The following is a 288,358-nucleotide window of genomic DNA, read 5'->3' on the forward strand; positions in this document are numbered from 1 at the left end:
TCTTTTTGTCTTTTTTCTGTTTTTTTTTCTCCCAAAAGTCTCTCAACTCTCTACACCCACCGCATCCCACTTTTACTTTTGCCTCCTCTCTTTACTTCTCTCTTCTACTTGTCATGTGTGCTCTGCTCTTGTGACTGTTAGGCATCAATTTAATGCATGTGGATACAAGTTTACAAGTATTCTTCATTTGTTTGCTGACAGCTTTCAAAGGGACATCTGAAAATGATAGTGCTTTATCTATGTGAACTGTACATTTTTAATCTTTTATTTCAGAGTGACTTCTACTTCAAAGAATCTGAATGGGATCAGTCAGGCAGTGTGCATATCCACCTATCCTATCCAATATAGTATGTTAGTGTGTGTATTTCTGTGTGTGTGTGTGTGTGTGTATACATGCCAGTGAGTAGGTGTTCTGTGACAGCCAACATTTTCAGAAAGTGTAACAGAGAGGTGAGAAGAGAGAGAGACTGCATCCTGCAGCTGTTTATCTGCGTGAGTGTCCCGAGTGTCTGTGTGTGCTTGGTGGCTGTGCTTGTAAGCCAGGGCTGCGTAAGATGGATGGAAGAAGATGAAAAGTGGATGGAAAGATGCTGATGCAGAATGGTTTCTCTGATTATGAAGAGCGAGTCGAATGAGAGGGAGTGTCAGAGGATTTCAGATTTTAGGATATGCATTGCATTGAATATAGGATGCACTGGCACATCCTCGACAGAGATTAAAAAAAGTATACATCTCTTGCATATACACTCAATATCCACTTTTATCAGATGCACCTTCCAGTCCACAAAAACTACAAACAATGAGTCAGCTTTATATATAAAACATGTGCATGATGCATTTAGTGCTGAGGTGCTGTTGCTTTTCATCTAAAGGTCAGAAAGAACAAGGGTCATAATTTAGATGTTATGTAAATGTAATGGTAAGGTATATTGTATGGTCATTAAGAGAAAAAAAGATGAGGGTGTGCACATCCAGAGTTCTTCACAAGTGCTGTGAAAAAAAGATATATATATATAATACTTATATTATGTTTTTTATATTATACATACATGTATGTCAGAAAAAAGAATTGTTGACTATGCATTATGCTGTCATTTGAGTCCTTAATTCTGCAATAAATGAGCAAAATAATTATATTTGATTGTTTTCACAGAGTCTAGTGGGTTGTCTTGTTGAATATTAACTAAAGTAGTAGTGATGTAAGTGTTGTTTTTAATCTGAATTAAAATGGCATGGTGTTCACTTTGTGCAGTGGTAGAGGTCCACTTAGCTTGGAATATGGGCAGAAGTCACCAGGAGAATGTTTGAACTTTTCAGAAAAGCTGATGAGAGTATGACAAAAAGCCAACTATTTTCCAGCCACTAATGGCTGTACAAGGACGAAAAGTATGCGCCATCTTGGACTTTACCTTAATACAGGTCGTAACCGTAACGGACTTCACCTGCACCCCACCTGTTCTCAGTGAGACGTGGTTTGCTATTCTTCCTTATGGCTGAAAAGGACACGAATTCCTCCTGAACTGTTGCTGCGAAGTGAGTTTGTATTTCCAACTGTTGTCCGAGGAAACTTTATTAAACGCCTGTAATAGACGCTTCATTTTGGACAGCTATCCGGGAGGACAGTCCTTGGCCTTACCATCACAGAGACAAGTCACAGACTTATTTTTGGTGCGCTAATTTCGGCACTAATTAGATAAGAAAATTTTTTTTAGGGGTGGATAAAGAAGTCAACTCAGAACTAGTTACAGTTTACTAGTTAATTAGCTCATGAACTGCTAACAGTTAGTTACCAGGGTAACATTTAACATTATCCATCACTCAGGTGGACAGTTAAGTTATCAACACCACTGTCACTTGAAGAGGAGATGGGCTAAAATCATCCATAAAGAAGCGACAGGATGTATTTATGGTAAGTACCCTCAAATGGCTTCACATTGTTGTTGGGTTTATCAATCAGTTTTTGTTTGTTGTTTTTTTGTTTGGTCGGAAATTTGAACAGGGAATTTCCGACCTTCAACATTGTCTGCAACGCAGCACTAGTATTGTGCATGTTGGCTCACTGTCATATTGTCATGGCTAACTGGGACACTTGAATAGAATGAAGCCATTGTTAATGTTATTGGTGACACCTATGGTTTTCTGACTATACCAAGTCAAAATGTCTGCTGTGAAAAAGGCCTTTTGTAAATGCTAAACATAGGTCTGTATTTTTAAGGATATATTGAAATGGATTATAATTTAATTTCAGAGATTTCACCAACTGGCTGAGGCCTTTCTGTATGGCGTTGCATGTTCTCCCTGCACTGGGGTACATGTAGGTTAGGTTAAGTGGCGGCTCTAGGTTTCCAGTAGGTGTGAATGTTTTTTTGTGTATATCAGCCCTGTGTTAGACTGGACATCTGTCTTGCCCAATGTGAGCAGGAATAGGATGCACAAGATGAGCGGGTATAGATAATGGATAAATAAATGGACAGATTTGATGCTAGTTGTTTATTGTGGCTAAATGATAAACTCGTAAATAGTAGGAGTGCTTGCTCTTGTGCTGCTTGTTTGAAGTGTGTTTAGTTGGACTAAATTAACTGTGGGTCCCAGATTGAAGGAAATGTGATATTCTTGTTCCTTGGCATCATCCCTGATATTGTATTTGCGTGAGCTCACTGCCTGAATGTTGGTGGGCTTAGTGATACTCATATGAGCTGTCCAAATGATTTAATAATGACAGATATACTAAATGAAAGTTCTGCTGTCACTTGCTGTGCCTGATATAGTACCAACGTAAATAGGTTTTAATGAAGCCACTTCACAATAAGTGGAAAACTTGAAAAGTCTTATTTCTGTGGTGAGAAATAAGACTGAAACCCTACAGTTAGTACTCTGTCCACATCTGGCCCTGCATTATAATCAATTTAAAAGACAGACAGCTGTGGAGTGGCTCCCTGGACCTGCAGTTTCCCATCACACAACCTATCTGCACAACACAGTGACTATGTTTATTTTAGACACTGCTGCAGCCTGCATCCCTCTCTCTTGCTGTCTTCCTCGCTCTCCTTCCTGTCTTTGTATGTGGATGTTTGAGCACAAGCGAGTGCACCTAAACTCACACATATACACAAACACTCGCATACACTCACACACACACACAGCGGGAGTGGGGCCTGCAGCTCCTGGGTGTTTTGCGGGTTGGATTCACACCGATGCTTTCTCTGACTGCACTATTGTTATTTAAATGTGGGAGGGCGATCAGCAGCAAGCATTAATGGCATCCTCAGCACTGTGGATGAAGCACAAGACACACACACCTACACACACAAAATCATACACACATAGACATCCGCACGTGTACGTGAAGACACACACTTTTACGCAAGCCTTGTGGATGCACCTTGAGGGCCATATGAATAACAAATACCTCTGCCATCTGCAATACCACAGAGTATTTCCAACCACTTCGGCACATTAGTCAGCAGTCCTTTGACTTAGGCTCTCCACGCACCACTTGGTGTATTAGCAACGCTCTCCTCAGCTACAATACACTGTGTTTAAAGGTGCAGTTTGAAGAGAAGTTTGTTTTCTTAGATTAAACTTTGTTGCTGCTGATCTGACCTTGTCCTCTTGAGTTTGATGTAGTGGGAGGTGCTAGAGTTGTTTGCTGCGGCGATGTTTTGGTCTGTCAAGGCCAATCAGAGCCTAGCTGGAATACCTGTGGTGATGGTATCATTTTTAAACTGGCAAAGACCTCCCCCACCCTCCCGACACTGCCAGACCAAATGGGATTAGACAGGCACCCCTGGCCATTAACATTTGATCCTTACCTGCTTTCTTTCTCCAGAGAAAACCATGGCTGCAATAGTTGGACATGTTGATTTTTCGATTCCACTTGAAATTTATAGTTTTTAATTTAATCGGATGTTTATGGACAAAAGGAAAGGTGTTTCATATTGTTGCCTGGGGGCTATTAAAGCCGACCGGGGCATTTGGATTAGGGTTGTGGTCATTAATTAAGGCTTCATTTGTAGCACATCATTTTGATTTTCCAACTTGATAATATTATAGAAACAATGAAGAACATGAAGAAGTGCATTCTTAACAGTGATTACTGGTGCAAAATGATGCAGTTGAGCTATAGCTGAGTACTGTCAGCACTGAAGTGATGTACTCAAGAAGATTTCCCAACCTAAACATCGGCTGTTAGCTTATCATAGATCATAGCACAGAAATGCTAGATCTTAGATATGCTAAGATATTTTCGAGGTAGATTAGAAACAGTGTCACAGCATAGTTTGTCCATCAGAGAGAACTGACAAGTTATATTGTTGGTATATTGTTATTAAATTTCAAACTTTTGAATGTTGATATCAGTATTGGCCTCTGGATTATTTGGACTCTACCCATGAATATTTGCATATTTTAATATTATTGCATATTTTGTTATTGTTTTTTTGTTAGACTAAGATTTGGCTATATATACCATGACACAATATACATTTGTCTATCATTGGAAATTTTCCCATACAATTTATAATTTTTTTGACTATTATATTTTCCAGTATTTATTTGAATCTGTGTCAAACTAAAAATTATTTGAATGAAAGAAAGATAGTCAGACTTAGTATATATAGATGAATAGTTGAACAAATTCATAAAATAGAAGATAAAAGAGAACTACTGATGGTGTACAATTTGTCCAAACTTACTTAAGTCACAACTTTATACTTTAAGATAAATAAGATTCTTGTATTGAAAAATCCTCCATGAGACTATTTTTCAGTAAGTCCATAAATGGTCCCCATGTCTTTTCAGGCTTTGAATTTTCTTCCTTTAATGCAAATGTTAATCTTTCCATAGATAGCAAGCTTGAAAATCCTTTCATCCATTGGCTAAGAGGTGGCTTTAGTGGACTATAAATATACAGTTTATACTTAGGTACAGTATCTATCCCTTTAATATCTTTGGTTGTGTCTGGATTTAGAGAATTTCTTCATCAGTGTAATGAAATACCTGGATTTTCTTTGGGGCTTTAATTAACTGAACAAACCAAAGACAAACATGCCCATCTAGTTATTTTATCTAGACACAATTTCACAATTGAATGTGGTATATTACAATATATATTGAAATCATGATATAAAATTACAAATACCGTGATAGAAGACATTACTCATATTACCCACCTCTATACTACACCATGTGAAAATTTAAGAAGGGTAAAAATAGGGAAAACTCATTATTGTAGACATATTTTAACACAAGAGTTGTAGCAAACAATGACACACACAGCTACTTGTACTTTATTAGAACTATCAGCATGATGGGAGTGTGGAGCAGATTGGTTGGCTGAAAACTGTCAGTTGTAAAATTTCTAGTGAAATGGTTCTTCTATGTAATTTATAAGGAAATTACTGGATCACTCTGAACTGAGCAAAGCCCTGTATATGTGGAAAAACCTGCTGGTGAAGTTGCATCTCATCGGTGTCCATATTTTTAGAGCAAGTCTGTTTTCTACTTTTCTCAGCTCACCTTCATTTAGTCCTTACTTAATGATGATGATATCACTGTTAATATGTTGAAATGTTTAACATCTTTCTAACCTCAATTTAGGAATTTCCATAGGTCTTTATAGCTTCCATAGTATATTTTGTATTCTGCTCTCCAAAGAGATAGTAAAGTAAAAAATATTAAACACCTCTTGGTAGATGAGATGATAATGTAACTCAGAGGCATTTCAGAACATATTTAAATATTCCTCTTTATTGAGATTTAGGCTAAATCACAACTGTTTCTCTTCCTCACAGTTTAACATGGATAGTCTCCATCTTGTGTGCCTCTCATCTCTGTGTAATTAAAGCAACACTGTTAATTAGCTGCTCAGAGTAATCAATTAACTACAACGCAACTGTTTTCACTGCTATTTATCAAAGACAAAGAATCAGTTATATAATGTAATAGAAAAAAACAAAAGGCCATCTAATTAGAAATTGCTAATTCATGTGAAACAGATACTGAGATCTCTGAGTGTGTGCTCATAAGCATCTATTCTGGTTATTTTGGGGAGGCTGGGTTGCGTTGGCTGTGTTGTATATCAGCTTTTGTGTTAAAATCTTTTTGCAACAAGCACAACTACGCGTTTTTGTGTTTTGTGTGTGCATGCAGGAGTACATTTGTGTGAGTCTGTGTGTGTGTTGCAGAGTGTTGTCAGAAGTGATCCCATTTTCATTACTCACTGGCTCAAAGAAGGAGGTGAGGCCCTGGCTTGCAGCAGTGATAAATGCATTACCCCAATAAACCCTGTCTCCACTGAGGTGCTGAATGCTGACACACACACACACACACACACACACACACACACACACACACACACACACACACACACACACACACACACACTGAGGAAGGCAGAGAAAGGAGGTTGCGAGAGAGAGAGGGATGGATAGATAAAGGGAGTAAAGAGACAATCAGATGGGAAGAGAAAGACAGTGACAGGTAAGAGGAGATGAGAAAGAGGAGATGGAGGACGAGAAAGAAAAAAACAAAAGAGATGGGAAGACAGGGAAAAGTGACAGGTGCCGAGGAAGAGAGCGACAGGAAAGAGAGGAGACGGAGGAAAAGAGGCAGACAGGCACTGGGAGGGGGCAGGGAGGTGGTGGGTGCAGAGAGACAGAAGGTTAGGGGTAGAGGGGTGCTAATGGCTGTATGCAGAGCAGGACTGTGGGGCATGCAGGAGGTTGTGGGGGCACAGGGATTGATATGTGTGTTGGTGGATGGATGGAGAGAAGTAGAAATGGAGTGATGGGAGGGAGGAGGGAGGTGGGAGGTGAAGGATCAGTGGTGTCCAGCTGGCCTCTTCCTCGGCCGCTCATTAGAGCAGCACAAGTCTGTCACGAATAGTAATCCAGGAGGAGAATACGGGGAGAAGATGTATGTAGTGTGTGTGTTTTAAAGTGTGTATATGAAATCATGCATATGTATGTTTGTGTACATTTTGAGATGACTGTAAGGAAGAGTTCATGTAAGTGTGTGTGTGTTTATGTAAGTGAGTAACTGAGTAACTGTGACTATGAGTGTACGTGAGTTATTTAATGTGTGTTTCCTATTGCATGTATGTAAATGAGCGGGTATGTGATAAAAGATACTGTATGTGTGTGTTTATGTATGCATGTGTGTGACCGAAAATGCTTGTGTGGGCATATGATAAGATGAATGTATATGTATATATACAGTATGGTGAAAGATGTGTGTGTGTGTGTGTGTGTGTGTGTGTGTGTGTGTGTGTTTTTAGTGCGAATGCATCTGAGTGTGTGTATAATGATGAGATGTAGGTGTGTGTTTGTGTGAGTTAGTGCATGCGTTTGTGTGTGATTACATGGCATGAGAATATTTAGATGTGGGCCTGTGTGTACGCAGTGTGTTTTCATGAATATATGTGAATGACTGTGTGTGTGTGTGTGTGTGTGTGTGTGTGCTCTAACTCCTAATCATCAACTCCCTCTCTCTCTGTCCCTCTCTCTTCTTTGCCTCCCAGCCCACCACCTCTGGTAATGAGGTGAGGGTGGGAGCGGATCAGAACCCTTAGTGGAGTGGACCGGTCCTCAGTTGCAACTACATGCGGGTCAGGCCTCCCTCATTAGCTGCCATCACAGTGACATCATAGGCGCAAGCTCCGGTGTGCAAATTGAAAACACCAAGTTCACCAAATCAAATCAGAACCTCAGCAGAGACCCGCTGAGTCTGAGCTTAGAAAAAGAAAAAAAGCCACGCAGGTCTTTTTAATGTCTTTTTGGGATTCTTGAGGAATTAGAGGAGGAGTCGGACGTGATTTGTTGGGGGTGTCAGATGGGAAAACGCGAGGCTGAGAGGGGTGGAGGGCAGAATACAATTAAAATAGAGTCAAGGGGACTGACCTGGTGATGGGAGAGGAGATGAGGGGCGTGGGGGCAGTTCTTAGTGCACGTGCGCCACATAATGAAAGGTTGAACTTTTTGTGGCCGGGGTGGCATACCAAATCAACTCACCCTTTGAGTGTTGAGAGAGAGAGAGAGAGAGAGAGAGAGAGGGGAGCGGGAGCGGGGAAAGAAGGGAGAGAGAGCAGACTGCAGGGTGAGAGAGAGAGGGAGGGAGAAATGGAAACAACGGGCGACCCAAACGAAAGAGGCAAAGGCGAAGGAGAGGCAGAGAGGGACTGAACATGGGAGGGACAGAGGGATGCAGACCTACTCGCTGAATGAGTGGAGAGGAGGAGGATGGAGAAGGAAAGGAGGGAGAGACAGAGCGTGTGAGAGGCCCCCGCTACGTGGCTGCCATGGGGGCCTGAGTGACAGAAATTAATAATTAGTGACAATGATTGACAGCGCTCCCTCCATCTGCGGCTCTCCGCCGCCTCACAACGCCTGCCTCCGCCAGCGACCGCGGGCACAATGAGCTCCAGAGGGATTGTGGGAGACGCACTTGATTGACAACTGCCTCCTGGAGAGACAAGGGGGCAGAGGAGAAAAAGGAGAGAGTGAAAGAGAGGAGGGGTGGTGTACAAGAGGGAGGGATGGAGGGGAGAGGTGGGTGACAGGGGCAAAGGGGGAAAGAACGAAAGAGGGGGGTTGGGGGTTTAGGAAGATGGTCAGAGATTTTTCCCCCCCTCAGAGATTGAGGAATGAATTGCTGCTATCAATTCCTCTCTGTCCTCTCTTCCATTACCGTCCACACTTTCTCCATCACACCTTGGGCTGCTCATCTTGCCATCCCACTTCCACCAGCGCCTCACACCACTCCACACCAGTGTATAGCACCATTATGCAAAAGTGACAAATTTACCATAGAAGGAAGGAGAGGGATAAATAAAGAGGAGAAAATGAGAAAGGGGGTTGAGGCCTCGGGTTTCTGTGGTGAGGGGGAAGCCTGTAAATAGCCATCAGCATGGAATTTGTCACTCTCTCCGCCCCTGTCCTGTCTCTGTTTTCCTCTCTTTAACCACCTTCTATCACTCCTGCTAGCCGTCCCTACTGTCTTTTTCTTTACTGTCAGCAATGACACCACAAAGTGTCTCGGTTTGCTCTATGTCTTGTCTTTTGCTGGACGTGAAATGCATCTGTGGAGGAGCGAAGTCTTGTATGACGATGCACACACAAGCTGTATGACATGAAGTCAAACAAATGCACAAATGCCAGCTGTTGTGCTTTCTGTGACATTTTCTTTCTTTCTTGTCTAATCTCTGTTCCTTTCTACTTTTCCCTCACATATCTCTTCTCACTGTTCCCTCCCATCCTGTTTTTAGTTAATTTTACTTTCTTTTTATCCCATTTTTCTCTCCTTCCCTCTGGTGTACCCCTCCCTTCATCCCTTTCCCTTCCATGCCAGGCCTGTTTTCAGCCTGCCATGACATGGCCTGAGCTAATGTGCTCCAGTACGGCTTAATCGCTGCACAGGTCTCCAAGGCTTACTGCTACACACTGTAACAAAGTACACTATTTACTTCAGGGCTACACAGAGAATAGGCTTGCACAGAACACAGCGAAATCCAGTGGGGAATCAGTTTCACATCACAACACATTATTGATTTTTACCCCCCTAAACAGACATGTTATTCATTGTTGCCTGAGCCTGGTTTCCTATCTCTCTGTCCCTTACAGAGGTGGGAGAGCTCAGGATTAAGGTCATGCCCTAGAGGTAAACAATGTAATGTGTCTCATTTTTCCACCAAAATTATCCATTGTACTGGGTGTCACTTGTTAGTTTGCACTTTTTTGTTGTGTATCATGTAGTAACTAACTCATTTGTTGATATTTTTTTCAATTAATCAATTCATGTTTTAATCTATAAATGCCTGAAAATAGTAAAAGTTTAAAGACACTAGGGTGGTGTCTTCAAATTACAACCAACAGTCTAAAACCCAAAGATATTTACAATGATAGAAGATAGAGAAAAGCAAATTTTCACATTTCAGAAGTGGGATCCAGCCAGTATTTAACCTGCTTGGTTGGTTGACATTTGCTTGTTAAATTACTTTTAACAATTAATTAATTGATTATCAGTATTGTTAACAATTTTCAGTTAATCAGGTCCACTAAACAATTAAGCGACTAATTGATTTATCAGTATGTGAAGAGCTGATTTTGCGGAAGGCAGTTTAATATAATTTAGCCCTGATCTTATGGAATTTTCCCAGTATGTTAGTCTCAGATGGTGTAAAACACTGTCAGTCAGAATCATTTATCTCCACAGCTCTGATTAGATTTAAGGATTCAACACACTTTTGTGGGTTTAGAAAATTCTACATACAACTGTTCGTAGTTAATTTGGTTTTGATTGAACATTTGTTGAATGCAGGTAAATGTCCTTGAAGGTCCCTCATCACTTTCTTCCTCTCTGTTCATGGTCCAGCTGAGGCGTGTAACTTTGCAACCCTTTACTCTTTATACACACACACACACACACACACACACACACACACACACACACACACACACACTAAACAGACGGCACAGAACACGTGGAGTTGACAGCTGGTAACTGCAGGGCCTAGCAGGTGCTGTGTGTGTGTGTGTGTATGTGTGGTTGGCCCCAGAGGGCCCCTGACTCATGGCCAGAGAGGCAGGCAGAGGTGTGTGTGTGTGTGTGTGTGTGTGGATGTAATGGGGGCCTGGCTGACTGACTAGCCTGGAGTTGACTTCACTTCAGCTCCAGTGATTGATTGGAATAGGCCTGGACATGGGGCGATGTATTGCCTTTGGTCACTACCTTTGACTACCTTCATTACATCAATACCCCTCTCTTTCCGCTTTCCTGTTTTGTTTTTGTTATTTGTGTGTTTTTGTGGCTTTTTACTGAACTTTGAAGAGTTCACTTTTATTATGATTTATCAGCACAGCAAGACATGTTTTCCTGGTCCAGGAACTTTCATTGAAAGACCTGCTTTCTGATCTGCTTTATGAAATGGATCATTGCTTGTAAGTAACATGACAGGATTAGCTTGACTTGAACATACTGCAGATGGGAAGTTTGGAGGATTTAGTGCACACTGAAAAACTCTTTATCTGACTGTCTCTCTTTATTTCTCTCTCTCTCACCAGAACCAGCTTGTTCTTGGTCAGTATACCATTTGATGGAGTGTGCTTGCCACCCTGCCTACCTCTGGCTATGGTGCCATCTTGAAAGGCACCGCGGCACACACACCTGGTCCGCCGGCTGCCTCTTTTGTCTGCCTCACCTTTTGTCAGCACCATGTTAATGAAGGCCCTGTCAGTGTCCACCGCTTGCACACCGGGGCGCCTTTTAATGAGTTCGCTATTTGATCGCTATAGACACCCACGATGCTCGTTTTTATTTTTTATTTTTTTATCCCTCATGGACGATGCTCCTTCGCTCTTGTATATGTATGCATGTTCACAGAAGTGTGTGTTGGGCTAAAGGGGAGGGAGACCAAAAGGAGGGGGCCGGTCAGCTGATTAGGACTAGTTCATGATAAAAGAGGGAGGGTGGTTATCTTTTAAAAAAAAAAAAAAAAAAAAAAAAGGAAAGAAAAGAAAATTATTATTTTTATTCCCCCCTCCCTCTGTACCCAAGTGAGTCGTGGCTCTCCCTTTTCAGGGGTAGATGAAAGCAGCTGGGCGCAGGGCTTCCAACAAAAAGTGCCAAGCGATCACAAACAAACCTTCAGATGAATCACATCAAAGGCGCTGCCCCAATTGTTAGCCCTCTCGTATCTGCGGAAAATTGGCTCATTAAGGGCAAAAAATGACATTGTTTACATTAGCCGGGGTCCTGATTAGTGCCAGCCATGTTTGTTGTGTTGCTCTGCTGTCCGCTTACCAACAGACCACTTCAGCCATCCTGCACAATCGCTCCTTTGAAGGCTTTCTTTCTCTGGGAAAAAAAAGAGATAGAAAGAGTGAGGACAACAACAACAAAAAGAAAGGGAAAAACAGAGAGGGGAAAATACATCCATACACAGACACACACAAACACATACAGTTGCTGTTCCAAACCCACACAAATGGACATGATAGCTGGTCTTTTCTCTCTCTGCCTCTCTACTCTCCTCTGCTCATCGGCTTTTCTCTCTTTAGGACTAATTAAGTTGCTTGTGGAAATGGAGGCGATAGGAGAGGACAGTTGGGCCAATGATGAGTCTGTTTGTGCTGTAATTGCACTGATAAAGAGGTCGGTGTTGTTGGTGGCAAAGAAAAGAAAAGAAAGAGCTTGACAATGAAAGGGCCTGGGGCTCTTCTTTGTGCCAACAGCCTCATCTCCGTGAAAAGAACACCTTTTGTGGAGCGAGTGTTTTGTAAACTGAGATGATTTCTAATCTGTGGAAAGTGCCATGTGTTTTAGACAGGCATGTGTGTGCGTGTGTGTGTGTTTGATCTCCTAGATCTGAGGTGTAAGGGTCCTTCTACCTTTTCATCTCCCACTCGAACGCCCTTCTTCATTCTTTTCTGTCCCTTTTTCCATTTATTTAACCATTTATAGAATCTGTAGGACCATACAGAACTAGAAACCTAGATGAGATGTAATAAAATGAGATAAGTTTTATCTGCAGGTATACTGATCTTCTGTTGCAGCAAAAAGCCATAGTATACACCATATATTCTATGCATAAACAAATCTGTACTTTTGTATGTTCTGTTTATTGCAGACGTGCAGTATATAGTGTATATGTATATAGTTCTACGTTTATTGTTTTACATATCTTTGTTTCAGCTTTGTTGTCCTTGTTTTTAATTTCATGTCTATTTCTATCTTTCTGTAAATTGTTCTTGGAACTGTGTGTAAGTAGCCTACATTGAGAGCAACTTAAAACTGGAGTCATATTCCTTTTATGTGTACACATACTTGGCCAATAAAGCTGATTCTGATTCTGGTATAGATGCAGAGATTCATAAATAAATATGATAATGATAACATTGCCCCTCCAAATTAATCTGATTAAAGTTGTAATTTTCCTAAGAAATGAACATTTCTATCATTTTGATTCTGTCTGAGACTTTCTGGCAAACTTCCCCCGAGAAGTTGCCTCAATGAAACATTTGACCTATTAAAATTCCGGAGGGGACTTTTCATCTATCCCAGCTTGGTCTGACAGTGAATAAGAGAGAGAACGAGACAGTGCGTGACAAAAAAAGCATATGAAAAAAAACTTGCAGAGTAAAACTTAAAGTTATAGGTGAGCAGGTCAAGCTGCATCGCTAACGACAGCAGCCGACCCGGAGCTCGCCCTGCGTTACCCTTCGCCTTCCGCTGCTCCCCAGGCCGCCTCACCTTTGCCCTGGGAGTGAAATGGAGTCTGAGATAGAAGGGGGGCAGGGATTGAGAGCAGGAGGAAGAACACCTCCCCCTCAACATAATGATAACCACTGAGATCTGGCCGCCGTCCCCCACTGGCCCCTGGACACTCAGCCCTGTGGCCCCCAGGTCAGCTCAGCACTATTATTATACCTCCTCTCTCCTCCTGAACTCTCTGACTCCACATTTACATACCCACCACTTTTTTTTGTCCTACATTCTCTCTTTTTTCTGGTTTGCTACACTTCCTCAATTTTTTCTTAGTACACCTCATTTTCTTCTCTGCCTCTCCCTGAACTCCTCCCTTTCTCCTCTTTGTCTTTTGCATTTCATCTGTACAGTCTAGGTAGGGTGTATGCACGCCTGCGAGTGTGTGTGTGTGTGTGTGAGTAATAATTACCATTTAGAATACTAGCAGATCTCTGAGGGAGGGAACCCAAGTTTGCCAACAGCGAGGTATTGTGGGAGCTGTTTGGCTTGTGTTTAGGTGCCCTTGGTGTGCTGTGCTGAGGAATCAGAATTTCCTTGACTTTTGACTGCCTTTGTCCCCAGGGGGGAGGCAGGGAGGGATAGAAGGGCATGGACTGACTTCCATTTGCTGTTAAGGACCCATATGGAAAATATAAATTGGTAGCAGCAGGAAAGACTGAAACCATTGGCATTCCGGGCATCACCCATTTGAATTCATGAGGTTGTGTCTCTGCCCACTTCTCGATTGGAATATTTAAGAATGTGTCACACGAGGAAAGATAGATAGAGATGTAGACGGAGCTTGTTTCTGTCATTGTTTTCTGTCTGAAATTTTTTAAAAGTCTTCTTGGGTTTTTGCTTTATTCTTTGGTTGACAGCTAAGATGAGTTAATTTAGGATCAACAGTGTATTTTGTAGGTTTACAAAATTCTGAAGCCTGGTGAAAAGCTTGTGCATCCAAAATCTTGCTAATATTTATATTCACATTTATGGCTTCTGACAGATGTTCTCATCCAGAGAAAGTTACAAAATGTGTGATCAGGGCAATACTATCAGATCAAGTGAAAATAGACAGCAGCAGTCAAACCACCCCAGTGAATAGCTGAGCTGAGAATAGTGAGTAGCTTAAAGTGTTTAATATACTTCTATTCAAAAAGTAAAACAAAGCTGGTCTAATCTATACCCATTCTACACAGTGGTTCTCAAACTAATCGTTTCAGCACCGAAACAAACTGTTTTACTCAACAGTTTGGCTTGTTAGATGTATTTCCACTTTCAGTGCTATTTAAGGGTGTGACGCGATATTAAAACATGACGATATTTCTTGTTGAGTTGAAAAGCTGTGTTGCTGAGTAATAGCCCATCCAGCTGCAGCCAGCATGACGTTGGGGTCTGACGATATTAGCATTGAAATTGCAGCCGCCACTTTTAAATCTTTTGTGTGGCAGCATTTTGGGTACCCAGTGGAAATAATATGGTGACAGAGTGACAGACAATATGTAAGAAAACATTGCCATACACTACGGCAAACACGAGCACTATGCAAAGACACCTACAGAACCACCACAGCTCTATACTAAAATCAACTGTGCCTGTGAAGAAAACACTTAAAGGCCAGGCAACGCTGACTAATGCCTTTGCAACTTCTACAGTCAAGTCCTAGAGCTATGGCAGTAACGAGAGGCATCGGCATATTCATTGCAGCTGATATGAGGCCATTTTCCATAGTTCATGCATGCACAGTTATAAAACATTTCAAACTGCACCTGCATTGTTTTGAGACTCAGTCAAATAAAAGGCTATTTTTCCAGTCATATATTTCATCATTGAAGTTTTCTTCAAAGTAAAATATCGTCTCGCCTCGTGAACACAATATGGTGTATTGTCTTGTCTCGTGAGCTGAGTGTATCGTTACACCCCTAGTGGTTTTCCATGTTGAAGTAACTCCCAAGTATTCAGTAAAATGAAACACTACCTTGTGACACATGCATGTCTTATGTCATGAATTAGTATCACATTGATGACATAATAGACCTCCTGCCTTACATCTCCTGTTTCCAGGAACCACACTCGACTAGCTCAAAGCAGTGACAGAAGGGAGTAAAGCTTGCTAGATGGATGGATCAGGGTATTCTCTCTCTCTCTCTCTCTCTCTCTCTCTCTCTCTCTCTATATATATATCTATATATCTATATCTATATATATATATATATATATATATATATATATATATATATATATATATATAATGTGTGTGCGTGTGTGTATTTGCTGAAGAGGAGGGGTGCTGCAGTGAGTATATGGCTTCGCAGGAGCAGGCCTAGTGGGGGACTACATTAGGAAGGGGTTGTGTCCTGCTCATGGGACAAGGGACCAACTGCGACCTTGTGGATAATAACTGCCACCAGGGCCAGCCGCAAAGGGAAAGAGACAGAGAGTGATTTAGAGAGAGGACAAAGCTTCATCACTTCCCCATTCTCTCCATCCCACTCCGAGTGCCCTCCCGCTCATGTCACCACTATCAGTTTAAATGGAGCATTATGCAAAATGGAGATGATTTTGGCTTCAGGGGGTGTGATAGGGAGAATTGCGGGTTAATGTAGGGGAGAAAAGAAAAGAAAGATGGGGATTCTGTTGGATGGGAAGAGTGGGTTAGAGCGATAGTAGGAGGTTGTGGGGTTTGGTGGGGGAGTGTTGGAGGGAAAAGGGGGGTATAAGAGGGTTAATAAAAGTGACAAGTGAGTGTTTCATTGTATCTAAGCCACCCTCCTAGACAGGTAACACACTTAGAGGATTCGCTGAGTGAGAGAGTCAGGCTATTGGGGGAGATCGTCACTTCAGTGTCTGTCTCAATATAAGCCGGAGGCGACACAGGACCCCAGGGTCCGGCCTTCCCATATAACAACCCACCTGAGAGCCAGCACAATAAAGGCCACTCAGCCAGATGCAATAAACCACAAAGAGAATTTCCTGGAAAAACTTGATTTAAGCCGGAAAGTAATTGAAAGTTATTTGCAAACTGTGATTTCCTAAAATCATATACCCCAGGTTGACTTAGGAGAGTCATTCATATAAGATTGACTGTTATCTACAAGCTAAATGGATTTGGTTTTACCTGACTCAAAAGAAAAAGTTATTGGAAAATACACTTTACCCAGTCTCTTATCTCTTCCTGTGGACTGTTGAGGTGAAGTGCAGCGCTGGATATATCCTTAGAGGATTTTCGATTTTCATCGCTTACATTGTTTTGAAAGGGAATCAACTTTTAAAGATGCCAAATCTCAAACTTCCTACAAGTTTATTGCACTTGCCATGAGTCAAGATGTGATTATTTTCAAAACAAACAGGTTCAGTCTAATGAGAATTTGACCTTAGTCATGTGTTCAGCAATATTGAATTCCCAACCCAAAAAGTACACTTTTTTGTTGGGAGGGAATTAGGATAATTTTCTCTGTGATGGCCATTTTGTCAATTACAGTGACTATTGTATATACCAATTGCATTCTTATATTTTGTCTATGCTGCTGACATCAGTACAATTAGATGAGCATTTAAATATGTGGTAGGTGTCAGATGCTTATGAAAATAAAAGAAGTGAAACTCAACTTTCATGAAACGGTTTTATTGGGATTTGAGAGAGGTTTTTGTACCTTCACTAACTAAAGCACAGAAATATAATAAGAGGTTATCTGAGTAGGTGGAAACACAGTCTAGTGCAGTTTCATGTAGAAATGAGTACCAGAATTGCTCTGAATTGACAAATATTTTTGTGTTGATTAACTAATCAATACATTGACTAATTGTTTCAGCCCAAATGAAATTGCTCCACCCTCAATGGCGTAAGTGGGTTTGTTGAAAGCCCCTATTTCCACACAGCTGCTCACTTGGAGGAATTGACTTTCACAAGACAAAAATGGCACTGTGACACTGTGTTAGTGCTACCACTTTATGCAAGCAAAAATAAGAGGAAAGTGTCACCATGGTGGAAAAGCTTAAAATTGCTGTCAGTGAATTTCACTGTGAATTTAACAATGTATATCAGCACTCACAGGCAAAAAATATGGTGTGGGAGTCTTTAATGACATTGAACACTAACAAACAACTAGCATGTATGGGTACAGTATATAATTACATATATCATATACTTTTAACAATTGGCTTAACAGATGATATGTGACACTTCTTCTGATCTGATAAATCTACGGCATGGTCAACCTGAAACTCTGCAACTGCCACAGCATGTTGCAAGTTTTTGTAGAAAATCATTTGCCTTTCTGGCCAATGCACTGACTCACTTTGTGTGTACGAGGCGTAAGAGATCCCCCCTGGGGTGTGTTAAATAGTTTCTGTGTATCGCTATTACAGAGGTTAACAATTATTTTCTCCCTTGAAATGAGGGGCACTGACCCTAATATGAGGCTACTTAACACCCATAATAAGATGATAATTGGCCAGTGATGATGGTTTAGCCCCTCCCCCATCTCCCAAACTGTCGGTTAATTGTAATAGATTACCTGTGTATTAGTTACATTTATCATTTCTGAACTGAAGCACATGGAGATGTGTCTGTGCGTTCATGTACACTTTGCGTGTGTATGAGTGATTATCAGTGGGGGAGGGGCGGCTGAGACTTGAGATAATGATACTTCAAATCATTTCCTCCTTCTCCATCCTGATATTTTCTTTTTACGCTCGACGCCTCACTTCCTCATGTGCGCGCTTCGCTGATGACTGTCGTAATTGCGTGTTCACGGGCTCGATTTCCCCCGAGGGGTTCCCCAAATTAAAAGAAGTCATCCCACTCTTCCCTCATCTCTCTTTCCTCCAGCACCCTGTTTTTTACACACACACACACTTTACCCCCCCCTTGTTTCTCTCTCTCTTACAATCCTGCTCCGGGGATGCCATGCTTATTTGAATGGAACTTTCTTGTCTTTTTTCTTCTTCCTTTTCAAGCCGCGTGTCACTAATGAATAAATAAAACACACACAAGCAGTGGATTGACTTTCATGCATGGGTGCACTGGCTTTGATGAGACACCCCCCTCCCTTCCAATCTTATAGACAAGCTGCTGAGGACAGTCAATCTCTGCTCTGCTAGGCTACTGTTAAACATTTGTTCTTTATGCAGATGATGCCCATTTTGAATTTTGCAAGGCCTCTGCTGCGGTCAAATAACTGTGAATTTAAATCTGGATTCCTTTGTCTTTAGTTTGTAAAGGACAGTTATTAATCACACTTAAACATTTCAAATATTTTGTTGCTATCACTGATTAACAGTGACTCAGTGTAAAAAAGCTGAAACCTATCTTTTGTGTTCCAAACATAGTCAGGTTGGGCTTTTTTTTGAGAACTCCTAAGGCAAATTTAATTAACTAATTTTTAATTATTTTTTTTTTAGCAGAGTTAGCATGGGCAGTAATAGCTGCCAAAGAGCAACACATACAGAAACAGAAACTCAAAACTTATCTACAGAAAAATTAATGTAACTCACATATTACACATTGCTGCTATACACAATTGTGGTTGTGTTAACATATTGTATGCTGAGTTGTAGATTGAAAAAAAGCTTTCTGGCCATTTATGCACAAATGAAAGTATAATTTAACAAAGGATCAAAGTGTAAACAGTACCAGTGGTGAGATCTACTAGTCTAATGTTTCTGAGGCAGCAGTGTACTGTATTTTATCAATCTTTACAACCACGGTTTAAAAGGAAAATGAAGCCCCGACTGGTACGAGTAGTCTTTGCTAGTACTTGTGCAGCTAAAGCCAGCAGTGTGTGCCCTCGCTTAACTGCCAAGGGCCTGGCATGCCGAGCAGGGCAGAGGGATCCTGGCACTAATTAGCTTGTAATGGCATCATAAATTATGGACAAATCAAGGCGGTGCATCGGACAGACGTTTTAATGAAAAGTTGTAATGGGTCACCCCCGGAGGCCTGAGGGCTGAAGTCCTTTCACCTGCCAGGGTTATCCATCACATCACAGCTAGCAACAGGATTGGATCCACAGACTGGTTAAGAGACAGTGTGGATGGTGTGGATGCTGGATTTTTAATCTGGAGTTTCCTTTCTCTTCACCAGTACCTGTTAGATGGTTTTGTCATGTTTGAGATTCTCTACCTGGCAGAGCTGATATCAGATATTCCAATGAAGCAATCTTTTCCATATTCAGCTACATTACATCACCTTGCATCATGTCTAAATAGATGCATATCCATAGAGCTTCCACACACATGCCTTGATCTTTCCTAGACAGAGGTGCCTCTCTTTCACGTAGAAAGTTTCAAGAAAATGGACATCAATCCCTGGAACGGATGGTCAAATGAAATCTTTCTGGGACTTGATGTTTCTTTTGTCCCTTCATGCAAGACCCGATAGGGTTCTGGCCGCGGCTGCCAGATGAGCGTCTGAGAATCATTAGCGAAGCTGATTTGATTTACGTCCTGTGTAGATGGGGCCACCCAAATGATCTGCCTCGCCATGGCCGTCATCAATCACCGCCAACCAGAGGGCACAGCAAGCACGCATGGGAAAGAGAGCGGGGTGGCACACCAATGCACCCACAGGGCTGTGTATGTGTGGGCATGTGTGCACATACTTTGTACAAATGTATATTCTGTAAATGTTTGTGTGTGAATGTGTGCACATGAGAGTGTGTTTGTGGGATGAAATTTGTGTATGTTTGAATATGTGTCTGTATGGGGTGTGTATTGTGTGTGTGCATGTGTGCCTGTGTGTTGGTTTGTGTGTGTCACTATGTGAGCATATAAGCCTTATTATGAATCTGGATGTGTAATTATTAATATCTATCATTTGTTAATTGTAAATATAGGTAACATTACCTTTTTTTCCAGTGAATTCACAAATTCAAGCAATTCATTGTTGATTCATATTCAGTACTTTTGACATTTGATGACATTTTGTTAATGTTTCAAGTCAGTGGTTCCCAACCAGTCTAGCCCCAGTGTCCTCATTTCACTGTAGTTATTAAGTCATAGTTCACATGGGGTAACTAACATCCAATCAGTTTTACTTTACAAAAAGAACAACAACATAAATAAGGTGCATTTTAGCACCATCTTCAATAGGTTTTTCAACAAAGTCAGAATGGCTTATGATAGGTCCATATTAGACTAAGAACATAAAAGTTTAAAAAACAGTAAAGTTTTATATATTATGTGTCATACTTGTTATTATGTTTGGCCTTTGCTACTACTAGCAGTGGGAAATGGTACTTCAGAATGAAAGTCCTGTGCCAGAAATTTACTACACTTGAGAATAAATCTTTTTGGTTGATAAAGGGATACCATACAAGCGGGACACGGATATGTCTGCCCAGTATGTAGATACAATACACATTTAACTCTGAATTAAAGGTCCAGTGTGTAACATTTAGGAGAAGCTATTGGTAGAAATGGAATAAAATATGTATTAGTATGTTTTCATTAGTGTATAATCACCTGAAAATAAGAATAGTTGTGTTTTCATTACATTAGAATAAGCTGTTTTTATCTACATAGGGAACAGGTCCCCCTTCACGGAGGCCACCATGTTGCACCGCTGTGTTTCTGCAGTAACACAGAACAGACAAACCAAACACTGGCTTTAGGGGTGTTCGCGTTTTTCATGGTCACCGTATTTCACCTACACACTTGGAATAGAAGGGGAGGGTGAGGCGAGTGGTATTCAAATGGTTGCAATCTGCAATTTCACTGCTAGATTTCACTAAATCCTACACACTGGACCTTTTTTAAAGATAATTTTAATGATATCAAATTATTGGGACTTACTAAAGATGGTTTTGAATACTTATACAGCATGTCTAGCAGATGCCAACTCCATATATAAGTCTGTCCAATGAGTAAAATTATATTCTAACCTGATAATTTCCGACCCAAGGCAAGTGAACTGGTGACTTGAAAGTCTTGAAATCAGTTAAATTTAGTGCCGCAGGATAAATCAAGACATTTTGATCAAACTTTCCCCTGAAAGTACTTAGCCTTTTTAAAATGTTCCTTTGTGTCTGTGCCTTGGTTTGTGTTTACATGCGTATGAATATCCGTGTGTCTGTCAAACAAACTGAGTGAAGTGGGGGGCTAGTGAGAAATGGGTGCGTTTCCATTTGAGGGCTCATGATTGACGGCCAACTTTGGCTTTCCTGGGAGTATGTTGTTGCTGGCAAGAATCCATGGCGCCTTGTTCACTTACAGAGAGTTGGCACAGGTTCCACTCCACAGTGGCGCACAATTCACATGCCATTGCACTGTTGCATCAGCAATAATCTGTTAAAGCCAAGAGAGACAGGGAAACGGAACAACATTTCGTTAATCGAAATGCCTTTATCCAAACCTCCTCCCATCGTAACCACCTCCACGCTAAAACACCATGGCACTTGTATTATTGGAACATGCATGCTCAAATATCTCCCTGTGATATGCTAATGAAACACTAATCCTTTATAGTGTAGGTCTATTTGCACTTTTATAGCATTCAGAATCCAGTGATTCCATTGGATTCAGGTCAAGGGAATATCAAATTAGATATGCAGTATCAAATCCTGAATGTATGACTCAAATATAGGCCTATTTGTTTTGCTTTTGCTAATATGCTGCAGCAATAGTGACGATCTTCAAAAATTGAATACTGTAAAAGACTAACCCACATAGTGCACACACATACTGTGGATTATATTAGCAAGATGAATATCACACATTGGGGAGAGGAGGGTTGTATGTGTGTATGTGTGTGTGCAGGGGGTGAAGGCCAAATTAGCCAGGGTGTATAAGCAATTATTGGGGCACACAATGTACCTAAGCACCCTAATAGGTATGTAGAGGAGGCATTATTCAATTAGAGTGGCAGTTTGCTGTAGCGAGGAGCAGAGCAGTGGTGACAGCGCTGGTGTCTTCTCCTTATGAAACAACCTATTTAAGCTAAATCAACTCCCACTTAAGAGCTGCGGTAATAAGCGCGCGGCGACGCTCGCCGGCCCGCGGGGGCCTATCCGTCATGCTGTAATACGGAATCAGAATGAGTGATAACACCTAGTCCTGCTACAGCGCCTTAGCTGCTGCCGCAGGAATGGCTCTCAAGCACACAGACACACACAAGATAACATACACACCTGCACAGACACACATGCACACATTGCTAGTAGCAGCAATACTGCTGGATGGCTCTGCTCATTTCTCTCTCCCACCCACCTCCTGCTCCACCAACTTGCATATGCAGAAAGAAATTGTGTTTCTATGGATTTGCAAGTATGAGTTTATTTATTTATTTATTTTTTACTTTTTGTCATTGTCTAAGTGTGATCACACTGTACTGTGTTTGTGTGGTGTGTAAGTGTGTGTATCAGTGTTTTGTATATAGTTCAAATAATTAATTATGTTTTATAAATATTATAGGGTTGCAACTAACAATTATCTTCATTATTGATTAATCTATTGAATATTTTTTTGATTTATTGATTACTCTTAAAAATGTCAAAAAATGGTGAAAAAAGGAGTCAGAGTCAGTCAAGGCACGTTTTAATTGATTGGTATTTGCTATACTAAGTCCAGTCACTAGCCAGTATGTAACATTACTTCTTCCTGTCATGGTATCTCTGTATTAGGCCAAAGCTACTAGACACCATTAGTTGGGTGAAAACTTACATTACCTGACTGAAATTTGTCTGAACACTTAACAGTGCACACACTCAAAAATACGTTAGTCAGTTACGCAGTAAATACACTGTAAATCCTTGTTTGGAAAATCTGGCAGATCATGTTTGCAAGGAAGGAATATTAACAGAAGAAGCAGCCACAGTGAACTGGTTAGATACAGTAAGGAGCTGCAGGCGACAGGTACTCGCTGCAGTTTGAGTGAACCTCAAAGCTCTAACATGTTATGAAAGTAATACATTTTTACTTCTCAGTTCTGTCTTATGGAAAGCCACACTGATAACAGTTCATGGAGCATTCACGGAGTTATTCCAGCTGTATGAACATTCGGCATCAGTTCAGTCATTTTAAACACCTACATGGTTGGAAGTGAAAAATAATGTGCCAAATGTGCACTTTGCTGGTTTAATCAAATTCTTAAAGCTTTTTAAACTGATCATTGATATAACATTAACATCCCTAGCTCTGTTATCTAGTGAGTGCTTTGCCTTAGACTCTTTTTTTTTTTACTAGTTTTTACTGTACATTTACTCATTTTGCTCATCACTGGCCTGTGTACAGATAAAACTTAGTACAATGAACCTAGGTAACAAATACAAAGAAAACAGAAAAAAAAATGTTGAGTATTTTCCCGATTTTGAATTATGGATAGAGAGAATGAACAGATGAAAACAACAACAAAACATCTACAGAGTGATGAAAACAGGAGGGAAAAACACTCAATAAGTGGCATGCTTGAGATGCTTGAGAAGCCTGGTTTCATGGGCATCCTTCTTTCTTTTTTTATATCTTGTTTATTTTTCTCCTCCACTCTTTCTCCCTCTTTCTCTTATCCCTCTCTCTCTCCATGGCTCATCAGTGTGGTTGTTCATCGGTAATGACTCCCACTGTGGCAGGGCCCCTTTAAGGTTGAGGTCCCCCCCCATCCTTCCCCCTCCTTCATTCCCATCCACCATGCATTATTCATGGATTCACAATCAAATGAGGGAACTACGGTTGGTAGCAGGAGACATGGTGCATGGCTCTTCCTCCCCAAAAGTCCCCCGAGGTGCCCCAGTCTGGTACCCACCATCACCCACTCCCCCTAACCCCGCCCTGGCCCAACCCACCACCTCCTACTCACCCCTTCCGACACGGTGACAGATTCTTGTTTTTTTTTTTTATTGGTGTGGGGGTCCAGACACACTGACTCCATCTGACCCTTCCCTGGGGTCATTGGCAGTCACGCTGATCAGCGGTGACCTCCGTTGCCCTTTGGGGTAGTCATCACTTCCTCTTCCTCTCTACAGGGATACACCCAAAAGTGTCTGGCACCTTTTTGGAGGGTGGCTAAGGATGGGTGGGTTGTGCTTAGGATAGGTCGTCCTTTCTTTGGACACTTTTTTTTACAATAGCTAACACACTGGTTTGACATCACTGACAAGCTATTAAACGTGTTATTGATGTTATTTTGTCAAACCTATTGTTATCAAACCTTAAATATACCAAAAATTTACTTCATATTGTATCTGAAAACCTTTGCATTGGCCTTCCCACAGAAATACTGAATAATAGGGATGGGAAGTGACAAATAGAACCAGAGAGAGAGTGCAAGTGGGCAGCAAAAAGGGAAAGTAGAAACGAGTGGGTGAAACTAAACTTTATTTTATTGCAGTTTCCACACAGATGTTGAACAGGCTTGTTGCACAGATGATGCCTGGCCAGCTGCTATAGCTTCAGGTATTGGTGAGCTACCTCCTTCTACTACGCACACAGATCTATGCTAATTTGGAGACAGAGCTCATTTGATAAGCACTTTTTAAAGCAAAGTTGACTTTAAATGATTAATGTTTTTGAGGTCGACCAGGATGTTTAAATGATGTTTAAATCCCCAGCATTCATTCTTACAACCAGTGCCTGTGGCACAGTGAAAAGTGTCAAGATTATAATACTGGAGAGAAAGACAGAAAGGGAGAAAATTCCTTCAATGTGGTGACTGTAGTAGAATAGTTGAATGAAGAGTAAGATTACAGATTAATATATTAAATGCCAAGATAGGCCCACCTGGTGTGTGACAGATCTTTCACACAGCGCAGCCAGTGGAAATGGAAATGTATCATAACTAGGTCTCTTGTGAGTAATTTTATTCTGATCACCCCCGGTTTACTCATTTCCTACTTCTTTTATTACAGGCTTTATATATGAAGGATTAAGTCTTGTAATCATGTTGGTAATTGAAATTGCAGGCTATGATATTGTACATTGCTTAAAGCCATACAGTCTCACACAGTCACCTGTCTCTGAATCAGAGTTCTTCCCTTTCCTTCCCTGCCATTCTGAATAACCCAAAACACTGCAGCCAGTCTCTTCTTTTCCTAGCAAGCCCATAAATATGCCATTATGGTACTCTTATTATCCTCATTATTGGGGTGGCTGGAGTGGCGCCTGCGTCTATCATGGCCCTCTAATGTGGGTCTAATGGTTCTGACCTGTACGGGACACAGGTGGTCCCCAGAACAGCCTTGATTGGGTCCATTTATTAAGCTGCTCTGGCGCCAGAGACGGTCCGGTTAGTCATTTGCGTGCGGGGCAGGTTCCAATCCCAAGGCTGCTGACTGGAGCCCCCCCCACTCCACACCCTCGTCTCGCCCCATAGCCCCAGCTTTGTTCTTTCCTAATGGCTCAATTAAATGGGTTAATTCGGAATGGGGACCCTCTTCAAATCTGTGATTATCACCTAGCCCCCTACCCTGCCACATCACACCACCAGCACACGTGCACACACACACACACACACACACACACACACACACACACACACTGCTATTGCTCCATTGCTCACCCCCCCCCAACTGTAAGCCCACACATTTATTATTCATCGCAATCAAATAAGTGAGGTGGTTGAAGAAAGTTGCTTTTCTCTCTCTCACTCTCTTTCTTACCTCTCTCTCATTCTCTCTACCTTCATCCCCTCCCTGCGCCTCCTCTCCACTCGTCACCTCTCCTCTCCAAGGGAAGAATTTATTTTATTGCGACAAACACTCTGTGGAGCCCTTGGCTTTCGGCAGCCCCAGCCAGTCATTGATGCAGGCAGTCAGGGAAGCAGGCAGCCAAGCAGCCAGGCAGCCCTCCCCGTCAGGAAAATGAGCAATTCTCTCATTGTAATAATGCGCCTCTGTCATCTTCCCATTATCGGCATGATAAAAGATGAAATATTCAGGGAGGCTGGCCTCCTAACCTGATCTGGGCGCGATATTGGGCCTGTGGAAAATGAGTTTTATCAGCTTTAATATACTCCTTGGCAGACTGACCCTTGAAATTAAACATTATTACAGAGCGGATATTTAAAAAACCGGGGCCACAAATTACATCAAAATGAAAATATTAAGGAACATTACGAATATATCAAGTGGCGCTTCTCTCCCTCTCTTCTCACGCTCACACACCAGCTCTCCTCATCCTAACACCCCCTTTCTCATCCAGTCTCACCCGCCCCACCATTTCACCCCCCTCAACCATCTTCGATGAGCGTGGTCGGGGATGCGGCAGGCGACGTTGTAAGTGTCACTGTTGCTGTGTGTGTGTGTGTGTGTGTGTGTGTGTGTCTGCAGTGGGCTGGCAGAGAAATAATAACAATGCTGCCTGTCCCACCAGCTTCATACGTCTGCATAAACTAATTAGACCTCGATGCTCTCATCACCTGCTTTATTGAGAATGGAGGGGAGAACACTGGCAGGAGGTGTGGGACTTGAGTAGCTGAGTGTGTTCCTACACTTGTGTGTTTGTATGTTTGGGAGGGAGTGTGCGATGGAATTAGTGTTTGATGTGTATTTGATAGGGAGACAGAAAGTATGTGAACTTCTTAGGCAGTGGTGGTGGGACTTAAAATACTATATATAATGTACATCTGTGTGTGTGTGTGTGTGTGTGTGTGTGTTTATATATAGTACTGAGGAAATTTGTCACATAAATAATCCTTCCTCTTCAAAATAATTCCTGGTATTTCAGCTGCATGTTTTTGTCAGGTAAAGGTATCTCTGGACTCCTAACATGACAACTCATGTACAGTAATGCTCATGGAAAATAATGGAAAAACCAGTAGGAAGTGAGTTTCTCTAATCATTTTAAAAGTAAAATCCCCCAAATCTATTTGTCCCCCAAAATGGAGAGAAAGTGATGTTGGCTCTGTGAAGTGTGTGGTGATTTGTCACTTTGTGATGGGGGGATATGAGAAATGCAATAAAAGGCGGAGGAGAGATGTGATTTGAATAGATTTCAGAGGAAGTCGGTCCTTGGGGGAGTTGGATGAGTAAGCAGTGTCCCCGAAGACCGAATTAAAACTTTTGGTCACGGCGCCCCCTCCCCATAGTGCTACTTCGCTTATCGCCTGCATGTGCGAATGTGTGTATGCATGTGTTATATTATGTGTGTGTGTTGGCGTATGAGCATGTATGTGTCTGACTTTTCTGTTTGTGTCTGTGTGTGTGCAAATGTGTTTTCAGATGCGTGTGTTTCCACTTGTGTATGTGTGTTCCACGCAAATGGAGCGCCCTCCCCTGCCCCTCGCCCCGAGGTTATGGGGGGATACACACAGCTCCCTCTGCCAGGCTCAGATGAGTATTCACAGCAGCACGCCCCTCTCCCTTAACCCAGCACAGGGGAGCTTTGCATATTGAGGCTGGGTATGTATCCTTGTGTGTGTGTGTGTGTGTGTGTGTGTGTGTGTGTGTGCGCGCGCTCCAGTCTGTCTCTAGAAACGATCAGGGGGTCCAGTTGATTCCATGCACATGCATTGTTGTTATTCCATTGGTGATTCAGCTGGCTTGGTTGGTGCCAAACTCATACAGCTGCGTGCATGCATGCACAGTGGCTCAACATGAATTGATGCATGCTACCAGCTTACATTTTGCTGTGTGCACATTGTGTAAATGCTCAAAGCTCTCATTCTCATTGGGAGGGTTAATACTGTATCAAGATCTACTGTGTCAAGAGCAGAGAAAGAGACAGCATTAAACACATACAGAGCATCAAATAAGCTTTTGAGTGTTGTGTCCAGTCCAACTTGTGATGCCTGAAGGCTTGGTGTTAATGCTGTGCTGCTGAAGGAGGGGGCATCTATCTGATCAGGCCAAGCATAGAAATAAAAGGGGGGTGGGGGTGTGTGTGAGGCAAATGCAGAATAGAGGGAATAGACACCACGGGGGTTGGTTGCAGAGAGGGGAGAAAACAGCAGAGGGAAAATAGCTTTCTCCATCCCTTCCGCCCTTCCACCCTCCCTCTTTCTTCTTCTCTCTCTCCCTCTCTCTATTTCTCTCTCTCACTTGATTCATTATGCTGATATACACAGTATTTGCGTCCTGAGTGAGCCCCCCTGCACTCCCGCCCTCCTGGAATGCACACACTGGTGAATGTACACACTCACACAGAAACACACAGCAAGATGGTGGTGCCATAAATATAGCAAACGACACAGCCTAGCAGCCAAGCAAGGTCAGCCGCGGCCCAGGATGACAGTGCCGTGGGCGCTGCACCGAGCTCTTGTTAGAAATGCACACAGATAGCTCATTAGGACGGGCCCCTGAGGCCCCCCAAATACACACATGCACACACAAACATATACAAACATTGATCCATGTACTATTTAATTGCAAAGTTATAGTGTACGCTCCACCGTAGAACATGAACCCCTCTTTGAGTGCTTTATTCCATGTATGAGGATGTCTGCTGGTTTTCAGTCTGTGTTAATAATGTGTACCTGCAAGAGTGTACATGACAAGTGTTTTTTTAATTTAAATATCTTAAAGGTAAGTATTAGACTCATGCATTTACACATTACATATACAGTATATGTTGTATTTCCCTGTATGTGAAATCCCATCCCCTAGTACTAGAGCTACTGTATATTAACAGCAGTGAGGACTGCAAACTTGGCTCAGTGTCGAAGCATAAGCACTTCTCTGAATGCAAAAACTGTCGTGTTTATAGAAGCACATGACAGCTTTGGAGAATATCACAAAGATACACTCAACAAGAGACAATAGAGTTATCTTGTGTGTTTTCTTACCTCTGTGAAAGAAGACATCTTTTTAAAGAGTGAAGGGGAGATGTTGAAAGAGAGAAAAAAGAGTAGGAGAAAAAAAATGTTCCCAGTCCTACTGGAACCACTGGGGAAAATGTACATGTCCTGAATGACTTTGCATGAACTTTATAATTGCAGGGTAAAAGTTTGAGTGTGTGTCGGTACGATGAACTGCAAGCATGTACATTTGTGTGCGTTTGTGTCTTGAGTGTATGGTGGTGTTAGATGACCAAAGGAGACGGCAGGTGTGCATGTATAGGAGAGTGTGTGTGTTTGTGTGTATGTGCTTGAACGTAGTAGAGGTACTTGGCTCATGCTCTGGACACGCCTGAGAGACTCTGTGAGTGTTGCCCTCCTCCCTCCTCCACGCCAGCCTCAGACACACGCTGGGACACACACAACTAGTTTTTCACTCTCCTTTATCCTTTTTTTCTCCCCTATCTCATTCTTTCGTTTCTCTCACAGATAATACATGACTTTTTTTTATGAGCCAGATTTTTTTTCCGACTACAACGCTATTGTAGCTGCGTGTTCTTTTGCGTATATTGCTGTCTGTCTATTATATGCTGAGTAATAGCTGTCTATTGCGTTCTCTCTCCCCCTCTCTCTGTGTCACCTGAAACAACCTCAGTCATACGCTAACAGTTGGCACAGTGGCACACCATTGACTGCCCCTTCTCTCAGTGTCCTCTCCCCCTCTACCCTGCTATATGAAATAGATAAATGCATTGGATACTGATTGTCCCCTATGCCAACCTCCACCTCCATACACCCCTTCCCTGGCCCCCTCCCCGGCCCCCTCTCTTCCTCCTGCCCGGCCGGGGGTGGTGTCAGTCTGGCAGGCCTTGGGGCCCGTCAGGCGACCAGTGGGCTGTGACGGGCAGCAGCTCCGCGTCCCTCTCCCTGCAGTCTGGCGCCCGCTGGGGTCTCGTCCGGGTGCCCAGCCTGCCAAAGTGACCTCACTCCAACTGAGAGGAGAAAAAAAAACCCTCATACAGGCCGTGGTTCACGCCATTTTCACTCTGCAAACTGGACAATGTTGCAAACAATTGATCCCAAATTTTTTTATACTAAAAATAATGAGTGCTTCACTAAATATTTCAACACAAATGCTGAATCATCTTGCTAGATAATTTCACCAATATATTGCTGTTCATTCAGTCTTCACTGATATGCCATAACTGATTTGTGTTTTAGGCCAAAATAATTATTTTATGTGTTTATGCTTTCACAAAACTGCTTCTTATCATGTTGAACATTGTATCAAAGCTTTTTGATAATTATCACAGTTAATCCTAAAATGGTCCAGTAATGGTTTGGGACCATAAAGATCACAAAATGTCAATCTTGATATATGCTTTTCTATTCCAAAAAAGTATTAAGTATATAACCTTTTTTGTATCCATTCAAAAAGAAAACAAGTAATTAACTGAAGTTTATCATTCTACATCTCTCATAATAGATCATTAGTCTGTGCTGTTTGCCATATTGTAAGAAAATTTGTGATGACCACGTTATGTATTTAAGCATCATATTGGGTCGTAAAATAATTATTTTCTTTACATGAAGTGAATGGTTCTTTACATGAAGTGAATGGTTCTTTACATGAAGTTAATTGGTGTGAGTGAAGAGGATGCAGAGGACAGGGTTAGATGGAGGCACATGATTCGCTGTGGCAACCCCTGAAGATATGAAGTGAATGGTTCTGCCAATGTTTTTAGATCATTATTTCCACTTGTTTGTTCTAGAAAGTGTTATTGTCTTGAGTAGTCATTATACTGATGTTAAAAAAGATGAATTTGAAATTTAGATTTTATTTGGAAACAAGTTAAATTATCTCAACACATTTCTCTCAGAATATTTATTTTGTACTATAATGACTGGATGTCAGGAAGAATTATTTTTTTTCTGTCCGTTAGTAGTAATCTCAGTTGTAATACACATGCTGGTAATCTAGTCTTAGATTTGAAATGCCACTCACTCATTTTCAATCATCATCTGATGGAGATACTTGTAAATTCATCTTCATTTTGAGGACTTTCGAGGCAACATTTAGCTGCTCTTGCAGCAGATGATGGGAGTAATTATTAGTGTGCCAGAAAAGATCCAGGTGCATTACACAAACAACTTCCCTGCCATCATCTCTGGTGGCAAAAACACAACATCGCAGTCTCTCCTGTGACCGAGCGTTGAGCTGTGCCTGCTGAGGCGAACCTCCCCCTGCATCCCTGAGAGGGTGATGCAGCGAGGTGACACCGTTAGGGAGGAGAGCTCTGGGTATGTGTGTGTGTTTGTTTATCTGCATTAAATATAATGTGTCTGCTGCAGCAAGTGTGTGTTTTTTGCTCGTCCTTTTTGTGTGAGTTCTGGTGACTTCACATCCAGTTCAAGTACTCCTTCCGGTGTGTGTTTACGATACAGTATGTGTGCAGTTTGGTGTCCCACTGTATGTGTGCATCCAAAAGTGTGTTTGTGCGTGTGTTTGCAGTGCTTTACTTCCAGCCCCTATCTCCCCCTCCCCTCCCTGTGCCCCGCCCTACCTCAGCCCCATGGAGATGCATCGGGGTCAGGGAATATGGGGAGAGAAACACAGGGAGGCCGCACTCCACAACTTGAAAGGAATTCTAATGAACCAGCACAGTCGCACTGCCTATTCCCACGACAACAGGCCCCAAACAAATAGCTGCATTTGAAGTCCCCTCGTTTTATGACTTTGAAAATACTGCGTGTGTTTGGTTGTTTTTGTTTTTGGTTACAGTAAGTGTCTGTTGTGTGTGTGTGTGTGTGTGTGTGTCTACCTCTACATTTTTACTAAGAAATTGGCCTGGGAACTGATTTACTTTAATGTCTACACTAGAAGATGTAATTATTGTCTGCTATGACCAGAGATAGACTTTTTTTATTTGTAATTACCAGACTCATATCGGTGCGCTTCTTCCCCCAATAAACACTTCACATGTGCTTTGAGGAGATGCAAAGTCTGCTACGCATGTATGAGAGGATAATTAGAGGATAATTTATATTTTATATTTGACATCAAGATACTTATTTAGTCCAAGAGGCAGGTAATCATTGAAACATTTAGCTTTCTCAGTTTGTTTTTTCATGATTCTTGGTACTACTCCCTTAATTTTTAAATCCTATCAATTAAAGGTATTTTCATATATATAACTGCAGAGTGTGAGTTACAGATGACATATTAGCATTTGTGTTTCAACAGATCATAATAGAAAATATTGTTTTCCTGCTGGATTTACAAACATTACTTATTTTAACAGATGTTCAGAAGGATCTGAAAACAATAACTTTTTTTGAGTGAAAGTAGGTTTGAATCATATGTTTTGAAATTTGGTGATGTGGTGAACATTTTGTTAACACTGGACCTCAGATTAGACTTTGAATCATGTTGCTTTCAGCAATAAACCCATCCTACTTGATGAAGAATTAAAATAATTCTCAGTCATTTAGTAGAAGTAGGGGATTTTCTTTGTTTTTTTATTAGACTTATATTATACTTTAGCATTACCTTAGAAAAAGAAAAGCAGTTTTATGTCATTCTTACTTCAGTCCAAAACTAAGAAAACACTCTTATGTCACATGACATACAGTATTTCGCTACAGAAAGCAACCCTTTCACATATTGCGCACCTGTTATCATGCAGGATACACACCCCTGCAATTTAATTCACACAAGGACTTTAAAAGAAAATAAATGAAGAAACAGATGAGTGGGGTGGTGGCCAGTTAGGTGTCTGCATAAATATTAATATCAGTACCCCCTCCATGCCCCTCCCACTCCCACCCTTTTCCAGCCCCCTCTGTGCATGTGTGTGTTTTTCTTTGACAAGCTCAGGTTGCATGTACAACGGCTCCTATGAACCGAGATGTCTTTTATTTCTCAGTCCAGTGCCTTTGCATCAACTGAGCGTGGCGTGGAGCGTGTGTCTGCCTGGTTTGGTTGGCTGCCTGCTTCGGCTGGCGGGACTGGCTTGTCTGTCTGCGCCGCATGTTGTTTCGCCTGCTCTGCGCAGACAGCACGGGTGAGACTGTCACTCCACAAAAGTAGCATGAGTTGAGCTGTGTAAACAGTAAATAATAAACAAGTGCTCTAATACATTATTGAGAGAATCACTTTAGGCAACTGGGACAGCATGAAACATGTAACCCCTCCCGAAATCCCCCTCCCTCCCTCTCTGTCTCTTTTCAAACTTGCGCTCTTTATGTTTTGAATTGGTGATACTGCAGATAGGCTACAGCACTGTAGCGCTTGTATGTATTGTCATTGCCTGTTAACGTTTTTTTTTTAATGTAGCCTAACTTATCTATCCAACTTATCTAATAACTTAGATATGCTTTGATCCTTTTTGACATGTTCTGTTCTCTGTATTTTGAGATGGTGATTCTGCAAATATTGCTACACTGAAAAAATACGGTGTATGGCTTTTAAACCTGCAACTAATGGTTATTTTCATTATTGATTAGTCTCCAGAATATTTTTTTGATTATTCAATTATTTTACATATATATTATGTAATAGATTTATTGTTTATTTTATTAAATGTCAGAAAAAATTGTAAAAATGCCCACCATAATTTCCTAGAGCCCAAGTTGAAGTCTTCACTTTGCTTGTTTTATTCGACCAACAGTCAAAAAGAAAACAATATTCAATTTACAATGTTATGAATCAGAGAAAAGCAGAAAATCTTAACATTTGAGAAGTTGGAACCAGTAAATTCTTGACATTTTTGCTTGAAGTATGACTTTAACCATATGTTGATTATCAAAATTGTTGGCCGCCAGTTTTCAGTAATTTAACTGACTGACTAATCATTTAATCAGTAGTGGCTTTGTCGCCCATATAACATTAAAAAATCTATAATTTGATGATTTTCAACTTATCATTTCCTCCATCTTCATCAACAACTCTAAATGCATAAATGGTACCCCATCTTAATCGTGGACTAACGGCAAACCCGTTTAACAATCCATGTGTAATTTTTTTTCTCCATAACCAGTAGCATGTTTGCTTATATTGTGTGAACATAAAACAGCATCTGAATCTACCTGCTTTAGAGTGTGTAGTAAATGGAATATCCTCCTCCAGTGGCTTATTGAGCAGAATAATTACATTGCACATATTGAATTCCACTAATGCTCCAAAGGTAGGTCTTATTTAATACCACAACTCCCTGAGGGTGCAGAGCATGATTTGAAGCACACATCTCTTCACTGTACCTAATACTCCCGATAGATTTGTACATCAAAAATATGTCCAGAGCAGTTCCAATAGTAAACTTGGCAGAATTGGTCTGAAAGGTACCTGGGAATTGAGACATTATTTCTGTGAATATCTCTGTGATGGTTTAAACCACAGTGATTATTTTGCCTTCAGCATGCCATATATTTATATGGTGACTCTTCTGCTGTTCAGTTCCCAGACATAAACCATTCACGCTTTTGAGGAAAGTGATTAAGATGTGTGTAAATCTGTAAGAATTCAAGCTGATGACGTGCATTTATGTAAACAGATGCCACAGTTAATGATTATGTGTAACATAAGTCTTAGGGTTATGGCTTTTACAAATCCTTGAATGAAATTAGAAAAGATTAGGGGTGGGGATGTCTAATTTTCATGAAGGAACAATCACCATGTTTAGCTCTAGGGCTTGAAAATCCCATTTTACGTGTTGGGAGGGTAATTCTCACAACAGCCTGAAGATGGCAGCCAAAACCTAGTTAGCTGCCATGTGAATTTACAGGCCCATTTTCCTAATATTACTTCATAGATCAAATGTATCTTCTGTGTAGAATCATGTTTTACCTGCATGTGTTCATTTCACTTAAAATACAGCAGTCAAAGTAGCAATAAGTCAAATTTAAGCTTTGTTACCTTTTAAGTGAGATGTATTTTCAGTGTTTTGCAATAAAAGGAAGGTTAAGCATGATGGATGATGTTCAGAAAACACAACATAGTAGTTGCTACAATGAAAACAGGAGAAAGAAAATTTGTATGATTGGGTGGAAAATAAATTGAGGAACACTTGCCAGACTGAAAATGTAAAACTTGTGAGATGGGAACGACTTAAAACATGAAAATTACTCATGGTCTGTGTGCATTAAATAAAATGGTGAAAGAGTTATGCTAATTTCTAATTAAATAAAGTGTGAATTTGTTTTCAATTAAAAAGAAAAAAAACAACAAATGGTAGTGATGCAGGTAATTTGCTCCCAGATGGATTTTACCCACTGTTGCAGTCTCACTTTTCTAAGTTGAGTGTTGGCGAAGAACACATCAGCAAACCATTTTTTTTTTTTTGGCCACAGCCTGTATGATGAACCTTCCAGCAGACAGTTCTCTGCATCAGCATCCTTCTTTAACCGGCTGCTCATCCCTCCATTCTCAGCTGAGACAATGGGGAGGAGAGGAAACAATGGGAGGTTTGGGTGGATGAGTGAGGAGAGGGGAGGGACAGAGGGGGTTAGGGGAGGAAAAGGGTCTGTATAGGACTCACATGCACACATACACACACAGGACAGCGTGCACACACACACACACACACACACACACACGCAGGCCAACTCAGACAGAAGGAGGGTGGTGAGGAGGGAAAGGTCATATAGGTCAGCGATCAGGCTCTCTTTATCTGTGTGTGTGTGTGTGTGTCTTTTGGAGTGAGCATGCAGGATCGTATGGATCCTTACACACACACACACACACACACACACACACACACACACACACACACACACACAAACTCCACACCATGGGCAGTCTGGGTCATGCCTGTCCCTTCACAGTCCACTGCGCCATTATTGATGCCTTGAACTGATACCAACAATGAGGGTGTGCACGATTAAGTGTCGTGTGTGCATGTATGTGTCTTTGCATGTATGTGCACATGCTTTTGTGTGGGTGCTTGTGTGAAGGTGTGAGGGTGAGGGGATTGGTCAGTTCTCTTAAAGATGTCAGGGAGATCCAGGGTCCAGACTCTTCTCTTTATTTCTCTTTTTCTCTGTCCACAAACAGCCTCTGTTGACACACCAACTGCTGGTATTTTGCACACATGCACACGCAGGCACAATAGGAGCCGGGTGGGGAGCCGAGGAATGGGGCCTCTGCGGGAGGGGGCCCCTCCTGGTCCAAATCAATATATGAGAAGCCATGCAAGTATAACAGAATCATTACTCTCACAGGGCTTAGGAGGGTACAATACACAATATGGTTTTTGTGTGTGAGAAAGTGTTTATGAGTGTGTCTGTGTGTGTGCTTTGACACCTGTTGTCTCCATCCTGCTGGTGTCATTTTTTAAGCTGACTTTCTTTGATATCATTAGTGTTAACAGGAGAGGATTGTCAGTGTGCATATTCATCACTGGTTCTGTAGCTTCTTTAGCATCGTTTCCTCTCACAGAGCTGAATTCAACAATGCAACTGCACACATCTAAGTACCCAGTGTCAAACATGTGCAGTACTGTAGGTTCATTGTGAGGAACAACAAGCTATTGCTGCCTGAACCTGTGTCTAACAAGACTTTGTATTTTTCTCACTAATCATGATTACTGCCACAATCTTCCCCTCCAGCCCACCTCTTTCTACCCCCTCACACATCAATGACAACCTCCTTTCATCTGCCGGCGTGCAGCTCCACATCCACGATGTATTTACAAGGCCTGAAATGAACAGAGCAATTATTATCAGTCATGTTAATTCTGCAGATAATGATCAAAAGCCGAGTCCTGCTCTTCTTTCTTTCTCCTCTCTCCCTCTCTGTCTGCTCTGGGGAGCTAACAGCGGTGACAAACCTCCCCTTTTATTATTTCATGGCCTGTTTAAAGATTTAGTGAGGCCCACAAACCACTACTTTTAATGACCAATTAACAGGAGCAAAGCTCTCTTCGGAGCACAGCGGTCTCGTTCAGGATTTGCTAGAGTAAACAGTGGTGCGGCGCCAGTTGTGGTGGTGGTGGTGGAAGAGGGGGCGTATGTCTTGTTACCGGCTCACCGTTCAAACTCGCACACATACAAACAGCCACGCATGTACACAAACTACACACACACACACACACACACACGTGCACACACACACGCAAACAAACCCTCTGCTCCACTGCTTATTAAAACCTGGAGGAGCAGCAGTGCTTACCAAAACCTTGAGAGAGCGAGAGAGAGTCAGTCAGCAAGAGTCAGAGTGAAGAGTCCCGCTCCCACTGGATATGTTTTTTTTTTTTTTTTTTTTTTTTTTTTTTTAGGAATGGTTGAAATCTAAAATGATGAAGTTTGCTTTACAAAGTCAGCCCGGCTAAATCTGATACGAGAGCCAGCGAAATGGTGTTGGAAGAGTAAATGAGTAGAGCCAGGATCATTAGTATTGCTCAATAATGTGGCTTGGGGGTAGGACAGCACCACTCAAGGCCACAGGCTTTCTGAGCGGCTAATTTGTACCCATCTTGTTTATGAGTTTAGCAAGCCGGCCCCTCAAGATGACTGTCAAACTGAGGCTCTCTCCCCAAACTAAATAAACACAAATGAATACACACTCCTTGATGAAATCCACAACATGCATGAGTGATCAAGCATATACCAAAACACATCCATAGATGGTTCACCTCTGTAACTTCTCAGCAGTTGGGGTTTAAAGTACGAATGCTGCTACTTAGCCTCAATCTGTGATGACGCTACATTTGATTTAGTTTAGGAATTACTTTTTATGATCTATTTTAGATTAAATATAAAGCAGAAATGAAGATATGTATTTTGTGCAATGAGCAAGGTTAGAGCTAAAACAATGCCAATTAATCGAGAAGTCGATCTTTGAATCTTTTTTGAATCTAATTAATGGTTTAGGTCATGTTTCAAGCATAAATACCAACAAACTCACTGTTTACAGCTTCTCAAAGGTGAATATATGTTGATTTTGTTAGACTTCTGTGATAGTAAACTGAATGCCTATGGATGTTGGACTGTTGTTTAGACAAAACAAGCAATTTGGGCTTTAGGAAATAGTGATTTGCATTTTTAAAACTATTTTCTGACATTTTATAGACCAAACGTTTAATTGATTAATGGTTATTTTGTCATGAAGCACTGCTATTCTAATATTGCACCTAAGTCACTATACAAATTAAGTTTGATTTGTTTTTTTTAACATAATAATAAGCTACAGTATTAGACTGAAGCTCCATTTTGCATTTGGCTGCTCTTCTGTTTGCTTTGTTCAAACTAAGTGATGGACCTAATAATATTTTGCATCATACTCCCTATATCCCCTTACCTTTTCCTAATTACAAACCAGTGTTGCATTGTGTGCATATGCAAACCTATATTTACATTCACTTCACAGTCTCTCCATCAGCACATTGTAGTGTACAGAACACACATGGAGACACGATATTGTCTAGCAGAAGAGGTGTTGGGGAGGATCAGACAACCTGGTTAATAAGACAGTACTTTGATTGTATTTGTTTTCCATTTGTCTCTCATCGTTTGTATTGAAGACGCTCATCGGTAATTAAGCCACTAAGTGAAACTGAAACAGGCAAGTCATGGGGCGAGCGCCACAGCAGCATTATGAGATGAGAACAACAGAAGCAGATGACAAGAGCTTGGTAGAACAATGCGGGGAAATGGAAATCCCCCCCATCAGGAATATCCTATTGTAACAGAAAGACAAAACTAGAATAGACATTCTAGACAAAGAAAAGAAGAAAATAATACCACAATGTTGGACTGATGCCAAAGTGTTTAGCATAACTTCATAAAAGTATGACATTTGTTGGTGCAAATGCGTATGAATATTATAAAATGTATAAAAGACAGACAGGTTTAAACCTGCGTGGGAGGTTTGTAGGTGAAAGACATAAGGAAGAGAAGAAGGCACAGAAAAAGCTATATGTAAAATAACTATGTGATAATGTTCATAATATGGCTGAGAGGACTGGCTGACTATGATGTGATGTAACAACAGCAAAAATCTTATCAATCAACTTCTTGAATTTGAAACTGAGCTCAACTCCTTTTAACTTTATTGTTCACAAAGGTAACTTTGAAAGACAGAATACACACAAAACATACTGTAGACCCAATTAGGGCTGCAACTATTATTTTCATTATTCATTGATATATGGACATTTTATGATTAATTGATTAATTGTTTTGTGTATAAAATTTCAAATAAATGAAACATTACCTGTTCTGAGAGACTTCAAATAGAGAGATGAGTTGAGGGAGGGACAGAGGGATCTGTGGAGGTCCAAGAGAAGGACAAAGACCCTCTTTTGGCCTCTCTTGGATTCCACTCTTTGGTCTACTTTTCTTCCCCTTCTCTCTTACCCAATGAACCCCAGCAACAAATCAATGGCCTGGGATAAACACAAATCCCCCGTAGAGGTGACTTATAGAAAACAATTTGAACCTGTGCACCTCGCTTAGGCAGCCCTGCCCAGCCTTTTTACTGTATGGTTCTAACCTCAAACCTCCTCTGTCTGGCAGTCAATTGAAATTAGATTCCCAGGTAGATATGGGGTGGGTGGATGGGGGTGGGGTGTCAGGAGCGCCATTCCTACGCTGGAGGAATACATGGTTTTGTAAACACAGCCGGCGAATGTTAACATTAACAAATGCTGCAGCCTTTGCAAGGAAACGGAGGTGTTGATGCACTTTTGATAACACTGACAATATTTTATTATCAAAGATAGAAGATATTGATACTGCAGTTGTAGATACTGATTCACAGCAACTGATAAATTACTGGATAATTAATGAACATTTATGTATGTTAGGGAGGTGTGTGTATACATATGTGTCAGTGGAGTTCAATGTCATTATTGATCTTCTGTTTAATCCATCCTCTATTTGAAATGAGCAAAGGAATTCTGCAATATGTAAAAATCCACCACACAGTATTATTTTACTTCAAACACATAGTGTGACCTTATGGAACCTAATGACCAATAAAATCAGATATGACACGCAGGATCTAATGAGAGCAAGTCTGAAGAAGACACAGAGATGAGGCCTCAGCTTCCTCAGGAGGAGACCTGGGCCCAGGGCTCGCACTGGGGAACTCTGGGAGGCAGCGGGGGAGTTAGAAGAGCTTGGGTGAAGAGGCAGTGAAGGAGGAGGAGGAGGTTTTTAAGAACAGGGCCTTGTGCTGAGTGGGCCTTCAGAGGGCTCTATCCTGTATTTGCAGATCTAGTGAGGTGGGGGTGTTTTTGCATTACCTCCTTCTTTATTCTGCTCAGGCCCCCCCCGCACTCCACTCTCTCTCCCACTCTCTCTCCCTCTCTGGTCATGCTAATTGCTCCCAAGGTCAGAGTGTCGACTGTGCTCCCTTGAACGCCGCCCACCCCAGCCCTGGCTTTGAATGGCATGTTTTGATCAGGCCTAATTTGATTGGTCGACGCTGTCTGGGGTGGATAGGGACAGCGCTTTACAGCCCACTGCTTTTGATGTGTGTGGATGTGTGCATGTGTGTGCGTGTCAGGGTGATGCATGTCAGGTTATGAAGTGTCTGTGGATGAGTGCATGAGAGTGTTACACGTCAGCAGGGAAGTATTTTTTGAGGGGTGTCAGAGTGTGTAAAGGGGAGTGTGTGTAAAGGGTGGTTTATGTCACGGGCGAGGGTGATTTTGTGTACTTGAGTGTCAAAGAGAGTTAAATGTGTTTTGATACAGCATATGGCAAGTGTGTTGGGAAATATGGTCAGACATGGATTGAAATGCTGCTGGTCAAATAGTAATTCTCATATTGTCAATATTCAAAATGTACAGTGCGTGGTATGAAAATAGTACCATAATATTAGTTTTGTTGTAGGAAACTGATTAGAAATGTGCAGTTCTCTCGATATGGCTTGGATGGTGGGTGAATGGTTCACTCTTCATCCTATAAAGCTGATTATTTTCATTAGTAAATTAACTGATTTATTGTTTTTTGATTAATAAATGTATCAGTTCATGTATTTTTCATTTGTAGACTTTTGAAAATTGATTTTTCTGTATGAATTGTTTTTCTTTAAAGCTAGGGTAGGCAACGTTGGAGAAACTAGCAAGAGACAGATAGATTTTGAAAGTATCCAACCGAAAAAACCCCACCCCCTCCCTTCAGGCCTCCCTTCAAAGCCACTCCCCCAAAACACATTTTCATGGTAATGAGTGCACGTGCAGAGTGCGCGCAGGTAGGTAGGCCAGCCAATCATTTTATTCAAACTTTCTTTTGCAATATTTCATCTATAAAATGTCCAGAAATTGTGATTAGTAGCAAATTTCTTACATTTGAGAAGCTGAAAGAAGCAAATGTTTGACATATTTGCTCAATAATTGACTTAAATTAAATCAACTATAACATTTGGAAATTTCACTACAACCCACTGGCTTAAAAAGAGAAACATATTTCAACTTTCCAAACTTCTTGCAAGTGAAGCAAATGGAAGGATTTTGGTTTTAACTAATTTTACCCTTGTTCAAGTACTCCCAACAGCATCTTTATGAGCAGGACTAAAGTATCTCCCTCTCTGGAGTTCAGACACAGCAACATCCCCTCTGAGGGTCTCAGCTACAGTCAGATCCCCAGTGAGTGCTAGTGCGTGAGGTACAGTAGGAAGTCCTAGGCAGGCAAACAGGCCATGTGTGTCTGCTGTCTGACAGCAGCGCTGATCCGGCCCCTATGAGTGAGATTGATAGGGCCTGTGATCAGGGACGCCGCGCTCCCTCCATCGCCGGCGAGATGGATCACATCACACTGCCGTCTCCTTCGCTTCCAGGATAAATGAACTGAGGGGGGATCTATCACTCCCCAAGAAGGAGAGGGAGAGAGAGATAGAGGGAGGGACAGAATACCTTACAGAGATACTGATGAGGATACAGAAGTAGGAAGGGAAGGAAAAAGATAAAAAGTAAGAAAGGCAAGCTGAAAAAAAGAAAGGGAGGGAGTGATAAAGAAAAAGTGAACCAGACAGAGCGAGAAAGAGGCCAGTGAAAGAGAAAAGGAGGTATGATGGAGACAGCTGTGGAGGCCTGCTGCTAGGTCAGCCCCCTCCCTTGCCCCAGTCCCCCTCACAGGTTAGGTGTTAGGGTGTGGGCTTTTTTGTGTTTGGCTGTCAGCCAGCTATTTGTCACAGTGAGCGATTTGATGTTCTGCTGAATCAATCACGCAGAAGCGCCGTGGGTTGTGTGTACCGTATACATGTGTCTGTGTGTGTCTGAACATGAAACTGTGTTTGTACGTATACATACATGAATGTATGGGCATGGGCACATCCAAAGCCAAGAAAAGAAGCACGTTCCTCTCAACAGGAGGCCATACTGAACACACACTTCATCTTCCTCACACCAGGTAAAGGACTGTGTTTTGGGTGGGACAGGTCTTCTCTCTCCAGACTCTTTTTAATTCACACTTTCCAATGGTCACGATCATTACTAGACTCCCTCTCCCCTTGCTTATTTGGCCTGGCATAAATTAGACTTTGTCATGGCTGATTGGGAATAGGCACCTTATTGCATTAGGCCATGGCTTATTAAGCAAATGCTCTTAAGACAGGCCTTGCTTAACTGGGTGACAGCTTCTCAATTAGGTCGTCTGTGAAATATGCCCAATCTAATTGCCCCCAAACACAAGCCCATGAATTGAATTAGAACGTCTTCCCTTTGACTTGAATGTTCACAGGTGTCATGGAGCTCAAAGTGATTATGTGTGTGCACCAATGATTGCTGAGGCAGTTGTAGTTATGTAGACCCTCCATTTGATATTATTTGTGTGTGTGTCTGCATAAGGCATTGCATTTCTGAGTGTGTTTGTGCATGTGTGTGTACAGATAACTGACACGTTGTGCTTTCGCCGGATATGGCGCTCATGAGATCCCCCTCTTCTTCTCTCCTGTAGGAATGACAGCTTCAAAAACCTTTCCCCAATGAGTATAATTGACTGATTGGTGAGTCCTTAACTTCCTTTGCCTCCTTCAATAACCCCAACATGCCTCTCAAATTGCTCTAGGCTGTCTTTATGAGTGCCTGCTTGCGTACTTTTTGATTGCCTGATGTGAAAATGGCAACGGTGGTACGAGGGGGTAATTTATCGGAACCCAACAAAGAAATGTTGTAATAATTAATCACGGGGTGAACACTGAAGAACGTGGTAATTATGTTCATTAAGTGGCGAGCATGAGGGCAATTATCTGGCATCAGCTTGGGTTGTCACAGGCATGTCAGGCCGAGATGTTGTAATAACTCACCACTTTTATAGGGTTATCCCCTCTGTTCTAACATGGTCTGATGGGGATAAGGACTAGTATGTTGGTAGCAGTCTGGCCACAATAGGGTCACGTGGTTCATATGCTGTTTAAAGTATAGGAGTACTAATAAATACACTCTGAATATGCAAATTAATAAAATTTGCTTCCTACATCTCCATATGAAACACAATGAACATGTTGTCAAAATGTAACAAAAGGTGGCTATTTACTTCCCAAGGTAACCTGCTTACAGTATCTTTTAATGTTTTGATAATTTTGTTAAATTGATGATTAGTGGATTAACAATCAGGCAGACGCATTGTGAGGAAGTAACATATGCCATTTTGTGGATGCTTTTATTCACAGTACTTACCGTGAATGCATATATAACATGTTGGTAGAACGAGGGGGACAGATTATTAACTTCACCTGTGTTAATTGTTGGGTATGTTTGAAATGAACTAGTTCATTTTCCATCCACTACTGTTATGCTAATATTAGGAGTTGGGCACATCGAGATAAACAGGTGGCACTGATTTTCCAGTTGGGTGCCATTAAGCTATTGCAGAAGAAGAAGGTGCAACAAGGTGACTTAATTAAAAGAGCTCCAGTCAAACCTCACATAATGAGAAACCATGAAGAAAAAGTGATGGAAATATGGCATTTATGTTTGTTTCATGTATTAATATGAGGAACTTTACAGTCTCTTCATCGCTCAACACAGATCCGATGTTTTGTCTTCTGCTTATTTTCGTTCAGTGGAGCAGAAACTTCAGTGAATGCTAAAGTCACATGCTTCCTGTAAGTCATTACTTATTCGCCTGTTTCCATTGCACTTTTGCATTTTGTTGTTTTCCACCTCAACCAAGTGTAAAAACTTTTTTGCGATATTAGATTTTGGGTTAGACTTTTTTTGAATTACCTGCGTTTCCACACAGGTTTTTTATGTGCAAACTGAAAATGTGCATAAAAACAGGTGGGTGGAAACACATTTATAGGTATGAGACGTGATAATCATATGAATGGAATTAGTGGAGCACACTTTTGGACAGTCTCTTTACATTTCTGGTGTTGGTGATGTAAGTAGTTGTGTGAAGAATTAAAAAGAGCTTGAGAGAGAAGTTTAAAACCTGTATAGTTTCTCACCTCCGCACACCTGGCTAATCACTGTGTGATGTGGTTGTGCTTGTCTGATTCTTGAAAAGTTCCAAAAGTTCTAACACCAGAAGATGCGGCACCCCCATTTTTACGATATCTGAAAGATGAGGGGGAAAAGGGTTTCAGATGCTGTTCAGTGATCTGACAAGCACAGCATTTGAACCATACTAACACCTTTTATTATGATATTTTACACATTATTTATTCAGGGCAACAGTATGGCCCTGCGATAAGTCTTCTTGTAGACAGAAAACCATATGACTAATATCTACTCTCTTCACAACACATAGAAGATTAGTTACCACCACACCTGGAGGAAACACCTATCTACACCTGTATAAAACTCCTACCAATGCTTGTCTGATGCATATCTACTTCCTGTCTGACTTTCAGTGAAAGAGACTTGCAAGCACCAGTGAATCCTTAAACAAAATACTGAAACTTAAATCCTCACTCACAAATCCCAGCCTTGTAGATACAAAACCTGGAAATACTATTGGGCTAATTAAGCTGATTGGCTCTGTCTGTCCTGAAAGAGGGCCGGCCTGCCAATCAAATGTGGACGTATCTGCTGTAACAAACTCTGGCAACGGCCTTTCTTTCCCACTTGAAGCCGGGGGAAGAATCAACTTGACAGTAGAGCGTGTGATTGGACAGAACTGTGCAGGCTGTAGTTGTCAATCAATCAGTGAAGAGTTGAGTATTTCCTACACTTTTCACAACGATGTACACCTCTAAAGCTGCCAGGCGTGAAAATAATAGATACTTAGGATAAAGACTCCCAGTATAATTATACAAACCTGCAGAAGACACCCAATCCTCCACTTTGTGAACACATAGTGCACTCAGTTCTCTCTTGACATACTCTCTCCTCTATCTCTGGTTGAAAAAACATCTCCAGGTATCTATGCTCTCGAGGAGGGCAAGGCAAGAAAAAGACAAATAGTGTGGGCTTTTTATCACCAAAGCCCTCCTGGAAACAGACAATAGCCACACAGGTCTTATTTTAGTCACTGCCTTTTGTGGCTGCCAGCCTTCTCAAGCTCTCTCTCTCTCCCTTTTCCCTTTTATTTTCTTGTGTTTTTCCTTGGGCACAGTTCTCTCTCCCTCTCTTCTGCTTTCTTCCCTTCTCTTTCAATTGCAAGCCTATTTGGAGCATGTTTGTTTTCACGCTTTCTCCTCTCATTCTCAATCTCTACCTCCCTCTCATTTTCTCTTGCCTTCCCCTCCTCCCTCTTTTCCCTCACATTACGTGTGTATATGTGTGTGTTTGTGTGTGTGCTGTGCATCCAGAGATGGATGTGAGGCGTGTATAACCTCAGGTAAGCTCAATGAAGCAGCCTGACTAGCCAGAGTGTCTGTGGGAGGCTCTGGCTCATCTTTGCCTGCATCCCTGTAGCCTTAATCTGTGACAGACCATTTCATAATCACAGCCAAGGGTGCTTCTCTCTCTCTCTCTCTCTCTCTCTCTCTCTCTCTCTCTGTGTCTGTCTGTCTCTCGCTCCTCCTCCTCCTCCTGTTCCTGTTCTTCTTCTTCTGGTGCTCCTCATCTCCCTCTCTCTTTCTCTTCCTTCTTGTCTTTTTTCTCTCCTAAAGTGCAATAATTCACAGGCATGCACCCTCCCACAGGCGGATTAGCAGGCGATGTGCTCGTCCTACATAATCGCAGCACAATGGGGTCCATACGTGCTGCTGCCACAGCCTGGCCATAGGGCACAATGCATCTGCGCCGTCCCCCCACACCAAATGACACTGGACAAAATGGGCCCCATCTAGCACCCACCACAGGCAGGCCAGCAAGGGCCCAGTCCTCCTTCAGTGGCCCACTGTGGACTGAATAGGAATCGGATGCATCACTGATAACCTGCAATGGAAAATAGATTCCCTCATTGTCCAGATACATTTGGAAACCCTCTTTGTGTTTGTCTTGGAGTGACTTCTTATTTGTCTCTTTAAAGCCAGCCAAAAAATCTCTCTTCTGAAGGGAGTCTTGTAATCAATATTTTAATTTTTTTTTAGTACTTCATAATTTAGACTATGTAGATCAGTTTGTGTCTATGTGTGTGGATAAGTTGGTTACAAGTAAGAAAGATAAAGAGTATCCTCACTCCAGCTCCCTCCAAAAACTGAAGTTCTTCAAATGATAAAAAAGACAAATTGTGGCATCCTTTCTTTGATCTTGGTGTCACATATGAAAATTCTGTGAACACATTCACTGCACAGCGTTTGCCTCTAAATCGTTCCATGAGCCCAGTCGATTACAGTGTGCGACATTAACATATTGTAAAAAAGGAACAAGCATCTTATGATTCATTTTCATTGTCAGAATAATAGCTGAGCCGATTAGCAGCATTGTTGCCATTGGAGAGGCAAAACATCATTACGCTCCTCAATCTGTTTGAGTAATTAAACCATTTGGAAGAATCATCTCATGTGTTTGCTGATTCAGTCAGAGGAAAAAAAACTGCTGTTGAGTGCTGCAGCTATATGTAATGTTACATTTATGTATTAGCTTTAAAGGGCTTAAGTGTGAAGCTGTGCACAACTGCTCTGGTAACGGAATGTCAAATAGGATCCATCGCTCCATTCCAATGCATTTCATATAATACTATAATGAAAGGCGAGGATTTATACCGTATTAGTATCAAGCTCCATCAGATTTAAAGCCATAAATCCATTCTATATCCTCCGAAGTTTTTTCTCTAACATTTTCTGGGCGCTTAATTTAATTTTCTCTGAAAGTGCCAGCAACCGCTGTTTTTTGGTGTCAGGTGAATGAAATAATTTGCACATACTTTGCGCCTAAACTGTGGAAATCCAGGAGGCAATTGCACGCTTTGCCATATCACACAAACACACTAAATCTCCTTTTTCCTGTTACTCTGTTGTTGAAAACGCACTATTAGGCTCACTTTCAAAGCATGCAGTTGGAATGCCTGTGACTATCCTGTTTGATTTATCCAGCTTTACCTAAACCAGATCTACTGTGTTACATCTATAAAACCCACGCTCAATCTTTCCATTCACTTCTTTCTATACACTCTAATAGCAATAGATGACATGTATTAACGTCTCCCTCAGCAGGATCCAATCAAACTGCTACAGGTTTCCAGGAGACTCGGCCTGTATGTAAAACACACACACGTTCAGCCTGGTAAAGCTTCCTCTCCTCTTATCCATTTCTATTTTGCCGCCTCAGCACAAGCCTACACTGCGGTAATCCCTCACAAGTCAGGACAAAATGAGGGTGGGTTGCAGCTGGAACACACACGGCTGTGCATATGATATCTATCTCCTAGATTCTGCCCCTACCTGGGTTTACAGACAGAACCAGAATGTATTAGTGATTTGGCAAGCCTTATGGCCTGGCATGCTAGAGTCTTACGCGGTGTGGGCCTTTTCACACATGCAGGTTTGAACACACAGGACTTCATTAAAATCATCACCGCAAGATGATAATCACTATATGTAATCCACATGCATATTCACCCCCTTCTGCTGTGCAACTCCAAAGAGGCTTGTTAATCCTCACCTGTGTTGAGGCAGATGCTGAAATGCACAGTCAGGTGAGCACACACATATTGTATGAACATGCACACACTTGTGTATGCAGACATTTATGTTTACACAAACACATTCACATTTAAGCACTTTTTTTGATAATGAAAAATATTACATATAACACATGTGCAAGGTGTGTCCTGTGATGTAACCCTTAGCAGTTTTTGTTCTGCTTCTCTGTAAAAAATTTTCCCATGAGCATCTCAAACGCAATGCTGGAGGTATATATTTGAATAAATAAAGGAAAAGGGTAGGGGGTCAACATGGCCACATGAATGAGGGGCTACACTCGCATATGACCTCACTACAGTGGAAAATATAAAGTGAGACATGCTCACTGTATTAAGAACAATATATACATGAACTGTATTTCATGAACATGAAATATATACAGTTCTTAGGAAGAGTTAATCCTGTAGGTTGGTGGGGCTAAACATTGGTAATATTATGGTGTTGTCTCACTTTTGGTTTCACTCTCTACCCCCGTCAGTCTGCTGATTTATGGCTCTGTTTAAGCGAAGGCCACACATCTCTCCCGATGCTGCTATTTGTTTCAACCCCGCTTCATTTTTCCACTCTTCCCTTTCTGAAGGCAGCCAGGAACCAACAAAAATTAACCCTTGGCTCTTATGCACACAGCAAAGTGTGTTTTGTGGCTCATCCCAGGTTGTACTTGCTTTGGGGAAGTTGACAGGGCTGCATGGTGACTCCACTGTTCTGACAAAGCGCCTAGCAGGCCCATCCCTCTGCTGCTGTTGTTAGGAGCACGTTGGAGATGTAGAAAAATGGCATGCCACAAGGATGCCATTAATAATGCTCACAGGCAAGGTTGGAAAAATGGCCGACGTCACAAGGCCCTTTTATCAGCCTAATTTCATAAGAGGATTTCATGTCTGAGCAAGGAAAAGTGGCTATTTTTCCTCTTCTTTTATATTGTAAACAGCCATTACTTGGAGAGGTATACAGGCCTGTTCTGGCAGTAAGTGGATATGAATTTCAAGACCAAACCATCCTTTTATATCAGCCCCTCTCACAAACGCTTTGACATAATTGTGACATCAGACAGGCTTACTTTTTTCACTGCACTTGGGTTCCAACTGCGGCATAATTCATTGCATTTTCTTGATGAGACTTTTTTTTCTTCCTATTGGTGATACTGAAAATTAGTTCTTTATAGATTTTCCCTGCAAACTACAGCAATTGTTTGACTAAATCAAAGAGGCAGCTGGAGCCACAATTACATATTGTGAGTGTGATTGTGTTGCCATTGATTCTAAATGTCTAAAGCACTGAGAGGGATGTGTCTGACTTGGTTTAGTGTATGGTGGCTGGTTTTTCTGCTACCATGCAGTATTGTACTATATTTGCACTTCTTCCCTTTTCTCTGTCTGTGCCTTTGTGGCAGGCTGGCATTGAGGAGTCTGTTGTTTACCCTGGTAAGCTGCCCATTGTCTCTGGTGGGAATTCCCTTTGGGAGAGAGCGCCACAGGAACAAGGCTCGGCACAGCGCGAGAAGCTAACCGCAGAGCTGCTAGCGCAGCATTGGCGGGGATTCCGTGCATCCACTGGGATCTGATGCCAGGGGTAAGATGGCCATCCCCTGGGACTGGAAGACATGGTGAGATAGAGACAACAAAAGGGAAAAATGGGAAGACCGGCAACAAAAGGGGAAAAGGAGGACAGACAATGGATGAAAGTAGAAGACAAACACACAGGAATGAGGATTTAAAAGTAAAAAAATCCTCAGAAGTAGTACTAGAAGTAAGAAAAACAAATGGAAAAGCTGAGAAAATAACCTAGGAGTTACATGAGCATTGTGTAAAAAAAAAATAAAAAAAAAAATAGATGCAACTAAAGAAGTGACCTAATGTCAGGATCGGAATGAGGTTCACTTTATTCACCTAGCATGTTTAACATACCAACATTTACTATAGAACAAAAAAAGTAAAGCGAGAGAGACAGAAATACACCAGAATTGGACCTTTGTTTAAAATATTCTACTCCCTCTGCCAAACCCATCATTTCTAAAACAAAGCTTCCTGTAGTATGACCTAACCCTCCTGCACCTCAACAGTCAGTGCTGAATCGAGGCCCAGTATGCCTGGGGCTGGAGTAGAAGGCGTGCCCCAGCTCAGGTGTGTTGGTAGTGGACGCGGGGCACTGACAGTATGGGTTAGTCTCCTGGTTAGATGTGACTTGACAGCAGTGAGGCTTGCAGGGCCTAGTAGGCAGGTTGGGTGCTAAGGGCCTTATAGTGAACCTAAAGCACACAGGACTCAAAGGGGGGAAAAAGCATACAGAACAGCACTGAGTCACATCTCAGAGTCGAATAGCATGAACTGTTGTTCAATCAGCGTCACTCCCTATTGCTCTGTTGTTTCTTAAAGATTACAACAGACAGCTTAGTAGACTGTGTGTACTTAAAATTTCAATACACATTTGATGTTTTCAAATTGATGTTTTCAAAATAATGTTATCAAAGTAAAATTGTCTACTTATTATAGTGGAACACATACACCAATGGCAATCATAAAATCACATTACCATAAACCAGTTTAACTATTTCCATTTCGAATTTTTCAATTCAGCTAAATGAGAATCACGCTTGGTTTTTGAAGATGCAGACTTAATGGCTTTGCTTAGTTTAGGAGCATTACGCTACTTTGGAAGACATTGAAATGCCATTGGTTAAGATAATGGGAGAGAGAGATGTAAAGTTCAGTGGAAGAGCGCCTAATGCCTTCTTAAGGTGAGCCATTTCAGCACACAACCGCATTTGTATACGTCTGCGTATTTACCCACGAAGGGAGGGAGGTGACCTTTCCATGTGGAGATGGTGTCTGCATGGAAACGCTGCTTGCTGCATCCTAATGGCCACCCAGGGCCACCTCGCCTCCGTGGCCGTCCTGATATTTGCCTAAATGTGTGGGTGAAAGGGTGAAAGTTTTTTTTTTTTTTTTTACTCACCCCAGAAATATTTAATAAAGAATTTGTAGTCAGCAGAAATTAGGTGAGAGGAACAAGAAGGTGGGAGTGATGGTCATATATGGTATTAGACATACTGTGAGCTCTTGTTGGCCAAGGTTAACAGGGTGTTAATTGGTGGTATGGTAGATTAGTGCACATTTAACATGTTCAGTTTTAAGTTTTATTATTGTTTTAGCAAAGCCAAGAGTTTTAGCAAAACCAAATGGACAAAAGTGAATATTCTGTGTGACTTTGAGATAAAAGTAGTTATGCTCTAAAGTTTTAGCTTGTGCTTCAAATAACAAAAAAGAAGTTTACAAACTGACAAACACACTCAGCAGAGTAAGACTGACACACTATCATTAGTAATGCTGCTCTGAGTGAGGGTTAAGGCAGAGGTCTCTCAGTCAACACGGCTTCCTGCCTCCTGCTGCTCTGCGGATCATTAGGAAAATGAACGATTGGAGGGCTGTGTGCATGTGCGTGCATGTGTGTGTGTGAGATTTCTGTGCCACTGGGCTGTGGGCAGCCTGATTACTCTGCTCTGTCTCCTACTTACCTGCTGGCCCACTGACTTACCTTCAGCATACTAACTCCCTCCAGTTCCCTCCTCCCCTCTTACAGACACACACACAACCCACATACACACACACATATTGGAAGGAATCACAAACACATTAATTTGTCTAGATTCATCTCTGCAAAACTTCTGAATGTATCGCATCTTGACAGATGATTCTAGGCCAGTAAATCTATTCCTCTGGGTATCTGTGTACCTTTGGGGGGGTGGGGGGTCCCTTTAGCTTGCCAAACCACTCACTATCACCCGTTTTCTCCTATGTTTTATGTGTGTATACCCAATTGTATACTCGAAGGCAAATGGCACACATACATTTTAAAAGCACATCAACGACTGGGGCAAAACCCCCGAAAGGTGGGAGAAATTACAGGATCAACGATTGATGTCAGGGGAACAAATCTGAGCAAGGGGCTGGAGATTTTTCACTTCTGCTAGGGCGTTTGTGTGAGCTGTCCCCATTAACAAGCAGAGGAGATAATGTTAGTGGGTGGACACAGTGTGTGTGTATGTGTGTGTGTGTGTCTTGCTAAGCCTACGTCATACTACACGTGCTGAGCCTGACAAAACAAGGGATGGAGGTAATGTTAGGCATTTACTAAACATTCAGGTTCTAAATGTATTTTCGCCAGTAATATAAAAAGTAAAGATCTTGTTTGGGGAAAAATATAGAAAACACCAGCCAGCCACCATCCAAAGAAGAAAGAGGCGAGTTTGTATTTTACTAAAATTCCAAATTAATAAATGATGGAATTACAGAAATATGTATGTATATATCCTGTAATTTCAGCCTCAATTGATACAAATCCATCTCTGATTCTCTGATTACCCTAATGTTCTTCTAAAGAGTACAAAGGCATGGAATTGTCTTCATTTTAAAAATTCCCACTGTTCTTTATTTTGCAACACAAACAAATTCACACTTTACTGTTCACACATTAATTATGCAGTTAGAGAAAAAGCTGCAATGGTGGAAAGGAAGGAAGGTGAAAATGAGGAATTCAGTTTCTTGTGCTCCCTTGTTGAATATTCATATAAAATCAATTTTTGATGCTTTCGGGCGTTGTTTGTTCCAGGGCGGCAGAGTCACTTCCTATTTGTGAAGCTGTTAGGTACCAGGGAATGGGTGAATCCGTTTTGGTGAGAGGAGAAAGGTGTCTGTGCTCCAAGGTAGACATATATGAGGTGTCTGTGGCAGACTGTGGAAGATATTTAAAGTGTGGCTTGATCACCAGCCCCACTCCTACCCAAATTGCACCTAAATTTAAATTGATTAAATTTGTTTAATATGTCATTCAGTGCTGGCGATGTGGATTTGCTCTGACAGTCAATGCAGTGCATGTCTGACGACCACTTTTGTAGCTCTTTCTACTTATCCGTCATAATTTTTTTTGGAGCTCTGCACAGTTTGTTTCACCTCTCCAAGATGTTTGAGAGCACTTAAAGATAATTATTGCCAAATGATGCTCTAATGAGGGGAACAACTGTCCTTAAGTCTTTGCGTGAGAGCTGGGCCTACTTGCTGTGACGCCACCTTTTTAGGCTTCATTTTGTTTGCCCGTTTGACAGTGTCAGACTTTCTATAGATGTTGCCTCAATCTGACGCATGCCATAATAATTGGCTGGGCGCAGGAGATGCAAATTGCTGAGGATTTATTAAAATGCACCTTAAAGGGGTTAGAAATGTCTGTTCGCAAGTCAAATTACCATTTCGCCTCTCTTTGAGTATTTCTTTTTTTGTCAACCTCTCTTAAACTTCCTGCGCTCTTGGAAGAGGTCAGACGCAGCCCTTCATTTGTGGAGGAGGATTTTCGTCTCCTGTGGAAAATTGCAAGGCATTTAGAGCTATCGGAGAGGGTCAGGGACCTTTCCTTTAATTTCCCTTTATCTTCTCTACCATGCTGCACGACCCCAAGCACATCACAGTGCTGATGTCTGGCCTGTCTCTATGCATGCTGTTTATTTGTGTACCTGTTTTTCCTCTTCAATAAAACGAGATGGAATTCTCTTGCCAGAACTAAGGCCCATGCCTCCAAGATATTTGGATCATTTTTCATGCCTCTCTAAGGTGTATGAGCATAACATGCTGTTGTTAAATTCAAATCACAAATCTGAAGTATTAACTTTAGATCTTGTGAATTATTTTTGAAATTTGATGATGGGATTAATGCTGAGTTGGCTGAGGTGATGCAAGAGCCTTCCTGCAGGTAAAGCTTTTGTGTTACAGTCTGAGCTTCCACAAGGATATTAATGACTTTGGTCGATTGTTTCCATTCAACAAGCCGCTTCTGTGTTGCTGGTTTGTATCTCTTTGGTGTCTTAAAAAAGCCACAGTTGCTGCGGGAACACACATTGTGTCACTGGTCAGCTATGAGTGACAGTTGTTTCTCATCAGTGACATAATGACACAATGATGAGCACTGAAGGATGAGAATGTTCTCCTATAAGCTTTCCAAGAGGACGTTATCACAAACATTTCCCCAGTAATCCGTAACAGAGTCTCGCAAGCAGGGGACTGGAACTAATGAAGACAACTATTCAATTACGAGCTCAATTAATGCAAGTGCCTGGAAGCGCAGATCACAGATGAGCCACACAGCTAGCCTTAGATGTTGTGGACCACAACTGGAGGCGAACAACACACTGAGACATTGAATTCCTCCCTCAATCCCTTGGCTTAGCACTCATGGCTGTCTCCACTTTAAAATGGCTTTATAGGCTCATGAGAGGGACCTGAGAGTGTGCCTCAAATCTGTGCCTCCGTCCACTGTGTAGGGTCATAAGGACCTGAATTGACTTTGTCGAGATATGGGCCCTCAATCTCTTCTTAAGTATTACTCTGTTATTGCCATTCTCTCCTGAAGTTCCTTTTCAAGCTGCACTATATTTGAACAAGCACAACAAAAAGTCCAGTTTAGCCTGATTTCCCTTATTCCATCTTTGATTCTTGCTTTGGCTCATATTGATTTCATACAACTTATGTTCTGTTTCTTCTGTGTCTTGTTTTTGGATAAATCCATGTTGTTTACAGTGTGCGATGACCCGCGGGGCGTCAAGATTATTCTTAACCCTCTTCCGCGCTGTGGTGTTGTGGTGTATCGATAGGTAGCCATGTTTGCTTATAATTAAGTCCCTACCACACCGCAGATGGGACTGAGTTCAGACCTCTTGGCCCAATTAAAACAAGCTTCCCTACTTCAGAGCTACCTGCTTTGTTACATATATAAATCCGTTAGTTTGATAAAGAGGTTCAGAGCGGTGGGGCATTTACACTGGTTGATACATGATGCTTGCATCTTCATGATGCAAAGCAACTCTGAATTACCACAGAATATTACATCTTAACATAAAGCACCTTGTTGCCCAAAGGGAAATCTTCCACACTGATTAAAGATTAAAGATGGAAAAAAGGCTTTGCAAAAGGAAAAAATCTCTAATTATTTCCCTAGAAATAAAATAAAATGGCTAAGGCCACTGGGGAGTTGGGTCTAATTATTTCATTTATCTGTAAAAGGCCTCGTGAAGATGTTTTCTTCCTTTATTTTAATGTTTCTTCTCTTTTTACACCTTTAGGATTCTTCTTCTTTTTGTATTATTTTACATCTCTTTCTCTAGTTCATCTTTGCAGTACATAGTGAGGACAATAACTGATGTGAAAGCATTCACTGGATTAGGAGACATTGATGGTAATTACAGTAGTAAAAGTGCGTAATTCAAACTAGTCCATGGTCCTCTGTGACTCATTAGCTGAAGCTGTGCTCTGTAGACCTTTGCTAAAACCACTGGCAGGAAAAGGGGCCACCTCTCTCCTTGATCACGCATTAAACACATTAAATAATTTGCACTCCAGTGTTTGTTATACATTAGATAAGATGTATTTTTCTGACAGTAATGGGTAACTGATCCGTTAATTAGAACACTTGACCTAACTAACTGTGATGGCAAAACATGACTGCAAGGCTTATTCTGTCCAAAGCTCTCCCTGACACTTATATAAGTGATATAACTATAGAGATTGCTCAATACTGTGTTTTTGTTTCCACTACAGATACCACAGCATTCTATATTGTGTCCGTCTGTTTAGTATCCAGAGTATCTATTGTTAACAAAACCAATTCATTACACATATTTTTCAACTTATTTTTACATTAACATGCAGTTTGCTTAAAATCTATATGTGCTTTGTTTTCATTAAACTAAACATTTTAAACAGTATTATCTTAATTGGAAACCGATTAGCCTGGAGGACAACTGCTTGAGTCTATCTAGTGTGGTTTCAGACTTAGTAATAGGGAACGCATTTGAGCTCCAAATGTAGGAGGTAAAACATGCTGCTGTAGTGTTTTCAATGTTTTGGTTTGGCAACGTGTTGTGAGGCTTGAGATTTTAGCTTACATTTTCAGCCATGAAAAAGGGATTGGTCATCCACCGCAACTTTTATCATCCGGGGGCTGTTTTTTCATGGTTCTTCATTGCTTCAAACAAAAAGTACACTTTTCTTCCTGGCATTGTTGTTTGTTAAACCTAATCATGTTAAACCTAATCAACACTGATTGCACCCCTTAAAACACTCATATTGCACTGTCTGTCGTTTTGCTTTTTCTCCCCTCCTTCAGCATAAAATAACATAGCTGACATAATGACAGCAGGCAGCTGCTGTGGCTACTGTTGTTACCACATGACATGTTGCTCTCATTTCAGTTATTTGTACAAAGTGTGCCTATAGACGTTAAGTAGGCACTCAACGTCTATAGGCACACTTTGTACAAATATATATATACATATATGATATTTAAGTGGATATTTTTCAAAAGCTTGTATCTTGTTTTGGTTTTCCTCATAACTGATCCAGTGTTTTTTTGCTAGTATTGTACCGATACAGATGCTGACTATTGGATCAGCACATCCCTAACTATGACCAAGAATGGTGCTGCACTGCTTTGGGGTGTGTGTGTGTGTGTGTGTGTGTGTGTGTGTGTTAGGAGCACCCAAAACAAGGTTTCCCTAGTGAGGTGACAGAGGCAGCTAAGCCAGTAAACAACAATGACAGTAATCATATGTGTTTGTGGTGCTATGCTTCATCACCTGTCCAGCACCTAGGCTTGTTAAAGGACAAATGACTCTTAATAAAGCATATTCTTTACCCTCATCTCTCTCTCTCTCTCCTCTCTGTCCCTCTTGTCAGTGTTCCTTTGCTCCCCACAGCCCTGCCCCCACCTGAAGAGGCCAGGATGCCAGGCCGTGGTGCGGTGGGATTGGCCGGCTCCACGCTGAGATTGATTATCCCTCTAATCTTAGGACTGCCAGTGTGTCTCCAGGGTGAAAACTCCGGCATGAATCCCCCCTCTGCCCCAACTCCCACCCTTCCTCTGTCTCTGTACCTCCTCTCTCCCTCTTCCTCCATCCCCTTCATCCCTCTGTCCCTGTGCTGCCAGAGGCACTGAGGGACGACACTAAGTCACAGCTCCAGACAGGGCCACTCGCTCGCAGTGCCTGCCTTGTTCGCCATATGTCACGGCAAATGGGGCTCCCGTGGACTCTGCCATGGACTCACAGGAAAAAAATGACAAGGGGAGGTGGATAGGGGATGAGGGTTGTAGGCTGCATGAGTTGGGCAATAGAGTAAAGCAGAAAAAAGCCAGTTCAGCTTAGATTCAAAGCTTTTTAAAAATCACACTGCCCTTGTGGGAGTTGTGCAGAAAACTAAAACCATATATATAAAAAGAGACCGATTGCTTTCATTTGTTCTTGGGTGTTGACATGCTTTGTCTCTTTGCTGCATTCACACGTGATTCGTTGAGGGGTGCAGGTTTGACACCCTTCCAGTGTGCATTATCACGGCATCAAGGACACAAGATGCATGACAACTTGTAAAGGTGACAATTGTGCTTGGTGATGTTACGACCTGTCATCCAGATGCTGGTGAAATGAGCTCTCTTGGTGGCACTCCAGCTCTCACTAGATTTAGAGAGACTTCCACTATGGCTGGGTGGTGACATTACCTTTCAGAATGTCACTTTGGCATTAGACTTCCCTTGTAAACCCTGATTTATTTTGGATGAGAGTGGGAACAGAGTGGAAACCCACTGACAGAACAATTAGCACTGTCGAGATTCTGCACTTTGGAGTAGCAGAACAAAGTGAAAATAATTAGGAATATCATTAGAAAATATCAGTATCTACAATTTAATGTGTTATTCCACCAATTACAAGAATTATATACAGTCCTGTCTCAATAACATCATGACATTTATTTTGAGCTAATTTCAAGCTAGCTATTTTTGAAAATAAGTTGCATGGGTGACCATCGACATTGCTAGTGCACATCTCACTTTTTTCAGGCCTAGTGGCTAAAAGAGCACCTGATGGCTTCTGTGGCAACCAGTCCTGTAATTCATGGCTGTAGTGAAAGTGGAAGGTGGGGCTTGGTTATAGTATGGTTAAGATGAAGAGACGGCGTTGTTGTGATGTAGTGTTTACATGTGTCTGCATGTATTTACCCCCAAGGATCAAATTCAGCTTGCACAACCTTGCACTGCTCTGTATTTAAAAATATGATTATGATTTTGGGCTAAGGAGGACTTGAAATTATATACGATAGGAAAGAACTTCAATCTTAAGTGTTAAATTATACTTTTACATCTTGAGTTCAATTTCGAATCTTGCTCCAAATATTTTGATAATAATAGTGAATGCGGATAATAATAGAAAAGTAAGACAATTTTGTTAGTACCATATGTGATAGGTGTGAGAAAAATAAACATATTTTCATGGTGAAAGTTGTTTACTAATCCACCTACATCAAAGCTATAATCTTAACACACAGGATGAGTAATGCTTAAAAGCTGAGTTCATTTCGTACATATGAGTGTGTCCCCAAAAGCTCATGGAAAGGGCCAGACAACCATCAGAAGGCTCTTTGAAGTGCTCTTTCAGGCCACCGTGAATTGCCCACACACATACTCACAAACACACACTTTGAGAAAGTCTTTGAGGGCACTGTTTTCTAATTCACCTCTGCACCTGTTTATACCTTCTCCCCATTCTTCCTTTTTTTCATGTCTGAGTGAGTCCGAGTCATAGAAAAAAAGGAAAGAAAAACAGCGTGGGTGAATCTGAGCAGAGAAACATCCTCTGGGTCTTTTTCCTTTTTTAAAGAACTCCTCCAGATCTCATGTTTAATTTATGAAGGAGGGCTCAGGCGTGATACATCCTGGCATGACAGGCTGAGTCCATCTTTGTCTGGGAAATGTGGATCGGACCGGACCAGGGGTGATATGCCAGTCCCCATCAGGGCCCCAGGGTGCCACAGACTGGTCAACAGCTGGGGGCAAAACTAACCCTTTCATTGGAACCAGAGCGTGGTTAATTAAACAAGTTCCCCTCGGTCAGAAAGCAGCTGGAGTTGGTTTACTCCATGTGCCAGTCAGTGCCAGGCTGGCTGGAAGGCACACTCCACCACACAAAGGAAGAGGAGATGCGACAGTGTTCTTCAACGTAGGAATGTACAGAACACAAGAGATACACGAGAGGATGTTACTGTTTGGGAGTATTTAGATTTAAAGATTCTGAGTCTAAGGAGAGGAGTGGGATGTGCTTGCTTTGGCTCACCCACATCCTACTGTAAGCATCAATCCACAACCTACATCCTTAAACCTAACTCCACAGCTTTATATGCAAGCACATGACGAACAAATTTAATTTGTTTTAGGCTCTCCAGATCTGCATACTTACAGTACAAACATACCAAAACACACACATACCAGCGCAAAAACATCTACAAACAAACTCAAATGAGTGAAATCTTGTCAAGCGGAGCACCGAGTAAAGATTAGGCATCCTTGTCCGCCTTCACAGCCTAAGACATCGTGGTCAAACCTGGGGCGATTTCAGAAAGAAAGATAGAGTGGCAGTTGATAGTTGACGGAGAGGATGTGAAAGAAACAAGACGTATTCGGAGTGCTAAATCTGTGGTAGGGTTGCAAACTGGGGGAGGGCAAGAAAAAGAGGAGGGGGGGGAGGCTGGGTACAAAATAGCCAATTTCATAGCACACATGTGGATTAAGTTCCCTCCTTTGAAAACGCTCCGGAATGCCCATGTACCAATTACGCCCCGGTGGTACAGGCGGGAGCTGTGGGGCCATGTTTTTGGATGTTCTTGCGCCTGTGTGTGCTTGGTCTTGCCAGATTGTCTGCGGGCAGCGTTTGTGCCTGCTTTGATTCGGTGCCAGTGAGGCCTCGCAGGCTCTTGGCACCCTGACACCTCCCCATCAATACGCTGGCACCGTGTGGTAGGGGTATCAAAAATGACCCAATTAGAGGATGGCAATGTGTTCTGACAGGCACTACCTGGTGGGGTGTGTTTAAAACTGCCATCTTTCTCTTTTCTTTCTTTCTTTTATTCTTTTTGGTGTGCACTCTCTACCTCTTCTCTTTCTGCTTCTCTCTGTCTTTTCCCTTGCATTTTCTACTCCATGTGCTACTCACAGCGGGTGACAATGGTAGAAATGTGAGTGGGTCTGCCTGCCTTGACACTCTCTTTGTACGTTTCTTTCAGCTATTTGCTATAAACATCCCAGCACTTTGCAAGTGTACAGATACGAGAGGATTGGTTTTGACTAAGAGCACTGTGATTAGAGCGCTCAGTGACAGAAACATTATCCACAGAGTTGGCTTGTCAGTGTTCATTGCCATGACTGACAAGTCTCAAGATCTCCCATTCTCTTTCTCTATGTCTCTATGTTCTCCATCCCCCCTCGATATTCTTGATCTGTCTGTCTTTTCCATGTGTAGCTGGAGTTCAGTTGGAATCTCTGCCAGCATGTGTCAGCGTGAGTCTGTCTGTTTGCAGGAAGTCTGCAGCTCCTTAAAAAGTCTAAAAATGTCTTCTGTTGAGTTCATATTTAAAAGTGATTCCCCTTAACCATTGTGAAGTTGGGATTCACAGTGGTTAAAGGGGCACCAAACTGTGTAAGTGCAATCAGTTAGATTTGGCTATCAAGATTATCAAGGATAATCATAAATAATAACTTTAATTAATAAAGTTCTTGGCGGCACCACTCTTCTTAACAAAGAGAAATGATTTGGAACTCAGATTGATAATTAAATTAATAACTATAACCAGAATTACCGTCAATAGCTAGTAGGTTGAAGGATTTGAAGTTCAACATAGAAGACGTTGGCAAATTACTCACTCTTGTGAAACATTAAAGAAACCAGCATAATTATACACACGCATTTATTTAAAAGATAAACAAAGCAAAAACACACAATGTGAAGTCTAACTCTAAATACTAAACTACAGAACAAAGGTGTGTGTGTGCGTATGTGTGTGTCCAAGATGGCTGCTTGGATCTAAGATGGCGTCAAACAAAAGAATGTGTGTATATTTCTTTGTTCTGTTTCCGTATGTCTCGCGCGCACATAGTCAGAACAAGAAAGCATGTGCAGCAGGAGCTTTAAAGTTTCTCTCCACCAGGTGTGGTTGTCTTTGAGGGCCAAACTAAAGGTGTATGTGTATGATCTGTTTTGGGTAACGGTGCCGAATTAAAAGGAGTTAGTCCGCATGCAAAGACTATGGAGAACATCACAACAATAAAACCTCAATGAAAACACATCAGTAACGTCACATGTACACAAGTTAAACAGTCCTTTGCTTAGCTATATACACTGTTACTCTATGCTATGCCCAGTTGTTATGTTACCTGTCCGTGGGAGGGAAAAAGAGGTTGCTTTGGACGTGCTTCTCCATTAGCCGGCGGTCCATTGGTTGTGTACGGGCCAGACGGGGGAAGAATTGCGATCCGATGCAGTCTTTTGCTGTGCAGTGTCCGTTTATGCAGATGGGTGGAACCCGGTCTGTTGTCCTTACAGTTAGCTCGGTACTAACTTCCTTAGTTGATTAGCTAGTAGGCTTTGTGGAATAGCCATTGGCACAAAACTTTGTTGCAGAGATCTAGCAGGCCCTTGCGTCGCTGCTGTAGGATCAGAGTTCGGTTCTGAAGGAAGGCAGATGCCTGTGTTGCAACCTAATCCTTTGTCCTTCTTGGGACCTCCCAAGGTCCGGGCGTTGAGCGAGGAGCAGAGAAAAAGAGTCCAGTCGTGCTGTGTGTTGGGGAGCAAGCAGCCGTCTGCTGCCAGGAGGAAAGAGACAGAACAAATGGCCGCTTACCTTTTTATTGACCTGGTGACATCCGGGTCACAGGTCAGACTGACCCATGGGCGCTGTAAGGCTGCGTTCAATGGCTCTCAGGATTGTGGGACAAAAGAGAATGCAGTCGCCTAATAAAGTTCAGTTTAAAATCACACAAATGAATGAATTAATCTGTGGAGTCCCAACAGTAGTTAAATCTTATTAAAGTAGGACTTACTAGTTATTCATTTCAACCTAGACATTTTATCTGATTTAGCTTTTCTTTTTTCTTTATTTCGGCCATGAGTTTGTTTCTTCAACAACAAAATGTGATAGTTTGATTGCCTAAAGGGTTGATTGGCTAAAAATCCAAATCTAATTATTCTTATCTAATTCTTATTTTTGTACTTACCTGCCACAATTATCTGATGAAAGTCCTATTATAGTTTAGCCCAACTCCCTTTACACATACAAAGTACTTATTACTTCATAATAGTTATCGCACAACCCGATCACTTATGTTGGTCTCTCTTAATTGAAACTGTTACTAGATTTATCTGGTTTTAAACCTACCATATTGTTACCTGATAATTATCTCTGTGCTGAAGCAAACATCCTGTACATACTTTTACTCTTAACATTTACCTCTCTTCTCTTAGCATAAGGTATTGCAGTTGTCTGTCAACAAATGAAAGGGAAACAACCTCTCTTAGATGTCCGAATGGTAGCACCACTCCGCCAAGCACTTGTTCAGTTAGTTAAAAATAATATTCTGGTGTTTAAGACCATAGGATGGCCTCAAATGATGAAGCCCTTTCAAGTGATGGCCTTTCTATTGCTTCCTTTTGTTTTAGAAATCCTTTACTTTGCTCCTTCTTAAATAATTTCTCCAAAAATAGCCTTAAATGAAAAATGTATAAAATGCATAATCAAATGTTTGCATATGCATATATAAGGTGAGTCATATAAATTAACTTGATTGATTGATACCACTTACTGCACTGATATCATGAAACTGCAGCAGAAAGGCTGCATTCCCATTGTCTTCAATTTACACCAAGCAAACGTGCAAATCATATGCCATGTCTTTCAGCTCCCACGACTGTTCTGACACATAATGATGCAACAGACAGCCTGTGTTATAAGAGTTGTATGGAATTTACTCGAGATTCTGTTAGACCTTCAATTCAGTTCAGAAAAGAATAGACGTCCCAGAAAGTGTATTATTTTTGAGACGTGATTCTGTTTAATTTGACTAGTAGGGAAATGGCGGCGACTTGAATGGATAGGTTTTACAGATGATTAACTGAAATTATTAGTATTTACCATATTTACAGGTTTTACTGGGCAAACCTCCTTTGATTCATCTTAAAAATGGTACAAACTGCCAAATTGCTTTTCTGCTTTTCATTTACATTAGTTCTAGTAAAACTATCTATTTTATATCTAAAACTATCAAACTATTGAATTACTTTTAGTTCCTTCTCTTTAGATTTAATGCCTCAGTTGCTCTATCTGAGAGCCGACTGAAGGTTTGGCATCTGATACCCTCTGGCATTATACTGGTCATGAGCTGAGCCCTCACAGGTCTCAACTGGCATGTTAGAGCAAGCTGCCAGCCTAGATGGGCAGTTGGCGTCAGGTCCACTACCAGCTGGTGAGGTTCTGTGCCATTCTCAGTGCCATCAGGCTCATCTGTCAAAACTCCCACGACTCCTCCTCCTCTTATGTGTATTTAATGTGTGTCACTCTGCTACGTTGAGTATGCATAAATCACCCATAGAAACCTTGATTCAAAACCAATTTGTGGAGAGAAGCACTGTTGTGCAGCAAAATAAAATCAAATATTGGTGTAAGAAAGGTAAATTTAAAGGAATATCAGAGTGTGTTTATACTGTGTGTGGCACATATATAGTGTGTATAGTGAGTTTCCTGAGAATTGACATCTCAAACTACATTTACTCTCACTGAAGTAACAGAAAAGGATATATTACTGTATATAAAGCCCTGGTCACTGTGAAACCTTGCTGCCAGTGTATCTACTATACATCTTCTCCACTTATTTTGCGACCTTCCCCAGTTTCTCTCTGAGCTATTAACCTTTTGTGTAATATACTTGCTAGTTTCTGTGTGTGTGGGCTTGTACGTCTGCTTCCTCTGCTGATTGATTGGATGTGCAGGTTAAATGATCAAAAAAGCTTTTACAATTATAGGACAACTCCTTCTCTTAAGGCACCTGTTAAGTTGTTTGTTGCCAGGAGAAACGGACACTTCATCATGCTACCGTAAATGATTTCCTTGCTCCCTCACCCCGAGCCCCCTTTTCCTCGTTTCATTTTATAGAGGGGATATTTTTGCAGAAGACCTCCCATTTTTAATAGAAAAGGCAGGGAAGGCTAAAAAGGATGTAGTGCCATTTAAGGACAATATCTTATCTACGAGTAACGGTGCCTCTGCTAATTTGTACGACTTCCCATATCCTGCCACGATGCAACAGTTGAGTGCTTTCAGAGAAAGACTGATTTGACTTTGGCCATTATCTTTTGATAGATAAGAGGTCTGCAGGTGCTTTTCTCATCCCTCGGGGTGTGGTTTTGAAGATGGAGGACATGTTTTTACCCATTGACATTGATGCAATACAACCCAGAAGCAAAAGTACTAATGTCTGTGTGGAGTCCACTCAATCCTGGTGCCTAGTGTCCTCTCCTTGCCCTGGCCACAGCCTGGGGAGCCCTATAACCAAGGACTGTGCCCACCAACCATGAGTCATTAAGGTCTGTGTTTAGACAGGGCCAGGGGTCATTGTGGTGGATGGTAATGTATAGTCTCAGGGTGGACACACAAATCAGACGCAGTCCACTCCAAACACCTTTTCTTCAAGGAAACAAGGACAAGAAAGAAATTAGAAGTAAAAAGCGAGATGTTTCTGTTTTTCAGAAATAATTTACCAGAGAATTATGTGTTGATTATTCAAAAGAATACATAAATGTTTTGGCAAAATTATCATATTACGCAGAAGCAAAAAAGACTAAAACTAGTATTTATCTTGCATAAGCAGAGCGATTTCTGTAGGTAAGTTTTGAATGGCAAGAGTTCACGAGTACTGGAAAAAAAATCACACTTTGCAATTAATTAAAGTAAATCTTTTCAGTTTAGTTTTTACCATATTTAAAAGCTTGAAACTTGACCATTAACCTCCAAATGGATGTGAAACACCACTAGTGTTCCCCTTCCCGTTTCTAAAAACAATGTGTCACAAAAAGGACTGTAAAATAAAATGATGAGTTTTAAATTTCTTTTTTCAGGCAAACTCAATTAGCAACATGTTTTTTTCTACCCTTTTGCAAAGAGCCCTACATTAGCACCAAGGCTTGTTATTATTTCCAGCGCGGACATCTTTACAAATCATTTCTCTTTGCCTTTCCACTGCTGCCTCCCGTGTGCCACTATGTTCCAAAGTGGGCTCCAATTATGAAAGCATTAAAAATGCTAGTGAAGGATTTAGGTACATTACACCACTCAATGACATTCTACTCGCCATTATGTTATTAGCAGAGTGCTATGTGTAAAAAGGGCCTTTAATTGAGAAAGTGTTGTAGAAAATACATTTAAAACAGCCACTGTTACCCTCCCTCCCAGCCTCCTGCACTGGCAGCTGTGCTTACTGTGAAAAGCTTCTCATCGCGGCTGATTTGGCTAAAATCCCTCACTCATGACAGGTCTTTTAGGGTAGGACCAACACAAATGCAAGTATGTGCACACATATATTTTTTGTCTACTCTCAATCTCTTCATGGAAGCCCTTTATAAAACGTCAAAAGTAAAGAGAGAATTAAGAAGGTTGGCCCCACATCCATTACATGTATGTTAGGGTGCAACTAACAATAATTCATTATTGATTAATCTGCAGATTATTTTCTTGATTAACTGGTTAATTTTTTAGTCTATAAAATGACAGTAAAGTGTAAAATGCTCATCCACGTTTTCCAGAACCAAAGGTTACGTCTTCATATTGCTTATTTTGTCCGACCAACAGTCCAAATACCAAAGGTATTCAATTTACTATCCTAGACAAAGAAAAGTAGCAAAGATTCAATTTGGAAAAGCTGGAACCAGTGGATTTTTGACATTTGACTTAAATAATTAAAAGAATAAATTATCAAAATAGTTGCTGATTTTCTGTCAATCAACTAATCGATTACTAAACTAATAGTTACAGCTCAAATTTATTGAAAGGAGATGTGCTGTATGTGTCCCCACAGATTTAAACACTGTGGTGTGTTTAATATATCTAATATGGCAGAGTAACAGATGGAGTTTGGGTTCTGTCCTGTGCTGCGTCCACACACCCTATGTGTCATCTGTCATTACATTCAGGTCATTGTTTGGAGCTCAGTGGCAGCGTGACTGAGTTGGCCACGGCTTGACAACTGTCTCTGTTTCACACAGACCGGGAGAGAATATGCAGACATCCTCAACACTCACAGGGCAGAATCTGTGTGCCATTGTGTGCTCTAGTTCAAGTTTCCCAAATTAGGACTAAGATGTTGTCCAGAAATATTGAATAGAATACATCACAATATGTTTCTGCTCTGGCCATCAGGCATGTTTTTTTGCATGATATGTATGATGTTTATTGTGTTACCTTATAACCTTACAAACAGAATTTCCTTTAGGACAACAGATGGTGTAGTGTCATGTTGTATTGCATTATAAACCAATTTTATTATCTACCCTATTGGACTTTTTGTCTTTTCACTTACCTGGGACACAAAACCACCATTAGTGCATGACATATAACCCAACTCGAAACAGAGTAAACAATGGAAGGATACATACAACATCCATAACTGGATCATCTTAGAGGAATAGGAGACTGTCATAGTGTAATAATGACTGAAGTGTGACAATACATGTAAAAGCCGCATACTGTATTGTAACTCTAGTTCTGTGATCATTAGTGGAACAGCAGGATTTATGCTGCTGTTTTGTTTACAAGGCAGTGCCTTACTCTCCACCTATCATACCTGCAAAGCAGTAGGAGAAGAAGCGGCTAGCACCATGCTTTGTGATACAAACCTGTCTATCTGGCTTGTGTCACTTGTGCAGATGCATCCAACCCCAGATGGACTATTTTGACATATCTAGAAAACCACAGTGTACAGTGGGGGTTCTTGCCAAACCTGATAGTACTCTACAAGGAGTACTGGGTAGCCAGCTGGTAAACCAAGCTACACAGTCTCTTGTGCCTCTTTGGCCACTGTTAGGCACAGCCGGGCAGAACCATAGGTGGAGGAAATAGGCCCATGGGAGCTGCACTTCAGTGCAGTGGCTAATCAACGCTGAGTATGCCTTCATGACCCAGCTTCTGAGTATTGCATGTGTTCTTTAAGCATTATTCCAAACATTGTGTCCACTATATAAAAAAAAAGATGGAGGATTGTGAAGCTGAAGTAACAGAAAATGAAAATTCTTAACTATTCCTCTATAGTTCCAGTGAGTTATTGGTAGCTTACTTAGCCCCGCTTCTACATTGGCTTCCCCAGAACTGCTGAAGTAAAAAAAGGAAAAAAAAGAAACACACAATGCTGCCTTAGAAGCAGAAGCAGTAGTTCTAATGCAGGGACTCTGGAAAACCACTGTCATACATGCCATCACAGCAAAGCTCCATTTGAGGAGGAGCTGAAATAAGACCCACTGTTTGATAAGCACACTCTGAAAGTCTTGGATGGGTGGCAGCGACATGCTCCTCACTGATAGGGATTGCCTCTTGTGACTGAGCCAGGACAGAAAGAGCAGAAACTTATATAGTCTTCTGACACTGTGTTGTCATCTGCAGACACTGAAGAAAAGTTGGGTAAAAGTAGCAGCACTAACCTCTGTAAAGAAGCCCTCCTTGAATTTGAAAGTTCCTGATGCTGATTTGATTCCTGAGCACCTCCATGTACATTTTCACAACTATGAGTGTCCATACTTAGAGAGCAGTGTTATTACTTGCTTCTGTTACAGTAACATTCAAAGATGTTACTTTTCATCCTAGTTCTGTAAGCTTATATATTTTGGTTGTATCTTTAAATTTTGTTTTGAAAGTTTGTACATTTAGGTCTTTACTAGCAGATAGATATTTTTAAGTTAGAATATTTAGTTTTTTGCCTGCACATTCTGTTTTGCAAGTTTACCAAAGCTTACAAAAAACAAAAGTAACACATATAATAGAATTTCAAGCACACTTTCAATGACAGGTATATCAAGTTTGTATGTAATCTAATGTTAATATTATTATCACAATATTTGATTACATTAATGTAATCCAGCACTAATTTTAATTACTAATTACTAGAAAAATAAACTGAATCACCACACCAATGCAGATAGTGTAATCTCTCTTATAGTATTTTGAACTGGCTGACTCCTTCTCTACACCTTCATTCATCCATCTATCCATCTCTCCATCCAACTCTCTTGTACTTTGCCTGAGCCCTTGCAATGGTTGATTGGACAGGTTGTTATTAATGCCTTTAGAGTTTAGACTTTTCAGATGCATCTCCCTGGCCTTGCTCTAGACCTGCAGGGTCAGGGCTACCATATAGGCTGCTGATTATAGATCTATGCATAAATCTAACTATAAGCTGGCCTGACGGTGAATCTACGGGTGCAGGTGTGTAATGTGTGTCTGTGTACGTGTGACTAGTTGAGGTAGATGTGTGCACATAGTTACATATGTACCTCTTTGGCTTTCTGTATTCTGATACATAGAGTAAATGATCACCCCTCATCCTCCAAAGGTGCACTACTGCATTTTACATCTCTCAAGTGGCAGTAGTAAGTATTCACCACACATTGTACAGTATGTTCATAAAATAATAGCATTGCTTGGCTTAGCGACACACTTCAAATGCATGTTTTACATTCAAGTGAATAAAATAAATCCTTTGAAATCCATTTATTAATAAGAGCTATTGACCAGCAGTATTGACTGAAGCTCAAGGGCCTGTATCCAATGAAATTTGTTAACCTTGTGCCTGTGAGGAAGTGTAGAGTCAGACCTACTGGAAGAAGCAGAAGAAAAAAATATATATATGCATGTATGAATATATATAATATATATAATTGAATGTTCCAATTTAATTTTAGCATCACCCTCAGTTTACAATGATTTGCTTTAGCTTGGTTGTGTTAAAGATGAAACTTTTGTAGACTCTTAGCTGCCGTCATCTTCCCTTTTATTATTATCATTATAAAAAAGACTGTTCCCTCTCATCATTTTTCACACCTTTCCACACTCATGCTTCCACCAATGGCTACAACCACATTTTCTTTGTGTGTGGATGTGTGTGCGTGGAGCTCTACCTTTTACTACTGGTTAGGGGGCTAACACCTCTTTCAGGTTAAGTCTTTTTTTTTTTTACCTCAAAAAAGAGAGCGAATAGCAGCATTTTGTGTTCCCATCTCCCTCCTTCCTTTCCTTGCCCCACTCATCTGTCAATGAAAGACACAGTTTTGCCACAAGGCATTGTGTGTTTAGCGGTGGTGCCAGCAACTGCCATTTGGGTGCAGGGAGGCAAGGGATCCACCTCCTTTGAACTGCTGCCAAGCCAGCCAGCTTGCACCTTCTTTAATAACTTCCCCCGAAGGCACTTCCTTCTTTTCTTCTCCCTCTCCCTCCTCTCTCTCTTCTTTTTTCCCTTTCTCTCATTCACTCCCACCCTCCTGCTTCTATTTTTTCAAATGACTGCAGTTTTCATGGGTAAAGCTGTGATGCTGATAAGAAAGGTAAGGCTGCTTTTAAATGACAGCTTGACATCGAATCTCTGTGGAAAACACACGCAAATAAATAGACGGTTAAGAGTATGAGTGTGTTGCCTAGAATATGATTTTGTTGATTTTTTTTAAATTGTATTAAAAATCCACTCAACATGTTGATGTATTCTTTTGTTTAATTTATAAAAATACAAGTCCATTAAGTCGCACACATCTATTCCGGTCTGCCATGCTTTATTCCCAAAACATTTCCATTTTTCTTGCCTTAATCAGGGTGGTACGTACTGTATATGTGGTTCTTTCCGGCTTATTTACAATCCATCAACTGGACATTGACTTTACCAAACGAAATGTATTACAATAAATACAAAAAATACGAGACAGGATTAGAGCCATCTCTTCAAAATGTCATTTTTTTTTTTTTTGCAAAATATATTTTATGTAAGATACCAAGAAACTGGAGAATAGCAACCCATTCTGACTCCCAAAGCGTCAAATACGGCAGCTTGATCAGTGGCCGTAGGCTTTAAACTATGACGCTGTAGGTACCCCTCTAGCGTCATTTCTGGAGGCGCCCCTCTAGCGTAATGTTTTGATGTGCCGTTGAACTCAGGTGACGTAGTATAAAGAGTGCAAAAAGTCCACATAGGGAGGAGGTCGGGGTGGTTAGATGGGTCAAACACAGGACTTTGACCCAGACCGCTGTTGGTTTACTGTGTGAAACCAATAGTCAGTGTTGACTTCTTTTTATCTTATGTACGTAAGTTAAGTTACGTAACGTAACACACGTAACATACACCACTGACCAAGCTGCTGGATTTGACGAGTTGGGAGTGAGAACATGTTGAGAATAAAGAACAGTATATTTGAGAGGAGCTATGTGACTTAATTTTAATGGACTTGAAGCTCACACCGGTCTACACCTCAAAATAAGATTTTTTTTAGATCAGATTTTAATCAGAGAAAGCATGCTCTGTCAAGTTGAACAGATAAGAGTACAAATAAGTTCTGATTTTTTTACTCGTTGGCACTCATATCAGTACTATTACTGCTTATTAGTACATAAGAGTACTGATAAGGGTACTGATGAATAAAAACACTTCCTGATCTGATTTATATGAATGTATTTATTTACTTGTCGCCAAGGAGAAAATACACACAAGTAATATGTGAATTATCTGAAGTAAGAAAGTAAAGTTAGGGGGAGTGGAATCAACATAATGCTTTGGTTATCATCCTTTCTACATAAATGTATTTCATTCCATACAGTTGTCTTATGACAATACAAGCCTTCAGGGCCAGACAGACAGTACTTTTCTAACAAGGTTACATTTTCATCTCTTCTTCAACTTATACAAAAACTGACAATTCAGTAATATTTACTGGCACATTTAGTAAATTCTACCACAAGTACAAAATTAAGATATAGACAGATACTAGTTTAGGGAGAGAAAAGCAAAGCTTGAAAGATGGCATCATTTTTGCCCTGCCTGACTGATTCTTCTTCCTTCCTCTCTCATGGCTAGCCTCTGTGGGCCTCTCAGGACAGTGTTAACTCACACCATAAAGGCACTCTGTGAACTCCCAACCTGTCAGTTCCACTGTATAACACTATGGCCCCGGGACAGACAAGCTAGAGTGGAGAGGTAAAGAGAAAAAAGGCAGAGAGACCTGGCTAAAAGCACAGTAGGCAATAGGTGTCATATTAAGGGTGTGTAATACACTATGTCACCTCAATGGCGTATGGCCCATTAAGGCTATAACCTTATACACCGTGCCGTTTATTTTGTCACTAGGGATTATTTGAAACAAACGGGCTTGCCGGGGAATGTGTGGTTGTTTGTGTATGCTTGTATTCTGTTTGTGAATGTTGAAAAATGCATTGTTTGTGTACTGTGTGTGTGTATGTGTGTGCTTTATGTATATTATCTTAAGATTATTTCTCTCTTTAAATCCATGGCCATCTTATTTTTACATGTGCCTCCAGTGTGCATGTGGTGCATGCATACTTTGCATAAGGGGTGGGGGTGTGTGTGAAAATGAGAATGTAAATACAGGCGTGAGCTCACCCACCCCACCACCACCATCACCTCCTCGTAGTTCTCCTCCTTTTCCTCCTGTGTGAGGGTGAGCCAGCTAGGGGGTGACCTTGCCCGGTGTAATTAAAGTGAAACACCTTGACTTGTCACCATTGCCTGAGACAGCTTAAATCTCCCTAATGTAAATGGAGGCTGCCGCTGACATGCTGCTAGGCATGGCCGCGGAGAAGATACAAGTGCTGGTGATCCATCTCTGTACCAGTGCGCACACACACACACACACACACACACACACACACACACACACACACACACATTCCTTCTCTGTCTCCCTCTTTTGCTTTTTCTCACACTCTTTTCTGACACACACACACACACACACACACACACACACAAAACAATGTACACAATCTTTCTTTCTCTCCTCCTCTCTGTCTTTCATAAACACTCACCTTGCTCTCTCCTCACACCCATCCATGGCAATCTGCAGCCCCCACCTCATCTTGATCTCCAGTGCCTTTATTTATTTTACACTCCAGACAGCACAATGCTTACCTTTACAGCAGCTGCAGCAATGCCTCATGGGATAGTTCAGATGTTTTGGTGAAAGGAGGCACAAACATGCATTGATTCAGAGGGTAGTCAAATTTTCAGTCAAATCAACAAGAACATAATTTTGCTGTTGTCAGCATTATGATTTATAAGAGGAAAGTTTATAGTGAAGTGTATTGGATGCAGTGTATTTTGTTTACAAGTGCTTCATGACATTTTTTGGAGACTTCCCACACTGCTTTGCAACTTGTCTGTCTTTGTATTCTGGGGCACCAGATCAGGTTGATTGATTGATCGTGTTTTCTCACTGAAGGCACACAAATGGCTCATATCTACTGCCAGTCTCTTTGGGAGTAAGGGTGGATAGGGGTACAGAGATGTCAATTAGCAGTGAAATTCTGTTGACTTTGCCCTTCAATTAAAGCTCTGTAATACAAAAGTCTTGTTGACCCTTCTGTCCTGCCCTCCATTAGAAGTCATGGCAACAGACATGCTCAAAGACAGCCTACTAAATTCTAGGCTCATTTGCAGTTTGGGGAACCGGGGACTGCCTCAAACGACAACAGAAGCAGGACCAGGGGCTCCTGCCAAAAAATGGCCCTGTCTGAATGCCACAATAGCATGTGAAAGAATGCTATGTGCCCCCTGTGCCAACTTTACCAGTTGCTGGTGCCCTGTGCCAGGCCCCCCCCCCCGTGCCCTGCCCAGGCAGTGGGCACCGTGACAGGAGCCAGACGCCCATCATGTGTCTGCACCAGGCAGCTTGCCCTCTTGCCCTGATCCCTGGGGCAGTGCGGGTACTGTCCCACACTCTTCCCAGGAAGATGCCAAGGATTGTGGATTGTGCCAGGCAGCGGATATGTCCCGCAGTACACACACATTCTGATGGGCTTTGAGGAGGCCGGTGGTTGCACAGCAGTGCCAACTCAACAGGGAATTATTCTGGCAGAGAGGTTAGTTTCTGTTTTTCGTGCCCTCCGGTAATGCCTCGGCGGTGGGCATCCTCTCTCCTTAGGTAGATATTTAACCTATAGACAGGCGCTGATTTAGGTAGAGTCTTTAGTGTCTGGTTGACTTACCTCCTCTACATTATTTATTTTATTTATATTTATATATTTATATCATACAGATATAAAACTGAAGAAATATATAAACATGATCCACGAGGAGATGCATGTTTGTGGAACTGACAGATCAGATAGGATTAGTTCATCCACAAAAGCAAATCCATATTTTTTCCTCTTACAAATACTTGAAGGCACAGAATGAAGACAAAGACCGTTTACCTGCCTGCGTACTGTAGCATCATAGACAAGTACAGGTTTAGACAGCAAGGCAACAGAGAGAGACAACAAACAAGCATGCTGCTATTGTGATGGACAGCCTCCACTGTGAGATTCAGTATGTCGATGTGTTCAGTGTGTGATGTAGCAACTGCTTCAGCCACGGGGGTTTGTAGTGAAAAAAAAGAGTGAGCAAGAAAGAGAGAACGCATGGGAGAGAGAAAAGAGAACGAGAGAATGAGCAATGAGCTCAGGTGGGCCTGACATCTGCATTCACTTCCTGTCTTTTTCTGAAGGGAGGGAGGGAGGGAGGAGGAGGGAGAGGAGAAAAGGAGGGGTGGGGGGTGGGAGGGGGTTGGCTTGAAGAAAACAAGTGCGAGATGAAGGCCTTTCTGGAGGCTACAAAGGAGCTGTACACTGGAAAAGGGCTCGGGAGCCCTCAATGGGGCTGAAGAACACAGACAAAACTTGGGAAGGAAGAAGGCATGTCTTACAATGGCACCGGGCCCCATGCTTGGTTCAAAGACCCAGTCAGAAATACAGAAAGAGGAAGAGAGCGAAAGACAGAATGGAAATGATGGACCTGCTGGGAAGTATAGTAGTCGTAGCAGTAGGGGGCAAAACTGGTATATATGCTGGGCAAAAGGCCACCGAGTTTTCTCAGCTATTCATTTGAAAACAAACTGTGCGGCACAGGCAGGCACAGTCAAACTGCATCTGGCTGTGGAGTGGATTTTGTTTTGGTCCTCAAAAAAAAAAGGCCCACTGGTGCTCCATGTGTGGCCCTATGCTAAAAGTCAGGCCGAAGAAGCGGAGAGAAGGAATAGTCTGTGAGCAAAAAGGGCAAGAGGGGGAAATAAGGAGGGAGGTGGGGAAACAAGCAAAAACAAATGGAGAGTCGGTGGGAAAGGAAGTGCAAGTGAACAGGGGATACACTATTGATGATGTCATACCACAGCTGCAGTGATTCAAATAATCCTAACTTTAATAGCAAATGATTTCAGCATTATTTCTACAGTGTAGGGTCTTTATCTTCTTCGCCCACCAACCATTTGCCTTTATGCATGCTTATAGTTACAATTTCTCATATTTTTTTCTAAAGTTGGTTTTATTATTTTATAACAGATTTAATTTTGTTTCCATATTTATCATGTGAATTTTATAGTAGGAGTCAATGAATTATACTTGTATGGCAGTTAGCCTAGGCGTTTTTTGTGGACACAGCTCATAAAGAGAGAAACCGAGTGACAGTGAGCTGTTTGTATGTCCTTGGGATGCCAGTGTCATTGTCTAGGCTTATCAGAATCTAGGGGCAAAGAATGAGTGGAGGGAGGGCGAAAAGGGGGATAAAAAGGGGGATAAAAAGGGGGACAAGAAATGCACATGGCTTTAATAAAACTTTATCAGGAGTTACCTTAGCTCTGTCTCCCCTCCTACACACCACCCCAACCCCCTCCTCTGCTACCCTGCGACACCATGGTTCTAATATTCAAAGAGCTCTGGGTGCGCGGCTGCAGGAATCACGTTTAACTTCACCAATTTCTTATTGCCTGTCAGTCTCTCTAATTTGATCCGGCGTTGGACAGTTACCGTTTTGGACAACGGAGTCATGGCACATATTGGCAGGGAGACTGGCAGCTAATAAAAGCCAGCCTGGTATTTACTCCCCTTTTCCTTTTTATTTATAATATATCTCAATATTGTTATTATGAATATATATGCATTTAAGCCGCACCTATCTCTCTGGGTGGCCTGTCGGTTAATAATATGTTTGATTTCCATACCGGACTGCCTATATATCTGTTTTAATTTCAAGGCCTTATCGCTCCCTCTGTGATTCACGAGAACCCTTCCTTTATTTCTTTTTTTTCCTACAGGCATTATTAAGTCTGTGTAGGAGTATAGGTAACATGTTTTTTTACAGTTTGACTGGTTACTTTGTATGAGGGAGGGATACTCATTACAGGCCCCACGTCTTCCCCAAGTCAGGCTTCATATTTTCTTTGACAGATTGGATCAAGGGCAGAATGGGTCAGATAGTGTGTCTAGATTTAGATGCTGACAAATTAGAATAGAATAAAATAGAAAAGTATAGTTTTAACAAAAATATTTTCACAGACATGGCCTGGTTCTTGATACAGTAAAAATACTGACCTTGGTGTAATTTGATGAAAGTCATTAATAGTTCATCCAGATTCTGGACTTGATTTCCTTACTAGTTAATCTATACAGAAGACAACAGGGACACGCTGCCTCACCAGTGAAACCTTTGGCCAACCCTATTGGATAGTCAGACCTCTGAGGGCACTGCCTCGCCCTCTATCCCCTTGGCCCATCTCCTACCACTAGAATGATAAAGGGATGGAGATGAAGGAGAGGAGGAAAGGAGCAGGAGGAAGAAGAGGAGGGCTTGGCGAGAAGGAGGAATAAGCACTGCATGTATATATGCGAAATATATGCGCCTTCAGCAGAAAAGGGCCTGAGTCAGCTGTTTGCCGGGCCTTCCCGCATGCTAAAACACATAGAGGCAAAGCCCATTAAAAATGAATGCCACACGATAATCACATTCAAACTTAAAATTTAATGTTGGTATGCTGCGGCTGACAAAGAGAAGGCGGCATAGGGCGCCATAATTATGACCGTGTCTCCTGTACTTCCTACTTTGAGGTGACGCCTTTGCATGGCCTCTGGAAATGATTTCTGATTCAAGGGGAACCAGGGGCAGGTCATGTAGTCTAATTGTTGCAATTAGCTTTAAGGACTACATAGACCATACTGACATCTTCATATGGGAGAGAAACTCTCTCATAATTCTTTATCACAAGTATAGTGGAAGATTTTTCCCACCTTTTTTGCACGAGTCTGTCCACATCTGCCATCCTGAAAGAGGGTGTCTCTTCCTGAGTTTTATTTATTTTTACTTAAAATAAGGGTTTAAGGACAGAGGGTGTCATATGCAATAAAAATGATAAAAACCCTTGTGATTTGTGATTTTGGGCTACATAAGTGAAAATTAATTGACTTGACTTTTATTTTGTGACTGCTTAGCCACCTTCTGAGGCTATTATAAATATTTGATGGATTATTTTTAAACATCAAAGTATATGTCCCAGTAGTTTCCAGCTGTATTTTGACATAAATTAATAATAAAATACAAATACTTTTTTATTGTATGTAATGCAATTTAATGTATATTTAACTTGAATTTTATTTGTATTTAATACTGCTTCACTTTTACAAAAGTGGAGCTCAGAGCTGCGATCCTGCAGGATAACAGTGGCAGATATGCAGTACACCTGGATCTCTGCTGTATTCTGCCCCAGTGACAAACTTAACTCCTCACCATGTCCTCTTTACTTTTTGCTCTTCACTGTTCACCATAACTTAATCCTTAAACAAGTAAAAAATGTTCCTCTTTTGACAGTAAAGAAAGGATAGTAGAAAATGGAACAACTCCATCACCCACTAGCCGACCTAAAAGCTTGCATGCAGCATTGAAGCCCCCCTTGGTGAGAGTGCATGGGGCCTTGGGGGCCCTCATTTGGGGAGGCAGCAGAGACAATCAGTGGGTGGGTGGTGGTGGGAAGGACTGAGGGGAGGGGGACTCCACTCCAGTTCTGGCTCAAGTGGGCTGAAGATGGCTGAGAAGTGCACTTCCCTTCAAAGAAGGCAAATTAATGTTCTTCTTGCCCAAACATAATATTGTCAGAGAGGTGCACAATAGGAGCCTCTCACCAGTGTTTCCTTGTGCTTCTGTGTGAGTGTGTGCATTTACAGTATGTATGTGGGTGTGTATGTGTGGCCATGACGGCCCCACTTAACCTGCCATCCTTGGTCCATAAGAGAGTAGGAACCTCCTCCTGGTCCTCCTTCAAGGTCAGGCTGGAGTTTCTGAAAGACACTCTCCCAGTCAATTTTACCTCCTTATTCAGGCAAAGGATATCTCTTTTAACCTTTTCCCCTGCTTCTCCATCCTCCCGTCAATTACAAAAACCCTGGGCATCTTCTTTTGACAATGACAGGGGTCCTTGGAAAGAGAGAAAAAGACAGAAAAAAGCGTAGCAACACACGTTGTATGAATGAAGAGAGACAGCAGTGCAATCCAGACTAGCTAGAGTTACAGGTTGTACTATTCATCTTCCCAAAATGCAGATTACTTAGTTAGTCTTTTCTCATTGTGAAATGTTTAAATTTAAACTTCAGACACATAAAGAGCAGCTCCTTGGAAATAAAAAAGTGAAATATGTTCTTTTATTTAATTTGATTTAGTTTTACACTAGATCATTCTTCTAATACCAATTTACTGAAATCATACATATGTAAAGGTGAAAATTATGCAAACGTCCTCTATTTTGAGACAACTAGACCAATAAAATGAATAGACAAGTGTCAAACACAGACGAAGGCAGCACTACCTATAAGAGTGAAGTTTTTTTCTTTATCTAGGTCACAATATGTGGAACAATTTCAACAGATGGGCTGCATGGCAGTCCCCAGGCGAACAGAAGTTAGTTTCTCTCTTTCTTTCTCTTACTGTCGCCCCTGTACCCCTCCTCTGCCTTAAAGGATTCCATCATCGGTGGTTTGTTGCAGGCAAATTTGAGTGCACATCACACACATATATGCATGCATGCATACACACACAAACACACACACACTCACACATACAAACACACTGGATGGACTTTGTAGGAACAAAGACAAACACAAAATGTGGCCAAGTAGGTCAGAAATATTTCTTTTTCTTCTTGATGGTGAAATATTAAACTAGCAATGATCAAATGACATACAAGAGTTTTATGTAAATAAACTTACAATAAACAAATCATATTTTAGGTGTATATTATTTTTAGTTAAAGGAAAAAATGGAGTTTCCACTCCTTCAACTCCAAGCAAAGTGAAAGGAAGAAAAAAAAAGTCAGTCAGTTCTGGAAACTCGGGACGTGACAAGCTATAGAACATTTTTTTAGTTGAAAGAAAAATAAACATTCAAGAATGAGTTTGGAATTTCGCTTCTTCCTCTCCATGCAAAGTGAAAGAAAGAAGAAAAGAAAGAAAGAAACAAACAAAGAAGGATGGAAATAAAAAAATGCAGGGAAGTTGATCAGGCAAGAGTGGGAAGCAATAGTGGGAAAATGGCAGGTAGAAAATGGCTATGATATAGATCCTGTTGGAGTTCCTTCAAAACCCTCTCCACATACACATACAATACATTTTATTTTATTTATATAGCGCCAATTCATAATGGAAGTTATCTCATTGCACTTTTCCTATAGAGCAGGTCTAGACCATACTCTTCATTATATTATTTACAGAGAGCCAACAAATCCCATGCATGCAGACACTCTCTTACACACACAAGCACAGAGCCCATGGACAGACCACCAGTATTTGGAGAAAAAAAAGGCACCCTGGGGAGAAATGGGATGCTGTTTGGAGGCCTTGTGGTCCACCAGCAGCACAGACAACAGAGAGGTAGCTTTGGAACACACACACACACACAACAAAAAAGTGGTGGTGGAATGCAGAAGAGTTTGTGTGTGTGTTTGACTGTGTGTATGTGCGTGAGAGACATCGACATAGAAAGAGACAGTCGGTGGTGGAGTGTGTGAGTGTAGAGGGGGTCCCATATAATGGAGAGGCTCCACCTGTTTACACTTCTTTGCCCCCAGCATTCTTGAGCGGGCCCCTTTAGAGGGCCCTCGTTCCTGACAGCCAGCTAACTGCTCTTGGGGAACCCTCCGCAGGGACCACAAAAACAGCTGAAGCCTCGAAGGGCTTCCTGAAAGGGAGAGGGAGGAGTGTGGGGAGGTGAGGGCATGACGAATAGGCAAGATAGAGCAAGAATAATAGCAATAAAACTAAATAGAGAAAGCAAGCAAACAGACAGAGACAACTTAAGAGTGTATCACTAGTGAACCACTTCCAAACAAGCCTTTTTAATGAGGTCCGCTATTAATACAGAAAAGGAACATAGAGAAAAGCAAAAGAGGAAAAAGCAGAAAGCAGGAGGGGCTGCCGGTGGACAAGGAAAAGAATGAACAAATGGGTGAATGTGTGTGAATGCCATGTGTGTACTGAATCACTTTATCTTTGTTTTTCTATGACTGTACAATGACCTCTGTTTGGGGCTGGGATGAAAACAGTAGCGGGCTGAGGATGGGGATGAAGAGGGAGGAGGAGGAGGTGGTAGTGGTACAAGGGGGTGTTTGGGTAGTGGGAGGTTAACAGGCTAGACACCATGCCTTTGTGTGCAAATTTCCCAGCAGCGCCTTACCAGTTAATTAAGGAGGTCAGTGAAAGAGGGAGGGAGAGAGGGATAGAGAGACACAGAGAGAGAGAGATGTAGAAGGTGGGGGTCGGCCCTAACGAGCTGTCCGCAGCACATGAATGAGGGGTTTGTCCTAAACTAAGCAGTGAGAGGCCAAACAATGTCAGCAGCAATTAGCAACCAGTGGTGGGCAGCCAAGGGCCTGTTGACTGAGCAAGCAAAAGATGTGAGAAAATAGGAACATGGACATGCAGACACACATATACAGTTACAAAAATCCAGGAATAAATAGGATGGAGCCAAGCAGTAGGAGGCGGGCGGCAGTGCAAAGTAGAATAGGCAGAGGCGGGTCATGTTGCCTTCACCTCCCCACACAGCAAGGCCTTGACCTTACTGGCTGAATGCTTTGAATCTACAATAGTGGTAGAAGGTAACGAAGGCCATAGGTGTAGCAATGTGATCTGTATGCTCAAGTTATAGTTGATATGGTAGATAGAAGCTCTGAGATTGTGAAGCACAATTTCTTAGTACAAAGCAAAAATAAAGGGTGCTTTCTCTTTGCATAGAGATCCTAACTAATCCTATCTTTACTCTGTAAGAATTGGTGGGATTGAATTATCAATATTGTTTTCTTTTGTAAATTGCCTTTTGTAAAGGCATTGAAATTTTTTTTCCGGACAAGTCACTCCACTCAGCTCTCCAGCAAGTCTGTTTTTGGCTCCTACCATTCTCCTCTCCTGTCTGTTACCATTCTTGGCACAATACGAAGACTTCAGTCTTTGTTTCATTCTAATCTTGGAGGTGAAGTGGCCCTCTTGTACCTCAGGCTCTAATCGCTGGCAGTGTTCTCTAGTGGTGCTGGACTGTGATGAAAACCCGACATCACCACAAAGAGAAAGAAAACTGCTGCGTTCAGGCTTTGTGTGCAAATATAAAAGCATACAAAAGCGGGAGCCTGAGATAGTGTCAGTGTTAGAATGTTTTCTCTCACCAGATATGGATTATATTTTTTTAATATGGTTATTTGTTGGCCACCTGTTGGGAGGGAGGGACTTGGTGGCTGTGAGAAAGTGGAACACAGACTGTGGGCTCTGAAGAAAGTAGGTTGGGGTGTCGTGGAAAGGCGAGAGGTCTCACCGGCTGTTGGAGAAGATGGTCACCGAAGGGCATGAGAAATGTGAGAATTGTACTTTGTAATTGGCAAACAGGTTTCTGAATATGCTCTCAGGCTTTTAATACATGCACATGTGTATTCTTATGAAATGGTTCTGAGTAGGTATTTTAACTTTTTACCATGTATTATGAATCAGAGTAGATATATTATGCATTTACACAGCTCATTTACACTAATTGCCCCATTCCCTCCCTCAAATATATCTGTGTGCTAGATAGATATTGCTTAAAAAGTGCCAATAAACCAATCTCCAATCCACCCAATCAACAGACTTTGCCTGATCAACAGACAATAAATCCATTTATATTCTCACTTTTGAAATCCAGTCTCCTGTGATTCATTGGGATAAGTCCCTCCTGTCCTTCAGAGCAATCCATAATGCTGCTCAGCCAGTAATCAGGGCATATAGGGGCTGGGTGATCAGTGACAAAAGCTAGACAGGGAGACATCAACCTGCTGGAGGAAAGTTGGGGAGAGGGGGGCTGGCAGGATGAGCATGGTGGAGCTGGAGGAGGAGTAATCAGAATCCCATCCAGCCTCAGTCTCCAGAAATTGCCATGCAGATTTAAAGCCTATAAAGGAGGATCCTTGGACTGCTCTTTTCCCCCACTGCCACAGCACACAGACATCAACTCACCTCCTACCTTTCTTACTTCCTCTCTCTGCAATGCTTATTTGACGCAGGTAGCCCCCAGATGCGGGGCCCAGGTTACCGTAACCTTGATGGTAAGATCGGCTGCCCGCCTTCATGCGGCCGGCTATTCATCAAAATGGAGGGGTGGGGGGCGGGATGGGGATGGGGATGGCGGCAGAGGGGCAGAATATGCAGCAGGGGGAAATGAGCGTCCAAGACAGCTTCCCAAAAGGGTAACAAATCACCCGCCTTGCCCTAATCCACCAAGGGGGGACTTGATGGACCAGTGGTCACAATACTTGGCTCTAGAGATACATGGGTTTGACAAATCAAATATGTCAGCTCATCTGGGATTTAAACTCTCTCTGATGCTGTGATGTTATATACTGTACAGTGAAGTGCAGAATACTCTAACAAATAATAACAAGTGGATGTATCTTTGTTTTGCAATATTAATTCCGCCCATATGTACATAAATATTAGATGATAGATCTACAACTGCTCCGAAATGCAAATTGCCATGCAAGGCTGTACAGCAAGAGTCTTATCAGCAATATCCCACTGATCGATCGCTGTGGTTGCATTATCAATCATCAATCATCGCATTGATATCTCTGCAATACCTATAATCTCACCTGATCAGAATCATTGATCAACACTGCAGCAGGATTGATCTCCCATGCCAATTGGATTGGATGACAGTGACACAGGAATATTACAGACACGAAAAACATTTGCAAGTGTGCAGTGTAGACCATTACATCCCTCGTACTAAAAATACAAGGAGCAAATTTAAATACATGCCTGCAAAAATAGCAGCCAAGCTGTGTGGAATATATCTTTTCTAAATTTGAAGCAAAGGGAATCCCATTCCTGCTACAAAGAAATATTTCATGTGGCATATTACAACGTAATTACCCCTGATCTTGCGTTGGCGATGACGGGTTTCCTCCCCATTGGAGAATACTGAGCTAGTGGCTTGTATTCAGCAGGGAAAACAGGCAGCCACGGCACGGTACCACTCAGAAACTCCTCTGCATAGGACCTTAATCATCCTGGCTCGGTATGCATGTGTATATAGGGAGATTTGTGTGTGAGCAGGTTGTGCATGCGTGTACATGCATGTCTTGCAATGGGTGTTCCAATAAGTGTGTATATTTGTGTGCGACTGTGTAAGTGTGTTCTTTCTGCTGGGGGGGAGAGATAGCGAGAGAGAGCTCGTACCTCCAATTCTCCAGTGAAGCCCTCTACACCAATTTCCAGCCATGGGCAATCACTCACTCAGCATACACATCTACATAGAGGCTGATGAGTTCCTCCATAGGCTTTACCATGTGACTGGAGCTCTCGTCATGTACCATATCTTTTTGAGCTCCTATTCCAATAGGGGGTTGGGGTGGGTGGGGGGGTGATCTACATACACTTATGATACATAGGTAATCTCCAAGGGGCAAATCAATGATACTCCCCGCTATGTTTCCCTTTGAATTCAAGAAGAATCCGTCATTTTTGCATGCCCATTATTGGTTGAGGTGATATGTCTTCCAGTTTTAGATGTCCTTGTGCCTGGATAGGGGTGCTTTAATATATTGTGCTAACCAATGACTGACATGGATGGATATAGGGTTGTAGACTTGGGTAGATAGATTAGAGCTTAAAAGAATGTCCACCCTCAAGCTGTGATGTTAACATGGGGCACTGTATGCTGAGAGTTCATTAGTGTAATTGCCAGAATATTACCCATTGGCATGGTCATAATGTATAGAATATTAATACTATAAATCTCCATTCCTCTTGTATTCAGCAGGGCAACAGTATAAGCAACATCATTGCATATTAATGAAAAAAATTAACTTTTTGAGGAGAGGCAATAAAATGATGGTCTCCTGTCACTAGTCTAGTCTTCCTGTACACTGAGAACCATTTATATCCACATCTGTTCTGTTGTGCTTGTATATGTGCTCTAGCTGCCTTTTCCTCCAGGGAAAAATACTGTTTTGACAGACTATGAGAGGGAATTTCCTCAGAGTTGTACAACAGGGCTCCCCACCCACCTCCTCTTTCTAACAACCAGCCCTCTCCCTTTCTCTTTGCTGATGTCAGCACATAGCCGACCATGGTTCTGGGACCACAATTGCTATTCAAAGAGTAGACAGATGTGTAGGTGGAGGGTCAATATGGGCTTTTGAAATTATCCCATTGGTTTTTAGAATCAACGATAGAAATTTCATGTCATTGATGGGTTTTGTGTTAGGCTTTGTGGTGACCATAGACAATATCATATTCAGAAATTAGCATCACTCAGTGGGCTGTATTATGACCAGGCAACATTTTTATACTTGAGCGGCAGAAAATTGAGTAGCACTTCAGAGGTCAGGCTTTTATGCGTTCACCGTCTCAGTCTGCGCTGCTCAAACTCTGTCTTGCAAGCTTTCCAACTCATCATGAATGTCTGAAGAAGTTCAGAAATATATACATTCAGGGATATGTAAGTGGCCAGTAGAAATTACTGATTTATCTATTGCTAGGTTGAAGTGCAAGGATGTACACCTGTATTTATTTAAAGACCAAAGCACACTTTAAAGGCACACATAGTTCTTAAGGCATTTATAGTGTTGCTTTAACACTTAAGTAGGCATTAGAAAGGTAAGGCTGCAATAGCATATTCTGTAAGCACCCATTTTTTCATTTATTGATCTGACCTTCTGCTGCCCAGCCGCTGAAAATACCTCCACATTTTCTTCCACACACTCCTACATTTAGCTTGCTAGGCTGTTGTACATATATTGTATTATCTAAAGCTTCTGAAAGTACTATGAAAAAATATGTGAAAATTTAGCCAATACCAAGATTACTGTTTAAAATATATTTTGAGTTTGCTTTCAATAGTGGCGGAAGAGGTACTCAGATCCTTTACTTAAGTAAAAGTACCAATACCACAACAAAAAAAGTAAAAGTCCTGCATTTAAAATACAACTTAAGTAAAAGTACATAAGTATTATAAGCTAAATTTACTTAAAGTATTAAAAGTAAAAGTACTGGTTCAGCAGAAAATCTGCCCCTGTGACTGAAATATTATGATAAATAACATTATTAATACTGATGCATTTCTATCTGCACAGCATTTTACAGTTGTAACTGTTTGAGGTGGAGCTAGTTTTAACTACTCTATATACTGTTTGGTAGTTTAATCCCATAGTTCCCAACCTAGGGTTTGGGGGTTGGGCCCTTCCAAAGGGTAGCAAGATATATCTGTGGGGTCATGAGGTGATTAATGGGAGAGGAATGGGGAAAAAAAAGTTTTGCTACATACAGTTTGATTAATTTTTAAAAATGTTGTCTGTTTGCCTTTTTGTGAAATATTGGATGAATTTTACCTCTTTGGCCCTCAAACAGTTATTTAAATTATACCATGCGACAAGTTTAGAGGGGAAATGTCTCTATGGGGGACCTGCTAACAACTCATAGACATCTGAAACGTGACAAGGGGCCCAACTAGGCACTGTTTTTTTGTAAAAGGTCACAAGACAAAAGGTTGGGTACTGACAATATAGCACGTTGCTCATCTTTAACAATGTGTTGTATTTTATAAACTTATCATATATTTTTATGTAAAATTCAAATCTGAAAAGTAACTAGCAAATGAAGCTGTCAAATAAATGTAGTGGAGTAAAAAGTACAATATTTCCCTCTGAATTGTAGTGAAGTATCAAGTGGCATAAAATGGAAATTCCATTAATACTCATTATCTATTTAGCATGCTAAATATCAGTTTAACAAGCACATTTTTATTGCATGTAATCTGTAGTGAATATCTTTTACGATGCTACTCACCCACCCTAGCTAACACTATGTCAGTTTATTGAGCAAATGTTTTTTAGATGAGTAGAATGGTTCTGACCACAGAGCGTTTTTCCTCATGGCTGCTAGCCACTTGTCTCTGGCTAGCTGTTAATCAATGCTGAGGAGCAGGTAGACCATAATGGAGGATTTATCTCAGTTCTTCGCACCACTTAGTGCCCAATGGACACTTCCATACCACCTCCTCCTCTCTGTACCTTCTTACATTTTTTCTTCACGCACCTCCCCCCATCCCCCTCAGCCCCCTCTGTACCAAAGGCAGTGATGGAAACACCACTCCTGAGAGAGTTGTGGAGGCGGAGGAGAATGAGTTGGAACGAGGGACAAAATAGGTTGAGAGGGTCGTTGGATGGTGAGCAAGGGAAAGGGGTCAGAACAATGTTGCTGACATGGTCAGAATTGTTAGCGCACATGAGAGGTAATTTTAGTGTGTGTGTCTGACCTCAAATAGATCATAATAGTAATTTTCAGCTGGGTCTTTGAAATTGAATAAGTTCACACGCACATTAAATACATAAGGCCCTTATTTATATTTCATAAAACATCAGTTGTCACAGTGTCTTATGCTTGAGTCTCACTATAAAATGCATAGGCAGACTTGCTTTAGGAGCACCATTATCCATGATGAATCACTGGGCTAAGAGTCCATAAGGGTTAATACTGGTTAGTGAAGTCTTGGACTCTATAATGTGTTAGTGACGTAAAAAAAAGCTATGAGAAATGCAGGCATGCTTGTATTTACATAGTATGTGAGGATTTACATGCTTACCTACATGCACACAAGAGAATTGGTCATTTACTGGCTGCAGTGCTGAGCGATAAATTTGAGAGAAAAGCAAGTTAGATCATTAGCAGAGAAGACTTCCTTCTTAGGTTGTGTGTTTTGTTTACATACTTACCTTACTGCTTGTCCAGTTCACACTTCTCATGTATGGGACATGCTGTTGCTTGTATACATCCCTTGACTTTTCATGCAAATTTATGTTTAAGCATACTTGTTTGTGTGTACGATGGGGAACACAAACACATACACACACACAGGGGGGTGCAGGGAGACCTAGAAGGGGGAGTGTGTGTCTGTGTGGGGGGGTATTGGTGGTGGTGGTGCAAGGCGGTGACAGAAATTGAGGGGGACGGGGTGGCAGCTGCAGGCTGCTCGGTGCACTGTCAGAGCGGAATGATTAATGAATGGCGGCCCCAGCTGAGCCTAACCTTTGGAGAACCGCACAGGACATCTGCAGAACTGTCAGCGCTCTGACAAGGACAGAGCTGAACAACCAATTATTTCGCCATCACTAAGGTGGGCTGTCAGCTTAATCCTAGCCATTCACTTAGGCAAGGACAGGCAAATTTCTCCTTTACATACACACACACACACACACACACACACACACACACACACACACACACACACACACACACACAGAGCAGAGCAGACCACAGTCCTGCATGGACACACACACATAAACAAGTGAACAAACAGGCATGCATGGACAGGAACACATGCCCGTGTGGACATGTACACAAAGTGGACTGGTGCACTCACACAAACACATACACACACACTCACATATTCACACACAGGCATAAGGTCCTGGACAAAATAGAGTTAACCCCTCCACTCCCGGTGGTGACAACCCCATGCAGGTGACATAAAGTAAGGAAAGCAGGGCGAGCAGGAGAGGTTTAATGATGACAAAACAGGGCTGGTGGATGCTGGCTGGGACTGTGAGCTGGACATGGGGTGGGGCTGCATACTGGGGAAGACACTATGTCTGGTACATGTCGAGAGGGAGGAGGGGTAAATGGAGGGAGTGAAGGTGGGAGCTAGAGAGGGAGGGGTGGATGCCCTTATGTCTGCAGGATGTATTTACATAGGATTATTTAGAAAGAATGCAAGTATTTGTTTAATTTACAAAATATTCAAAAATTTAAGGTCAGAGGTCTCAAACAGAGAGCAGTTTGAGATTTGACCAGGAATGTGATTCCATGTAAAAGTTACAATCAACAAACAATTTTCACTTTTCTTCTTTTGTCTATAAATGTAGCTATGATTAGAGCCCATAAAAGAGTGCATGTAGAGGAAGTCTGATATTTAGTGGTCTACACATTCTGGAGTTTGTACATTTTATACCCTCCAGTGTGGAAATAAAGTATTGATTGACCTTATGAATTATACAAAATGGATCCAGTTGCATTGGGGAAGATTAAAAAAGAGTATTTGAATAAAACATGATGACAAAGATGATCATGATACCAAATCATGTCATGTCAAGAAAAAGTTGATGCACTCTTAAGTACTTATGTACAGGAGAAAACCATTCATCTCAAGAAATCGTACGTTATTCTGGGAACAGTACATTCTAAAGTCAGAAACTGAAGACGCAAACATTTGATGTTATGCAAGATACAAAGGAGGAAACATTGGATCTTTTGCGCTTTATTTCCTTTGCAAAGAATCTTTTTTCACTCTGTCAAAACAGGAACTAATGTTTTTACTGTAATTAGGACTAATGAGTATATGACCGCTGGACCTATTGATTAACTAGAGTGACTTTAATAATAACAAAGGTGTATATGAGTGTAAATGTGTTTGTGTTTACATTCTTCATTTATCATCTGTATCTATGCGTGTGTGTGTAGCGCTTGGCCAGAGTTGGGTGCTGATGGGCGGTATGAGTGACTGATTGGGATTTGATTGAGGCATTTCAGAGGCAATAAGAGATTGAGCGTGGCTACAAAGCCTATTGACAGACTGCTGATGAAGCCAGAGAGAGAGAGGGGGGAGAGAGGGGGAGAGAAAGAAAGCTCAGGAAATTAATAAGGGGATAAAAATCAATTAACTTAAAGATTGTCCCTCATCAGTGGCTAACCGCATGTGTGCGTGTGTGACTGTGTTATATTTCCCTTCATATATCTGTGCCTGTGCTATAATGCATTCATCTACAGTAACTACACACCAATGGGCAGCAATGTTTTGGGTGGACTGACCACTTACTCGCAGACAATTAAAACATAAAATGCCAAGGCAAGTCACTTGAATCCTAAACGCTGCTTGGCTGGTGTATATTCATGAGTGAATCACCTACTACTCTGTGAATGGTGAAGACTTTCAACTGCTCAACTCATTTGACCTGGAGAATCCTAATACCGCCTTACGATTTGCAGTTCAAACAATTATGCTGGTATCATCTGCAACTTTGGAAAATCCCAATCTGCAATTGGTTGTTGCTTCAGTGTGTCGCTTCTAATTTGCATAAAGTTCAGCTCTGCTCAACTTCAACTTGTCGCTCTGGTCGCTGGCATCGCACTGCTGCCACGGCGTCGGACGCCTCTCGATGACAGCTGGCTTCTACACTGGTAGTATTTGGCTCCATATGTGAGTGAAAATTTGTGTGTGAATGTGGACAATTATTCGGTGGCACCGTTGATTGACTAAGTTCTGAAACTACACCGATTCGCTATAAGCTAAGCTCCTACGGTAACAAATCCATTATCTCTCCTCTCTTATTAACAAATAGCAGCGTACAAAACATTTAGCCGCTAAACGTTACTTTCACCGGTTAAAATGACGAATGTTGCCAGTGGCAGGTCATATCAGCTGTCGCTAATTAAAGTTAATTCAGTGAGTAACTTGATGAAAGGCTAAAAGATGCCAAAGATTGTTTATGAGTTAAAGCATCACTTTGTAACACATGCTGTACAGTGTTTCTGTAGTCTCATCAACTCCACAACTCCAACAGAGTGATACTGTACGTCTTCTTTCTAGCGGAGCGCATCACTCCAATTGCAGGAGTTGCATTCTCCCAGTTAAACTTTCATCCATATCAGATCAATAATTTAAGCTTATCAACTTTATAGTTTTGAATCAGGGCTGAATGTGTCAGATACATATTTAATCAAAATTTAGGTAAATACAGGAATCTGTATCTGAATTGGAGTCTGTATTAGCAGATACTTGATATTAAAGGATAACATACAGAAAAAAACTTGAATGGAACATCCCTAGTTAGAATTATATTAGATGGAAGAATGGATTTACTAAGCAGTAATATGGAGACAACTGTGTTCAGTTTGTTAAAAGTGTATGTGAACTGAGGTCTTAATCTGTAAGTAGTTTTTGGAGCTTTATACTGGTGCACACTCATAAAATCACGCATGCGCACACACACACACACACACACACACACACACACAGAATGTAGTCATTAGACGCCTAGTCCTACTAACAGGGCTGTCTACTGTCCCAGACAAACTGCAGGAGGAGGTGTCTGGCTGCTTGCTTTTAAACTGGGTTAGTGGACCAGAGAGGGAGAGAAAGAATGAGAGAGAGATAGAGAGAGCATGAGAGAGAGTGGGAGAGAGAGAGAGAATCTGGAGTTTAAAACTGGGACGGGGTACATGAGAAGAATTTTCTTCATCAATTGCGGAGGTACTCCCTACTGTGTACCCCTTTATGCCACATGCATGAGTATGAGTGTGAGTGTTTTTGTGAATGTACTACTACGAGTGGCTAGCTGCATGCATCTTGTCTCAAGAAATTTCTATTTATTATAAAAAAGTTTTACAGATGTAATTTTTTAATGTTTTCCTACTTTTAACTCCACTGGCTTCCTATAATGAACTGGATATTTGTCTTATGCTTTGCTCACTTCAGTCTCCTGCCCTCGGTTGATTTAGGAGCCAAATGGCAGCCCATTAACATGTGAGAATGATTGTGCAGCCTTGGGGTTGTAGCGCGGCAACCCACAGAGAGGTTTTTTCGCTGCACATCTCTATGATTCTCAGTCTTTGCACTGTCGACGAGAGTTAAGCATCAAAGGCGAGAACTAACTATCCTCACCCTCAATCGCTCCCTCTGTCTCTTTTTGGCCTCTGGGTTCACACTGTAATTTGCTCGCTCTCTCTCACTCTCCCCTCTTTGTCTTTCTCTCTCTTTGTCTCTGTCTTTCCCTCCATCTCTCTCTGGGCTTCGGAATGGGGAGAGGGAGGTGATGAGGTCAAAGTGAATCTTCTCCTCGCTGAAGATGATTATGTTTTAAGCTGCCGTTATTCAAAGGAGCAGGCCCTGTGGCCATGAGCTGGCCTGCCAGCCACATGTCGGCAATGAGGGGACAACACCTCGGCACCGTCACAGAGGAAGAGGGAGAAGGAGAGAAGTTGTGTAGTCAAATGAACTCTCAGGGTCAAATGTACAATGCCTTGCTATGTGTTTCTTGTGACTCACTACCCCATAGATCCACTTGGTTGATGGATGCTTGTTGTTTGTCTAATGGCCTAGGTATCCAATCTTAGACCCCCAAATTGATCATGGATGCTGGTGACATCACTGGGAGTAGACATTAGATTATAAAGTTGCACTTGAGGTTGATGTAAAAATGAGTCAAAAGCTCCTGAGCAGATGTGATGTTCTGTAGGATTTCTAGGAAGGTGGTGATGCCAGTGGTTATGCTGGGGGTGTTAATTAAAATCCAGCTAATTAGCAGCTAGCGTTGATTAATTGGCCAGTCTTGGCTAGTTGAGGTAATAGAGAACAACACCTAAAATGTGCTGTCTCAATGAATAAGGCTCAAGACTTCTCAGTGAGAAAACTGTTGAGTCTTCCACCTTTATCTTTGTCCCTCCTGACTTTTCTTAAGCCTCAGACTTCATATTCAGCAGCCCCAGGCTTGAGCTATCTGTCTCCCCCTTTTTCAATTAATTCTTTTAGAGGTGTGACACACTATATACTTTAATACACTTTCTCAGATGGACTCAAATCACATGTGCACACATCCTGTAGATGCACTTAAACACACATGAGCACACACACATGTTTTACATGTACCTTCACACACACCCATTATGGCGTTTAGCATGGGTAACTAGGAAGTCAATGAGCACTTATTTGAAATCCACTGGCAACACTAACAAGCCAGTATGAGGTGTGAACACAGCTGTTTGAGTCACAACAAATCTAATACGCATTTCATCACTTCTTAAACAAGCCATCAGCAAGTCTAATGCTCTGGTATGGAGAGCAGCACTCCGTGATACATGTGCCTTCAAAGCATTTTCTTAAACATCAGCACTTAGCACATCCTCCCCACACCTCAGCATCATACATATACTGGAAGCGGTGGTGCTGATAAGTCAAATTTATCATTTTTGCTATTCAGATGTATAAAACCAACAATGCCCTAATTGATAACACCAACAGCTGCCACGGTTTCTGTTGCTGGCACCTGATCTGCGTGAAAATTATGTCATAATCAGCGATTATCAAGCAGCATGTGCCAGAATTGTGAATGCAGCTTCATTTTCCTTAACTTCTTCTTATTTTTTGGAAAGGGAAAACACGGGAGAGCCGTCAGTGTCACTCACGATTGGACCAAGCAAGCTGTAGGGATTCACTCTGCGTGTCTGTCTCAGGGCTTAAGAGTTACTCTCTCATGACGCCTTACCATTTTAAACCTTATTTGGTTTGCAAAAGTGAAACTAAGCTCTTTCTGTGCCACTCTTTTTTTCCAAGTTCAATTTTTGGATTGCATAGCTTTAGACAGAGATAAGGGGGAATATGGGGATAACTTTTGGGGACAGCGGATTTCAAGAGAGGGTCACTAGGGGAAGAGAGGAAGCAACAGAGGGAGAGGAGGAGAGCGCATGGGAGGATAAGGGGGATGGAGGTGTAGAGCCCGGACAGAGTTGGGAGTAGGTGGTGGGGGCTGTGGTTGGGGCAGCAAGACACTCCAGAGAGTTTACAGAGCTTCAAAGGGAAGTTTTCTGCTTTGACTGACAGGTCCCTAGAGTGAAGGGGACCTGGTGGCAGGCGGCATACCTCGATCCCAGGATGCCCTGCGGTCTCCATGGCACCTACCCCCCATTCCATAGTATTAATCAGAAAGTGGGGTTGAGATGATGGGGGTCAAGATGCGTGGAAGGGCTGCCGTAGATCATGGCTCAGTTTTTCATGGTATATTGCCCTTGCACCAAGAGTGTGAAGGACATGATGACTCCTTTGAATAGGAAAGAGGAAGGCTAGAAGTCCAAATGAACGTTTATGTGCAAAAGCATACAATTCAATCAAGTGTTTTTGTGGTTCCTATTAAAGGAGCCCAATAAATCCTGTTTTTATTTTCTTCTCTGAATCAGGACAGCATCAGTGATATCTTAGATAGCTTAGTATCAGAAAAATTGCACCTGATTCTCACCCCATTGGTTACATTTTTTTTACTTGGTCCCTCACATATTGAGAAACCTTATCCTCACTCAAAACAAAGCTTATCATTGGGGCTGCTTTACAAAAATAGGACCATTATTACAATTACATACCAAGAGCTTTTATGATGGCTGGAGATGTACCTGTGGTGGTAAAATCTGTGAGCACTGTACTCTTGAGTACAAAAACTACTCCCCTTGTCCCACTATTTCTGAGAGCATCATAACCACTGTACAATAAATGTCTGTTTCAGGGCCAAGATAAATGACACCATTGTTCCCGGTCCTATACCCGGGTTGATAGATGAGAGCAGGAGGGCTGTGTTTAAATGTGTCTCAATAAACACTGTTAGGCCTGTGTAAACAGCAGGACATTGATCAGCCCTCTATTCATGATCAGCACGTCTCTGCCTGCACTGGATTAGTCAACATACCGACCGATCTGTTTGCACCACTGTAAACTGAGGCCAATGTCAATGCCAAAGCCTAATTGGAATCCTGCACACTGTTGGGTCATGGTTGCATGAAAACTAGGGATATACTGGTCTGGTAGAACTTTTCATTCTTAAACATATATTGTAATCTCAAAATGAAATTTTTTTTTTTAACATTCCACAAAGTAATGAACATAATACAGATTCAGATGACATAAAATATTGCATGCATACTAATGTGAAGCCCCTAACCCCACTGCAATGATTCTTCCCAGCAAGTTAACACACTCCTCACAGACAACATACAAATCACTCCTTTGCTTGTCCAACTCCTGTAGTGAGTATCTACAATAACGAGTGTGACAGTGTGCCAGTGGAAACCCCGGATCCATGAATATCAGGCCGGTGCCACTAACAGCCTTTCATCTCACTGAGCTCCTCAGAGGAATGGACAACATTGGTTGGCTAGGCAGTGGCTACTGTGTATAGCAGAGGAAGAGAGAGAGAGAGAGTTAAGAGAGTGACAGAGATGGAGGAAAAGAAGGAGCAGGAGAGAGAGAGAGGCATCGAAGCATGGAGGGCAGCTGCATTGTAACACCCCATTTTAGCCCATTACACTATGTATAGGGGCCTTTTTCCCCCCTCTTTTGCATGGTAATTATTTTCCAGCCCAAAGGTAGCTGCAGGCAACATCAGCCCCTGCATCAGGGCCCACTGCATTAGCTGGCCATTGCATTATTTATTTGTGCACGGGCAGCCGGATGGATACCCCAAATCTGCCGAGACTCGGGGGCCTCTCAATGTCACCTCGTGCATTGTGGGAGGCAGTTTCGGCCGCTTGGACTTGCACCAGGAAAGCTCAAGGGCAAAATGGTATCTAGGCGTTGGAGGACACGTGCGTGGGAGTAGTAGTTAGGTTTGTAATGTATTCAGAAAAGGTTAGAGGTTTAGTAACTGCCCTCGCTTATGCAAAAGTAAACTGTGTAAGGTTCATTGTGACGCACTGGATGACCATCTATGGGTCCTATAGGACATCACTGAGTACCAGTGTAGTAAAAAAGTATAAATAGAGGGTCATACAGTTCACACTGCCTAAAGGCTTTTTGTGTAGCTATGGATGGTCACATGCAGTCAGTTACCCCTGGGTATCATAGGTAAATAGATTTGATTTCAGTGTGCAGAAGCTGCTATTACATTATGCCACTCACCCCTGTGTATCAATGAAGGGGTATTACACCCAAATAGCAGTGGGCTGGGTAAGGCCACAGCATGTCATGCTTATGTGGAGAGGAAGAGCAACACGGCTCAGTGATTGTGACGTTTGGGAGGTAATACCCTGGCGTCCCCTTCTGTACTACAGCGCATACACGGACACACAGATGCGCCCGCACACTGCTCTGTCGGACATGAACCCCCCTGACCTGTCAGCCCTGGCCAATCTCATCGTAGCTCCCGGAATGACAGCTGAACCACTGTCCCTGTCATGGCTCCTCAGTGTAGAAACACACACATGCACACAAACACACATATCCGCTACAACAGCGGCGCAACATCAACATCAGCTCCCGCTGGCCCCTTGGATCTATCTCTCTGTCTCCCTGCTTGCCAGGCAGCTCGACCGCATGAGACGCTCAGACGGCCTTGTGACATGACAGTGACAACGTACTGATGCTCAGGAGAGCACCCACAACACCGTCAACTTCACCCTGCACCACACATCCCCCCTTCCTTTTCTCTCTGTTGACCCTTTAAGGAAGAATATCCATCTTTCCTTCTCTCCCTCTTTCGCTCACCAAGGCAAAGGGAAGAATCAAACACAGATACACAGCAAATACATTTTTTTTCAGTTATTTGGAGTTTGCAAGATTCAAGTTTGCAGAGTTTTTGCCTTTCATAGACCATACTGTATATGACTCTCCGTTGGGTCTTGACATGATCAAAATGAGATCAAAAACACTTTTACTAATAAATGCATAGATAGATAGATAGATAGATAGCATTAATGACATAGAATGAGGAAAAAAATGAGAAAGGAAGGCAGACAGAGAAAGAGAGTCAGTGATAGAGATAGTTAGACTTCGCCCTGGTGCCTGCCGTTCCCTCTAATGGGAGCTGACACTGCTGAGGCGACCCAGATGGACGAAGGGGAGGACCAGCGTATTGCAGGCGGCAGACCTCCCAATTATTTTTCTGGCTGATAAGTGCTGGTGCTTGTTTAAGGCTGCAGCATGGATGGAGAGATGGGATGGAGAGGGAGAGATGGAAGGATGGAAGACGAAGAAAAGAAGGAACAGAGGGGATGTGGCTGGGGCTGGGTTGCATGGCTGACAGGTCTTGATCTGGCAGGATGGCTGGCTGTCACACAAAACCTAAAACAGGGTTTCTCCCCAGGGCTTATACATACACATAGACACACACAAGAACACACAACTTCATGCGCACACATCATACATCATGTAAGCGTGTGGAAACAGACAAGAATGTACACATAGGTGTTTACAAACATGTCACAACACATACACACACTGTTTACATATCAGTGCATACTTTATATACTACTTTGATGACAGTTTGTGGACTTGTAGTGCATACACACTGCCTTTGTAACATGTAATTGTAGCTGCATTACTTCTGTCACATAACATTTACAAATACTGCAGAACCTGTTGTATCCATACTGCCTGAGAAAATATTCAATGAAATAATAACACAAAAATATCAAACATCAGAATCTGTTTTGCAGCATTACAGAGAACAAATTTGCACTCCCATTTCCTGTTCCTTTGTATTTAAGAGGCCTTTCATTGCTGTAATTAAGTTGATGATGCAAACAATTCTAAGCCTTTTTTTCATTAAACCAATGTGTCAGACTGTTTACACCTAAATCTCCGAACTGAACTGAAAGTTTCTAGGTATTCTATATTCTAAAAGTACCATGAAATTTTGTGTATACCATATATTTCTGTTGTGAACTCATATGAGCATGTGCATCCTTAAAAGAATATTGTTGAGACTACACCTATTTTTTGTAAATATACAGTATTTTATCTTTGTCATTTTGCATAGTCAGTTCACCTACCAAATACATGGTAAAATAAGCAGCGTTAAACTAAAGGGTTTGTGATTATAGAGCCTTTTACAGAATATGAAAGTCAACTGAGTAAATCTATAATACACAATATTTATATTGCTTACTGTTGGCTTTATGATGATCATCAGGTGGATCAGTTAATTTACAGTATATGATTTGTTGTGGATTTGAGGCTGCAGTGTCCAGGATTTGCTAAAGGGTTGAATGTCTTGCTGGACAAGGAAGAAGGAAAGAAGGAAAATGGAAAGCGAGCCAAATGAATAATCTGAATTTCTGTGTAGAACCGGCAGTGGCAGCTTCATATGCTTGAAGGGCTGGGTGCCGCCACTTTTTGCCAGTCTGTTTGGGCAGGAACAGAGCTGTAACAAGCATGAAGCAAAGACTGAGATCATTGAGCCGTTAGAAAAAGAAGACACTCTCATTTGCTCCTGGATGCACACAGACTGCCTGTGTGTGTGTGTCAGCCGGAAATGAGAGGGTATGTTTATATTCAAAATTATTTAATGAGTCTGAAAAAAATACATGAAGTTTGAGGACAATTCATTCCAAAATAAGGCTTTTTAGAAATAATTATATAATTATAAAATAATTACATACTTCAGATCAGACATACTTCAAATAAGAGAACTTGTTGCATCAATCACATCAGGCAAAATCACGCAACAGCAGTTCCTTAGTGTCAGTGTCTGTCTAAACAGCCGTGGTATCTGTGTCATGACAGCCTATAATTTGACTCATGTTATCTTAAATGAATGCCATAATAAGGGTTATCCAATTCATGCTAAGTGTCATAATCTAGAGCAGAGTGGGTGCATTACATTGGTGTTATTGCTGTGCTGTTAATGCCTCAGTGATCATAGCTACTGCTAACATGGCCCACAGCCAGAAAAGACTGAGAGGAGAGGAGTTGTCTGTTTGATTTCATATCAGCCAATAAAACCTATCACTGTTTCTCCCAAAGAACTTTTCTCCAAAATTTCTTTTTATATTTTTCATTTCACCTACTTTCTCCTCAATATAGAAAAAAGAAAAAACAAGCAAGAAACCCTTCCTCATCTGTTTACAACTCATACTATGTATTTATTGCAGCTCCTTTCATTATCATGTTTGATATTCTTTATGCATTGCCCAAGAGGAATTTTCTTTTGCATAGCTGGGGTGCAGCTTCAGCAACTTTGCTCTGCTCCCGGAGTTGCTAGGGGTTAAGTAAGTATCGTTCAGGGATACCTATACTGGTATAGCCATATTGAGGAACAAATCTGAGTCCCGTTGGGTGAAAAACTCACTAACCGCTGCACTAACCTGCCAACTTTACCTATTGTATAGCCCCTTGTATTTCAGTGTACAAAAACCACTCTGGGATACTTAGTAGTGCAGTTTCGAGGTCCCCCTAGTGAGGAAGCCTTTATGTGTGCCTTCTCTGAAGTAAGAGTCGCTCCTTTTGCTTTAATTACAGTAAGTACAGCAGACCCCCCAGGCTTGTTTAAACAGATCAACCAGCAGAAGAAAGTACAAAATGCTAATTAGTCCCATAATGTTGCTGACCACGCTAGTTCCTTAGCACTGCTGAGTTTTATTGACATAAGAAGGACAATAGGAATTTGTATTCAAATGACTTGCTCTGCCCTTGTGTTTGGGTGCCGCTGCTGCTGCGTGTAGACCGCTACCTACCACATTGTATTATTGTATTGTTAGACTGAGTGAAATTAGACATGTGAGTATTGAAAAAAGGTGTCTGTGCGTTTCCATATCTGTGTGCCTGTGTGTATGCATGCGTCAGCGCCCCATCCTCAACTTCAGAGCAATGCAGAAAGCTTCTAATGCATTCCATGTTTCTGAGCCGAGAAGCTGTATGTGCGTGTGTATGTGTGTGCGTGAAAGAGAGAGAGAGAGAAGAGAGAGAGTCAGAATCAGGATCAATACTATTGACCTGTTTACCTTGGTGCCGAGCATACAGGCCAGCTCTCCAGTTTACCACTTGAAACATTAAAAACAGACTATTAGTAATTCTTTGGTCCTTCTCTTTACTGATTGGCTACCTGCACTGGGGCAGTCCACCTAACAGACATGAAGAGAGGAGAGAGACGGGGTAAGAGGTGGAAGGAAAAAAGGGGGTTAAAGAGACAGGGAGAGGGACCCTGAATCTAATCCTCTTGACTTAAAGCCATCAGGTTTCGCCCATGTCTCGACGCTCGCCTCTAGACCTGATGTGGTCACTCAACCCTATCGAGCTGCAGGGCATTGTGGTTCGTCCGTCTCTGCCACTATCACCCCCCTCCACCCTCAGGCGCTTTTGTGCTCCCGGCTTCCCACCTCCTCCCCCCTCTCCCCTTCTTTTCTCATCCTCCTCCACACCACCAAAACAGAATTTCTTTAAATGCTTAATTTTTCCCCCCTTTGGCTTCCTTTTTGCAAGCGCGCTCTCACTTGTTTGTCCATCGATTTTTCATCCCTCTCTAGCCGCTGCCCCCCTCCGCCTTCTTCCTGTCCTCCTCCTCCCTCTCTTCCTCTTGCCGCTCCCCCCAGCTCTTCAGCTGCATCTCCCTAGTCTCTCCCGCTTTCCTCTGTTGTTGATGCAAACTGATTTATTTATTTATTTTAAGCTTGTTGCCCAGGTAATTTGTGGCAGGTAATGACTTTCAGTGAATCTACTTTGCACTCTTTGAATTCTTTTTCCGACCTTTGCATCATCCAGGCCCATCTCCCTGCACTCCCCCTTTGTCCCATTTGCTCTACTACTTTTTTTTCCATTTCCCTCTTTTACCATCTCACTGTCTCTCCTCCTCCCTCTCTTCTCTGCTCTCTGCCAGTGTATTTTTAATTCCCCTAGATATTGGTAGTGCATGGTACATGCATCTGTGTGTGTCCCTGAAGCCCACCTGAGGAGGTGATTGACACCTGGCCCTCTGCTATGCAGGCCTCTCACTCCTGTTTTCCTCCTTTCCCATCAGCCCACTTCCCTCCTTTCTACCCCTTCTCCAGTCATTGTTCTTGTGTCCGTCAGGGCATTGGAAGAACAGTACAAGTCTCTGGGAGTTGGGAGGAAGGAAAGTAAAGTAGAGGAAAAGTAAAATAATTAGGTGATATTTTCCTCCTTCCCTTGCTCTTTGAGAAACAATGATATCAAATGAGCATTCTAATTCAGGAGGCAAAGCTAAAGGAGCCCATTTTCTCACACAAAATGATCCCTGCATCTTGTTAAATGGGAAGGTAGGGCAAAGAGGGCGAACAGGGGTGCTCTGTGTTTGTGTGTATGAGTGTGTAGGCATGTGAAATCTCAAGAGCCCCCCCACCCCACACACACATTTCCACCTACCCTCCTCTATCTCTTTCTTTCTTTCCCTCTGTCCATCTTTCCTTTTCCTTGTTCCCATCTTCTCCTCCACTGGGGCCCCTGTAGCATCACTACATTAGTATTCATAGGGGAGACTCTATGAGGGGGTAAATAAGGCTTCTGGATGTTCCCCCAGCCAGCTGGCATACTGGGGCTGGCTGTAGAGCTGGACTGGACACTTACAGGAACAAGGACTAGGTACTGGGAAGAAACAAGGACTGTGGCAAGAATTACAGTAAAATGGTTCAGAATGTTTTAGTTTTAACAGAAATAACCTTCATCTGCTGTATACTTTACAGTACAGCATACTTTACTGTACAGTACTATGCTAAAAGGGGGCACTGTCACCCTCTCCTGATTGTAGACATCAAATTATCCCTTAAATGAATGCTTTCAGCAAATATCTGCAGTATGGTACTCACATTTCATTATTTGAAGGACAATAAAACTGATAGATTAAAATAGCACACAATGTGAACAAATATACAGCTCACTTCTGAATTTGGTAATCAAAAAACAATAAAAGTTTAGCACACTGGGTTTTCTCGCCATTTCCTATTAATTCAGAGAAACTCTGGTTTCTTGCAGTGAAACTTCATTCACTGAGACCCTTGAACAAAGTGAGGAAGGTATTTTTTAATATTAATCAGATATCTAAGAAGAAGCAGCATTAAATAACACAATTCTTTATAGTTTAAATTTTGATGGAAGTGCAGGGTCATAATGAATGAGTTTCTCTGCATTGTGAGTGTGATGGGCAGGTGTCAGTGTGTGGAAACCAGCTGCCTGGACCCTCCAGGAGGGGACAGTAGAGAGCAGGGTGGCCACATCCACCTCCCCTTTATCAGGGTGGAGGAGGGAAGAAAGGAGGAACATGAACAGAAAGACCCTCTTCACCTGACATCCACGAACGATGAAGGAAGGAGATAGTTTAGTGTAGAGCAGAGGAATGGAAGAAAGAGACAACAGGCATTTTTATAAAAAAAAAAGAATGGGATAAAAGTGGGGGGAAAAAAGAAAATCTCATAAATTCCAAATATTTTTAAATTTCAAAAAGGACACATGGCACTTGCACACCAAGGGTCATGCATAGACACACATAGACAAACTCATACATACTCTAGTACTTCCTTCTGGCATAATCCAGAGGTCAGGGCAGAATTCATCTCCCTTAATCATGCAGATGAACATGACCTTGGCCGGCCTTGGCACCCGGTCACATCAGCACCCTTATCCAGCCTAGCTTTGCATCTCTGATTGTGTTAAATCATGTTTCCCTATCATCAGCAGACACTGGATGGACAGCATCCTTCTCTAAGCACATCCAGAAAAGGATAATTGCCAAGACCTTTAAAAGCCTTTCAGAAAGAAACGGGAAAATCAACATAATTCAGATGAAGGAGATCGTAGATGTAAAGTATGCCAGGCAATATTGGGGGGTGGAAAAAAAAGATGCAAGAGTTTTAAAACGGTGGGTCCTTGGCATTATTATGATGATGCGTTTAGCCATGCAGAGTGGACCAGCCCATTGGAGGGCCCCTAAATGAAGAGGCTGACCTTCAACAAGCCCTCTCTCTGTTCATTAGCCACGTGGTGCTTATCTACAATAACACTGCTGAGGAGAATATGAGGCCAGTGGGCCCAGCCAAAGTCAATGATGCACTACAGGTGGAAAGATGAGTGTTTGAATTTAGCATAGGATGCTGGACTTTTACCCTCTTACCTCTACTGCCCCAATCTCCCCAAAGCCCTATTAAAAAAATAAAAAGTTAAGCAAGTACATACAATATATAATATCAAGTTCATTTTCAACTTTACTTGTGGAATTATTAGAGAGAGAGTGTTAAAGGAAGCGAGACAGAGTGCACTTGGTTGTGTGCATCACTTTGTTTGTATACTTGCATCTATTGCAGTCTGAAAGGATGTAGTATATGTGGAGTAAAGTTAAAACTAAAATGACAAAGGTGCTTTTACTCTAAATAAGCAACTGAATCACATGCAGCTTTTGTGGATGCATCATGTAAGATGTATGATTTAAGATGAATGATTAACAAGGCCTGGTATTTTATTTGTTTCTCATTTCGAGACACAAGTGGACCAGCCCAGTCGTTCCCCCTCCGCTCTTGGTGTTTTGTGGCAGAAAAAGGAGAAAGCTGCCTGATAATATAACTGCAGTTTGTACATAGTGCCATATGTAAGTGGCAATGTAGAGTTATAAGTAACAGTATGCTCCCATACCAGGTAGTATAGGCCAAATTCAAGCACTGATGGAGGGGTGTAAATAGATGAATAAAGAACAGAGAGGGGGAGAGCAGGCGCAGAACATGGTCGATAGTGTCAAAAGCGGATGACAGATCTAAAAGAATGAATATTGATCTTTAGGGGGCCTTTACTCAGGCGACCTGTGGGAGGTCAGCCGGCGTAATTAGACCAGTGGAGGTCTAACGCTGAACTGGGGATGGGGCTCATGTTAGAAGAGAAGGCTGGAGCTAGGAAGGATGTTGAAGACAGTATCGTACTTGAACCTTATTTGTGGACAGGGTACATAAATATTGCTAAAAGGATTACAAATGCTTAACTTTGCGCATCAATTTTGCCCCAACTGTCACCTGCAATTTCTTTTAATCTCTTGCAACTTTCGCTTTCAGAATTCCTGAGTCCCCCCTGTACTTTTATTTGGAATTGCTGCAGTTTCCATCCTTGGCATGCTGTAAAAATATATTTTTTTATATAAAAAATTTGTGCTGTGCCAGTAGGTTTGTGTGGCAGTTGAAGTGGTAAATGTGGGCTCATTGTGACATGGATAAGGTGCTGTTTGTTGGAGCGGTCTGACGGTGGATTAAAGTCCATACAACCCCGGGCACTGCTCAACAAGGTTCTGCTTGATGATGGCAGTTAACTCTTGCTCTAAATGTATCTCTCTGTCTATCTGTCTATCTCGTAGTTAGTAGTGTAAATACACTTGAATCTAGGGAAATGTGTGTGGTTCCTACAATCACGCACCCTAACACGCATTCCCAAGCATATATGCAAAAATAGACACACACAGACTGATGTACGACAGGCACAGGGCCATATGCAGTCCTGCATACACCCACAGACACACGTGCATGCGCTGTCTCTTTATCTGTCTGGCTGTGGATAAATGCGGGCAGCGGAGACTGAGTGTGGCTGTAATCCGTGTATCATTGGCTTTATCCACTGCAGTAGCACTGCTGATTTAGTGCTCCACAGCCTTAGTAATGGGCCCCTGACACACACAGAGCACACAGAGTACACCATGTAGTGCATCCACCCCACATGCTTTGTCCTCTCTACGATGTTACTGCTCACTGGTTGACCCTCAGTTCAGACACACATATGCACACATGTTTATGTAAAGATAAAGAAACACACAAGCATGGATATACTCACAAGCAGTTGCATGAGCTCGCACACACACACCCACACACTTACAGACACACACATCAGCAACAGTGTGGTTGTCACCGCCCGGGGACGTCTCATGGTAAGGTGAACTCGGAGTGAACCTGCTCCAAACATAAATAACATCCCTCTCTCATCTCTCTGTAGCCCCCTCAGCCCTTCTTCCTACCCTCACTCTCCTTTTCTCTCTTTCTTTCTCTTACGTCCCTCCCTGTTCCTCCCTTCCAGTTTCCCTCACTCTTTCATGTGAGCGGTGATACGGTGATAAGTATAAGCATTAACACAAAGGGATGTTACATATTCTGCAGCTTGCAATATCCACACATAAACAAAGTCTTGGAAACACCTGAGGTCATGCCTTGAAGTACCCTTGCTAGCACATGGCACTATATGCCAACATTGCCACAGTCACATCAAAGTGACTTTCAAAAGACTTCAAATCATATTTTATTAGATGATGTCTTAGATCTTTTCTTGGCCAAAATTGCTTCTACTTCTCTTGCCTAGTTGTTTCTGCAACAGTACATTCATCCCACCAGCACCCAGGAACACAATCAGAGCACACAATGCAACATCTATCACTAATAACCTACCACCTCCCCATGTTTATAGCTATTTATATCAGAGAATTCACCCCTTCCCCCTCTTTATCGCTGTTGGTCCCTATCTTCGGTCCCCTTGCTAGCACTTCCTGTTAACACACGAAGCGTTTATTGATAGGCCATTCCCATTAGTGCTGTTTACCTGTCAGGGCTCACTGCACTAATGAAAGCGCTTTGGGGAGGAAAAATGAGTAGGGACGGTTAACTGCTAATGGATGTTTACAGCCTCCCTGGATACTACTGTGTTTGCCGCCACCTCTGCTGGTACCACTATCACTAGCCCCAGACCTGTTCACCGGCTAATTGGTACAGCGCTGAAGAGCCAGGCTGGGCCTATTTGATTATCATGGGATTAGGATGGGTGGAAAGAGCATGGTAAAGGAAGGAGCCAGATAAGTAGGGGGAGGATTGGTGTTAGAGAGTGGGAGTTGTAGTTTGGGTCATGGGCCTAATCAATATCTAGAGATCAGGGGCTTTGGAGGGGCTGAGTGCAGACGTTGGAGTGGGAGCTAGATTGGGTTTGAAAGGGTATGTACGAGGGTCATAACATCAGCCCTACGTCAAAAGGTTCTCTTAGAGCACTATTAGTGCTGGTGGTGAAGGGTAATTGTGCCATTAGAGCTGTAAGTGATACTAAATGGTACAGGTATGGTAAAGGAACTACTGCGTATAGTGAGCTGGCAAGTGATCTAATGTAAATCTCCAATCTGGCATCTTAATAGCTGATGTATCCTTGAGAAAAGCACCCATAATTGTTTCAATATGACTGATGAGCTTAAAATATCTCAGTCTGACCAAGCCAACTTGCCTGAGTCATTCGATTTGGTCTCAGGAGCAGAGACCAAATAAATTTAATTAATTTTATTTGTAGCGTTTCTTATGCAAGCTAGGAGGTATTTTACAATGTTTTACAGTGTTGAGCCTGGGAGGTTAGTTTCTTAATGATATCTGAGAACACTGCTGTAAAAGCACGTACAGAGGAGACTCCACATTGTACTGAGTACATGCATACTATATTGCTCTAAGATTGCATGGTCCCCAGAAAAGATTAATGTATGCTTTTATTAGATTATTACGGAAATCTTATAAGTGCCGGATTAGCCGTGGAAGGTATTTATCTGTTTATCGATGACTGGGCTCATAACCTCCCTCTTCCTTTCCTCTTCGGTGTCCTTTTTCTGTTCCTTTGAGTAGGCAAGGTTGATATACATGTGGATGCTGAAAACTATGATTTTTTTTTAATCAGTTGCCTACAGTCTCAACACTATGTACAGTTTAGATGATGGCAGATGACCAAATATTGTATGAGGTAATGTTGGTTCACTGCTGTGGTTCTTAGTGTCAATTTGTAATCCACATTTTCTACTGAATGGATTAATTTTACTTGTCTATTGTTAAATAGAGGGGTCAAAGAAACTCGCAGCAGAGCAAAGACCCTAACCTTCTTCCTCTAATTCACTTGCTCATTCTCTTTTTCTCAATTGCTTATCAGCTCTGTTTCTTTACTAATTAAAACCACACATTAAACAAGGGGATTGTAGACAGACAAACACACATACACACACACAGAAAGAGAGAGAGATAGTTGGAGCTACAATTACCAGGCAGGACTCTTGTGTCTCATTGGGTGTCTATTAAGAGGGGGGCCTGGCTCATTGTAATGATGGCAGAGTTTAATTACTTCCACCCGGCGCCTGTTGTAAAACATGCTGATAAATGAGCCAACAGGAAGGCACATCATTATTTTTCTATAGTGCCAGGCTGCTCGAACATGATTATGAGAGTGGGAGGGAGGTTCCCATACCTGCAAGAGCCGGAGAGTGTATTTGCTGCACAGGGGAAGGGAAGAGGAAGGTATGTGGCAATGTGTGTGTGTGTCTTCTTTCAGTTTGTCAGTGTGTGTACATGTGTACAAGCACAAGGAGTTGAGATATTTGATGGACTGAATCAAAACACAATAATAAGCAGTTCCACCAACCCATGGTATCTGGTATCCGGCCACCCATGAGATAGATATATATTCATAGCACACAATGTGCAATGTTATTCACTGAGCACAGGACTACTACTGAGCACCATATGCACTAATGGAGCTCAAATATAAGTATGCACACTGTACACTGCATCTCACAAACAAATATACATATTCATAGTCATTAATTTTACACATTTTTTTTGGAAGGGGGGCATGTGTGGACCCCCTCTGATTAATTGTGTTCCTCCTCCGCCATTATTAAATCGCTGAGGCAAATATCCCCCATACTATAAATCCCTCTTGGCTCATGATTAATTAAAAGGCACACAAACCTAAGAGTGGTGGCGGGCAGGTAGAGTTACAGTGCTAAATCATCTTTATTGCACGACGAGCAGGTTTGTGCATGTGCTCAGGGTCCAGTGCCATAGTGGAGTGGAGTGTATGCTTGGCTTCTGGTCAGCCACCTCAGGGTCATAGACACACACACATTTTGACCTCTGTGTCATTGATTTGCCAACCTGACCAGGGCTCAAAGGTGAACAAGATGGTAGCAAAATAGACTCTGAAGAGGCCTAGTGATTAGAGGGACTTTGCTGTCCCATCGACAAGTTTACTTGTCATTCCTAAAATTAAAGTGAGAGTTATGAAGCCATTTTAGGGGAGGAGTGTGTGAAAAAACATTGCCCACCTTAGCCTGTACCATCAATTGGCATCTCCTCCAAGTAGTGGTAGGTCATAGTGTGATAATAGTGGGTTACATAATTAGAGTGTGTATCTCCCTTTCCCTACTGGCATATGGAGACTTTGTGGGGGAGCAGTCACATGAAGCAGAGATGGAGAATCTACAAGACCCAGGTTTCTGGAAACCTCAATTAACCTAAATGATTAGCTGTAGCCATGTAGTGCACCTCACCAGCTTGACATTTCTCAACCAAACTAATATTAGCATAGTGACTTCATTCTATCCTGTTGTACTTCATCACTGTCCTTTTACTGGGAGGTCTTTCTTGCCTTATTGACCGAAAATGACAATGTTTGGAGTATCAGAGCCTCGTTATTTCCATTTAGCACAAAAGTGCTGACGCTAATTTGATGGTTGCATAATGAGTTTTACGTGTATTTGATTAATAGGTGTGTAGGGTGGCGGTACAGTAACATAGGCTACTGCGGTATGTGGTTTAACTTCACCTTATGTTAAATACTAATTGATTCCAGTGTATTTTTAATCACTTACTAATTGGCGATTACACTTTTAAAACATGCCCTGTTGCTGCTCTGGCAGAATCACGGGGTTGTTGAGTGTGAAGATGGAGTTTAAAGGGCATAGTCTTCTTAGCATCCACAACTAAATGTCACAGTTGTCTGTTAATGTGTCAACTAAATCAAACATGCACAGTGGTCGAGGGGTGCAAAGTGACAGGTGACCTTGGTGGCGTGATGGAAGACTGGGCTGGTATTTGAGCCCTCTGATCTTCGATTGGGAAACCCTGTCTGGTCCTGTCTAGAGATGTATGCCCAACCAATTAGACATGAAATGGCAGTGACACTCACATCCCACTTATCAAAACAGTCTTCAAGTGTGTTCATGAATTCAAATGAAATATGCTTCTTTGCTTCAAACATGCAGACAGGGACATGCAAAATTCAGTTTGTATTATTTGTATCTAGGTCAACATGTATAATGATTGTTGGAGAGGTCAAAAAGGGCTCTACCTCAAGTATTACCCTTTTAAGACATACAGAAATATCTACCTTAACCTCTCTTACCCGTCTCCTCACCTTGTCAGGTTTACACAATATCCAGAAAAACTATTCATTCATTTTTTTCCTATTCTTCCCTTACCCCTGGTTACCCCATCTTGGACAGTTCCCCCATTGGATGACTCACAGAGGGCCCAGACACCTGGTTGGGTCGTCAGGGAGGCATCTGACCTCCCATACACACACCTGCCCCCCTCCTACATCTATTACTGGGCTCCACTGTGTTCCATAATGTTCTGAGTAGTCAAGCATATAAATAAAGGTGAAGCAAAATGACTGCCTCTGTCTTGACAGAAGTGCTGAACCACAAAGAACACCTTGAAGGGCATGTTAACTGTCAATAGAGTTCTGTGTAAGCCCCTTCAATTAACATAAAACTTAACAGCTCCCCAGTTAGCCGCTATATAACCCTGGCGCTGTCTCCCCTCACCCATTCGCTATTTTACCCCCCCACCCTCCCGTGTTGGCTGCCGTCATGCAGTCTAGCCGCCGAAGAGGCAGTAAACAACATCTCACCATGTACTTGCACAGAGGCGGTTACAAACACGCATACGCATAATGATATTCTACACACACACATTCAGTCCCACATTCACACACAAGAAATTCAAACACACACTACTGAAGCTTCCGCACAGTCCTTGCAAATTACAAACCCAAAGAGGCTGTGCTCACATTTTGCACACACACACAGACATACACACACAAGAATGCACACAAATTTGAAAAATCCCATTTACTGTGATGCTACGTGACTGAACTTTGCTAGCGTAGCGTAGCTTACCCCTCTCTCACAGGCCCATGGTAATGCTGCATGAGATTTGTGATGCAGTGGGGAGATGCATATGGAAGGCCTGTGCTCAGATCTCTCGGTCATGCACCCCATTAGGTCCTGTTGTTGATGCTGTTGCCATCAAAGCTGAAGTAAACTGCTCAGCGGTCGGCTGTATGCCTAAGCACAGAGATGGAGACAGGCTAGCCATCACACTATACTGCTAGGATAGGCCTATCTATCTTGTAATTAGGATGTGTGAGTAGGCTACAGGGAGGTAACTTGAAGCTCACAAACAACAATGTGTTCTGGTGTAAGTTCAGCCTGATTTGGGGTCTGCAGTGTGCTGCAAAGTGTACCTTTGCTGTGTACATACAAAACATGATATACTTGGTGATTTTAAACTATAGTGAAGTATTTCATCATGCAGATTCTCAGACTGTGTAGAATCAAACCCAATCTAAAGAGGTTAAATTGCCCTTAAGACAAACAGAATGATGAAAATGCCCAGACTGAATGGGCTGAAAGATTCAACCCTCTATGTGTTGAATAGCCCCTAATGTGTTTGGGTTTTGAGATAACATGCAGTAAATGCCTGCATTCTTCTCCTCATCACAAAAAATCCAATGGCAGCTTTCACATTTGCTTCCCATCACTGGTGATTCCTGGGGAGGCGTTATTTGTGCAGCACATAACAGTGCTGCTCTGTTGTAATTGTCTAGGTTTTGCAAAGGACCACTCATCTTTCATTCCCTTGCCAGCACACATGCATATTCGTGGAGGTGAAACTAACATGCTTAGTTGTTGTTTTCCTGCTTCACCATTCTTCAGGGAGACTTAGTTCTGGTGTGGATTTGCTCCCTTCGCGCCCGCAGCAATGTGCCTGTGTCTTTGGGAGATGGATGGCATCAGCTGGCATCAGATGGCAGCAATTCAAACCATGGTTCCTTTTCTGTGGGCGCTTCTGTTCAGCAAAGTAGATTGCTGGGGGAGGTTGCTTTCTACCTTCCTTCCTTTATGTCTTCTTCCTTTTCTGATTTTCTTTAATTCCATTCTTTACCCCCACCCTGCGTCTTCGCCTCATCCCTGCACAAGCAACGTTCTGCTTGCTACACTTTTAGGGATGGCCGATGAGATGATTTCTCTTCAGTTAGCCTTAGAGAATGAGTGACAGATATGCAGAAGTGAGGTTGGATAAAATATAAGAAAGAAAACACGGAAGTCAATATGAAACAAAAAACCCAGACTGAAATGTGATCAAAGACTAGAAGTGAAAAGGAGATGTGAAAGAGAATAGCAAAGACAGACTGTTCACCACAGTCAAAAGAGACCAAGTGGTGTCTGTGAGTGACAAAAGGTTGCTCATCCTATTGCTACCCTGGCCTTATCCCTTTAGTGTAGCGTGCTGGTTTTAGGTTTGCAGAAAGACTCCGGCGTGAAATTCTGCTAAGCATGGTTGGGAGCCGCAGAACATGGAACATGGATGAGCCGGGATTAGGGAGGCCCAAAGCCCTCCCTTCATCTGTGCCTTGTAGGGCGTCTGTGATCTGGATGGTGCTCAGTGGGCGACACATGCCTGTCAATGTCCACTGGCTGCACAAACAACAACTCGAGGTCTTGCATGCAGTGACGTGGCCACACGCCACCTCCACAAATCCCCCACTCTCCCGCAGTGCCGCTCATCTATACACCTCTGTCCACTGAGCTCCCCCCTCCTCGCCTTCCATTTCCAATCCCCGCCTTTATCTCCCCTCCTGTTCTCACTCCACATGACTGTGTTCTTACTGTGATCTCATCACGTCTCAAACCGCACTAGGCCACTTAGCCAGATGTATGTGCTACTGGATGTGTTGTGTGTTTTCAGGTGTTTGGATGTTTACCTGTGTATCCGTGTCAGGCTTGGCCTTACATAAAATAATGTTGCATGGTGCATGGGTGTGAATTAATTGTCTGAGCTCAGTCTTTGTGTGTCCATCTGTGTGCGCTGATGGCCGTGCATGTCAAGGGCCCATATGGTGTCCTCACTGAGTTCTTGTCTTCTCCTCTTCTTGTCCTGTCCTTAAGGCCGGCCATACTTGCACACGCTTTTCATCTGCAGTCAATACATATTGAGCTGTTCATGAAAGGGAAATGACAGCTAGTTAATAACTTCCAAGGCTGATCGAAAAGTACCTGCACTAGCTCAACTCATTCCTGAATCACTCCTCTCTCCAAGAACTCATCCCCCAGAACCACCTTTTCAAGCATAGCATACCTGATTGAAAAGAAAGCCGTCATTTATGTGAAAAATGTGTGATGTTAGCACATTACGAGAAGCTGTGTAATATGTTCTCTAGGATTATGAATGATATAATAAGTGCTTCAATACAAAATAATCTGTTTATATTTGACCTTTTAGCAGGTGATACACAAGTGGTTATTGCAAAGGTGTTTTGCAAGAACATTTCAATCCAATTAAGACTGTAAAGTGTCTACATACTGTGATTTATGTGGGCACATTCATAAATATCATGCATTTGCGAGGGTGTGTGTTTGACTGGTGTATATGTTTTTTCAGTAAGTGTGAAAGAAATGAGGAACAACTGCACTTTATATGGCATCGACTTATCACTCAACTCAGGTGAGGTCTTTTGATGTAAATCCATGGTGAGTCATGAAGGGAAGATGTAGATGAAGGGGAGGCGGTTAAAAGGGATTTTTAAGTATTGAGTCAACAGCTGAGATATTGATTCTGAGCTACTCAATATAAGTCAGCTGAAACAAATATTTAGTACATGTGAACACTGCTTTTGTAGGTGTTTACACACTTTCTGTATATGCTTGAATTTGTATATATAGCTATAATTTGCTTTCTTTTGCACACATTCATTCTGTTTTTCATGTGTGTTAGTGTGCATCTCTGTATTTCTGCACTGTGCTTGTATGTGGCCGTTAATGGCTTGGCATCTCAGAGGTGCAGTGCAGTCACAACAAAGCCTGCAGCCCTCAAAAACACACACACACTTGTCCCCAGAGTCCAGGGATGTCGACACAGAGGACAGAGAAGTCTTTGAGGGCCAAACTTAGAAAGCTCAGGGCCAGGAGCTAAGGAGAGGAAGAAAAACTAAGGGGGGGGAGGGATAAATGATAAATATCTTTGCTTACTTTTTTTCAAACATGAGAAAAAAAGCCCCCCCTTGCAGAGCTTGAAATGCTGAACTTTGTCTAGGTCCGGTTGTGACCAGCCAGGAGACAGCTGTGGCTCCAACACTTCACTCTGTATCTCTGACTCTCTCTCCCTTTCTGATGCTTTCTCCCTCGACCTCCCGTTCAAAGCAAAGTTGGCTCCTTATTTATGTGCAAATTTGCTCGCAGGCCCTACGAGGGTGGCGCGCATGCTGAATCTCTCCTTTCTGGGCTTTAGCAGATTATCCCGCTGCTCCCTTTGGTCCCCGTCGCCCTAAGCCCAGCTGCCCCGACCCTTTGTCATTGAGACTTTCTCTTCTCGCCTTGGTGTCTTTCTTTACCTCTCTTCCCCCTCCCTCCCCCTTCCACCATCACTCCGTACACTTTCCCCCCACGCCGCAAGGCTTGAACTCTCCTATCCTGCTCTAGACGCCACAGCCATCACCCCCCTTCTACTCCTCATCTTCCTCTTTCCCCCTCCTCCTCCATCTTGTCCCTTGCCTCTCTCCTCCGTCTTCTGCCTCCCTCCTTCACTCCTTCTCAAAGGGCCATTATATCACTCTCTTCATGGACAAAGGACCCTGGAGAGACAGACAGAGGGAGAGGGAGGGAGGGAAAGAGAGAAGGAACATGGCTGGTGCTTTGCTGCTCTCATACCTAATCGATGAAAGTGGCCCACGTGGAGCTCTGAAGGCTAATCAATACTCTTTTTTCCCCCCTTTTTTTTCTCCTTATCTTTTTTCTTGACCCTCCATTTTGTTGCTGACTCTGACAAAACATGATAGCAGTGCAGAATAAGTGGGGTGGGGGTGGAGGTGGAGGGTGCTTGGGGGTGTGGGGGGTTTGGAGGGGACACCCCCTGATCACTTCTGTCTGGGGGTTCCAGAGGATTGGTATATACGTGTGTTTTAGTAGGTGTGTATGTCAGCCTGTGCAGAACACGTTTCTTTGTGTAGGGAGGGGTGAGGGGTAGAGCAGTGGGTGCTTAGAAAAGCGGAGCTGACAAAAACTAGAGAAATGAAATCAACAATGTGACATCCTCCGACCCCATCTGTATCCCTACACTAGCCTCCTATCCCATCCCACCCGCCCAACACATTTGCCCCTTTTCTTTTACCATTGCCTCATGCCGGGTTAGGTTGCTGAGCAAACAAAAGGCAAAGAGTTGACTCTTTCCTCAGCTCGCCGTATGGGCGCATGGAAGGATTTGGGAAGCCTCAGCCTACTAAGCCACTTCATTGTATTCTTCTCCATCTTCCCTCTCTCACCTCTCCCCTCTCTCTCTTCTTTTTGCTGTTCTCACACTGTCCACGTCTGGGCTCTGTCTAGTCCGCATAAATATAAAAGCAGTATTGTCATAGAAAGGCTAAACATCTGTTTGACATGAAAGAATTAGATTTTTGCAGTTTTACCATCCTTAGACAGTGAAGACAAATATTTTAATATTTCTAACTTTCTGACACAGTAAAAAATATGTAAGTTGGGTGTATCCATTGGCTTCAACAAGAAACATGTTAAATGGGAGATTCACTTGTTTTGTTATATACACATACAGGTTGTTTGTTTATGCTATTTGTGCTTCATTAGTCAGGCACCTACCATACAAAACAGTTGCATTGCAGTTATAAAGTAAGCTTTCTAGTCTTAAGGGGCCTCTAGGTGTTTTACATAAGTAAATTTGAACACAAAAAGGTATTTATCTTTGCCCCTGACTTGCACTACTCCTGCTAATACCTTCAGTGGGTACATCTACCTGATGAAGGTCATTTAGACTGAAACGTTGTACTAAATAGTAAGTGATACGGTGTGCAGGAGTTTTTCACTTTTATTCATTTCCAACAAAATTTGTTTTCATTAACAGTGGTATTTTTTCCTATTTTGTTCTCTGACGGTCTTTTGTCTATAAAGGATAAAAGTATTTGTTGGTGTATATGAATAATATGTGTGTGTGTGTGTGCATGTACATAGGCTGTTTGGCCCACTCCAGTACTGAACTGAAAAACTGAAACAAACTTGATGGTTGTTTAAGTTGATCTCCCAGTAGTTTATACTGATCACTGAATCAAATGAGGTAAAATGGATTTAGACAGAGGAAACATGTTCTCTCATTCTAACTCTCTCTCTCAAACACACACACACGCACACCCATACACATCATATATATAACACTGCACCTCCAGGACCTTGTGCCTCCCTCCTCATTGCTTCACACACCTGTCTAACTGGTTATTTAACAGCGTTTTCCCTTCCCTATCACCCTCCCAACACCAACAGAGAGAAACAATTACGCTCAACTCTGCCACTGAAATGACAATGCGACATCCTCTTCACTTTACACCACCTGATTGTTAACCGTATGTGGTAATTACCTTTTTGCAGCATCTTCACAGTCACTTTATTAGTCTCCTAACAAGGCTTTTAAAAATATAAATAGCAGTCAATGAAATGGCAGTTAACCTTGCAAATAGGTATAAATGACTGTCCAGGAGACAAGGGTATTGACAGGGACCGTCAGAGCGAGGTAGGGAGAGAAAGAGAGGATGAGGGAAAGATGGGGATAAAGAGGGGGAAAAGCAGAAAGAGAAACATGCAGGGAATGGTGAGCGATGATGCAGCCCATAGGAAAACTGCTCCCACGGGGCACTGTTTGTTGTGTCTGCACTGGACTATTGTTTCGGTCCCTATTAACCTCTTGGCCCTCTGTGCGAGAGCGGGAAAGGATGGGCGGATTCAAAATGACAGACATGGCCTAGTGACATGGGAGGTGAGGAGTGGTTTTAACAGGGGCTTAGGGGCAGTTGGGACTCTTGCTGTCTGGCAAAAAAAAAAGGGGGGCGCTGCCGGGAGTGTGTGTACGTGAGAGAGATGGAGAGAGTGTGTCTGTGTGTGTTTGGATGGGAGGGGGTTTGTCTAGCTGACCAGAAGGGGGAGAAGTTGGTCAGCCCAAGCCTAGTAATGTGATCTCTGCTGTCTGTGTACCTCAGACAGACAGCCCTGATGCTTCTCCTGTTCTGGAGTGTGCTTACAAACTTACCAATGCAGGAAGTGGTGTGCTCTTTATGTACTTATGTTAGGTGGAGATCATGGAGGTCATGCAAGAGACTTTCATGCAGGAGACCATCAGAGTTGGCGTCCTGTCACAGACCTGCAATTAATGTTGCCTTTTTATTAACAGTAACCATTATCTTTTCCCGATCTTATGGGTTTTAGTTGCCTAACTTTAACCATACCATTGAATGTTAAAAAAGGTTCAAATGTCTTTGAATGTTTGTGGGGTTTTGCAGAATTGTCCAGTATCGATGTTCTTGACTGGTGATAGGGTTTTGGTTGTATACTGTAATTCTGTTATTCTGTATGCATAGTCATTTGTGGCATTGCTTCTGTAGAGTGCCTTTAATTCTGTTTCTCAATTTTGTAATTTTACAACTACAACTTATTTCTGTCTACTTATCTTGTTTCCTGATTTATTTTCCTGAAGGTCCAAGGAAAGAAGATGTGGTATGCTGTGCAGATTGTATATTCCTCTGAGATCCTGTAATTTTGGGATATATATATATATATATATATACACACTTACAACTTAAACTTTGTACATTCACACACTGGCAGCCAGACAGAGCACCCAAAGCTGTCCCTGGGTGTACTTAAGGGATCTTTTTGAGGCCACAACAGAAGGAACTTAAGAATGGCAAGACATTGACTTGCAGAACCTGTGTTACAATATGCATTAACATTACATATTTTGCCATGTCTAAAAGATAATAATCAATGTGTTTTTTACTTATTACAACAAAAGTAGATATATATGAAGTATAGGAAAAGGCTCTGTCGCTTTACATAGGGACAAATCATTTCCTTCACACGAAGGACGCAATCTCTGCCTCCTCTTATGTGTCCAAGTATTACAGGATTGCTAGAACAGGCAAGCTAACCCCTGAGAGCCTTACCTGTGCTCTAGTCTGGAGTGAAACGACAACTCTTTGCCACACATTGAGAGCCAGTGGGAGTGGGAAGCTGGAGGAACGTAGCCCTAAGAGGATGAACCGTGGGATTTAGAGTCCTGTGGGTAGGGCATAATGCCAGATATTCTAGCTGAAAGTCCTGTGGATCAGATGAAGCTGTCAAGCAGGGCAGTGAGATGAGAGAGCCATGGGGAGAGGGAGCTTGGAGATGGAGGCCAGGCAGGGAAGCTCAGCGGATAGCAAAGACAGAGAGCTTAGGCTGAGGATCAGGGTTGTTTTACAGGAAACTGTCAAAGGTAGGGAGAGAAAGAGAGCTGAGATAGCGTGTGACTAGAGAATCAATGAGGTGAAGAAATGGAAAGTTTAACACAAAAAATTCCCACAAAGATCAGATTAAGAAACTAGGTTAAACTCAGTTTTGTCTTAATTTCTATTATGAATGTGGTACTTCTGTGGTATAGGACACAACTGTGTGGAAAAGGGTTAAGTTCCTGAAATCAGCTGCCACCTCAAACCGAAAACCATTTGGGTAAGAAGAGGGTCAGGCAGTGAAAATCTCACAGTAGACTCGACAAGACATATGAGCAGTGTTTAACGTGTCGTTGTGTGTCTGGACTTCACTCATCTGGGGAGCCTGGGAAAGTAGTGTTAAATTACGCAGAAGGAGATAGCGGGACCCTGTCAGGACATGGTGTGGCTTTGTGGAGAGTGCAGCGGATGGACGTGGCACTGGTTTGTGCCCCCTGGAGTGCTCTGTCAGGCCTCATGACTGCATTGTGCAACCACACACACACACACACACACACACACACACACATTACAGAGGAGGAGGAGAGATTAAAGGGCACATGAGGGAAAGAGAACCATGGACTCTACCTCTTTCCCCTTAACCTCTGGGGATTTGCACACTTTCCATTTCTGCTTTCTGCACTTTTTTGTAATCACTACTGTCCATCCTTAATTGAAATTATTGAAAGTTATGAAAAACAAAGTATGCAGTACATATATTGGACGTGAGTGTGGTGAAGCATAGATTAAACTTTTGTTACATTTTAATTGGGTGTCATGTCACTTTGTAACTCAGTATATAAAAATAAAGATAGTGGAATATGCCCACTACTAATATATTTTGTTGGTACACACATGCCAGCTAACTGGTTAACAGACTGCTATTAGATTGCTGATGTTTGCATAGGTTCAAATGTCACACCTATAAATAATAAACACCTATGTCTTACATAGTTACAGTTATTTATCATCCACCTGGGGCAGTAAAGGTAACTCAACCACATACTGTATGTTAACAAATTAATAATTGTCTCTGATAAATCATAACAAAAAGTTTAAGTCTTGATAAGTCTGTCACCTTATTCAAACCTGAATTACAACCACCTCGCAGCTGCTACCAAGTCCCACACTGAAACTCCATATACAGCCTGACACTCAGCTTATCAATCAGCAAAGCATTGATCATAGAGCCTGACAAACTGTTGCACTACTTATTAAACCAGCAACAAGCATTAACATGCATTAACAGTGTCAGCTGTCTTAACCTAAAGCAGCTGTTTTCTTCTCACTTACCTCTGGGCAAAAGCATCCATCAAGTTATTAAAACCCAGGCCTTTGATCAAATCTGGTTCAGTTGCCATCAGTAATGAGGAACTGAGATGCTTCTGGATCATTTTGCAAATGAGATTACTCTCAACATTTTTGACTTGCCCAACACGACACCAGTGCGTCAGCTGGTTTGGTTGAAAAGTCTACTGCAGGCTGCTTTCTACACAGCTGACACCTGTTGTGGTCTGTTCATGTCCAACTTTCAAGACTTGTCTGTTGGCTGATGAACAGCAGTATTTTCAATTGAAGAGGCTACCAAATTCACATCATACTGATAATTTATATTGTTTGTTTCCCAGATTTTCTAACAGTATAGTTAAGTACTGTACAATGGAAGCTTTATACCAACACATAAGTGCACCACATAGACCCAGAGCTGTTGTTGTTTCCTGTGGATGACACGTGACCCCAGAACTGCATTTGAGTGTGCGCATGCGCCAGCCCGCATGCTGCCCTTTGCCGTAGCTCCGTCTCTCCTGTGTGCACTGACGTAAAGGCGAGCTACTGTAACAAAGCGTTTCCCTTTGGGGATCAATAAAGTATTTCTGATTCTGATTCTGATAAATATAGCCAGTCTATTGGTATTCAGTTTGGACAGATAGGATGCTATACGATATTGCAGCTGCACCTTGTGATTACGCTCATTAGTTAGATGTATTTTTGTATTCAAAATGTTACCCAGACTACCTTCAATGTGCATGCAAAGTCACTTAAAGCTTATTAAGACTGCATAAGAAGTATTAATGAATGTGCTTTAAGAGCTTCCCTTGCATTTTTTAAATAATGGACTCCACACAAAGTATTATGCTGTATTGACACACGTAATATGTACATGTCCTTGTTCCTTTTCTGTTGTTATCTTCTGTCTCTATCCACTGATTCTGTTGAACCTCCTTTGTCTGCTTCAAGGTGCGACAGAATGTCATTCAACCCTCAGTCTGTCGCTCTACTGTGCTGTGTGGAGCTAAAACCTTGATGTGAAAAGTTGATTTTTAGCTGACAGACATGGTCAGAACTTCAGGTTGGGATTGTTGCATACAGTTGGTGAATGTCTTCATTTGGCATGTCTGCAGCATCCCTGTTGAATGAGGTGTTTGGAAACAGCACAGAAGTGGAACATTTCTTTGATGGCTAGGGTGTGGAGCCAATTGCATTTTGGCATTCAGCATATTGCGTGACACTTCAGGGGTTACAAATCGGATTAATAAACGCTTAATTACTTTAAAAGGAAATTCCTCTGGCTTTAATCAAATATTAATCACTGCTTATCGTTGTCTTTTAGTCACACTTAAGTACTGTGCTTTTCTGCTTTTTGCATCTTTTTTCAGTTTTCTGGGGTGTGCATGGATAAAACATGGATAGTGTTCTGCGTGGCTGAATCACTGCATTTATTTCTAATACACTTGATTATCTTCAATATCCATCAATTTTTTACTCCATCAAAACCCTGTTTCATGGTGGATTAGTAAGACCTTGAATGCATATTTCATGCAATACTATACAATATAGGAAAACAGCATGGAAAAAAATATCTCTCCTGTGAATAAACACACTCTGTATGCTGAAAACAGGAATTTAAAATAAGATATTACTTGACTAAAAGTGTGTAAAAGTACTGTATTTCCTTAGTGATTTGTTGGTGTACTGTACCTCAAGGTGTCACGTGATAAAAGTGATGAGTTTTGAACAAGATAAATCTACAGGTAGAGGTCAACTTGAATGTTTTACATTTCTCTTTACAAGGTATGGTTCCCTCTCACTCCCACTACCCATCCATTACCTGTGGCTATTCAAAGAGATGGACATTTTTGCCAACCTATCACATGTGGAAGCTTAGGCATTTGTCTCCAGGGCACTGACTGACCACACAAACGAAGCTTTGCTGTGTCCAGCCCGAATATCCCCTGACATGTCGCTCTGGCGCCCAGAGAGTATAATTCAACCTGATTGGCTAGCTCTGCTGGAAGGCATGATTTCGGCCTGTCCAGCAACGTACATTACTGTGGCCCAGGGGCATCGTGGGAAGAAGGGAGGAGCGTGTTATCCTGGTCCAGTTAACACCGGTGACTTAGATGAAGAAAAAGCTTATTGGTTGAAAAAAGCAATATGATTTTTAGGTGGAAAAACCCTAAGATACCAACATGTTGGCAACAGGGATTTTTCTCTTTCATGTCCATGCTGTCTGGCCACTTTCTTCTGTCTTGCTCTTTCACAGTTTCCTCCCTAACCCTTTACATGTCACATACACATATGTGCAAACATTGTGCACTCTAGCATGTACTCCTCTTTTGTTTCTCAATTGTGACACAAAGTGCCATGGGCCAAACTGGGGAGCACGAGGGATGCTTAGCCCGATTCTGTCTCTCTCAGTGCCCCCGGATGCCCTGCAGGCTAGAGAAAGATGGCCTGGGAGACTTCGCCATGTGCCCTGCTTATATGACCAGTCCATTCCCTTAGCACTGCAAAACTATGGTATTCTGTCTGTCATTGTAAAAATAGATCAATTAAATGCTTTACGGCTTTGTTAATGGTCTCTGATGTTTGAGCTCCAGTGAAGTTTTCCATGAGCAGTAAATGAATTGCAAGTGAACCAGGAATTCTGTTATTTCACTAATGCTCATATTAATATTTTTTGCTCTCACTGTAATGGTCTTTCATATTGGGTTGCGTACAAAAAATGTCTTTGGTGCACTATTTTGTATATGAGTAATCAACCATCAAATATAAGCAAAAGCGAAGAGAAAAATTTGCTGTTTTTGTTTTGCTTTTTTGTAACGTTATGAAATTTCCCCTGTCTCGGATATCAGTAATAAGAGAGGAACTGGCATAGAGCGCAGCAGGAAAGTGATTAATGTACTGCAGTTCCTATGCCACATCCTGGCACGATGCATCCTCCGGTATTACCAGCTGGTTCTCCTTCCTTCCTGCAGAGAGTTGGAGTACCAATCTCCACTGTAATAACATCAGCAAATTACACTGTCTACAAATGCACTGTGCCCCCCTTCCTTTACCATATCATCTTCAGGGTGGTGGTTATGGTGGTTAGGGGAGATGTAGAGCGCAGCCGATTATCCCCTAATTAATGCTGATACCTCCCCCATGGACAATGTCCCATCTCATCAGTGGGCCGCCGTGTCTTAATGTTAGGTGCTAACTGCCTCCCTCGCATATGTCAGTCCTCGTTAAGGGACTATGCCGTGCAGTAATGTCCTCCCGTTTAATGGTTTGTAAAAAGATGGTTAACACTCACTATTTGGCTTCTCTCCTTTTTTCTTCTCGCCGCCACAGCTGTATGACAGATACAGTATGATCGAACACTCTTTGGGGGAAGTTAATTGCAGGCAGAGAGTACCTTGGTGTTTGAAGTGAGATAGTTGAGAGAAGGTAAATGATTGGTCCCTTGGCTATATGTTATACTGTTAAACCAGTCATAGTCACAATTTGGTTATGGGTGACTCATTAGGGTGAATGTTGTCTGGCCAGCCACAGGCTAAATAGATATATGAGGTTAGAAATTATTAGTTGTCCATTACTAAATTATTCATCAGACTGCTTTATTAATAAAATACAGTTTTACCACAGCTTTTCCGTAATCACTAACAATGACCAATGACACATGAGTGCACAGTCGAAACCTCATCAGCAACTCCCTATCTGAACAATTAAATGTTTTCCTTTTGAACTTCAATTTTGCATTCATTAACCAATAATCATGTCTTAGAAATCTATTACACAGCATAAGTTTACTCTGCCATTAGTCTGCAAGACAGTAAAAGCAATATGCATGTGTTTTCGCTAGACAACAGTAAAAATTCTTCTAATGTCAAGAGTTTTGCTTTTTTCTCTCTCTCTGCATCTCCTCACTCACCCTCACTCCATCCCTCTCTTTCTCCATCTATGCATTCGTGTTGTATTATGAAAAAAGCAAACACGATTATTTTTGATTTCCCGTTTGCCTGAGCAGTACATTTGGCCCACCCCTCTCTCCCCCGACCCTCTTGATTGAGGGCTAATGAAAAAGCTGTCCAGAGCGTCGCTCCCTCCCTGTATCCATTAAGAATAATTAGACGGGAACAATTTTGATGCCTGTAACCTCGGCGAGTGTGGCTAATGGTGTTATAAATTGCTCCTTGTCCTGGGCCCTGCACGCATTGGCGCGCAGTGGTGGGGGCGAGACGCTTAATTCAAAAGCACTCTGTCAACAGCACTGATTTGTGTGGTTAATGAGAGCGTTTAAAACAACAGGCGCAGCTCATGCATCCTAATGCCGATGGCAGGAGCAGGTTCGATAAAGAGGCTTGTCCACCATAATTAGCCACGACAAACGCCCAGGATTAAGAGACAGGGGGCCGAACATAGCGTGCCCTCTTAAAATGGGCCCCGTTTGCTCTCACTCTTCCTCTGCCTCTCCCTTTGACTGACTCTCTCCTTATATCCTCTCTTTAACAGCATGACTAACTGCATTGTTTCTATCATCTGTCTCTTTTGATTTGACAACTTTTCTTTAATAATTCTCTGTAGCTTTTCTTTCTCTCTTTCTATATGTATGATATATTTGTTTCCAAGGCAGTAAAACGATTTGAGTCTAAGGAGGCTCTCTGGGACAAGAACTGCTGGTGGGTGGGGGCGTTCAGACCTTACATGTTCTCCTCTCACTAAATCTTACTTTTTCTCCCCCTGAGGAGTCAACCTATTTCTCCACTGATCTTCACATTTTTTTTTACATTTTTTTCTCACTCTCTCCAGTTAACTGCTCTGTCTGTGTCCCCTACACCTGTCCAGTCTCTATTCTCCTTTTTTTACCTCCCCTCCCACATGTTGTTTCTAGACAATAAGATGGTCTCCCTTTTCTGTTTTTGTCCACTTTGTGTACCTCACTGGCTAGCTTTTACAGCCTAACAGTGAAAGGGTCAGATGACCGTATGCCTGCAAGTTAAAGGCCTCAGGCTAAGAGGAAGGGGAGTCATAAAACGTTATGCCCAAAAGCTGTCTCTTGCTGTGCTGAATTTAAGAATAGGCATGATATTCAGAGACAAGAACGTGAAGAAAGTCCTTGTGTTTAATAAAACTTTTGGAATAGCCAAGGAGGCGAGAAAATTTGGGAAACGGACAGAAAAGAAGACTAAATTTAAACAGGTATAGAGATTGACACTGGAATCAAGGACTTTCATGGCAATGGACCTGAAACTGTATAAAACAGTTAAAACAAGGGTAACTTTTATCCTTGCCAGTTCTGTGTGGTAAAGGAGCCTCTAATATGTTTTAATCAACCGCGTTCTGCAGAAGGTCTTCCAAAGGACTGTGTCTGTGTCTCTGTAATGGATGGAGAAGGAGAGAGTGACAAAGCCAGGCCCACTTTAAAATGTGTTCAATTCCTCTGTAAATGCATGCTGACAAGATTAATTGAGCATTGCAAATGGTAAACTCTGAAACCCACACCTCAAAAAAACGGACACACATGCACACAGATACACACAGATGCAGGTGTTGACACACTGATGCACATACCCACACAAACAGGCATAAACACACACCCAAACACTAATATATGCATACAGACACATACATATTGTGTTCATAAGTACACATTAGTCTGCACATACACACAGGTATGCACACCAGTGTGCTTGCTTGCACACCCACACAAACGCACGTGCACTCACGCCCCTGCTGGCCTCCTTCAGCCTACTTCCACATGTCTTGCCCAACACAAATGACTTGATGGGCAGTTAAATGCAGGGGTCGGGGGTTAAATGAACACTGTTGTTTATGAGGATGCGGTGTGAATCCATTTGCATTCTAATATTCCCTCTATTCTGAAAGACACACACATGCACACACACACAGGGCCCGTTACGGGCAAAAGGGAGGGTGCGAGAAGAGGGGAGATGACTGGTGGACGGCTTGTTTTAAAATCCCATTATCAAGTTATTTATGGAATTCATGGCCTGACAACCTCTGTGACCTTGTTTTGTTAAACATGAACCAGACACGATTCCAGCACGTGGTTCTGCCTATTAGCTTTTGTTTTCAATAGCCTTAAAATGTCAGCAACTTCAATCACCCCTTGGGCAGCTTTCCACTTGTGTGTTTTGGCCCTCATCAAATGGACACATGGTTACACATACACAAACACACACATAGACATACATATCCATAAGGACACACATGCATGCACACACAATCATTCACACACATAGTATGCCTGCATGTAAACATGCAATGTAGAAATGTACAAACAAGCGCAAACACAACTTACATACAAAATTCAAAATGTATACATAAACACACGTTCCCATGCTGTCTAACTGTCCCAAAACAAAGGCATCCAGACAGACATCTTCCCATCCCAGACCAGACCCCATTACTCCTGTCTGTATTTGTATTTGTTTGGAATTTAACCTAATCTCTATGGCTAGTCATGGGCTGACTGACACAAAAGGATTAAATCCATGCAAATCCCAACAACCTCTTTACCCTGATGCTCCTATTTAAACATAGACGGCCCATTTGTTTCCCTCCAGCTATCAGCACCACACATCAGTCGACAACCACTCATTACAACAAACTGAAGGATGATTCAAAGATGCTGCAGTCCCTGTGACATGTGAGTTTCTGGTGGGAGATGGGGGAGTAAGATGAAGAGTAAGACGGACTTCACTTTACTAGTGTTTGTGTTTTGTGTAAAGCTTGAGTAATCACACTATTATTATTCCCTTACTCTGTGACCTGCATCTGGGCTGCCCTCATTGGCTGTGCAATGTGTAGCGGAGGGGGCGTGAACATTTGGAGGTGTAAGCATCACCTGGCTGCTTTGCCTCACTCAGGGCACAATTTTCGTGAACGCAGCGGCGTGGCGCTGATCGCAGTCAAGTGCGCCCTTCTCAATGCACCAGGGGCGTGCCAAGAGCAGGTTTGGTATTTGCGTGGCCAGGCCTGCTTGGCACTTGGATACAGGGTGGCATCAGAGAGAATACACATAATAATCATACATCCTGTCATCACAATGATACATACCACCTGCTGTTCAATACCACCACAGTACCATATATACACTGAAAGTAGAATTAAAAATGCGGTCTAGTTTTTTCACATTGTATTTCTTTATTTCTGAAATTGTTTTTCGTTTGATTTGACTGTGTTACATGCAAAAATGATTGCTAAAAATCCAGGAAAGACATAGTTGCCTTAGTTAGAATTTTGAAATAACACTGAAAAACTTTACCCGAAAAATCTCTATTACATCATGTAGGTATTTACAGCTGCATGTCTACCTCCAGGTGACACTTTGGCCAGACTCCTTAATATGAAGATGACGCACGCAGTTGTTGCCCTGGTTACCCAGTGTTTTGGATGGACGGTCTTGATGGAGTTAGTAGAGGAGAGACAAGTTTTAATTGATCAATTTTTCATGAGACTGTGTGAACTGTTTTCAATGTGTCAATATCCAACACGCCTGTTGATTTGCAGTAGAAACTGTAGAAGAATTAATCAAAACGACAAGTTTGATGTGCACATAAGCTTGAAGGTTTCTGTTGTTTTTTTGCAACAGTATGGTGCTAGTTGCACAAAATGTAACCAGCAGATCTGCTGTGGATACATCTGAGTCAGTTTTTTTTTTGGTAATGTTTGCACTTGCACCCAAAGCCCATGCTAGGCTCTCAGCAGTGATAGGAGTATATCACAGTTCATCATTTCTATTCAAAATAACAAGAAATGATAATGCTGGGAAGTTCTCAGTGCACACAATATTGTTAATTGTTTAATTCCATAAACACTTTTCCACCTCCAATCCTTCATTCCTCAGGTTGCTCCCCTGTTTAATTACACCATTCATTGTGTAAATATAGTAAAGAACAGAGATAACATCCTACAGTTCTACAATGTTCCTTCTGTTTCTGTTTCTTGTTATCTACCCACAAAACTCTCGGCAAACACCATTGGCAAAGAGCAAGTATTTGAAGAGGGCAAAAGTAAAATCGAGCCACAGACTGCCCCTGTGTGTCTTACATTATTCAACGAGGCTCCAGCTGTGAGGCATAGAGGATTAAATCCCCCACATTCTAACATATGCCAGCTAAAAGACTTTAACACTGGTGTGGGCCAGTGCCACCAGGCAAAAACAGACTAAAACAACAACAGTTAAGCAGCCCTTGTGTACTTCATGATACTTTTCTAACCCTTTGAGAAGATCAAGCCTAACACTGATTAACATTTAGTGATCAAATGTGGCAGCTATAGGTCTGCCACAGGCCAAACTTCACTACTCAAAGTCAATCCATTATATATTGGCTAAAAATATAGTTAATGATCTTGGAATTGAATCCATTATCCTTGGGTTTGTGTGCAGCCTGTAAGACTAGCCACTGAACCAACACATTTGAATGCTTATCTGTTTTCACAGTCTCTCTAAGACTAAGACAGATGTCTTTATTTTTTAGTTAAAAAGATCTTCAATTCAATTCAATTTTATTTATATAGTGCCAATTCATAACAGAAGTGATCTCATCTTATGTTTATTCAAACACCACATACGTATCATATTAAATAACTGATTTTACAAACTGTGGACTAAAATCTCTCTTTGAAGGGAAGAGCAGATACATACACAAATACAGTAAATGGTCAGCAAACAAAGCAACAATAATTGACTTACAGACACAACTCACAAGAAATTCATCACTTCATTTAAAGTCCAACTGTCTGCTGACTTGTCTGCTACAGCATACAAATCTGCTCTTTCGACCTTCTTTCGATACAACCAATCAAATCTTACATAAAGCAGTAATGTCTAAAGTGTTCTATCATAGATGGAGCGGACGGTCACACTGAGTCACACAGCAGCCTACTACACAACACAGGAGCCACAGACTTTGAACAACAACCCACATTAGCGTTCCTGCTAAAGTCTCATCTTTCTTCTCTTACTTACAAATATGAACACACGTCTTATCCTGCACCTTAGCTTGTTGAACGAGTGACCAAACAAACATTCACCGGGGAAAAGTGCCCTGTTAACATCAGTTTGCTGGCTAGATAGCTAATTAGCTGCTCAGCTGCAGCACAAAAATCTTTTTATTAACAAAAAACTATTAAAAATACATTAAATGAACATGTTGACATTATTTTTGACTCCAAAAAGTTATGACTAAATGTGATTTCAGTTGGACTTTAAGTCTTTAATGTTATAACGTAGATAACGTGTTAAGGTAGATTAAGATGCAGATTTTAGATCTGAAAATGGATTTCTGCTTCCCCCCAAAATTAGAAAATACAAAACAAAAGTGATTAACTAAATTGTGCCAACAAAACAAAACTGAACCCAAATACAGCAAACTGAACTGCAAGAGAAATGAACAACTCATTTAAACAAGCTGACCTAACTTAATGACACATGGAGGAACATACACTCAGTTGCCAGTTTATTAGGAACACCTAGCTAAAACTAATGCAGTCTAATACAAGAGGCCGGCAATAAATCCTGCCTTCATGAAGGATATAATGTTCAGTTTTTGTTGAAACTGTTTTAGAGAGGTGTTGATTAAACTGTATGGTCATTTTGGAGGCTGCCATTGAAGTGCTGCTCAATTGTATTGTGTTATATTGACAGGTGTTTGTATGTATTTTTGTGCCCACCCCATGTATATCAATGAGGGTAGGCTAATTCATTCTCTACCACCATTCTCTACAGATCTTATAAATTGTTTTCAGCCAAGCAGTTGTTTTCTGTTGTTGAAGGTGGTAACCACATTTTGCACCAAAATATCACCAAAAATATTTTATCAAAGAATGGATTCAACAGGCAAACAACTCTCAACATGACCAGACATTCTGTTGAATGAATTTACCCCATGCTGACACAATCAGCAAATCACTTGAAGTCCATTTATTTCCTACAGAGCTGAGAGCAGGGAAACTGATGTGTGGACAATCAACAAGCTTGCAAACATGGTTTAAGTATTCATGGTCATCAGCTGTCGAGAGCTAATCAGATTTCTTTGCTTCCTCCTGTCTCTACTGTTGGAGTTTTGCTTCATTACCAATAATTCTGTTTAAAGGCTGTGAGAATAAACTTCAAACGATGCTTGGAGAAAGCTTGCATCCTCTTCAGGGGTTGATTATGAGCTCTGACATAATTTTATTGATTTGTTTTTCCAATTAATGCAACCTAATTATACACTTGCTAACTTGCTACAGTAATTTAAGGTCAGACTATGGCAACTTATCTACCAAGTTTCTTTGCAGCCTGAATGCAGGGTTATTGTGTTACATTTACTTAGTGAGTTGCAATACACAGAACAACTAGTAGATTTATTTTATAAAGTTTTTTTTTTCTTAGTCAGTCGCTTTTAACTTAACTATTCAGAACTTGAGGCTTCATGCATCCATCCATCTATCTTTAATCCCACTATGAAGTTGTTTTCTCATGATGCCTCTAGATTACACATCACACCTTCATACTGCAGGTGCTGATCTGATTGACTCTCCCTCTGTATCGTAGAAAAGGTTTCAGTCGTAGTCATCTGGACACTGTTTTCAGAATCAAGACGTTTCAGCTCCCATCCGGAAGTCATTCTCAATTGTGAAAATGGTCTGAGAACTCAGAAATTTAAGCTAATCTGTGACCATTTTCACAATTGAGAATGACTTCCGGATCGGAGCCAAAACGTCTTGATGTATGTATAGATTAATGCAATATTATGCAACTACAAAGTTCAAACATCATGGGAATGCCCTATAGCCCAACCAATACTGGATATTTATGCTGCTACCGATTTTGAGAATTTGAATAGTCTTCTTTCTTTTTTTTTAAAAGAATGGTGACCAAGATAATTACTGAGTGGGACACTTTACAGTTGAAGAATAAACTCATCGGTCTTCTTGGGTGGACAAACTATGTAATGGAAACAGTTTTTTTAAAACAACCTCAAACATATCTTTAGCATTTCTGTACAATTTCTTGTTACTTACTGACCAGCATACTCCAATACCAATATATCTGCAATAAGCTGATGTCAGCTGTTATATCGATCCAGCAATTCAACGGTCTAGCTCAAGGTACCATAGGATCCAGTGTAGCAGATAAGAAGGTAATTTAGTAATTTAAGGGTGTCACTTTGCTTACAGTGTTGAATATTAACTGCTTGTCATTTTCAGTTTTTATTTTACCAAAAGTACTGAGAAGTTCTTTAATATGTAAATTTGGATCTTATCTGTTTATCTTTGTATTAATCAATCCATAAATGCAATTGTTTATCCAGATTTCTTTCATAACTTTTCTTTTTGTGGGTATTAAAAATGCCATGCTCTGGCTCTCTTTATCTTAGTCCACATGTGTAGCTTTTTCCAGTGCATTCAGGACATCAGAGTGGGTACCACACCTGTTCTTGTCCGCCACACTTTTGCCTCCAATCCGTATTGAAACTCCCTCCGGGATCCAGAGGTGGTCTGCGGGGCTGCTTGGACAGAGAGCCTGCTCCTCTCCTCTCCTCTCCTCTCCTCTCCTCTCCTCTCCTCTCCTCTCCTCTCCACCCCTTACGTTAGTTACCTCTCCTGGAATAGTGTGTGTGCGTGCTAGGGGTGGCAGTGCTCCCCAGTGTAGTGTTGGCCCCAGGCAGCACAAAGTAACATCAAACAATCCTTCTCTTTATGACTTATTTATTTATTATACCGAATCTTTGTGTGTATGTGTGTGTAGGAGACAGAAAAAGAGAGTGTGAGATCGTACTTGAACAGGCGTGTGTGTGCATTTGTCAACTGTGCCAGTTTGTTTTCATTCTGTCCTCAGACACCACCACCACCGGCTGCAGCAGCGTACTCCCTGGTGGTGAGCAAAGGAGCTGAGGGAGAGTGGGGGGTCCCAGTAACTCCAACTTTGGGACCCCCAGCAGTCTCTGTGCTCCAGCCTCCACTGTGTTCAAAGGATATGGGAACCTCCCTCATCTGCCGTAACTACCATCCCAGAGCAGGCAGATACACAGGAACACATAAAGCTGGGGAAGAGGGAAGTTTATTGGCACTGTCACCTTGGATGAGTGTGATTTCCAAGACTGGCTTCATGCCACGCACCCTGGGAACGCTTCACATATGAAACACCCTCTGTTGGAGTTGAACATACAAAAGTCACCGAACAAATGCAAATGTGAAGCAAAATTCTCCAGGGCTGGCGGACAGGACACCGACATCCAAAGGATAATTTTATTATATTATTATACTCATTAATTAAACTTCCTCTGTTGTCCTTGTGTTTTTGCAAATGTGGCAGTTTAACAATCAAAATGGAAGATTTGATTCATATTTACCGCCAAGACTGAAAACTTAACATCAAAGTAAAGTAGAAGAAAAAGAAAAATCTGTCACTGTGAAAAGTAGCAGGATACATTAGGTACACAGTTCAAACTTGAACATCTTCCTTCCCTGTGCAGCAGACTTGTATTTGCAATTCTTTGATTAATTATCGACCAGGCCTTTGGTTGTGCACATGGGCTGCTCGACAGCTCAGAAAGGCTTGAGACAATCAGGGCCCCTACCTACTTTACCTGTGATGAATCGCATTACCGCTGGACCAAGTGCTGGCCGAGCCCCTTACTGAAAAATCGGCCAGCTAAAACGGGCGGACGGGAAGCCGTATGGCAGAGCACTTCGTCCCGACACTTCCCCCACCCCTTCCCTCCCTCCAAATGAATATCCAGCCCTGTCCTCCATAAAGTGCATTAGGCACGGAGAGTCATTAGTACAAATGGGCTCAAGGTACTTCTGCAGGGAAGCTGTGTGTGTGTGTGTGTGTGTGTGTGAGTTTGTGTGTAATGGGGATGTAGGTGGGGAGGGGGGCCAAGCTGGAGGATGCTTATGTCTCTCTTGCCCATTGTTTGGCATGCCCACCTAATCCTCTCTACACACACACACACACACACACCTAGTCTGTGAATCTACACCTATTCCTCTCCACCCCCACCCCTTCTCCTCTGCCCCCCCCCACCACCACCATTCCTGTGGAGAAGACAGGGTGCCCCCCTGCCCCTTGTTCTCTCCTGCTGCGATGGGGAAGTGCATCCTCATTTAATAATGTATCAGAGAGAAGACAGAGAGAGAGCTCTGACCCAGACGAATGCAGCCTCTCCATTATTTAGCATTTACAGACACCTTCTAGCTCATTTCTGACTCAATATTTAATATAGCAGTAGGAGAAGGAGGGCATTCGCTAATGCTCACACCCACTTGATTTTTCACTGTTAGTTTGTATTTTGGCCTAATGAAAAAGGAAGGTGCATAGACATATTTGTAGACAAGCATGGGCCTAAGAAAAGGTGAAAAATGGATGAACATGTGTGTGTTGGAGGAGTTGGAGGGATGATATGTAGATGTATATACACAGACAAGAAGTGAAAGAGCTCATAAACATACAGGAATATCTGCAGGTCCTTGTCTTGACCTCCTCCTCTCTTTTGTTCTGCTGGGATGCATGTGAATGAACAGACAAGGTGTTCATGTGAATGGGTTGAGGGGTGGGAGGTTGTATGTGTGTGTGTGTGTTTTTTTTTGGGGGGGGTGATGGGTCAGACAGTCTTGAAAAGCACGAGTTCTGGTTTGTCAACACAGCCTGCTCACCCCACCACCACTCCCCCTTTTGTCTGTCACAGAAATATCTTTGACCTCAGGGTCAAAGATTAGACTCATCCATCCAACAAAGGGAAAGTAATTGTTGGCCAGAGTCTTTGCACCCCACCATACTGTACATACATTCTGGGGTTACTTTACAGTCTTTGATCCTGTTTAGCTTTCCGCAGGATTGGGAGATGTCCACACCATTGATGTAAACATTTGTTTACAGTGCAAATGAGAGTGCACCAGAAAATCAAGATTTGTTCTGCTTGCATGACATGAATCTCATATTAGATACAGTACTGTTTGAGGTGATACTGTAAATATGAAGTGATCTTTTTCCACAATACATTGACTTAAATTTAATTCAGTAGTTATTTAACATTGAAATGCTAAATTAACACTGAAGTTTAAGTATTAAAACCATGACACATTTGTAACACTGGACTTTTAAACAGAGCAGAATCACAGGTAGAACCTCTTTGAAATAAAACAGATAATGGAGTTATAACCAACTTAATTCACCTACATGACATCATTTCACATTCATTTTCAATATCTATCATACTGTTATCAATAGCATTGTCAAAGCAGTGAAAATCATGCTATTGTTTATTCCTTACCAACAGTGGGTTACTAATATATTAATTTGTTAGCAAACTGAGAACAAATCAATGAAAGGTGTGTATGGGGTGTCTTGTGACTGTTTGAGAATACTGCAATGTGGTTAACGCGTTGGGAGACAACATCGCCTATGCCAGCAAATATAAGAAGAAGGAAATTTGCACCTTTTTTGGAGTGTGTTTAACAGCAGGCCCAATTCATGTGGGCCCACTGTTAAAATCAATTAACTGTAAGAAAAAGTGTTTGCCCCTCTCTCTGCCTGTCCACATGTGTGTGTGCATTCATAAAACTGGTATAAGCATGTGAAAACATATGTACAGTACACCCATACCTGCATATATATGAGTGTGCATGTTTTAGTGGATGCTCACATGCACATACAGTATATCTGTGCTTTAATCACAGTGTAGTGTGACACACTGGCTAGCAGTTGGCTTAAGACCAATAGCTTTTAACCTGGCAGATATGTCACGCTTGTGTATCATTAGTTGCGGCCGAAGGAAGGGAAGGACATGTAGAAAGAACGCAAGCTCTTTATATGCAAATACTTGGCCCTGGCTTGTCAGGGCTCACCTCTGTCCCTGTGACAACAGAAGGAGCAAGGAAACAAAGAGAGTGATACAGGGAGAGAGATGTGGAGAAAGAGGGAGAAAGAGGGAGGCTCGTTCTCTGGTTTGCCAGTGGACTCTTATGGGAAAACCACTAGCCAATGTAAATTATGGTCAGGCACCATCCATGAGGAACCTAGATGCAAATGATGCTCAGTCTCACTGTGTGTACCTTTCTGTTTCTTGTTGAGTCACTTGGTCAGTCAGTCAGTCATTCACTCACTCACTCACTCACTACCTCCATCTCGCCATCCCGTACATTTCTGTCTTTTTAAGCCTACCTTACACAACATTGCAGAACTTTTCTTGTCATTTGTCAAATGGTGCAACAGCAAAATGCTGCTCTTACAGTATTAAGTTATTTCACTTTGTGAAAAAGATTCTCAGGCAGTGTCATTTTTCAGGTTATCTTAAAATCACTTTGTCAGGGGTGGTATAAATTACCTAGATAAATGCTGTCTGACCAACGCTACTTACAGCTCCCTAGGTTCCCGTTTCTAGAAGGAGATATAATATGATTTCATGGCACAGTTTCTTTTCGACTTGGTATGTGTGAATTTTCTCTTTCTGTCAGAAGAATTTCCCCCAGTACAAAAAATAGTGCTGCCTCATAAATTGACACTGAACACTGATGCTTGTCATCAGAGACAGCAAACAAAAACAACAAAGGGGGAAAAAAAACTCCATTAAAAAATTAAGCCAGCCTATAGCATTGCACAATCATTCTGTTTGTTTGTGTGTATGTGTGTACATGTTTGTGTTTGGTGGGAATTTATGACTTCAGTGTGTTAGTACTTGGCTTTTCCACTGCTCCCAACAACACTGTTGCCAGCGGAGTCAAAGCTGTTAGTGTGGACCCACTAATTATTTAATGCACTGCCTTATTTGTTTACATTGTTTCCATGTTGAACGATTGCAAGCTGTACAGTAACCCAGAGGAGGTTTCAGTGCTTTTTTTGCACTTTTACTTCCTCTCTTTAGCTGTCTTCTTATCTGTCACGCACACAGCACACACTTAGTGTTCCATTGCTCTACAGTGCAAATGTAATAAAAAAAAGTAAATCTTAGTAAATCTATATCTGCTTTGGTTTATCTAATAATAAGTTTTTATCCTGAGCAAGACAGGCCACCTGGAAAGCTAGTCAAACAATTTATTTTCACTAAACTAAACTAGAGGCAGAAAATAACCAAACAAAGCAGACATCTGGTGCTGAAAATGTTGTTTCAGAAACCAACCGACACATTGTCATTTTCAATGACGGCCTTGGTTGTGTTTGCATTGGTGTGGAGGGTCATGCTCACTCATATGAGAAGCTGCCAAACTCCACTTCAGTAGTAGTTTCAGAAGGTTACTCAAGGGCAATTGAGCTAAGGTTGCTCAGTGAGAGAGGAGCCTCACTTATTTATTATCTCCCCAAAAAATGTCCACCACAATTTGGAGAATTCGGTAACCTTCCAGTCATATGTCTGCTCGACCAAATTCCTTAAACTGTTTCACTGTTTTTCTATTTTTATGTTCAGTCCTCCCTCTCTTCCTCACTCTGTGCTTCCTCCACACTCTCACTACATTTCTCCTGAAAGCACAGGACACACACACACAAACTTATTGAGCACAGAGAAAGAAAATCCATCCTGACAAAAAAAGGAAGCGGATGAAACAGACACAGCTGCTGACAGAATTGTGAATCTGACACAGAAAATGGGAGCGCACAGCCACCAGCCACCCCTTTACCGCTCTCTCTCGTTTACTTCTCCTTCTGTCAGTGCCCACCACCACCGCCATTTCTCTTTTTCCCATGGAATCCATTTCACATAATTAAAGACACTCAAATGAAATGGACCCCCAGGAAAAGTGGCTTTCAGCAAGGAGGAGGTTGTAGAGAAGGAAGTGGATGAGAGGCAGAGAGCTGGGAGTGGGGTATTGGTTCTTCAAGGAGCACCCCTCCTCGTTACCTCCCTCCCTCCTTCCCCTTCTCGATGGGGGCCCACCCTGGAGGAAGGCAGAGTGGCTCTGGCCCCAGTACAGATCAATATCATCTCCGTTATTAATATCAAAAGCACATTACTTTGTTTTGCGTCTGGCAGTGGGCCAAGGCAGCTCGAGGGCCCTGTCCCGACTGACGACCGTTTCCTTCCTTCCTCTCCACCCCACCCTTGCTGGCCATTTACTGGGACCATAATTTACTTTGGTGAGTTTTTAGGGTATTGTTTTGTCAGGGCCAATCAGGACTGAGTAACGAATGATCCCGGTGGAGTGGTGGTGGCCTGGCCCCAGCCACCCCTCCTTCCCGCTCCGTAAGTGACACACGTGGCCAAATTCATTTTTGAAAGTTTCGCATCAATTGCTTTCGTCCTTGACTCCGGGAAGAACGGAGAAAGGAGGGGTGAAGAAGAAATTAAAAGGGGGATGGGCCTCTGAGGACAAGCGGGTGCCAGGGTTAAACTGGATAGAGTGTACCATTCACTCCCACACCCTGCCTCTCCCGACTCTCTCACCAAGGATGAGGTAACAACACAAACAAGCATCCCTGCAGTCAGAATTAGACATGACGGTACCTCTAATTGGCCCATTGAATTAAAGGGGCCATGGTGGAGCTCGCAGCGAGAAACAAAAAATATTGACCACTTAAAGGAAGAGAGGGGGAATTGATTTTCAAGACGACAGCGAGCGTTTACATCATACCGCGGAGCTCACTCACTCTTGAGAGCACAATGTTAGGCATGGTAGCTCACCCACTGTTTTTATGGAACGTTTCTCAGTTCACATGGTGCAAATCTCCAATTTCTGACAAACACAATACAATCTGATACACAATACTGTCAGATTTCAAAGTTTAGTTTTTATTTTTCCAATCCATAAACCTATTGAATACACAGTTTACACTTCTTCAGTCTTTAGCAGAACAACGTTTGATGGTAACGTTTGAGAGGAGTGTGGAATCATTACAAAATTTAACACTGTCTTAATGTTCATGTCTTCTAAGCACACAAACAGAAAAAACTGAATTTCTAGATTACACACTTTTCTCATTTCTTTTTATTTTTATTTTCACACTATCGCAACACACAAGGTGGACTACATGGAGCATGTCTGCTTCTTTGACATCCAGAATCAGACCATACTTGTTTTGGACATTGCTGTCATGATCGTAAGATCTCATAAGACTCTTGTTGCTAATTCACATAAATTCACAGAAAAAAGAGGGGAGTGGGACATATTAGTTGGCCAGATGCCCCCTCTTGCACACCTTCCTCACTCAAGCACAAATGCAACACAAAGGGCTAATAAGAGGTCTTAGCCTGACAGTAACGTATGAATATTTCACTAATGATGAATTCTTAATTTTGTTTGTTTTTTGTCTTTAATTGGACTGCGCTTACATTTTCATATCACTTGCCTGTGTATAATACATCAATTTCATCTTTCATCATTTCAAGATCATTATTTTTGTGAGGTTGAAACAAAAAAGTGTGTTATCTGTGAGAAAAGGAGTCAGGGATGAGTTAAATAGGTTTGCATGTGCATCTGTGTTTGCACATTCACATGTATCTATGCAAATTCAAAATTACAGACTTCAGGGATATACTTAATTGGTGTGTCTGTGTATCTATTTATACCGACCAATTTAATTGTATGTGTTTCTACATGCATTTGTGTGCATCTACAGATGCTTATGTGTCCATTTCTGGAAATCTACTTCAGTGGTGTGTGAGAGTTGGTGATGGTGGGCCACTGTCTAGCATCTGCTGAACAGTGACATCTCCTCCCAACTATTTGGCCTCTGATAGTATGCGCTCGCAGCTTGCTTCTCGCTCCATATTGATGTCACGCACCAGGAGGTTGCTTCAGGGTGCCATTGTAGAAGGCGCTAATTTATGCTTCTTTCAGGGCACCCAACACCAGGCACTGCAAACATCGCAGCATGGGTAAACACTCAGGTGCACTTCCTCTCTCTCCAACCAAAGTGCAAAATGAGAATCAATGGAATTAAAGAGAGACGTGAGCCCTGCTGAAAAGAAAAACAAGCCACCTAGGTCAGGGTGAGATGGCTGGAGGCTATCCAACATCACAGGGTAGATGGTGGAGAGGGGTGGATGTCAGAGCTAACACAACAAAAAACATGGAGTAAGTAATTTTTCTCCACCTCACTTCCAGCGGAACAACACTGCTTAGATGGGCCCGTCGGGGATCCAGAAATACTTTGAAGCGATAAAGACGTTTGCTACAAGTCAGGTTTAGTGACAGTTTGTTTGCCGTGGGACATTCACCATCCCTGATTAGGATGTGAGCTGAAACTGAACAATTACATTTGACAGTTCTATAAAACAAATACAAACATTACACAGTTTTTTTTATTCAACTTCTACTTTTGAAAACACACTCCTTTTTGAGGAATGCAACATTTATCTAGTGAAGTCTGGTAGAGAAGTGAGAGCGGCAGGTGGAGCACACAGCAGGTGGTTGCTGCTATGCCATGTTCTACTGTTTGACATGAGAGTAATGTGTCAATCAATGGCTTCCTCCCTGCTTCTCCTATGGGGCCTTGTGCTATTGATTTCAGAGTGTGTTAGAGTGCCAGGGGGGCTTTACAACCACGCAGAAGATTCACACCACTGAAAAAGATCTTCCGAACATACCACCAAAGTAAATGAATGGATTAACGGTGTAGTTACAGACTATTAAACAAAGAAACAATACAATTAAAGATGTTTATAGAGCTAAAACTTCTCGCAAATGTGTCCATCAGAAAGGATGCCCAATGACATGCCAGGAATTTAATTGATCCCATGCTTTTATATCTTTCCTCACTGTTTGGCTTACTATTTTATTGTGTTAATTACTTAATTATCAGCTCAAGTCTATTATTTAATTTATGTGTAACCTTTGAGTGAGTGTAGGGCTCTAAAACAATCTTTTTATATGGCTGCACGTTCAAATAATTCATAGGCCCACCATTAATCATTAACCATCTGAGGACAAATCATTAACAACTCATTAAATCATATCTCCTTTCGTATCAGTGAGCCTTCTCTTCTGCCAACAAATGGGCAAGGTAATAAATCCCATCATCATATGACCTCAAATCACAGTTGCTGTGGTGTCTATAATCAAGGAGAGACATTGATTAGAGGGAATAATAAGGGTCCTTATTTCTTTAATTTTTTTTACAGCCTCTTGAAATTGCAACAAAAAGATACAATAGAGATGAGAGTCTCTTACTATACAATTGTACAGTATCTGATTTAGTTTTCTCTCTCACCCTGCCTCTCTTTCTAGCATTAGAGATAGTTATTTTAAAGAAGTGGCTTGAAAAAGGTATCAAGGGGCAATTGTGTTATTAATTCAAGATTTAATTGCAACCTCTTCATGTTTCACCTTGTAGTAGAGAATGACAGTGTCTTTATTGTTTCTGGAATTCAAGGACCGTTCTCTCCTTTCAAGGCGTTACTTTCATGGCCGAGAATCTTTGTCTACAAAGGCTTGCCAACAATCACTTGGCATAGGATGTACAATGTGCATATGATCTCTCTGTTTGAATCAATCATGTGTCACAAAGTGTTGTTTGAATGCATAATTAGCATACTGTGGATGCTGTAATCACTGTGCTTGTCTGCTTGCCAGCCACGGTTATCTGAAGCTAACAAGAATTGGAGCAATGAAGCAAAGTGAGGTCACCCATTGTTATGCAGTGGCCAGGCTTCTTCTCTTTCACTTTTATCTCTCTGAGTCTCTTTTACTTTCCATCCTTTTTTTTCTTCCTTACTTCTCTTTCTCTTTCTACTTCCACTACCACCTCCCTCCAACCTCTCTGTCTCTCTGCACGGTGGGGGGAAGATGTATGCCGGTGCCCAGGTGGAGGGGGGGGGGGAAATCAATAGTGAGGGTGTTTGAAGTTTTCTGAAAGACTTCCCAGGGAAGACGCTCTTGTCAGGGTGATAGATAAAGCTCGTGCCTCAGTCAGCCCCGGCAAGAGGCGGCCAGAGGAGAGGAGAGCGCCTCACCTTTTTAAGTGGGGCCCTAATAATAAAACAGCATGAATAAAACATCCTGGCTGAACCACGCGCTGCATTAGTGCTGCCGTCCCGTTATAAATGATACCGGTGGCCCTGACGCCATTTGGGTAAAAGCCCACAGCACCGCTTTAAAAGAGGGCTGTGCACAGGGAAAGGGAGATAGATTGATATGTGTGTACTGGACTTATTTATTTATATGTTATAGGGCTCAAGGAAGAATTAGTAAGTTTTAGTGTTGCAGGGTGACTTATTGTTACTTTATTGCTTGTGGAGAGTTGGTGTGATCAGCAGCGTGAGGTCATTATCTTTGCCTGTTATTCTTCCTTCCCAGTGACCTAAAAAAACAATCATCAGAACGCATGGTTCAAGGCATGCATGTTTTTCACCAATTCTCGGTTTCTTCTCCTCTCCATATATCCTGTGCTGTGTCTCAACAGTTACATCAGATGCCCTCAAACTCTAATACCATTAACTTCTACATTTTTAATGCCAGCTACCAAAAGAGAAAACTCAGTTTACTGCAAAAAGTGATAACTTAATGTTTAGCATATATAGCAGTTGACAAGGTCATTTCCTTCCCATTTTACAGTTTAGCCTTTTCTTCGCAAAACAATGTCAATACCATGGCAAACTGCAAAAACAACATGGCAAGGCTGTACAAATTCATCAGCAGCATAAAAACCGTAGCTTTGAGCTTAGTCTCCCAGCTAGAAGGCTATCAGAGTTTCAGGGACATAAATCTCCCAGCACTGCTGCCCTGACCTCGTTTGTTCGGCCCTGACCGTTTCTTACTCTGGGTTTGTGGTGGAAGGGTGGGCTACAGCCACAGGGTCCTGGACCAAGGAAAGCTCACTGAGCCCAAGGGTAAGCAGGGTCAAGTGGTCTGTTGCAGGGGTCAACAGCTCTCAATAAACCCACTGGCCCAGAGGTCAAACCCATGACCTCAGCTGTGGCCGGACACTTCAGAGAGAGGCAGAAAGAGAGGTCAAGCCTTCTCGGCCTCTGCTTTCACCTCAGCTTCCTCTGGCCATACAGGTGTCGGAGGCCCCAGTCCTAGCTAAAGGTCAGAGGTGCAATAGGGGGTCCACTTTAATGCGACGGATCGGGCCATGATGGGCTGCTTTGAGAGCTGCACGAGGCAGTATTGACGCAGAGGTAGCAGGTGCTGGAGTTGTAGGTGCATGAATTTCACTGATCTGCTGAAAGGTTTTGCGTTGCTAGTTGAATCATCATTGGCACCAGGCCATGGGGTTATGTTTGTATGGCTTGAGCTTAACATTGTGGATGAAGTTCTGTTAAATCCCGATGTCTGTGGAGAAGCCTGCCCTTTAGTCAGTGTTAAAGACAGTTCTCTCTATTCTAATTGTTCCTCTGTTCCTTGCATACATAACTATAAAAACTTACATTTAAAAATGCACATTTAAGTGGTGATTGACATTGTTGTCTATCAGCTGCTGTTTTAGTGTTTGCCTAGAGACCATACAAGAAAAATGTTAAAGGAATACTTGAGGAACATTGTGAAGGACATTGAGGAATGTTAAAACAGACAAACCAAAAAAACATTTGGAGAATGTTTGGTGAACGTGTTGAGAGAGCACAGCTGGAGTGTTGAGAGTTTGTTGCATGCTGAGGGAAGATATGCGCCTAAATCTGACAGCATCCCACTGAGACAATCACAGAACTGGGAGTCTCCTTATTTGTTTAGCAGCGACCAGATAAATAACAACATTCTGCTCTGAACTAAAACACTCTCTGTCTCCCTCTGTCTCTTGGTCTCTTTCCTGCTCTGATCTCCCTTTCCCACACCGCCTCCATCGCTCGCTTTGTCTCTTTCTGCACCTTGACAGTTATTTGTATCTTTGTTGCTCTCTACGTCTACCTGTCTGCAGCTACTCAAACAGCCAGAGGCTAGCTGTTTCTTTCCTCCTCTATGAATTGTAATATCTCCTCCTCACTTGGTTTTGCTGCCTTTCTGACTCACTTGTGTTGTATAGAACCCACATACCTGCAAAACTGGTGTTTTTCAGGAATTAGAAAAAAAGTAACTGAATAGGTAAATAACCATGCAAGTTTCAATTCAAATACTGCAAAGAAAACCAGGATTGCAGTCACAACAACAGCAGAAAACTTCTATTCATGTTTATATGTCTCTTTTGGCCCTCTTCCTCTTTTGTTCTCTTATTCCTCTGACAAGGTGACAAATTTTGAAAGATTATATATCTGGGATACAGACTCAATGTGACAGTGTGATACCTATCAAATGCCCCCAGTTGTATCCTGATTACCTGGATATGAATGAACCGAGTTTGATATTCAGTTTTGTCAAAAATAGATTCATAAAGATTTATTGTTTCTGTACTTGAAGGATTATTCTGGCCAGAGAGGATGATAAGCCTGTCTCCCAATGTGTCCTGTTTGCCTTCTAAAAATTCATGTCACTTTTACTTGCTATTATCAGATGAATAGTTATCATATGACTTCATCTACACATTCTTTTTCTAGGCCTTAACAAAACATTGTTTTGTAAATGAAATCTTGTTCCTATTCAAATACATCTGAATATTTTTGAATTAATGCATGCGGAAAGCCCACAGTGGTTAAAAGGAGACATAATAATGCTTGAAGTTCCACATTAGACAGCACTTCTCACCACTTGCCAAAGATAGTTCGACCTTAAATTTCTTAACTGCTGTTGCACTTCTAGATGTCTTCCCACAAAAACATATGGAGATATGTCTCTTTGTACTGCATTACAGTACAAAATACTATAGTACAGTTAATGATACCAGGAAATGCAGTTTATTCCAGAGGTTGATGGCTAACAAAGTCATACCCGGTAAATGTTTTAAAACACAAAATGTTCACCACAAATTCCAAGCATGTGTATGAGATCATCAGCAGTACCCCATTGATCGGCATTAAAGCCTTCACTCCAGAGGAGCCAGTATGCTCAGTCGCTGAAATTTATGGACACATTAGAGCCCCTCCTATAGCCCACTGAATACATCATGGTTAAAAGTGTGACAATAAAGTGTTGGTGTGTTGCTTTTCACTTCTGTACAACATGGCCAGAGATGTGAGCTATGGACCCTTAATTGTTGTTTGTTAATTGACGATGGATAGGTCTTTTATTTTAAGCTGGGTGGCTTTGTTGAAAGGTGATGTTGCTTGTTTATGCTAGGCCGTCAGATGGTAACGCTGTCCAGAAGGTATGGTGTCTGAAAATCTTTAGGCATGTGAAATTGTTATTCATGTATGATCATATGTTATCTAAACAGACATCTTGTGTTGTAAACCTTCACCAATTTTATTTGGTTTGTCTAAAGAATGTGTTACGGGCCTGTTGTGTTTGCCTGCAGAGTGTTTTCATATTGCTGTTTATTGCAGGTTGCCACTTGTAATACCAGTTCTGTGTGAATGAGAGTTTGACAGGGGATACCTTGCTCCAGGTTCTGTAATTAAATTTACAGATGAAATATCGGAAAGCAAGTGAGAGTAGAGGCCAAAACCTGGAGAGCTCGGATATAAAGTGCTGAACAGCACATTTTGCCAGTTTCTTCCCTCACACAGTCTTAATGTTACTGGCCCCCATCAGATGGAGCCCAGCTAAAATAGCAGTGGGTGCATGGAGGTCCGTGAAAATTTATGAAGTTATTGATTGACTCGTTCGGCTATCACTAACCTTTGCCCGTCACATGAGAGAAAGGGGAGAAAGATAATAAAGAATTTTTTGAGTGGGTCTTTTTCTTTTTCTGCCCACTCTACCAAATATTAATTTCCTAATTTTTAATTTTTAATCCAGACAGAGCGGGAAAATAAATGCCTCTGTCCAGCAGGCCATGGTAAATAATTAAAATTGAAAATTGATTGTTTGCACCAGAGCCGGGATTTATGGGATAGGGGCTCCACCGCACCCTCGGGGGACCCACTCCCACGTCTGCACTCACCGGCCTCGTTCCCGTGTGCTAAGCATTTTTTCACATTATTCTCCACCTAATATGCTAAGGAGAGTGTGTAGGGGGGATGGAAAAGAAGACAGAGGGAGGGAGCGGAGCAGTAGAGGTGTGCTTTGTTATATGACTATGGTATTTTATTTTTTTCACAGAAATCAATGGATTGGAACCTTCCCCCCTCTTCCACATGGCTCTAATATTTATTTAAATGTCCTGTCAATAAATATAACAAGGTTAGTTTTATAATGTTTTACCCAGGGAATTCGATTCAAAGGAAGTTATATCTGCTATGCCCGATTAAAAACAGGCAATCGATGCGAGTGAAACTACCACATAACCACCTCGCCCTTTTCATTCTCTGGTCCCCACAAACCCCTTCTTCTCTTTGCTTTACCATTTCCATCACCTGGAAACAGGCAATATGTAATGCACTTCTAAACACAAAGACACACCTCCTGTCTGCATGGTTACAAACGGAGGAAATGTCCTCGCCTCCCAACTGTGGTGGCCCGCCATGTCAGCCTCACCTGACTAATGAACACTGGGAAAACAAATAATGGTCCACTGGTTAAATTAATGAGAGAGGAAATGCGCCTCGACTAATGTTCGTTTTTTTTTTAAATGCTGACCGGCTTTACAGCATGCGTGTGGGTGTTCGCCATAATGATAATTCACTTCATGTAGCCTTGCACATCAAGATGAATGTAGTAGTCACCTGTGGCTCATGGTTTCACTGGTATATTTCTCCAACACTTAACATGTAGAAAAAATATATTTTAGCACATATGCCACAACGTGTCCATTTCATTAGAATTGTAGCCAAAGCCAAATATTGTTAGCTAATTAGTTTTATTCTTTGGTATCATATGGCTGTTTAATTAGAGTTTTTAAATAAGCTCTAAAGTCTTATATAACATCCTAACCATAAAATCCGAGGCATGTTGCAAGTGCCATCCCTTTGTCTTTTTTACACTTTTTTTTTTATTCAGAGTTCAGTACTTAAAAATTCTATTGTCCTTCAATTATGCCACCTTACAATGTTGCTCTCTAAGCACTGTGCTGGCAAAAATTTAATTTTTCTAGTTGCTGGCAGTGAACAGTGAGATAACCTCCGTGGTTCTATCTTAATAATTAAAACACAGTGGTATGAAGTAGAGCGCTGCTCCTTTATTTATGAGAGAAGCATACACAGTGAAGTGATTGTGTTGAAACCAGGCGAGTCCTTGATCCCTGACATAAGGGTTTGTATTTTCAGGGCATATTTGAATTTCAATGCTGAGACATGATCACCCCACTAGCACAGCCCGACCACGCACACCCTCACCATCACTCCCACCCCACATGCACACACACCACCAGCAGGCCTTTAGATGCACAGTACAAGGGGAAGAGCCACGATCAAACACACATCAGTCAAATGCACACACCTGTGTGTATGCATGTATATACCCTCACGTTTAAACATAAATGCATGCCTTACTATACAGACCCGCATTTCTCACTTACCCGTAGTGGTGCCTAGCTGTAGACAGATTTCATTGGAAAGACTTTCTACTATAGAAACAGTCTATCGGAACTTTGACAGTGTGTTTTGTGGATTATCTAGAGTAACGGGGATATTGTTTCTGTTGCTGTTTCATTTTTCAATACTGTGAGCACCACAAATTAAATTCTATTCACCTCCATTGTGTTAGGGTGGAAACAGAAATCTCAGAGATGCATATGTCAAAACCTAAACAAAAACTATTTGCATGACTGAGAAAATACTTTTTGTTTCTTTTGTAATTTTGGTGAATCAGCCTTTCTGTACTATGTACAGCAAAATCACAAGTGATTGTCTGCATTCAAGCTCTCTCTCTCTCTCTCTCTCTCTCTCTCTCTCTCTCTCTCTCTCTCTCTCTCTCTCCTCTCTCTCTCCATTTTCCCACCACCACCAGTAAAGACAGTGATTGTCCGCTGCGGCGAACAGGCACTAGCTCACTGGCAACGTAATCCGTCAATCCTGGTTTAATTCTCCCATGCATCAGTACCATGTATGTGTGCACTGACAACACAAAAAGACTAAGAGCTTCTTCCACCGTTACCACCACCACCACAACAGGGAGCGCTGAAGAAATCAATTACTCCCAGGGCGGGCGTGTCGGGCTTTGGGAGAGAGCCCATACATCCACTAGGGGACTTGTTTAGGAGAGAGAAGGAAAGGGATAAGGTGGGAAGAGATGTGGCCTTGCTAGGGTCCCCCATCCACTGTAGCTCAAACCCCTAATCCCTCAAGGCGACATGGGCCCATCTCCTCACATTACTGCGCCGATACACTTCTCAATCCTGCCGGCCCGCCGACTCATTAGATCCGCATTAGCTTCCTCTCCCCGAGTCCGCTGCCAAATTGCCCGATCAGAAGCGCAGGGGAAAACAATACCTATTCAGCAGCATGATGCATACACGCACGTGCATAAACATGTTCACAGACGCATGCCCACACACACAGACATACAATATGGGATTATTAAGTATTGTGTATTTGGGCAGTCAGAGTTGCAGTGATTTCAGGAACCAAATATGAAATAAAGAGCGAGGAAGAGTGTCAGAGTGTGTGTTTATGTGTTACACATGTATGTGTCTGTTTTTAATGTGGGAGTGATATGGTTATGTGTAAAAATATGGAGAGAGAAAACAGTCACCTCTGTCAACACACACCTGCCCAGTGCATGCACTCACACAAACATACCCAAACGCACACACATGCTCACCCCCCTCCCTCTTTCACTGCCACGAGGCTCTTTGTGAAGACATTGATTTCACAACATTATGTACAAGTTCTGCTCAAGAAAAGCTGGTTGGTGAAATTTCTTTATCCTCCCGGAGGAGGGAAAATGAAAATATTACAAATTCACTTCTACAAGGTTAGTTATTAAGGTCTAACTGATGTGCCTTTGTGAAAACCAGTGCCAGTCCTGATGTTGTGTATCTTTGCATTGAAGCCTCTAGTCGCAAATATACATTTTTCTTAAATATGACCGTGTTGCATAAAGCAAACATGTAGTACAATAATACAAAAAATGTAATAATCAAATAATGCTTCCATCCATCATGTCAGAGGATGACACTGACCTACCTGCAGATATCACTTTGTATTAAAAGTCTGCACTGTTCACCCACTACTTAATGTTGTGTAATGATACTCTTCTCCTACAACTGAATAAATATATTCTGTTTTTAAAATGAAACAGTACAGTGTTTTTCACTTCTCTTTGGGCTTTGACTGCATTAAGTAACTTGTTTACACTGTTCATGCATGAATTAGAAAGTGCTGTGATGAACTCAAGTATATTTCCTTTTTTCCAGAAGTGGGATTGTTTTGATGTTCCTTGAAAAGTTGCACAAGAACATTGTGTGGCCATACGTTTAAATACTTCTTTTCTCAGGCAGGAAAAATACGCAATTATGTGATTATATGACAAGATAAAATATAATGTCAAATTGAGCTTTATATGTTCTAACCTAAAATAATTAAGATCTTGGTTCTTTTGCTAAAAACCAACAATGTTACAGATCAAACAGTAATGAATAATGGATGTCAGTGTTTGATATGAGCTAGTCGTTAATTGATGAGACAAAGTGCACATACAGTCTTTTGATTATTCAGAAATCAGGTAAAAGAATACTCAACTCTCTCTCTCTGGTTGAGCTCTTCGGCTTTCTTTATATTCTCCTTGATGGCAGCTTCTAAGCTTTTGCCAGATAGCAAAGAAGGGAAGCCTTCTCTCCTCATCGCAATGTAGGGGGTGGAGAACCAGAAGGATGTGGGGTGGAGAGGGGGGGAGAGGAAGAATCTTAGGGCCTGGTTGGGGTCTCAGGTCATTAAATATCCATGCCTAGGAGGAGCGCTCAACACTTCCAAACTTCCAGCTGCATCACACCGTATCATACTGGCATCGAAACCACACCATCCGCTTTCTGTCTTGCACACTCCTCCCTGTTTTCCCTCACCTTCCCCTCTTTCCCCGCTGTCTCACACACACTCTGTTTACAACCTCTGGAGACTCACACAGGCAGGAATGCACACACACTGACAAAAACACACACAATCCTTACACACTCCATCCAGGGTCTCTCTCTGCTCTGCAGCCCCTCCCTCCGAATTGACTCACAAACACTGACTTTGCTTCGCTGCTAACTGCTCGAGAAAGATACAGGTTGTATCCTTACCCTCACACACACACACACACACAAACCCACACTCTCCACTACACAGAAACGTTCTCCCATCTCAGGACCCTTATGTGATTCTATTAATAGCTAATACGCACCACCATTAGCATGCATAGAAACCTCCCCTGCACTATTAATAGGACATGTCCAAATCACTGCTGTCGCATTAGCAGCTAACCACTACAGCACAGGGAGTTTAAGTGTTGCTAACCGAGCGTGCCTGGTTTACTATGCCTTGTGTGAATAATAAAATACCCCTCTCTCTCTCTTCTCGTCGTCTCTGTATTTCTCTAACTCTCTCTCTCTTTCTAACCCTCTCTCTCCCTGCCACACTCTCTCCCATCACCGCACCTCTACATACATGGGTGAACTTGGCAGAGCACTTTGTTTGAACACTGAGTAGCTTGCCTTGTATCGTGAATATCTAACTCTATCTGCCGGGCTGCGGCTAACGTTGCTACAGAGGGGGGACGAAGGCTGTGCCACTGATTAGCTGAGCTTGAGCTAATATCATTCACATTTCTACCACTCTTGCTCTGCCCCTGATTGGTTTTCTTTTCCTCTTTAAAGGTGCCACTTACAACAGTTTTAAGCATTGACATAAACAAAAAAGATGGTTAAGATAAAATAGCTTTTGTCTCATATTGGTAGTGACTTATATTTATACTATTATTTATACAGTGTTTAGTAATGTGTTTTTAAAAATGTCACATTTTCACGTTCTGTTTCATTTTCCTGAAAAAGACAACCATGTTAGAAGAAATGGCTCCATCATCCTTCACTTAATTATTCAATCATTGTGAGTAGAGCTGAATCAATCAGTGGATTCATCGATCAGTTGAATGACATAAAATTGCAAACTATTTAGAATTTCTATTAAATGTTTAACATATAACATTTTTCAAGAAAAAATAAACACAATTCACAGGCCTCAGCTACTCAAATTTGAGGATTTGATGTTTTTCTCTGTCATATATAATCACAAACTGAATATCTTTGGACTGTCAGTCAGACAAAAAATGCAATTTGATTACCTTGGGCTCTGAGTAATTATAACGGGCATTTTGTACCATTTTCTATTACTATTAATTGATTAACCAAGAAAATAATTGTCAGATCAATCGATAGTAAAATAATGGACAGTTGCAGCCTTAAATGTGAGAAATTATCCAATTTAAAGCAACATGAATCAATGGCTTTTGGGAAGGTATACATTTAACAGTATTAGTAGTAACACTATTGTTTAAAAAATGTTTTTGGTTTTTGAGAAATCAAGACAAAAGAAATCTTCCTTGGACTTGCAGTGTTTTCATCAAACGTGTCTGAATAAACAAATCTCGAGAGAAAAATATAATTGTATTAAAGAAGTTATTTGAGCTTAGCTGATTATTGTGTTTGAAATTGGGAACCTCCCTTTCTTCACATGTATACATACATATACTGTATATTGTTGTTGAATGAAATATGCATTATTTTGGAATAAAAAGGGTTGGCAGAGGAAAATCTGAGCTCAATCATAGAGGGTAGTAGGATAGTAGACCAGCTGACAAGAATGATAACTGTCAAGTGATAAAAAATTTCCCAGAAGGCTATTTACTATACATTTTTGGAAAATAACTTTATAAAATGTCATAACATGTTACAATATGTAATTCCTGTGTCTCCATCTCATCTAGAACCTCTTAAGAGTTCTCCTTTCTTTTCCTGCTCTCGATCTTCTCCTCTAACTAGGTTTCCCTTCCCTCCCTCTCAGCCACCACACCCCCACCTCTCCCTCCCTCCTTCCTCCTCCTTCTCCTCATGTCTTCTCTCTCTTCTTCTATCCTTCCCTCACTCATCTCATGCAGAGGAGGTCCCATGGGATCGTGTTTTCATGTAACACGCCAACAAATGGAGAACAAGAGGCGAGGAGTCTTAAATGTCCTGCTAAACTGTATGTGCTTTTCCCTCTCTCTGTTTTGTTAGCTCTGTACATTCTTTGTCACTTTCAAAACTGCTTGTTTTTTGTTTCGTGAAAGAATGGGTCTCTCTAAAGCATCTTTTTTGTTTGGGTGTGGTTTTGATTAGAATTTGAAATCATGAAGAAGTTGCTTTTGTGCTGTTCATATAATTCACTCTATTCTGTAACTGATTTTAATTCATTAATTTTTGCATTATTAAGTGGAGAATTACACACTAACACATACAGTAATACTTCAAGACTGGATATTCACAATGCTGAATATGTTTTTGGATAGGTTTTCTCCATCAGATCTCAGAAAGACAGAAGGAGTCATTTTAGAACCTACCAGCTTTTCCAGGGTCACGATTCTTAATGGGCCTGGACCAGTCTTTCATCCCTTCATCTCCGTGGATTTGCCTTTAGCCTATCAAAAGGTCAAGGCCTATGGGCAAGACCCAAAACAGCAGTGGCCCATTATTTCTCAAGGAAACTGATTATTGATTGGGAACGACAACAGAACTGATTGACGGTGGGGATAGAAAGACAGACAGAGGGAGAGAAAGAGCAGTAGAGAAACTGAGGGCTTTATAAAGAATGTTTGAAGCATGTCAAACAGCAGGCATATTGGCTGGACAGGAATCGAAACAGAGAGGGACCACAATTTACCTACATTCCCACTGGAACTGACAAATTGCTTTTGCTTCTGCCTTCATCCCTTTTTTTAGATTTCTTTTCTTTTCTCTTATTAAACTCTTTTTGTTTATCTTTCCTCTCCTTTTTCCCCATCTTGCTTTTTTCTTTCACTTTATCCTCATTATCATTCCCTCACTTAATTGGGACTATACTGTCTATACATCACCTAACTGTATATGTTAGTGTATCTGTAGTATACGTAATTATATCTGTGTATTTGTGTGGCTGTATGTGTGTGTTGGTGTGTGTGTGTGGTGGGATATATAGCTGTTTTATGTACTGTATATGACCGTGTGTGTGTGTGTGTGTGTGTGTGTGTGTGAGGTCCAAGTTCTTGCAGTGTTGACAGGTCTCTCGCATGTCCTGGCCACTCTAGACAAACCAAGGTTGGGTTTAATCTTATAATGGCTGAGAGAAGGCCTCCTTAAAGCAAATCACAATGCATTGACCAAAAGACTCATGCATTATTCAGAGTTCCTTTTTTTTCATATCACACAACCTCAGCAATACTCACATACACACACATTTGCACTAATGTTTGTGTGCACACGCACTCACTGCTGTCTATCTATAGGTCTTACGACCAGTCAGACAGAATTTAGTTTTAATTCAAATAATTGATATGTATCTCTGTTTTGATTGAATTAGCACACATGAGCTAATTGAGCGATCCCTTTGGTCAAAACTGCAGTAGAAAGATGTTTTTAGGCTGTATGTATTTATTAATGTACCCGATAATAAAGAAGTTATTTTCATCTCAAATAAAAAAGATTACATGAAAATAGTCCCTGCATGTAAGATATGTTTAGACTTTCTTGTAGATGGTACATTATTATGTGTTCTTCTTTGTATGTTTGTGCACATGCATGTCTCTTTGTCCATATACATATCTCCATCTCACACTGAAATACACTCTCCATCACCCTGTAGAGTCTGCTACACTATTACATCCAGATTAAATATTCATTAACAGAGCTATTAGTAAAATAATCTGATTGATTGGAACAATGAAGAGGACCACAGAGAAATGACACTGAATTATTCTGGAATCAGAGCTATTTTATTTTATTGGTTTCCTAAATGATGAATTAACATCATCATTTAACTGGCAATCACAGAGGCCTTTCTCAGAGACTCCACTCCACTTCAGAAAAAGACATTTAACCAGTATTATATATGTGGCATTTGCTGTATGTTACATTAATAATTTGTGAAATATAGTTTTGCCAAAATAAATGAAATGCTGAATTAGAAACAAACAGTAAAACAAACTGAAAACAGGCAAAATGTTGCAATCAATATGTACCGTATGTGTGCCCTTGACTTGGCATGAAAATAATGATAATAATAATAATGTTAAAATGCGTGTTCACACACACACAAACACTTGCACTGAATCACACACTGGCCCAGTCGCAGTAGGGTTTGTATACTTAGCCCCTGTGGGCCCTGCCTTCCCCTAATTGGCTCCTTTGCAGCAGAGCCTTGCCACAGGGTGTGTCTCTCTCTTGCTTCCTTCCATCCTTCTTTTCCTGTTCTGCCTCACCTCCACCCTTTACCCTCACCCTCACCTACCCACCCCCTTTCAGAGGGCCTTGGTGTATTCTCTGCACCTCATCACCTTTCCTGGAGCACACCAAGGCCTAATATAATCCAAAACAAAATTGAAATTGGTGTATTTGCAAAGGCTTTTCAGCTGTATGAAAACAGTGAGCTCCCTGCAAGTTGAGGTGTTTTCCTTTAATGAAAACAACACCAGAAGAGCTTGTAATGGAATTGTAAATAAATCCATGAATATCACATATTAGTACTGAATGTGACACTTCAATTTGGCCGCAAACCTGCCATTTGGCCTTTGTGAAAACACCAAATTAGATTTTTCTCAAGCCACCTAGTTGTGGGTCACCATATGCTTGCCCTTCAAACACTCTAGATTTCATGTTGATTAAACTGAGATATCAAAATCTATATCATATAAATCATATAATGAATAAGAAAATATTTGTAAGTCATGTGTCCTGTTTTGTTGTTGTTTTTTTGAGGTGTGTGGGTGTATCATGTTGCATGATAGACTAAGCAGGGATGTGATAGAAGGTAACTAACCTTTCAGGATGACGTAATCTTTTGACATTCATGTATTTATGATATAATCATCAATATAAACAGTATAAACCTTATTGAAGTTACAGGATAGGATAGTTTTTCAGTGGTTTGTTGAAAATATTCATTTGTATACATATATTTTGGTTGTGATGCTTCATGATAACTGACTGGAAGTCATAGTTCAGGCATCTTACATTAAACTCCACATTATTGATGACATAACAGGGATAAAATGTGATTTTATGTTTTGAACCAGAGCTAGTGGTTGTGGATCTGTGTACTGAATTGCAGATACAGACAGTTGTTTTTAGTTTAGTATTTGGAATATTGTCCCATTTCAAGAGACAGCTTAGCCGTATTTGGCCTGAGGGGACACTTATAAACACATGAATATGCCCCGACCCAGACACAAAGAGATGACACCATACATAAACACACACTCACACGTGCACACACATAGTATTCATACACACACACACACACACACACACACACACACATAGATATGTGTGGAAAGACAGACACAAACACAGACAGTGTGGACATAAACAAGACTGTGCAGTGTTTGATGCATGCATAAATACACTCATGCATGCATGAACACACACACACACGCACACACACACACGGGCTCATACTTCTACTCACCTTAATTGGCCCACCAAGCATCACTTAAGAAGCCTTTGAGACAGAGAGAGTGTGAGATAGACATGGAGGAGAAGAAGGGGGGAGTTCAGAGATACAGAGAGAAAAAGGAAAGCGATTGGGTCTTGGAGAGAAGGAGGAGATCGGGAAGACAGAAGAGAGGGAGGACCGAAAGCATGAGGAGGAGAGAGAAAGGAAGCTCCCTGTGTATTTCTGGGGGTAATTACAGATGCAGATTTGCGTTGCCACTTGCAACATGGCTGAATTCATTTCCATCTTCGCTCTGCCCTTCCCCGGTGCCCCTGGGGAGGTACAGACAGAACTGTGTGTGTGTGTGTGTGTGTGTGTGAGTGTTGAAGGAGGCAAATCTGGGAATCTGCATAACAAGCTGGGTAAGAAAGGAGGAAAGGGAAGAAGAGTATGAGAAAGAGACAGTGTTCTAAAGAGAGGAGAGCCTGTGTGTGTTTGTGTTTGAGGGAGCACCTAAGACAAACCAAGACAGCTAGTGAATGATAAAATACAAGTAATTCTTACACCTGATTTAAAGGAACAAACTGGACATTCTTCTCATGAAATCACACGGGAAGTAGCATAAATACACAGACCATTTCTACAAAGGCCACAATGGAAGCAAGTATTTTAAACATTGTTTTTGTATAAAAAATATGTTTATATGTTTTTAATTGCCAAAATAAGCCAACCAAATATGATATATTGTCAGGTTCAACAACAACACGTGACATAGATTATCAGCACAAAATTAAGCACATGGACTTGAATTATCTTTTATTCTTAAATTTGAACCCCCAAACTTTGTGGAACTGATTAGGTCTGCAGAGAAAAGTGTTTACAAAAACTTACAGTACATTGTGGTTTGTTTTAAACTATATACAGCAGGTGCCAACAATAAAGTGCCACAAAGTTTCATCAATCACAGGAAAATATTTGAAAGTCAATTTAATCAATTTCTGAATAATTGATAGCTCAACAAAAATACTTGAATTGCACTCCTGCAGCAAACCACACCCACCTTCAGATTAAAACAGAAGCTAAAAATTCTAAGCTAAAGATTCTATTTTAACTGTAATTATTAATAGATGATTAGAGACCCTTAGTCCTCATAAGGTTCAGTTTCTGCTCCCTGTGGATACGAACAATTGCCTAAAAAAATCGAATGTCTTAATTGACATAAGAACAGAAATCTATAAAAAACCTGACACACTGTTTACCCTGTTTGCTGTGTTTCCAGTGTAAGGGAATACAGGTGTTTGATGCCACAGCAAAACCCCTATGGTGTGTTTACCTCAGATTTGTCCTTCAGTCAGAAGAAGATTGATGGAGAGCCGTACACTCCCTCAGCACACTGGTGTTTGTGTAGTGACAGCATGTGGCCACCAGGGGCTTACTGGTACACAGCATTGTCTGTGTGTGTGCCTGTGAGAGAGAGAGAAAGTGACAGAACAGTGGAGACAGACAGACTTAGACCAAGAGATAGAAATAGACAGCAAATGTTAGTCAAAACAAACATGCATTCTTGTTAAACCTTTACAATATGTGTGTGTGAATGATGAGGTGTGCATGTGTTTGTGGGCTCACGTTGTTCATATGTAAAGCCCTTTTGTTTTGCTGTTTTTATGTCCCCGTGTTTGTTTATGGCCATCGTCTCTGGAGAAAGAGAGGGAGAGAGAGATGAAGAGTCTATCACTGAATCTGTCTTTGTTTTTCATACACACACATACACATGCACATACACACCCTTTCCTGTAAGACCACCTGGCTTCCCGCTGCCAGTCCGCCAGCCAGCTCAGCAGCCAGAGACTTGGCCCGATTAATTATCTTCCTGCTAATTGAATGTAGAGGGACTCTACAGGGATGGGTCATTAAACTGATGCAGCGTATGTTTGTCTCTGCTGTTTATTTATCCACAACTAAAAGATACATCAGACACACTGCACACAGACTCACACACACAGACTCACGAACATATGCAAGGTTACCGATATCTACATAATAATAATAATATAAATGATGCTCATGCACTCAAGCATTCACTCTCTTTGTCACATGTACAGGCATGAATACTCACATGCACAAATAATTGATTTTGGGTTTATAAATCCTTGGTGGTGTTTCCATCACAGGTCAGCACAGTGAGTGCCAACCAGACTGAACTAGAGCTACAACAAATGATTATTTAACAATGGTTTAATCAGTCATTTACTTTTCTGAATTAATCGATTCATTGTTTAAATAGTGAAAAATGGTCGTCATAATTTACCAGAGCCCAAGGTGACATTTTCAAATTGCTTGTTTTGTCCAGTGTGACATTCTTAAAGCAAATCCTCATTTTTTAAACTGGAACCAAAAAATGTTTGGAATGATTCCATTAGTTGACTAATCAATTAAGTGATCGACAAAATTGGCAACTATTTTGATAATGAATTAATCACTTTTTTTCAAGCAAAAATACCAAACATTCCCTACCTCCAGCTTCCCAATTATAAGAATTTACTATTTTTCTTTTCCTTATGGAATGGCAAATTGATTTTTTTGGTGTTTTGGTCTGTTGATCAGACAAAACAAGCTTTAGGGAATTGTAATGGGCATTTTGCACTATTTTCTGACAGTTTATAGATTAATCAAGAAAATGATTGGCAGATGAATTGATAATGAAAATGCAGCCCTAGACAATTATTTAAGTTATTGTCAAGACTAGACGAAATGACTAATAATTTTAGCAGTAGATAGAACAATAACAAGAATATCAAGAATCTATCTTTAGTATATTTTTGGATTAGACAACGTCTTGCTCATGTGCAACTCCTCTCATGAGAATTGCTACGTCACCCAGGTCTGACACACTTGGTTTCATGTTGCTGCTTGGGTCAATAATCGGATGATCCTTTTTAACAATATGTTTGCATGTTCTAGGTGTAATGAATGCTCGGCACGCTTGTACAGCCAACTCAATGCATCCCAGAAACAGGATTATACTGAGCCATCAAACATGATCTTTAGTCTTTATACTAATTTCTATTGTGGCATCTGCTCTCCCCCTCTGATAAAGAAGTAACATCGGTACAAACACTACAAGATCCACAAAATACACAAATGCGCACACACTCAGAGACCACGTGCTGAGGCCTTATGGAAGTCGTATTAATAGAGTGTATATGGGGTGTAATTAATGCAAAGCACTTTAGGTGTGACAAGCAAGCCCTTGGTCTCGGCATTAAGCCTACATTGTTTCAGTGCTAACGAGAGAGCTCTCAGGGGAAGTGGCTCTCTTCTTCACGTCTTTTCCCCTGTCTTTGTCTTTATCACCTCCTTCATGTTATTGGTGTCATGTAATCCTTGATACTGTGACTCGGTAATGATATGCCATCCTGGAAATGTTAGACAAGGAAGTGTAGTGTTGATGCCCTCTTGATGGATGAGGTAGTTTCGGTTGGAAAAAATGACTAATGGACAAAAATAGACAGATTAATCAATAATGAAAATAATTGTTAGTTGCTGTCCTAATGTGGTGTACTAATTTGAATCCCTATATCCCTTAATTACAGTCTCTATAAAATATTCACCCCCCTTGGCAGTTTTAATGTTTTATTGTCTTACAACACTGAGTCAAAGTAGATTTAATGTTATTTTAATGTTATTTAAGTGTTTTTTTTTTACACTGATCAACAGAAAACGACCCTTTAATGTAAAAGAAAAAACGGATCTCTACAAAGTGATCTAAATTAATTACAAACACAAAATACTATTTGCGTAAGTATTAAACCCTACACACCTACGTCATCACTGGTGCAGCCAGTTAGTTCATTTCATTAGTTAAATCAGGAGATCACCTGTGTGTTACAGTCAAAGGGTTTCAATTGATAGTACTATAAATACACCAGTATCTGGAAGGTCCAACTTTTAGTTGGACGCAGTATTGTAGCAAAACCAACACCATGAGGACAAAGGAACACTCCAAATAACTCTGCTGTCTAACATGTCAGTCCAAAATATCCCATAGGTGTTCAGCTGTGTTGAGATCTGGTAACTGCAAAGGCAGTATATGATTCACATCGTTTTCATACCCAACAAACTAGTCAGTGACCTGTCATGCCCTGTATCCACATTTGTTGTGAGTCTTTCCTTTAATTTGTCATCCATGTTGGGATTTACAATGTTTAAAGGGGGCACCCACTTGTGTAAGTGCGATCAATTAATTATGGCTATCAGAATTATCAAAGATAATTATAAACAACTTTAATGAATAAAGTCCTCGGGGCACCACTCTTCTTAAAGAAGAGAGATGATGATGCCAATTAATTGATTGAGTCTCATAAAATACACCAAACAATTTGGAACTCAGATTAACAATTAAATTAATAACTATAACCGGAATTAATATATATTAATAGCTAGTAGGTTGAAGGATGTGGAGTTCAACATAGAAGAGGTTGGTAAATTACTCTCTCTTGTGAAACATTAAAGAAACCAGCATAATTATACACAAGCATTTATTTAAAAAGATAAACAAAGTAAAAACACAATGTGAAGTTTAACTCTAAATACTAAACTACAGAATACAGGGTGTGTGTGTGTGTGCGTGCGTGCATGTTGTTTCGCGTGCACAAGCATGAACCCACGTGGTCAGAAACAAAGAAACATCTAAAGTGGGAGTTTTAAAGTTTCACTCCGCCGTGTGTGGTTGTGTTTGAGTCAAATTAGGAGGTGTGTGTGTGTGTGTGTGTGTGTGTGTGTGTGTGTGTGTGTGTGTGTGTGTGTGTGTGAGATCTGTTTAGGATAACGGTGCCAAATTAAAAGGAGTTAGTTAGCATGCAAAGACTGTCTGTGTGGAGCATAACAAACTAACTAACAAACTTAGCATGTGGCTACCAAATTAACTTAACAGATAAACATGTCAACAAAACCTCAGAAACGTCACATGTACAAAATTTAAACAGTCCTGCTGTTAGCTGGCGGTCAGTCTGTTGTAGACGAGCCAAGCTGGGAAGAATTGTGGTTCCGCTGTGGAAGCGTCTTTTGCTGTGCAGTGTCCAGAGTGTCCTTGTAGAGATCAGAGGAAGCCGGTCGCTCCGTCTCTGGTCGTCCTTACTGAGTTATCAGGTCTGCGTCAACTTGCTTCGTGCTCCTGTTAGCATGTAAAGTTAGCCGGCAGGCTTTGTGTGTGGCAGCCGTTTGCGCTAAACTTTGTTGCAGAGATCTAAGAGGCCTTCGCAGCGCTTTAGTAGATCAGGAGACTTCGGTTCTGCTGCGTGTTTCTGCTCCAAGCAGATTACACGGCGAAGCCAGGAGGAGAGAGATCAGGTGGGTGTCTGCTTGTGAGCAGACACTGAGAGGGGGCAGCCATGGGCTGTCCGCCTCAGTGAAAGATTCCAGGAGAAAGAGAGCTAAAACAAAGCATCACTGACCTTTTTATTGACCTGGTGACATCTGGGTCACAGGTCACACTAGCCAGTGCTGTGTTCAATGGCTCTCAGGATTGTGGGACAAAAGAGAATGTTAACAATCACCCAAATTAAGTAATTCATCTGTGGAGTCCCAACATCCATCTGTATCTATATTAATACAATAGAAACATGATACAAAACATTCCGTGCATCCAACTGAATTCAAACATCAACATCCCCAACAGCTGCTGTCATGCCTTGTTTTTGTCCCTCTTTCCTGAACGTTAAGCTAATACTATTTCAATCTATTTGTATTTAGTGGCCTGAGCAGGGTATTCAGCCACATATATAGGTCCATTGTTGGCTGGTAAAGGCTGATGGCCGACACAGAGGCCCATTTCCCCCCACATGCCTGCACACACATAATGGCCATTTCACAGCTTGTCTGGGGGTAATGGAGCCTGGCTGGGCCTGCCGAGATGGATCACCCCCAGATGGGGATGAAATGGGTGATCTGGCAGGATTGACAAGGCCTTAAGGTGCTTTTAGAGGACCTGATGACCAAAGTTAGACACTCAAACCACCACCCTTCCCCATTGGTGTAAGTTATGTGGACTGAGTGGACTGTAGATGATGGGACATTGATTTGGAAGATGGTCTCATTGACACAGGTTTTGGGTGGATGAGAGATCGATACGATATGTGATACATCTGTTTGTGCATCAAACTCTGGGTTTATGTATGCATATATCCATCTTTGTGCACCTGTATGTGTATGTGTATCTTATTTTGCATGAATCTGTGTGTTTATGTGTTCAAGTAGAAGATGGAGAACACAAAATGCGAAGCTAAACTGACATGGACCTGAAGCAATCACTCTAATCACCTAGCCCTGGTCCACAAAATGACCTGAATCACCCGCACACCCTGCCCTCCTCCTTCAAATTCAACACAACCAAAACACAACATGACTGTGCTGGTATTTCGACTGGACCTTTGAGGCAAGCGGCGGCTGACGTTATAAATGGCGTGTGGTGGATAATGTCAATACTCTGTGATTGGACTGAGCCTGCTGAGTCGCTAAAGGTCAAGGAGGAGCACATTGCTGATTGTTTTCCAAAGACAGCCCATTGAAGTTTGTCTGATAGGGGTCATTTAGTTTAAGACATGCTCAGAGGCTAAGTTATCAGTCTGTGTCACTGATGCTCCCTCCTCTGACAGTGCTGTTTATTTGAAAATTAGGGATTTTGGTTCTAGCCTTTTACTAAATTCAACTTTTTGGGATATGTAATTATTTAATTAATGTAAATTATTATCAGAATTAAAAGCAAACTATTATCATGGCTTTCAACTGTCACTGAAAGATGAACAGGCTGTCTTGCACTGATGTGTCAATACCATATAACTTTGCAGCTGAGCATGAGTTGTAGTTCTGTCATTGAAAGACATAACACTGTCATGTTGTAAGGTATGTTTTATAAAATGTATGTGTTGATTACAGTCAAGTATAAAACTGCCGGTCATTGTATTTCTATAGTTATAGTTGTTGCTGGTAATTGTAGCATCCGTCCAACATCTTTCTTCAATTAGTGCTACATTGTCTTTTTCATTCTGAAATTGAATATGGAAAGAAAGAAACAGCAACATTCCTGGTGCCATTCTTTCTGCAAAGTAGAAATGTGAAAGTAAAACAATCAGTAATTTTCTGCACATTTAAACCACAGTGATGGTAATGGACCATCCAGTATTGTATTTATGAAGTTCTTTCACTTAATTGTTGTGGAATATTTTGTGAACGTATTATTTACTGAGGTGATGAACTTTTGGCATCACCAACAGACAGGTGCAACCATACAAACAAACAGCTATCAGTTTTAGAGTAAGTGAACATCTTCAGCCACAGTAAATGTACAGTTTTTTAGTTTTTCACAACACCTACATGTGTATGTAATAAATATATTAATTGAAGAAACATCAGTTTTCAGCTTGACAGACATCTTACGCACCAGTGCAGATGAGGTAACCGCTGCCATTGATGTGTGAGTGTGAATGGGTGAATGAGAGGCAAAATTGTAAGCGCTTTGTCCGTTAAGGCAGAAAAGCACTATATAAATGCAGTCCATTTACCATTAGTACACCATTCATCCAGTTAAAACTGAGATTCTCAAAATTTCAATTGAGTATCTACATCTATATTACAGTAAACAGAAACACATTCAAGACCTTGAAATTAAAAGGTTATTCTTTGGATGAAAATTAATTATTAAGTAAAAACACATCACAGGACTACAACAAGTTTATTTAACAAAGAAAAACAAAAATGGAATAAAAGCATCTTTATATTAGAATTGCAGCTTCACATTCTGCCATACAGAAAATTCTATGACCAATTAGCCCTCCAAATATATGAAAACCAAGGGTATGTCTGCAGAAAAATAAATTGAATTGTGCAATTAGATTTATTTCTTCATTTGTTGCCATGGAAAAACATCTATCTTTGCTACTTCATATCCCATCCTCTTATAACCTTTAAAGACGCTTTAATCTCAGCTGTCTTAATGTCCATTAAAACACATACACCACTCCAAACACATGTATGCATGTATTATCATCTGCTAACCAAGGCTTTTAGGTCTAATTTCACTGATGATGTTTCTTTTGTGGTATATCCTTGAAAAGTGATCTAAAAAACACAAGATGCAAATGTGGATATTTGCTGTCCTATCCACCCACATCATTTGGAGGGTTGGTGTATGTGTGTTTATGTGTATGTGCAAGGTGCGTACATTTGTGCTCACGACACCCCTCGTCTCAGTGCCTCTTCAAAGGCATTGAGTGGTGTCCTTTGTGGCCCCCGCTCCCTCCCTTTTCACTCTCCCTCCTTTTGTCTTAGCGATTCATATTTATTAGAGCTGGCTCAGAAACAGAGCAAGGATAGGTACCTGAGGCTGAGGGCGAAGGCCTACTGATGCCTGGGTGAAGTGTCTCCTCTCTCTCTGTCTGTCTGCATCTCTCTCTCTCTCTCTCTCTCTCTCTCTCTCTCTCTCTCTCTCTCTCCCTCTCCCATGATCCTTTCAAGCGAATCTATGAGCAGCAGATCAAAGGGATCCACAATGATGTCCCCCTATTCTGTCGGGACAGCATGGTCGTTGAGACACCCTCCTCTCTTCATGCACATGCACTCTTGCCCGCTTTCAAACAGGTGTCTTGACTGATAAGTGATACACATTTGGAGTGGGAAAGAGAGATGGAACAAAAATGGAGTGCAGATCCTCTCTTTTGCCTTCATGTCTGCTCTTCCTCCCTCTACATGGCATTCAGTCTTTAGTCCACTACCTCACTCTCTCATATCTCTTTTACTCATAGCGTAATTGAATGGAAGGGACTTACTCCTTTAGTTGAGTTCATTTTAGAGGTACGAGCATCTCAACTAAGCTTGGAAAAGAAAAAGCAGCCTTCCCATATCTCCCTGTCTCCCTCATGCACTTCTTTTTTTTCTTACAGTAAAGTGATGAGAGTCCATTGGCGGCTGTCAAACTATCTGGCTGATTTTATAGCCGGCTTTCAATCACCTGCCTTGTAAAGACCAAGAACACATGTTCCCTATTGATCATCAATCAATGATCAATTAAGCAAGCCATTTGTCCAATTAGAGCAAAGGGTCCATCCAGACCATGGCTTATTTAGCTGTTTGATTGGAAGGGAGCGGAGGGAATGGATATGCTTGCATAATTGATCAGGACCAGATCTTTAAACACTTATCTCATCCAAGTCAGATAGTTAGGCCATTCAGGTTGCTATTAAGGAAATCTGTTGTCTATAACAGAAATCAAGGGTTTTCATAGTTCTTAAATCATTGTGCCCGATATTAAGACATTCGCTGGACAGTTTGCTGTATTTGTAGATAGATTAGGCTGCGTGTTTGTTTGCTGAGGTGATGGATCAACATCTGGTCTGTCTCTTATGCGTGCCAAATATATGTCAATAAATCAGCTGCAAAATTATGTTACATTAGGTTTCACTTTCAATTTGTAACATTTATAATCCTGCCATTGGTCTTTGTTGTCTTTTAAGCGGTCGTAGGAATTATGACTCTTGTCCGATGGGAGGAAATAGTTTGACATTGTTGAAGAGCCACAAAGGCCAGAGAGGGAGGAGGTTGGGGTGGTTGGATAAGTCAATAAAACTGAACTTTGACAATGGGGACTGTTCACTTCCCATTTCCTATCAACAGTCAACGTTGGTTTCTTTTAACAACGACCACCATCATACCCTCACCAAGTCTTTTTTGTGCTTGAGCCTAATCAAACCTCATTTTCCAAAAGTGATTTGTGACGATTTTGGAAGGCACAGATAAATTATGTAATTTTGCTGATAGTGGCATCGGATCAGAAAATGCCGTGTTCAGGGGAGCGATTACAGATTATTTTATCGTTTAGACTTGTTGGAAAATGTAATGCCCTCAAGCTAGAGGCCTTTGACTTTAACCTCTTCTGTGTTTTCCTATTATGTTTAAAACCAATGTCTCAAACAAAGTCATAGGTTCTGAATGTCTCATTGGTCTTATTTGTCTGATCTTCATAGTTCTTGAGATGCAGTGGAAACCCAAACATAAATCAGCTGAAGCAAGTTCTACTTCCTATGTTTAGTTCCTCGGATTCCTTAGTTCCTGTGAATATTTGGTCAAAAAGGCCCGTCGTACTCCTCTAGCCTCTGACTCACACACACACACAATTGTCATTACAGAGGGGGCGCTATCTCACCATCTTCACCCAACTACTCGAACCTCAAACCCTCTGAACCTTCTTCCTCCTCCTCCTCCTCCTCCTTCTCCTGCCACTTCTTTTAGTGGAGAGAGATTGTTTATTTGGGTCAAATAGTCAGTTATCTCAGGGACCCCCGCGCCATCGTTTTCCCCAATTCCTCACCCTCCTTCTCTTTCTTTTCCACTTTTTCCACCCATAGCCCCTCCATTTTGGTTTTCAGCCATTTAACCAGTCAGCAACAATCAGAGCTGACAGAGCAACGGGAAACAATCGAGGTGGGGTCACCGGAGGGGTGACCTCAGAGGTTTGGGGGGTAGGGATCGAAGGGAGGCCCAGGAAAAAAACCGCCACCCCAGTGGAGTGTCCCGCCTGGCTCTTTGTTGCTGTCGGCCAGTGAGAAAATGGGGACACTTTAAATCTCCTCTACAGCCACCTCTCTCCAACAACCCCTCCACTCTCTTTACCTTCCCTATCGCCTCCTCATTTGCTTCCCTTGCACTCTTTTTTGTCCCTCTTTGTGCTATCGCCCAGTTAGGGGGAACAGAGGGGCCAGAGAGTGATAAAGTCACTGATGGACCACTTTTCCTCCAATATTTTTCATCTTCCCTTTCTCCCCAACATTGTCTGTGACTGCGTGACACTTGGGTCTCTGATTGACAGGGGGCGTGGAGGTGTATGTGTGCAAGTGTGTGTCTGTGTGTTCAGGAGGGGGGCAAAGTGACTGTGTGTCTGGGTGCATGTCTGTCTGGACGCATTGTGTGTGTGTGTGGGGTTGTGGGAGTTTTCAGGACCAAAGTGGGTGGGAGAGGGAGGAGGGTTGATGTAGGATGGGAGAGTTGATGGGAAGAAGTGTGAGGGTGAAGAGAGAAGAGGAAGGGGTGGGGATGGGGGTGGGGGCTCATCCACTCATTCTCTTATCCTCTCTGTGACAGTTTGGAGGTTTCACACTTAGCTGCCCCGCGTTTGTTTGTCTGCGCGCCTCGACCAGGTTCCCACGTGAAAGTGCGCTCTCACTGTCCTTTTACACTCATCTGACCGTTGGGCATCACAGCAGTCAGAACCAGAGCTGAGACGAACATATACAGAGACTGACAGCTGGGCCCAGGTCTGCAGATGCCCAGGTCTGCAGATGCAGGGCATCTCAGAGGGACTCTCAGAGGAAATCTCTCTGGTTCCCATGCTAGCGGCCCACTTAGTGACCTCATGAGTTTGTTTACTTGGGTCTGAAGGACTAATTAGACTCCATGCCATTTTGTGGCTACAGTATAATCAAAAATGAAAAAAGTCTATTTATCAAACATGTTTTGCTGTTGAAATGATCCCACATTTCAAACAAACCACTGAAAAAATGAAAGCTTTTATCTAGAAAATGCATTATTTTATATAATAAGGCAAAACATGTACTGCTGTAACAAATTGATTAAGGTGACACATTTTTAAAAATTTCAGACAGTCTCACAGGTTAGTGTGATGTCATACTATTGTTGTAGTAATGTCTGGCAATTTGTTAGATAAATCACAGTCATTGTATGCATATTATTGCTTTATCTACTGGAAAATGTCAAACTCAGTTGACTTCATTCTATCCAAATATCAAACTAATACACTGATACGCATAATGAGAGGTCATAGGCTGGCAATTAAAACAGTATCCCTTGTTCTCACTAGGCTCATCACAAATGTATGATAATTTAATAATTTTGCCACTGGTGTCATATATGGATGATTGATTAGAGATGGAGAGAAAGGGGAGAGAGATGGGTGGAGGCGAGTCGAAAGAAGGCAGAGTAGGAGGGAAGGTGGGAGGGAAGTGAAGGGGGAGCAAGGGATGAATTAGTGACGGGACGGAGGGAGAACGAGAGGGAAGAAAGGAGAAAGAGGGGGAGGGAAAGAGGGAGCGCATTCCTGGGTGATTCAGCACGGTAGAACAGCGTGAGGGAGGGACGGCGAGCGGATGGACAGAGGGTGGGATGGATGAATGGAGGGGAAAGGAGGAGGGGTGACAGGGCTCTCCTCTAGCAAGTGCGCCGACAGGGACAGATGGCGTTCCTCGGCGGACAGAGTAAGTCCCAGTTTTCACCTGCGGCCCCATGGGAAAAATCCGCCTTCCTCACATATGCAGCCATAGAAGAGGCCCTGGAATGCATGTGCAACACTACAGCAAGATGAAGGATGTACTCCAAGAAGGGGGGTGGAGGGAAGGATGGAGACGGAAGGGAGGAAAGCAGAGAAGCGGGTCAAGGGAAAAGCGATATAGGAAAGTCTGAGAAAACTTTAAAGGAGGAAATACGCAGAGTGGGAAAAAAAACATGGAGGATTAGAAGCTTGTGGAAAGTAGAAATTGAAGGAAGATATAAAAGGAGGCAGTAAAAAAATCAATAACCACAATGTTTGAAGAAAGGAAAGCAGCGGGGAAGCCTTCACACTGTGAAAACTATTTGACAGATACTTTTCGACAGACAGCGTAACACCCATTCAGATGCCTCTCGTTGTCTCTCCCTTTCTCTCCCTTTCCTTCCCTCCCTCCTCGGCCGTCATGTCTTTTCTCCCCGCCTTGTTTTCTTTCCCCTTCTTGCCCCATCGCTCCCTCTCTCACTCCCTGACTGTTGGGTGATACAGATGGTGCTTTTGAGGACTGTGAATGGGGTCAGGCCGGGTCGGGAGGGGAGGGGGTTGCAAGGGAGGACCAGACAATAATGTAACGATTCGGCCGGCCCCCCGGACCAGCAGGGCCGTGGAGGAGAGTGAAAGTAAACAATGGTCCATCGCTGAGGGGGTCAGTGGGAGTGGAGAGGGAAGGGAAAGGGGTGTGCGGGAGGGGGTCAATCTCCCTGGGTCTTGACGCAGGCCACTGTTGGGAGGGGGCCAAAATGGGTGTACATGCACACAGGTTAGCTACTGAGGGGCATGGAGGTCACAAGGTAGCAGCACTCCAGTGTTGGCGTGTGGTCTGCATTTGCAAGTCTGTGTTTTGGAAACTCATTACTGCACCAGTCCTTTAGCCTACTGCTTTTGTTGTTTGTAAGTCATGTCTCAACATATTTATCTGTTTCCCTCTCCATGCACTGTAGCCACCAGTAAATTATGACAAATGCAAGCCAATGAAAAGCTTCTGCCCATATAAAACCTGGAAATTTAAGATTTAGTTTTCCAGTTACAGAAATCATATGGAAATTCTGTGACAAAATGTACTCTTAGAAAATCAAAGACTTGTATGGCCTTAAAAAACGTGAATAGCTTCACTGAAGGAGTTGGGTGTTGGGTATCGTGGCCTTGCTCAAGGGCAGTAGTTGACAATACTTGTTGTTGTTAAGTGTCCTTATAAGTGTAACATATTTCCAGCACATGTGTGGTTCAAATATTCAAATTGCAACTTTTTAGCTTGTATTTAGTGCAACTCTTGTTGGCATTGAAATATACAACTTACAGTATTCAAATATAAGAATGTCCAAAAATTGATGTGGCATGACAAATTAGTTTACTTTTTACTGATTGTATGATTTCAAACTTGTGAATTAATTGTCTACTGATAATTATGTTCTCTAGAAGTTGGGAACACTTAAAAAGATCTTGCTTACACTCGAGGCTTCATACTCAAAATAATTAAGTAGTTTCAATCAATTCTCAATACCTTTTTTGTTCATCAGTTTCAGATCATTGTTCTACAGGCTGTAGTTGACTGTATAGGTTACCACCTGTGCACTGGCAGCATGTGTTGGAGTACAAATGACGGGGATAGAGTGTGACAGTTGACACATGGCTAAGCAGACCTAAAGATGCCCCATTGATCTAATTGACTGGAGAGGCAGGAATCAATGACAATGATCAGCTGGCCCCCAAAGTCCAATAATTTGCACAATGACTTAACTTCTCCAGCTAACCAGATGTTGGGTCTTTTTAGTTCTTACTGAAGACACTGGTTTGATCCTCAGTGCAACTGATTGTGAATGAAATGCAGGACATCATTTAGTATCAACACTTTTTTTCACAAGATGTTTTATTCATTAAGAGAGTAAATTGCAAAATTCCGTTACATGAACACTTTTCTGTTTTCCTTTTGTTTGATTTTAAGCAAACTTCTAACTTGTTTGATTCTAAGATTCTAACACACCACCACCTTAAAACACACATAGCCTGTCTAGCTTCTCTCATGTTTTCCCCCCACACTCTCCATCTGTGGCTTTTGATTGACAGCTGCTGAGAAGTGGAAAGGGACCTTCAGTGCAGAGATGTGAAGGCAGGCTGCAGGGGTCGAGTCCCCGGGCCCTGGGGAGTTGCCTCCTGCTCCTCCACTTCTATTCGAGGCCGAGGGGCCCGTGCAGGGGCCGAGAGATGCTGATCGGAATCCTGCATTGTCTGTGAGGCCCTCACGTCAAAGCTAAAAGTCAAATAGTGTTGTGACATGTTGTGGGAAGTGTAAGTGACAAACACACACATACAAATGTCTTCTGGCAAGGTGTGCACAAATACACTCATGGTGCACCGATATGTTTGTGGGGCACATTTGCATGAGACACATGAGCAGAGAGGCATTCACATTAAGATAAACACACACACACACACTACAAACCACTCTAGCTCAAACTGAGCTATCTGCGGTAAAATACGAGACTTTTAAGGGATGATTGCCAGAGAATACGCTGACTTGTCTGCATTTGTGAGTGTTTTTGCATGCATGTATGTGTGTGTGTGTGTGTGTGTGTGTGTGTGTAGCCATACCTGAAATGTCTACAATACATAGACCACTAATTGTATCTTTAACTGGTCCTCATATGGTGAAAAAAATATTTGATGTTTGCGTTCAGAGCTAGGGTTAGGATAAGTTCAGGTTTAGTGGCTATGGATCAGACATGGCCTTTTGACCTTTTACAATTATTACTTATAAAGGTTGTTCAATTCTGGCATTGCCACTTTCTGTAATCTGTAGCCATTGCTTTATCATATTGCATTGCTAACAGCAGGTAATTACATGTTTTTAATATACAGTATGGTGCAGGTCTTAAGGTCAACTTAAACATTTAGAATCACAACTCACCAAAATTAAAATTACAGTTTTTGCACTATAATTGCAGTCTTAAGGTATCTGAAAGTCTGAGATATTTATCAAAACACACGCTTTTTTGTCCTTACAAATTTTACTGAGGAGTTCACGTAACTTTGTTATTCAGTTCTCACTGGTTCAAGCCTGCCCGGACAAGAGTTATGTCAGTACAATACAACTGCAGCACAATTAAACATTTCTTTCTAAACTTGATGTCTATTACTTTCCTTTTGTGACTCTTGAAACTAGCTATAGAAAGCCGTAGTATTCCTTAAGAGGTGTAATCTTGTATCAGTGGGGCCCAGATATTTGCATGAATATTGCAGGAGGGAGGTTGGATTGCAGCTGAGGCAGCAGCACAGAATCTGTACACACCCAGTTAATCTCAGGAGGAAATAATAAGGAGACTTTTCACCACCTGGTGAAACAACTGGATAAAAGTCATTATTACCTCAACTACTTCTGGATGCATCCAAGTCAGGTGGAAGGGGTCCTCTCATTCATGAATGAGGATCTGAGGAGGTGAGTAACAGCCTACCAAGAGCCAACTGAGCCACATCATTGACTAGCTGTGACAGTGTGGTAAACAACATGTACATTCTTGTATGTAACACACTTTATCTCTTGCATAAAAAATTTAAAAGCTCAAAAGCTAGAAAAGGCACATATATTAATCGTGTACACTAGCACACAGTCAGTGACAATGATAATCCTCTTACCAAAATAACAATAAATATCAGTTTAGAAAAAGATGTCAGTTTAAAACACTTAACATAAAAAAATGCTCCTTCTCTCCAAAATATCTAAATTAAAAAAGACAGTAAAAGCAGTAACAAGGAGAGTAATACTAAATAGTGATCATCCAAAGTCTTCTTACTTTTCAGTAATTCAATGTATTCCAGTAAAAATGACCTTATTCTGTAGACTCTTCAAATGATCAGCCGTTTGACCTTTTAAGCAACTTCAAACATAATAGCTTTCGAACATTGAAAATCCATACCCTGAGTATAAGTGCGTAAGTTAAAAATGTCCTTCAGTGTAGAATGTCCCAGATGTGGGTGAATCTGCAGAGGGGCCATTGGGAAAATCATGTGGCATTGTGTTTAGAGAGAGTATTATCTGGACTCTCTCCATCAAGGAATTTAAAGACAGGTGTGGATATTGCACCTTGTCGCTTTTCCCAATTAAAGGTTGATGGAAGAATTTTTTTTTTTGTTTTGTGGCAAAGTTTGTTTTGCTGTAGTACTAAGCTGAGAGAAAAGCTCCTATCTTCATTCCAGTTTTACTTATTTCTTTGCTAAGGACTTGGAGATTTGTTATTGGAATCCTGACTTTTATTCATTTTATAGGTAAAGCCTCCCTGCCTGGTTAAAAATATCCAGTTCTTTCAGATGGACATAAAAGACAATGACATAAAACAACATTTTTCATAGGCAGATTAGCACTCCTCATAACTCATGAACTGATCTTGATGTGCAAAATCAGTGGGCCCCCCCTTTAACCATATAGTTTTTAAATGTTTTATTTTTATTTTATATATCTTAACCCTTGGTAAGTTTAGCTGGTCACGTGGTTCTGAGGTTTGTATTCTTTGTTGTTTCTCATCACCATGCCACTCAGTCACTCTCACAGCTATGCAGCACAATTAATTGCATGTTATCAGCATTTAGAGTGCCTGCCGAATAAATGCAAATAATTAGGTTACTCTGTCTTAGTTTATAACCGTTTTAAAGTTTTACCATTCCAAAGTGCATTGAAAAAGCATTGTTAGGTCTTTCTTATTTAATTAATTAATTAATTAATTTTGTCTCTCCCTTTGCTGGCACAGCAATTTCACTTTTGCATTGTTCATAACTTGCAAGATCAAATTACAGATAAGGTAGTCAAACAATGTAAGACTTTGCATTATCACTTACCCCCTCTGCAGGATGCATGGTCGGACCAAACACAAGATCTTGAAACATTTGTATTCTTTCTGTTTTCCTCCTTTAGACCAAGTGGTGAGACTTGTTATAGTGTGTACTAAACAAATGTATAACAGTTTTATCACTTTTTTCACTAAAGCACTGTTTGTAAAAGACAATGACAATATGCTCCTCTTATTCAGTGATTCATGACTTATGAAGACAGCTCAGCTTAGCCAACTGCTGCTGCAGTGCAGATAGCGTTATGTACTGTATGTGCATGTGTTATGGAGACCTGCAGGGCAAAGGAGAGGAGAATGTCAGTCTACAAGACTCATCCAAAGGAGGAAACATGGAGAAAAATTTGTCATGAGTTTTAGAAGAAGTAGAGTTTTTCAAATTTGATTAAAATGATAGATGGCAAGCACATACTGTAACAATAATAAAACCAGTCAGATCTGATCTGTAAGTCACAAGTCTTTTCAATTATGCTGCTTGCATTTGCTGACATGAACTACAAGTTTACTGCTGTACAAGAGGGGGCATTTCGAAGGGAAAGTTATGGAGGCGTCTAAACTCCTATCACACTGTTTCATGACCCAAGTGGAGAGCCAGACAGAGAGATGGGCAGCAAAACTATGCACGTGCACATTCCTCCTGGAGCAATGGAACCAGGAAGAATACCACACACAATGGTGGGACATGTGGCCTTTTCTAAAGCCTTTTTGAGAAAGAATCTCCTAGGATGCTTGCCATCTTTAACTACAGACTCTCAAGTGCACACAATACAGCAGAGGAAGTGTTTGGCATTCATTCTGCCAGATGCCAGGCCAGTCAAATGAAACCTGAGAAGGCTGACTCACCAGCTATGGCTGCCTTCATCTCCTGTAACTGTCTGTCAACAAGCATTGGCTAAAGAAGGCAGAGGCTCCGCAAAGAAGAATGAAGAGAATCATGGAGCAACAGTGCTCACCAGGGGGCTCTTTGATTCAAGGATAAAGCTTAGTAATTATGTCATATCAGAGGCAGGACAGCTGGCCTGCGAGGACAGGTCAACATGCAATCACATTTTAACCCTAAGCAATTGCAAAAACCAAAGTGTAAAAGCGACATGTTGGCTATTTATTGGCCAGGCGCTGTAACTTCATGGGGCCTCAGCTGGTTGCCTGGCAACCTCATGGCTACGAGAAGATTCCAAGAAGTTACTGCACCTGGCCAAGAAATAGCTTAGTACATTACCCCCCTCAAAACCTCAACATGACGTTTTACACTTCAGTTTTTGTACGGATTAAACAAAAGTAATATAATGTGTTAGTGAGCTTTAGAAGTCCTGTTAGACATATTTTGTTAACTTTTGACAGAGCCATTTAGCAGCTATCTGTTTCCCCCAGTTTCCAGTCTTTGTGCTGAGCTAAGCTAATGGTGGTAACTTCAAATTTACCATGCAGACAGAGTAGTATCATCTCATCTAACTCTTGAGAAAGCAAATAAGTATATTCTCCAAACTGTTAAAATTCTTTTAATTAAAACTGTAGCAAATACATTTCTACATGCAGACAACAGAAAGACATTGCCACATAGCTTGAAACTTGACAGAGCTGGCTATCCTTCTGCACCTAACTTGAATATAGTTTTAGTGGCTAAAAATGGGATTTACTTACTTGATTTCAAATCTCCAGCTGTGCAATTAAGTTTTTGTTTAGGTCCTTGTAAAAATATTTCAAATGAAACAGACATGAGAATATGTGTGAATGATTTAGCTCTACAGATTAAGGAAGCTAATTTAGGCATATGATTGGATGATATTAAATTGGGTGTTTTATTATACGCAGATGGTATAGTTTTACTGGCTGAGTCTGAGCTACAGAATATGTTAAATGTGGTTAGTTTGTGGTGTTATAAATAGCAAAAAAGCAATAAATCAGAGCAAAAGACAAATAATGCATTTCAGAAAGAAGGGTGTAGTACACAAAGAATTAGTTTTGGCTCAGTCGCTTTAGAATATCCTAGTGCATATAAATACTTGGATTTTTCTCTTGATGAATTTATGACTTATGAGGTTGGAATTGGGTCCCTTGTTGACTCTTGAGCTCTAGGATCAGTTATTAATAAACTGAAATTATATCATGATCTTGGTTATTCCACATATACCCAACTTTACAATGCTTGTGTTTTCCCTATACTGAACTATGCTGCAGGAATATGGGGCTTTAAAAAATGTAAAATTGTAGACACAATACAGAATAGAGCTATATGATGTTTTCTGTAGGTTCATAGATTTGCCTTTCCGGCAATTCAGGGAGACATGGGCTTGGTACCAGGATCAGTACAAAGAAAATGTAAAATAATCCTACTGTGTAATCGTCTAATCAAAATGGCAGAGGATAGACTAAATAAGAAGGCGTTTATGTGGAGTAAATCACACAGTTCTCCATGTGCAAAAGAGCTTTACTCAGTTTTCAAGGAGGTGAATATGCTGTATATCTACAGGAATGATTTGTGTTGTCATGTTAACTTTGTTAAAAGTAAGCTTTTATTGATGTTTGGAGACAAATGGTATGGTACAAATGGTACAAATATCTTGTCAAAGCCAAAAACCAAAGGACATACTGTATGTGCATATCAAACAAAAGTCTGGCCCTGAATCATATGTTACATCTCGTTTATCTAGAAGCCAAAGATCTTTAGTTGCACAGTTGAGAGCTGGTAATCTTCCTCTGGCCATTGATGTTGGTCGATTCAAAAATATTCAGGAGGAAAACCGATTGTGTGCGCTGTGTGATTTGGTTGAAGTGGAAAGTGAGTCCCATTTTCTTTTATACTGTACAAATTATGATGATTTAAGAGAGTTAATTTTCCATGAAATGGCTCCACTAAACCCTGAAATATTCAAGGAAAAATTGGAATGTTTGATTTTGATCTGTTTAAGCTTGCTAACTTTGTCTCAAAAGACTGGAAAATAAGGCAAGATGGGTTATTTAATTATTATTTATTCTGATTTCTCCAGTACTATATAGTATATATTTTTGTCAGTGGTTTATGGATTTTGTGGTAGATATTGATGGTCTGAAGATTTGATTGTGACAGATGCTTAAGTTGCTTCTCTATTTTTGGACTTTCTCTGTTGTTGAGAAATGTATATGCAGCACTCTGGTCATGGCTGGTATTAATTTGTGGTGTGTTGTAGGCCAATGTGGGCTGGTCATAGTTATATGCATTATACAATAATACAAATTTAATTCATTCATTTATTCCCAGAAGTTCAACTGTATTTTTTTTCAACAAATAGCTGCATATTAGCAGTGTGATAAACACTGAGATAGAGACAAAGCAATTAATTAGTTTGATCCAAAGCACCAGTGTGGAGACTTGTGTGCGTGCTATTTATTTTTTTCATGGCACTCCCCACTCACTCACTTGCAACACAGTATGTGAGGAATAGGTGTTACAGTTCAAAGATCCAGACCTCAATCTTGCATCACAATCCATGGACCATAGCTTCAACCCCAAAGCTAAATTTTCCATGACCCTGTAATGCGTCAGGTGAGAGTGATCTGTGTGCTTGCACACACACTTGTTTAATATATATTTGATTTGATCTGCTGTATTGGGGTCAGACAGAACTTGACAAACATCTGAACATGTTATCTGCTAGAGCAACATGAATTTATGATTCCTGGAATGATCAAACAGCTCTACATCTTTGTCTTAGCCAAAGCTCACATTCAACATGTGGAGGGAAAAAAAGGAGAACCAAGGTGCATTGCAGTGCTGTATATCCTCAGTCAGTTCTTCATCCTCCGGTTGAATCACTGTGCTTTTATATCAGTGTGATTGGCAGTCACAAGAGTCTTACTGTATGAACACCTAGCTCTGTCAAAAGGATGTACGTTTTACAACCTGGTCTTTGTGCTGCTTTGCCCGGCAACAAGGCTGAGATGAATTACTCAAAGAGAAAACTCTGCGGACCGATCTTACTCATCTTTCACCTCTCTACTACACCACAGAGGCTCATAGAGAGAGTGACAGCGGTTATGTGCATGTGTGTGCATATGTGAAGGTAGATTTTCTGTGTATTATTAGCAAAATGTATGTGTGTTTCTACAGCATGTGATGGGGGATTGGTTTGCATAGCCATGAAATGTGTGTGTCTATGCTGTGGTAGACATGTCGGAGATGTGAGATGGTAGAGGTGCAGATGAAGGACACATGTGGGAGTAAGAGGGAAGCGACAGTGAGCGAGAAAGTTGGTAGGGGTTTATAATGGGGCACAGCAGACGCCGGGCCCTGGCCCTAATTGATCTCTGGGTAATGCAGAGGGCCCAGCCTCGGGGGCCACTGGAGGGGTCATTAGGATGCAAATATAACAGTGTGTTCCTCCTGCACACACCAGACAGACACACTGACAAAAGAGGGAGTGATACAAAGAAGAGGAACAGGGAAACAGAGAAATGAAGTCTGCCTCTTTCTGTCATTCACCTTCTGATCTTTTTTGTCCCCCTTATTGTTACTTGCTTGTATAATATAATGTTAGCTTTTCTATTGTCCCTATCTAAATATGCTGCTACCCTGGCCAGATCTCACTTAGACATTCTTACTCACACCAAGCCAAAGAGATATATTTTATTCAAATAAAATAGACAATAACATGCAGGTGGCAGGGTCCAAGGACTATGGGAAATGTAGATATGGCATTACAAGTGGATATTCTAATGCCACTATTCTGCCATGGTCTTGCTGCATTTGGACTTTGAAAACAGAAAACTTTTATGAAGTTGTAAGTATTTGATTGCATAGGCTCCATACCCTAAAATTAATTGGCTGGAGTACCAAAATCTTAAGTAATTATTTATTTATTCACTGCTGTTCAGAGATACTGCATGCCACATTTAGGATGGTGTAGTTATTTTGTCATATTGGGATTAGATAGAAATTAAAAGGAATATCTTGCAGGTGATTGATTATATGTATTAATATATTCCAAACATTCCAAACCTGACACCAAACTTTTTTGAATGCACTGATACCTACTTTTAAAAAACATGATGGAATTTAGTTAAACAAGTATTGCATGGGCAACCTGATTTTCTATTTTTAAACATTGGTTTGGAGATGAAGGACAAGGGGGTAAAAATGCAGACAAACATGCATATTAGAAGCACATTTCTTTGGGTGCAGAACCAGGATCAATTTGTCATTTATTCTTATTGTGTTTATACTAAAAAGCCAATCATGCCCTTCCACTGAAACAAACCTGGACCTCTGCCCTTTTCAGGATGCATGCTGGTTATCCAAATGCTTGTGTCCCGCCCCTTGTACGCATGTCTCTCATTATTTGTCTTTTCCATGTCTCCATTTTTTAAGACAAAAGCTGAGGATATCCGTGGCAGGGGTTGGGGGCTGGGGGCCAGCAAGAGTGGGGATCGTTTTTTCATTCTCCCCTAATTGACGTGAACAGTTCTTTTGACCCTAATTAGCGCTCTATAATCTCTCATTTGCATATCACAAAGGCAACAGCATTTGCATATTTGTAAACGAGATGGGCCCTGCATCTGCATGCATTCCCTTGTTTCCTTGCCTTTCTTCTTTGCCCCTCGCCTTTCTCTCTGTCTCTCTCTCTCTCTTTCTCTCTCTCTCTCTCTCTCTCTCTCTCTCTCTCTCTCTCTCTCCCCGACAATCTCTCACCCTCTCTCTCTCACATGGGTACAATGCCAGAAAGTGACAGCAACTACAGGGCAACATGCAGACAGGGACAAGAGGCAGGCACTGGTTGCTTGGCACGTGCCCTGGCACAGGCACTGACAAGGAAAAAATTAGGCAAAAAGGAAGGGAAAGTTTAAGAGAGTTTGTGGGTGGAGAGAAGTTAGAGAAAATATGAAAGAAAACAGGTAAATGAGGGCATACAGGACGAGCTAGTGAGAGAAATGATTGAGTTTTAGGCAGACTAATGATGGAGAGAAACAGAGTTAGATAAAGGGACAAACAATAGTGGTAAAGGGTGAATGGTGATAAGATGCAGGACAGAGAGAGGGGTACAGGAGAAGAAATGTGGAGTAAAAAGCTGTGTACCTGTATACCACATGCAAATCACTGGCTTGGTATGCGGCCTGTACCCATCAGTATTTTGACATGGTAAAGTTGTTTCCTTTTGTTAACATCTTTACCTAGCTGAGCTAGATCTGTTCTCCTGGAACCTCTTTTCATCTGTTATCCGTACTCTAAGAAAAAGGGGTGCAACCAACCAAACAAACAACCAAAAACGATGAAGTGCTCACAGATACTATCTCAGTGTCATCATCTTCATTTCCCCTCTTTCTCTTTCCCCCTGTTTTGAAAAATACTCTATCAACAGGAGTCTTCTTGTGTAGCTGTTAGTTTTGCAACACTCATTATTGGTAATCACTACCACTTAGTGCCAGTTGTTGTAAGTCACTATTGACCTTGTGGAAAACGGACACATCAAATTGGTCGTTTGTCTTTTGCTTTCTCCTTTAATTTACACGATAAATTCATTGCTTTTTCAAAATGCACAATGTCTTGCAAGGTCATTGCATCTATCAAAATGTCCGCATCCCAAGATGACATCAAGGGACCCAGAAACTACTTACCCACAGTGAGGGTCTCTGTTATCTTAAAATGTTTCTGTGAGATCCCTCCCTTCTGTTTGTGCCCTTTACTGTTCTCCAGTAATACCTGTAAGATTTCACCTACCAACATCACCTTTTTTTGGCCATATAGAGGCTGACATTGGTGTGCCTACAGGTATACTGACATCTCTTTCTCTGTCTCCCTCTCTCTCCCTCTGACCGCTCTCCTCCTCCCCTTGTCAGTCCTGACCCTAGCAACGCAGCGCTCTATTACTATGGTAATGGGGGCTAATTGAATGGCCGAGGTGTAATGGAGAAGACAACACAGCCTACATTATGATAAGGAGCCTAGACAATAGTCCCACGTCCAGGGTCACCACTTGCCAATAAGGTGGGTTTAAAGGGGTATAGATGTCCTTCTTGCCTCCTCCCACCCCTCACTCCCCCCTCATCCCTATCGTCTCTCCTTGTGTTTGGTGCTGGCTGTCTCTCATTCTTTCCCACCCTCTTTTTACTCTTGAGGATTCTGCATGTGCAAGGCTTTGAATCTTAAAACCAGTGGTTATTAGGATTGTTATGTACAGTGTAGGCACAAATGTAGTGTGTAGGTAGCTGCTATTGGCAGAAGATATGTGTTGCAGCGTTTGCTCATGGTGGGTGGGGAGGTGGATATGCGCTCACGCAGGTATGATGAAAAATGTAATGGGGACAAATAGCTGTTTTCCATCCTGGCTGCCATGAGGCCAGGGTGCTGGGGAAGTGAACGGGCATTCATTTGCTCTCATTCTATGGGTCCTCTAATGTATTCAACAGGGAAAGGTACTCTGTCAAACGTGAAAGCGAGAGGGTCTGCTTGTATTGCCTTTTTTGCATACGTGAGATCATCTCCTGATTGCAGTGTTTTGGGACAATGTAGTTCTAAACGTTGCGCTTTCACCATTTTGACGTTTTAAATATTCACATGGAATTTAAACACCAGACACCAAGCATTGCAGGGGAGGAATGAAAGAAACATAAAATGCTGTAGCAAACTTTCACTTTTGAAATGGATATGATTTAGCAAGCAATTAGATCACCGTTTAAATTGCGACTTTTAGGTTTGTTGCTGGTCTGCCATCTCTGGAAGAGCAGCAAAGAAAGCTGGTTAATGGTAATTTGGGTTCTTAAATAGCTTCCATTATGGTTTCCTCTGGCAAAGGAGAACAATATGGGTTTTTTTACAACAAGGAGAAATGTTTCTGTGAGGTGGACCCAAATTCACTTACTGAATAACATTAAATAGGGAACGTGGAGGGGAGAAAGTGCTGCTCTCTTTGATTTTGTTTATGTTCTGGAAATTGCATCGCCTTTGCAATTAGCCTGATGCAGTGTGTGAGTCTATGTTCATGTGCACCTAAACAGATAAAAGAATAAGGTGAGAGATCAGAGAAGAGGATGTTTAAGTTTTCCATCATTGGAATGTCTGGCTGTTTTTGCCCTTGCTGGTTGGTTATGCCACCAATTTTGGAACGTCAGAGGTCACCAGCTGTTTTCAGTTCTGTGTTTTGGTTCCTTTGTGCCTAGATGAACTCCTGACACAGTAGTCTTAAATTCTACCCCACAGCAGTCATATGTAGCTGCTGATTTTCACTTGTGTTTGACATTGTCATTTGCTTGTACTGATTGGTCAGCCACCTGCCATATTAGCCATATTTCTTGTCATTTAACTCCCTCGTGGTCCCCAAATCTTTCCTTCCATGGATCAAATTAATGATGGGTAAGTGATGATAGTCACCACAGTCAGACACTTTAACAGTGTTTTTTCACATACAGTTGTTAATAATAGTGTTTAACATCGTAGAAAAGGTTTCAGTCGTAGTCATCTGGACACTGTTTTCAGAATCAAGACGTTTCGGCTCCTATCCGGAAGTCATTCTCAATTGTGAAAATGGTCTGAGAATACTGCTACGATGGAATACTCCTGGACAAATGAGGGACTCCACCGTCTTGTTTTGAAGAGTGTTTAACTTTAATGTAAATTTTCTAACATTTCCCTTGTGAATATCTAAACTTCCTGGAATTGTATTTTTCTACTGGTTACATCGGTTAAATGCATTTTCTTAAAAAAAAAAACTGCCCTTCCTCACCGACTGAATTACTGCTTGAATCTACAACTGTTTACTCTGAGTCCTCTTCCTCTCGACCCACTCCTCATCTCCCCTCCTCCCTCCTCACCCCCCAACACCCTCTGCCAGTATGCCTCTCACCTTTAGCCACCCTCCGCACTTTGTTGATGTGAAACTCCCCGACCTAAGAGACCCAGTGGCCATGCATAAAACATGTCATACAGTGCTTGCGCTGCTACTCAGGGCTAACCACGTTTTCCTTTAGCATTTATACAAAGTGCTATCTTCTTTGACTTTTCAAAACCACAGAAAGAACCTTCAGAAGTTGGACTCTGCTTTGGCTTTTAGAGCCTCGAAAGTCTCTTAGGTGAGGTAGAGAAGGAGAAAGAGAGAGTGTGAAATAATGACAGAGAGGTGGACAGATGGTGGTTTCTTTAAAAACAGAACCCCACACACATCTTCACAGACACAGACACACACACACACACATACACATTGGGCCTGGTTCGAACCCCTGCTTCGTCTCAGCAGCAGGGTCAAGCGGGCTGCACTTCCCAATCTCAGCACTAGCCTAGTAGCAGCAGAGCCTCAGTGAGGAAAAACAGAGAAATAGAGAAAAAAGGGACAGAAAGAGTGAAGGCAGAGAGAGAGACATGGAGGAAAGATGAGGAATGGAAAGAAGAGAGGAAGCAGGGAAGCCATTTGAAGCCATCTCCTGTCGGAGGTCTGGGCATCCTCCACCTCGCTCCTTCACTCTCCACCTCCTCCTTCTCTTCATCGTGTTGTTGCTGTGTTTTCCACCCCTGCTGAGGGCCCACTCGCGCCCCCCTGCCTCAACCCCATATTGGATCTCAGTAGGCATTTTCTGCTTTTAAATGAATAGGCAAATGAGAAACAGGGTCCAATCGAAGGAGGGTGAGGGCGGGTAGGGGTAGAAGAGGGGGAAACAAGTAGCAGGGGAGCGGAGGCAATTGGGTCTCTGGGCGGAAACACAAGCCCCCACCCTTCACCCCAAACACTCCACACACACACACACACACACACACACTCACACACACATATACCCAAATGTCAGGGGTGGCTAAGAGCCTGGGGGAAGGCACCTCATTTCAATATGGTCTCCTGCCGGGCGCCCCTGATGCAGCGACCGGGAGCCTCCCGCTCAGAGACCCACTGATCTGTGATAAAAGCTGCCCCTGCATCCTCATCATCCTCTTCCAACTTCAAAATCCAATTCCAACTCCTCCAAATTGCTTATTGGTCTTTTTTCTCTTGGTAGACTGCACCTTCATGTACTAGGATACATTTGTTTGAGGTTATATTTTGCCTATATTTGCCTCTTTCAGTGCACCTGTAAAGGATAATTCCAGTTTATACAAATTGGGTCTTGTTTTTAGAGTTTTAGCTGTTCTTGTTGGTAATAATACAATTGTACTCACTAAGTTAATTGCTTAGTGCTGGGAATGCTGCAACATTGCTAAAAAGAAGTCAAACAGGGCAAGTTATATGCTCAGTCAGATACTTAAACAGGTTTACAAGTTAAATAGGGCTGCAACTAACTATTATTTACATTATTGATTAACTTTTTGGTCTGTATATACACATATATACTGTGTATATACAGTATATGTCAGAAACTAATGAAAAATATCCATCACAGTTGCAGAGACGTTGGTGATGTTTTCAAATGTCTTGTTTTGTCCGACAACAGTCCAAAACCATATTCAGTATATAATGATATAAAACAGAGAAAAGCAACAAAACCTTACAGAGAAGCTAGAATCAGAGAACGTTTAGCATTTTTGCTTAAAAAATGATTGAAAAGATAATTTGTTTATCAAAATAGTTGCCAGTTAATTTTCCTGTCAATTGACTAATCTTTTCAGCTTTGAAATGAATGTAACAAAGCAATTAAATAAAACACTTTATGTATGTAAATCTACATTGCTTATTGTGCTGTTTTCTGGCAAAGATAGGAGAAGGGAGGAAATAACAATAATACCTTGATATTTGTGTTAACTTGAGATGATCAATTCCTTTATAAGAATGAGGTTCCCTTGTTGGTTCATAAGTCATTGTGGCAAGGAGTAAAGTTTATTTTAAAACGATAACCAACACTGTCACATATATGTATGTACAAACATAGGAAATGAAGATTGAAGATAGAGAAAAGAGTCAAATGACAAGAGTAGAGACAAAGACACAAAGGTTGGAGCAGCAAGGTAAGCCGGTGTACCACCGTGAGCCCATGCCATGGTGGTTTGGTGGAGTCAGTACAGGGGTCTCCAAAAGCCCGTTGAAATATTAATCCTTTCCCCTCCTACAGCTGGAATGTGACACACACACACATGCACACACGCACGCACACTTGCATCAACACACACAGTAGCTCCCACTGGCTCCCGCACCAAGCCTGCAGAGGGCCCTGAAATATTAATGTACAAAGTAAATTAAAGCTGCAACAAAAAGAGATAGGGTTTTCTCTGTCTCTTCCTGTATATCTGAATGTCTATTCTTTATGACTGGGTGAGGGGGTGGCAGTCGGTGCAAGGGAGGAAAAAGAGAGGGAGTGGGTGGATGAATAGAGGAGGGGAGGGGGTGAGGAAGGTGGGTGGCAGATAAAGAGAGTACGACATGTCTAATGACTAAGGGCATAGATGGGTTTGTGCTGTCACAGCTTTGGACCATGGTGATGAGCTGGACAACTTCACAATTCACAGAACTAGATGAGATAAGGAAAATTGGTAAGACACATGAGAAAGAGAGTGAAGACATGAAAACAATGGTATGAAGTAAGAAAACACTTGAAGGGAAATGAGAAAAAGAAGTTGAGGGAGAAGTCAAAAAAAGGGCACAAGTTGGATCAGTATTATTATAGTAGGGTCTAGGGTCATGTATGCTAGAGCTGAGAAAGAGAATGAAAAGACACAGGATTGTTTGCATGTATATTCATACCTTGCCAGCTTGTTTGTGAATGTAGGCCCTCATTTTTGCCCTCCTGCCTGTAATTGAGCTGCGTGGTGAGACAGGTGAGAAGGTGGCAGCGGCCTTGGACCTCCACACTGGCCCCTGACACCTTTGGCTTTGACTGGCAGCTCATCACACTTCTGCAGTAAGTCTGAGAGAATATGTTCACACACACACACACACACACACACACTCAGAAACACACACTAGCAGAGAATCTACAAGGCTGATCATGATGACACACAAGCACAAAGACACATTTCTCTGATACATGTAAACACACTCATCTTCTTTCACTCATACAGTTCTCTGTCTGTCAAACACATACACACATACCATGGCCTCAGTTTTTTATGTACATTTCCATATTTGCTTGCTTGTACAGTATCAGCTAATCAAACAGTACAAAAAGTACCAATTTTCAAACATGTTCACACAGCACAAAGACTCATCCTAAAAAGCTTCAAATTGCCACCTGATCAAACATTCGCATATAGACATTGATACGATCCATAAATCTTTCTCTGCCTCATTCTCTTTCTCTTTTAGACACACACACACACACACACACACACACATAGAGCAGCAGCAGCACAGACTTTATCTCCACCATCAATTTCTCCTTTCTGCATATGGCTGGAGCTGCTTATGCATGTGCTGCGGAGCTGTACTTTATCAAAGGGCCCGTCCTGGGCTTGGGGCCATGCATTATTAAACACAAGCACCACACACACGCCCGCACACACACACACTAACTAGTAAAGGGCTTGTTGCAGGGCCTGGCCGGACAGGTACACACACACACACACACACACACACACACACACACACACACACACACACACACACACTCTCTGCAGTATTTGCAAACACCATAGACCAGGTGATAAAGGGCAGACACTGCCTGAGCTTATTCAGAAATTCAGTCAGACACACAGAACCCAGCAGGAAGCACATGGCGCCATCATGGAGGTACACTGGTGAACTGTCTGTACACAAATGATGGTTAAATAGCCTACTGTATAATACTCTCTTGGTTGTGGTAATAAATCCATTCACTTAAGTAATGTACTTAGGTATAGCTGTGAGGTACCAGAATCATGTAACCACTTGAGTTTTTCCATTCTATGCTACTTTATACTTTTACCTCACTATATTTCAGAGGGAAACAGTTACCTTGTAGACTAAAGTTCAACGTGCAAAAAAAAAAAAGAAGCACTTTGGGATGAGTTTTGTGCCCTCAGCTATACATGCTAGCCTGCGCTCACTGTAATAAACTTGTGTTGTTAAAGTATTCAATTAATTAATTTCATATTAACATTGAAAAGTGCCATTCTGCATAATAAGTACTTTTATTTTTTATACTTGGGTAGATTTTGCTGATACTTATGTACTTTAAAAGTTTTGAATGTAAGACTTTTACTTTTAATAGAGCATTTTGGTGTTGCTTCTTTTACTTATGGAAAACATCTGAATATGATTTCCACAATTGCTTTCCTGGCAACAGCAATACCAAAATTCCATACAGTTTGGACGGCCGCACTTGCTGTACCATGAACAGCTGTGATCAAAGCCCTTCTATACAAGAGTGCATGGCTGCTTCATGTTACAAAAACATACACAAGTGACTAGACGCATGTTCACAGACACGCACACACACACACACACACACACACACACACACACACAAACACTACCAGCCTCTGTGCTGAGGCCGGCTGCTCAGCAGGGTAATATACCCTGCCACTCTACACCAAAGTGAATTTGACAAATTGAACCTGTGAAGTGTCTTCCAGTCTCTGCAATGGAATAAAAAAGAGAATCGTTTTTTCCAAAACACAGCAAGCATTTGTCAAATGGTAAGATTTTGACATGTATAGTACACAAGTGGGTCTTCATGACTGAAATGCTGCTTGCATAGTAGAAATTCTTATGACACAGACATGCTCTGGTCTCTGCCTTTGAATGGTTGATGAATTTTCCACTAATGGCAAAATAAGTACATGAAAAACCAAGGCTATGCTGGCCATTACTGCATGCTTGCATCAGCCATTTATTACAGCCCGTTAACACTGTAATATAGTGTGATATGTGCCTCTTTCTTTAACAGGTGTGAGAGTCAGCCAAGGTAACCAGCTGCTGGGTCACCCCCTCTCTCACCTCTCTCACCCCCTCTGTCTGAAAGAAACTGGAACACTTACAGCGTTAGTAGCAGGAAGTACCACAGGTGTATGTGTGTGTGTGTGTATGTGTATGTGTGTGTGTTGTGATAACATACCCAGCCTCACCCAAACACTGACATGCCTAGCAGGTGTGTGAGAAGGCTCTTGTGATCTTGGAGACCTTTCAAAGTTTGATACACTGTGATTGGAATTTGATTTATAGACTGGTGGGTTTTTATATCAGCTGGGAGGAAGACTGCTTTGCAGCTATCCTAGCACAAGAAAGAGTTTCAACATGGGAGCATGAAAGCCTATTGAAATTGTAATCATGAAATAAAAAACCCCTGGGTCATATTTTTGTAGTTTTAGCCATTATTTCTATTGGTTATAATGAGTTTTCCTCACCAACTTTAAGTTTGCTTAAATTGGGGGATGCAAAAACAGGCGACAGCAGTAGGAGTTCAACAGGACAGGAAACACTTGCGGTCAGACACACTTTCCATATTATATGGAAGAGAAAGTGAAGGAAAACTTAAAAACTATAACCCATATAGATATATATATATATAGATATAATATTTTGTCAACTGACTTCCTGGTTCAAGTTTGATCTACTGTGGATGTGCATGTACTCAGTTTTTCTGTGCCATTAAGGATTATTACCAAAATTTCAGTTAGGTTCACTTTGGGTTTCACTTTCAGGTTGTTCAGGTTGAGTGCCAAAGTCATGTTCGCATAATCTGATTGCCATCAGCTGTTTCATTTTTGGTATTGTAGACTTTACTAAGATCTAATGTTCATGTATTTGTTAATATGGGAGATTACTTCTCCAAGCAGAATCCTCATTGCTGCTTGGATAAATTTTAAGAGCTTCCTCAAACAGCAGATCTTTTTCCGTCAAATTTAAATGTATATCTATTTGGTCAATTTCTTGATGTAAGCATCTGTGAGTGAACTTGAAGTTGGTTTACAACCTTTGTGATCATCTGACTGCTTATGTTCCTGTTGGGCTCTGTTATAGTGATGTCGCTGCATCCCCAGATGTCAGCAATTAACTTGGTGAATAAAATGGCCAAAACTATGAAAATAAGACACATGTTGTTTTTTAAAAAATGCCTGAATTAAACATCTGTAATATATATTAAAAAAAGCAGTATTTCTGTCATGGTCCTGTGCATGTTGTAGTTTTTGAGAAGTGAGTTAAAACCTTAAATATAGTGCTGTATGCACAGCCTTCATACAGTAGAAAAGAAGTTTGTCTTTTCTATATGTGTGGCTGTTTTTTAGGTACATTTATTGATATATGTCTCTTTGACCTGCAGAAACGACAGACACTCAACTTCTGTCACAGACGTGTCTGCTCTGCACCCAAATGTTTTGTTGTATGGTATTATAAAGGGGGGTGGATTGCATTAATATTTAGGACATTGCTAGCACCTTAACAGGAAGTGTTCATATTGTCAGCATTCAACTCTGACCCTCACAGCACAGACAGCAGCTAAGGTGGTACACAGTGGAGGGGTGGACAGCTCTAGACCAGTGTGTATCGGTCAGCAAGGTGACTGGAGTGCAGAGAGGGCAGCGGATGGCCGCTGTATTCTTCACCCTGCGTGTCTGTCACGCCTCTGACCACCGTCGAGACCATAGCCTTTGCAAATGAGGAGCAGAGAGACGACGGACAAAATGCATGAGCTGTGATGGGAGTGTGAGAAGTAGAGGAATGCAGAGATGGAGGAGCACACAACACCCTCCACAGAAGTAATGTTTATTCAGGAAGTGAACTGACTGCAAGGGCTTCTAAACCCTGCCATGTTCCAGAATAAGTTGTAGATATTTTGTTGTGTCCCACCACAACAGGAACATTTACAAGGATGTGTTGTAGGTTATGACCCAAAATGAGATCAGTGTCCTCTGCTGCAAAGTCAAAGAGAACTGGAACATGGAGGAATTGATAGGAATCACTTGCTTTCTTTATCAAATCGCATCTTCTGTGTAGCAATGAACTACTTTAGATGGTTTGGGCTGAACACACCAAGTAAGGTTCACAGAGGTTGTTAGATTTGGCATTCATTCATTGTTTGTAGCTGTTAGGCAAGGGCTGGACTGCTGGGATGCATCTGTGACCTGTGGCATCATGTAATGTTTTTGACAATTTCCGCCCCGCAAGGCCCAGCATGGTGTGCGATTGCCAGCTCTGGCTAGCTCTGGCTCATCCCTAGCTGGCTGAGTTTCCTCTCTGGATCCCCGGCCAAATTTTCTCCACCAACTCTCTTTGCTTTGAATAATGTAATCGGATGGGTTATTACCCCGAGCATTTCTGTCTTGAATGTAAAGAGATAAAAAAGCACACATATGATAGTGTTTTCATATTTTTTGTGATAATTGTTTTCAAGGTGTCTCTCAGCAGTCACAGCTCATGGGTGACAAGCTGGAAGAGCAGTCTAGCACATTCTGTCTGCCTCATTGCACCTGCGCCCAGCTGCAACATGCTTGCTTACCCTAACAAAATGAAAAATCAATACATGTCTCCCATCTCCCCCATCTTTTGCAGGACAATTGACCCTGACACCATGATCTCTCGGTGTGAGTGATATTATTTCCACTAGGTTGGGCAAGAGGTAAGAGACACATTTTTCAATAGGCAAGCAGAACACCTCTGAAGGCACCTTCCTGCCAATGGCCAATAAAGTCAAGTGCCGGCCATCGAACAAATAAATAGTTGTGGCAGGTTTAGGGTCTTTAAGGGCTTGATAAAAATCCAGGCATTTATACTGTTGGTTATAATAAATGTCAAAGTTGAAATTTTAACACATGTAAACATCTTCTACTGAACTTTTTCTCCTGCTGTACAATCTGCTGAAAGAACAATCAGTAAAGATGAACATTTCTGCAAACGAAAACATAGCTTCATCTATAAATTAGGGATGCAGTTAGGGTCTCTAATTTAGTAATTATATTCTTTTAGCCTAACTAATCTAGTTCTGCCTCAGGCTTATCCGTATTTTAGCGTAAGAGAGAACACAACTATGTATGGATGGTAACAATGGCAACAAGTAAGAGTTTTTTACTTTTACAAATATTTAGAAATGCTCTAATTTCTATTTGCATATAAGACCAGGCAACTCTGACCCACCAAAAAGAGAACATCTTCAATGCATCAACATCATTTGAAAGCAAACAAACTCTTTTCCCTCTCAGATACAGTTTTATTTTGGCTTTCCTCTGGATTCTGCTGCATTCCTCCCATTTTTCCCAACATGCCATAACTCTGAGCCAGGGACGCAGACTTCCTGCTGAGGTGTCGCGCTTTGAGCTTTCTCAAACATGGCCAGGTTTTAATGTATTAAAATACACTCTGTCAGCACATTTCTGAAATTATGGGCTAGATTAAACGGCAACTTTGACCCACCTGTCAGAAGATACAAGCTTTTTTGCTGAGAGAGATTAATGCTTTGCTCTAACATTTTCTCCTGAAACCCCCTGAATGTTAATCAGAGCCCAAGAGCAGCAGTAGGGAGATTGGTCATTAGGTGAGGTGGAACACATTGATTTTTAATTTTGACATGCAAATTTGTTTGCCACCCTATTTGTACAGTAAACTGACCTGCTTGCGTTCCTCTCAGCACTTCTCAGCATCATGGGATACTTTGTTTCAAAGTGAGTGATTAGTTTACTTTCCTGGCAAGTAGTGTGAAAGTATGAGTGCAGTGGTAGCTGTGCTTTACTTTTTCCTATTTCCAAAAAACATTTCAATTTGACTTTTGACTTTATATCCTAACAATCTAGTGACTACACTATATGTATAGTGAGTATTTGTGGATATGAAATGATTCCAATACATTCTAAGGTTAAAATGTTCTGGTAGTGCTTTATATACATTATTTCATGATGCAACTGAACAAAATTAAAACTAAACTTTTAATAAACAAATTAACAAAAAACAAATATTTCACAAAACTGAAATCTCACACAAAGATTTCACAAAACAAATGAAAGAAACAGAAAATATTACATTTCACAAAACAAATGAACAACTCTGCAAACTTATCAAAAACAACATATCGTGACATTTCCAATACCAATTTAATGTTTTTTTTTGTTAAATGCTGTAGTGTCATTTTATAATTCTAGTACATACTGCCTTTTAACACAGAAATGCAGATATACAGAATAATATGTACGTGTATCTTCTTGTATGCATCTTTGAAAGATGAAATTCTACATGTAGATAAAAAAGACCTCACCTGAGTTTTCAGGTGGAACTGGTGCAGGGATTTAAACGATAATTTAAAACAATTCATTGTTTTGAGGTTTTTGTCATCTAAATGATTGAAATTACATAGTAAGAAAAAGTAATTGCAGTCTTTTTAGGATAATTTGTGTTAAGTGGGGAAAAGCTGATTGTCCAACCAAAGTCTACAAAGTTAACAAAATTTAATTATGACATCATCATCAAATTGTTAAACCTAACGTAAGTCATTGGAGCAGTACTACATGATCTTTGCATTAGTGCAAAGTGTGACAAAACCAGAGTTACACTAAGTCATGTTATGTAAGAAATATATAATTGTATTGACATTGGATAAAGCTTCATTTACAAAAAGTCCTTAAAAACAAAAACAACAAACCTTTTGAGTTTTGTGAGAGGAGTGTCTGACAGGCAAGAAAGACTGCAGAGGAAGTCATTAGGTCACAAACCTAACCTTACACCTCAACAGGTCGTTCCTTGCCTTAACGACTTCCTGAAACATGTGGACAGCGATCGATGCAGGCTGAGGAGGTGGCCATGTTTCTGACCTCTAATCCCCACCTCCTTAACAGGACTGAGAAACGGGCCTGGAGGCAAGCAGGGATCAGGCCCCGTAGGAGAAGTATACCAGTGAGAAGAATAAACAAGACCGCAGAGGGAAGAAAACACACAATGTTAGCAGTGTGGAGGGGAGGGAGAGGTGGTATAAAGGGATGTTATATGGATGAGAATGGGTTATACCTGAGGCTCAACTCCAATTGATCCATTCACCTTCCCTCACACCTCTGGCATCACTCCTACTGTCTCTGCAAAACACCTGCTCTGTGCAAGTTTTGTCTTTGACTTTCCTCAACACTGACCTCCTCATCTACATCTGTTTGACTGACCTGTGTCACTCCCACTGTTGAAGGATTATCTGGGTTGAGAGGTCACTGATTTGTATAGGTTCCTCCTTTACCTTACACTACTCCTGAACCCTTCTCACTTCTTCCAGCCCCCTGTGAGCCTCCACTTGCTTCATTGCACAGCCGGACGAGTCACGGCAGCAGTGCATCTTCGCCTGCCACTGTGATCGTTGCTTAGAAGCGTGTTAGCCATATCAGGGGAGCAGATAACTCTCAAAACCCGCACTCTGTCAAGGCGCGTCACAAATTTAGCTCAGCATGCAAGAGCGCCTGTGGCACTGTCAGGCGGAATTAGAAAAAATTAAGACATCCAGTAGGAAGATAGAAACAGAGACAGGCACCAGTAGATTGACATATTTGCCACATATTCATTTGAGCATGTTCATGGGAGCACAAGCGGTGTCAGTGACAGCACTTTCCCACCTCAGTGACAGTGAAAAAGGCGCTGTGATCAGTGCAGTGGAAGGCGCAGCATGGCAGAGTTGGATTAGTTATGATAATATGATGACAGTAATTGAGCTTGTCATAATTGCTCAATCACTGAACCTTTCCCCAGGGTCTGAAAGGCAACTGTTAGTGCTGTACAAGCCTTCATTACAGTGGTGTGATATCAGGATCATTCATTTACAGTAGGACGACTTGCACTGGGATTTAGGATGAAATAATCTTAACTGTAGCATGTGATTTATTGAATTAGCTGACTTTAAGATACATTTGTGAACACTGGACTAACCTAAGGAATGAATGATTTTTATAATTTGTGTTATCTGTTTAATATTGTACCCTGTTTATACTCACATTGCAGGTTTGTTCATCTATATACTTGCTGTCAAATACTGCATAGACTTGATAATCTAATGTACTGTGATCACCAGTGAACCCTGCTTAGAAGTGGGAACATTTTCAGTGTTGATTGACTCAGTAACTACCTGAGGGCCATAAACAAGCAATGCACAATGCCCCCAGCTCTCACTGTCCCTCATAGACAAAGACAGAAGAAGAGGATGAGAGGGAGGGCAGGGAGGGAGGAAGGGAGAGAAATATTGGGACAGAGAGATGGCAGCGACAGGACCACCTCACAGCGGAATTTACTGTCAGATTTTCTCCACAAGAATCTGGACCAAAAAACCCCTCGCCACGAACGAGAGGACGGAGAGGGAAAAAAAAAGAGGGAAATTGGAAAAAACAGCTGAGGGTGTAAATAATTCATGCAGACAATATGACTTTTTTATGTAAATTCAGTGCATTAACCCTCTATTATAATGATGGACGACAGATATGGGTGATGTTTCCTTGGTAAGAGCTAATGGATGACCATCATAAATTCACTGCACATTTTATTGTGTTGCCGGGAAAATTGTGCCTGCAGGCAACGTTGTTTACTTTTATGTCAGGGAGGAGGAGAAAAATCCCGCCGTCTTCAAAAGGAGAGAGGGGAAAAGAGAATGGGGAGTAAAAATAATGGGGCCCACACAGAGCGCCTTGTTCCGTACCTTCTGCCATGTTTGGAGCAAGCGATCCCCCAACTACCTCGGTGTGTGTTCTTCCTCCTGCTCATCGCTCTGCCTCTCCTTCTCCTCCTCTTCTTCCTCCCCTCCAGCGCTGTCTTCCTCAGAGAACAGCAGGGTCTAGTCGCATTAGCTGCGCTGCACTCCTCCACATTGCTCCGATTACAGATTACTCACTATTGCCGCCGCTGCTAGACTTGAAATTTGGGGAGGTAGAGGGACATCATTTTTCATTACTGGCTTCTGTGAGCAACATGATACTTGCTGGCAGTGTGTGTGCACAAGTACTGCAGATGGCATCAGTTTTCATAAAAGAAAACGCTTTTGATACTGATCCATAAAAATACAGTTTCAGCCATCAGTAGATCAAAACGCATAATTGATTAGCTTAAACTCGAGTGACACTTGACAGTGTTTAATACTGACTTTGAAGCAAATAAGTGTGCAGCTAACAGACTTTCTTTTGCCACTTTGGTTGTTCACTATTGATGAAAGGAAGAGAGCGGCACATGCCTGAGCAACGCCTGGTTAGCCAGTCTATCATTTCCCTTTCTGCCTTGTAGGCTGCCCCCAGGCCCTGCTCAAATCAACACCCTGCCGTCCTTCTCTCTCTGTTTCTCACTCTCTCTTTTCCCTCATTCCTTTTCCTCCTCCACTATCCCTCCTTCATCTCCCTGTCCTCCAAACTCCATCTCTGATTTATCTTGTAATATTGGCTCCCTAATTAACACTAGAACCGTATGTCTCATGTGTCTTGTTTTGGGTGTATTTGAGCATACTAACCCCCCAACCTCCCAATCCTTCTCTCTTTTCCCTGAGTCTGTTCGATAGAGTAGGCTTTCTTGGAGCAAATGATTAACAACCAAAAGGAAAAGTTAACATACACTAGATAGTCTTTGTGTAGCTTTCAAAGAAATGTGCATCCAATGGATCCCCCCCCCAAAAAAAAACAAATGACAGAAAAAAGTCTTCTTTCTCCTATTTGAAAGGGAACCTATATTGACATGGCATGTTTTACTGCACAATATAACCTCTTAAATCAGTTGATATTACATGCGCGCATATCTAATTGTGGATTTTACTAAAAAAAAGACCTACAACACATGGAATACACACACAGACAACATATACACATTCTGGGGCTGCTGATGTAGAGGAGTAGCATATGGGACGCCAGCTGTTTCGTACCAAGCTGGCAGTGGGCACACATGGAGACACTAAAAGACTCAAACTCACATGTAAACACACACACACACACACATCTGGGCCCCTTGCTCACCAGGCTCCCAGCAGGATCTTCATGGGGTCACTCTCTCACCTTCCCCAAGGACATCAAGATACAACCATTCACAGGGAGGCCACCCTGGCACCGCGGTACGGGTCACACACCTGCATCACAGTCCAAGGTGCCAACTATGGCTGACTTGCCAGCACCTGCAGCGGGGAAAAGCTGCCCACTGTTAAAGCAGCATACCACTGAAAATTTGCACTCATCCCCCACTTACACATACACACTGCGGCACAGAGCTAAATGGGCCAACTAAGTGGTTAAAGCACAAGTCATATATGTTGCCCTGGATAAGGGCGCCTTGCTAAACACATGATGATAATTACCCACCCAGCTGCCTGGTGCCATGTGCCATAATAGGTCTCGCCTCAGCACCGGGTCCTCCGAGACTTTCCCCACCCGCACATTGCTAATTTCTCAATTTGTCCGCCACATTTCCTCTCTCATTTTACCATGCTTAACCTTTTCCGTTGGCTAATGTACACCATTCCCAGCCTCTTTGTCAAATCTGGGCCAAAGTGATGCTTCCTAACGATTCACTTACCAGCAGAGTCATTCAGGAGATTCAAATGAACAAACAACAGCTCAGATCTCACTGGGGAATTTGATTAATGATACCATGTACATAAGGAATTGACAAAATGAATGAATAATATGCTTTGTTCAAATTGCAAGCAAGCCTCGCTAGGTATTTAGTGGATTTTGTTTGTGCTTAGAAGTTCCATCCTGTGCCTCTGGCAAAGCAGACACTTTGTACAGTGTAGGACCACTTTGCAGAGCCCAGCAAGTGTCTGGGGAGCCCATCTCCATTGCAATTGCTGGAGGAAAACCAAAGCTTGCTGTCGTTTCCCCCTCTTTTTTGCGGGCACTTGGAGGGTGTTTATCTAGAAAAGAATAACAACTTGTTTTATTCATGTTGGGGATGGAAGACACCATGCCCTCCTGAGAGAGGGGGTTGATCGGTATTAGCGGAAGAGGGATAGTCGCTTTTTGTTGAGGCATACATGAGTGTGTGTGTGCAGGTGCCTCATCATGCTGATGGTACACATGAACCCAGGGGTATTTTGTTTGCTAGGGGTTGGTCTGTTCTTGAAGTCCTTTCTTTGCAGAGGGCAATATAGAAGTTGAATACTACTATCTCAATCTCAAATTGTTAAGATATATGCAACCATTTGCCACATAAAAGATCAGGAGACAACCTCTTAGTAGGAATGACATTAAAAAAAAACAATATTTAAACCATACTTCATGTATAGTACATAGCTGCACAGATTATATTTTCCATAGTTTGGTAAAAAGCTGATGAAGTCTTCTGTAATTGTTTACAAAAACAGGTTGTGTTAAAACTTTACATGAGACTTTTTGCTAATGCCTTTAACAAGTATTTTGAGGGATACAAACTGTTGTAAGATATCAACTATCTAGTCTACAGTGGGATTAACATGATACATAGTTGCAACTCTCTTGTGCATTTATCATATGCAAAACCTTATGTAACTGATTTAGTAACACATCAAACATCTTGTTATTGCAAAGGTATCAATGTGTCTTCTGAACTCCAAATCAGACCTGAAATACTGTGACCTCTTTTTTGTGTTGAGACTGTGAGGTTGTTTCAGGTCAGCATCACAGTGAGAAAGCTGGTTGTGAAACATGACATGTTCGACATTTTAAAGCAGAGAGCATACGTCAGCCTCTTTAAAGCGTCCCTCTCAGTGCGAGCAGTATTTAATCTGCGGCAATTAAAATATTAATCATCTTACTATTAATTAAGCTGGTTGGGTGCTAGTTGCAGTTTTATTAGTGCCGCCATTTAGTGGTCGAAGTGACAACCCTAATGGGGCCACTCTAAGAAAGAGACAGTAATTGGGTTTGGCAATTCCATTTCCACCACCGACCATCCTCTCACCCACCCGCTAGCTCATCAATAATTTATCTAATTACTGATATTGTGGCATGAGTCACTCTCAATTTAGGAGACAAACATGATTATTTAATAATAATAATGCTTCCAAACATATGCAATGTCTCCTGGCCTGTCTTACTTCCCTCAATTTTTAATGACTTGTTAACACAATGGGCAAAAGAGACCTCAAACAGCACAACAAAAGAAAGTCATCAGTGACCTTTGCCAACTAAATACTAAGGGGGAAATTACAATAATACCAGCTGCAAAATAAAATACTGCCTCTATGAGTGTGTGTGTTTATGTTTGACTATAGTCTTTATTGATAAATAGAAGCTGGAATAGGAAAGCTTTGGTAACCTTTCATGAGAGGTCTCCAAGATTCAAAACTGCAACAAAACGGGTGGGGTGGGTGCGGGGCATCTGAATACTATCCACATCCCATAATGATCTCAATAATAACCCTGACAACACTCATGGACATAAAAATAGTGTGTGATATGGTGCAAGTGCAAGTGGGTGTGTGTGTATGTGTGTGGTTGGCTTGGATTATGAGGAGCAGTAAAACACAGAGAAACTCAGTGAATATGCTGGAGGTAAATGAAGTCCCACGGGGGTAATATTCACCTCGCCATAATAATTCTGCCACTGTCAAAAGCCAGCTAGCTTTGCAAGTGTGTGTGTTTGTGTGTGTGCATGACGTGTCTGCTGAAACTACTACACCCCCCCCCCACATCGCGAGCTGAATCAAACTTCCCTTGTTCTTTTTCTCTCTCAGTGGCAAGCTCGACAACTCGGAACTGCACCTCAGTAGTCGGCTGAGGCGAGCAGAAGGAAGTAGTCATTCATCCACTGTGTGTCAACCACAAGTTGACTAGGAGAATGAGCAGGGAAGCAAAGCGATGTCTATTTCTGTCTCGGATGAGTGGGAATGGTCAGGGAGGAGAACACAGACTACCCACTGAGGGAAACACTAGGTTTCATTGTGAGCTTCAGGGCTATAGGGAGCAGTGATCGGAAGGTTGGATCTGTTGAATATGCGTCTCTTTGTGTGTTTGTGTTTGTGTGTGTGTGTGTGTGTGTGTGAGTGTGCGCAGGCACACGCTTGCATTTCTCCTCTGCACCCAAATGCAATGAATGGCACTCATTAGCCTCATGTTAGACTTGCGAGCTGCAATGCCCTACAGCAATGAGGTCACATACAAGGTCATGACTTGATTACATGGTAACACACTTGCTGACATTGGTGTGTAAGTAACACATACTGTCAACAAATATCTTCCATACAGTTTCAATACTGCTAACAGAGCAACATCAACAAATAGCTTCTGAATATATTGCAATTTCTAATATATATTGTGCTGATCATCTAATGGTTTTTGAAATTTTTTTATTTGTTTTATTAGTACTTTTTTATTAATATTTAACTGTATATGTCACAAAAGATCATATATGTACTTTCAACACAACAAGTTTTTATTGATATAACACACAATACTGTAATAATGCACCCAAAAAACATTTTCTTTTTAAAATTACATCTTTTTCACATCTGAGTGTTCCTCAGTCTTTTTTCTTTAATTTAATAATGTGGGTGTAGGAAAAAAGAGCCTGAGGGTGCGCTGTGTTCACTGTCATCAACACTGATTTTTGTTCCTATTCCTATTCTGTGCTATAATTTTATAGCTACTCTCTTCAGCATGCTTTTCTTTAAATATCAAAGCACGCACCATCCACATTCAGTTTGTCAGTTTACGGTAGTATATTGTAGGTTATGTTAGTAAAATTATGTTTGCCCTGTTGATGGTAAGGCCTAAGGATGGTGATATTGTTCCGTTGGTCAGTCCGTCCATCCAACACATAAAAATACAAATATCTTAGCACTACTTTCCATGAAATTTGCTATTGATAGTCATGGTCCATTGAGGATTTCTTGCGACCCCTGACCTTTCTTCCACTACAACCATCAGGCCAAAAGTTTTAGTTATACATAAGAAAGATGTATGATATTGACTGACCACATTTGTTCTCCCTAGACGTCGATCTCTACCCATTCACACTCTTTGAGCTTTCCTCCGGCATCATCCTCAGGAGAAAATGTCAAATTTTTGGCAGAGAACTGGGAAGGGTCTTAGAATATCAAAATTGTGAACATATTGTTCATTTTTTGTTTCATATAGTGGCAGAGCAATTAACACTGCAGCCTCCAGAGGACTACTGAGGCATTAGACTTTTAGTTTTATTGTTACTCCTGTACATGTATTGTATAGGTTGATGACAAGATATTTCCAGCAAAAAGAAGATAATTTTTATTAACTATAAGGTTACCAAGGACTGATACAGAATTAATGAGCAAAGGCTTATTTCTATTTTCACCAGTTTACCCCAAAACAACTGTTCATAGGGAAATTGAGGCAGTGTTGAGGGCATGTGAGTGAAGTCAAAGATAAGTTATATCACTGCATCACAGAGTGCTAATACGATTCATAATTTTATACATTTTGGCACGTATGTGTAACAGTTAACAGTTGTTTAAATAAACAATGGATGAAATCGGATAAAACAAATTGGATATTAAAAATACCATTTTTGCAGCACAAACACTGTGTAGTTTAACAGTAATCAGTAGCTCATTCTTTTGTTCAATGAATCTTAAACATAAACTGTGTCTCTCTTTGTGGGCTTCTATGTGTGTGTGCCATTTTGAATATATGCACATCTCTGTGTGTGTGTGAGAGAGAGTTTTTGTGTGTCTGTCTTTGTACTTATGTTCATGTGTGTAATTTTGCAACATACGTGCTCATTCGGTGTGCTAGTGTATGAGAGACTGAGGCTGTGTGATTTGTCGGGTTGCTCATGTGTCATTTTAGGCATACATATCTGCATGTGTGCATTTATTTGTGTGTGTGTGTATGTGTTCAGGCTTGAACCCAAAGCCCTCTAACTCAGACTGTCGGCCAAACAGAGGCGGGGATCTCTAGATGAAATTAGTCTCTGTTGGAAGACGAGGCATTGCTAAGGCCTTCTCTTTTAGCCAGTTGGCCCAGCCCACAGCTGCCCAGCTACTGTCACACTGAGAAGCACATGTCATTGAAAGGAGACATTAATTGCCTTGGTGCTATGGCAGGATGCTCACTAGCCGTGCTCAGGTGCACCTTTGCTGCTGCCTTGTAAATTAGATGCAGAGTGTTGGTTACAGTTCCTCCTTCCCGGGGATAATTGACCCTGGGGATCCGCCTTGCAGTCCACCAACCCTCCTTCTTTCCTTGCTTATCTCCTCCTCTTCTTCACCTCCTCTTGTCTTCCCCCTCTGTTGCCTCCAAGACAGCGCAGGACACCTCCTGATTGGTTGGTAGTCAGCAGGATGGGGTTGGCCCTTTGACCCTGCAGCCTCCCTTCTCTTCTTCAATGCCTCTCCCTTTCTCTTCCTGTCTCCAGATCCTTCACAAGGGCATTCACGAGGTGATGCGGCCAGTGGAGAAGAGAGGAGAGGGAGCTGCCTAACACTACTACTGTCCAGACCATTACTGCAACCTTTGTAGGAGGTGTACAAACCCCTCCCCTCTCTTTCTGTTTTTGAAAGTGCCCCACCCCACCCACCTGCTGCTTAGTCATGTTGTTTCTGTTGTCGCAGCTTCAAGTTTTAATGAGGTGAGACTCCTTGTTTACCACTGTGTTGCTGGCTGGGCTTCAGCAGGCGGTGCTGTTTATTTACAGCTAAAGGTCCGTGCCACTCAACCTTAATCGACACACGCATCGCTCAATCATAGGCAAGTGTATGGAAAACAAAGGCTCACCTGTACCTGTGGACAGTGCTGTGGATTACCTTTCCGATCCCCCCTCCACCCACACGCATTTTGTTAAACTTGCAGCCTGTTGTATGGTTTTTGTTCTCTCCTTGCACTGCTTTCCCTCTTTTTTCACAATTTATTTTTCCATCTCTAACTGTCCATCTTGATTGTTAGCTCTGTCCTCCTTTCAGGTTAGTCTCTCCCTCTCATGTGCTTTGCTTTTCAGAGCACGACAAAATGGTTAGTACAAGTACACACCTGGTAAGCCATTTGCAAGAAGCCTGTGGCTGAGATCGCAGCCCCCTGAGCATAATATGCAAGGTGTGGCAGAGAATGACACTGTTAATCTTGAAGGATTACTTTCTCATGGTGCGATTTGTCACAGGAAAAGTCTATACTGTTTGCTTATGTACTCTGTGCATTACCTCCTGTATCCTGCATTGCTTTGTCTGTGCCGATGTGCTTGTGTGCACTTGCTTATGTGTGGGTATTAAAATGCTGAATTACTGATCTAGTGTAATTGAACAGTGGGCCATCTGCTCAGATGTTTATCTTAATTTTCTTTTTTTTTTTTTGCAGATTCACACTTGTATATTTGCACATGTCTGATTTCTTCTTAATATGGGCATATGCGTGTGTTTGTGTGTGTATGTGTGTGTTTCATCTGTAGCATTTAACTGTCTGGAAGCTCCCTCTTTGGTGGAGAGGCCAGCCATGGCAGAAGAGGCTGCGCTTAGTGTGTTTCATGCTTAATTCTGTGTCAATTAGTTGACTGCTACCTTCCCTCCAGCAAAAGAACGCAGAGAGAAACACGAGCCCACAGAAATCCTCTGGCTTTGACAGGCACAGTGTTCAATCATTTATCCCAAGGCCCCAGGCCACGGAGCACTGTCAACAAACATTCCATTGAAATCATATCAAGCCTCTTCTGTTCCCTCATTTTTGTACTCTCTCTGCTCTGCCTCTCTTTCCATCTTCCTCTGCCTCTTTATCTTGCTTGTTCTTTACCCTTTGCTTCCTCTCTTGATATGCTTTTACCCACCTTCGCTCTTCTTTCTCTCTTCCTCCTCACCCCTCACCCTCTGGGGTTTCTCGGTCTCTGTAGCAGGGGTTTTAGTTCTTTCTTTAAGCTACTGTGCCTCTTCCTCCCTTCCAGGACTTGGCAGCAGAGTGGTAATTTCTTAAGCTGTTCCCTGTTTGTGCTGGTTTCACCCCCAATTTGGCATACGGTCAAGTTGTGGTCGGATGTCAAGATGAGCATCCGATATACCAAGATCACAGAAAATTATATATTTCAGCTTGAATTTGGTTCAGAGGATATTTTAACAAACAAATGTAAACATCAATGACTGCATTTCAAGTGATACTGTATATGCATTTGTCTATACAACACCTTTTGGCCCATATCTTTTACACCAAGAGCAAATTTACTTTACTTTAAAACCTATGCATATGTCTTTGCAAATGCTATGGTTTTCAATATAGGTTGAAGTCGAAAGGCATCTTTGATCACAGCATGTGGCAGGGTTGAAGATCTATGATCTAACAAATAACTGAGTGGAGGTATCATGCACTGGGCCACTCTTCAGCTTTACTACCTAACTTGACTCTTACACTGAGGAAATGAATCATTTTACACAACAATTAAAATATACTGTACAAACATTTCATATCCATGTGCCATTTAAAAGAAAATAGAAATTAGGCTATTTAGAATACATCAGCCAATTAGTTTCACAGCCGCCATCTCTCCAGTTTCCCTCGTTCTTTGCTTTTGGCCCATTGGAACTCTGGGAAATATGCTGATGCAGGATATTTTGCAGGTAAGGTGGACAGAGGCCAAGAGTTTTTTCTTGGCTTCCTCTGCTCTGGGCTACAAACACTGATGCAAAGCAAAAGATAGAAGAGAAAAAAGTAGAGGAATCTTCCACTCCCTCCCCTCCCCTGAGCATTCATCCCGAGAGAAACTCAACTCACCTGGGTATCTCTGTGGTGGAGAGTAATAAATAAATGTATTGGATTAATTATTAAAGACAGCCTAAACGAAGATAGATACTATCCTCTGAAGCCTTGGTGGTTCCTCTACTCAGATGTTGTGATTCCTGTTTGTTTGCCTCACTGGTGGTCAGGAGACATATACTAAGTCTTCAGATCTTTATTCTATCACTTTAGACAATTCTATTTTATGTAGCCTATTTTGTTCTTCTGTTTCCAAAAGTGACACATACTCACAGTGGAGTAGGCATAATCACAAACAGGTTAGCGCGCAAAGAAAAAAAACAACTTCTTCCACCAGCAACAATGCCTCAAACAAGTATTCAAAATTAACCCTGAATAAATGACAACATTAATAAAATGGATCAAAGGGCATACTGGAATTGGGTCTTTCTCAGTTCAGACTTCAGGCCTTTGAACAGTTTTTGGTGGGTACACTCTCTTACTCAGCACAACATGAGCCACCCACAACAAAAAACACAGAACCTTTCTGCAACAATCACAAATCCAAACTTTTGTTAATTTACTTCTGAAACAACTTTACTTGAAACAAAGACATCTTATTAAGAAAGATAATTTATCATCAAACAGAATGTGTAGTGTCTTTTTGCACATGATAGCCACACAGCCTAAACTCTCCTCTGGCTATTCAGGTTTACCTCCCACAGCAGAGTGCATCTGACTTGACAACTAGAAATCCAGAAGACAACAACAGGGCCCTTATAACAGTCCCTGGACAAAGCCAAATTAATATTTAAAGATCATTACTAATGCCCCGAAGTAAAACACAGAGACTAGGTAATTAATTGATTGAGCTGGGTGGTCCACAGAGAGATTAGACCGGATGAGTGTTGTTTATCTCTGTTGTTATTGAAGTATATTTGATTGCTTTGAGCGAATGATTTCCTATTGAATGTAAAGAAGGGGGACACGCTTCTGTATGTTTGACCTGTAAGGCATGTGCAGTGAGTTCATATTCTTGGAGTGATTCAATCAGTTGGGGATTAATTGTCTCTTGTGCTTTCCCACAGTATGTATGTAGTGTAAATTTGCAATGCCAGTAATCTAAACACAGTTTACATTGCCGCTAAGTGGAATCTGTAGACCTGTTTTCACAAGCTCATATAACAAGTGGATGGATTTCCACTGCTGATAATAGCAGATGCACTTGGCAAGACAATAAGATGTGTTCTACATCATTTGGCCCACTTCCTGTATCAACTGTTGGATGTGAATAGAGTGTCAACAGAGTGCTAATTGTTGTTCGGCATTTTGATTTATCACAGGCGCAAGCCAAGGGAGAACAGAGGATGATTTTGCATTTGGCAGGCTGTCCCCATTCCCCAGCAGCATGCCAATGGTTCTATTTCCTGGTGAAAAGCCTAAATTCAGTGATTCAGTACCTTGGATAGAGCCGCTTTGCTCTGTCCACATGCTGCATCACTCTGTCCTATTTCCGTACTGTATACAAATACTCTTAAGTGTACACTGTGTACTAACGTTGACTGTATACTATTTTGATCTGTAACTATGTACGTTTATTAAGTCTTGTATTTGCACTTTACTTCAGTATTTCGAAATTTTTGTACTTTTTATTCCACTACATTAATCTGACAATGTTAGTTACTTGCAGGTACATTTTTTTTATGTTGAAGCTAGTCCAGTACCAACTGGACTTCTTCACATGCATGAACAAATCAACAGTTAACACTCTATAAGATCCTTAAAGGAACAATTCTTTGATAACTTTTTCAAAGGATACTTTTTTTACCACCACTGATACTAGCAAGAAAATTATTGAATGTACTTTTTTTTTAATAATAAGAAAGATACAAGGCATGCACTGACAGATGTTAGTTAAAGTTCAACTTTCAAAATCTATTAATTTCAGACTTGATAATATCACAATGTTTTATTACTTTATTTTTTTTTTCTTTTCCAGGCTGTTAACCTTTTTTTTTTTAAAAAAACAACATTTTCCCAGCTGTGAGCAGCTCTTCCAATTCCATTGTATGTTGTATTGTGCAACATGAGGGTCGATCAACCCCCCATTAAAAAAAAAGAACAATTTTAGTATGTATTCTGGCATTTTAAAATATGCATTATGGCATTTTCCCATTTTAAACATACAATATACTCCAAACATGGATAGAATTAGCATATACAGTAGCACATGATAGGGACACTGGGTATGTGGCAACGCTTTTTTGTCTTTTTATGTGACTGCCTTTTTGTGGCAATGTAAATGTGAGAGGCATCATACACAACACACATAAATAATGTTTTGGGCAGCATATTGAATAAACTTTTCTGAGTTACCCCAAATGTCCTTGGCTTAGAACACATGAAAAGGTGTTCTTTATTTCTTTTTTCTATTTTCTTTCCCTTTTGAAAGCATCTTGTGAAAGGAGCATTCAAGAATCACCAGGTTTTTCACAAGTTTTTGGAGATGCCTGTCATGAATGAACATGACGGTGTGTTCCAGTGCCAGCTGGCAGAGGAAGTCTAGCACGTCCCAGAGATGAGCGAAGGGCCAGCTGGATGCCCGCCGAGAGCTTTAACACACTCCTCACCATTGCTGCAAACTCCATCAGCTCATCCTGTTAACTGACACAACACAACACTAATTGTGCATTAATCAGTGGGTTTAGTTACCTGATCCCATGAGCCTGTGGTGCATTTCAGTGGTGGTGAAACAGAAGTCGGATATTTGTGTTTCACAGTTCCGTGGCTCCCTGGAGTCCTGATTTTGGCTTGTTGTCTGGCATGTAGTTAGTCAGTCGGATAACTTGTAGTTGAGATTTTCAGATTAGATTTAAAGTGAAGATTTGTGGTTAGGTGAATGCTGGCTAGATTTAAAACCAATTAGTTTATTTATGATCATCAGTGTGACAGATGAGTGCTGGATTAATTTGGATATTGTCAATTTACATCTAGCTAACATAATTTGTGTTAGACTTTAGGTCTTCACCACACAGTGCTGAGCAACTATGTTACTTGCCTTCCACAACTTTTACAGTAGTGATTAAAGGATTCTGTATATTCACAATTTCTCAACCAAATGAAGTACAAGGGTCAGACTTTGTTCCTGTGACTGTTGAGAAAGTGTGTCGGAGAGAAGTTCAAATACAACGTAGACGGGATTTGTTTTTACTTTAAGATAAGAATTTATTAGAGTGTAGAAAGAAGATATACAGTAGAAGAGTGTATGTGAGGCTGTTGAAGACATTAAGCCTTTTTTATAATGATTTCTTATAATAATCACCTGAAACACAGAAGCGACCCTAAACACCCAGTTTTCACTGTGTGATATAGAGAAGGTACTGTGAGAAATGTTCATTACACAAACATCTCTGACTGGTTTTGTGCTTTGCTCAATTTTCTGCTTTAGGCGGTAATCAATCATCAAGTAATTTATCTCACATTGGTGATGAGTTCCTTTTATCAACTGCCAGACTCCCTCAGCTGCACAGTATTACTGACTGTTGGCTCACTTTGTAGAAATTACCACTAGATAAAAAGTAAAGTTCCCATGCCTATCTGTATGTTGTTATGAAAAATGTAATCCTATGGAAAGAGACAAAGGATATTTGAAATGTAATGTGGTTATTATTTAAATGTAATTACAACCACTTGACAGATTCACCTTTTTAACTCAGTTTCTAGATATTGGTTAAGATACATTTTAAAGCTAATAAATGTCACATGTGGCCCAGTGGCTCAGGGAAATGACCAACTTCCTCTACCAGCATCTTCTTACATAATTCTCGTAAGAAGTAAATATCAAGAACCAGAAACAAATTTTGAATTTAACCTTTGGCAGAAATGCTTTTGCCATAAGTCACCCTTTGCATTTTTGGCCTCTTGGGATGTTAGCTGTCACAGATGCAGCATGTCTGGCCTCCCTTGTGGGTCAAAGCTGGCTATGTCTGTGGTGATAAAGCACTAAGGAGAGTGTCTGTCTCTCTCTGTGTGTGTGTGTGTGTGTGTGTGTGTGTGTGTGTGTGTGTGTGTGTGTGTGTTGAAAGGGGAGTTGGAGTGTGGGTGCATGCAGATGGTTCACAAGCCAACCTTTCAATTAGGCCCGGAGTATAAATATCCGTGGCTGATTGGAATGTGGCGGCTGCTGGCACAAAAGGCTACGCTTGGCCTGGCTCCAAGACCCCGTCGCTCACTCACTCTCTCAGTCATGCTGGAAGCCGCCCAAGGTTACTTCGTCAATGAACGCAATGATTTCTAACTCCCTGTGTCCGCTGCGACCACCCGCCCTTCTCCATCCCTGTTTCCATCCCTCCTGCTCCATTTCCCGCCAGCTCTATAGCTAACTTTACATTTGAAAGAGGCCTTCAGTTGAACCCAGTTGGAGGTTTGATGTCCCTTCTTTCCCCTCATACGTTTTTGTGCATCAACTGGATTTTGAAATTCCCATCGCAAAAGGTGTTAACTGTGTTTTCAGCTTAAAAATTTCAAACAAATTTCCCCTATGAGATTTTGTATATACTCATATATATATTTTTGCCCACAGCGAGTGTTTGGGTTCCAGTCCAGCTCCTAATCTCATTTAGGTAATGCTGCAGGTGAACAGTCCCTGTACCCCGCCTGGGGAGACCCTGTATATCCTTCACAGATTATAGGGATGAGCTCCCAGACAACTTATCCCTCCATCCCAAAAGCCTGTCACTGTAAGCTGTCTGAGAAATTATCCACACACCCAGACACATGGTGGTGAGGGTATGAAATGACAAAGCAGAAATGTTTTGGGAGAAGGATATGTTATCACTGTCACAGAACGATTTTGAATGTTGTGTAGTGCACAGCCTACAAATAGGATTGGAATTATTTCTGTTACAAGGTACTCGTAAGCTGCTATGTTTTTACTTTTGATTTTACTTTTGATATTTTGAGTTTGGGAACTTTTCTAGTACTTTTTAGCACCGTACAAAGTTTCAGTGACTAAAAATGGCCTCTGTTGCTACATTTAAAGATTTCTCATGTTGTCCTCACAGTTTCTCAACGCAATAGAGTCATGCTCCAACAATAATATCATATGCCCTTTGTTAAGAAACCTCCCTGTTTCTTTTATCCCCTCACCCCTACCGTGGCCCCCCTTCTCTATAACCCACCTACCCAAGCTGTGTCAGGGATGCCCCCCAGTCTCTAATGCATCCCTCTGGAATCAGGAAAGATTAAAAATTAGGGGATTAGGTTCCCCTTCTAACCCTGTAATCCAACAAAACAATGCTTTCTCATCGAGCAAGAGCTCCCGAGGCGTGGGTGAGTCCTCCATGTCAGTTATTCCTTATGGAAGGGTTCCCTTGGAAAAGACGCACACTCGCTTTCTGTATCCAACCACCTACTCCATCCCAACCCCCTTTTTTATGATCCAGGGCTATAATGAGGCAACATGGGAGATGGGGCCTAATATCTGGTAATAGGGTCAATGGAATAAACTGTTTTATAGGGGTCACTGTTGGCACAAGGACGAAGGGGCTGCTTAATGCTTGTCTCCTCTGGTGCCAGTTGTAACTGATTATTTTTTTTACAACAACAATACAGTGTCAGGAAGTAATAATGATTCCGATATCACTGAGGAGCCCCTGTGATGTAAGACACAGGCGGGCTACTGAATTAAGGCCCTGTTTTAAATATGTCAGTGCCACGCTCAGGCTGGAGCTATAGCTGGCCATGGGATGCACTCCTTTAATTTCATCGCTCTGTCAGCTTTTATTAAAACCCATTTGTCATAAAGAGAGAAGCAGAAAACGAAAAGGAGAGAGAAAAAAGTAGTGAGGGGGGAAAAAGACACAGATGTAGAGTGAGACATGGGAAAGGAGGAAGGGAAGAAAAGAGAGATATAAGAGAAAGAGATGTGGAGACAAAGAAGGGTGAATTTCCCGAGGTGCTAGATAACAGAAATTGTTGTTTTAAGGAGGGGGCAAGTGTTACGTGTGGTGTTGATGGTGGAGGGGGCAGCGGGGATGGGTTGCCACCACCTTGGGGAGTGGATCTTAAAGGTGGAAGACAGGGGTGGTAAGGAGGAGTGGGAGGGGCTAAGGGGCTCAGCAGGAGTGATTAATGATGAATCTGGGGTATAGTGGACCTGTGGGACTCCCCATCCCCATCTCCATCCCCATCCTGCTCATCCACCTTCCCCCCACCCCTTACCCAATCCCCAGCCCTCGCCACCCCACCTTCATGCCCATTTGTAACTGTCTTGGGAGGGGCTATCAAGGACCCGATGTTGTGCCCCCTCATTTTCTTAAAGTCAAGAATGAGAAATGTGTCCAGAAATGTGTCATATCCAAATCCAGCTCGTGAGATTTCTTTTGGATGGCTACTGTTTAGTAATGTCATTGACTCAAGACTAATTATTCTTCCACAAATTTATAAGAGGAATTCCTTCAGATCTCAACAATGTGTTCACACACACTCACACAGTGACTCACATGTTATTCAGTGTAAAATTAACATGTTTTGATGTTTCCTTATTGAAATCCTAACAGGATTACGTCCAAACTCCTGTCTTTCATTTTGAAACTCGTGCGGCATGTGCATTTATTTGTTTTCGCTGGGGACCAGGCTAGGGTTTCTGCCAGAGAGTTTATGTGCCTTTCTGAATGTGTGTGTGCGCTACAGAGTGTGTGGCAGCCACACTTTCCTCACTCTGTCAAACAGCTTTGACTTGGCGGCGGGTTCTGAAATGGCATCAAAGTTGCCTACCGCCACATTTCCACCCTGTCCTGTGGTCCCTTACTCCCTGTCATCTACCTCTAAGCCCACGCACCCCAGTACCTACAATCAAAAGAAAATTAAATGATTCATTATATCTTCCCGCCTTCTTCACAAAGTAAAAACATGAAAAATAAAAGATAAGAAAGGGCTTTCAGAAACACTCGTTTCTCTCTTTCTAACTGAATAGTACATGATGGCACTTGACGGAGAAGAGGAGGAGGAAGACGAAGAAAAGGAGAACGCTGAAGGAAAAAGAGTGAGAAAGAGAGAGAGAGAGAGAGAGAGAGAGAGAGAGAGAGAGAGAGAGAGGGAATAAAATGAAGTGTGACAACATATGAATTTCAAATATCCGAGGAGACATCAAAGTGCGCCATCCGGGGTGTCTCTTCGACAAGGACACTTTCTGATTTTTAATTCCGTCCCCTGATTGTATCGCCGAGGCCCTAACGAAGAACGGAGGAGCGACGCCAGTGAGTGGCATCAGGCAGCGAGAGATAGAGCAGGAAGGGAGGGAGAGAGTGAGGGGAAAAGAGGGGTGGGGGGGCATAGAGGAAAGAGAGAGTAAGTGAGATCAGAAGGGGTTAGAAGAGATAGATAGAGGAGGAGGAAGGAGAGAAGAAAGGAGAGCCTCATCCAAACACAGGCGGCTGGGTCCTTTGTTGTCGAAGCGATCATAGCTCCTCTTTCATCAGACAGAGAAATGGAGAGGAGAGAAAGGAAGAGAGACAGTGAGAGCAATCCACTCCTTTTTCCGCTGGGGTGACAGGGACATGGATAGAAGGAGGGCAACTTTTTTCACCCTTTGCACATATCAAATCAAGGCTCTTCTTCCAAGGACTTATCATGTTGCACACACTTTGAGAGCAAAATGCTTACAAGTATAGCTGGGGGTGCATGTTAATATTATGCTCAGTTAAACCTGAAACAATATGTCTGTTTACACTCAGTCGATTAGCTAATGTCAACACAGTGTCAACACAAACTGTTATATGTTGCTAATCGCTGGTCCTGTTCACTCTTCCTCTGCTTTACAGTTCAGACGGCAGCTCACTACCGCAGCAGTCTAATTGCCTGGGAGGTTCTCAGCAGGAGTGTGGCAGGCCTCTGGCATTCCCATTCCTGGCAAAGCTCTGTGCCAGTACTGCCGCAGTGCCGGCCCGCCCTGCCCTGCACCCACGCCAGGGGTCTCATAACCCAGAAGCATCCCCCATGATGGGCACTCCCCAAGGCCTCTTTGGAAACGGATGGGAAACCCCAGGGAAGCCACAGAAAGGTTGGAAAGGTCATATTGCTGGCATGTATTCGAATGTAGTGCACACTCTCATTTTCTCTCTCTGACACACACATACCATCATATAGCAATCATAATTTTTTTCAGGACTTTATATGGTCGATACAAAAACTTAAAATAACTACCTTTCAGTATATTCATCCCTGATACTATCTCAAATATGATACAAAAAAATAAGATGCCAATATAAAAATCAAGGCAATCACTGAGTTAAAAGCAAGAACAAAGAGGGTAGAACAGGGTCAGTACACCATTTAGAAACTCTTTTCTTCTTTTAAAGAGGGAACAAAACCAGTTTAACTGGTACCATCAATTACAGTGATGGTGAGGTTAAAAGCATAAGACTTAAGGCTGTTGTACTTTACAAGTCTGGATGTAAAGGCCTTCCGATCCACACCAGATTGGAGACAGAGCTGCAGGCGACTATAGCAACACACACGGGTTTTAAAGCCATGTGAGCGTCACCTGTCCCCACATGCATTACCTCAGTGGCTCATGTCACAGCACGGGGACCTGTTCTATAAAACACAGAGTTGTTGAAAGGGATGCAAAGTAGATGAGTCAAAACATTTTCAAGCCAAGTGTGAAAACCCAGAGATGTGTCTCAAATCTATGCAAGTTGGTTAGAAATGCAATGAATTGAAGTGTAACCATCCATTCATTTGATTCTAGAGTGACAGTGTGCCAGCATGTTTAGTAACATTTTTTGAATGAATACTTTTTTCTCCAGTTCGCAAAGCTATGGAAAAGTAGTAACTCAATAAATTTGAAAGTCTTATTTGTTTCAACAGATTACCACTTCTTTAAAATAAGTCTGAAATCTAGAGGGTTTTTTTCTCCTCAAAACGAGGACTGACATTATGGAACAGCATATTAAACATGAGTTTTAAATGTTTAAGGGTGAAACTGATTTTATATAGGATTCCTTCAATGAAGTTAAACTGAAAAGTTATTTGGTCTGCCAGAATTAGAAAGTTGTGTAGTACATTTCTTTCATAACATTAAAAAGTTATATTTTATTTAGCAATAAAACAAAACAAAACTTTTGTCAAAACAGTAACATCCTGCTATTTTAACTGATCATAGAATTAAGACAGAAGGTCAAGCGCACCCATGCCATGCACACCACATCACCCTAATACACAGACACACATACACACTCACAAGGGCCCCTCCTTGGTTATGGAAAAGGGTGCATGGTGAAGCAGCTGGGAGACGTGGAGCCACAATGGCCCTTTAGGGCGAGACGGCCCTAATCCGTCCCCCCGTCCGACAGCGCCAGTGAAAGGAGGCCTGTCAATCATTGTATGGCACCCTCGGGTCTCTGAGATGGGCGTGCTCAGATTTAGGATTTACTGTACCCCCTCTTTTGTGTCTTATTAAAACCTCTTTGCAGACAGACAGAGATACATGTATGCACGTGTGTGCATGCAGGCACACACACCCACAAACACACACATACATATACAGTTTGCTGCTTCTTGTCTGTCACAGCTTTATAAGACCCTGTCTGAGCTTATGTGTGTATGTGCATGCGTGGGGAGAAAAAGAGACCAACAAACAGAAAAATATGCAGACGAATGATAAATTAATTAGTTTCCGTTCACACCAATACATCATCTTTAAAGAAATGTAATGCCAGACCTCTAAAATAAACTCCACACCAGACAGACTTTCATTCACATTTTTTATTTACATTATTTTGCTTAATCATTACACACTAAAATTATACTTCACGTGCTTATACATATGATGAGCACAATTCAAATGCAGAGCAGTTATACACACACGGTTATGGATGGAGAGGCAACCATACAGACAAATAAGATGCAAAGGCAAGCACACACACACACACACACACACACACAGTAAACAGTTATTTAGAGGTGTCAGACACTGCATGTAATATCCTCTGGCACAGCAGCTGTGTGTGTGTGTGTGCATGTGTGTGCCAATGAGCCATCAGCTGAGCTGTGCGCTGTCCGTTGCAGCTGGGTGATGGTGATCAAATCTAACAGACAGTGAGGACCGGAGCACACTTTCTGCCTCAGAGACATTGAGGGAGAGAGAGAGAGAGAGAGAGAGAGAGAGAGAGAGAGAGAGAGGGAGCACCAAGACTGCCTCTGGCCACCATTATCTCTTCAGCGCATGACTGTGTCCATGCGAGTGTGACAGTGTGAAAAATAGTGTTTGTTTGTTTACTTACTGTGTGTACGTGTGTGCATGTTTGTGTATGTGAGTGTTTGCTTGCTCATGTGTGTGCCTGTCAGTGGATCCAAGTGAGCGTGTGTTCATATTTGCTGTTCAATATGCTGAAGCCCATATAACTGACTGGGAGATAACTACTGAGCCAGATGACATGGCGGGAAGATGCTTTTTCTCAGGCCCTAATTCAACCCCTCCAGCCAGGGTTAAAGCTCCTTAAACTTCTCCCTGTTTCTCTCTTGGACGACTGGTTCATTCATTATAATTATTAAAGTGGACAAACTTCTCTCCGGCTACACTCGTCTCTTGTAAAATTAATTTAACCTGCTGCTATGGGAGGAGAGAAGAGCTAACCAGCTAAAAACAGCACACTGCAGGTTGCAGATAGTAAGTAGAGGCAGGCGGATCGATACCTAAAATGTATCGATAACACTACTAAGTCTTGTTACTAGTTTCAAGACTAGCGTTCATAGGATCGTTACCAAAAAAAGTTGATCTGTCTCAGGTTAGATCATGTTTTTCAGTTAGTGCTGCACGCTATGCTTCTCTGCCTGTTGTGTGCATGCACACAGCAATCACCTTGTTAGTTCAGAGAATTCACACAATAAATTACCATATTGATTACTATTAAAACTGCATTTGTTTTAGCATGCATGGGATTAAGTAATTAATAGAGAATAGTAAGAAGAAATGCCTAATTGGCAGATCACTCAGTAGTAAATGTGAATGTGAAATGTATTTATAAGTAGCCCATTAATGATGCTTTCACTTCATAAATCATGACACATGGTTCTCCCCTATATTATAGCACATTAGCCGCTTATAATCAGTATTGGTGTCAATATTGGTGATTCTGGGCTTGGTATTACTCAGTATTGGATCAGAATCAAATTTAGTGATATTGCCTGCCCCAAGTAGTAACAAACAAGAAAAAAAAACACAGACTAATATGAGTATTTTACTGATCTGGCACCCCCAGTGGTAAGATGAAGACACTGCAGCAGCAAGTTTAGACAAATAAAATGACTTGGTTAAGGTTAGTGACAGATCATGCTAATGCTTTGTTAAAAGAAACATTGACTATTGGTAAAGGATGGGACATAAACCCTGGTGTCAAACCCTAATTTCCTCTTACAGACTTCCCACAGCTATTTAAGAACTCAAATACAGTTTGGCTTAAACGACCCAATTTTACATTTTCCTGACAAGTGACCACTTGCAATTTCGTAAATGTCAACTGTCCTGTCTGCAAAAATTACAAAATAGGGACCCCCCCCCCCAAACATCTTAAACCGTTTAAACAAATAACCAATGATGCTGGTTTTCCAGTGAGAAGAGTCTCCAAAGAAAATGTGAGTACTACTTAGAACAGTAGTACTCCAAGTAACATACTGATACTAATACTACAATACTGTGACCAATTTGTCAACCAATTTTCTTTTTATTTATTATTGTGACACTTGGCACATATGGCAAATGTAAGGTTTTATTTTCCGCTACTGGGACAATACACTTAATCTCAAAGCAGAAAATAGTCTGCTCCAGGATGTTGCTAACAGAAAACAGTGCAGAGCTGGGCTGGCCTGGAGACCCACATCATTTAACATACTGCCAACACCACCCCACCTCTGCAGCCTGAGCACCCCACACACTCCATCCACACATCAGTCACTGCTCGCTGTGTGTGACTGTGTCATTGTGTGTGAGAAAGAGAAACAGAGATGAATGACGGTCTAATAACTCACACAATACAGCTAAGCCCCATAATGAAAACTGTTGATAAGAAAAATTAACATAAAACCTAAGTAGTACAGAACGAGACAGTGGACATAAATAAAAAGGCTCTTGCACCATAAATCTAAACCATAAACACAAATATATATGACTCACGTGCGTAACTCAGAGACTTCCTCATCCTAGGCTGAAAAAAATGACCCTAAAGCATATGTACACATATCTGCTTCATCCTCATTTTTGCTTTTTGTTAGTTCCCGCAGAGCTGGGCCCTCCACTCATAGCACGGTGCAGTAAGTTTTAATGGTAAATCAACAAAGGGCCGACATGAAAGAAAGGCTAGCTTTCCAGTTTGCAGGGTGAAGAATTATTCATCAGCACTGTAGTGTTGCACTGCAGGCGAAAATCCTGCAGCAGCGCTCCATTTTAATTGCCAGAAAATGACTGTAAATGATACAGAGAGAGAGGGAGAAGGGGGCAAAAAAAGGAGACAGAGGGAGAGAGAAAGGAAAAAGAGAGTTGGAATTGAAGGTATAAAGAACGGAGGGGGGGATACCCCCACCTCCAACAGCTGCCCCCAAATTGAAGGCCATGGTGATAAAAAGCTATGTGGCAATCAGAGAAGTAGAGTGTCTCCCCCCCCCAGCAGCCTAAAAGAGAGATAGTGAAGGGAGAATGAGGAGAGGAGGGCGAGGGGAGCGCCATCAAAAAAAGAGTGGCGGGATTAGGTCTGAGAGAGAGTTTACTACGCTCTTTTTGTGCGCCGAACCTGCAGGATTAGAGATAACAAATGTTAGCCGAGGACGGGCACCTGCTGTGAGCCGAGAGGAGGAGGAGGAGAAGAGGGGAGGAGAGAAGAGCTAACCCGCTAAAACAGCAGAATGGGCTTTTGTGGCCCCGTGCAGAATTAGAGGAAAGAGGGCTGAGAGGGGAAGAGAAAAGAGAGGATAAATAGGGAGGGAGTGCAGGGGCAAAGAAGTGAATGGAACGGGTACAAAGTAAATTTGTAATTGTCAGATGAAGGACCTGAGATTCTGTGGAGGAGTAAACATTGAACTTGCTAATCTGTGGACCTCAAAGCCCCTCTGCTCACAGCGTCTGTAACGCTGTCGCCAATATGTGTTTGTTTGCTTGAATCGCACGGCCCCTGTAAATCCTGAGATCAAACTTCATGTAGAAAAAAAGAATAAAGCACAACAAATTTTCTAACTTTGTGAAGTCTCTCAGCTCTTATCCATCCCCCTCGCCATGTCCTAAGTACCTTTGCACCATCCTCCTCTCCATTTCTTTCCGCCCCTCCGCGGAGCTTAGGTGTGTGTGGCTGAAATTGCCGCTGGGGCCTGGGGACCTCCCAGCCAGCTCTCTGCAATGACCCCAGCCCAGGAAGCACTCAGACTGGTCAATCAACAATTAAAAGCCTGTCTGTAGCCACTAACTCAATTCAGCCACTCAGCTTAGTGCTCCGTTAGAGCAGAGGCACCCAGACAGAACCGAGACAGACTCAACAGCATTGACCCCTCCGCTCCTCCTTACATACACACACACTGTGGTCCGAGATGGTGTGGTCACTCCTACACAGCCTTACCGATGTTTGAACCTCAAGGGGGGTGTCTCGAACAAATCCTCCCCTAGGTAAGCAGCAGAGCAGTGGATGCACACGTGACACGAGGCAGCAGCAATTTACCTTGAGGCCTGGCCAAAAAGGTCACAACCTCTCTCCTGCAAATGTCTTAGTACCTGCACTTCAACCTGAGGGTTTAACCCTGCTTAGCGTTCAATACGGAGTTTGACCTTTTCTTTGGTCTGACTAAATGCATTTACTGTAGTGGCCTGTGCATTAAGAGAGTCAGTGTGTGTGTGTGGCCTAGTATTTAAATTTTCATTCATTCATGGACAAAAACACAGTTGATTAAACAAGCACTTAAATAGAAATGAAATTTAAATAATAAGAACACGGATACAAACGTGAATACTAGCTTTCACTCTCACAGATACACAGACACTCTTTTACTAACACACACACACACACACACACACACACTTGCACACTTCACTCACCCCATATGTTTCCTGTTTTACTGTTTCATCATTCACTCACTGCTTGAAAAAAATGACTTATAAATGTAATATAAAAACAAAAGCCAGAGAATAACTGCAGGGGCTGGTAAACGAAGCATAAAGACCCAGAGTGACCGAGGGGAATTATTTGGCTCCATTAAGCAGGCATTAACATGAATTACTATCTAATTAAAATTAAACAGCTCATTAATAACTTTGCGGTGGGGCCTTAGTGTGGAAGTTCTCTGGAGTGTGTGTGTCTGAAGTGTGCGTGTATGAGAGAGAGTAGCTGTGTTGTGTCATGGCCAAGAGAGCGATTAAGTGGGATAAAACTAAGCAGCTGCCCCAAAGGAAAGTCAGGGCCTGAGAGGGCTTACCTGTGGAACAAAACAACTACCCTGAATTAGCCAAGTGCAAAGAAGATGTTCTTCACCAAATAAAGTTAACTTTATTCACAGTTTAATTCTGCAACAACAAAAACTGTATTAAAACAAAACAGAACTCAACACCCCTGTGACTTAAGAGTTTAAGGTGCCAACCACGAACTGCAATGATTGGGGCCTTTTGTTGCATATCATCTCCCATCTCTTTCCCCTTGTTTCCTGACATCTCGCTACCATCAATTCTTTAATAAAAGGCATGAAAATGCTCAAAATGATACTTTAAAAAACTGAAGCAGATATCTATTTAGATTGATGAAAATGGCTCAAATTTTAAAAAGTCTTAAAAACCGCGTAGCACAGTGTGGCTTTGTCAGGTGAAAACTTCAGATTGTCAACATATCAATAAAACAGGACTTATTTGCTAAATGAACATGCATTTTTGGGCCATGTAATCTCTCATATAAAATCTGACAACCACGAAAGTGGGATTTCACCAAAAATGGAGTTGCAACAATGACAACATATTGTCTACATACTGTAAGTGAGTAAGTGTTTCAGTCACTCACACACACACACACACACAAAGTCATGCTTGTTCATACTCATCTCTAAAATAAAGAGAGTCATGAACAACAGACTTTCCATACTAAGCAACATGTTTGCACACACACACACACGTGAGACACGTCGACTCACTCCTGCTGTGTCCTGTTTGGGTCGTGGCCTTCATTGTTCAGCCTTGCAGAATCTGTCAAGAGAAGAGAAGACAGGAACAGAGAGAAAGAAAACGAGAGAGGGTCAGAAGTCTTAAGATCATTGTGTTACTGATGTTGTCATCATCTTAACAAGAGGACATTGGAGAAGATAAGAGTGTGGAATTGTAGACCGGATTGCTGGAAATATGGTTGATGCTGAATGAGGATGGCGATAATCGATGACTGTTACCATGATTGGCAGTAATAACTGACAGTCCATATGCACAAAAACAATGCCACCTGTAACCTAAAACCTGCACTGATTTTACCATTCTTAATATTGCTGCGTCAGCACTGAGAAACTAAAAACTTCTAAGCCTGAAATCAGGTTTGCAAACACCCTCACTTTCTGTGTATTGATAATGGAACCTCATTGTCGAAATCCACAAGACTGCCCAAAAGTAAAAACTCAACAATATAACAACAAAATAAGGTGAAGGAATAATGATAGATAGTCCTCAGAGATGGTGAGTGAACAGAGAGAGAGGAATATGGGGTTAGGCCCCGAATGTATGCCAGTGCATGCATCAACCACCCCCCTCCACCTCTCCCCCTTCTTCCTTCTCCTGGCCAGGAGCTGTTTACCTCTCTATCAGCGGTGCTCTCTAAAAGCTGGGACCCCATCCATATTCACCGGCCTCAAATTCCTCTGCTTATCTTCCCCCAACCCTTGAAAAACCTCCCCGTGTTCCCCTCTGCGCATACATACATACATACATAAACACGTCTTTATGGAGGCAAGAGGCAAACGCACTGGGCCAGGGGAGGGGGTGCCGGGGATAAGAATCACCTTGAATTCAAAGCAGAGGATTGTGGGTCCACGGCGGGCAGACAGACAGGCAGCCAGCCACACAGGCTAGAGCATGACACACAAACCACGAGACAGGTAGAGAGAGGCTTTAGGGGATGGGAGCACATGTGTGCACCAGGGGCCATTGACAATTCAGGGGATTTGGAATAGTGAGGTGTGATGCTTATCAAATTGTGTGTTGTTAGAGGATATGTGTCATTAGGTGGTAGGTGCATTTCCAGGTTGTGTTTCTGCACGCGTAACGTTTGTATGTCAGTTTCTGCTCCAAATGTACATCTTCAACCTCATGGAGTGAATGTTAGACATGTCACATATCAGTGAAGTCTTTTGAAATTCCGACTTACAGATATTGTAATTTTGAATGAGATTTTGTGCATTTGTCATAAAGTGACTCCAAAGAACTCCAAAACCTCAACTGACACAAGAAATCTCTCTCTTTCGGCCACTTCAGAAGTGATTGAGAAATCTAATTGGATTAGCTGTTATTCCCAACATGGAGATTTACATGAAGTGGACAAATCACTTAAGTTGGTGGCTGCTTTGAAAATGGGAGCAGGAGACTGGCTGATAAGAATTGAAAGTATAAGTGAGGGCTCAAAGAGTGCTTGAGCAGAAGCAGAGACACATGGAGTAGGGGGGACCGGTACCCTGTTCCTCTGCATGCTGCGTTGTTTGGGGATTGAAGTTGGGAACTCTCTCCACTACTAATTGCGCACTGGTGCCTTTCATGAATATTCATTCTGGCGTGTTCAGACCCCGCCTAATTAGCCGAGAGATAGAGGAAGAAACTCGCACCTTTTACCACAAGAGAAGCGTTTCCCCCCTTTGCATTCTCATGGGGATGCTGGCAGAATAGCCCAAGTTCATTAGCCAAAAAAGAAAGGGAAAAAAGTTACCTGAAAAGCACGGGACGATTTGGTTTTCAAAATGGATGGGCAAACAGGGTTTTTTTTCTGTTGCATATTTAGTGCCTATTACGCATGTCTATCAAAAAAAAAAGTGGAAACGAAATACAATTATCTGATTGAGTGAGTTGGTGGATATTATTCTACTTGCTGTAGTTGGGGCGTACATCACATGAATTTTAAAATCTAAACATAGCTTGTGGCAGGCTGAAATGTTCCCCCTGGAATTGAGGAAGACTTGTATTTAACATCTAATATGAGGCCGAGGCCATTTTAAGAGTGCGAGTGTGTTATTTCAGGTATATAATAAAACCTGATGATTGGGTTGAACTTTATTTCAAATTAAAATGTTTGCATATTTATAGCCTTAGAATGAGGACTAAAATAAGCTGCTCTAAAGTCTCACTTTTCACTTTAAAAACCTCAAACTCATGTTTTAAAACAGAGATTAGATTCTTTTAAATTGTTTTCTGATTAATAACACAATTTCTTTTTTTCTGCATTATTTCTCTCATTTTATTGAAAAGTACAGAAAGTGCTGGGACACAATTTCACCATTCTCTTAACTATTTGTCATAGGTCATTTTTATACATTATTTTTTATTTTCTTTCCACAGTATCATGACTTTACTGATACCCAGTCAGAGAGAGAGACAGAGAGAAACTTGATTAATTGAAGGTTCTATGGGGTCCTATTGGTTGAGGTGCGTACTAACAATAACTGTTGCATATTAAGTAGGTTGGGGGAAAGATTAACATGTGACTGACTGAAAAAAGAAAAGGCCCTTTATTCTAATAAATAAACCCATAAATTACAGTAGCACAGGAACATTCACTGCATTTAGTTAAACATCATTTCCAAAAAATAAAGTACGGAAATTAGGTCTTGTGAAAAAGCATCATGTTTAATGTCCTGTCCATGTTAAATGTGTTTTTAGAGTGCAAGTTTTGATGTCTCTCCAGGTCCTGCATGTTCACATTATGTCAAGACATCACAGGAAAGAAACTCGCGAGAAAGTGAAGGATACATCAGAGAATTGTGTTTTCAGGGTGATACAAAGAAAATACTTATTTCTGGTAAAAGGCTCACCCAACTTCCTCGACACTCATATCTGCGGTTCATAATCTGTTCGCCTCGTAAATTAGTTTTTTTTTTTCATTCTATTTTTTAAATCCGTCATATCGTGCTCGTTTCCAGCCGCTTTTCCTGTACGGCCTGTCATTTACCACTAAGTTCTGTGTGATCCCTTTCATCGAGCGCACCATGGAAACCTAGTGCGTCCTGGCAAAAATGCACCTCAGCGCACACAAGGCCATAGTCTTTACAAAAAGGGCCAAAGCATCTGGATCCTTCTTTTCCAGCAGTTCCTCGCTGGCATGGCAAAGCACAAGACTGGGTCTGTGTGGCAGAAACCACTGCTTTATATAGACTGGGAGACAAGAATGACTGAATGGCTAAAGCATCTTCATTAACTGAGAGCTGCATGGAGCTCCGGTCCCGTATAGCTGTGACACATAGCCACTGAGGTCTCTCAGGAGTTTAAGGCGCAGAGAAAAGAGTCTGACAATAAGAAATGTCCTGGCTGAGATTTCCCATTAACAAGTCGCGTTAGAGAAGCATTGTCCATCATTGTCTTACGTGTTATTTTTACATTTTATACGATTTTCCGGGGCATATTCTAACAACTATTAATGACACAAAATAATGGTTAGTTAAATATGCCTACATACATGGAGGTGGGTAATGTTATTGTTCAGTCTATTCCATGTTACAATTAGGCATTTTAATTATGCAAAGTATTGTTTCTCGAGAATTAAAGAAAACAATGTTTGCACAATTCAACATATTAATCATTAGAAGTGTTTCTTAAAATGAGACTTATTACGAATTTCGCCAGTAAAAATGTACATTGCGTTAAAATCATCATCATATATCTTAAAATCGGAATTTGTTACTAATGAATTTCCCTAAGATGACACGCAGGTAACTCGCGCGGATTATCTCCCACTCATCCCAGATAAATATATAAAGGATGGGTGGACAAAAACCACGCCTTTCAAGAGATGATGACGAGCACCTGTGACCCCGACAACATTTTCCACACACACACACACACACACACACACACATACACTCGCTACATTGTTAACGCTGGAGACAAGAGTACAGCAAGGACGCGGTCACAGCAGAAAGGAGACAACTTACCTTTTAGTCATGTAGTCCCGGATTAAAATGAACACTAGAGTTGAGTCGTCCTGTAAATAGAAAGAAAATAGTCGCATTGGGAAGATGACAACAAACAAACACGCGGCAGAGATAAAAAGGCAAAACATTGCTTTCAGGTAAATGATTAAAATGGGACTGTTGCGCCTGAAAACCCTTCCAAACGCTCCTGTTTTAGAAGGAGTGGAACATGTGCCTGATTGCACAGTTTTAGGCGAATGGAACGGGAGAGATGTAAGATTTGTTTAAAGCCCCGCATTTCCATTTAAGAACGTGATTGTGTTTGCAAAGATCCCTTTCAATCTTCGCATCCCCCCCCCCTCTCTCTACCCCTCAGCGTCTCTGAGGCTGCTTTGCAATTCATAGAATTGGTAATTTGCTATTGGGACAAAACGTGAAGGGAAAAATAATCAGATCAACCGGGAGAGGTAGTGAGGAAGGAGCCAGGAGGAAGAAACAAGGTTTCTTTCTCCAAGTTGCTGCTTAGTAAAATGCTTCGAGAGGTAAATTATATAAAAATATAGTCTTTTATTTTCTTGAATCGGTTAAATCTAAATTTCCAGGACTGGGAAAATCCAGAACAAGTGCATCAGTTTGGCAGTGAGGATACAATGTCACATAAAAATTAAATCTGATTGTTTTATGATAAATTATGAATGATTGTTATCAGATATGGCATTAGACCTTGATAACGCCAATATGATAACGTTCGGGATGATGTGAATAAATTGTGTATAATATATGTCACCGGAACGGGGTAGTAGTAGAGAGAGAGCGTATGTTGGCCTATCATAACTAAGTGGGTGGTGATGATGAGATCATACAACATTGAAAATTACCGAGACAATACAAATAAATGACATACGCGGAGGCTTTGAAATAGACCAAATGCTTTCAAATTTGTCACACATGTACAGCAGTATTCACAGACACATCACATAGCGCTTATTTACACGCCTCTCGTTGTGTGGGTGGCTGCAGAGCTGGAGCATCGCGCCTTATAATCTATTTAAAATGAGGAGCGCTATAATCATCAGTGACCTATTATAAAAGGTGCACGGGTGTGTGTTTGTAAGTTCATGTGTGTGTGTTGGGGGGGGGGACCCTTCAAAAAGATCTCCGTACTCCCCCACGTGGTTATTTGCAAAATAACCGATCTAATCCCAGGGAAGCCTAATCAAACCCCGCTGCAGCAGCCCTGTTCACCTTACTTGGAGAGATTTGGAGAAAAAAAATCTAACAGACAGACGGGAGGCTGTCTGTGCGCAGGTATACGAAATGACAAGAGTACTGTTAAAAACTCAAAGAGACATTTAATAAATAGAACACATGTTTTTTCTATAACATATGTAAGATCGGAGCTCTCTCCGTCCTGTGCGAAAAATGCGCTGTACCATGCTCTGAAACCCTGCGCCTATTGAATATGTCCCTAGTGGGCTTGAATCTAAGAAGAGCCAATACAAGCGGAAGGGAGGCGTGTCTTCGCTCTTCCAAGACCTCCCAGAGCAGGTTGTTGCGTTTTGGCTCTAAAGCCTGGAGACCTCCGAAGTGCTCGTCAGTTTTCGAAGTAGGAGCCATGGCGACAACAGCTCAGTATATTCCGAGGAATAACTCCTTACCGTCTAACCCGCTCATGCATCCGGATTCGGATAGGATGCACCAGGGGACGACCTACAGAGAGGTGCAGAAAATGATGCACCACGAGTACTTGCAAGGGCTTGCGGCTACCAACACGGGACACCCGATGAGCCTGACGCACCACCAGTGGCTGCCCACCTCCAATACCGACTGGTCCAGCGGCACCCACATCGGACAGCAGGAGCACAAAGCCAGCGTGCAGGCGACCCGGGAGGACCTGAGCAGCGGCTTCCACCACAGATCTCACCTGGTGCACCAGCAGACGCAGAGTGGCCACCATGGTTCGTGGGCGCCTACCACGACCCACCACTTATCCCCGCTTTCCCCAGCATCCAACGGCCACCAGTCACTGGTCTACTCCCAGCCTGGATACACAAACCTAAACGCAATGCTGAGTCCCCAGCCCGGGTCCCTGCACCATGGCATGCGGGACCCGCTCCACGATGATTCGGGCAGCCACGACAACCAGATGGAGTCGCCCCAGCAGGCGTTCAGCCACCACCAGGACCATTCGGACGAGGACGCGCCCAGCTCCGACGACCTGGAGCAGTTCGCCAAGCAGTTCAAGCAGCGGCGGATCAAACTGGGCTTTACGCAGGCGGACGTGGGCTTGGCCTTGGGCACCCTGTATGGAAACGTCTTTTCTCAGACCACTATCTGCAGGTTTGAGGCGCTGCAGCTCAGCTTCAAGAACATGTGCAAACTTAAGCCGCTCCTAAACAAGTGGCTGGAGGAGACAGACTCAAACACGGGCAGTCCCACCAATTTGGACAAGATTGCTGCGCAGGGCAGGAAACGAAAGAAGAGGACCTCCATTGAAGTGGGGGTGAAAGGGGCGCTGGAAAATCATTTCTTAAAATGCCCAAAGCCGTCTGCTCATGAAATCAGCTCTTTAGCCGGCACTCTGCAGTTGGAAAAAGAGGTTGTTCGTGTTTGGTTTTGCAACAGAAGACAAAAAGAGAAAAGAATGACACCAGTGGGGGTCCCTCACCCGAATATGGAGGACGTATATTCCCAAGCAGAGACCCCTCCTCTACACCGCACACTACAGAGTCCTGTGCAGTGACTGTTTTCATGAACAACCCGAGCATTTCCGCGGGGGGATAGAAAAGGGAAAGGGACTATGGAGTTTACATTATTTAAGTTTGGCTTTTGTTTTCCTGAGAGAAAAGAGACATGGAAAAGTTGAACAGATGAGTTTTGCCCTTAGTATTCGGAGATCGTCATATCCAACAAATAGATGGCAAAGCGGAAAATGTTAAGAAAAAAAATCAAGAAAAAAGAAAAAAATTCGCTATTACTGACTCCGTGCGCATTTAAAGTGAAACAAAGATCTTTATTTACCAAAATTATATGGAGGAGACATGCATATAAGTAAATTTGATATCCCATGACTGTTTCAAATGGGGAGTAATTAAATGTGGCAACTGAGGCCATCTCCTCCTGGTGTACCATGAACTGTTGGCGCTCACCAGAACGAGGTGGTTGCCTGAAAATGATCAACACTGGAGATAAATAGCCTACACTGAAAGAACATTTTGCTTTTTCAGGCTTAAACTGATTAACCAGATTTCTGAATATTAGTGTATACTTTCTTTGTTATATTAAGTGTGATGTTTTGGTTTGGAAATACTTTAACTTCAGTGTCTCTTTCTGCAGACTGTCTGATTTCTTTTATTATTTGCTATAGGTACTGTAACTCATCAGAGCAGCCTCTAATTTTTCTGTTTGCTCAGTGGGAGTTGATGGTGGAAAAGTGATGGAAATTATGGCAGCCGAAAACACTCATAATTAAGGTCAGACACATTTCAGAAAAATATCCAGTGCAACAGGACTTCTAAGTCTTGCTTGCATGCCTTAAAAAAGATATTTAAAGCTTTGCAGCTGACCAAGTCGAAATTTGCAAACATCACCAGACGCTAAAAGGGCAATTCTAAAAAAAACATTTTATTTGGGGGTTAATTGTTTTCAAATTATTGTTTTCTTTGCATGGAGCACTTATTCTTTCGTTGGTATTATTATTATTATTGCAATTTTATATTTGTTAATAAAATTGTGAGTGGAGCTAATCTGCATAGGCTTAAACACAGTAAATCCCATGTTTACAGGTTCCTGGTTATCACCACAGAGCGCTGTCAGCTCACACTGCTTACTGCCTGTTATCCTGTTGTATCCCAAACATTTCAAGAGAGATTGGTCAAATACGAAACGAAAAGTAACTCAGGTAACTTCAGTGCCCCATGTCGGAATATCACGCCTGTACATGATTTTTTGTTCCTTCCTTTTTGTGTTTTTAGATGTTTTAATCTGGTTACAACCACACCGTTTTCCTTTGTCCCATATATCCATTGTATTATATTAAAACGCTGGATTAGGGGAAAAGAAAATAATAATTATTCCTTAAGGGTAAGCGATGAAGGGACTTAACTTTAGATATATTTATTTTTTTCTGACCTGAAAGGAAATCTGAAAATATCATGCGTTGTGTGTCATTTATCAATGCTGGACCAGTCCAAAAGCCTACAGCAGTGCTATTCAATACAGATGAGGGAAACATTTTTTTTTCAAGAAAAAAATAATAATGAAAAAAAAAGATTTTAGAGAAAATGTTGCCAGGATTATTTCCGATATGTAAATATGTCCAATATGTAAACTTGTATTTGTTCTGAGATATTGTTTTGTTTTTGTTTCTTTCCGGGCAGTTTTGTACACTTACTAATTCCAAGAAGATATTTTAATATGATTTCATTTATGAATCTGACCATTTATATATATATATATTTATTTCTTAAACGTGTTTGGAGCTTTTTGTTTAGCTCTGTTAATGGTTATGTTGCAGTGGATTTCAGTATGTTTTTCTTTTTGTTTGTTTACTACATTGGTTGTATGTTGATTGCTAAATGTAGACTGCAAAGTCACATTTATATTTATGTTATAGTAATATTTTATTACTTACATAAAACATATATACAAGAAATGGTCTTTTGTCTTCATTAAGATCCAAACCACTCGTCCTCTGTTGCTGTCTGTTGTAGCATCACCAGGCAAACAAGATAAACATGATCATAAAGTTTATTGCTGTTCAGTGTGCTGAGCATCGGGAAGTGGTCATCACACCATGTGTTCAGTTTAAATAGCAGTGATTCGTTATGTAACAGGGGTCGTTTAAATCAGAAGCTGTGTACATATGCTGTTAAAGGGAATAGACAACAGTATTTTACCTCAGGCATTCCCCTGCTAAGTTCACACAGTCTCTGACGTTGTTCACATCTTTGTGTAATAATCGCAGTATTAAATTGTGCAATATTAACATGGAATTATTGTCTTTTCATTGAGTGGTTATTATTATTATTATGGTTGTTGTTGTTATAACTTATTATCAATATCATTAGTAGTAGAATTATCCAGGCGACTTATTTATTTAGAGGAAATAGGCCTTCTTCAAATCATATTGAAATTTGAGTTGTTTGCTTTATATAAGCCATCGACCATCACTTGTCATGTTTTAAGCATTTAAAAGGCAAATTGTGACGAATCTTTGATCTGAGACAGAAGTGCCTGCAGGCAAAAATCAGCCTCTTTTCCAAAGATAGAGAGAGGAAAAACACATAGGATAAACGAAAACGGCAGGCCCTAAAGTTTAATAAGAGTAAACACAGGCCTACATTCACAGGCAACATATTTTAATGTATTTTAGTACCAAAATAAATATTCAGTTTCTCTAAGTCATGTATTAAGTCTTAAAGTTAGGCCCTACATTCCGTACAATCACGGGCCACAGCGGCAGTGCGCATTGTTTCTACATGTCCATCTACATATTAGAGCAGGATCCAGTTGGGTTCCATAGAGAGATCCATTGCAGGCGCTGATACATTTTAATTCCTTCCAACACATTCACGGTTTCATTTCTAAATTTTCAAAATCACCGTGAAAAGTTAAAAGTGAAAAGCAGCAGTGGAATTCTACATTCATGAAGCTTCCAATTTGAAAGTCTAGGTTTGTTGAAGAAGCGTAAACTTGTCTACATTTAGGCCATATTAGTATCAGGGGCAAGTTATTTCAAATAGTTACCAGTTGCACATTTGTATTTAATTAGGCTACTTTCTCACTGAAAGTGTGCCGTTATCAAACATTAATACGCAATTCAAAGTTTGAAGTAGCCTTCAATTTCTAAAGAAAACTCACGTCAGATTTTGAAGACAGACATTTACTCGACTGTTATTAATTTCTGAGCAATTTTCAGACCGACACCCAATATCCACGAATATTTTTCATTTTGCGTAATTCAATTTTTTAAAAGATGAATTTGTGTGCGTCATTTGTACAGCCTTGTCATGCGTTCAAACAACTATAAGTAACAAGACACAATATAAAACCTGCCGATTTTTAAAATTGGCTGTTTGTGCTGCTGTGATGCAGGTGAAAAAAAGTGTCTTTGCACTGGCTGAGGTTGTCAAACTGTGGGAGAGGAGGCCAACATTAGGGAGCAAACCAATTGCCAGAGAACAGCGGATCACAGGCTCCCCCTGCTGGCAAAACCGGGGTGCTGCAACATCAAAGCTCTACCTCAAAGTTTGATAGCAAGGAACAATAATAACAAAAACGATTAATAAAATCATCATTGTAAACATCATGTCACCTATTTGCATATGTGTAAAACACACATGGCTCAAACATGACAAGTAGCTCCACTTGCTCAATTACTGTATTCTGCACCTTTACAGAAGTTTATAACAAAGTTGTGTTTTCGTTTTCACGTCATACATCAAGCTAATAAAGCTAATTTGGGTTGAGGTGTACCACACTGCTGGAGGTAAACTTGTTTCCGTGCAGTTAGCCTTGCCCCCTGTTATCTAGTCCTCATTCTGTCACTTCTTCACTGCAGTGAGCCAAGCAGAGAGACATCATGTCCCATTTTTAAGGGATCAACCATCACACCTCCCAGTATCTGGGCAGTCACTCAAACCACCAAGGGCCTCCAAGTGACCAGCAGAAATGGACTGAAATGCAATGCATAACACAAAGACCTACAGAGTGAACATAGATGGGAAAACAGAAGGAGTCCACAGTTGACCAGACAAGAGAGATTGTCGTGACTGGTATCAACTGTTATTTTTTGATGATATGCAATTTTTATTCTGTACCGTATGGAGGGACACAACCTCTATTATGCTGATAAATCAATAATACATGAGCAGAACTCATCACAAAAAAGCAAAACCCAGCTATTTGACCTACGAATCACCACAGTTCACCCTTTCCTCCTATCCTCCTCTTCCCCTCTCAGCAGTCTGCTCTCCTACACTGAGTGGGCCCTCTGCAGCACTTGCAGAGGAGCTCCAGCCTCAGCAGTGCCCGGGCGCTCGTGAACACGGATGCCTCCTTCATCAGGGAAGTATCGTCACACAGGAGTTGTGGATTAGTGATGATTAGCAGGGATTATGGCTGGTTAATGGTGGGAAAATACATTAGGAACCATCAGCTCTGGGAGGGGGAGGGGATTTCACTCACGCTAGCGGATTTGCATTGATCCACAGCAAATGAATGAGGATTAGCAGCATCAAGCTATCTGCCAAAGGATAAATAACATTAAGCGTATTATACGCCAACGCCTGTTATTAATGACATTACAAACACCACTACAATGCTGGCAATTATGGAAATAATGGGAACGGCTGAATAATTCACTTGGTTGGGATTCCAGATCATCCTCATGTACAGAGATGTGGGGTGATGCTGGAGAGCCAAGCTACTGGTAGGTGGAGAAGCATATAGATTTTGGGTACCACTTTCTAATAAGGCTTGCTTTAAGGGGTTTATATATTGTTATGGCTTTATTAATGTTAAATGATGTATGACTTCTTTCTAGACTAGTAATAAGCTATATGTTAGCTCAAGTTTTGGGTTGCTAAACTGTGAAATATCCCTTTGGTTGGTGTATATTCTCCTACAGCGACACTTGTCTTTTGCGCTCTCACTTCCAATAATCACTTACACTACGGAGGGGAAAAAATGAAGAGCACCAGGATCAAAAGCCATCCACTAACAACGCCAGACTTATTAGATTATTGTAGTGAAAGAAGTGTTTATTAATGTTTTACTCACTCCCTAATAACCCAACAAGTGTGCAGCTTGCAAGTCCATAATCGGGCAACCCAAGAATTGTCCTTATTAATTGCTTATTACTGAACTATAAAGTATTAATAAATTATTTATTACCAAGAAAAAACAGTATACCTTATTAGAAGGTACTTATTAGCTTGACGCAACAGATTGCAAGCTGAGAAAAAAAAGCACATGAAAAAATATGGTGCATCATTTACACCGTGTTAGTCATAGCAGGCTCAAAGTACAGTTTCTCCATTAATCTAAATATCCTTTTCATATTATGGCAGGTAATGTTAAAGTTCTATTGGATCAATACTGAGATATATGATTGACTCATTAAATTTCATAAATAGAGCATCTACAATATATATCCTCTGTATAGCCACATATTATTCTGTAGGTAGTGAGGAGGAGAAAAACATGCTCATTCCTCCATCTAACCCACATTTTTAACCTGACAGGTGAAAGAGCCTGTAGCTTTCTTACTCTCCATTACTACCTCTTCCTCCAGCTGAGTTCTCCTCTCCTCCTTTTACCGTTTATGTAATAAATACTCCATTCCCACAGTGAGTGGCAGAGAAAGGGGGGATGGAGACTGGAAAAAGAACAGAATAATGCATTTTTTCATCAAAAATTCCTTCTCTTCCTCTACCTAAAGGTTTCCTCCTCTGAGCCACTTGAAAGATGGGCAACAATGTGGCCACACAGTGAACACCTAGTTACCATATGAAACACTCCAGCAGTGAACTGGAGGAGATGGAGACGAGAGAGGAGAAGCCTTGTGTTATTTATGATACTGGGCCTTGTAGCTATATGGGTTCCCCCTTCATGTCTACTCCAAGGTATGGCCCCCATATGCGAAGGGGTTTAAGTGCAGCTTTAGAAAGTTACTCTCCCCTCCTCTCTGCATCTCTTTGCTCCTCACTCTGAGGTTTTGAAGAAGAGAAGTAGCTCGTCTCCCTCTTTCATGGCTTTGAGGGACATTTTATATCGCCTCAGGTGTCTGTCAGTGTGACTAACAGTTCTGAGAGTGGAGAACTAATATCTCAGGAACTTGCCTCCAGGCAGCAGCACATAGATGCTACTGTTGGTGGCATACAATGAGAAGAAAGTCATACTTTAGAGGCATTCAGAAGCAGCAATTACTACTGATTTAGTGAGCTTTTTGGTATTAAACAATGGCAGTGACAACCTTAGCAGGTGATAAGAACACAGTGGGAAAGGCAAGATAAATGCAATCATCTGTACTGCACAAGTTGCCTTCATTTTGTAGGATGTCTGACAAAAGGTAGCAAATAGCCCAAGGAAACGTATTAGGGATAATACACTAACCAAACAAAGCAGTAATAATAATGGGTTTATTATTACATTGCCTTCTGACTTCAATAACAAGGTTCACTGTAGAGGAGAGAAAAAGCAAAGACAAGGCCTTGCAGTAGAGAGACACACATCGATAAACTATAGCAAGATCATCTGACCCTACAGCACGCAGATGTTCAGGGCCTTCCATCAAGGGTATTCAAAAAGAAGAAAACATGGCTATTCAGTTCACAAATGTATAGGCACAGCAGCTGAAAGATCATCTTTCTGCATACCCTGAGCAGCTCTATTGTTTCTTTAAGAAGACATATGGACAATATAAAAAATAATAGCAAAGGATTCTTGCAGAGATCTTGGCAGTACAAAAGTAACAGAGAAAGTTCCAGCTCTGCTCCACACTGTTTGTGTGCTAACCCTATTCCAAACCCAAACAATATTCTTTGCTGTTGTCCTTTACCCATGACTGATCCTTCGTGTTATGCATGCTGGAATGGATATTACATTGTGAACCCCTGCAAATTGGAGCCGGACAATAAACAGATCATCAAAGATGATCCCGCTGCCCCCGACAGTCGGCTTTGCCCTGCGATGCTGAGTTCAAAGGACGAAGATCGGTGGGCAAATGAGTGCTGTTGCACAGCGCACAGTCAACTGAAACAACAACAAAGATAAGGCTGATGGAAATAAATAAAAAAGGATGGAGGAGAGAGGAGAGTGAAAAAATAAGGCAAGCGGGGGGGGGGGGACTAGACACAGTACAGAGATGAAATGGAGACCTGCCACTGTGCTCAAGGACACCGCGTGCCACTATGTAATTAGAAATGTACACAGATGATTTAGATGCAGCGATATGATTAGGCAAAGCAGTCCCCAGTCTTAGGCCTAATCAGCGCACTTCTGAGAGATACTCCAAGACTGCTGGTGGGTGTGTGGGTGTGTGTGTGTGTGTGTGTGTACACATATGTCTAGAAGTAGAGAGGGTGGCATCTCTCCCGTCACTACAAGCTCTGGGAGGGTACACTAGAGAAACTCGCATACCTATGCACATAAAGTTAGACATCCAGAGATGGGGAAACACGAATGGATATGAGCAGACATTTAATTTGAACATGCAAACACATATACAAGATCTGTTTATGATGGGAATTAGGGCCAGAGGGAGAGGAGCTATAACTGCACTGCATGTATTATGAACCCTTTCAATGAGCCAATGTCAAAGTCTTCAAATGATGAAAACGTGGCAAATGAGAGGAACAGAGGGTACAGTAGACAAGGTATAGGAAACAGATTGGCATGATGAAGGATAAGATTGAGGAGAGAATGAAAATACAGACAGAGTAAGAGAAGCTGGCACGAGCCCTCATCATAGAGTTCTTCTGAGAAAAGCCTATTTAGTGAGTAATAATGTACTTGACTGGAAGTAGGATTCAAGAATATCATGAAAGAAAATGTTTCACTGTTCTACTCTGAGTCGTTTTCAGGTCAATCTTCAAACCAGTCTTTTGAGAGCACCGCATTTTGAGGTCAGCTCAAGAAGAATTGAACAAAAACACCTAAAACCCCAACACATATGTGCCCCGGAGCTGGAGGCCGGGACATGCACAAAAGATGCGGTAATCTACAAAGACCCAAGTAATGAGCAAAGGCCAATTAAAAAGAGCTGCTCCCTCCTCCTCCTCATCCACCACCTCCCCTTCCCCTCCTCACTCTGTTCATCTGTCTCTCCTCCTCCAGTGCCTTGTTATTGATCACCTTTAACCCCGTCTCTCAATGTGTCAAAACTACTATTTAGGGTCATCCCTTGGGCTGAGCGTGTGTCGATCGCACGCTGTCCCATAAATCATTACTGGGAGGAGGGCTCAGAAGGGTCTGGCTTGCCTGAAGCGCAGAGGGAAGGCCTGACTTTCACAGAGACATTTCGGCAGAGCCCAACCCCATGCCCCTAGGGGTCAAGGGTCATCGATGGTCCTATGGATTAGCACCCAGACACCCCTGCTAACCCTGGTTTCTCCAGCCACCCTACCTCTATTCCCCCATGGGCCTGGCCGTGGAACCCCTTTGATTTTTAAATAAGACAAAAGGTCAGTTGGTGTCCTGACCTGTCTTCGCAGTGATCTCTCTCCTTGTACGTGACGGTTCTTCTTTATTCATGATGGTTCCTAATTTCTGTCATGTTGCCAGAAACTGAATGAAGTATGAGAAAAGTTTTAGATAAGATGTAAAGGGAAGTTCACAGAATGATATGGTCGAGAGAGTTTGTCATTGGCGCGAATGACTGGTGCTGTGGGCTACAGGAGGCTATTGTTGTCACTGTCTCTATTCGGCTATGTTGGCCTCATACAAACTCCCCTTTACCTCCTCCTGGGCTGGAGGCGCCTCATCGCCTCAGTACACGGCTGCATATCAGCCAGATGCTGCATCCACCCACATACCTCCTCCTTTTTTTCTTCACCCCTTCCTTCCCCTCTCCATCCCCCCTATGCTTTCCTACCTACATAGAGAGGCAAATAAACAATTCTCTCCAATCCACTCTCACTGTCTCTTTCCCTCTAATCTGCCTCTCTCTGTCTACCTGCTGTGCTCCCTGCAGTGATCAGACTAGGTTAGGTTACCCTCCTCAGTCACAGTCAAGGAGCCTAGGAATGAGGGGATGATGGATAGAGGTGACAGGTCCTTTGTTGGGGCAAAGACTCATGGGTAGGCAGGCAAAGGAAGGGGTAGGGGAAACACTCTCCTAAAATCCAGACCCTTCATATCCCACTAGATGATGTGTAGTTGGAGGTAATTTTGTTACTTTTTTGTATTAGTTAGCGATCAGTCATTGTAACCATACAAAATTACTCAAATACCACTTAAGTCAACTTTAAGTTATTTGCACTCAAGTATTTCCATTTTTTGCTACTTTATACACCCACTTCACCTCATTTAAGAAGCACATTTGTATTTTTACTCCACCACATTGATTTTACAACTATAGTTACTGTTACATTACAGAAAACCTACAAGCTAATACAGTATGAAACTATGATATGCATTAAACTACCCACCAGTATATAATTATTATCTCCACCATGACCAGTTAAGGAGCAGTGTGTAGGATTTAGTGACATCTAGCGGTGAAATTGCAGTTTGCAACCATTTAAATAACGCTCGCATCACCCTCCCCTTCCAAGCATGTAGGAGAAACTACGGTGGCCGCAAAACTTGTGAAAAACGTGAACAGCCCTATCTAGAGCCAGTGTTTGGTTTGTCTGTTCCGGGCTAGTGTAGAAACACGGCGGTGCAACATGGCGACCTCCATGGAGCGGGATCCGCTCCCTCTGTAAATAAAAATGGCTTATTCTAAGGTAATGAAAACCCAACGATTCTTGTTTTCAGGTGATTATACAGTAATTAAAACATACTTTACTAAATATTATATTCCATTTCTGCCAATAGCGCCTCCTAAATGTTACACTGGACCTTTAAAAATGCTGCTTACTCGTAATGCATCAGTGATAATAAATTATAATATCTAATAATGTAACAATGACAGGAACCCTTCTGCATAATGAGTACTTTTACTTTTAGTGCAGTACTTCTGTACTTTCACAGCAAGTAAAATAATGTAGTAAAATTTAGCATGCAGTATTGGAGTATTTTTACCTAGTAGTATTGCTACTTTTACTTAAGTGAATAATCTGAATACTTCTTCCATATTGTTAGCAATTTTGTGATTTGGGGATCACTCTCACACCAATCAGTTTGTGTTACTTGCATACAGATGAAAGGTGATCCGTTGATGAGGGGGGATGGTGGTGAAGCAGAGCAGAGGGTATGGATTTGGTACCCATTGTTGGTAGGGTGTTCCCATGTGCCTCTCCACCCACTCCACCCCATCCACCTCTCCCCTGCGGGACGACTCTACGAGGGGGTGCAGGCGTGGGACAGGACACTCCGCCACAGAGGGAATTAATTGGTGTGGCACCTCTTTGGTGCACATGGCCAAAGCAATTAAATAGTGGCCCTAGGCTTTCAGTTTGCCATTACTAAACCAGTGACAAAGCAGCAAATTCTCTCCATACTCCATACTGCCCACATATGAGCGCATATGCCGGAGAGATTCAACAAATTGTGTGTGTCTGCAGAAGTTGTTTTGTGAGTGAATACTGGGGAAAAGGACTACGGGAATGGCAGCATCAAAGACATAAGGAAGTGTATATTAAACATACACAAGTTTGTGTATGTGTGTCCATGTGTTTTTGCATGGACATTTGAATGTACTATGTGCAGAGTGTAAGCAGGGTCTGGTGGCTTTCTTATCTCTCCTACTCCCTGCAGCCGTCAATTAGTGAGTCTTGGTGTGCGAAGGCCTTGTGGTCTTTCACATTAGCCTTTGTTCTCTCTCTCTCTCTCTCTCTCTCTCTCTCTCTCTCTCTCTCTCTCAGATTGAGAACAGACACAAGGCAGGTTACTGTAGCTCCTCTCTGGGGTGTTGGTTGCTGTCTGCCCCTCCGTAAGCCTGGCCATGGAAAGCCAACCTCCGTCAGAAAAGGATGGCTGTGTCAGATACACCATCACATCTAACTGTGCAGAAAGACAAATGACCCTTGAGATGTGTACGTACAGTGTATGTATATTGTGTGATGTTTATAGAAGGTGTGGGTGAAGTAGGAGAAGGAAGAGGAGAAATCCTAGGACTATGCTGAGAGAAAGGCAGATGAGGACAAGAATGGAGAGAGGTAGGTGGAAGAAAAAGGATAAGGAAAGAGCAGGAGAGCAGCAAGAGGAGGAAACACGATGAGAAAGAAAAAGATATTGAAAGGAAGAGGTAGTGAAGGAGAACAAGAAAATAAAGCGAAGGAAAGGAAAAAAGAACAAGAGGAAAGAAAAGGAGGATGAGTAGCAATAGGAGAAAGAAAGAAAGATCTTAAAGGAAAGGATGAGGTTTATGTGGGGAACGAGAAGAACAAAAAAGAAAGCAGAGAGAAGAATTTGGATGAAAAGCACCATCATATTTTTTTATGTATTCCTACTTGTATCTCTTAACTTTTTGTAAACAACAAGGGACCCTTTTTGGTCCTGCAATTGTCCCCAAAGCACGGTTACAAATTCATCTATGAAAAAAAAAATTGTGATATATAAAAGCCTTGGAAGTATATGAAATATTCCATATCAGCTGTGACAAAATAACCTCCTTTATCTCAATTACCAGTTTTTGTTTTTCCATATATAATAATTAGCAGTTCATAAATTCTAAGCAGGGGTAAAACCAAAATAGAGCCAGAAAAACACCTCTCCATGCAAATTTGAATCTGTTTTTATCTGTTAGCTGTCAATGTCAAAACAGAAAGCAAATCCATGTGATATATTGAATAACTGACTGCTGAAATTCAAGTGGTTTAGCGAATAGTGGTTGTTCTATTAAATAAAATTTAGCCTAGAAAGTACCACTGAATAAGCTTGTTTTTTCTTTTTTTTAGCGTGCAGACAACCTTTGTCTAACAAGGGCCAGACATGTTCACCCCCAACCACCCAGCAGTCCAGCCCCTACAGCCATCCGCCCCAGCCCTGATCTCCAGACACTGGGCTGGAGAGAGGCGTGAAGAAGGGGGCCTGACTGCTAACCATCCATCACATCCGTCTGACCCACCCTGCAGTGCTGAAAAGACCATGGTTATCACTCACCCCTGACACAGTCATCGATGTTTGCCCTTAGATGCACGCACACACACACACACACACACACACACACACACACACACACACACACACACAAAGACACTGAAGCACACATGCATACAATCCACGGCATCTTTGCAGTCACTCCAAAATGTCCCGTCACCTCTTGTCCTTCCCTCCATTGAACTCTCATCACCATCCATCAACCCTCATCATTCACAAAAATGCCAACACGCTCAACAGATGGCTCTAAACCAATAAGCAACCATGACAAATGCCAGGTAACTCCCAACAGGGACCAATCACGTTAGTCTGCATTCTCGACTAGAAAACAGTTATTTCCAGTCCTGGAAAACAGTTATGCAAAGCTAGTGTCAGCTTCGACGTAGACTGGTGGGGGCCTTTGTGCTGATCTGAGTTTGGCGTTACAATAGCTTGTATTGTCTCACTGCCTCTCAGCTTTATTACATATGTATGTGTTGATTGCTGCAAAACAACAATGCTGGTGCATGGCATTAAGCAGTAACAATAACAGTGATGCTTGGCGCTCCTACTCAGCGTTGGATGTTTATCCAACAAACCCCTGTGTTGACGCCCAATACCCAATGGTGTGAAATACCAGCAGAAGAGCCAGCTTGGGAATATCATGAATGGGAACTTTATAGAATACTTTCCTTTATTGAGGCATATTTCAATGATTTTTACTCAACACACTAAAAACAATCACCGATCAGGGAAAAATGACTGTATTTAATGTTGTACATATCGTGAAATGATAAAGACTCCAAATAACTTTTAGTTTTGGCTGTATCCAGAGAGCTTTGTATTGAGTCTCAATACTAAAATTTGTATAGGAACCTAGTGAGATCCATACATTGTAGATGTGTGAAATTGATACAGAATCCATGGCACAATGGACACATATGAGTGAACTCCATAAGCTCAAAGGTCACCTGGCCCACCCACGTCACTGTGGTGTAACAAGCCTGTGTGGAATGCCAGAGGGTCGTTCTGGTCGAAAACCTTTGGATTGTCACCCGCTCAACCCTCAAAGCATCGTGACACACCCGAGCAGGCCAAGCAATGTGCCACCCCCGCCAGCACCCTGTGGTATCAGAGACCTCCCCAGGCTTGGGTCCCATTCACACAAACCCACATATGGGCGTATGCAGACAACAGCCATCTCTGATGCCCTTCTGATTCTCTCCGTTGGCATTTAGCTGGAGAAGTTGATTGTGTGTGCGTATATGTGTGTCAGTATGCGTGTGCCTGTGTATGTGTGTGCCTGTGTATGTGTTTGTTTCAGTGGCTGGGGGGGGGGGGGCTGAGGTGACAAGTGTTGTGGTGCAGATGTCCCCACAGCCAGCGGAGGCTCATGAATGGCGACTGTTGTGATGGTGATGGGGAAACGCGTTGGAGGCTTGGCCTACGCACTCCAGTCATCTGAATGGCTGGAATTCAACATGGTCGAAAAGACAAGCTCATGCGTGCAGACTGGAAACAATGTGCCCTCTTTATTACTTTCTTTTTCTCTCTCTCTTTCTCTCTCTGTCACTCTCACTCTTTCTTCTTTGGCTTTGAATCATTCCCCCTCTGTAAATGTAGCTGTAATTTTCATTGTGTTGACGGTTTCATTGTGACACAAATCTTTCATGGTACCTTTAAAATTGTTGTTGAGCATCAAAAATTACTGTGTGTGTGTGTGTGTGTGTGTGTGTGTGTGTGTGTGTGTGTGTGTATGACTTAAAAACATAAAATTAAATAATACATCAAATGAAGCAAATCATTCTTAGAGGATGAAGCACAAACTATTGAAAGGATGGATAAGACGTCAGGGGGTAATTGATTTGAAGTGGAAATGTTATGATTGATCTATTGATTAGCTGTCTGGTGCTCCAGTCCTTTTTAAACAGCAGATATACGATGTCACTCAGGGGACCATGAAGCTGGGGCCTCTGAGGGACACACAGGTCCATCTATTTACCATGCGACTATCAGGACTATGAGACAAAGTAGAGACAAGATGAGGCTGCCTCTTCAAGCTTTGTCCTATTAAACATCTGTTCAACCAATCTAAGAAGTCGATGCTTGGTCAAACACGTTCTGTGACTCAAAGGCTGTGTACACCTTGAAACTTATTGTCACATATCAGCATTTTTCAGATGAAATGATGTGACTGATATTGAATTGATAAAAGACAGACATTTTTCAGAAGAAAGTGTAAATCTTCTGCTGCTCTCAGTTTGCCCTAGATTCTCTTTACAGTACACTGTCAGCATTAGATGTAAATGAGAGCACACACACACATACTTCCACAGATGCACATGAGACATTTACCGCCAGTCTTTCTCAGAGTTACAGTATTTATCAGTCCAAGAGTGTGGGAATGTCCTCACACACTGTCTATACTATAGCTAAACCAAAACAACAAACATGAATTAACAACAGGAATACCATATTTGTGAAATGACACTGACCCATGGGACATGATCAAACACATTAGTGAAAGTACGCATGCATAATAGTGAAAACCTCATACATAGATAACTAAAAACAATGAAAAAACTTAGACACTACTGAAACCATGCACATACACAATCTTTTATTAGTATTTACACAAGTAGATCTTAAACATTTTTTAAGACAAATTAAAGGTTGTTTGATACCATTATGTATCTACCCCTCAATTCCAATTTGAGGTACACGCAGCTATCATCTCCTTTTATTAGTGACAGTGAAGTGGACAGCCAGACTACAGTGAAGTCCTTTATCTCGACCAGCAAGCACATAAATCACTCAGCTCTGACCCACGCACTCACACACACACACACACGGAAGCGACAGACAGTAGAAGTCCAACTTGTCCCAAGAGAGACCAAGAAAAGGATACTTGTTTGAAGCAGGAAGGGGTTATTGTTCACTAGATGCCAGGGCGTGGGCATCCAGGCACAGATTAGCTACAGAGAAACATTATCTCTCTGGGCCAGTTTACAAGACCCAGTCTGGCCTGGCCAGGCATAGTTTGGTCATCTAGGTACTTTATGTTCTGAGTGGCTCTTGTCTCCCATAAGAACAAAGTGCAGGCTTGTTGGAGAAACCCAGAGGGTGAGTCTCTGCTCTCCTCCCACCTCCTCTCCTCCCCTCTGGCCCCCGGACCAACTGCAAGGCTGCTGGAGTTCAAGTCTGGCCACGTGTTGGCCATTACACTCCCACAATGACCTTGTTGAGCTCAACATTTAGAGTCCCATAAAAACATTATTGTCCGACTCCTGGGATCATTTGTCCACTACCACAAAGGCTCAGAGAAAACCAAAATGTTAACCCCCCGGGGTTTTGCGGAGGCACATTTTTCAGATTCTGCCCCTTCTCCTCTCTACCCATCTGCCCTCCCAGTACCACACTGCGCCCACACTGACGTACTTCCCAGTGGTGCCCACAGGGCACTCCTACACCAGCACATTCAGATATGAAGGCTACTTGGTCAAAATACTGCCCCATAAAATAGCCATTTTGTGTTTTGTACTCCCAAAGAGCAAAATCAACAATAATATCCATTCTCTTCTGCATGCATCATCATTTCAGTTTTTTTCCTCTCATTTTATTGTCTTTTTCCCACAAATGTTCCTGTTTGTCATCTATCCATCCGTCCATCCATCCATCCATCCATCCATCCTTCCTGTTTAAGATGCATAACTATGGACCCATAACAGCTAAAAGTCCCTAATGGTCATTTAGTCTCTAAATATGTCCATTTGACGTCGTGTGGGTGCGTGTACCTGCTGAGTGAATGGGCAAGGTCGTGCCAGCCTATTAGCCATATTAAAAACCAACCCATTATGGTAATTGGGGAAGTCTAATGCATGTACGGGTTGCTTAGCGCCCATGTATTAGCTCTGATAGATGACTCAGTGATTAGCATTGAAAGGTACATTGTAGTACAGCGCTCCCGCTTGCCCCTGTGCTTGCCGTCCTCTGATCCCGTCTCTCAGTGTGGTGACCTCTACTGTGGACACTTAGGTCAGTTATGCATGTCCCTGACCAAATGTTTTCTGCTGGGAATCAGAGTGACCGCTATGGACAAGGACATTCGTTATTCACTGTGACAATGACAAAGAAATGTAACTTTTTTTTTTTAGGAGGGATGAAAAATATACTTAATTTCCATTTGCCTGGCAGGACATGTGGTTAGAAATTGGGGAAGGCACGTTTCATCCTCATTACCTAACCTTACATGAATGGACTTAAGATGTGCATGTAAATGTAGAAACTACACACACTCACACTCAAAACAGTACATGCCAAAATGATGATTGATGATTTTTAAAAGCCAAACATACCAATAACATTAAGTAATTAGTACTGATCAACAATACTATCAATTTTTTTATTTATTTATTTTTTAATACTGGGACAGTCTTATTTCATCATTAAGAATGCAAATATCTCAGAATTCAAAAAGCAGTGAAAATCTTGAACGGAGAATATGGGAAGGAGGTAGCAAGAACCCACAAGTCATACTGACGAGAGTGTTAATACTTCACTACAAGTTTTTAATTTAAAAATCCATAAGGGAAATGATTTGCCTTGAGTATCCAAATCACATTTCATTAAATTTTACCATCTGTCCTGAACCACCGGCACCCACCCCAATCCCCGTTTTACTCCCAATCCAGAGCTCCCATCCCCTGCTCTATGAGCGGCCCTGACTCAGTCTCTCAGGGAAGGGAGCACATTCTCCTTTCATCCCCTCTTAGAGGACAAACATCAGTACCATCTCGCTGCCCATCCATATTCATGAGCCGCTTATAAATATCTGATAGCAGCCTTGCTACAGCTGTTTTGCTGGGAGAGCAATGTAAAGCGCCTCGCACATACACACACACACACACACACACACACAAAAACATTTTGACCGGGATGTGCATGCAGGTGCACATACATACATACTTAAACATGTACTGTATTGTTCTCTCTTTCACACACACATACATACACTGGTCGGAGGCCAGATATCAGCTCCACATCTCCCAGTGGTTCTACCTGCCTAGCCCCCTGATAGCATCGGTTCATTGCAGAGCTATCGCTCTCTCTCTCATTCTCTCTCTCTCTGGCTTTAATTAAAGTGTAAGTGTGACTACAAAATGAGAGAGGAATCCTTAAGTGCGTATTTACCTTCCCTCTGACAGGTCTCATGCTTATCAGTGAGGCGAGAGTACTGGAGCCAAGAGACAGGGACTTCTCAAAGGCCTGAGTAATCGCTCGGGCCCTTCTCCCTTAACACACACACACACACACACACACACACACACACACACACACACACACACACACACACACTTCCCCAACCTGAGCATCACCCATCTCGTGACGCCTTTCTCCCTGTTTGATATGGAATACAAATGCTTCAGATGCATTCTGACAATTTCAGGAATTTAAATTATCTAATGAAACATACAGTAAGTACAAAGAGTTTAACTAAATCAACATTCGTAACACCTCATTAAGACAAAACAACAACAGTGTGTGAAAGGGGAATTTCTTATGTGCAGTCGTGTGGCTGTAGCGATTCATGCAAATTATTTTTCTATTAATTCCAAACAAAGTCTTTTTACTGTTGCTAGAACATTTCACTTCCTGTGTGCCAGAAGATTTTCCCTGGAAAGATGTAATTGACACCTAGGTGTTTAGAACAGGGAGTGTAAAAGCTCATATCATACAACTAGTATCAGTTGTATCACTAATGTTCTACATGAAATAGCAAGAAAAAGCACTGCAAAAAAGATTGATGAAAGTGTTGCAGAATACTGAATGGTAAATTTGCCAGAAATTAGCCAGACTGAGTGTGGTGCCCTAGATGGGGAAACGGCAAATCCCTCACAAGGAACACGATGGGATCACAGGCTGTGAGGGATGGCCAGGCAGAGCAGAGGGCAAAGTTGAACCTCAAGGGTCGGAATATTGTGGCACAGTAACCAATCATACCTGACATCCATCGTATATATTTGTGTAAAACATACAATTGCAGGTTTTCATTTCACTATAGAAATAAAACTTAGTTCAGATGCAGATATTTAGCTTTTGCTTTAGATCAAACTTGGAATAATGTATACATTTTTAGAGAAGCCAAATTAATTTCATCCATTGCTAATATATAACTATTATATATTTGAACACATGCTTTATTTTACCCTCTCTTTATTTTTTAATCTTTATGCTTGATATAAATAAAGCCGTCTTCCATTTTTCCATATATGAAGAGGAGCCTTGCAGTCATTTACAATGGAGAATCCTTGAGCGAGGAAAACAGAAGGGGCCTTTTTTCCTGGGGCTCCAGATTAGAGCGGTGATATGAACGCCTCCCTATCACTGTCTGGTAGTGGCTTCCTAATCACATCCCTGCAACTGATACTGAGGCAGAAACAAAACGCGAGAGGGAGGGTGAGTAAGAAGAAGAGAAAGCAGAGAAGCAGCTAAAAGGCACAATCTTGGAAATCAAATGCCACAATCCACTGCATGCTTAGTATGGCACAGATACAACAACAATATTCAAAAGGTGACATTGCAATCAGTGGACAATACGGGCACGGGTTCCTGCACATTCAGGAAGGTAGAAGCCCCCAAACTGCACTTCTGAGGAACTTTGCTGGTGTTTCTTTTCTTTTTATTCTTTTTTATTTACGGATACCTAACCGCTTCCAGTCGCTCGTCTTTTCCTCCAACTCATTAGAAACATTAGAATTGCTGATGCTGGCAAGAAAACACATTTTGCTTCGGTCTGAAGAATCTCTTTGTTCTGTTTCCAATACAAATAGGAGAATTAAATATTGCTCCTCTGGAGTGTGCCTGTGTCGCTGTGTAAGAGAGAGAGGCAGAGAGAGAGAGAATTTGAGTATACTGTGTGCATTTGTGTGTTGAGCCGCGATTGGTTGTGCATACTAAAGGAAGAGAAATTGTGTGAGCTTGTATGTGTGTGTGACACTATGTGTGTTCCCAGAGGGTATTTCTGTTCCTTGTGTGAAGTACAGTTAAAGTGAACAATAGGCAATGCTGCACTGCACCCTATGCAGTGTGATACTACAGAACATCAACAAAAGGCAGACTATAGCTTTGTGGAGGAATCTGAAACCCTACTTCACTTTTGGAAAGGGTCAAAAATGTTGTGAGCTTTGAGCCACAAAGGTCTTGAATATCAGTGGTAACCCTAGATGAAGGTCCAGTAGTTGGGCCAGATTGGTGCATGGCTTTGAGCCACTATTTGGAAAAGACAACAGAAAACATTCAGTTTAACTGTGCACTGCAACAGGTGTATTAGTTAGTTGTTGTAGCCTATGTCAGTCATCAAAACAAAAGCACAAATATATGAAATAATGATAAAAACATATGCAATCCACAGGAAATACATCACGTTGAGAAAGAATAAAGAACACAGTAATAGAAAATTACACTTAAGCAGAGGAGGAGGAAATTGATGCATAACAAGTGAAATATAAAAATCAAAGGGAAACAAATTACAAAACAAAAGTAAATAGAAGATGGAGAATTGAATAGAGAAAGGGGAAGGAAGGCTGAAGCTAGCTAGCTTTCCTTATTAACCATGCAGAGCATCTTGGCTCCTCTCCCACACCTCCCAGCTCATCATTGCCTGGGCCCTGGCTGCCAGCGCACCCCCACCTCCATGAACCATCCCTATCTGCCTCATCCCTCCCTCCCCTTCCAGCCCCTATAATCACACCCGCAATCGCAGTCCCTAATTAGGTTAATTAATTTGTATCAGCCCTTGTAGGGACTTGGCTGATGAGGCAGCCATAATAGCATCAGCGATTGCCCCCCCCCTTGCAAAAAAAAAAGAAAAGAAAGGGGGAAAAAGATCTGATGCAAGCCTGTCTGTGACAAGACAGGACTATAAACCATGGGGTCACATTTACCTCCCCACCCCCAACCTCTCTCAACTACATCTTTTCTCCCCTCTAACCCCAACACATCCCTTCCCCCTGCTCTTGTTATTCAATAGGGGTGACATTAAATAGTGATATATATCTTGTCAAAGTGCTTCATTGTGTCCCCTGGAATGAAAACATCCTGTATAATACTAACTGAGTCTGCATCTTCCCAGTGACATACTTCGATGCATATAGAAGCATGGTGTTTTGCTTGTTTGTTTACACTTTTGCAGTCTGTCCTGGTGTTCCAAAAGTGGGGGGGGTATGATACTGATTCTCTTGGCGGTTTGTCTCTGTAGTCGTCAGAGAGACCGATTGAAGCATCGCATTACAATCAGCGGCCCTCATCGCCCCTCATCAGGCCACTGACGAACAAACTCTGATTAACACCCCCATCTGATTACTGCAATCACCCAGGCTAAGCACGCAAAAGCACTGTCCCCCACCAGCACACACACATGCACACTCATTTTAACACCTCACTGTTAAGCAGATATGAGGCACACATGTACACAAAAAGTTGCTCTCATCACGCATCATCATGTAGTTGCTGTTAAAGAGATAACCATTAGAGAAGCAACACACTAACAAATTTGAGAGACAAAAAAGTGCAAGAGCAGAGTGTGTTCGTGTGACAAATAGAAGTAGAGATTAAGATACTGAGAATATTATAATTAAGTGAAAATTAGCTTGACAAAAGAGGAAACTAATATAATGAGTAGTTTTCAGAAACTTACACACCTACAGTATCAAACCCAAGTACAGTGTCCAGTGTGTGTATTGCAAGACTATTGCTCAATTACAAAAACAGAAACACACAAGAACTGGGTGTGTTCAATTGTTATACAAGCAGACACGTGCATTAATATACACACACGCAATCTCAGGCAGACAATGACATGGGGAGGCTGCGAGACAAGGACAGATCCGGTAGTTAAAGCGTAATGAACACGTCCCCGAGGCACGCGCCTGGCATTCCCCTGAATGATGGACTGACAGTAATACCGGGGCAGATGGGTGCCCTCCACGCCCCGTTCAACACCACACACACGTAGTCCCCCTCCTCCTGTTCTATCCTGTCCCTCTCTCCAGCAGAGAGATACCCCCTGTAGGTCTGGTGTGTGTGTGTGTGTGTTTGGGGGGGGGGTATATATGTGTGTGCGCACCTAGAGGTGGGGGGCACAAGTATGAGGCCCCTGTCATGATTTAGGCTCCCATGCAAATTTAATCAGTTCGAGTACCTCTCACCAGCCAGGGCTCATTAGCGGCAATTTAAAAAGGGGGCTCTGTGATCCCCACCTCATTGCATGAGCCAGACATTCAACTCAGGCCCACATGCACACACACACAAACATGCTAAGATACACACACATATCTCAAATACTCACACACAAATACGCAGAAACACACACGTCAGGGGCACTGTCAAAGCTGTAAAGATTTTCCTTCCTCCTGGCATGGAGAGAGACCCTGCCTGCACGCCAGCCGAACCCCCTTTCTGTCCCACTTCTCTATCCACTACTTCAAAAGCCCCATGACACCCAGCTTCAAGTTAAAGGAGAGAGGGATCCGAAGATAAAAACTACCTCTCATCCCCCACCCCTTGCATTCTGAGACACCCTCCCAACGCTCAAACCCCAGGCTACCTCTCTCTTCTCCCCACCTCTCGTTCTCCAGCTTTCTGTAATTGGGGGATCGATTAGTATTGTCCTTAACCATCCTTAACCTCGGCTCTGTATACTGGCTTTGGAGAAGGGCAGAACTGTGTTAGTAAATAAGGTAGAGGTGCAGCACTTATGGTTTGCAAGGACCAAGTGCCAGGTTAAAAACCATGATTGAGGTAAGCATTGAAATATTACATTTTAAATATTTAACAAATACATCACTTTCTAGAAACTGTGTCCCTATCACTCTGGATAATACACAGAACATACTGTCAACAGTTTTCCTGCGGATATTTCTTCAATAGAGAGTGGCTGAAATCTCAGGGATGGACAATCTCATAACCTGGGCAAATGAAACCAAATCTATGTGTGGGTCAATAACACTTATGGTAAATGAAAAAAAATGTTTTTTTTTGTAATTTGGGTGAACTTCAAATAAAATTGATAATTTCTCCCAGATAAAAGAAACAGAATATCGGTGTCAAAGAAAAACTCATACACTGGTATCTCAAGGTTTACCTTTGTTACAACTGACACCTCATGACACTTGTTTTAAAAACCTGGAACAATGCAAGTTAATTTAAAATGTACAGTATAGTACAGTATTAAATAGACATTGGGATCAAGGAAACTGATCACAAAATGTTCCCCTTATTTAAAAAGGAGTAGGGTTTTTTTTCCATAATATGTTTAACAACTAAACTTGTAGAACAAAGATCCATTGTATTGTGCCCCTTCTTAACCAGGCTTCACTTTTACTCTCAAACAGTTACTATATATTGGGGTCAATGTCATACCCTGCAGCTGTGTGACTTCCACATAGCTCTCCACTTCTCCCCCCATTCCAAAAATGACTTTTCGTTTGCAAACCTCCAGGGTCATTAACTTTAGAGATGGCATTGGGGAGGGACAGGATGGCCTGTGCAAGTCGTCAAATGAATTACGAGGCTTTTGACAATAGAGAAATGCCTGTCTATATCTTTAAAATCAGAAGGTCGCCCACTGCCCACCCCTGAGCCCTGCCACTGCACCCCAGCGTAAGAGTCTCGTTGCTGGGGGGAATGAAAGGAAAGCTTGAGGAGGAACAGTGGCTTGTCTGTGCTTGGGTCACACAGTCAGATTGGGGTCCCGGAACTGCGCACATAGTGTTTTGACCCCTGGGCTCTCCTCAACGTCCTCCACCCCCTCCGCTTATGGACACTGGGCCTGAGGGTCCCGATACACGCACGCTCTCTCAGTAGCGTGACGCAGTAGCAGAGGGCCGGGGGGGTGGGAGAAAGGCGTAAGGCAGGAGGGAAGGAGCGTTGGCCGAGGACGTCAATCACTCTTTTACTGGTTAAATGAATGGTCAACACTGAAATGCCACTGATCGACCTTGCCGGGTCTTGTGCGTGCTTTTCTGGTGTACAGTGAACTCCACACATGCGTGTATATGCTGTATATATTCACTACATGTGTATACATATAGTCTTACACATATTTGTATATTTAAAAACAACATCATCAACATTTCTACTGCAATTAGGAACCTGTTAGCTCTATACTGAGTTTTAAATGAGAGCAACCAGTCCCAGTGGACACCCACCATCACTCTTTCCCTGTTTTGGCCGATCCTGTGGTGATGGCTCACCTTTGCTCTGGTCAGCAGTGTTTGGGCCAAAGCCTCTGGTCCCTCTCCTCCAGCCCCTCCACCTCTCACTGTGCCTGGTGACATTTCTGCCTGGCTCCCTCTCTCCCCTCTTCCCCTCCACTGGCTCCCGGGAGAGGCTGATAGATGGGCTCTGTTTATGAAGCTGCCACCACCACAGTGATCAATCAAACCTGGGTCACTGTGATCTGCTGCTGGGTGCCAGGTCTTCAGTCTATTTCACACTACAGACTGGAGGAACCCATAGTTTGTTAATACTCACTACATGCACATACATGGCCACATAGAGGTTCGTGGAGAGAGACAGCACTATAAAGAACTAGAAAAGGATACATTTTGTGAAGAAATTTTTAATGTGCTTGCCTCACCTGAAATATGGTGCTTCAGTACATTTCAGAGAGTCTAGAAGTCTTGACTCAACCAACTTTAATTTTCAGGACAGGGACTTTTCAAGGACCGACGGCAGAAGGATCAACAGAAAAGGTGGCCTTAGTGGCAGTTAAACCAGGGATCTTCTTACAATGAGGCATCGAAGCTAATCCCTGCTCCGCCATGGCACCCAAGCAAACTGATCAGCCCATGCACACACTTTCCTAAGAAGTCTAATTAGCCAAAGACCATACACCTGTGTTAGCTGGTGTGAAACCACAAAGATGTGAGGAAGACATGGAAAGTGACAGCCCTCATAGGCCTTTATCATGGAAGCCATTTTGACATGCCGCAGTAGGAAAAGCACAGGTGTAATTAATAAAATAAATGAATTCCATTTAGCTTACTGGAAAAGAGCAGCGCAGGAACAGAGCCATCATTATTAGTAACACCCTTTCTTACTATGACAAAATATTGGGATACCTGATGACCTGTGACAAATCTAAGGCAGCATAACATCAACAACATAACTCACTGAATGAGAATAAACTGTAGAAACTGATGAATCTGTTCAATAGTTACATGTGTCTCTCAATGGAGCCTTTTAACAGGTATTTTATGCATAAGCACAGCTGCAGCTAATAAAATTAATGGGTTATTTTGATTAAAGTAAGCTAATGAGGAAGCATTGACAATAGTATTATTATTATCAATGCTTGCTAACTGACACCTAAATCATACTTAATTTTATTAGCTGCAGCTGTCTACGCTGCTGTGATGTGAAATAGGTCTGTTGGAGATAAATGCTGCATCCTAAGTCAAGAGCCACAAAAAAGGTGTGTCTTTCAGAGGCTCAGAAGAATAGCAGAACCCGTGCCTCCACCACAGAAGATGGTCCAGCTTCTCAGACTTCAAAACTAATAGCATATTTGTGGGCTCCTCGTCACATGCCAAGTCAGAAATTTCCAAGTTTATCACCAGAAACTTACCCTCAAATGACCGACAAACTTGTAAATACGTTAAGTTCCATGGTATCTGAGTTTACAGGATAAGTTACTTAAACAAAAGATAGACGCCTGGCAATCAGTGCACAATGTTACCAGTATATATATATATATCCGTGTAACTAAAATTTTCTCACCCTGTGATTAACAACATATCATGGCTACTAACAAACAGTGGAGTTTATGTCTGGCTTCAATTATTTACACATTTGATGAATGCAACTGACTTGCTTGTAATGAGCAGTTGGATACTGAGGGATGCCAAAGTTGTGCCCTTCAACTTCTGTCAGAACCATGCATTTCTTAGCCGTTTTTGGGAGAAGCCTTTGAAACGGAAAATCCAAGTCTATTATGTATTATGAAATGCGAATGAAGGGCTCAGCTCCTCAGTTAAGAACCTACTCAACTAAAAGAACTCACACACAGACAGAAAACATCACAACCACAATTACACTCTGAAGTCTAAATGCTGGGTCATACTAGTGACTTCCAGCTTAGTCTACTCTCTATGCCTGTTCCAGTGTCTTCAGCCACCAACAGACCCCAAAATAGTGTGATAAAGAACACTAATGCCACCTACTGGTATGAGAACAAAATACAATCTATTGCCACAATTCAGACAGCTCAGCTGACCAGAGGACATACATCCTCCTCAAATTCAGCCAGAGGCCTCTTTCACTTATCATGCCATTGTCTCTTACTATTTACTTTTTTTTTTAAAGTCTCTCCATTGGCAATAAACTCAGAAAAAAAAAAAACTTTCAAATCAATCCCATAGTGTCCCAAAAAGAGGTCAACCATAAGTTATATGCAAGTCAAGAAATCACATAAATGTGTTATCCTGTTTATTTGAAAGAAACTAAAAGTATTTGATAAATATGTACAAAACAGCACAGTTGCTTGATGTCTGTGGTCTATGGCGTGATCTGAAGTCCATTATTTCACCAGTATCTCACTGGCAGAGTTGGTGATTTCTTTTCAGCATGATGGTTACTCCCCTCTCAGCGTTTCCTCTTGGCCTCAAACTTGTAGATAGCTGCAGCATTGGGTGTCTCCTTTTTTACCTTCACTTTCTTGTTCTTATCCTGATGCACAGAATAAAAAAAAAAAAAGATCTTAATGTTTATTTGACATTCATTCATTTGAAAATGAAACCAAAATGCTTATTGTAAATAAGGACCCCTCCTTCTCCTCACCTGTAGGTCCTTGCGGGTCTGAATCTTCTGGCTGATTACAAACATTTTCTTTTCTCTGTCAATCCTCTGGGAAAGGATCTTATACTGGTGCTTCCTCTGCCTGGCCAACTTCTACAGTTAGAGCGAGGAGAAACATGAACCATCAGTGGGTTTAAATGCAGTTTAAACTGAAACTTTAAGTCACCACAATATGAACAAAGCCCTTTTTTTCCCAATTCAGATATACGTATGTCAGTACATTACCAAGGCTCAGGATGGTCATACAACAAATGAGGCTGATCTACATACATTACAAACACAGACCTTCATACTGTGAGGCTCTACAGCTCCCTGGATGCTCTTAGTCTCCAGAGTTTGCAGAGTTGGTCTGTTGTACACTCTGTCCACCAGCTCAGGAGCTGTGTTGAGGTGGTTTGCCAGGTCAAATGATTGCACTGACGAGACACAGTAAAACTTTCATTAAAACTTTTCAACTTCTCAGGTAACCTAAGAACTATTAAAGCCTACAAAGACAATGATGTCTGTTCACATCAATTGACACAATTATATTTACCTTCTTTCTTGGAATCCACAAAAAATGTATGATTGTTTTTTTGTTTGCTGTCTGCATCCAGAAGATGGAGCTCTCCTTTCAGCCTCTCAATTTTCTGAAAGCAAATGATAAACACACAAAGATTATAAGGGGCGACAACAGAAGCCATTTGGGGAGGATTCATTTTACAGTGGGAGTTTACCCAGTTACTCAAGATAGTCCACAGACCTTGTTGCAAGCAGAGAGAGAGAAAATACTTCCTACATGAAATGCTCTCAACAAATCTGTGGATAATCTTGAGTAACCGGGTCATGATTTCTGGAAAGAGACAATACTGTTGAGTTTTTCAAATGTATTTTTTTTTTTGGTGCATTGAGACCACATATCTCTACGGCCGATATCTCCAAAACTTGGCAACTCACACCAAAACAATCTAGATGGATAAATAACACTACAAGTAAGAAAAAAATATTATTTTGGGGTTAACTGTCCCTTTAAGTAGAGGTTTTTAAATAAAATAACTGGAGCTTATTATATGATAAACTTGTAAATTCACTGCCATTTGAATAAGCACAGGTTGTGCTACTGATCAGGGCTCAAAAAAGAACTGACTTTTGCACCAACAATCTTTTTAGCGCCATAAATATTTTGTAGCTAATTATCCAGCTGTCAGAGTGCATAATCAAGTCCATTTTTGTTGTGTTCTTTTATTTCAAATTTAAAAAGATGTCTTAAGTTAAGTTTGGCACAAGAGGTTCTCAATGCACGATCTATTACAGGAAACAAACTTACCTTAGCCTCTGCAACCCTTTTCATCTCCACATATTTTATATCCTGCGTCCTCATCACTTTCTTCTGCTCCTCTGTCACCTCCACCTCCTCCTTGGCTGTTTTTACTACATGAACTCCATCCTGTCAACATGCCACAAAATAAGCAACACATATGAAATGCTTCGGCCACAGAGATCAGATGACAGGATTTAGGTGGGCTAAACAACTGCATTTTCTCTGTTCATCTGATTTTTGGATTAAGATGCTCGTATTGTGGCTCTGCTGATGAAGATAATCTTACCTTCAGCTGAGAGCTGATCATGTTGAAGTAAAACTCATCTGGGTTCTTCTCCAGAGCTTTCTTTCGCAGAGCAGAAAGAGTGTTTTGTTTCTTGTGGTAATCACTATAAAACAAAAAAACGGCAAAGTAAGCTCATTACAAGACCCATTCCTCAACCACGTTTAACATTAAAAGTTTTATGATTTTGGATCCAAAGCCTGGAAATACAAAACATGTCTCTTAAACTTGATTCTGCTCACTCTGCACGGAGTTTGTAGTCTTTCTTCTTCTCCAGCAATCCCAAATGTTTCCTGAAACCAGGCTGGTCGAACAAAATGATATAGTTAATACAAGATATGCACATTCAATATTAGTATTTATTACTTTGTGTGTCACGGGAACATAACATCACATTTATTAGCTTAGTGATAATATGTAGACATCTCAAAAGTGTTACTGTACAGGGGCACTTCATAACAGGACAGCAGGCTAGCAAGCGAGCCAGCAAAACACTGAAATGCTCACCTGAGATCTTTCATGGTGGTTTTTCTGTCGGGATTTCAACGCTTTCCTGAAAGAAGACATTCTGAAAAATGTCCTCGAGCGCAATAAAGCAAAGTAATAGTAAGCACGTATATGTAACGTTAAGGCTTTTCTAAAATGTAAAGATAATGAAACCTCCCTGCTGCTTCAGGTCTAGTGCTTTCCTGGTAGCTGAACACGTGGGTTCCTGCCTGGTGCAGAGCGTGTTGTTTTTCATTTCCGTTCCGCAGATTCGCAACTCAGCTCACACTGAAAACATCACAGGAGTTATGAATCATGAGCATGGAGGAAAATTTACTAACATTTAAAAACACATTTAATTACCATTTGTTATTTGATAAGAAACAGAAATAGCATTAATTATTTTCTCGATATAATAAAGTGTGTCAAGCTACGTGTTGTAGAAACGCGTAACAAACAGTAGGTGGTGCTGTTGCACACATTTTAAAAGTGTTACGTAATAGGAGTAGCACCCACATTTCCTGCTGTCTGTGCCTATGATTGTGGAATCATAGTAGAAGTATTTTGCAGTTGTCAGATCCAAGTACTGTACTTACATACAGTATTAAAGTATTTGTACTTGAGTGTTTCCATTTGATGCTACTTTATACTCACACCATGAAAAGCTGAACTCCACAACATTGTCTGCATGACCACTATGGTTACTAGTTACTTTACACTTTAAGATTTTACAAACAAAACATATGATCAGTTTATAAAATATGAACCATTTTTATAGATTTAACAAGTCCACAGTATATAAAGTAGTTAAATGTGTTCCATCTTCACAAGCTACAACATTAAAATCATATTTATCCATTACTGTCATATATAGTTGTACTACATTCACAGGGGCCGTTCTGCTGCATAATGATACTTTAAGGACATTTTTGCTGATAATACTTCTAAACTTCTACTTTCAATGCAGGACTTTTTCTTGTAACTTTACATGGAGTATTTTTATATTGTTGTATGCTACTTTTATTATGTGAATTAATCATATAAATGATGAATGAATGGATGGAAATACAATAACATTTGAACAACTTAATCACCCAATTTCCTTACTAATGTTTCTTATCTAATAACCTCATGTCATTTAATTTCAAAGCCCTGTAATATTTCATTTGGCTTTAAATAATCAAGACCACTAACATTGCATCATAGGGCTTACTGGCAAAGGGAAATGGGTTTAATCATATTTATCCATGTAGAAGACCAATGCAATTGGTATCTGCCATTTTCAAGTTGTATACAAGCCAGGCTTGGCACAGGATCCACTTAGAACAAGTGAGGGTCATCACAGTGCTGCCTACTTAATTTGTGCTGGCTTCACTGTTCATACACCAAATTATTTTGGTCATTATAATGAGGGCTTGCATTTGCCAGAGCGCACAGTTAACACTAATTGGTAACAAGTTTGTTTTTCCAATGGACATTTATTGCATGTTTCCGTTGGGGTTCCAGACCCCTGTTTTGATTTATGTCCAGACCAATAGACCTAAAAGAGATTACATATAAACTCAGTTATATTTCTTAAAACATTCACACACACTCATACAGGAAATAAACTGCAACCAAGTCGTTTGAACTCAAAAATGTTGTTGTTTGTATCCTAGGTAGAACTAACAGACTATGATTTTAGCTCTCATGCAAAGAAAATAGATACATATTTAAAAGGCGTCTGTGCAGTTTTTCTCTCTCCATTTTGAGAGGAAAAAAGTGCTATAGGAACTTGAAAGACAAGGGCTCATCAGCTCTTCTCTAGGGGAAAAGGCTATCCACTTCCTGACATGATATTTTGGGTAGAGGGTAGACAAAGACAAAGCCGCAACGGCACCAGTCCCCTAATCTCACCCAGACTCCCAACTCTTGTGAGAAGAAGCCAGTAGGACAGAGAGTGGTATTCCACTAAACAGCCATTTTCCCCCGATGGCAGCTCACTATCCCCCCACCAACCGCAAGGAATTTGTTTTATATGTGTGAGATTTGCACAGCATGCAGAATGTTTTGCGGGTGATTAGACCTATGAATGGGATCAGTGTTTCCACATTATGTCACAGGCTTGTTTATCAGTCTGATGGCTAATGACCCCGATTCCTGTGAAGGTTTCTGCCCAAGGCCCGACTGATCCACTCACCCACTAACGTGTTTAACTAGGCAAACACAGAAGGCAGCCAGGATTTACTGGTTAAATGTCTGCGTTCTGACTTACTTGGCTCCTTGCTGTTTAATTCATGGGAGTATTTATCATTACAAGTGAAATGCCTGGTGAGCCATGGCAGGGGTAAATACTACTTTGGAAATCAGGGGCTTGTAACAAGCTGATGCAAGAGATGGAGGACAAGAGGCTGTGGGTTTGCTCAGGGTCAGTAATGGAGGAATGCCCTTCTGGGACAGATGCAGATCCATTTGGTTTTCTAATATGACCCTGTAAAAATAACACTGCTGACATATTGTAAGACTGCTGCACTTGGGCTGAGCTCAGGGCTTTGGTATGTCTCCCCTGACCATGGTTGGTCCTCATCTGCAGCAAGGCCAGCCCAGTTGAAAAATGCATGAGCCAGAAGTTCCTCCTGTGTGATTATTTATTGCATCTCCTTAAATTCACACAAGGCAGAAAAACAACATCAGGCAGATTCAAAAGTAAGCCTGTTAAATGAATTGTTGTTGGCAGTGGTGGAATGTAAGTACAATTACTTAAAGGTACTGTGTGGAGTTTTTTACATGTATTAATCACTTTTTATTGCCAATGTATGAACAGACTGTAAATTAACTTCTCGGTTACAGCTTGTGGACTGATTTCTATGTAAAGGACTCTGGATGTTTTTTCTGCAAAAATCCAAAGGATATGACGTTTATTTATGCGTGCTCTTGAGTGCCTTGTCTCTCTTCAGTTCCCCTACAGCAAAATCAAAATATACTTCAAATTAATTTTTCCAAATTTTTATTGACCTCGATACCGTGGCTCCAACCCTGATTACTACTTCGCAGACTCCAGCTCCAAATGATGTCACCAGAGCAAGATGGCAGCTCTCGTATCCAGGATATTTTGACTTCATTTTTGTACAGTGGGAGGAAGTGGAGAAGCGTCATCCATCTATATATACAGTCTATGGTATTAGGTTGAAAAAATGATAGACGCCACCAGAGCGGGGTATTTCTGGGGGCTGGGCCTCACTGATTACTGTACAAAAACACAACTTTATAACTTTATTAATTGATTTTATTGAAATTAGATCAGAACCAAAGCCGGGCAAGCGGGCAGCAGAACAGGGCTCAGTAGACTCCCAGTGAAGACAGCTGGACCAGGACAGAACACAGCCTCCAAGACCGACAGAGGCCAGTTTGACAACGAGGACTACACTACCTGGCCTCCGTCGGTCTCGGGGGTTGTGTTCAGTCCCGGTTCGGCCCAGGTTGCACACTCGTGTAGTTCCCCGAAGAGTGTTTTACCCTCTAAACCTCTCAGATACTTTAATGTATTTATTAACTGTTTCAGTCCCAAGCAGATAAAAATATCCAATATTTCAGAAAAAGCAAAAAAAAATTTCACCACTAGTCATCTTATTTATAATGTGACCCTTTGGCCTTTGGAGGAGACCCTTGGGGAACCACTGAACTAAACACCCGAGCTGTATATAAAGTAGTTAAAACTAACTCCACCATGACCAACTACAACAGTAAAATGCTAATTATGTATTAATGCATCAATAACAATTAACAATCTCATAATGTAAAATATAATAATGAAACACTTATAGGGGCCATTTTTATGTGGAACAAGTACTTTTGATACTTACTTTTTTCTTTTACTTAAGTAAAAAATTTTAATGCAGAACTTTTACTTGTAATAGAGTATTTTTTTCATTGTGGTATTGCTACTTTTACTTAAGTAAAGGATCTGAATACTTCTTCCACCATTGGTTATTGGACATTCCCAGCCTTAGCGCCCAATATTCCCCTCTACTTCTCGATGCCCCAGTCATACAGTAGGTGCACTTCTGGGTGGGATTCTCACCATAGTCCCTTAACCACAAACTCTTGTAAAACAAAAATTGTATACAATTAAGTGCCAATACGGTACTTATTTTCCCTGCTTGAGTTTATATTGTAGTATGACCTGTAGACAATCACAGCGATGAAGTGGCGAGAAATGGATGGGTTTCGGATGAGGCAAAGTATACTTCAAGTCAGTTAATGGTTTGTTTTGAGCTTATCTTTAAAAAGCATATGATTCCACATGTCCCTCTGTATCATCCTCATATGCTAAGGCTACAAATTGTAAATGCATTTTCTGTATTCACACTCCCTTTGATAATTTGATGTTTTGTGCATCACACCACTTTATAAAATAATGTTTTGTTAGATAATAGCAGCATGCCATAATTTCCACTCACCATCATGTATGTGGTGACAACAGACACATACCATTACAAGTCATACCTACATATTACTTAAGTGGGACTTTTAACAATATAACTGCCTCATTAGTCTGCTGCTCAGGGCCATGATGCTCATTAGAGTTGATTTCACTCAGGTGTTCCAAAACCACACATCGAATTGAAATTTAATTTAGCAGAGCATGACAGTCACCTGAGACGTTATCATCACCATTCATACACTGCTTCAAAGGGTAAAGTATGTTTTAAATTGTATTGTATTCTTCACCTGGGGTAGAAAATATCTCAAATAAAGTTACATTTGATTAGCTTTTCTATACAAAATTTTACAGTTTCCATTTTGACACTTTGAACGGATTACTCCTCTATTAACCTCTTAACTTGTTTTTCAAACTAAAACAGAGAGATATTTTATGTTCTAGGGTAAAAGAGCTAGTGAGGGACAGTGAGGGAGGCCATTTCTGCCATGATGAATTGACAGGCATCTATCCTCTAATTTGTTGCACACAGTCTGACAGGACCACGCCTCAGAGTGTAAAATTAGAATTTATAATTAGGGGGTTGTGAGGAATACAGGGGTCAGACCAGTACGGAGCAAACCCTTTCAGTTGTCACAGGACCATGAAGGACAAGAGTCACTTCACGCAACGATTGGCCAGGTGTACAGAGGTGAGAAAGTAGGCAGAGTTTGAGTTTCTCTCGTAAGCTCTCTTTTAAATTCTTTACACAGCTATTTCTGACACATTTCATGTGTTCATTTGTGGCCGTCCTGAATACCTATAAACACTTTTTTGCCTGTTTGGACAACACATCATAGGAGCTAGTTTGTTCGAGCATAAACCAGCCTTATGTGTATTTAGAACAATAGTCAAATTGGTCATGTAGATGTTTCTTTACGCCTCCATGAACACAGTTATATGTGAAACATCAACATTCTTGTAATTTCACACAATATATTTCCTCTGAGTGACTACAGTCATGGTATCAGCCTACAAATTCTCATATCGCTCAATTAGTCCAGTGTCATTCTGCTTGAGTTACAGCAACAACACCAACGACGGAACGGGTAGGGTGACTGGTTACTGCTGGATACTGGCAACCACTCAGAATCCTTAATGTTATGAGAAGCAGTGGAACAATGTTATCTATCATACAGGGTGGTGCTTCTGCCAACAATACTGTTTTAATAGGGTGGGCACACACTGATTAACAGCAATGACTCAAATGATCAGATGCAAGACTCCTTACATATATGACAAAACGGCCTCCGGCTGCATCCAGGATAAACGTCACTCCCACTTGTTGAGTCATGACAAAAATGAAACATCAGGACTGGAGAAAGGACCCACACACTCTTTACCCTGTATGGTAATGTCATGCAATGATGAGCATACAAAGGAAAGTAAACAAAGGTCATTTAAGAGCAAAGTACATGCAGAATACAGAGAGATACAAGTGATATGGAAGTTTGAACGCTGATATGTCTTGTTTTATACCGAAGCTGTTTGCTGCCGTTCAATTTCACCAATTTAATGCTTAGATAAGCATATGTATTTAATGTTTCCCCTAGAATATTTATCTTGTCGGAAACAACATTTAGACTGAAGAACATTAAAACTTTCCATTAGAACCCAGGAGTGACAACAACTAGGGAAAAACAAACTGACCTATTCTTTACAAAATATGTAACCCTGACCCTTGTGCTGATCCTTCAACTTAATCTGATTCTGATCAACCATGAAAGATTGGTAAACACCTGATTTTGAGGAAAAGATCATTATCAGACCAAAATCAATAATGTATAAAAAAGATGACATTTTGGTTTGTAAATCTAATTTGTTTGCAAATAGACATAGACATTGCAATGTATCTGCAAACTCAGGTGTTTACATCACTAAAAATGTCAAACTTTTTAGTTCTTCATTGTCTTTGTTGTAGATGGTTGATTTATTGATTAATTGATTGGCTAATTGATTGACAAACTTGATTAAAAAGAAGCTCAAAATTACCTAGTGGTCAACACTCCCTTATTCAGAAACCTTTATGAAAAGCATACGTGTCCCAATCCACCAATACTCACCAATAAAACATAATTCTATCAGAACAGACTGGAAATATACTTCACCAGAGCACAGAGGCAGAGGGCCCTGCTGGGAGCTCCCATTATACCCTCCACTGCCTGGACTTCTCTCTGGTACCGTTTGAAGTCGCTGGAGAGAGGGAGGAGGAATGGTTTTTGGGGGGGGCGGGATCTTGTGACTCACCAGCAACTTCCTCAGTAGTAGGACACTAGCCGGTAAACTGCATCACATTCCGCCGCAGAGGTTTGACTACTGTCAGAAGAAACACAAAACGTTTTACAGCTGACGCTCCTGAGTCGCCGGAGTAGCGACCTGAAAACTGATCCCAGTCCTGATCTGACCGATTACCTGCTGACAGAAAGAGGGAGGCGGGATACCACTGCTGTTACAGAAGTTGCCTTCAGACTTCAGACATTACTCCTGGTAGGACTCCACTTTTTTTTTATACCTATCTAAACTTTTGTACGTTTTCATTGTTCACCTCTTCGACCTCAGTGAGGCTTCACAAAACAATGAAAACCCTTCTGACGACCAATATTAGAAAATGACTTAGAAAAGTGTTTTATTTGATGGGAAAATAAATTGGTGTATCCCAAATGTCATTTAAAGCATCACAGCGATTGTGGCTGAGGTTTTCAAATGAAAATGAATGACAAAAAGAATCACTGAAGCCAGTTAACTTCAAACTTTGGGATTACTAGCAATAGTATAACTATTTGAATTTATAATTAATGGAAATAACAGTATTTGGGGGGGGGGGGAGTTGTTTCCTCAGGCCAAAGTTGTCCAAAATCAACAGTTTAAAAACAATTAAAAAACTTGAGGCTTAATTATTATTTTTATTATTATTAGTCGTAGTAGTAGTAGTAGTAGTAGTAGCAGCAGCCTAGTACGAGTAATTGCACAGTAATTATGATCTATAAACGTATAATTTAACACCATAAGATCATATTTACTCTATACTTAGTATGTAGTAGTAGTAATAGTAGCAAAAATCTGAGCGTGTATAGATTAAATCAGGCGTGGGCTTGACATTATGACAAGCCTTAATTCTTCACACCTTAGGCAAACACGCTGCCTGGGGAGAAGCCAGCAAAGTAAAGCTAACAAAAGAGGAACCACTTCCTGTGACAAGAGAGGGTGTCTGGACATTTTCTGCTTTTCTGCTTTCCTTACATGCATTTTCTCTATTCTGTCACTCTAATCACAGTCTCACACCTGCACCTATGTCTCTCTGTAATATAATGTACACACACACAAGTAAGTTGAAAACAAATAAACAACATCCAGTCAGTGGAGGACCAGACTGTACTGGATTGTGTGACTTATTGAGCTGTGTAGAGGAAGGATTTAGGAACAACTGTTGTGTCACAGAAGCTCCCAGCTGAGCGGTGTGTGTGAAGGCCTCAGAGAGCAAAGTCCCTCAGGCTAAACTTGTCTTTTCTTCAGCAGCAGGAAGCGGGATATTGCAGTGTGTGTCTGGGAAGGGTGTGTCTGTGCTGCAGCTTCTAGGTTTGTTTTGGACATCATCACATCACAGCGCATAGTAGTAGTGTCATCCTCATGACGATTGCTTGGTGCTTCACCTGTTGCGTCAAATGGGTGCAGTGTACACAGTGGGAATGAAAAGTATTACCTGATCTTACATGTTTTCTTGGGAATGTATCACCTTTCAATACTTTTGTTGAGGCTCAAAGAATAGAGATAGTTTACAGTTCACTAAAAGGCTGTCCTGTTTTGTCTTGGTTCAAGTTGGAAGAACTTTTAATGTCATGACATCTGACTTGGCACTCAGACACACAAATAAAATATGTCAGAAACAGAAAGTATTTATTTAACTATTTTTAAGCATATGATACCTATTTGCTAGGTGTGCTGACAATATATTAAAATTCAAGGTTTGAGAAATTGAAGAAAATCCCATAATTTGAGTTTAAACTAAGTTCAGTCAGCCAGGAATGGCATTTAGTAATTTTCAGTCACCTTAATAGATGTGTAAAATACAGATATTCAGTCAGGTTTGAGTTACATAGGAGGTATGAATTGAAAATTTCTGTTTTTAAAAAGCCATTCTTTAAACCTGCAATAACTGTATTTTTGCCCCTTGGGGTCAATGGAAAGAAGCTGTGTACACAACATTGACATATCATAAACGTTTAAGTTGATATGGCGAACTTTTTAGCAAACATTTGCTTATTTATACATCCAGCAATTACAAAGCAACATTATCATTCATTTGGAGTCGTGTTTCTGGCCACCTGCTGAATGTAAGTCACTCCGTTTAGCTCTGTTTTTGGTCTCTACCAACTCCTGAGGGAAATATCTGGCTCTTTAGCTTCTAAATGCCAGTGCACAATACAGTGGATTTATCAGAGCTTTTATGCTGAAAACAGCTGCCTGCTGCTGTTGCTGGAAATGAGGTTGACGAGAGTGGTGAAACTGAACAAAAAAGTAAAGCTGCAGGCCGGAAAACCAAAGCAATGAGTTGAAAGATACTAAAATGCTCTGTAGATATGAGGGGAACTGCAGAGTTGGGTGATAATTCTCAGTGGGTTTGTCACTATGTTTGTTGTCACACGTTTAACATTACACATGCTGTAGTCACTTGATTCATTGGTAATATCAAAATATAGATTCAAGTAGGTGTATGTCATTGCCATTACTAAAGTTGTGGCTTGAATAATGCAGATTTGAAGTTGAAGGCTACAAATTCTCAAATCAGAACAGCAGAATTTGATCCCGCACCTCTCTTTAATGTCTGTTACTACAGAATGACACCTTGGATGAATTTTGTCTCTTAGGCGTCATGCTATGCTTTCACCACTGACAGGTTATTTTTACAAAAACTGTTTGTCATAGTAACAAGCATAAATCATCCCCTAGCAGCCAAAAGCCATTCATTCTGTCCCATTTAGCATCTGGGAAGTTTGCTTTGACAGAACCCACGTATTGTTTGCTTTCTTCCTCTTCCTCTCTCCCGCTGTTTCATTGACCATGGTCACATTCTTCCGAGGTCTCAGTGTTTTCCAAAGGTTAGCCCCGCGTGGTGGTTGGACCCCAGCCAGCTCTGAACTGCAATGGGACAGCAACTAAATGACTTGGACTGGTTGTGGCTGGTTTTATGGGTTGGCATCGTTTGAAACCAGGCCAACGATAATGATGGAGAAACAGCGGTCAAGTGGTTGCAGGTGGTTAGGGAGCAGAATTTAGATTTGTGTTTAAGCAGTTCTCTTTTGACGTTCTGCAGCGGTCTGTCCCTCCATGGTGTTTCTGGAGGACACTGGATGCAGTTTGTACTGTTTCCATTACTTTCTGTCACATTCTGTGTAAGGCTGTGTTAAATCAGCAGGTTTTCATGCTGGGCTCCAAACTGCTGGTCATATCTGATGAATTGTACTTCAGACTGTAATGCTTCTTCTGCTTGTTTCAAACACATTTGGTAAAGGCATCTTTGTCAAATTCTAAAAGATATGGGGGTGTCTCTCTAATCATCAACGGCTTGTTCACTTTTTCACAATTCACAATTGTTCACAATTTTGACAATCTGAACATTCAAGCACAGCTATTAGGGTGCATACCTTGTTTTCAACCTCTTATTCATGTGGTTCCAACCAGAATTAAACAATGCAGCTTTTAGCTGTTCAGAATGATTAAAAAAACATCACATCTGTGTTACATGTGAGACCAAAAAAGGGAAATTGGAACTCTTTCTGCTTTGGTGTTAACAGAACCTGTCTGTCACACAACTCTCATGCACTTATATATGACTTCGGCTATATATTTTCTCATAGTTCAAATGTTCTTTGTAGTTTGTTGTATGTGTGTCTCCTCGTCTTTCCCCCTGGTAGTCAGCCCCCTCTTCATCAGGCTCTGGGGGCACATGGCCGCATGAGTGTCTGAATTCCCTGAAAGGGGGGAAGTGACCTCAGGTTTCCTGTGTGGGGATGGCCAGGTGCTGTGGTGTTATTGTGAGGGGCACAAGACTTCCTCCATGGATGCTTTGTTGGTAAACGTCTGAAACTTGATCCTTTGAGCCAGGGCCCCTGTGGGAGGTAAAATGCCCCCCTCACAATCCAGTCATCCTGCCTCGCTCTCTTTTCCTCTCTTCTTTCTCCCTCTCTGTACACTCTCTGCCACAGTGTCCCCTCCATGTGAGATTTTATGTAAAGAGAACATAAACTTTATATAGGCAGCTAAGGAGTGTAAAAGGTAACTGACTCTGTGCTAATGGGGTAATTACATTCTTCTAGGGATACAATTACATGTCTATACCTAGCACTTACCTGCTACTCTCAAAGGAAATACCAAATTGTAAGCACAGAATTGCAGATGCCTCACAACTACACACTTACTAGTTTAAAACAAACTAATTATATGTTATGAAAGAATGGGGCTATGCTTTGTCTCACTCCACCTTTCACTTGGTCTACTCTATTTTGCCTGCTCTGTCTGTTATGTTTATTACACATTGAATTAATAGTACCCCCTGTGCTTTATCATTGTTTCCTTTGCATTGTATCACACGAAACAGATGTTGCTGGAGTGCAGGAATCCTGTCGATTCACTGCTGCATCATCACATTCTGTCATATTATGAACTTGTACTGGGGAAACATATGAGTCAGCCGTGACTGTTTCCCTGCACCCTCGCCCCAAGGTAGGAGGGCATGGTCATGCTCCAACAGAAGTGTACAAATTCACAGGATTTGAAATTAATGCTATGATGCAAAACGTGCGACGGTTACCAGCTAACCTGCCTCGGTTTGCTCATGGGAACAGGATCCCAGATAAACCTGTCTGTTCCCTCACCTCTGCTGTGAGTGGATAGACTCTTTGCCAAAAAGTGTGCAAATCTATCTAGAATTGCTTAATGTTACCCAATACATTGGCACCCATAAAAGATGTTATCCTGGGAAAACTGAACATTTCTACGCAGGGAATAAAGATTAGATTAGATTCAACTTTATTGTCATTACACATGTACAAGTACAAGGCAACGAAATGCAGTTTAGGGCTAACCAGAAGTGCAATAAGCAAGTGCAGGATATAAAGTGTGTGCATAAATGCAGGATAGAGCAGTATTATGAAAATATCCTCTCCTCGAATAAATGTTGCAAAAGTACATAAACGAGCATGACAGCTGGATATTTTCTGTCAGCAAAATGGCCTTCAAAACCAACTAAGCAAGTCACATCAAGCAACAGGTAGATGGGAGGATTGAGAGGGAAGCACAAATTTAAAGTCTGTGGACTCCTTGCAGTGGTTTTTATACAACTGGTAATGTGATGTGTATTATGAATTTGTATAACTAATGGTCATGTTGGGCTGTGGCTAATGGCTAAATCATAGGATAACCTATGGTTAATGGAGGCACTTGAGAAGGATGTTGGGTGAGGAGAATTTCTCCAGTATAATAGGATATTATTTCACCCTAATAGATCTCTGCTAGAAGAGATGACAAAGTAAAGAGGAAAGGCTTAAACTTTATACCGTAACACCACACACTTCATATCTGTTACAAGAGAGTGATCTTCTTCTGGATAATATTGTTATTGAGGGAATTGCTGGTTCGCTGAACTACAATTACCATGGCCTCTCTCAGAAGTGGATCACTATTGAATTGCTTTATGCGATTTTATATTACTTATTGTAGACTCAGTAAAGAATTTAATACCAAATCTTTGATGCTGACTGACACCCTAACCCACCATGGTATCTTTGAATTGGGACTGGAACTCAAAAATTAGGTATAGAGTGAGCAAGCCTACAATAATCTAGCAGCAACCATCCAGCTACATAGAAGTGACAGAGTGGTTTTATTTCTATGGGAGTAGCAATGTCGTCATCATTCCAATGGGATGTTCTTGCACACTGGCTTAATTGGGCAATAATCTGAGACCATATGGCATGCACTCCTTAACCATGCAGGGATACACGGCAGGCCTCAAACAAAGCAAAAATGCCTGAGGCTCAAAATGTCACCTTTCAAAACAACCCTGAAACAGTTGGCCGTTAAAGTATTTCTCCACAACAACATGCTAGCAGGACTCTGTTCTCATAACAGATGTCTTGGAGAGGTAATTTAGCCTTGGCACTGTATATATGCATTGTTTGTTCCACCATTCCACTACCGTATCCCCATGTTCACCCCGTGCTGCTGTGGTAGTTGTGTCTTTATATGGCTAGTAACTTCACTTTGCCACAATGCCAACTGCGTTAGTGTTGATTGCTTCCCAAACACTTAATAGGGTTGGCTCCAACATCTGCAAAGAATGATCCCAGACAGTGACATCATGGCAGAGGAAGTGCAGTCATGAGAGTGTGGGTGTATGGCAAGGTGTCTGTGTTTAGTATGTGCACATTTATATATAAATGTGCGCGAATGTTCTCTGTGTTGCACAACTGTCTTCCAGGGATGAACCACAAGGGCCTGACTTGTTGGACAGTATGAAAAGCTGTTACTTGTTCAGATTGGATGTGTATTATCTTGTCACTGATAAATATAAGAGTGTTTATTTGGAGTGCAGCTGTGAGCAAGAGCCTTTCCCCCCGCTGAAAGTAAACACTTTTAAAATGCTTGCTCTGCATGATGAAACTAGCGAGCGATCAAGAATGTGACTCCTTATCCAGAATGTCTTACCACCATCTCTCTCATCATTGTTCTTTTTCTCTATGTCTTTACTAGTATTTACAGGCACATGCACACACACACACACACACACACACACACTTTATCTCACCCTCTCACGTTCATCTCTATGGCTCTGTTGGAGAGACAATAGTCTCTACAGAGGAGACAGGCTGAGACAAGCCAGACTTGCTACATACACTGAGGTGTGGATTTATGTCAGTCACAGAAAGAAAAGTGCACTTGCCCCCTGCTGTCAAAGTTGCATTGAATAGGAAGAGGAAGCGGGAAGAATGTTTCTTGGCCTCCTTTGCTTCCCTGTGTTCTCTCACCTTCATGGGATACTGACCGGCCCTCGTACGGTGCCTTAGAGAAGCCATAAATGGCAGAAAGTGTCCTTGGTGTGGCTATAAAAGGACGTCAGCTCCTCGATGAGAAGATGACAGTGATTTACGACAGAGACAAGTAACAGAGACCTAAGGAGGGATTTCTTGGCTTCAACAGTTGAAGTTAAGAGAGGGAATGAAAGGACGAGATGGAGAGAGGAGTGGCCCAAGCACACTATTATTGCCTATGGGCGCATCTGTCAACGGGCTGTCACAGAAAAGCGTAATCGAAGACAAATGCAAGTCCCTACTGTGTATAGTTTACTCTGTGTGTACCACCTCTCAATCTTGGAAAAGTTTCTATTAGTGTGCAGAAACTATTTACCCTTATCACAACAAATGTACACAAGAGAAAGAACATGTTGTGACTCTCCCAATACATTCAACCTCAGTTCTCATTCACCTTATGTAATTAAAGCTCTTGAAAGTGGTGCAGTGAGATCATTACAGTGAAGTACTGCTTTGTTTGACAGCGTGTTCACAACCAGCAGATCATATTGAGCTCAGGATGTTTGTAGTAATCGGACATAACTCAGTCCAGAGGGAGATCAGACACACAATTACCAAATGATCCACAGACCTCCAGTACCAGAGAATACTGTTGCTGTTGTTGTTTAGCTTTGACCATCATTTAGTATAATCATCTGGTGTTGGTAGACCCTTGAAGATACAAAAGCTATTGGGGCTGTAGCCAGACCAAATCTTTTTTAACCAAGCTCCAAAAGTCCTCACATGCAGCACTGAGCGTGGAGGTCATCCTCGAGAAAATTCTTGCATTTTAAATTCTATCCCCTGCATTTTTACGATATATTTCTCCTATGAAATGATATGATATGCATCTTAAATATATGAAGCAAAAGATATGTTATAAGATATGAGTATATGATCTTATAATCCATGTATTTCCCAAAAATTACATATAGAAACCTCTATTCTGTGGAATTTGAAAAGGTTGTAAGTTAGCACAAATTCAGAAACAAATAAAGAATTTAAGTTAATTAATTGAAATATATTTTAAAAATATATTCAGTGCTTTTAGCTACATACAGTATGTAAGAAATTCAGTTTTGTGATGCTTCCATTCTCTGGTGCAGCTGTCACCACAGTTCACAGAGATTACAAAAACACATATGCATAATCATAAATATACTTGTATATAAAAACTAAAAACCATAACCTTCTGTCTCTCTTCCACAGCTAGAAAAAAAAGGATAGATGGGTACACACAAGAGCATTTGCTGCTGCACATGTGGTACAGAAATACATATACAGATGGTACAGTGAAGTAAAAGAACAGTGACTTGGTGTGCTTTTTTGGCAATTAAATTTTATTTGATGGGGGAAAATTACAGATGTCTGGACTTCATTGTCATCAATGGTAGCTTCAGCTTTAATAAATATGTTTTTGTGTCTATGGAAAAGTCTTTTATCCTGCCATTCAAAACCTTTTATCCTCCAGAACATCACTAAAGAAACAACAGACGCTCTACACTTAATAAAGTCGTCAGTCAGGTGTGTATTTCACTTCTTGAAGTTAACGATAGTATGGTATATATTGTCTTCTCTGAGCATTAAGAGTTCCTGTATAGTTATTTGCAGTTATGCCTAGAAATTAAGCCATCTCTGTGATGTTGGAGAATTATGTGACAGATACAGACCCCCATTACAACTGGCAGCTTGATGTAGTGTATATGTCTTGGGCATTCAGCCAAACCACCTACAGAGATGGCGCTTGACCGCATTAGCAGCAGCAAAGTGCAAATGTAACACATCTCTGCCACCAATCTACATATAGGCGCTATATAAATGGACATAAGCTGTTACATGCTGACCCAACGAGAAGCGCAAGCAGTTCAAACAGGCGGCAGGCTGCTCAGGCATTAAGATACAATAAAAAAAGATTTTCAGATAGGCCAGATGAACGCTCAAATTTTAATATAAGAAGAGGTGATATTTGTTATCTCACGAGGGAAAGAGAATTCAGAGTTTGTTACATTTTCATGCCAAACATGAATTAAAACCAGCTCAGAGCTAGGATGCAAGAAGCTCGTTAACACCAGGTGTAAATATGGTCATAGATTTTCCCACCTCAGTGAACACTGCTCAAAACTGTACATTCTGTTCACTCCAATCCTCTAAAGAGTCTGGCAAACATCACTAAGTTGTTTTCTTCTTTACTTTTCCTAAGGTCCACCATACGTTTGCAATTCTGTCAGTGCTTTAATGGGCCTAAACATTCAGCTTCAAACAGAACCACATCCAATGTTGGCAATGGAAATTAGATCAATGGGTAAAATGGGGGCCAGACGGTGAGCAAAGCACAGCAGAGGGCCAATGACACAAGCACCATGACTTCACTGTGGAAGTATTCAACCCCCCTTAAAAAAACCCATCCCTCATCCCATCGCACACTTTCTCAACAGTGGTGAGTGGAAACGGTTTAAGATTTAATGGTTAAAGAAAAAATGGAAGAAAAAGTGTATCGTATAGTATGAGAAGTCATGCATGATGATGGTCATTGGTCACACCATGTCATGCTTGTGGTGATCTGTCACTAGAGTATTACAGTGCCTCTGCACAGCACTGTGTGTAAGTTAGTGCCATGTAGCTTTTAACATTCATCTACCAGTGCCATTGGATTCTGCTAGTCCAAGCTAGCTTCTCACTTTGTTTGTGTCTGTTTTGTGTTCAGCACTGTTCCCACATCTCTCGAAGCGAAGAATACTCCTATGTAGGAAAGTAGAAGCAGGATAAAAGCAGAATGAGGTCGGACAAGAGTCGGGCAAGAGTTGTGGTTAATAGATTGAAAAAGATAGACAGGTCTGCTTGGGAAGCAACATTATTCAAACACGCTATCAGTGTTTACCAAAGCACCTGTTTTCACGTCGTCTCTCCATTTAACAACTGAAGCTGGGACTTTGCATTTTCACTGATAATGAATTAGGTGGGGAAGATGAATGGTGTTTTGCATGGCTGCATGATAAAGAGATCCCAGTGTGTGACACTGGGAGATAAGGACCTGACGGATTGCAGCTCTGTTCTGGCAAAGTCGAGAAACTAGCTATAGGATTTCTGAACTTGCAGCTCTTCTCGAGACTTAAATGAACCACAGATAAATCCATTGTCTACCAAAGGGAGTATTGCTTTTTGATACCAATGCAGTTTTAGGTGAGTACATGTTTACATCTATCACTACCACTCCACCGTTCCCCTTTTCTTCTGCTATGATTGATTTCTACATGACCTGCTCACTGCCAGGTTACCACACAATCAAATTCAACTGGCAGTGTGAGTGGATGCAAAAGCTCAAAACACAAATGACAAGTAAGAATTAGTAACGCACAAAGGCACATGGTCTGAACCTAGAATAGAGGACAGCAGAGAAAAAGGGTAGGTGGGTGAGCGACCGAGGGGTGTCGTGGAGGGTGGAGGCAGTCCTGGGATGCATGACAGCATGATTTATGGACACCTTTGAAGTGAGCTCATTCCAGCCACACAGCCTGCCTGCTGCATTTCAGAGCAGGAACATTCTCCTGGCAGTACGGTGAGGGGGATAAATGACCCTTAGGTCACTAACCTCCACTAGTGTACTACTCACATATGCACTCTCTGATTATGTAGCAATTCATCAGTGTGTGCTTCCAACAAGCCAAAATGAGCTGCAAGGGCATCCGATGGACACGTGATTCACTCCTCAGTAACCTACTTATAGGTCAAAGCAAACAGCCAGAGTGACAAAGAGGAAAAGGAGGTGGTCCCTCTCTGGGATCATAAAAATTGGGTCAAGAGAGACATGTTCCTACAGAGTCCAGCTAGTTTCCTTTTTTGCTGCAGTGTGCATAATTATCAGGGGAAATTTACAGTATCTCCAGTAGAGTCTGGAAACTGATTTTTATCATCCTTCGCAATTTAAATCTCTCTCTCTAGTAGTCTCACCAATGATGACATCATTGTTTGAATAAGTAAAGCTTCAATCTTCTGTTCTGCTGGTGAGAATTGAGGACTAAGGAGGGCGGCTTGGCAGTGTTCAGTCCCAGTGTGTCAGTCTGGTTTGAATTCATCATCTATTCGATGTGTTTGGATTGTTATAACCAAGATCTTCCCACTTTGTTTGAAAGTCATTATCTAAATACATCAAATTGTTTGATCTTATCAGCTTCAATGATGTGAGAAGAAAAGCCATGAATTGTGAATATGAGCGGTAATTACACTCGACGGGAAGTCCCCACAAAGAGACTTAAACAAACTGCTCACTGTTTCTGCTCTTCCTGCAAAAGTCACTCATTGTCCCCCAGTTTGGCTGCTGTGTTTATTTCTTTTGTTTGATCCCTCTATCTACCCTCAGCTTTGTGTGATCACATGTGTGTACTACAGTAGGTGTGTGACTACTCTTGCATGTGGCTGCAGGTGTGTCTGCGTCTTTGTCTTTCTGCAGGACTGTGTCAGTGTGTTTAACATAATACGCCAGTTTTTCATTGTGACTGCGTGTTTGCAAATGTGTGTAACCGTCTTTCTGAGAAGTCCCAGAGATCTGTTTGAGGTAACAGGAAGAAGCACAGTGCGTATGCATACTGACTTGGACTTCTCATTGTTATCAACCCCACACTGGTGAAAGGGGTTGTTGCCCAGTAGGAAATGAACCCACATTTGGTTCTCACAGTGCATACCAGAGTAAAGGAAGAAGACATTATGTTTTTATGACAGGAAAATGGTGCACATGTTTCAGAGGTCAACCCACATTATCACATCTATTTTTAGATCTTTGGTTTAATGCTGTGGGATTTTACTGTGTGGTGATTTAAAACACACATATATAATAGTATAGATTTAACCTTATGCACTGGTGAATTGTTAGATTTATTTTAGGCAAGTTTGACCTGATTTTCTACATTTGCATTACAGGCTCCACTGTAGAAATAGTTAGGAAGTCTAAAATCTCCCTGAATGGTCTATGTTTGGGATGTATTAATATGGTATCTGAGTTCCCTGATGGGTTCAATATTTTTTATGGCACAAAACATCAATTTTCACATTGCCACAGCATCCCTAATAAAACGCTGAGTTGTGCCCTCAGTCAGTGCTGCGCAGGATGAAACGAGAGCTAAACATCACTGCCAAGAGGTTTATGGTCCTGGGGAATGAGGGCACTGTTTACACGTTGCCAGGGAGATGTGCCTGAGAAGGGAAAAAATGGCTGCATATACTGGAAATGACTTCTTAGATATTCATCCCAGTCATTTCACATTTGGCAGCCCCCCTTCGGTTTTCTGAGGCAACGTAATGCTTTTTTTTTTCATATGAACCCATCTTCTCTGGGTCACAGAGTCGGAGAGGGAGAGAGGTGAGTATTTTGGTCTGTTGAGGTTTTTGGGAGATAATTCGTGCAGCTGTTGTCAAGAATGTAGATTGTTCTTACTGCTTATAATGTATAATACCCATGAAAGCCCTCTGCACCCGGTGATTGGAAACTTCCACCTGCTTATAACAACATGTTGAATATTCATGTCTGGGGATGTTGGGATGTATGTTTTAAAAAATTACCCTTCTTGTCTGGGCATTAACCTCAGGGTCAGGTGCCATCACTGCAGCCACGAGCCGCAAGTCTGAATGAGTTATAAATAATTGCTAGCAGTTGTGGGTGTGTACTGCACAGTTGTGTGTGGCATGCTTAGATTGCTGAGTGTGCGGCCTGTGAAACCTTAGCCCAGCTCCTTGATGTCCTGGCTAGTTGCACTGACTCAGCAACATTAGGAGACCACCTGGGAATGACCAGTCTGTGGGAGCCATTTTGTGTCTTTTGGTTCACAGTTAGCCTTGGTGTTCAGTCCCTCTGTGGGTTACTAATAGCCATGAAGCTTGTGCGTAAACAGCAGTGGTCAGGACATGTCAAGTAAAAATGATGATGCAGTCATTATCATTATGCTTACTGGGCTTTCTCAACTTTTTAGTTATGTTTAACTAGTGGATTTCAAATTATAAAGACATACTATGCAACTATATAACTAGATAATCTTGTAGGTATGAATTAGAAACATTGTCGGATCATACTGTGACCAGAAAGAATTGAATTTGCATTCAAAGAGCAAAGGTAATCACTTGAGCTAAAAAGGCAGAATAAGAGTTATTTTTCTTTCTCCCCCTCCACTACTGAGTAATATACCTCACTCACATAAATATATATAATGACAGAATCTGCATTAGTCATGTTTCTTTATTTCAGTTTTTGAGATCTGTCTTACCATGAAATGAGATGTGAAATTCCCCATTTTCCACTGACAAAGCACAGCAACAACTGATAAAGACAACTGACAGTATTTGGGCTTATATTAAGGCCACAAAACTGTATAACACACACTTCTACCTAAGTTCAACAATAAAGACATAGCCATAGCAGAAAGACAAGAAAAAGAGAAAAATCCATGACCGATTTTCTATCACAAGTCAAAGCATCCTCAATATCCTCTATGATCAGATTTCATGGTCCAAAACTCCAGAGCAACAGCTCAAAGGCACGTGCCTCAAATCCATATTAGGGCTTGTGTAAATCAAAGGAGGCCAAATTGGCCCCTAAATCTCTCTGGATCTGACAGTTTAAAGAAGTTTGTTTTATTTATAGGAGCAGTCTAAAGGTATTTTTCCATTGTGGTGACTTGCAAGAGATTTGCTGTGTCTGCCTGCCCTGTAGCAAAGGCACAAGGACACACAGACAAAGGTTGATATTTCTGTTTTGCCACTGAAGATATTGCATCAGAGGGGCTCTTTCTGTTCCCCCTCTGGAGGTTGGTCTTGTGAAAACAACATCCTCTCCAGAGGCTTGCAAACCAGTAACTGAATCACCCAGTTTGCAAGTGAAAGTACCTTCACCTCACTATGCATACTCCTCATTCTGCTCAGATTTGAATGGAGACTGGGCTGTGTTACACATGTTAAGTACAGTATGTATGTAAGGCAGGGTGCTTTAAAACTAAATACATTTATTTAAAACTGAATATATTTTATTTAAACAATGTGCAAGTCCACAGTCCTCAGCAAAACAAAGCAGGTGTCAAAACTGAAATAAGTCTCCCCTGAACAGCGAAGGCTTCAGATTTCAAAGGGATGCCCTATCCCTTAGATCAGAGAGTAGAGAATGACAGAGAGGATGTGAAGCTATCAAGACAGTGACTAAGATAACCATTTTTGGGCACAAATCTGCCCTGGGAAACTATGGAGTAAAGGGGTTCCTAGGATTAATGGCCATGTTTGTTCAAAAAGAAATAATATACTCTTCCTGTCATACAGCTGTACAGAGGCCTTAGAACAACCCTACTCAACTTATTTATTCTAAAACCACTGGCCAGCACTGAGTGAGACCCCCAGAAAATGTAACTGTTACCCTGAGATCTATCAGCACCTCTTCTCAGTTTTCCTTTTACTATATACAGTATGCTTATCTGTGTGACGGTACAGTTTTGTTCAGCAAGCATCAGCTTTTAATCCTTTTGTTGAATTATTGTTTATCACACATTTTCTTTAACTACATTGTTTCTGCATTCCTTACCTTTCTCTCCTCTCACCACACTGTTTACCACCTCAAAGTATATCCAAAGATCAGCTAGCAGACTGTCAAGATTTTTTTTCTTGCTTGCTTTCAAGATTTGCTTTCTCTTTTCTCACTCTTGCTACAGTTTTCCCTTTGCCATCTAAACATTTACTGGCAAATACCAGCACAGAGAGAGAAAAAAGACAACCTTTCTTGCATTCTCCAGGCAGTGACTCTCCAAAACCTCCACTGGCACACAGGAGTTGACTGCATAGTTTCCCCAATGCAAACCAGATGTGAAGCACTAATGTATGGCAGCATTTTCTTTTCTTCAAAGGAAGACAAAAGTAGGCCAAAAATGTTGTCTTTTGGCCATCTGCACACAGTGATATAAAAATAAATTCAGATTCATTCCAAAGTTCCAAACTTTCCCTCATGGTGGTTGGGACAGTACTGTATGATTTAGAATAATTGCGATGTTATTGTTTGGTGTTGGTGGAGTATTGTGGAACATTGGGATTGAGACCGGCTTGTGGAAGGGGACAGATGAGATGTGACAATTGCATTTTCAACTGCACTTTGTCATCCATATGCACATGGAGTCCTCCTCCTTGCTAGCACGTCCTCAAGTCTCTGTGTGCCAAGTGACTGTCAGATTATGACAAATTTATGTTTTTAGTATAACTAAACATATGTCAGTGCAGGCTTGTGCTGTACTTTTGTTTATCTTGTGTACACACTTAAATCACCATATCAAATCCTTTTAATAATTGAGTCCAGAAGGTTTGATGTACAGTTCTTTAGGGCTAGCTGCTATTCGTTCGTAGCTCTCCTCTAATGCTGCAGTGTGTGCTAAACAACAGAATCAAGGCTAATATTAAAAGACATCAAGTCATATCCCCACACTTGCATGGTCATTAAAAGTTGCCAAGAAGGGACAAATTACAAAGGCCGTGGTGACATTTTCTGCTGCAGGTAGTCATTTTCCTCCTTTATGTTTATGATGTTGGCTTTCATTTGAGCCCTCTGTCGCCTCCCACTCCACACCAGGCGGTGTTTAAACGCTCAGGGACAATAACATGTTTGCTTTCCAGTGTCTGGTCCTGCAGCCTGCGCTCTATCGTCAAGTCTGACCCAGGTTCCCACAGAGGAGCAGTCTCAGGTGCTCCCGCACCAACCCCCACCCCCACTCCCCTCTGCCCTGCCACAGCTCGCTCATTGATGTTGTTCAAAGACTCAGTAAATGAAACTGCTCTAGCTTCCTGCTTATAGCCTCATGTAGTGTCCTGAGAATGTGGGTGGTCTAGGTTCTCCTCTAATGCAAGACAGAGAGATTTAAAAAATGACAACACTAGTAGAGCCCGTGGTTGTTTAAAACAGCATCTTAACGGTGGCTGAGTGCCGACCCCATCCTATAAACTTTGATGAAAGCAGATTGCTCAAAGTCTTAAATGTCATGATGATGATTGCAGTTTTGGTTTTCTGGCTTAGAATCAGTGTCACAGCTACACTAAACAGCATGATGCTTTACTAAACTGCCATTTTAGTAGATTTTTTAAAATACCTTTAGGTAAACAAAATTCTTTCTTAACATGAGAATTAAAATGTTTTTTGTATGTCCATAAGCAGTACTTGTAAGCTTGTTTAAATATGCACATCTGTTTATGAATGGGGCTGCAGCATTATATCTCCTTCATGAGCAATTTCATCCTCTTCCTGTGATAAGATTCATTGCCTCAGTGTGTCCTTTCGATTACTGGACTTCATTTATCTGATGTGGCGATAGCCAGCAAGAGCAACACACCAAACATTTGACTAATACACTACAAATATATTTTAAATGTCCAACTCTTGTGTTGTTGTATTGTGACCTGAATGGTTCTAACCACTTTAGATGATGTTCATGCAAACAATTAGTCATATTGATGTAATTTAGCTTGTGGAGTGACTAGCCTCACAGAATATATGGATCTGGAAGGTTCTCCCAAAGGACCTGGCCTCAGTTTCCAGTCCCTTGAAGAAAAACATGAATGTAATCCCTCTGACATTGTGTCATAAATATAAGTTCTGAACCATTAAAAAAGTCTTGTGCAATTCATGCCTTTGCCTTTTTGCATTAGTCACCAAATTGAAAGTCTTCCACGGTCATAAGGCGCTGGAATAAATAAGATCAGACGACATCTCCATCAGGCTCCTTTCAAGTGGCCACTGGACTGAGACACAAATTAACTTTTCTGAAGTGTGCTTTTGACATTGTGCTTTATTTTTGATATGCTCAACCAGGCCCTCAAATGATATACTTAAGTGTCCAGTGCTGTACTTTTTTCCCATCTCAAAGCTAGCCAAGGAGACTTACTGTGTTTGGAAGATGTCCAGGCACCAGACAGAGGGCTATGTGATGGTATGTGTTTATCCAAATGCAGCCATTTCACTTTTCCTCTAATTTGTATTTAAGACAGTCATATGTTTAAGTTCCTGCTCCAGCATTCATTTGCCTCTAAATGTCACCTTCTTCAATTTTTTCTTTCTTTCTCTTTTTACTTGTCCCACTGTTGTGTTTGATTTCTCCTCCATTCCTTCATCACTCTCTCTGTATAAAAGGAAACAGAGTCATGTGTACTTTAAGGGGACCTGCTCAACAACACACTGCTTCCTCTGGTGTGTCTATTTGCTGCCAAAATATCAGACAGTTAAAGGTGGCTGAGTGGCTTTTGTAGCCGCTACTTTCTTAAAGTAAATCAGACCTTACTACAGACAGTAAAATCCACACTTTTTAAAGTATCCACTTGGACATAAAAGCACACCAGTCACAATGGACCTATAAACCCAGACCTAACAAATAGAGCAGTTGTCCTGGTATTGAATGGTTTCTTCTTAACTGTATTGCTTGCAGACCTCATACTAGAGAGACTGTGATGCTATTTCCACCAACGGTCATGTTGTCTTATCAGGGTAGCCACAGTTGCACCACTTCCGCATTTACTTTTTTATGTTGGAGATATGGCATTCCCACATTGTCCCTACAATATCATAACCACAAAATGTTTTGTTGTTTTTTTGTCGTAAAGAAGGAAAAAAACAGACTTAGCTGTTGTCTCTAATTGACATGATGTCAACAAGTGACAAAAACAACTGCTCCACTGACATTAACTTTAGGGACTCTTTAGGGAACTTTAGGGAAAATCCTTTAAAGCATTTAAATGAAAATAGGGCTTCATTTCATTGTAGCACTATATATATATATATATATATATATATATATATATATATATATATAACGAAACTGAAAACACTGAAAACCATCCTTGGTATCACTGTGTCACTTTGACCCCTGGAAATAGTTTGTATTTGTAATCCATGATCACAGGAATAATTCTCTTTAAGATAGTCAGCAATATGTATACATGTGTTTTTCAATGCACCATGAATGTTGACAGTTCTGTTTTGTATTTATACTGATTCTTCTAATGCACAGCAGGGAAGGGGGGCAGGCTCGTTCCCATTAGGCTATGCGGACTGTTCATTTGGAATCAACCAGAGCGTAAGCAAAGTTTGGGTTGGGGATTAACAGGCCTGCCTGTGAGACTCGACTGGACAGGGTGTCTGCTAGCCCTTCAGTAACCAACCATGACTATGTTGCCCGGCAACAGCATACAGTCTGCTTGCTTGCATTGGTTGGTTGCTCTGTGGTGTCTCACAATTGGCCCTGAACTTCACCCCCTTATGCCATTCAGGGAGGGTTGTGATGACTAGTAGAATGTAGCCTTGGCATTCCTCTGCTATCTTATAGCCGGATGTGTGAAAACAAATGAAAAGTCTAAATGCCTATTTGCAGCCCCGGGAAGATTCAAGGTTCATCACACACCACAATATTAAGTAAGCAGTGGAAGAAGTACTCAGATCTTTTACTTAAGTAAAAATAGCAGTACAGAAAAAGTAAAATTCATTAAAAATTTTATTTAAGTAAAAGTACAAAAGTATTAATATGTACATACATGTTCATTTTTTACTATATATACTGGTGGGTAGCGTGTACATTTCTCCAATAAAATATATTAGTTGTTAATTAACACATACAACCAATTTTGGTCTTACTTTTCATGTTTTAAATTATAAAATGTAGTTCCTGAGCCTCAGAATTTCTGTTGTTTCCATTGCTAGGCAACATCTAGCTAAACAGGAAGCGGTTCACAGGCTAGGGTCAAAGTTTTAAAAACCTGAAGTTCCTGATCAAGTTTTGAAACCAGGAGAGAAAGAGAAATTTACTGATTGCTGTCAATCTCAAGAATAGAGAGTATTGTTGCATTCTGCTACACAATACTATTAAAACTTAAAACTAATCTTTCCAGCGGAGATAACGTTACGAAGCGCACTCTCTCTCCTTCCCTCTGTCACAGACAATCTCTCTCTCTCACTCCGTCACGCTTCTTCTCCACATCTGTTTATAGTCGCATTTCCTCTCATGGTCCTCTCTCCTTTCCCCTGCAGCTGTCCCTCAGATGCAGGCCACCACTAACTTTTATTTTTCGGTTGTTGGTGGTGGTTACACAAATAACCCTTGCACCAAGCTTTGTCATGCCACTGTGTCATTAAATTAAAAGAGTTCATCTCCTTTGGAGCATGTGCCTAGACAATTTTGTGCCAATTTTGATTATGAGATATCATCTGTGCTGAGTTTTGGCCTGAGGATGGTGTAAGAGGAATAAGCACAGAATGTCCAGAAATCATAGGGTTCATCCGCAGGGGAATATGAACGCACATTGTTCGCAGTGTTTTTCTTATATCTTTTGTAAAAGTGGGAATTTTGTCCTGATGGTTGTGCAAGATATCAAGGTCAAGGGGGTGTCCAAAAACATTAGGATTAAGATGCATTTAGCTTAAAAGTTCATTCTTGACCTTGAAAACAGCAGTCAACAAAAAAAAAGATTACTTGCTTCTTTTCCAGACCTTTTGACCATATCACATGGTCTTCAGAGACTTGAGGACGTGCTAGCAGAGTTGTCGTGTAACTGTAGATATTAAGCCAACATGGACAGGAAGTCGCAAAAGTGTTTAGATTAATGGAAAGTTCAAACATCTACAGTTCCATGACATCTGTTGATGAAGACCATGTGACAGGATTGAATGCTCCAGAACAAGCCAGTAAGTGTTGAGGGTGTTGAGTTGAGATTGTTTTATCAACATTATTATCCTCTGGTGTCCATGAATATCAACTGCAAATTCATTCTTCTGTTTTGGCAATACCTTGCTTTTGACAAACAGACTAATCAACTGACCAATCAGAATATCATTGTAAGGCTTTTCATCCAACAGACTACAGCCTCGCAAAGGTTAAGAAAAATAGATAGACATTTCTGCAGAGTCATTCATACTGACCCATATAGCTGCATTTAATATATATTTTAGTCTCTCTCAGATGAACTCCCTCTGGATCATTATAGAGAATGGAATGCACTGTTGCCCATATTAAACAGAGATCCCTACTTTGTGCTGCAATACTATAATTAAACTCAGCACAATATTTCTGGATCATTGTCCTGTGTGGAGGCAGTGGTGATTTCCTTGAAGCCCACACTTTTCCCAGGGGCCTAAATTCAGTCACAGCTCTGGTATTTGGGAAGATTAGTAACCCAGAGTGGGGTTCTTAGTCACTGGGTCCTGGATATGAAGGAGATGGACCTTTGCCGGGAAGTTAGCATATACAGTAGTAGATCCAAAGCCCTGTGAGAACTGGCCTCCGGTCTGGAGTTCATTGTGACCCAGATCCAACTCTTCTCTTCTCTCCCCTTCAGTTTGGGATAGTGGGTTTTGGGTCAGCAATGTTTGCATGCAGTCACGTCTTAGTCCATCACTCCAGGGGTCAGTTCACTGACGTCATGCCCCTCTCTGTGAGAGCCTGTGCCATCAGGAGTTCATTTCAGGCTCTGCATTGGCAACTCAAACACTGATACTCAAAGTGAATCTCTCTGAAATGGAATCACTGCAAGACGTGGAGGTCAAAACAACCCTTATGCTGATTTCTAAAGTCATACATATGTATGTATCAGGCTTTGGAATCTTTACAATTGAGTGTAATGTTCTCATCTGTGCTTTAGTGAGTTCTCCGTTACTCAATCTTAACCTGATTGCTGGCAAACTAGTAATTCTTGCTCAAAAACACATCTCTCTTTAGACCATAAAAACACTAAAAACAGACTAGCCAAGATGGCATGGGACCAGTGGAGAAACAATGCTACCAGCAACACCCTGAGTGATCCATCTCAGGTACAGAAATGTATTTATGTATTTGTTTCTACTTAACCAGTCTACCTAAGTTTTCTGACCTACTTTCTGCAGCCTTTTAGTATGTGAATATGTGGATGATACATATGAATGGGGAGGGCAATAAACACCTGCCTGATTTGCTTTGGAAATGAAAGCTGACATCAGACGTCATAGCACCGGCTTCCCAGCTTTGTGAATCATGCCTCGTCTCGTTCTTTTACCTGGCAAGCAAAGGCAGCACATACCTACCTGGCACTGCAGATAACATTAAGGTCACAGTGCTCATTTTCAGCTCTATACTCTTCTGATCTAATCTTGACGTTGTGGTTATGTGGGCAATGTCACTGGAATTCTGATGGATTGTGTGTCAAATATACAGAAATTGATGTTAAAACTCAGACTCACAAGTTCAGCACCTTGCTGTACATTACACAGGCCAACCACAGCTGCTTATTCTGATATTTTGCCATAACCTCCAGATGTATACTATAATATGAGACATCAGATAATAAAGATGTATCCATTCAGTCATGAGATAGAGAGATTTGGCAGTCTAGTGATGTGATCCAACGTATACACATGGCTTTAGGGCTGTCGAGCATTTACACTTTCTAATTTATGTCTTAAGGTCATCGAAGGGGGCTGAGAGTGTCTCTCCAGTTTGGGGAAGTGGTGTTGTGTTAGCAAAAAGCCTGTCACTGGGTTAAATATGAGTAGGTGAGGTCTGTTGGATCTTGACTTTCTCACCCCAACTCATTAAGAGCTTTCGTCTGGCAAAGAGCTGAGACGGATGAAATATGAGAGTCTGGGACTAATGTTTTCTTTGATGGATCTTGTGTGATTTAGCTTTTAGTCTTTGTTCCTTTTTCTGTGTCACCCTGTGTTTTAGTGTGAGTATATGTGTGTGTTTGCATGCCTCATATGTGCTTTGTATATATGCTGTTTGTGCACTTGCATAGGGGGATTTTGTGCATGTGTGTGTAGGTGTAAGACAGGCAGCACAGGGCCAGTTTGAAGTTTGATTGATTATCATATCAGAGGTGATTATTATTACTGTGTGGTGGGAATGAATAGCCAGCAGTGCACTCTGCCAGAGGGCTGTATCACTTATCACTAGGCTTTCCTCCAGCCACGCTGTAATGTTTTGGCAACTTGATATTGTTGCCATAATGCTCTCACAATATTATTCTGTCACTTTGTTGTGTGCGCAGTCATTATCAAGGGGCCTATTTCACAGTAAAAACCATTTACTTAGTGTACCTCCTGTATCTGTATATGCATGTGTACAAACTCTCACAAACCCATCTCTTCATGGGGTTTCTGTATCTGTTGGTGGTCCACACTCTACTCACAAATAGATTCTTGTCTCATGAATATTTATTATATAATGTATGAGCTTCACATGCAAGGGTACACTACTTTATTCCCACTTAGGCATGAGAGAGGTCGCTCAGTTTGCATTGGTGCTTTAATCTTTAGGTTGCAGATTTTGAGCAGTTGACAGCATTTGGTAGTTACTGAAAGAAAGCAAAGTGACAGCTCCCTCTCTTGTCCCCTCCTTCTGCATCCACAACACTTTCATCACACAGCAATAAAAGCTAATATGCATTTTGTATTGCCTCTCTTGTTGCTCTCTCTCTCTTTTTCTCTGTCTCTCTTTCTTTTTCCACTTGCTCCCACTTGCACTGCATGTTTTGTTTGAGCTCAGCTTCATCGCTGGTACAAACCGAAGTATTAACAGCATAAATATTGGCAGCGAATGTCTATACTGATGTCCAACTGCTGTACCGGAAAAGGTGACAGGATCATTCCTCAGCACTCTCCCTCCTTTTCTTCTCCTCCCCTTTTGTCTCAGCCCTCTGTTCTTGTCCTCATCTCTTTTGGATCTGTTGGTATTTGTTGTTTTTTTAAAATGTTGCTGACCAAAGTGTCTCCTTTCTGTGTTTCAGGCTTACAGAAAATTACAATGGCTGACCGTTTTGACTGTGACAACTGCAAGGAGTCTTTGTATGGGCGCAAGTACATCCAGTCAGATGACAGTCCCTACTGCATCCCCTGTTACGACAGCCTGTTCTCAAACACATGTGATGAGTGCAAGGAGCTGATCGGCCATGATGCAAGGGTAAGGCATCCATTTTGACATGATCAGACATGCAATCATCTATCTGCTGCACAACATTAACACGTAGAGTACATGCAGAATTTCAATTGAAACATCTTTTTTTTATTTGATTAAAAGGAAAAACATGTACCCACATATTTCTGGTAACATTTTTTTTTCTGTAATACATGCACTGGAATGAATCCCACATATCACCATGTCTTTCCACACTGTGAGCCACATATTAACAGTTTAAACAAAGATATTAATAATATAATAATAAAGTTTATTTGTATAGCACTTATCAAAACCACTGTTACAAAGTCCTTTACACATAAAACACAACAATAAAATACACAGTAATGTATGAATAAACAGGCAGCCATAGGGAATAAAGGATGATTAAAAACCATAAAAACACCATTAAAAAAACACCAAGGATAAAATGTTAATGTACGATCAAGCACATCAAACATCTAGCCTAATTAGCTTTAAGCTATTTTTACCATGTTTTGACATGGCCTTGGATAGTTAAAACAGAAGTTATGTCATGTTAATGATGCATAATTCATGCTTAATGAGGCATGTTCTATATATTTTGTGTGGCAAGACATAGTAAAGGCTAATTTAACATGCAATTATACAGGCAATTTCCACTAAGTCCACATAAGCCAAGAGGCTAATTTTGTCTAAGATTGTAAAAATGCAGCATGAGGGAATGTCTCCCTCTTGCCCACAGTCAAGTTAAAATTTAATCTTCCCTTAATGGAAAACACTAACATGAAGTGGATCGTTTGAGACTGACATATGCTACTTAGTGTTAGTTTACAGATTGGGGCACGCTACAGTGCTTAGTAGTTTTTTAGCTAAGAAGGCCAATGCGTTATCAACACCCTCATGGGCAGTGGACAATAAAGCCAGCATTTTCTTGTCTCAGTGCTCTTTAGACACTCAATTCAACATCCTTGTGAGACCTTTTTTAAATAGAAGCATGGCCACAAGTACAATATATACACGTATGCAGAGTAACCACATACTCGTTACTGCCTATGCTAACATTACATGGGTCAGGTTGACCCAGACCAATCCAGCTCTCCTTTCTGCTCCTGTTGTAACCAGAAGCCTTTGTTGGTGTTTAGTCTTGTGGTCTTTTCCTTATTTGCCTCCTTTAGGTTATTGCAATTCTGAACCTGTAAAACATGAAAATAAATTTGGAAGAGACTCATAATGATTAAGGTGATATAATTTCTGTGATGTATTTATGAAATGACCTCCCATTCCTTGTTGTCTCTTCTTGTTCTGCTTCCAGGAGCTCTTTTACGAGGACCGGCATTATCATGAGCACTGCTTCCGCTGTTTCCGCTGTGATCGCTCGTTGGCAGATGAGCCTTTCACCAGTCAGGATGACGCGTTGCTCTGCAATGACTGCTACTGTAATGAGTTCTCCTCCAAGTGTGTAGCCTGCGACAAGGTCGTCATGCCAGGTAAAGGTGCAAGGCATTTGTTCATTGCGGGATTTGGGTGTTGAAATTTAAGACTTATTTCATTTGTGCTCTCTGAATGACTCTTTTTACAACTATTTTAAGTTTTTTTTTGTGCTTATAGAATCTTCTCACAGTAGAGGTTAGAGAAGTAGGATTCTGGCTAGACTGTCACCTTTCTGAACCAAGAGCTAGCTTAGCTCAAAATCCAGGAAATTAAATAAAATAAAAGAGGGAGTGACTTGTGAAATAGCTTGCACATTATGCATTTGACAGTGCCATATATTATGGTACTTCACTCACCCACTAAGCATTAGTCTCATTGTACCACATTTTACTTTCCATGTAGTACACAAATTCAAATTTCAAGATAGGCAAATGACTTTGGAAAATGATGACATGGCAAACTCCAGGAAGCAGGGACAAATGAATAGTATAAAGTAACAGATCAAGCTGATATAGAAAGGAAAGAGGTTTTAGAAAAAAGAGGTAGACGAGAAAGAGACGAAGGCGAGGGGGTCCACGATTGAGCACCAGCCAGTGCTGAATGTGACAGAGTAATTGCCAGTCTGCTTGACTTTTTGTCTGTAAGCCAGATCCCCAGGGCTGGTGGGCTGCCAGCAGACTGATGATATGAAGAGATAAGCAAGTCAGTTCTTCCATTGCCCCTGTAGCAGCTTACACAGTCCTCATAAAGCAGCAAATGATTCCAGGAAGAGTATGACATTCCCCTTCATTTCTACTGTAGGCAATCTCATGTTTTCTTATGAAGATCACACATTTGTATTACAGAGTTTAATGTTTTAAGTTTAAAGTTATGCTCATCTGAGTCACCTTGAGAAGTACAAATTGTTATAGAGAGTGATCAGAGAAAATCTTAACTAGGAAGGCTCCTGGGATTTAGTAGTATACAATACTGCAAACTCTTGAGCATCACTGTATCATCAAAAACTCAGATGCACTTTGTTTGCAATTCTGAATAGTGTTAGTGCTCTCCTCCAACAAAATAACTAACAGCCATATCCCTTTGCCATCATACTAAAATATGTACACCCTCAAAAACAGACAAACACACTTAACTTTGTTTAACAGCTGGATGCTAGGCTGAAGTGGTTTCTGTCTGTGACAAAAGGAGAGAAGAAACTTAATACCAATGCCATGTAAATTAATTTCTCATAAGGTGATTTGGTTAAGTTTGCTCTGATAAAAGTGCTACAATGATCCCATTGCCAGAGAGCTCCCATTGCCAGAGATGGTCACACATGATGTTATATATATGATATGCATACTGTAGGATTTGTTTCCAGGTGTAGTAGAGGTATTTCAGTGTGAGGTACTTAAATTGAGTAGATGAATTTGATAAAATACTTGAAAATACTAAATGTGAGCGTAATAAAACTTCTATGATGTGCAAAGGCTGTTTTCTGTGCAGAGATTGTGTTTTGTTGGCATCCTACTGTATATTGTATATTACATCAATTATTAAGCTCTGTTGAAATGCTTGTAAAAAAATTGCCTCTAAAAATTCTACGTTCTGTATTTAGCATTTCAGCTTGTACACTTTTATTCTATTTGTCAAATACTCATACCTAACTGCTAATATTGTCCTCGTTGAGCCACTGTAATTCCTCTAAGCTTATAACTTGGAATGTTTGTAGATGATTGCAGTTTTTTGACTAGAGAACACCACAGCACACAGCCTAAAGCAGTGAAACGTTAGCAATGAGCAGACAGCAGTAGTACAAAATGTCGGCCCCACATAAACCACTGCGTCACCATAGAATAAACCAACCAGTCTAATAAAAAACTCAACAGCTAAGGAATAGAAGATGAATTGGTTGGGGACACGGAGGGGAAAATGGCATTATCCCTTTCTGTAAGGCCTGCCGCCAGTTTCCAGCAGTAGGAAAAAAGTGTGGGGCCTGTGGTATTATGATTTAAAATAAAATAAATCTTAGTGAAACTAAATGAGCTTTATATGCCTTCATGCAATTCAAGCATATTATTTCATAGTTCAGTAAAATTACCTCCAGAAAATACTATAATACAATCCTTTGAAGGATGGCAAAAGATTCATTCTACACAAAAACATTAAGTCTCCCTCTACTCTCTGTCATTCTTTCCATCCTTCTTTCTCTATTTCTATCTCTGCCTCCTGTCATCTCTCTTTCTCTCTGCTAGGTACGAGGAAGTTGGAATATGCGGGCTCTACATGGCACGAGGGCTGCTTCCTCTGTCACAGCTGCGAACAGCCGATTGGCTCGAAGTCCTTCATCCCTGACAAGGATGAACACTACTGTGTGTCCTGCTATGAGGACAAGTTCGCTCCACGCTGCACACGCTGTAAAAAGGTCAGTAAAGTCATCAAATAACTACCGGTTGTTAGTTGAATTCCCACTGACCCTTGCATGGTACGTAGTCCAAGAAGCCCTGCAAACGCATCGAAGACATAAGTGGGATTAATCCTGGGTCTGCAGGAACGTGCATAGGAATAGATTTTAGAAGAGAATTAAAAGGATGACGTGAACTTTGACCTATCTCATTTTCAGACCCTGGCTAAAGGTGGTGTGACCTATCGGGACGAGCCGTGGCATAAGGAGTGTTTTGTGTGCACCAGCTGTAAGACACAGCTGGCGGGTCAACATTTCACCTCCCGAGACGAAAACCCTTACTGCCTCAAATGCTTTGGCAGCCTTTACGCCAAGAAATGCGAGGCCTGCAGCAAACCAATCACAGGCAAGATTACATCACTATGTTCTACATGATAATATTGATTTGTGCTACCCCAGGTGCTACTTTTGATATTATGTTAGGGTTAAATGCTAAAAAATACTATAAATACTGTAAACAAAATTGACTCTAAGATTGGCAGGTGCCACCTGGTTGAATTCTCTCAAATTCTTCTAGATTTAAGTAAATCACAAAAGATTGCTTTACAGCACACAGCCAATTAAAGGATCATACACATCATTTCCATTCCAGGATGCAAAACATTTAAGAGAAATGTCTTAAAGGCCCTGAAAACTTATTTTCTCAACCAGCTTCTTACTATGACTGATGGGGTCCTACATGAACACATACTTTTCAGCCAAAGTTAAACAGTTTTTACAGATTTCTGTATTTCAGTTTTTCCCTGTGCTCTTCTTACTGGTTGGAAGTGGGTAGGGCTCATTTGGGAAAAGATGATGTCATATTCTTCTGTGCACCAATCAGGATTTAGCAGGATTTGAATCCGAATTTGATGACAGTTGGTGGGTTGTTTGGTCACTGTCAATCAAATCTGATCAAACCACACTCACGCAGCTCTGATGAAGCAGATTAACTGAGTTTTGGAGTAATAAACTCTAAATAAATAATACATAAAGATGTTTTTTAACTTGGATTTCTGCTTATTTAGTCATCAATATCAGTGTATAAAGAAAATGTGTGAAGCCAAGTTTTCAGGGGCTTTACATTTTTAAACTTAATATGTATTGGAAAAGCTGTTTTTCCCCATTGCTATGTTTTGAAGCATGCATGATTTGCAACTTCAGCCGCGCTGAAGTCAGCCCTCTAGAGCTCGACATACAGTTTAATATCTGTTTGTTGCTCTTCTTGTCCTAGGTTTTGGAGGAGGAAAGTACATCTCATTTGAGGATCGCCAGTGGCATCAGCCATGCTTCACCTGCTCCCAGTGCTCTGTTTCACTGGTGGGCGCCGGCTTTTTCCCTGATGGTGACAGGATCTTGTGCCGCGACTGCAACAGCAACCTATAGAGTAATTTACCATATCCTCACCCTTCCCTTGACTTACCTTTCCCCCTTCATCACAGCATTTCAAGAACCCCAAGTTATTACCGAGGAAGGTAACACAGGCTAACAAATGCTGCCTCTCAGGTTGTTTTTATATAAAGAGATCAGTTCCTCGTGGTCCCTGTCTGGGTCAGATTTTCATCCAGGAGCTAGCAAGCAAAATCCTGTTTTGATGCTGCATTGTTTGAATGAACCACCACAAAGATTTCCTCTTTATCCAGAAAGTTAATGATTTTATGAAACAAAGTTTATGGAGTGCCTTAAGAAACATGAGTTATATGTTATGTACTATTGAACCAAAGAAACGCAAAAATGCTAATCACTTGCTAGTCACTTTGCAATCATATTGTATACAAAAAAGTTGACACTTCTAATAGAGATCCAGCTCTGAATAGAACACACAGAACACTGATACAGTAATAGTATGTAAACCTTACAGTCTGTATTCCAATTATGGTGGAGGTACTGTTATAATGCTCTTATAACTGCAGTTTTAAGCATTTTAATTAAAATATGTCAGAAAGTAAAAACAAGAAGAACATTTTAACTTTGCTGATTATGCTTTCAGTGAGGTAGTCAGTTTATGGTAGTTATGATCAATAAAGTCATTTGCACTTTGGATAAAATATTCTCTTGCTACCATGTTATGTGCACATAAAAACACAATTTACAAAAATGGCACACAGACCACTTTTTTTGTCATGTATCTGCTTTTGTTGAACTTTGCAATGACACTTATTTTTACATAAAGTTTCTTCTTATTTCTGTCTTTTCCATTTGTTGTAATGAATCTTTTTATCGCTGTTGCTCCAAGAGCCAGCATTTATAAGGGGCGGAGCTAGACTCTCAGCACAGAGGAGGCGGAGCATTCTCAAGGGGTCCTTCTGATAAAGTCATTTTAAAATTCACAACTGTAAAATAGCTGATATATCCTATCCATAAACACAAACTGACACTTATTGAGCTAAGCAAGCCTAAGTCTAAGAAAACATACAGTGAAGCCACTTTGTCAGACAAGCTTATACTGAAGAACAAAAAAGAAAACACGTTTCCAGTCGCTTTCAAATGTTTCAGCACCGAGGACAACACGCAGCATTCTACGTGCATTGATTGACGAATGGTTCAGTACCACCGCCGATAGACAGCAGTCTGCCAGGCAGCTGTTCTGGATGTAAAATGTATCCAGGAAAAGTTACAATAGAGTCTAAAATGTCAGCATTTACAACACTACAAGGCCTCTTCAAATACAAAGTAGACAGTCTACAACACCACAGGCAGTGACACAGACAGGTGCTGAGATGCGGTAAACATGGAGTTAAACAACAGAATAATCTAACATTCTGAGTGATTTCTTCATAACCAAAAGTTAATAAAGACTAATTATGGATGTTTAACTCACCAATTGTTGTCGCTGCTCAGCCTGCTGTAGTCTGTTGTAGTCCATCTGTGTATTCCACCGTCCTCTGTAGAACAAAATAATGCAGGTTAACGAACGTTATTGCGGTTGGGTTGTGTTGAAAGGATGAGCAAGACGAGAAGTAAGATGTAAGAGGAGCACAGGATGCAAACAAACCTTTCTTACTCTCTCGCTTCTTGTGTTTTAATGCACCCAATTTGTGCTTTCTCTACATTTTACGCCTAGCTAGATTAACAAAACACAAATGGCAAATGGGGGTGGTTCAAAACAAGGCTTCTACTAAAATATTGTAGTGACAGCCCAAATTTCCCATCATGCCTAGTGCTGTACTTAATAGTTTAAGTTTGCTGTTATGTTCCAAAATGCAAATGTTACTTTTTGTTAGTGATTGTAATGTGTATGTTAAGAACATGTTGGTTTGGTAATTTTCATTTTTGTGCTGGTTTATAGTTTTACCCATTAGTGAGGTGGCTGTTACATTTCTTGACCACAGCTGTATTTTACTTCTGTGATTTAGAGTTCTTTTCTCTTTGTGTTGAATGTCGTTAAAAGGTTGACTTGCTTAGAGCTGCTTTCTGTCTCTCATTCCTCATTGTTTGCCACAATATGACCAATTACACCTATCAAACAGAGGGAATTAGAAACAAACAGCTGCCTCTAATACAAGCCTGCTTCAAATAAAGTTATATTACCTTTTGCTGCTGAGGTAAATAAAGGCCCTCTAACTATTTGAGAAAATTCAAATATGGTTGATCAGTAGGGTCCCCTACTGAGGTTGTGGGGTGCTCACCCCCTCTGCCCCTGTGGTTGCATCGCTTATGCTCATAACCCAAAAGAAGCTGAAATGAAATGCAATACTGTGGTTTATTGCAGGAGTGTGCATGTGTTCATCTGCCATGATTTGCCTCAATAAGTGCTTTGTTTCTGTTAATGCTGTTAGTGTTTAGTTTTTTCATTGTCACTTTGTAACATGTATGTGAAAAATTACCTATATTTCATTATTTCAGCTTTGATGCTGGTGAGTCAGAGTTGGCAAATTAACCTTTTCAGATGGAAAATACGCCATTGAGGCGATAACAGTATGAACTTACTGTAAAAAAGATAATTGATATGGCTAATGCTACATGTTTAGTTTTGTTTGTGAAGTCTTATTAAATAAATTTACACTGACTGATCTTTGCTGGCCAGTTTTTATATTCTGTGTGTATTTGTAGTTATAGTAAAATATGCATTACTGGTTTATGAGGTCATAGCTTTCTGTGGACTTCTGTTTACTGTCTAAGCCAGACAAAACCCTTCTGGTGTGTTTAAAAAGTCTTTCTAGGAAAGATCAGTGTGTTTGTGTGGGTGTGTGTGCGTGTGTGAGAGATTGAGTGCAGAGGGGGAAGGGCATGAAAGTGTGTGAGTGTGAGAAAGTGTTAGCGAGAGAAACCATGCGTGTGTAATAAAATAGAGTAAAATTTGTTTGTGTGTGTCCGTAGGTTTAATATATTTTGTGTGTGTGTGTGTGTGAGACAGAGTAAAAGGAAGAGTGAGTGCACATTTGTGTATACGTGTGTGTGCCTGAATGTGTGTATATATATACTGTTGTTTATGCTGAGTTGACTGTTTCATCGCCTATGATGAAGCACACGTACACAGACCGCCAGATACACTCTCCTGTCGGCATTGGTGAAATGTCCTCCTCCCTGCCTCCGTTTGAGATTTTTCACCAAAAAAGGAAATGGAAAACTCATAGCTGCATGGGGGGGAAGAGAGAGGAGAGAGAAAGAGAGGGAGGATGCTCACATCTGGAGTTGCTCCATGTCACTTTCACTGGGGGGTCAGCTCCACACACGGCCCCTTTTGGATTTATTGGAAGGAGGAGGTGGACAGCTAGCAGGAAGGGTCGAAAGAAGAGCTGTGGAGATGTTAACTGTATCATGTGGTACATGCACTCTACATACAGGTTCAACTTTAACAGCTATTAGTGAGAGGGGAAGCGTGCTTATTGATTTGACAAGCTGCCTCCTGTCTCATGGTCTTTCTGAGTTTCAGCAACAATATGGTCTCTCACACTCTTTCTCCTTGAATTTGTCCAATGTCTTTGTTATCACTGTCACCCAGAATCAAGTTTACCCAACAGAAGTTGGAAAACAGGACATGTCTGAGAAAGTATGGCCTTTCATTTGGCTTGAAGTGTGCAAACAGCTGCATAGCTGGCTTCTCACACTCTTACAATAGGTTGGTCACTTCACACAAAAGATAAAAGGCTCACAATTTTGCTGCTAAGGCCTAACATTTCACTAAAATGTCAACTCTCTATGCAACAAAAATAAACAGTGTGACTTGTATTTAGGCTCTGAACATGACAATACTAATACAAGCAGACCCAGCCCAACTTCATCAGCCATCTATAGTTGATATAACATGTTAGGCTGTCTGTCAGTAATGTCATTTACAATTTCACCAAAAACAGACCCAAGTGTAGTTCACACACTAAACTAAACACAGCTCAGTGTATTTTAATCAAAGCTGCACATGTCAAAGTTTATACTCTATGTAAAATTGAACTTGCCTTATCAGCCTCAATCGCAAAGTGAAACTTGACTGCTGAAGGACACTTAGCTTCCTAATCGAGACACTACAAGCTTAGTTTTGCTTGCCGAACACGTAAAAATTCTGAAAATTTTTGTAAAATACACACTGAATCATAAACAGTAGCAAGTTGCTGCTATTTAGCGCAACATATGGTCCTTTGCATCACTTATGTTCTCTTGTATGAAGTGATTACAGATTGTCATGGTTCATACCATAGACTGTATATAAAGAAAAAATAAAGAATATAAAAATATAAAGAAAATGTTTATATACAGACTATGGTTCATACAGACACCATGTTACAGAATTTATGGGTTTAAGGTCAAGTCAAACATGTAGGTCTTGTGGTCATTTGTGGTCCAGTATGTAGTGTTGCGTGGTGTAGCTTTTGATAAACAGAATAAACAAAACCTATACCTACTTAATATATTTTAGAAGATGATGCCTCCAATGCTGAATGTATTGACTATAGTAGTAAATAAATACATTTCACTTTGAATATTAGATCATAAACAAACATTTCTCTCATCATTACTACACCGTGTATCACCAGGCCTTTAAAAATGACAGATTACAGTTATAGACCGTTCAGTACAGCATGAATCAGTGCTCATGAATAGCTACTTATAAGGTAGCCCCAAACCGAAGTACCAAGAAGTATCAGAAAACCGAGGCTGATAGAATCATGTTAATACAGGCTCCGATCCCAAAGGTTTATAGAAAGTTGGCTCCATAAAAACAGCAGTGAGGGATGATTAGCACAGACCCCATCCATATCATTTCCAGATGTCTGCTCTGCCCCATTTTGACCCAGGATCACTTTTCAGCCTAAAATCAGAATTACTTCACAGTTTCAGAGGGATGTAAATCATCAGCATCCAAGGTAAAGGTGATAAAATATTTTTTTTATCTGTAGAGTGCAGTCAGTTTAACAATCTTAGCTCTCTCTAAGATGTTTTAAAATCTGCAGTATGAAAATATATTAATTATTGTATGCATCTCTCTATTTATGGCCATTGAGTCCTGTCCTACATCAGATTGGTGTTTAATTTTAAATGCTTTTATGAGCAGATTAAATTAAAGTGATTTTTATATTTGGCAGAAGCCGAATACAACACTTGTTTCATAAACACACAAGCAGCATTCTGAAAACAAAAATGAATTAAATTTCTTTCAGTATATGTATTAAACTGTGTGGAACCTAATTGAACTGATGCCTGATGTGATATGAGAAAACAGTCTGCTGTCATACATTTTCTTGATTGTGCGATTGAATTAATTTAAACTGAATCCATGTGTATTTGCACAGATTTACCAGATACACTGCAAATTGATAATGTCCAATTCCTGCAGTTTGGCAGGAGCAGATGAGGTTTATCTCTTTCAAACTGAAAATGTCAAGCTGCAGCTGGGGTCACAATATGCAGTCTATGCTGTGAGGAAATCTACTTCCCCAGGTGGCCAGTCTTTAAGGAGCTGGAATTATACACATGTGTAGAGGTGTATTGGCAAGGGACAGTAACAAGGCAGTAGCAGTAAAGCCTTGTTAAAACTGAGAGATTAACTGAAAATAATGGTCAGAAAGGTAAAACTGTCACGTTTTGTTATGCAACTTTGCATAAGTCTTTGCAACTCTTTCTCCTGCCCTGTGAGTTTTATTTCACCTGTTAGGACAGAACAACTTACTGTACACCTTTGTAATTCTTATTAGCTCATTAAGTTTTGTGACCCCAACATAGCTTCTCCCAATAGTAAACTGAGCAGAGGCCTTAGCTACATTGAGTGGAAACACCTGTGTTTCTGATTACATTAGGATTACTAATAATTAGTAAGCATTTATTTATTAATTATCATTTCATTGTTTGTTAACAGTGAATTAACTCTAAATATAGTTTAATCAACCATCAATTTACCATTTATTAATGATGGTTATTATAAAGTGTTACCAACATCTCTTCTCTTGTCAGTTTATACTCGGACATTCACTAGCAAGGACCACAACAAGATACGTTTATGATTTATTAACAGGAACGAAAGATTATGAGGGAAACTTGAACTCTTCTACTACTATTACTACTATTTCGGTCTATGGCTGTGTTTCGGGGAAGCTTTGGTGGGGAATCTACCGTAGCACCCAGGCACAACGGATCTGAGATCTTTGAGATGTAGCAGTGATACACTTGGGAGGACTAACGGCCCATGATTTGTATTAAGTGCTTGGAGATCCCATTGCGGGAGCCGAGGTGGCAGCTCCGATTCTGAAGGAGTGACCAGGGTAATGGACTGAAAAAATGCCAGACGAGGAGAGTACGTGGCAGAAGTGCTGGTGGAACCTGAATTGAGTAGCCACTTGTTCGGACTCAGAGATGAATAGAGGATTTGTCATGGGTATGCTGGGATTTCCGGAATTGCAAGTAGTTTGCAAGGGTCTCAAAAAGATTCAGCTGTGATTGGACTTTGAAGTAGAA

General features: G+C 41.4%; 3 protein-coding genes and 1 long non-coding RNA gene across 11 annotated transcripts; 2 read left to right on the plus strand and 2 right to left on the minus strand.

Annotated features, from left to right (window-relative positions):
- Nucleotides 1-1,265: 1,265 nt before the first annotated feature.
- On the plus strand, nucleotides 1,266-221,511 carry pou3f1 (POU class 3 homeobox 1). Of its 8 annotated transcripts, none has more exons than XR_006379235.1 (4): nucleotides 1,267-1,533; nucleotides 1,823-1,909; nucleotides 42,839-42,887; nucleotides 128,281-129,990. XR_006379235.1 is itself a non-coding variant. In XM_044208429.1 (4 exons), exons 2-4 carry the CDS (start codon nucleotides 1,899-1,901, stop codon nucleotides 219,265-219,267), a joined length of 1,521 nt encoding a protein of 506 aa, XP_044064364.1. In that variant the 5' UTR covers nucleotides 1,381-1,533; nucleotides 1,823-1,898; the 3' UTR covers nucleotides 219,268-221,511. The 8 variants fall into 8 exon arrangements, 1 of the variants encoding a protein (XP_044064364.1); XR_006379233.1 differs by lacking the exon at nucleotides 128,281-129,990 and adding an exon at nucleotides 49,312-50,778; XM_044208429.1 differs by lacking the exons at nucleotides 42,839-42,887; nucleotides 128,281-129,990 and adding exons at nucleotides 205,232-205,470; nucleotides 217,997-221,511 and having other exon boundaries at nucleotides 1,381-1,533.
- Nucleotides 207,162-217,315, minus strand: LOC122881811. The gene is made up of 2 exons (XR_006379238.1): nucleotides 216,546-217,315; nucleotides 207,162-212,616 (listed from the first exon to the last, which is right to left on the minus strand). It is a non-coding gene; the product is annotated as an uncharacterized LOC122881811 (long non-coding RNA).
- A 23,236-nt stretch (nucleotides 221,512-244,747) lies between the features above and the next one.
- Nucleotides 244,748-247,438, minus strand: utp11 (UTP11 small subunit processome component). The gene is made up of 8 exons (XM_044208432.1): nucleotides 247,220-247,438; nucleotides 246,955-247,016; nucleotides 246,716-246,818; nucleotides 246,436-246,555; nucleotides 245,665-245,758; nucleotides 245,415-245,545; nucleotides 245,112-245,222; nucleotides 244,748-245,000 (listed from the first exon to the last, which is right to left on the minus strand). The coding sequence occupies exons 1-8, from the start codon at nucleotides 247,277-247,279 to the stop codon at nucleotides 244,917-244,919; spliced, it is 765 nt and encodes a 254-aa protein (XP_044064367.1). The 5' UTR covers nucleotides 247,280-247,438; the 3' UTR covers nucleotides 244,748-244,916.
- A 6,476-nt stretch (nucleotides 247,439-253,914) lies between these two features.
- On the plus strand, nucleotides 253,915-284,485 carry fhl3a (four and a half LIM domains 3a). Its single transcript, XM_044208431.1, has 6 exons — nucleotides 253,915-254,144; nucleotides 276,470-276,642; nucleotides 277,931-278,105; nucleotides 280,284-280,453; nucleotides 280,652-280,838; nucleotides 281,706-284,485. The coding sequence occupies exons 2-6, from the start codon at nucleotides 276,487-276,489 to the stop codon at nucleotides 281,855-281,857; spliced, it is 840 nt and encodes a 279-aa protein (XP_044064366.1). The 5' UTR covers nucleotides 253,915-254,144; nucleotides 276,470-276,486; the 3' UTR covers nucleotides 281,858-284,485.
- Nucleotides 284,486-288,358: the final 3,873 nt, after the last annotated feature.

This window comes from Siniperca chuatsi, linkage group LG9 (genome assembly GCF_020085105.1).
Source record: "Siniperca chuatsi isolate FFG_IHB_CAS linkage group LG9, ASM2008510v1, whole genome shotgun sequence".
Classification (NCBI taxonomy): domain Eukaryota; kingdom Metazoa; phylum Chordata; class Actinopteri; order Centrarchiformes; family Sinipercidae; genus Siniperca; species Siniperca chuatsi.

Coding starts and splice junctions, on each gene's coding strand:
- pou3f1 (XM_044208429.1), top strand. Junction 205,471..217,996: donor CCCAGGGAAGCCACAGAAAG/GTTGGAAAGGTC, acceptor ATATGTCCCTAG/TGGGCTTGAATCTAAGAAGA.
- utp11 (XM_044208432.1), bottom strand. CDS start 247,279: ATGTCTTCTTTCAGGAAAGCGTTGAAATCCCGACAGAAAAACCACCAT. Junction 247,017..247,219: donor ACCACCATGAAAGATCTCAG/GTGAGCATTTCA, acceptor TTGTTCGACCAG/CCTGGTTTCAGGAAACATTT. Junction 245,546..245,664: donor TGTGGATTCCAAGAAAGAAG/GTAAATATAATT, acceptor GTGTCTCGTCAG/TGCAATCATTTGACCTGGCA.
- fhl3a (XM_044208431.1), top strand. CDS start 276,487: ATGGCTGACCGTTTTGACTGTGACAACTGCAAGGAGTCTTTGTATGGG. Junction 276,643..277,930: donor TGATCGGCCATGATGCAAGG/GTAAGGCATCCA, acceptor TTCTGCTTCCAG/GAGCTCTTTTACGAGGACCG. Junction 278,106..280,283: donor CGACAAGGTCGTCATGCCAG/GTAAAGGTGCAA, acceptor TCTCTCTGCTAG/GTACGAGGAAGTTGGAATAT.